Below are 249,447 nucleotides of genomic sequence, written 5' to 3'. Positions count from 1 at the left end.
GCGCAAGGCTTGCGGGCGGCAGTCGGCAGCACGGAGCACGGGGCGCCCTTCGGAGGCCGCCCCGTGCTCCTCGCTGGTGTTGGCCAGCCTTGCACACCCGGGGGATCTCCCCCCAGGAGCGCAAAGCTTGCGGGCGGCAGCTGGCAGCGCGGAGCACGGGGCGCCCTTCGGAGGACACCCCGTGCTCCGCGCTGGTGTTGGCCAGCCTTGCGCACCTGGGGGGCGCGTGGGGCGCCCTGAAACAGAGGGTTCCCCATGCTGCGGACTGTAGCCTGCCGCCCGACGCGCGGGGCGCCCTGAAGCAGAGCGCCCCTCGCGCCAGGCAGACATGGGCCAGCCCCACAAGCTCGGGGGACAGCGGGGAGGCGCAGCACCGCCATCCCACTGTTCCCCGACCTGGTTTTTTGGGGGGGGGAAATAAAGGAAAAATACGGTACTTACTATTTCATAATAAAGTAATTATAAAATACTTTCTTTGTGTTTATTTGATGCCTATTAACGAGAGTTACTTTATATATAGTCAATATAGGCACAGAGTTAATTTTTTAAACATTTTCTAATGGTGGTGTGCCTCGAGATTTTTTTCATGAAACAAGTGTGCCTTTGCCCAAAAAAGGTTGGGAAACACTGATCTAAGCCCTTCTCCAGGTCCCTCCTTTGAGGGAGGCTCAGAAGATGATGACAAAGGAGAATGCCTTTCCACTGGCAACTTCTCATCTGTGGAGCCACATCTTCTGGCTGCAAATTTCGTACTTTTAACATTAAAGGTCTTTCACCTCCGCCCCCCCAGTTGTTTTGTGTCACTTGCAAATTATATAGAACACCACAGAAAGCCAAAACTATAGAAAGTTTGGAATCTAGTGTGCACACTAGCCAGTGTAATTATTTCATTCTAATTGTGAGCATCCATCTGCCTCGGGAGACAATGGAGGAGTGTGCTTTTGGGGCTGAAGTCAAATTGTTGGAAGGTTGCAGCGCCTGCTGTGGTTGTAGAGACTGGCATGGGAGAGACATGTTTTGTTGCAGCTGGGGCAGATGAAGGGATCCAATTGTGTTACTGCAGATGCATCATGGTGTTTCTCCACTCTGCACTTCTCCCAGAGGTCATTCATTTTTTGGTCACTGCTATGGTTACATAGCCTGTCTCTAAGCACTGTGGTCATCTGCAAGTGATTCCCACATAGCAGAGTTGATGTTGCCAGCCTTCATGTCTTGTTTGCAGACATCTTTGTAACACAGAATTGGTCTACCAATGGGCCTGGTGCCTGAAGCCAGGTCACCGCAGAGCACCCCTTTGGGGATCCTGCAATCTTACAATTTTTGGATGGTGTGTGGGATCATGACCTTCTAATACAAATGATATTCTCATACAAATACAGGAAAAGCCCATTATGCATCCCTTATGAAGATAGCCCAACCTTGTTTACTGGGTACTGTCTACACATCTCTCCAGGGTATCTGGCTGGGGACATTCCCAACCCTACCTGGAGATTTTGGGCATTGACTCTGGGGCCTTCTGCATGTGAAACAAGCACTTCACCACTGAGCTAATAACATAAGATACAGAATCAGCCCGCAGGCCCAACTGGCTCAACATTGTCTATATACTGACTAGTGCAAACTTTCCAGTGTTACAGTCAGGAGACATAAGCTGTCTTCCCTGAAGATGTGGAGGACTGAACCTCGGACCTTCTGCACAAAGCACATGCTCTACCAAGCTACAGCTACTGAATGCTTCTTGCACTGTGATATGTTGTTTTTATTGGAAAATATTTGGATAACGATGTATCACAAATAAATTTTTGTTGTTGTTTAGTCGTTTAGTTGTGTCTGACCCCATGGACCAGAGCACGCCAGGCACTCCTGTCTTCCACTGCCTCCCACAGTTTGGTCAGATTCATGCAGGTAGCTTCGAGAACACTGTCCCACCATCTCGTCCTCTGTCGTCCCCTTCTCCTTGTGCCCTCCATCTTTCCCAACATCAGGGTCTTTTCCAGGGAGTCTTCTCTTCTCATGAGGTGACCAAAGTCTTGGAGCCTCAGCTTCAGGATCTGTCCTTCCAGTGAGCACTCAGGGCTGATTTCCTTCAGTATGGAGAGGTTTGATCTTCTTGCAGTCCACAGGACTCTCAAGAGTCTCCTCCAGGACCAGAATTCAAAAGCATCAATTCTTCGGCGATCAGCCTTCTTTATGGTCCAGCTCTCACTTCCATGCATCACTACTGGGAAAACCATAGCTTTAACTATACGGACCTTTGTTGGCAAGGTGATGTCTCTGCTTTTTAAGATGCTGCCTAGGTTTGTCATCGCTTTTCTCCCAAGAAGCAGGTGTCTTTTAATTTTGTGACTTCTGTCACCATCTGCAATAAATACTGTAAATCAAATGAAGAGCGGTGATAAAAACATAAGAAAGACCTGCTGCCACTGAAACCTGTTTTGTTTTATTTATATATGTGCTGCTGATACATTTGCAGTCGCGCAGCGTTTTGTAACGTTTGTTTGTGTTATGGATTTCGGATTGCGAGGCACTTTGAGTTCATCCTTAGCGGGTTTGGGGGCGCTAATGCAAGTTAAAATGCATAATAATAATAACAGTGATCGAACCGGGGGCTAACAACAAAACGCTCCCCACCGGTTCCACCAGCAGCGACAGCACCGCATGCGCAGGGATGCAGCGCCCAGGAGCCTCCCCGCGCCATGGATGATTCTGTCAGTTATGCAAGGCACTTCACGGCGCAGACCTCGGAGTAGGGACACCTAGCGGCGGCCCCGCACCATAAACTGACCACTTCTGCGCCATACAGGTTCCAGGGCTCGGTGGCGCGCAGCCACGCGCCGAAGATAACTCATAAACTCCGCCGCTTAACCAATGTGCCCGTTATTGCTTATACGCGTTGCGGGGCTGGCGCGGCTTGTCAGAGGGAGGAGGCGGGCCCCGGAACATGAATCCCCACCGGAGTTATGCAGGGCGGGTACGGCGCGGCGCCTCCCCACGCAGGTTCCGGGGCGGCGCCATGGTATTGCGGCGCCGCGGCTGTGAGGAGAAGCTGGCGGCAGCGGCGGCAGGGCGCGTTCCGCTGAGGCGGCTCTGACCACCAGAATCTCCCCTCCTTCTCTCTCCGCTATGTCCGAGGCGGCCGTGGCCGACACGCGGCGCCTCAACTCGAAGCCGCAGGACCTGACGGACGCCTACGGGCCGCCCAGCAACTTCCTGGAGATCGACATCTTCAACCCGCAGACCGTGGGCGTCGGGCGGGCCAGATACACCAGCTACGAGCTCCGCATGAGGGTGCGTAAGGGGGGGGGCGAGGGGCGGGAGGAGGGGGCGGGGCCGCGGGGGGGTCTTCTGGTGGGCGGGGTGTCAATGGGAGGGAACGGAATAGGGCGCCCTCGTGCCACGCCCAATACCTGCCTTATTTGAGGGGGGATTCCAACCCTCATTTTAATTCATTTTAAAAAACCATTTATATTTATTTCTAATTACCCTGTTCCTGTAAGCAGGATAGGCAGGAATGTTATAGTTACATGGAGGCCATGGGGTAGGTGCAGTATAAAGGGGTAGTGTGGCATAGTGGTTAGATCGTTCTGTGGATGAGGTGGTGGCCCTGGGTTGGGAGGCTGCCCACTCTGCTACAAAGCACGCACGGGCTTGAGGATAGATCTGCTTGCTCAAGCTGATCCCGCCTCATAGAATGTTGCAAGTAGTGAATGGGCTTGTAAGTCGGCGTGAATCTGCTAAGCCAGGGGTCGGCAACCTAAGGCCCATGGGCCGGTAGCAGCCCACAAGGCTTGTCTAACTGGCACATGGCGACCCCTGGCACCCCCCACTCTTACCGGCGCACCATGGGGATCGACTTTGTTGATGGCACCTGTGCGCCTGTGCACAGGTGCTCCTCCAACCCAGATGTGTGCCAAAAATAGTGTGTGCACATGCGTGCAGGATGAAGAAGTGCCTGTGCACGTGCACGCACACTATTTCCGGCGCACTTCTGGAACAGAGGAGCGTTGGAAAAATAGCGTGTGCGCACGGGCGCTCCTCTGACCCGGAAGAGCGCACATGCACACATGCTCTGGCCCATCCTTCGATAAGGTTGCTGATCTCTCAGCTAAGCCTTTAGCACAGGCTTGGTTTCTTTTTTGATTTGGGGTAGTATCTGGTGCATCCTTGGTGCACACCTGCCTGATGTCACCATGGATCCCGATTGTGGCTGTGTGGGGCAGCCTTGGAGAAGAATCAACTTAAGCAGAGACTGAGCGGTGTGGGGGGTTAATGTTTTCCCCAACTTTCCCCTCCCTATGCCTTTATTTTATGTGCATTCCTAGATATGTGCTGAGAAGCCACACTGAGTTCAGGGAAATTTGCTCCCTGGTAATCATGTAAAGCTGGGGCTCAAAAGCCAAGCCATTGACCTCCTACCTTTGTAAATTTTGATACCTCTATGGTAGTTTTTAATATGTGAATGGTGCTACGTAACCCCTGGGTGGATCACACAGACCACCAGTTGGGAACCACTGATGTAATGGATTGCAACTATAACATTACATATGCAGAGAAAAGAAACACAAGGGTGCATCTGTAAGAGTGAAACCACATGCCCTCATCTGTCCCAGCTGCAACAAAACATGTCTCTCCCTTATCAGTCTCTGCAGCCACAGCAGGCGCTGTAACTCTCCCCGTGATTTACCCCCGATGATGCACTCTTCTATTGTCTCTCGAGACAGAGGCCAACAACAATACAGTAGCCTACATCATGGTGTGGAACCTATGGACCCCCATATGTTGCTACACTCCAACATCTATCAATCCCAGCCAGCATGGCCACGGTCAGGGATAATGGGGTCCAATAAACACCTGCGAGGGTCACAGGTTCTTCATCCCTTTACAGTGGGATTATCAAAGCATTTGTTGCTGCCCTTAGGATCTTACAATCTAAAATACTAGTTGGATTGGAATGAGGGGGCCAGTCAACTCAGCATAACAAAAGTAATTTTAGTTACTGGTATGGAACAGATGACAATTCTGCAGAATGGGTATTTGTGACCTACATGTCCTTCTCAAGCAATTAGTTGCATTTTAAGTTCCTTCCCTAGAAAGGAGCTCTTGAAACACCCTCTTGACTAGTGGAAAGGATTTTTGAGTCTGCAAGGGGCAGGATTTTGCTGTATTGTAGAATAGCTAGAAGGGGTGAGTCTCTAGAAGTGGTTGTCCTGGGCCTTGCCATTAAAGCAATTGTGCCACTGCACTATAATTGTGTCTGCTACCTAGCTGAAGCAGTTGCTTCTGAAGAGTAAAGGTAAAGGGACCCCTGACCATTAGGTCCAGTCACGGACGACTCTGGGGTTGCAGCGCTCATCTCGCTTTATTGGCCGAGGGAGCCGGTGTACAGCTTCCGGGTTATGTGGCCAGCATGACTTAAGCCGCTTCTGGCAAACCAGAGCAGTGCACAGAAATGCCGTGTACCTTCCCGCCGGAACGGTACCTATTTTTCTACTTGCACTTTGTGCTTTTGAACTGCTACTGAAGAGTAGATTACTGCAATGTGCTCTACGTGGCGCTGCCCTTTAGGCTGAACTGAAAGCTGTAGCTTGTGCAGAATGCAGTGGCTTGACGCTCAGTGGGCCGAAATATTGCCATTTTATAGTGCTGTTGCTGAAATAATTGCAGTTAAACTGCCAGTTGGGCTAGGTTCGTATTGCTAGTTATGGTATAGAAAGTTCTACAGTTTGGGATCAAGATTACTAAAAGATTGTATCATCCCAACATACATACCCAACCAATCACTGTCCCATGTGAGAGAGCATCCTGCAGATATAGTTCTATCAGGAGGTCTATTCCACACAATGTTGGAATTGGGTCTAAGCTGTGGTAGTACCTACCCTTTTAAAACTCCCTCTAGTTGCATGTTGGACTGGTGTTTTCTCTTTTGCTTTTCACCTGCTAGAAGTATTCCTCTTGCAGCAAGCCTTCTAAGTAGCTTGGGGTTAGAGCTCAACGTCGAGCCTACCAAGTGGCGATGGCGACGGCGAAGAGGACCTTCTTCACCGCCTCTATTGCATCTGCAGAAAACAGCAACAGGAGACTATTTCAGGTGCTTAGCAATCTATCGGAATCACCTTCGTCACCGGGGCCTGGTAGGGACGCCAAGATCTCCTGCAATGCATTTGCAAAGTTTTTGCAGATAAAGTCACTCAGATTCGGAAGGAGGTAGACTTCACCGTGGGAGCAGGGCCAGGGTGGAAGAGTGCTGGAGTCCTGTCTAGTCATGTTATATGGGATCAGTTCCAATCTGTTACCTCCGAGGATGTGGACAGGCTGCTTGGACGAGTGAAACCAACCACTTGTCTCCTTGATCTTTGCCCATCCTGGCTAATAAAAGTGAGCCGGGAAGGGCTGAGCGATGGGCTCTGCAGGGTGGTGAATGCTTCCCTCTGCAAGGGAGCCTTCCCTGGCCCCCTGAAAGAGGCGGTCATTAAACTGCTTCTTTAAAAAACACCTTTAGAACCAGCCAACATGGTCAAACTATCGCCCAGTCTCAAATCTTCCATTCTTGGGCAAGGTGGTTGAGCGGGTGGTTGCTGAACAACTCCAAGCATGCCTGGAGGATTAAGACCATTTGGATCTCTTCCAATCGGGATTCAAGCCTCACCATGGGACTGAAACTGTCTTGGTCGTGCTGATCAATGATCTCTGGCGGGCTAGGAACAAAAGTGAGAGCTATTTCCTAGTTCTGCTGGATCTCTCAGCGGCCTTTGATACCATCGACTATGACATCCTTCTGGACTGTCAGGAGGGGCTGGGAGCTGGGGGCACTGTTATACAGTGGTTCCGCTCCTTTCTCCTGGGCCGTATCCAGAAAGTGGTGTTGAGGGATGAGTGTTCAGACCCCTGGGCTCTCACTTGTGCCTCAGGGTTCCGTTCTCTCCTCCATGATTTTTAATATCTATATGAAGCCGCTGGGAAGGATTATCGGGGGTTTGGGCTGGGTGTTCATCAGTATGTAGATGATACCCAGCTCTACCTCTCTTTTAAATCAGAACCAGTGAAGGCGGTGAAGGTCCTGTGTGAGTGCCTGGAGGCAGTTGGAGGATGGATGGCAGCTAACAGATTGAGGTTGAATCCTGTCAAGACAGAAGTACTGTTTTGGGGGGATAGGGGGCAGGCAGGTATGGGGGACTCCCTGTTCCTGAATGGGGTAACTGTGCCCCTGAAGGACCAGGTGCGCAGCCTGGGAGTCATTCTGGACTCACAGCTGTCCATGGAGGCGCAGGTCAAATCTGTGTCCAGGTCTACCAGCTCCATCTGGTACACAGACTGAGACCCTACCTGCCCACAGACTGTCTCACCAGAGTAGTGCATGCTCTAGTTATCTCCCGCTTGGACTGCTGCAATGCGCTCTATGTGGGGCTACCTTTGAAGGTGACTCGGAAACTGCAATTAATCCAGAATGTGGGAGCTAGACTGATGACTGGGAGTGGCCGCTGGGACCATATAACACCAGTACTGAGAGACCTGCATTAGTTCCCGGTACGTTTCCGAGCATAATTCAAAGTGCCTCGGTCCTGTATACCTGAAGGAGTGTCTCCACCCTGATCATTCAGCCTGGACACTGAGATCCAGCACTGAGGGCCTTCTGGTGGTTCCCTCACTGGAGAAGTAAGGTTACAGGGAACCAGGCAGAGGGCCTTCTCGGTAGTGACGCCTGCCCTGTGGAACGCCCTCCCATCAAGGAAATAAGCAACTATCCTACTTTTAAAAGATACCTGTTAATGCTCTATTGTGTTTTTAATATTTGATTGGGAGCCGCCTATAGTGGCTGGGGAAACCCAGCCAGATAGGCTGGGTATAAATAAATTATTATAAATTATTATTATAATGTCTATCTCAGTTGATACCTGTACAGTGGTACCTCTGGTTACATACGCTTCAGGTTACACACTCCGCTAACCCAGAAATAGTGCTTCAGGTTAAGAACAGAAATTGTGTTCCGGCGGCGCGGCAGCAGCAGGAGGCCCCATTAGCTAAAGTGGTGCTTCAGGTTAAGAACAGTTTCAGGTTAAGTACAGACCTCCAGAACGAATTAAGTACTTAACCCGAGGTACCACTGTATTTGATTTGAATTGATTTTATGTATCTGCAGTTGTTACATTAAACTGTTAGTTAAAACAATTGCACATTGTTTTGTGCATAAGTTTTTGTTATATTGCAATTTGCTTTGGTATGCCTAATGGGGAATGATTCATAAATCAGTAATAATAAAGCAGTTGTCAATTAGAACTTTCTCTTGCCTCCTTTCAGACAAATTTGCCGATCTTCAAACTGAAAGAGTCCTGTGTGAGGCGACGGTATAGTGACTTTGAATGGCTGAAAAATGAGCTAGAGCGTGACAGTAAGGTGGGTACAGGAAATGAACATCCACTCTGTTTGCATAATAAATAGATCAATAGATAACTTTCTTCTTCATTCCTGTGGCAGAGAGCTCTCCTACTCTTCCCTGTTGGATCTAGTGGTGACCCTAACAGATCAAGCAGCAGAAGGAGAGTGGTTCTGCTCCCCTCTTAAGTCATGCTCTCAATGTTTCTAGATTGTAGTGCCTCCACTGCCTGGCAAAGCCTTGAAGCGCCAGCTTCCTTTCCGAGGAGATGAGGGCATCTTTGAGGAGTCCTTCATAGAAGAAAGAAGACAGGGCTTAGAACAGTTCATAAACAAGTAAGAGTGACACCTGGGTCTTCAATACTTGGGGAAGTGAAAGACTCTGGGAGAGGAGGACATGTCATTGCACAGTGTAGTGACTAGATTGCATATTGTGGTTGCCAGTAACTCTAGGCATCATCTTAAGCTTACCATTGGTCTTCTCTTCATGTGGAATCCTAAGAACTGTAGTTCTCCAAAGAGTGCTTTTATGATACTCTGCAGCAACCTAATGCTCTTCAGATGTTTTATACTACAATTACCATCTGTCCCAGCCAGCAGGGTTGTAGGATGCTGGGCCTGCTGGGAGTGTGGCTGTGATGGCCAGGGCTGATGCAAGTTTTTGTCCAGAACATCTGGAGGGCACCGGGGTTGGCAAAAGCTGCCTTAAGTGGTGAAGAGCCTGCAGTTATGCTGCCTCAAGTCTGCTAGAAATGCTAAAATGAGAAAGCTGGTTTATTGTTAAATTATTATTTTTAAAATTTATAGTCATGACAGAAACAGTTACTAGCCAGAGACTATCAACTTATATCTTCCCATTATCTGACTTTATCCCAACCCCTTGTAATAAGGCTCCACCACTCTCCAGCTGCTTCTTTCAGGGAGGAAGTAGGGAGCCATGCCCACTTCCTAAACCACATACAGCCGTGATTCAGCAGCTGGGCCATTTCTGCCTGGTAAACTACTAGGATGAGCCCTATCACACAAACTTATCAGACTACAGTTCTGAAAATCTGCTTGTGGGGAAAGAGAGACATGATGGCTATTCTGATACAAAACCGAAATGTTTGTAGTGCAGACAAAACTGAAGGGTCTACAATCCAGTTGTCAAGGAAACTACACTGCATACACAGAATCTGGCAGTTGTCCCTGGATGCTGAAACTTTAGAAGCACAACCTTCTACATCCCTGCACAAATTCATAGATGAAAAGCCCTCCTGGGCCTGTTTCCTGGGGAGGATGCATGCTGGGGGTGCTGAGTGCCTCCAAAGACTGGAGAGATGGGATTGGTGGCAAATGAAAATAACAGAGGCCAGCCAAAATAGATGGACAATGCTGCAAGTGTCCTGGGTGCTTGTGTGTGCTGCTGTTGCACAACATGATCTTGCCTTGCCTTGTACAAAATTGGGTAGCTGATTGCTAATCTAACACTTCTTGTTCTTGGCAGAATTGCTGGACACCCGCTGGCACAGAACGAGCGCTGCTTACACATGTTCCTGCAGGAGGAGACTATCGATAGAAATTACATCCCAGGGAAAGTCCGTCAGTAGAGGAGTCTGGCATTCTCCATTTTCTCTCCCCGTGCAAAAATGACATTTATTTTTACACTGCCCCTCTTCCGAACCAGCTTTTTTCTCTTTAAACCTCCTCACTTGTCTAGTGTGCCCACCACGCCATCCCACCCCCTCCCACCCCTTGTTAGGCAGCAGCGTTGGGTTCTGTTGGTCTTTGGTCTCTGCATAAAAAGGTGAGGACCTGGGAAGAGCTTGGGCCTATTGGTGGATAGGTAAAGCTTGCTGAAAATGAACTGGAGACTAGTGTAAGGTATTGCAGCATACATCAGAGCTGCTTTTCTTCCTTTGTGTAAGAATATGGAGGATTATCCAGCATGTGTAAGTGTGCTCCTTGCCACAGGTTTCCTAGGGAAGTCATGGTACTGAGGCTCCTTTTCTTGGCTACTGCAAAGATGTTTCAGGATTTTTTGTTAGCATCTGTGCCCATCACCGCAGAATGATTAAAAGTGGGAAGCAAAAAATGTTTTTCCCTTAACTTGCTAGGAGGGTACTGCTAGGAGGGTAGACCAAAAGCAGTTTAGAAGCTCCCTTTATTGAGCAGTAAGGCCTTCTGAGGGACTTCAAGTGACCCCTTCAGTATGCCTTGAGGTTTTAGCTGCTAATCCTACCCCAATAACCTTTGGGCTTTGTAGAGTTAGAGGCAGACTTGCAACCCAAAGAACAAGGCACCCTTTGGGAGCCACAACTTCTGGTAGCAGAATGGCATCTTGTAAATGCATGGGCAAAGCATACAGTGGCGTCTCAGAAGCAGGGTTCATGTTGAGGACTGGGCAGGAAAGGTTTGGTGGCTGGCTTTTGATGGTGAAACCTGTAGAGCAGTGTTTTCTCTGAGGATTGCACCTTGGGAAGTTAAAAGATGGAGCAAGTGGAACCTAAACTAAGGGATGTTTCGCATGCCGCTTCTGTGTTCAGTGGATAGCTTCATCTGGCCTCTTGTCTGTGTCCATTTGGGGTTATGGTGCAAAGTTCCCTACTGTTTGTTTAATATTTAATCTGTTGGGAGGTCTTGCAGATGACCATGGTATCTGTACAGCCTCTTTGTTTGACCTGAACAAGAAACTTTGTGATCCCTCCAAAACTCTGGCCTGCAAGAGGTGCGGGCAGGAAGAGAGTCGTATCAACCTAAGTAATAAAGTGACCGTAATCACAAAGTTCCCTGTTCTGAAGTTTGCACTATTTGGAGTGAGCAGTACAAGTGTGTCTTGGAGGGGAGAAGGAACTGGTATATACAATTCTGCATGTTTCAGGCAAGAGGTTGTGGATATACACCACCCACCTATGGGGTAACTGGATAGCAGAAAACTCTCTTCTCTGGGCTCCCAAAGCAATGGCTATGCAGAAACTGTCTCTGCACGGACCACTCTCATCTGCTGCTGGAGAGGTGCTAACATTCCTGTTTGGAAGCGGCCTGCTGCTGCCTCGTGGATCTGCATTAGCTATGAGTTCTTCAAATTCCTTCCTTCATTTGGTGCACAAGTCTGGAGATCAGAGGCTCTTGCTGCTGTATGTGTGTGTTTTTGTGTGTGTGTCTATATTTATAGACACACACACATACATATCCATACTGATGTGGGGCTTGTAATTCAGCAAACTATGTCTTCAGTTTACTGTTTTATGTAATGTCCAAGACTTGTTCATATTAAACCACTGTGAAGCCAATATGTCTGTGTCCTCTATCAGTCACCGGCTTTTCTAAGTACTTTTGGGTAAAGCTTTGGAAAGGAGTCATTACTCTCTTACATGTCAAACGTGTCATTTGTGTGATGATTGAGTCTGAGGATTTATTGTTTATTTGCACTTGGGTCTTCTCAGGCAGTAGTCTCTGGTGCCTCTTGGGACTCACAGCCAGCACAAGGCAGAGAGACCAGCAGGAGCAACAGGCAAAGGCAACTGGTACTAGTTTGTCCCCCGTCCTCCATGCTGAGTTCTACAAGGGCAACATTAAGCCGTGGTCTTGCAGTGCAGAAATCTCAACATAGTATTCTGGGCACTGCATTTGGCTAGGTGTTGCTAGGAATTTTAACACTAAACTACAGTGCCTATAATTCTTTGGGGGAAAGAATTTGCTTTAAAGATATAGTGTGTATGTAACCTGAGAGTAAGATGAAGGGAGCTGACAGCAGCACCCCATGGGCTAGCGACAAGTAAAAAGGCAGGGTGGGTGGTGGACGGGGCACTGTCTGAAGTTGGTGGGGCAGTTACCCATTTGCCCAGCTGGGCTAGTCTCTGCTGCAGCCAAGCCTAGATCCATGGACACTGCAGCCATTTCCCCCACATTTCTTCCAAGCTTTGCATAGCTTCCTAGCACTTTTCTCTCAGCTCCTTCAGCAGGCATTGCAACTCACTTTGGCTTGCATGCACACTGTACCTTTAAAATACATTCAGAGTACACTTCCACCCTCAAAGAATTCTGGGCACTGCAGCTTGTTAAGGGTTGCTGGGAATTAATAATTCCAGCAGTGGTGAATTACAGTATCCAGAATTATTTGAGGGAGGGAATGTGTTTAAAATGTGCCTTAAAGGTATACTGTGTGCATGGCCTCTACTTTTTTGCATTCTGCCATTTGTCCAAGGAGCTTAAGGAGATGAACATGGTTCCCCCTGCTTGTATCCTCACAACTACCCTGTGAAGCAGGCTAAGCTATTGGTAAGGTACTGGAGAGCAGCATCCCAGGAGCTGGCAGAGGCTGTGGAAGAGCAGTCAGCTAAGTTTGCAAAAAGGCAGCTGAGACTTGTGGCAGCCTTGCCCTTGCCTTCTAATCACCCCACCTGGAGAGCTGAGGTTTTGGAGGGCATACAGCCACTGTTTCTCTTCAGCAGGGCTCAAGGAAGTTGTAGAATGTCTACCCAACCATGGCTTCCTTGTGAACATGGAAGACTTGCACATGATGCCTTCTTAGAGGCTGCTGTATCTGGGGGATATGCTAGACATGAGATTAGGCCTAGTCTCCCTGTCACAGGAGCGATTGCAAAAAATAAACAGAGGATCAAGCAGTCCTGAGGTCACCTTGTCCAGGTATTCAACATCTGACCCAACTGAAGGGGAGCATAGTCTCATGCATGGACATTGTACCATGGTCTCGTCATCACTCCTGCAGTGGCAGGTTCTTCTGTCCCAGGAAGAGATTACATATTGGTTGCATTGAAGAACAAGGCATTCTCCCATTACCAGGTAATCCCTCCAGTGGTGGCTCTCTTCAGCACTCCTACAGGGATGGCAGATGTGGGATCCATCCAGGGTCCTGATAACTGGGTGCCAGCCTACAGGGCATGGGAACCCACAAGGGGAGCTTCATGCCTTGGGGCTCTGGGCATAGGATGAAAGGATACAGAGTGTGAATCTGCTGGAACTGAGGGCAATCTGACTAGTTCTCTTGGCCTTCCACCATCACATGGAAGGGATGGGTGTCCTGATACATGCAGGCAATGTTTGTGCAAAAGCTCATATTTTTCATCAGGGCAGATCCCTGACACCACTGCAGGAGGCAACATGTCTGCTCAACTGGTTGGAGAACCACCTCACATCTATCACTACAGAACACGTATTGGGTGTGTCCAATATCAAGGTGGATTGGCTGAGTTGCCAGGACGTGTTCCAAGCAGAATCGAGTATTCTGCCCTTGGTGTTTGAACAGATAGTGGCACGCTTTGGTCAGCCCTATGGGGACCTGTGTGCAACTGAGCAAAACAAGGTGAGCAGCTTCTTTTAAAGTTCCAGTGTCCAACAGCAAAAGGCATAGGCTCCCTCATGAGCACTTGTGACAAGGGTCTCTTGTATGCTTTCCCCTTAATGGTAGTGATTCAGCACACATTCCAGAAAGTAAGGCACTGGAGGGCAGAGATCATTCTCATAGCTTCCTTTTGTCCCAGGAAAGAGTGGTTATTGGGTTGCCTTGGACTCTTCTAGGTTGGTCAGATATTCTCTTCCACTACAGCAAGTGGCTTACCCATGGGGTAGGGTCAGAAGCTATTCCCACACATCTGAATACTGTAGCTGACAAATCCCATCTGATCTCTTCCCTACAGGAAAATGTGACATTGGACCTCCCGTGAAGGTCCCTTTTCTGCTGGGGATTGAGGGGATCCATCCTCCCTAGGCTAGTTTTGGCTATGGGGTGGACAAATTGGTTCATATGATTTTTAAAACTTTATTTTTGGGTATTTTCTTTAATTGCATATATTCTTGTTCGGTGTTGAAATACTCCTAATTTCAGTTCAAATTTTTACTTCTTTTATTTTTTACTGAACATTCCTCTTCCTCAATGGTTGAAGTGCCCTGATCTACTGGCCCAAAGGAGTGGTTGGGTGCAGGGATGCCAAAAAATTATGCCCCAAATGCCAGAGTGAACAGTTCTAGTGCTTTATTAAAAGAAGGTGTAGATTTACAGCAAATCAGCCTGCCAGGATTCCCATCCTTTCCAGATGCAGGACATACAATGCAGCAAGGAGATGGCTTGTCTGTACCCACACAATTATACATATTTTAATCACAAAGCAGCATACATCAATATACCCTAAACCTCCCATCAACCTGGCTGGTGAGGCCATAGGTGGCAACTGCCCAAAGCTTTTCCCCTCTCTGGGCCTAGAGCCCAGCATCCCAAGGTCCACAGATAAGCGCAGCATCAAAGCAAGCTTATTAGCATACATCAAACCAAAGAAACATATATGAGCTTAGTCACACCACAACTACCAATTAGTTTTGGGGTTATCTTGACCGCCAAGATAGCACCTGCAGACCTTCCAGAGAATATCTTCACCTTTGGCTCAACGCATTAGGTTCTTGCATTTTTCTGATTTTTCTGATGCTTTGTACCCATGGGATGCAATGCTTTCCCCTGAGATGATGATGATGATGATGATGATGATGATGATGATTATATTTTATACTGAGCTGGATTGCATTGTTAACTGGGAGTGCATTGCCCTCCCTTGTGAGGTTGTTGGCTGTTGGCAACTGCCTGTCTCAAGAGTCAAGGGAGTGTGCCTCCAGGATTGAAGTCAGACCGCAGCATTTGCAGCACTGAAGTGACCTCCCTGGGGCTGAACTCTAAAGCAGTGTGCATGGAGGTCCTGGGCTGCCAGGCGACAAGACCTCCCTCTTGGCCTCACGGATGTGGTTCAAAGGAAAGCAGAGCAATACATTTGGCACCGGCTTGGCTGCAGAAGTTGCTGGAAGGAGGTGTATAAGTTGCCACCCAACCATCTTAGGGTCTCCACTCCAGATTTGTGTAGGGTCCTGAAGCTTTTCTAACAAATGAGTATAGCCACAAGACAGTGAGGGCTTAGGATCTGAGTTTTCTTTCTCCTAGATGGGCTCTCTTCCCAGGTTGATGAGCCTCATCTGCCCTTCATTTCCCTCTGCAGCACACACAGTTACCACCTTCTTAACCGTCAAACCCACAATTGGTCTTGTCTGCTCAATCCACTGGAGCCTGTCTTTGCATGCAAGGGAAGTCCCTGAGGTACTGGACGGTAAGATCTGCCTAATTTGCATATTCCTGCCTACGGAGCAAGTGGGAACAAACCATCAAAGGGATCCCTCCATCCTTCACAGGAGATCCAATGTCACTCTATCACCTCTCATTGGTGGGCCTCTGGTAGATGATCTTCACCCTTTCATCATGGCTCAGCTGACTGGGGAAAGCAGCCTACTACCTGAGACAGGAAGATGCCTACTGGTGGGAGCATGGACCAATCTGGAAGGGCATGTAGGGTCCAAAACCGAGGCTGCTGCAGAGGAACTGGCCCTAGAAATTGCCTCCATAGGAAGGAGTGGAAGAGTTCTCCCAAGATCTATGCAGAGACCATGACAGAGGCAAACCATCACCCAGTCTTGTAGGATGGAGAGGGTTAGTTTGCCATAGACCACAGCCTGATTCCTGCCCTGCAGTGCCACCTTAGCACCTGGCACTGTGATGCCCTGGACACACCACCACCCTCCTCCACATCCACGTCCTGTACCACAGCAGCTTCACCGGGGAGTGTGCAGCCATTGCATCCCTGCAGCGACCTCTCCATGTCAAGGGTAGGAGGCTGAAACCTTCTGGGCACTCCTCAGAAAGTCGCAGTGAGGGAGCCTTAGGAACGCAAGCCTTCAGAAAGTATCTGCCATCTCCTGTTTGATTGTCACCAGACTGTTGGGAAGAGTTTGGGGGCTCTGTGGAAGTGTTGCCAATATAGATTCAATAAACAGGTCTATTTGGTGCACTTTAGCTTCATATTCACTATTTTCCAGTTCTGTCCTTTTGTCTGCATCTGTTCCTGAAGTTCTTGGGTTCATTATTCTTTCCTAATTTGGCTGCTTTGTGCAGGCTGAAGGAAGTACTGCATGTTTCTTAGAAGCTTCTGTTAAACTGCTTAGCTGCTCAGAAATACATTGTAGTTCTTCACAAATAGGCTCTTTCTTGATTTTCTCAGCATCTTGTACTCTCTCCAAGGCCTCTCTCAACTTTTCAGTTTGCCTCTCCTGACCTCCTATAATGGTTTTGTTTTCCTCTTTTGCAGCCAAAGCAAATTATACTTACATTATATGTCCTGCAGCTCACTTGTGAGCCCTTCTATGCACTCGGTCTTTTGGCTAGTTGACATCCTCATCCCCTGGATGTGGTTCATCAGGCCTGACACAACTTCCTTACCAGCAGCATTTTTTCAACTTAGTGAGCACATCTCCATTTCAAATTTTGCTCTCTCTTCATCTGTTTCCTCCAGTTTTGCTCTTGTGTCTTCTTGCTCATGGAATGCCTTCAAAGCTCTTGTTCATTCTACCTCTTGAAGCATTTTCTGAAAGGCAGTTTCTTTGCTTCTATGGTCACTCAGGACTTTATTTGCTTTTCTCCCAACAAGTTTTCATTCAGAAATTTCCTTCTCTTTCTCCTTTAATATCTGGATACTTTGTGGCACTGATATTTCTTCCTGTCTTTACTTCTTCAAGTTGGTTTTGTTGTTTTCCATTAATACCTGGATCTGGTTCATCATGTCTGATACAATTTCCTTATCAGCACAATTGTTTTCTGTAGAGAAGCAACAACTTCTTCAGAAGTGCTTAAATTTTGCTCCAGCTTCTTCTCACATCTTGATGCCATTTAAGAATACTGTTTCTCTAGGTCCACGATTTCAGATGTTCCTTGGAATTATTCTCTTTATCTTCTTGCAATTTCTGATTATGTTCTTTTTCACTTTCCAATATTCCCAATACATCCCAAAGCTCAGTTTTTGGTGCTTCACATTCTTGCTTCTTATTGGTGAGCTGCTGTGTTAGCTGATAAGTCTAAAATTTTAATATTTCCTTGAGAATGCCATAGTCATATTGCAGGTTTGTCTTTCAGGTATTTCATATTCAAACCTGACACCATCAAGTTGCAGTTGCACATTCATATGTCGTGACAGAAAGTTCAGAAATTGCTTTTTCTTGGATTCTTCTGAAATTTTCTCCATTTTTACAGCAGACAGCTCTGTGTATTCAGGCTGAATAGCATGGTGCCTTTATTAATGACCTCAGGAGAGCCACTTCTCTCTGTGGTGCAGAAGATTCAGGTTTACAACTCCAGGCTGCCTCCACTCCTGGTGAATTTTCTTCCTTCCTTACTCACCTGACTTTTGAGGAAGAGCTTCCTGGGGATGTGCTGACACCCTTAGTCAACTTTACCCCACAGTCTGAGGCTGAAAGTGAGAAAAGTCTTTCCCGCACCAAAGGTGCTCCCTGAAATCATTTCAGGGGATTTCTTCCCTGTAGAGGGAGCTTTCTGTTGCTGCTCCTACTGGGCTTCCCAAGCAGGGTCTCCCTGTCAGAAGGAACCAGTCTGTAGGCAGAGCTCAGGCTTAAGGCCAGGTACTGGCCAAGGTAAATGCAGAAAGAGAAGTGGGGAAAGGGCTTTGAGGCTGTAATGCCCACCTTGAGTTTCACCAGCTGGTTGGACAACTGCTCCCACCCCAACCCCTGGCCGTGTTGCCTGGGTCTGATGAGAAGGGAGCCCAGGAACACCTGGAAAGTACTAGGTTGGGGAAGGATGTCATGAGGTGGAAGGCAGCGAATCCCGAGGTCCATCCTTCTCCTGCATGCCACATTTCCAGAAGGCAGCTTCTAGTTTAAGGCTCACCTGAGCCTCCATGCTTTAAACTGAGGAAGCAGCAGTGGCTCAACAGAACTCACAAGTTAAGAAGTTATAGTTATAGTCCCCATCCTATTCAGTTTGTGGGGAGAATAGTGCAGTTTCCCTGTGGGTAGGCAGCCTGCAGCAGGGTGACATGTGGGCCCAGGAAAATGGCTTTTTGGGGGAGCCTCAGAACTCGTCATCTGCATGTTTGTTCCCTGTTACACCAAAGTGGGAACTGTTTTACAATTCAGGCTTGTGGCACACAGGTAGAGGTGAGTCCTTTGTGTCTTAAAATGCCTGGGAGAAGAGAGCAGTGGGTGGGGTCAGCTTCTCTTCCTTTTCAGTCTCCTCTGATATTTGGGCCATGTGACTTCCTGTCAAAGCAAAGGATTTGGCCAGGAGCAAAGAGGCTCCTAACCAACCCCTCATTAAATTTGGCAAAGTATTTTCAGGAACATGACTCGCAGCTTTGGGCAGTGAATTGGCTTGGCTTATAGGTCCAAGGGTGACTACTGCATGGGATTGGTCTGCTTATGCTAATTTCTAATGGGTGCTTGTGCTAATTAGGTTGGGGTGTGCATCCTCTGAACCGCAAAATATCTGACTGGTCTTATATTCTTTTCCTGCAAGGCTGCAGTTAGGTTAGTGAGTGGCAGGCTATTGCCTCTCTGGTGTATCAGCAGTACTGTAGAGTTAGGCGCCTAAACTTGGTCAGATCGCAAATCCTGATAGTTGGGTCAGGATGCATATGGAATGTTTTGGGGAAAGAGGGAACTCAATTATAAACTCAAGAGCTAGTTATCTGTTGGGATAGGGGAGGAAGAGGGCTGGGTAGACTCTTATGGTTTGTGTAGCAGGCTGTGAGAGCTTTTGGCATTTTCCTCAACAGCTGTTACACTGCATGCTAGTATGAAGGAGGAAACCAGCAACTTTCCATTGTGTGTGGGGTGTTGACCACGACACTTTGTGGTCCAGGCTGTGGACTGAATGGAGATACATTGCAGCCTTAGGACTCAACTTGATGCCTTTCCTAAATTGGTGTTTGTGGTTTTTGCAGCTGGAAATAAGAAGAAAGCATTAGGTGAAGGATCCCACCAGAGGTCATCTCAGTCAGACAAAAGTAAGTGTGCAAGGAAAGCAGTCTCAGCAGTGGTAGTGGATCTTAACACTTCTCCTAGAAAGATAGGAAATAGGTGCTAGACTGAAGCTGTGTGCATTTGGAAGAGGAACTATGTTGACCAGCCAGGGGAAACTGTAACTGCCTGGTGAGGCAGCTCTTTGGCTGCATGGCCTTGTGTGGGATAGTTGAATTTGAGAGACAGGGCTTCCCAAGCAGAATGCTGGCCATCCAGAGCCACAGCATAGATGCTCTTTTCCTGAGTTATAGCAGCTCTTTTGGCTGAGGTGTGGCATGCATGCTTGCCTAGAGAATTCGGGGATGGCCACTTCCAATCTACCAGGAAGCCTTTTTTCTGCTGGAGAAACAGCTTGCACCAGCAGAGGGAGGCAGCACTCCACAGAAAAAAATTGTCATACAAGCCATCCTCTACGGCAGAAAAACATGAGGTATCCTCGAAACTGCTTTGGCTGGGAGGGGACTGAAAGTGACCATATCATAGCTGTCAACTTTTCCCTTTTCTTGCGAGGAATCCTATTCAGAATAAGGAAATTTCCCTTTAAAAAAGGGAAACGTTGACAGCTATGGACCATATTCCAGATGAGGGAGAGAATAAAGCTCTAGGCTTTAGTTTTATGTTAGAATGGAGATGTAAAATAACTTGTTTTGTATTCATGTCAGGCCAAGACATCCACACTTGGAAGCTTGATGGTGGCTGAAGAGATCCCCAGTGATTTGGGATCTGTTGCCAGCTGGGTGTGTGGAGGATTGATTTAATCAAGTCCACTTTAACTATTTAAATTACCAAAAAAGAACCAATTTAAAACAGTGGCTTTTCTATTTCGCATAATCCAAAACTTTAGGTAGTGCAATTTATATAAGCAATTGCGAAACCCAGATTTCCATTTTGTGCTTCTATATTTGCTTGAGTGTTAGGTAAGACTGTTTACTTGAAAGCGACGTGTCCAGCAGTTCTCAGAATCAAGGCTGGTTACATTAACCGAGCAAAGCGGGGATTTGTCTCCATAACATGAAACTGAATGCCGTGTTGACAGTCTAAGTCAGGATGACTAACCCGGCGATACATACATATTTCATTAAATGGATTAATGAATAGTCATTGGTGGATGGGGTCAGGGCAACCTCTCCTTTGCCTTGAAGCTTGCTCTGAGAGGCAGGGGGAATGGCTTCTCGCCAATGTCAGAAGCTTGTATGTTTCCTTTCTCTCCAGTCCTAGCAATTAGTTTAGACATTGCATTATGTTAAATTACATTTTCGAGAGTGGTTTTGTGGGAGGGAGAGATTTCAGTAAATGGAATTTGCAGAGCTATCTAAGTGAAAACTGAAGGACTCTGCTTTAGGCAACACATTTTACAGCCCTTGCCTGGACTGAGTCCAGCCCTGTGGCTCGTACAGGCAGGCACAATCCACTCTTTCGCAAGAGGCTATCGGTCAAGCTGACTTTTCCTGCTGTAATGGACATGTCACAATGTTTGTTACAGATATATTTCTATGTATTTTATTAGGTCATTTAAAAAGATAGGCAACATTCTGCGTATTTGTATTGAATAGAGATTACATTCTGTGAATGAGCACATTCCATGAATAGGTTTCCTTAATCATTTGAATGAGACATAGCAGAAGGAACATCAGCAGGGCTTGACTTTAACTTGCTTCTAAGAATCCACTGTTTGCTTTCCCCCATCATACTTCACCTTTTTATTGTAATTCTTGGCATAGCCACCCAGAGCAATATTCTTAGTATTTTGTATAAGTTTCTCTCCATCACCCCCACTACCCCCGCACATGGAAGCACTTATCTTCCCAAGGTAAAATAGTATTTTACTACTGTGAAATTCAGTATAATTCTACAGAATTGTCCATAGGGATTCTTATGCCATCACATCAAGTGTTCCCATAGACACGGACCTGCCTCTGTATGCTGGGTCTTCTACCTGTGATTTCTCTGCAGCTCTGAGAGAAAGATTTGAGTAAATTAAGCACAAGATGAGCACCAGGGCTGGCCGATATATCATGAGCTAAACATCATGATGTAATGACATATCATGAAGTCTGAAATAAGGATGGAGTTATGTAGAGGCATTGGCTAGCTTCACGGTTTCCCCCACATCATGGTTTTTGCAAACACACATATGGCCCAAAAAAGTACTGTAGCAATTTTAAGATTCCACTGAGTAAAGGGAGGAAATTTTGTGCTAGCTGCTATCAAGCTATTTGCTGCAAAACCTATGGCACAACTATTATATGGTGCACAACTAGTCCCCCTCTCTAATTTGGACCCTTATGGAAAAATACAATCAGGATTCCTAAGGTCAGTTCTCCAAATCCCTATAATGCAGCCCTGTGACTGGAGATGGGCCTATATAGGACTGAAGCCAAGTGTGCCTATTTACTCTGTACACATGGCTAAGACTTAATAAGACCCCAACTGGGCTGCTCCCCTTGATGCTGGTTGATAACTATCAAACAAAATGGTGGAAGAGCAGTTCAAGAAAACTGTTCTTTTACAGCCTTTCTCTTGAATATCTGGAAATGGGAAGGGCTAGAAATATAATCAAATAACAAATATGGGACATAGAATTCCAAACTGATTTTACCCAATCTTCTAAAATCTATAAATCTCGTCCAGTTGTTCCTTTTTCAAGATGTGGAAAACTTTTCTTCTTTTTTCCGGGGAATTTCCGCCATTTATGTTCCAACTAAGAAGCTGCAAAGACATCCTGAATCAATTGACGGGTTCTACAATGGGGTATCTAAGCTTCCCCCCGATCCCGGAGGAGGTAGTGCTGGTCCTGGTCCAGGTGGTATAACTCTTGGAGGTGGTCCCGGTGGTGGTGGAGGCCAAGAAGCTGCAGCTCCTTTTTGCAGGTCCTCCTCGTGGTCGTGTAGGAACTTCTGCTGGTCTTCAGGTGATTTAATTTTTATTTTCCTTCCTTTGTAAGCACACTATTTTCCTTCAGCACTACTAGAGGACAGATAGCAAAACATCCCATTGAACAAAGATTATGTCCAAGCAACTCTAAAGAGATTTAATCCATTGGGCACATTCTTCTATATTGCCTGCTGTATCGTGATACCTAAAGAGTTCAGAGGAAACATGTTAAATACCTTCTTGCCGGTAAAGATCTGGATATCATCAAGCCTGTTGTGAAATTCTGTTTTATAGCAATGAGGACAAGACAGGCTGTTGTGACAGGGATTGCTGGTGAATGAGTACTGATTTTAATCTCCGGAATAGAGATTTTAGCTGAAGAAGTATTCTTTTTAATGTAAATAAATTTATAGGGAATTTTTAATTATATCCACTTCTTTATGTAGTTGTGGCATTTGTTGTTTTTGTTAACTTTGCTGTCTGGTCTTTGACCTCAATAAAGATTGTTGATTGCAAACACATACACATCATGATTTGCAATATATTGCCAGGTCAAAAATTATGAAACCAATATCATGATATGGACTTCAAACTGGTGTTGGATTATATATTGATATATAGCCCAGCCATAGTCAGGACTAGAGCTATTAACAGGTTTATGTAATGCAATCCTTATATATCCTCTTCTATAGGCACATGCTGTGTTTGTGTATACACAAAAGAAAAGTGTAATTGTTGAGCTTTCGCTGGAATTCCAAGGATTATTTTTGCAGCCCAAAGAGGAGTAACCTGCTTCATACCAGAAAGCATCTGGCTTGTGCTTTAAATCATAGAATAATATGATTGTGAAGTTGGGCCACATGGGTCATCTAGTCTAGCCCCCTGAAATCAGGACTTTTTTTGCCCAAGGTGGGGCTTGAACCCACAACTCTGTGATTAAGAGTCTCATGCTCAAGCAGGAGAAACCAGGCTGTCCCAGAAGATAAGGGAGCTGCTTCCATAGTTGTCAGTGCTGGTGTGCCTGTCTAATAATATAATCTATATTTTGTTTTCAGTAACAAATCATCCATAGTTTGGTCTTCAGATAATTCTGCAGAAGGGCCAAAATGAAGTTGGAGAGCATCTGCCTCCCATAAGAAGGTCCCAACTTCAGGCCATGGTGTTCCAAGTTAGAACTTTCATATCAGCTGCCAGTCATTATAGAAATATGTCCCTAATATTTTTATTTGTGAGAGCTAGATAGAGGAATGGAGCACAAACACGAGAGTACTGCCAATAGGGACTAAAATGAAACCTGAGCTTATTGCACCTTATTTATAACCTGGGGGTAGGGGAAGAGGGTGAGCATGTGCCTTCCATTAAAAAAAAAGAAATGCACCCCCAGCTTGGAGCCAGAGGCTCTTGATTAGCTTACTTTGCAGAGTGGGTTGACGGCAGATAAAGATCTGGCATCCATCTCACCAATGCCCTGGCCTTTTGCCAGCTGCTGGCATGAGCCTCTTGGCAGAAGCCAACTTCTAAGGGCCGTGGGGGCTTCAGACCCCACAATAAAACATTGAAGGGGCCAGGTCCCCCTAAAGTTGATGGGCATTCCCATTCAAATGGTGTGTGTGCACTGTGTCATGTGGGATGGGGCTTACGTAGGCCCCCGCAATATTTTATTCAAGGTGGCACTCCTGGGCTCCGGGCAACCACATCATATATGCTCAAGGGACCCTCTAAGCTGGGAGCTCTCTCTGGAGTTAGCCTCTTGCTTTCTTCCCAGCAGGATAAGGCTCCCTACTCTGGAAAGCAATACAGCGAAAGCTGAAGTTCACCAGGCGTCCTGAGTAGGGACCCCCTGTTGACAAGCCTTCTTCTTCCTCTTCTTCTTCCCTGCCCTCTCCATCCTAATATCAGTCAAGAACATGGTTGTGAGCTCCCAATTTATTTCTGGGGTTTTTCGCTAGCCAAATCCAGGTCTTGTCTTAATATCTGCCTTTGATGCCTTTGGTGATATGTGAGAACCTTCAGCATCCCCAAACAACTAGAGAGCTCCAGCAAGTGATGGCACACACTCTCAAGGCTTCTTAGGTTCTCAGTAGGGGACTGGGTGCCCCTTTGCAGGGAAGAAGCGGTGGAGAAAGAAGCAGCAGATTTGCTGAAGATCTTCCTCCTCTCCAAAGGCATCAACAAATAAGGAAGGGAAGGGAAACTGCAGCGCTTTGCAAGTCTGTGTCACATTATGCTCCTTTTCCTTGTCAAGGATGGCCTTGAAGATGATCAATATATCTGTACGTACAACCATTCTTGGGGACTTGAGCTCTGTTTGCTTTCACCCTGTCGAGAATTTCTATTAGCTTTCCATTTTGGTGGTGGCAGCAGAGGCAGAATTACTCCACAAGGCGTCACACTCTGCTCATCCAATAATCACATTTAAACTAATTATCCCTGAAATAGGCCAGAGTCCATCTCCATGGGCTCCTGTGATAGACAGCAGAGTCTGGCAGTGCCGTGCCTCAGAATTCCACCAGATGGCAGGAGCCTCTCTCTGATTGGCTACAACAAGCGGGGGGGGGGGGGAGAAGCATTTTGGAGGGAAAATAAAAGGAGCCGTTTCTGAGGAGAATTTTTTGGACTGGGCTAGGGAAGGGAAAGAGCTGGAGTGAGATAGGGTTTTGTTTGAGAGATAAGGCTTGATTTGAGGTGGGGATAGGGATTAGGATAGGGTTTGTCTGAGAGAGTTGGTTGAAATTTGAGTTTAACACCTGCTCTGACTTGCAGGGTTTCCACCTGTCCTGTATGGCACAGAATTTGTTCGTATTTCAATGTAAAATGCTGTATCTCGTATTGATACAGTTTTGTCCCATAATTTTAGATCTTCTCTCTCTCTCTCTCTCTCTCTCTCTCTCTCTCTCTCTCTCTCTCTCTCTGTGTGTGTGTGTGTGTGTGTGTGTGAAGTCCTCTCCAAATGCATGTGTTTGAAAGGGTGTGCGAAAGGTCATGCATTTAAGCCAAGCACAGATAGATTTGCAAACTCATGTGCACATGGAGTGTGTGTGTGTGTGTGTGTCACAACTTCCATAGGGGGCATCCTGTGAGGCTGCAATAGGTTGTAATGATTTGCTTTGAAGTCACTTCAACAACAGATGAAAAAAATAATCTTCCACCATCCGCACTGCACTATCCAGTATTGCCACAACAAAGGTGGCAACCCTACCTCTGAGGAGAATATCTATCACTAGCGTCTTGGGAGAGTATTCAGACAGGAATTACCTGGAGGGCTGAGTCTGAGGCAGGGGAGGCAGGAGCTGGGGGAACAGGGACTCCCTGGGGCTCATTGCAGTCAAGAAGGGAGGGTTCTTCTAGGAAAAGAGTTAAGTTAAAAATATACTGTAGTTGATTCCCTTATAGGCTAGTTTACATACTTTATTCCTTCTTATACTTCTATCCCACCTTTCTTCCACAGAGCATACACACTTCAGCCTCCACCTTCTCCATTTTATCCTGACAGCTATATTGTGAGCTAGGGCCATAGCTCAGTGGTAGAACAACTGCTTAGCATGCAGAAGGCATCAGGTTCAGTCCCCAGCATCTCCTGGTGGGACTGGGAGTGCTCCCTCTGCGCTTCGGAGGCTTCGCGTTGCTATCGCTGAAGCCAAGGAGCCTGCATTCGCTCCATAGGACACACACAAAATATGGTATATCCCAAACCCATGTAAGGGTGTTAAAGAATACAAGACTAGGACAGATAACATAGCATCCTGCCTAGAGTCAGGAGGCAATTTGATTTACACTTCTAAGACAGAGTGTTTTACAATTAAAGAGCCAGATACACATTCCCCAGGATTCCACAGTTTTTACTCTCCCACAGTGCCTCACTCCTGCATGAACCAAAGTTTCAGTATACAAAGATTTCCCAACTTCACTACACATGGTTTATATACTTATGTATTTGCTTGGTACATTTATGAACATTTATTTTATATCTTAGACTTTATAATTCTCATAACACCTACTGTACCTGAAGTGTACCAAGTGATTTTTTAGTAACTGAAGTGTAAAAAAAGCTGTGCATATACAACTGTGTTTAAACCTGTGATATCATTTATAGAGTGGCACCTTGGGTTACATACGCTTCAGGTTACATACGCTTCAGGTTACAGACTCCACTAACCCAAAAATATTACCTCGGGTTAAGAACTTTGCTTCAGGATGAGAACAGAAATTGCGACGCTGCAGTGCAGTGGGAGGCCCCATTAGCTACAGTGGTGCTTCAGGTTAAGAACAGTTTCAGGTTAAGAACGGACCTCCGGAACGAATTAAATACTTAACCCGAGGTACCACTGTATTTAGTTTAGGTAATGTTAACTTCTTCCAAAAAGAACACATCTCCTGACCCAACTTTGTTTCACCAACCTCTTTTTTTGTAAATAAAACTTTTCTTGCTTGATCAACTCCTGTGTGAGACTTCTTGACTAAGTTTCCTTCACCCCACCCCCAAGATAGCCTATGGTAAATTGCAGAAATTCATTTAATTGGTGTACTGTGCGGTGGGTCAACTATATTTACCGTATTTTTCGCTCTATAACACGCACCCGACCATAACACGCACATAGTTTTTAGTGAAGGAAAACAAGAAGAAAAATATTCTAAATGAAACAGCGGATGTATGATTTTTGTGGTTCATGCTGTGGCCACAGACATGTGATCTGACGGTGAGTTTGGGGTAGCCCAATGCAAAAATCCTGAGGATCCATGTGGATCTGTGCTTTGTAACCACGTTTTAAGTGGGGAGGGAAGGAAAAGCACTCAAGGGACAAGGAACACGCGTGGGGTGGGTGGAGAAGGATGCTGTTAATAATGCAGAAGTGGGGTATAAGAGGAGAAGGCTCCTCTCCTCTCCCGCTTTGCTCCTTTAAAGCAAGCAAGCAGGCTCTCTGTCCCTCTCTCCTCCCCACTCAACGGCTCTTCTCCCGCTTTGCTGTTTCAAAGCAAGCCACGGAGGAGGGAAGGAAGGGGAACCATGGATCCTTTGCTCACGACTGCAGCAGATCCCCCCGCCATCCGTAGGCATTCGCTCCATAACACGCACAGACATTTCCCCTTACTTTCTAGGAGGAAAAAAGTGAGTGTTATGGTGCAAAAAATACGGTAATTGGGGGCAGTTAGCAGGGGTAAGTCCACAACAACTCCCTTTTAGCCTTGCAAGCTCACACCCCATCAACAACCCCACAAGGGGAATAGAGGCTCCTGTAAGAGAAGCAAGATCTCTGGCTCCCAATCTCCCTTTGACCCTACTTATGTTCCAGGTGCAGATACAGGCATCTGCTTGCAGATTAACACGAGCCAGCCTGGGTCAGCCTATTAAGATGTTCCAGATGCCGTGGTGCCTTAGAGAACTCCGGTTTACAGCTATACAGGCACGAAAATGGTGAATGAGAGCACTGCTAGGCCTTACTGAAGCTGAAGGAAGTTCCGTGTGAGGTGTTCCCAAAGTAAAGGAAGGATTGGACTCTGATAATAAAATACACCGTGTTATGTACTGAAGTTCTCACCCTGGGCCAGCAGGGGGATACTGTAGTTATGCAAATGAAGCATCGAAAAGTGACGTTCAGTGATTGGATAGTTTTAGAAAATGGCAACAGTTACATTGTTCTGGAGCTCTATATAAGCAGGCTGACTGAGCTCCTCAGCTTAGTTCTGTTCCAGCTTACAAAATAAAGAGCTGCTTTGGATAAATCGCTGTGTCATCTGCTATGTCAACCCACAACTTAACACTGGCGACGAAGGTGGGATCAATGGACATCAGAGCACAGCCAGATGCGGCCATCCTCTGAACTGAGCAGAATCACTGAGCTGAATCACAGAGCGAAATCACTGAGCGAAATCACTGAACAGAACCAATTCAGAGCTGACTGTTCTGGCGAGAGCACTGTGTTCCATCCATCGCCCTTCTCTCCGGCATCGGAATCATGTCTTCACTTGTGCCTCTACCGCCATTTGCGCCAGCCTCTGAATCATGGGACTCCTACCTCGCTCGGTTCGACTGCTACCTCCAAGCCAACGAGCTGACAGCAGTATCAAAGGAACGGAAGAGGGGCCTATTCCTCAGCCTCTGTGGGCCTGAGGTGTTTGAGACGGCCCGAGCATTGGTTGCACCTGAAGCAGTCCAGGCAACACCATGGGACACGATCCAAGAGAAGTTCCGCAACCACTACGCGCCAAAGCCGTCCAAGATTGCCATGCGTTTTACCACCGGAACCAGGCAGAGGGGGAGTCAATCAACAACTACACCACTGCCCTCAGACAGGCTGCAATACACTGCGAGTTCCAAGACTTAGACAATGCCCTGATGGATCAAATCGTCTGGGGGTCCGGGACATCCATCTGCAACGGCGTCTCCTCGCCAAGCCAGACCTCACGCTGCAGAAAGCCATTGAGGAGGCCATGGCCTCGGAAGCTGCTGAACGCTCCGCCCAGGAGATCCGCAAGTCCAGCAGCCCGCGTCTTGCTAGGAAGCCAGTTCCAGTGCATCACGAAGAGGCCAGCAGTGATGAGGCATCCTCCAGTGAAGATGATAACGTGCAGCAGACAAAGCGGGAGCGCAGGAAGTCCAAGGCCCAACCGTAATGTGCCGGCTGCGGAGGCAACCATTCCCGTGCCAAGTGTCGATTCAGAGACGCCATCTGTCGGAAGTGTTCCAGAAGGGGCCACATCGCTAAGGTCTGCCGATCGGCTCCGTCTGACACCCCCCCTTCACCAAATTGCCAGAAGCCCCAGAATAATTGTGTGTTTTATGGAGCCATGTATTTTAGCTTTCAGGTGTGTTGAAAGAGAGCTTAATAAGAAAGTAAATTGACATGAAGTATGACCAACATAACAAAAAAACCCACATTTTTATTTTTTTAAAAAATGGTCCTTTGGAGTTTTAATTGTACAAAACATCAATGTTTTGACGTTATACAAACAATGAACAGGACAGCAACAAATACTTATAGCTTCAGGGTCTAGAGACATGTTTTTGGACTGCAGACAAGCTGACACTTTCACAAACATCTACATGTGAGAAAGGCAACCTCTTGCCAACACAGCCCAAAGAGAATAAACACAGACATGAAGGGAGGGGCCGCTTCTTTGCTCAAGGGTTGTCTTTCCCTCAAGAGCAGAAGAATCAGCTCTCCTTTGAGTCTGCCCCACTTCCTGCTGGTGCTTCCTCTCCCCGCCTGCTCTACAGGATGACACGGTTGACTTGGATATACTACAGCATGCTGGAGAGACCATTTGCCCAAGAGCTTGTCGTCTGCTTGTCCTAAGGTGGCATAGGAGGAAGGTAGAGCTCAAGAGGACCTGTGATGGGTAGGAGGTGGGGACAAGGAAAGAACCACACCCTCTTCTCAGACATCTCTATCTTGGCTCAGGTCGGAGGGTGCCCGCTGGAGAGGTTTGCTTGCCACTATCTGAGACTGTGGAGTGACTTGTCCTTGTACACTGTGGCGGATCCCATATCCAAAATAGATGGCAAAGCCTAGAAGAGAAATGGAGCCCAATGGTCACAAAGCATCCACAGCCAGCCTTCCCTAGCAACCAAGCAATGAACCACCAAGTGAGATTGGGACTGTTTCCTGTTATGGTAGCTTTCACAGACAGGGTGGCTCCTCACCTATTGCCATCCAGACAGCAAAACGGGCCCAGGTACCTGCATCCAGCTTCATCATGAGATAGATATTCACCAAGATACTGAAGAGGGGAAGCAGTGGCAGGCCAGGGACCTGTAAAAGACAAACAGGCCCAATGCAAGAGGATGCAAAACACCTTGCCTTTTGGGAAAAGCTAGCTACCACCCACAATTTCCATTAGGATTAAAGCTTAGCCTGGTCTTCAATCGGGCCTTTCCAGGCAGTGGGGGGGGGGCTAAAAGCAGGGGCTGGTGAAGCACAGTCTTAGACCAACCCCTATATTGTGCCTCCAGTACAAATTTCCAGTCTCCGAGTAATGGTATTTAAGGGGAGGGGAGAAGCAGCATGAGGAAAGAATGGCTTTCTCAATATTTTCCAAAGATCCTCTCCTGAAAATCCTTTCCTCCCATCAGTTCCATCATGTTCCTGAAATAGTGAGGCTGTGCAGAAGGAGACTGTTGTCTTGCTCTTCTACAGAATGAAGCAGGAGGCTGGTGCTGCTTTTAAATTAACAGTGGCTGAGCACTCAGCTGGAAGACTGCATCCAAGTGGATTGCATTGATGAGAGCTGTGGGGAAGTAGAAGAATGTTGCTTGCAAAATTTCATTGGCATAGAGGGGGCAGGTTGTGATGCTAAGTCATGAGTGATATCATGGATACAGGTCAACAGGTACCTACAACAAGCAGCAGTTATCCCTAAGGATAGTTGCAGTTGCTGGGGTAGGTTGGGGAAATAATTACTTTTTACACAATTGGAAGAAGAGGATTCTCATAACAGATGCTATTGCAGAAGGGATGTCACTCAGTTCCATTAGAGCAGATTGCAAATTCTTCATTTCCCCCTATACTACGGTACAATTGTGCCTTGTATGGGGTTTACGTTCTGGGGATGGCACATATCTGCAGAAACGCATACAGCTGAACTGCTCCCCTTGGAACTGTCCCTGCATGACCATCCTTATCTTCTAAACAAGACAGAGAATTTTAAATGCTCTGGGCTTGCTCTCACAAGATCTCACTGGACCATCCAAGTTCCCACGAGTTCTTTAAAGCCTCCCAGAGCCTGGTGAGCAAGTCTGGAAGCTTAAAAGCTCTTTTTGCATCAGAAAGCCCAGTGCAAAGGAGCTTTTAAGCTGTCCAACTTGTGTGAAATTAATTTGTGGACTTCAACCACACAAGGATGAAATCACACAAGTTAAATGCATGTAAGATGCGAATGTACTGTACTTGGGTATCCCCTCCACTTCCCCCATCAGAGTTCAAGGTTTGAAGGGAGCAAACAAAGGATCATCCAATGGATCTCTGGGACTGCCCTTCCATCTCCAGTAATTTGACAATGAACAGAAAGTCCTAGTCTATTCCTGCAGGCAGGAACATAACACTTCCTGAAGGAAGGGACATCTTGAGCCCTATCACCTTCCCCCTAACCCTAGCCAAAGGCCAGCAAGAACCAGAGGGGTCCTGTAAAGCAAGCTGAACTAAAGTCTTAAGTGCAGTGTAGAGGGCACAATAGTCCCAAACTTTAGAGGGAGAGAGAGATGACCCATCAAGCAATCATGTCCAGGAGAGAAAGACGAAGTAAACACACACACACACTACTTCTGAAATGGGAGAAAGATGTGATGGCTTATCTCTCCCCCAAAAGATCCAGCAATGGCAGAAAATTGTTTGGCAAGTGCTGATGTGCCACCTTGAGGTAATCCAGCTCTGCCACATGCAAGTGCCCCAAAATCCCACAAGCAAAGGCAGCCCTTTGGCCAGAACTCTTACTTTGAAAGTGAGGCGTGTCTTGCTCTCTGGCTGCCTCCAGATGATGATGGTGCCAACGAGTGAAACAACCAGGAGAACCACGCAGGCAACGACCCAGCCAATGCTGCATTGCATGAGAGCTGCCGACTGTTGTGCCAAGATGCCACAGAGAGTGGTGATCATCAGAGCTGCAACACAAGACCACCAAAAGCCAGATTTATAGAGCTGAAAACTGCCCCATCGTTCCACCTGAGAATCTTTTACCTCAAGGCAGAGACCTCTAGAAGCTGGACACCAACTCACATCAGCCCCAACTCGCATAGTTGGGGACCAGAGAAGATGGAAGGTTCATCCATTCCTTCCTTCCTTCCTTCCTTCCTTCCTTCCTTCCTTCCTTCCTTCCTTCCTTCCTTCCTTCAATTTGCAGCCCACCTTTCCTCCAAGGAGCTCAAGGTGGCACACATAGTTGTGCCCCCTCCATTTTACTCTCACCACAACCCAGGGCTGAGAGGCAGAGACTGGTCCCGGGTTACTGGGGATCTGGCCCCTGCTCTCCCTTGTCCTTGCCTAAACTCTAACCTACTGGTTCGCAAATCTTTTCCTCTGGGCCACAATTTCAGAATAAAAATTTGCTTGCACCACACTGAATTTTTTATTGATAAATTGGAAAACAAAATGAAACAACTCCCAGCAGTACTTGATTTAGAACACAACTGCTTTATAATATGGGACATCCAGAAAGTAGAAAACAATTCAGCTACAGAATAACTTATATCATTCCCAAAATATAATGTTGGTTGTCCTTGAATCTTCCCACCACACTTGCTATCCTCTCCTGTCACATCAGTGTGGCATATCACACCCTTTGAGAATCATGGCTCTAGCCACCAACAATAGGTGGGCCACAGGTTCCTCATTCCTGTTTTAACTGGAAATATCGGAGTCAGAACATGCAGCACTTACGTTTTGAGCTAACCCCGCCCACCCACATCCATCTCCACAGCCAAACCAGAGCTCTGCCTTGGGAAGCAGCAGGGGCTCAGCATCACCCCTGCGGTCCACTCCGGCTTCGCCCATACAGGTGAGCAAACATGCTCAGTTTAGACCCCGCACATGCCAGCACTTACAGACAACTGTGCTGCTGATGTAGACAATGCGCCCTGAGGTGGAAGTTGGAACATCTCCGGAAGGGCAGAAAAGGCGCCTCCAGGTGAACTTGTCTTTCAGGGCCACATGGCCATCACGGAGAGAGAGATTAATCACCACCTTCTCTTCTTCACTTCCATTCATCTCAAGCATTTCCAAGTCTTTGGAGGGAGCAAACAGGTCAGGCTGGTATCTATCAGCAAAGACAGAAGAGTTAAGTAAAAGGAAACTGCAATTCCCTGTCAGTCCTTCTGCAAAGGGGCACCCACCAGGCCTAGACATGGCTTGGAGAACTCTGTGTGGAGTGCTGCTGACTCCAAGAAGAACCCACCTGAGGATGAGGACACAAACAGCAACCAAGGAGTACGCCAGCAGAGTGCCAATGGACATGAGGTTAACCAGGTCCTTCAGCTCAAAGAGAAATGCCATTAGACCTGCAAGATAATAGCCCCACATGACTCATGGGCCGGCTTACTTATTTATTTACTACATTTATATACCACCTTTATATTCCAAGGATCTCAAGGTGGTGTACATGGTTCATGCTTCCTCCCCATTTCATCCTCACAACAAACCTTTGAGGTAGATTAGGCTAAGAGATGTTGACTGGCTCAAGGTCACCCAGGGAGCTTCATGGCTGGATGGTGATTCTAACCCTGCTCTTCCAGGTCATAGTCCAACATTCTAAACATTACGCCACACTGGATAGAATCATAGAGTTGTAAGGAACCCCAAGTGTCATGTAGTCCAATCCCCTGCACTGCAAGTATATCAACACTTAGTCCCCCATCCAACTTGAAACTATACTAGACTCTGCTTAGCTTTTCAAATTTGCTAGCAATTTTATTGCTGCACCGCTAGGAGCGGTAATGGTGATGGAAGTGTAGAGGGCGAAAGGACAAAGATCCACTAAGATATCCATACCAGCAATGATGCCTGACACAACAGTAGCCACCAAGGGAGTCTTGGTTCGGCTGTGGACCCGGTACAGAAACCTGAAGAGTAGTCCATCTTCAGCCATGGCATAGATCACCCGTGGCATTGGGAATATGGAACCAAGCAAGCTGCAATGGGCAGGAAGAGACATAAAATCAAGACCTGGGCATATCTGAGAACTTCCATACGAAGAGAACGCAGATGGCCAACAGCTCATGAACGGAGCCTGTGGCCACCTTAGCACAAGTCACCCTCTGGGTTCAAATCAAGTTGATGGCCTGACTTAAGGAGCCTGAAGCCCAAGGTGTCCAAAACACTGTCTACTCCCACATCCACCATACCATCTTCTAGGATGGAGGCAGCTATGTCCCAAGCTTAGATAATGCATGGATTGGCTGGATGCAGAGTGTGGGACACCCAACGGCGAGCCCAGAAACTGGTGGTGGGATGATGGTGCTGGCCAGAGGGAAAAGAGGGAGCAGACTGGGAGAAGGAGGTGTCAGAAGTTGAAGGGATAACAGAGTTTAGTGAGCAGGAACAGGCAGGGGGCAATTCAGACTCTGAGGTGGAAGTGGAAGCTAGAGGGAGCAGTCCTGCTGCGACCAGCTCCTCTACCCTCTGGTCTCCTAGAACACGCAATGAAATGAAGAGGGCAAAGCAGAGGAGGGGTGTGCCCAGGTGAATTTTCCAATTGCTTTGGAAAGAACCTGAAGAGGAGGAGCCTTAGGAAGTGTTGGGAGATGGCAGGGACCTTCAGTCCTTGCAACTGCCTTGTTGGAGCAAGACCTACCAAGACCTACCAGGATCACTAGGTCTGCACCATTTTGGTTTCTTGAATAAAGAGTTAACTTCACTGACACTGTGTTTTGCTTTGATTGCTGACCTACGCGTGACAGGTAAGCAGCTACTGGGGCAAGGGCTTTCTCTGTAGTTGCGCCCATGCTCAAGGAACTCTATCCTGAGACACGTTTGCCTCACACTTTGGTACGATCCTTGAGGCTACTAGGCAAAGTGCGCCCACTTCACTTGAGTCTTTAATGGCACTTAATAGCCTTTTGACTCCTTGTGTTGCCTGCTTTAAAACCAGAGCTGGTCTTTTAAAGTATCACCGATGATTTGATTTATCTTATCTGCTTTTTTATTTGTTTTATAGATTACAGCTCTTTGGCATTTTCTCCACTGGGCAAGCTTCTGTTTGTTAGCTACTCTTCCAACAGTAGGATAGTAGGATTTAAATGCTGAAACCAACTAAACTAAGAGGAAAACTGTGGCAGATGAAGGGAATGGGGATGCCACAGAGTACACAATTTGCATGAAGAAGGTCCTGGGTTCAGTCCCTGGGCTCTTCAGGTAGGGCTGGCAAAGGCTATTATTTGCAGGTGAGGCAGTGGAAGTGCTGGACCATTGTCTTGCCTTGGTAACGGACTGGATGAGAGCCAATAAATTGAAGCTCAATCCAGATATGACTGAGATACTGTTAGTGGATAGTTCCCTAGACCAGATGGCTGGGATGCTGCCTGCTCTTGATGGGGTTACACTTCTTTTTAAGGAGTAGTTACACAGCTTGTGGGGTGCTTTTGGACCCATTGCTGTCCTTTGAGGCTAAGGTGGCCTTGGTGGTGTGGCGTGCCTTCCATCAGCTTCAGCTAGTGGCCCAGCTACACCCCTATCTGGACAAGGAGAGCCTAACTTCTGTTGTCTGTGCTCTGCTTACCTCTAAATTAGATTACTGAAATGCATTGTATGCAGAGCTGAATCTGAAGATGGTTTGGAAATTCAGCTGGTGCAGAATTTGGTAGCCAGGATTGCTCACCAGGGAAAGATGATTTGAGTATATTATGCTGATCCTGGCCCAACTGCACTGGCTGCCAATTGGCTTCTGGGCCCAATTCAAGTTTTGACCTGGAAAGTCTTAAACGACTCAGACTCGCAATACCTCAAGGACCACCTCTCTTGTTACAAACCAACCCAGACCCAGAGAAGATCAGTTGATGCCTTTCCTCGTGTGCCTCTTCCACAAGAGGTCCAGGGGGTGGCAACTCAAGAACGGGCCTTTTCTGCAGTGGCCCATTTGTGGAATGCTCTCCCCAGGGAGGTTCAGCTGGCGCCTTCATTATACACCTTTAAGCGCCAGGCAAAAACGTTCCTCTTTAACCAGGGCTTTGGCTGATTGACATCTGATGCCCTTTTAAAATGTGTTGTGGGAGCAGGGATTCTTTGTTTGTTCGTTCTTATTTCTATTATGTATTTTTATGTCATGAACTGCCCTGGGATCTATGAATGAAGGGCAGTATACAAATTTAATTAATTCATTAATAAAATAAATAAATAAATAAATAAATAAATAAATAAATAATAAATAATACTGGGTCCACATATGCAATACTATGAGGATCAGACACAGCTCTTCACGTTTCCTCTGTAACAGCAGTAGAAAATTCAGTGCATGCTGCTTTTCCTTACCTGGTGGAGAGGGCACAGAGAGAGCCAATAGCTACGACGTAGCGGGCTGGCTCCCACCCCACAGCCTTGAAGGCATCAGGCAGGGGGCTCTCCTTGTTCACCAAGTAGTAAGGCACCATCAAGGTCAAGGAAGCAGAAACCCCAAAGTAAGCCACAAAGCAGATCAGGAGTGAGGCAATGATGCCAATGGGCATGGCACGCTGAGGGTTCCGAGCTTCCTCACCTGGAGAAAGGGGTCGAGACAGAAGAAAATATCAACTTCAGTTTCTCTCACCTCTTAATCTTAAATTCAGTTTGTCCCATTTCCACATTATTTTGTGCTTATTTCTCATGCACGTTTGTCCCCATATATATGTTTTTTGTGTGCACAGTTTTGCCCTGATGACTGCATCTCTGCAATTCCTCTTAATATGCACCCCCCCCTTTTTTTGCTGGAGAATTTTGCCACCAAAATTCAGAAAAGGCAGCTGTGTTTTGATTTATGTAACTTGTTTGAATGAGTTAGGCTCACATTAAAATGCAGACTGAACAGAACAACTCAGATGAGATTCCAGCAAATTCCTCTCTCATTTACTATACCCAAGACAGGCACAGCCTTAGACCCCCCACCCTGCACACACAATTCACATCACACCACACCACATTACTTCAAATATGTGAATCTGCACAGTGCAGGGGTTGTTTACTTGCCCTGCAAATCTACTTCTCAGGCAAAGAACATCTCTAGGCAGGAGAACTATTTCATATGAAGTGGGTCTTGGGAACTTCCAGGTAAGGCAATGCACTGCTGCACGGAGTTACATTGCTAATGACTTATTTCCCCAGATCACAAGCAAAAACTTCCTGCTGAAAGCACAGTACGGAACAACAGCTCAGCCTTGCCCTGGGAGAAGAGCAGAGATGCCAGAGGGCCCTGTTGATGCACACAGCTCACCCCCAGTTGCTGAGCATGGCATTTCCCTCTCTCTTGATTGCACACCTGCCTGTGCTCCAGGGTATGTGGAAATACAGAAGGGAATTTCTCACCTATTCGCCACACCCCGCAAATGCAGATACTCTACCTGTGGTTGCAATGCAGTCAAATCCAACAAAGGCATAGAAGCACGTGGCAGCCCCAGAGAGGACCCCCTCAAAGCCAAAGGGAAAGAAGCCACCACTGCCAAAGCGCCCAGTGCTGAAAGAGAAAGAAAGATGTACTTCAGCAACATTCAAGGAAGCCAAAATGTAGGAGAACAACCTCCTGACAGGCCACTCAGGAATATGTGTACTTGATGAATTAAATCTCCCCCTAGAACAAACTGGCTCCTCTCTGCTGCTGCTCCTTTCCTTTTCACCCCTTCTTTAGCCAGGGATGGACTTTGGTACTATGGCGCCCTGAGCTAGGCCAAAATATGGTGCCCCCACTGTTGCATTGTCGGGTTTTAGGAAGAATGTGCAAGGACTCTGACAGGGTCCTAAAGCCTTCCTACCTCCTTCCCAAAGCTGGAAAAAGCACTAACTAGGCTAAGGGAAGGAGACAGGAGGACTCTAGGACCCTGTCGGAGTCCTCAGGCCTCCTTCCTATAGTGGGACAAGTGCTTACTGGATGCCCTCTCTGCTTGGTGCCTGCTCAATGCCCAGAGAGGGGAAACCAGTCACATTGCCCTAAAACCATGTGCTGCACAGGACCATAATAAAAACTGGGAGCAGTGAGTGGATGGCCACCTGCACCCAGATACTATTCTCCACAGAGCAGGACAGGCTGCTGCCTCCCATCCTAAACTTAACAGAAGCTTGGGGAGAAGGTCAGGCAGATGTTATGCAAGAGGAGAAGGGCCCTTACCTGCTTCCACCCTCGTGTTTCCATGTGTGGTTCTGATAATCTTCCTTGGATAAGGTCCAATTCTTGACATCTCCCTTCACAAAGCCAGCAATGATGACAAAGCTCAGGACCAGTAAGTTGATAGCCGTGAAGATTTTGTTCACCAGGGCAGATTCACTCACACCAAACGACAGCAAACCTGAAAGAGAGTGAGAGATGGGTGCACAGATTTATGGCAAGTCTCTTGGGAGCAGGCCTCCAGGCTTGCTGGGTTGACGATTATGATCACCTTCACAACATGTTCTAGGGCAGAAGAACCTATTCATGGGGCTCTGAACTACAGCGCTCCATAAACAGTCTGTCACTGGCATATTTCAGGAGAACCCTGATTCCACCTCTGCATTGATTTAAGATCTGTTGAGGCTCTCTCCCTCTTTCATTCTCCTTTGGAGGTTAGACAAGTAAGCTACTTGAGGAGGGGGGCTGTCACCTGGAAGATGGAGCAAGTTTGTTTTCCCCTGCTCTGGTAGATAGCACTTGAACCAATGGCTTCAAGTTACAAGAAAAGAGATTCCGACTAAACATCAGGAAGAACTTCCTGACAGCGAGAGCTGTTCAACAGTGTAACAGACTCCCTTGGGAGGTGGTGGACTCTCCTTCCTTAGAAGTTTATAATCAGTCGAGGTTGGATGGCCATCTGTCTTGTGTGATCTAGTTTAGATTCCCACATTGCAAAGGGTTGAGCTAGATGGTCCTCATGCCCCCCCAACTCTACAAGTCTATGATTATTGCCAAGGAAGAAGGTCCTTACCGCTGCAGAGATTGCCTCACCTGTAAGCAGCAAAACCAGAAAGAGAGCAAAGAAGTCAGGATATTTAGCCAGCACATTCTCCACATGCAGGGCAGTATGATTGTGGAAGAAATTAGAGATGTGGCCGCCAATGATGTTGTCAAAGGTTGAGCTCCAGGCACGAGCGACACTTGCTGTCCCTGGAAACCAAAAGGAGAGCCCTTCATTAACAAATACAACCTCAGCCGCTTCCAGCCACATACAGAGTGAATGGGCCTCAGCACACCACAGAGAGATGCCCGAGATGAATATGGGAGAACAACTCACAACATCAAGATGAGCCACTTGTTCCAGAAGAAAGCAAAATGCTACTTGTCCTCTCTGGATAGAGATAGCCTGGCCACTGTTATTCTTGTTTGGTAAACTTCAGATTAGACTACTACAATACACTATATTGCAGGGCTGCCTTTGAAGACTACTTGGAAAATTAAGTTGGTTCAGCAGGCTGCTGATAGTAACTGTTGGCCAGGAAGCAATGCCTACTGAGAAGGTTCTCTACCAGGTGTCTCTATTAGGTAAGGTTAGATGGGTAGTGACCGGACAGAGGCTTTTTTCCCATTGAAGCTTCATTTGAGAATCACCCCTCTCTGAGTAGTAAAGGAGCCACAACATCATTAAGGAGGCAAATTAAACCTCCTGGCTGTTTAGTAGTTTTAGTTCTGTGCTGCCGTTTTGATATTAATTCCTTCTGAACTGTATCCCTCCTCTCTATATTTTAGTAATTTTTAGTAAAATTCTTTTGGATATAGTTCAGTCGGGGGGGAAACGGCCCCCAAAATATTTTAAATAAACTATGCATAAAATTATTTCTCAACCATGACTGAACTGTTATGCTATTTGAATTTGTAAGTAATGAGTAATGTAAGTCTAGGTAGCCCCCTACTCCTGAGGGGTTTGGGCGCTGAGAAGGGTGCTTCTTTGATGCATTGCTGCAGGCAAACCTGTTTCTTTGCACCTGATCTCAGGGTGAAATCATTCTTGTCTGCTCATTCAAAGTCACCTCCTTGACTCTGAGCCGAACGGCACATACCTATCATATAGGAGAGAATGAGGTTCCATCCTGTGGTGAAGGCCCAGATCTCCCCAACTGTGACATAGCTGTAGAGGTAGGCAGAGCCAGCCTTGGGCACTCGGGCTCCAAACTCTGCGTAGCACAGACCAGCTAACACTGAAGAGACAGCCGCTATGAAGAAGCAGAGCACGATGGAAGGGCCTGCGTCGTCCACGGCCACCTCCCCAGACAAAACGTAGACACCAGCCCCAAGGGTGCTGCCCACACCAAGAGCTATCAGGTCCAGGGTGGAGAGGCAACGAGCTAACTGGGTCTCATCAGAGCTGAGGTCCACTGTGCGCTGCCGGATCAGCTTCTTGCCGAAGCTTGCCATGGTTTTCTCCAGCATTCTGGACAATTGTGTAAAATGTCCAATGCTTCCCAAGGATCTAAGAGAAGAGAATGTTGCAGTGTTAGAGCCATCAATATGGGGTGTGCGCCAGCAAGAATGTGGGTAAGGATTTTAAGATGTAACAGAACCATGCCAGTGGTAATGCAAAAATGTGGCTGAGGAAGCTGGAGCCCTAAACCACTTGGAATCAGGCTATTCCTTGTTCCCCAGCAGAACCCCATAATGGTGTTCCACTCCTCCTTCCCTTTGTGGTCAAGTTCAGCCATTCAGGGCCAGCACCTTGAGCATTTTTTAAAGCCAACCTATGTTTGTTTTAAGGCAGTGTTTATTTATTCATAAGCTGCAAGTAAGGCAGGAATTGTTACTGAAATAAAATAAAAATTGTTATGAGGGGCAGAAGCAAGCAATCAGGGAGTGCCAGTTCCAAAGCACAATGTTCATCCTGGATCCCCAGAATCTAAGTAACCTGTAACCCAAGGACAGTTGAGGAATTTTCACTGGCCCTTTTTCAAATCAAGTAGGTTAGACTGTGTGGGACACAGGTGGCGCTGTGGGTTAAAACACAGAGCCTAGGGCTTGCCGATCAGAAGGTCAGCGGTTTGAATCCCCCCCGACAGGGTGAGCTCCCGTTGCTCGGTCCCTGCTCCTGCCACCCTAGCAGTTCTAAAGCATGTCAAAGTGCAAGTAGATAAATAGGTACCGCTCCGGCGGGAAGGTAAACGGCATTTCCATGCGTTGCTCTGGTTCACCAGGAGCGGCTTAGTCATGCTGGCCACATGACCCGGAAGCTGTATGCCGGCTCCCTCGGCCAATAAAGCGAGATGAGCACCGCAACCCCAGAGTCATCCGCGACTGGACCTAAGGGTCAGGGGTCCCTTTGCCTTTACCTTAGGTTAGACTGTAGCTTTCAAGTCTAGGGCAGCAGTGGCTAACTCTCAGTTCAGGGCCATGATCTAGCCCTCCAAGACCCTAGTGATTTTGGCATTAGCATTAAAAGTGGGGAGGGATTAAATCAGGCATAGCACTGGATTGGGCAGAAGCCAGTGCCCTGATGGGGATACAGTACAAATTGCCTCCTATCCAGGCATCTGTTTTGTTGAGTGACATTATGGCAATCGGGGGGGGGGGACCCTAAGCTCACACACGACAATTTCATAGAACCTATACTCAAGAGGGTATACAGACAGGCAATGGTTGTGGTCAACCAAGTTCTATTCATGAGTAGACTCATTGGAATGAAAGGGCCAACGTTATTTGTGCCTTTAATTTATATGGGTCTACTCCAAGTAGGACTAGCATTGGATGCAACCCCATTGGATCTCAACCCAGAGTATTTAAGGTAAATGTTGCTGTTGGAAATGCCAGAGGCTAGCTTAGAAGCCAAAGGGATGGTGGTTACACATTAAATCCACATACCCTGCAGGTGTCCATGAAGGTTAGCAAAAGGCAGTTCTTGGGATTAATAGTGTTTACACAAGATAAAAAGGCAGGAAGATATCTTCAGCTATTAACCAAAGTTTAAACCAACTTTGGTTAACAGACAACATAACAAACTTTAGACCAGAAGATCCAGCTATGGGCCAGGCGGAATTAGACCTTGGGGTCAGCATTAAGTCTGGCACATGATGCACAGGACAAAACTTGCACCCCACATTCCTGAATCTGCTGTTAAAAGTCCTGTGTAGATGCAAAAAACAGCATCTTTTTTTAAAAAAGTGCTCTCAAGATTTCACAAATTAATGAAGGCAACTTGACAAGTACTGAAATCACAAGGTGGTTTCAATCCCACCTAACCAAGCACAGAGGGGGAAATAGCTCCATGTCAATGGAGCTTGAGCTAAGACAGTGATTCCATGGGGGCAAGGAATGAAGTTGTAGATAATGCTTATGGATTGATTGATTGATTGATTGATTGATTGATTGCAAATTTAGTAAGAGTGAAAAAGAAGAAAAGGTGTTGGCTGTCACTGACAAAAATAAATTCATTGATCCTGATGTAGTTGAATTAATTAATGTAAGCAATATCAATGAAATAATAGTGACTTATATATAAGTACTTCTAACTTCGTATTAATTAATGTAACATTTTTATATTTACCTGCGCATTTTTGTAATATTTTGTTTAAGTTGTCTGCTGTTGCTTCAGTTTTCTGTACACCGCTTAGAAATGTTGTTAACATATTAAGTGGAATAAGAAATTAAATAACCAATCAATCAGCCCATATGTCCTATGTGGCACTTCCTGGTCTTCCCAGAATTGATGTAACCAAATCAGAAACAGTGTACGGAACTAAAAACACCAGCAGCATTCTGAACAGGGAGTTTCTGTATCAGATGCCTCTCTAGGACAGACAGACAGAGAACTTGAATTAAAGCTCTGGGGCACCCTCCATACTACAATTCCCACCAGCCACCCCCAGGAATCCAAAACAAAGAGACCCAGAAGAAACTGAAGGATACCAGCCAATCTTCTGCTTGCTCAACACAAACTAGGTTTTCCTTGTCTGTTTTTCAAAAGATAAAAAGGATTTCATCTGTGCTCTTTGTGAAAAGTTTGCACTAGGCTCAGACAAATCATAACAGTCTCATCGCAGGCAAACAGAAGAGTGGTTATTTTTACAAGGCTGGGCTAATGACATCCACACTGCCCGGTCTTAGTACCAGCACAAGTGAAACCCCCAATTCGCAACTCACTCCATTCCCACAAAGCATTTCCATTCTATTTCCCTGTGTTTCTGCCATGGAAATGCAGCACACCAAAGTTGATTTGCTGTAAAGATCCAAACTGTGCTCCTCTTCAAAGGCCTGCTTGCCCAACAGCAATTCTTACCTATCACAGGCTACCAAGCAAGCGGTGCACAGTCTTAACATTTGTAGGAACATCAAAGTATGTATATACACCAACTGCTTCAGTCCCAAATAACTACAGTACCTTTATAGCAGGGGAAACATCTCCCTGTAATCCTTCTAACAGCAAACTTGTGGGAGATTTGCAGTATAAACAAAACAAAAAACTAACAATGCATATTCTTGTTCATGGGAGCCAGCTCCTAGGGTCCTTTAAGTACCCTCCCCAATAAAATATTGGAGGAGGCTGCCCCCCCTAAGTTGATGCACCACATCTTGTGATGGATTACGTGGGGCGGGGCTTACCTCCCCCCCCAATATTTTATTCAAGTTGACACCCCTGTTCTTATTAATTAGTAAGTCTAGGGGCTAATGACCACAGAGCTATAAATTTATAGATAGGCAGACTCAAACCATAGGAATGCATTTAGTGGAGAGAGAGCTCTGTGTGGTGTCATTTCCCCTGCTTCCAGTGGCAGGAAGAAATGAGAAATAAAAAACCTTCTCCTTCCTGTCAGTAACTCTCTCTTTGATGGAAAGATGGATATCTCCTTCACCATGTCTTCAGTGGAGATGGATGTCTCCCTGAGTGTAGACTGTGTTTTAGAATTCAACTATGCATTTTCTAACCTAGAATTATTTTTGCCTGCTGTTTGCTGAAAACAAGGGCAAGACCTTTAAGGAAGTAAAAAATATCTTCAACTTACTGTTTTGATTCTTTGTTAAGCGGGATAAGAAGGGGAAGCCAGCTTACTTCGTTAGTTGGACTTGCTCAAAGCAAGGTTTTATAGCCTAATTCCTATGCTTTTAATTTTGCTGCCAATGGTGGGATTTCAAAACTCCATTCAACCCACACACGTGGGTGCCTGGAGGGATAAATTGTAATTATGGTAATACATCCTCTCCTACCTATTAGAACCCATCCTGCAAAACTCAATAGGCTGAGTATCAACAGGAGAAGAAAGAGGTAGGTCAGCAAGCCTCAAGGTATATAGAGGTACAACACTGGGAAACAACAGGGCCAACTCTCTACAACACCTGAAAGAGCCCAATGAGAATGAAGCATGTACAGTGTGGCTTCCAGGAGCTGTTAGAACACTGCGTATCAGTTGCAAATTAAGAATAGGAAGTGTGCAGGGGAGAAATGGAACTGGCTTGCTTGAACATAGTGCCAGCTCTGGATTTTGAAGACCCTTTAGGCAAGACATCCTTGATACCCCTCCCTCAATTGAGTTTACCTACACACTGCAGCAGTCCAGGGTGCTCTTGCCAGTGGACCCCGTGCTGGGATGTGAGCCTCCAGTCTAGCAGATGCCTAACCATGCTGACATTTAACCAGCTCTGACCTTACAGCTTAGTGGGATGCAACTCAGCAACATTTTGTTGCAGGTCCTGCTTGTTGTATATAACCAGCCAACTGCAGAATTTCCATCATCTGTGCTGCCTCAAGGAATCAATAAAGATGCCATCTACCCAGCCTGTCTATCAAGCTGACTGATTGCACTGTCGGGAGACAGAGGAAAGCAGAGGCCCTCTCGTTTCCTCTTTCTGCAGCATTGATCTATGAAGACTAATGACCATCTCCATCTGCTATCAGACCATCTGCTTTGTTTGCTAACAGGGAAAAGCGCTATTTATGAGCATCCTGGAGAACCCACAAGTGAAAGCATAGAAAAACCAGGATTTGGCAACATGTAACTAAAAGGAAAGTCCTGTGCCATTAACAGTTCTGTGGTTGGCAGAAGGAATCACAGGCGCAACAACAGCCAAAAAACAGCTATGAAAAAGATATTGGCAGCAGGGAAGCCAGTACTAATATTTTTGGATCTATCTCTGGTTTATTTCCTTCCCTTTCCTGCTCCTTTAGAGACACAGAAAATGTGCAAAATGTTTCCCAATCCAGAGATAGTTTTTTACATCAATGGAAGGAAACTGGCACGCAGAAGGTACAAAGAGAAGATCAACAAAGACGCCCTCTGTAGTTGGCCAGCTAACATCCCAGAACCCAGGAGCATCTTTTCAGAAGAGGAGGATTGGGGCCCCTTCTACTATAGCTGTGGGTGTAAAGGAACCCACAACATGGATGCTTCACTTCGGCCTCCTAGGAATCTCTCTGACCACATCCCAAGCCCTGCCTTGATGTGATTTGCCCCCCAGGCCTCAGGAGTAAAGGCTACAGTGGACTTGGTTGAAGGGCCTGGCTGCTGGATCTGCCCAGTGGGCCATCTATTCCAGCATCCCATTTTCAGAAAGGTCAACCAGATGCCTATGGGAAGCCCACAACTCCTTTCTCCTCTGGAATGCTGGAGCCTCCATAGAAGCTGCCAGATGGCTCTGTCGCCAGAGGTCCCCTCATGAGGAATGGTCTACTCAGAAGAACAGAGGGGATCTAGCCGCAAACCAGACCCAACCCAAATCAAGACCTTGTTATAGTAACAGCTGAATCTTCTCAGTGGAGAGGTTATGTTACGTACTACATTTGACTATTATTGAATATGGAAGCTTATGTCTAAAGTCAATAGATGGAACAAACACCATTAGATGTACTGGTGGATAAGTGTTTAATGGTTCTAGTATTTATTTTAAAAACCAGTGAAAATCGTTTTAAACAAACAAACAAACACTGACCCAGCAAATGAGCAGCAGGAGAGGAGCTGGCCATGAGGATATATGTGTAACTGTCTGCTATGAACCCTTGGTGGGTTAACAATTCCCTGTTGAGTTCCTTAACGTCCGGATCATGGCCACAGACAGCACCATTGGGGAATGCAGGGTTCTTTTGATGGAACCCAGAGTTTACCCTTTGAAGCCGAAATGTTAAGGAAGCATCTTGTTAGCGTGGGAGTTGCAATAACATTGCTTTGGTCCTTTGCGTCACCCTCCTGGCTCCTGACAAACAGGAGGGGAAGTGTCACCTTGATGGATGTTCGCCATCAGCCAAAGGAACGCAAACTTCCATTTCCAGCAGAGCGGAATAAAAATGGAAAAAGTTATGTGAGGAAACACATTTTTCAAGCCTGGGTCTGTTGTGGGAACAGTGCCCAGAAATGATCTCAGCAGGTGGAAGTATTAAGATTTTGCCCCCTGGCTACCAGCGACCGCTTCTTCCCACAAACCAAAGTGCCTGTTCAGCCTGTGCATGGGGAGGGGGAGAACCCCTGGACAAACACACCAGGACAGCTTCGTCCTCCCATCCCCCTGCAACCAAGCCTAGCATAAACCTCCAGAATCACACACTCCAGTGCAACAGGAGAAAGTCAAGTGCACACAGCTTACAAAAGCCAGCAGCTTTGGTTTGTTTTTCTTTATGTAACCGTTTGACTTCACACACACTCAGCAGTTCCAGGCTGCCGTGATCATGGCACCATTTCTAGAAAGACAAAAGCAAACTTGCCTGCTGTGCTCTGGTCCACGAATCCTACTACCCTAAGAAACAGTCCAGTGCTGGTCAGCCAGGACCGGAGGCCACTACTTGCTGCCGTCATGAAGGATGGGAAGCTCTGCTTGACGGGGGGGGGGGGGGAGAATCCAAGCAGGAGCTGACATGAGATGGCTGGACAACTACCAGACAAAACTGCCTAGCAGCATATTCCTCAGTAGAGATGTGGGAACAGGTTGGCTAAGCTGCTTAGGAAGCCTTTTAGTGTTCCTACATATTTTTTAGGATTTGTGTTAATATTAAATAAAGTGGGGGCAGATTTTATTTTATTTAAGGAAGCCTTTTAGTTTGATTGAGAAAAACTCACTGGCTGGGTATGGAGTTTGGTGGGCATGGAAGGAGAGCAGAAGGCCACAGAAGACTGCTGAGGAGCAGCAAGCTACTGCCTCTGACAGCAAGATCTGTCCTTGGGAAGTTGTGGACTCTCCTTCCTTGGAGGTTTTTAAGCAGCTGGATGGCCCTCTGTCATGGGTGCTTTAGTGGAGATTCTTGCATTGCAGGGGGTTGGACTGGATGACCCTTGGAGGTACCTAGCAACTATTCAATCCTATTATTCTATTATTTTTATTTATTCAATTTATATACCAACCTTTATCAAAAGCTCCCAGGGTGCTGTACATCATTAAGAACATATTTTACAGAGCATAATAATTACATAATGCAAAGCATAATAATAAAATAGTCATACTAACAATCTCCTTCCCCGCCCCCCAACATTTAAGAGGCCATAAGTTATTTAATAGCCTAGGCTTGGGTAAAGAGGAACATTTTCACCTGCCATCTAAAGACATGTAATGATGGTGCCAGGCGAGCCTCTCTGGGAAGAGCATTCCCCAGTCGGGGAGCCACTGCAGAAAAGGCCTGTTCTTGTGTTCTCTCTGAACCTCTCAGGGACATACAGAAGTGCCTCAGATGACAAGTGCAAGGTTTGGGTCAGTTCATATGGAGAGATGTCTCTAATTCATGGCGTTTCTAATTCAGTGGTTGTGCCTTGTGGATACTTGGGACAGGGGGAAGTGTGCCAGAGAGTCCACTATGGATCATTAGGGGGCCCTTCCCTATAAACCAAAGGATTATAAACAACAAGCGTATTAAGAGTTAGCAGCAAACCTTGGAGAGATGCAGCAGCCTGCTCACTTTAACCTGAATGGGCTTGCTACAGAAGACAGGGCGGGCTGCCATTTATCTCCCCACCTGCCCACAGCAAGCTGGGCTGGAAAGGACTCAGTTGGAGGAGCATCTCAAGGGGCAGGTTCTCCAGGTTCAATCTGGTCCTTGTTGCAAAGCAGTACCACAGAGCTGGGCCAAGTCACCATCCAGAGAACGAGACCAAATGAAAATGAGGATGAAAGAAAGGGCTGTGAAGAAGAGAGTCGGAAAGGGGAAAAGATGGAAGAAAAGAGTCCTTAAGAAGTAGTGCCACTCGTGAAAAGCGGCAACAGGAAATCATTCCATCTGCAGAATGCTCCACCTGCTTAGAAATTTCCTCCCGCAACACTTAGTTTCAAAGTGCAGCATCTTTAAGTCATATTTTGTGACCATATTTCAGCACCATCATCTTCATTTCATACACTGGTGAATTATTATTTTTTAATCACCACCTTTGCAAATTGCATTTCAATGCAAACTGCAATGCTGTGGGGAAAACCAAATAATGTTTAGTGGAGCAAAGTTAATAAGCTATCTTTAACAACATTTAACGTTTATACAAATAGCATACAGGCAGCCTATTGGCAAAACCTATTTGGTGTTTCGCAACTTTCCAACTAGTTGTGGGACCTTAGCAGAATACATGCAGAATCCATGGAAGCAATTGGCGACTTGACTGCAGACAGGATAGACGAAGCAGGAACCAGCAACTTGTAGTTAGGTATTTATTATATAAAAAGGTAAAGGTACCCCTGCCCGTACGGGCCAGTCTTGACAGACTCTGGGGTTGTGCGCCCATCTCACTTAAGAGGCCAGGGGCCAGCGCTGTCCGGAGACACTTCCGGGTCACGTGGCCAGCGTGACATCGCTGCTCTGGCGAGCCAGAGCTGCACACGGAAACGCCGTTTACCTTCCCGCTGGTAAGCAGTCCCTATTTATCTACTTGCACCCGGAGGTGCTTTCGAACTGCTAGGTTGGCAGGCGCTGGGACCGAGCAGCGGGAGCGCACCCCGCCGCAGGGATTCGAACCGCCGACCTTTCGATCGACAAGTCCTAGGCGCTGAGGCTTTAACCCACAGCGCCACCTGCGTCCCATTTATTATATACAGTAGACTATTTACAGGAACAGAACACGGATCTTTTGCTAGCTCTCTCTGACATGAGTCACAACTCCTACACTCACTGACACACTGAACCACTGAACTACCAGTTAGTAGGTCATTAATTATCACTCCCTTGAGAGAGCTTGACCAGTCAGGGAGCTGTCTCCATGCCTCTGTTATCACCAGGCAGACTTACTCCTTCAGATTGCCTTCTGGCTGTCTGCCAAACCTTAATTGACTCTGTGTGAGTAGCTGCACGTACACAGTTTCCCAACACAGCCCCCAGTTTACGCGCATGCAATATATGTGCAACTGTGTATATGTGCATCACACTGAACCCCAAAGTGACCTGGAGACATCATAAAAACATCACTGAAAAATTTCTAAAAAGGCAGAACGGGGGTGGAACAGGGTGTTTTCAGGCTTTTTCAAAGGGTTTTGATTATATAAGATTTCATCGATGCATGCTGGATGTTGGATCCAAGATGACTCACAGTGCTCTCCCATCCAAAGGAGAAGTAAACCCAGGAGCTTTGCCTCATAACTTCCCACCACTTTGAAAACATTAAACTAACAGCCTCCTACCCAGAGAAGCCTTGCTCACATCAAGGCACCACTGCAGCTTCTGTGATCATACAAGTTCTGGTTGAAGGGGTGGAGTTGACAGAGCAGAACAAGAAAAGGTGCCAAAGCAAAATGCTGTCCCTCTGCAATGAGTGCCCAGAAGTGCCCTAGCTTATCTACGAGGATGGCAGTTGGGTTGGCAAAATACATAATTAAACGCTTCCTCCTCGGAAGAGCATCTGAACTCACATTTCACTGCCAGAGCAAGGAAGTTAATTGTGCCTTTCAATGCTCATCTGATCCTATTAATAGATAATAATTTTACTTGAGCAGAAGGAAGCACCAGAGAAGGTCATGGTTGCCTGGCCCCAGCTCCAGCTGAAAACTAGCGTAACCTAGGTTACTGCCGAAGAAAAGGAAGCCTGGGGTAAGAAAGCAAGAAAAGGCTGTGACTGGCAGGAGCCAGAAGCTGTGCTTCCCGTTCCCTGTTGGCATCAGGTGCCCACTCTCTGGCTAATGTTAGGCTGCTCTGTTGATCTAAATCTATTTCTGCGCTGTTATCACTTTAGATTGCTGGCAGATCCTTCCATATTTGAAGAAATCCCCTTATATCCTACTTTTCTATGTTCAGGGATTTTGATTTCTTAATTTGGGTGGTGGTGACAGGACAGCACTCCACCCTGCAAGCCCATGCCCATGGCAGCCTAGAAACAGGGTTGCCAAAATCTCCATACCAACTTAGATCTTTTCACTGGGCTACAAATAGGGAGCCATGCTCCAGAGAACAAGCTTGATTCAGTTCTGCAGCCAAAAAGCAAAGCTGCCAGCTACACAAAAACAATATGCCATTCAAATTCTGGGTTCTTCACAAGCTATATGAAACATACAGATTGGATACCAGACCCATTCCTTAAGCAAAGCCTTTGCTCGCGGCTCTCTGGAATTACAGAAAGCTATTTGGAGGAAGTGGTCCTTGCATCATTACACACACACTAGATGACCACAACACATTCTATTCAAGTCTGCCTTGGACAGATGCTCTTTAAATCTATCTTGTGCAAAATACAGCTGCTCAGATGCTTGTTGGGCCACAACAGAACTACAACAGTAAGAGCTGTTTGACAGTGGAATTTGCTGCCCAGAAGTGTGGTGGAGTCTCCTTCTTTGGAGGTCTTTAAGCAGAGGCTTGACAACCATATGTCAGGAGTGCTCTGATGGTGTTTCCTGCTTGGCAGGGGGTTGGACTCGATGGCCCCTGTGGTCTCTTCCAACTCTATGATTCGATGATTCTATTCTATGCTTCTAGGACTATAACTCTCCTTGGCCCAGACTCTCCAGGTGTCCCTATTTTTCAGGGACAGTCCTGGATTTACAGAAGCTGTCCTGGTTTCTCATTTGAATGTCTTGCTTTTCCTTAGGACGTCCCTATTTCAATTGGATAAATGTTGGAGGGTATGGCTCGATTATGCACCTCCCAAGCCAAGGAGATAGATAAGTAACTATACAACTTTTAGAAGACATCTGAAGGCAGACCTGTGTAGGGAAGGTTTTTTTAAATGTTTAATGTTTTATGTTGTTATATGTGTTCAAAGCCTCCCAGAGTGGTTGGGGAAACCCAGTCAGATGGGCGAGGTATAACAACAACAACCACCACCACCACCGTTGTTGAATAGGATGTCCTATTTTCATCAGAGAAATGTTGGAGAGTATGTTAGCCCCAGCCACACCTGAAGTCCAAAACATCTGGAGGGCACCAGGCTGACAAAGACTGGACTAGCTACTCAAAGCACATAACACCTATTACACTGGCTTGCTGTTCATGTCCTGATTCTTGGCCCACTTTAAAGTGCTGGTGTTCACCTTTAAAGGCTTGAGTGCTTTGGGACCAGGTTATTTGGATACTCACACCAGTTCAGGCCTTAAGATTAAGCTCAAAGGCCCTGCATGGGCGCCTGCCATCAAACTTGTGGCCACCAGAAACAGGTGCATATGGCTCTCCTTCACACTAGCAAAGTATGCATGGCTTCTATGTTACAGTCGAACCTCGGTTGTTGAACGTAATCCATTCCGGAAGAGTGTTCGACTTCCAAAATGTTCGACAACCGAGGCGTGGCTTCCAATTGGCTGCAAGAGCTTCTCGCACTCAAGCGGAACCGTGTCGGACATTCAGGTTCCAAAAAACGTTTGAAAATCGGAACATTTACTTCCAGGTTTTTGGCGTTTCGGAGCCAAAATGCACGATAACGAAGGCGTTCAGAAACCAAGGTTTGACTCTAGTGACTTTTAAACAAGAGCCTGAACACTTCCTCCCTGCTAACACTGCTTTTTAATATGCGGTGTTCCTGTGTTGTTTTTAAGTGCTACTGTTTTACTGCCCCAATGCTTATACAATGTTTAATAATTATTTTTAATATTTCATAATTTTCTTGTTTCTACTTGTAAGTCGCTTTCAGACACCTTCATGGAAAACCTGACAAATTATTAATAATGTAATAGCAATTATTTTTAGTTTTGGATTGTGGTTTTATTACAGTCTATATGTCTTTGCTCTTCTATAAGCTGCATTGGGAAGATTTTGCCCAAATATTTTGAAATAAATGAAATATATAAAAATGTCCTTCCATTTCTTATTTTCCCTTTATATTGGTTGTTTCCCAGTATTTACATGTTGGATTTAAGGTTCGGGGGGCAAAAGCAGGCCAGAGGTAGGTAAGCCACCTGAGTGGCATGATGCTGTCAGAAACACAAACCATCATTCCTTTAAAGAGAGACAGAGACAGAGGGAGAAATAGTTGGCAATTTTCACCTGAATGTGGGAGCTGCACTTTAATGAGCTATGGAGACAAAGACAATAATCTAGACTTTGGCAAACAAACACGACTCATGTGTTATCGGTTAAGGGGTGTCTTGCGGGTACCAAGAATTAATGGTTCGTTTCAGAGTTTTCTTCCCAAATGCATTATCTTACAATCTCCTGAAGACAGGATGGGTTAAAATTAAAAGCTTAACTGAAAAGTTGGTTTATTGTGGAATTAGCATTTTGAGCTCTTAGATCTCCTTGTTTGTTCTCCTGATCAGGAGGACTTTTGAGACTGTAGCTCAGTCCTGCGCAATAAAAAGATGTGTTGATTAAAAAAAATAACACAGGTGCATTAATGAAAGTTGCAAAATGCAAGAAACAGGTCTTGGTTGTTTGCTTGTTTTTCAGTCTCTTCCCCTCCCCACCCCCATTTGCTCCTTTTCATTAAATCTGTTTGCTCCAGAGGGAAACGTAATTGCCAAGCCCAAGCAATGCCAGACCCCCTAAAGAGCTCCACCGCCTGCTGCTCCCATCATGAGTCCCAACAGGGAGGCGCAGACACGGAGAGGGGGGCTCCTTATGATGGCAGCCGTTCATGAGGCGTAACTTATTAAGGAAACAGCACACACCTTCAGAAGGACAAGCAGAGCTGCCTGTGGGAAGAGCAACACTGGAAATGGCCATGTTCAAGTGGAGCTGAGGCCTTGAAAGAGCCCTTGCTGCAGAGCTGGTGCCAGATCTCAGGGGCTCCTTGGCACAGTGCTGCCATTACAACTGCCACCCCAACATGGCCACCTCTATGCAATAACTCCCCACCCCACTGACTCTCCTGCCAGCCGCTCTTCACTGGGCAGCATTTCAGTGGCAATGCACTTTTGAATAAGAACCAAGCTTGGCTCTTCTCCATGGTGGCCACCATGCAATGCTGAAATCACCTAGCTATATAGGCAAAGGCATTGCATTTCGGGTCAGTAAAAGTGGTGGGCAGCCACTGCAGGGGAGAGCAGAGATTTGCTGCCATTGTCTATGGGCAACTGCGGGAAGGCCGAGAAAAGTGTGTGGGGCTCTCCTGAACCCGTGGGGTGCTTGGCTTGTACCCACTGCAGCTGGCCACTCAATATGCCAATTGTCGCTTATTCCAGTCACCCTCCCAGGTTCCCACTCCTGGTGCCTTAGGCTTCCACCCTGCAAAGACTCTGAGAGAAGAGTATAGAACCTCAGGCCGATCTCTTCCCTGGAGAGCAGCAGTCCCTACCCTGCAGACAAGACCCTTCATGCTGCTCTGGAAGCCCTGTCGGAAACATCAGATAAAGAACAGCCCAGTAATAGCCTGTAGAATAGGCACAGCCACACTCCCCATGACAGACTGGGGCATCACCCTGCCAATTTGCCGGTTCCCATTTTGGGCACGAATGATTCACTGAGCAGTTACACTTTTACCGCGGCCTCTTTCTCAGTGAAGGATGGTCACAGAGGAAGAGTCATCTGAGCGTGAACTGATGAGGGCAAAAGTCCTGGACAGTTACAAGGAGCTGCAGGAAGAGGCAGCCAACTGCATCAGCCAGTCACTGAAGATGAAAAGCAAGCCCTCTTCCTTCTGTTGCAGCTGCTCAACTCATTTAACTTTGCCTCGACAAGTCTGCGAAGGATTCTCTCTCTCTCTCTCTCTCTCTCTCTCTCTCACACACACACACACACACACACACGTCCCTCTGCATGGCTTATTAAGCTACAGGCTACACAACATTTGGAGGCAACCCAGGGCACGGAATGAAATGTGCTTTGGGTGGGTCCCAAGTCATGCAATGCCACTGGCTGGTCCTAGCTGGTGTCATGTCTCTTGCAGAGAGATTAAGAGAGGTTACTGGGTTTTCTTCTCCCATTCGCAGAACTTCCCTCCTTGGGGAAGGTCTGCAACTCAGAGGCAGAGCCATGTGTTTGGCATGGAAAAGGTCCTGGGATCAGCCGCCAGCATCACCAAGTGTGGCAAGGAGAAAATCCTCTGCCTGAAGCCTTGGAAAGACACTGCCAGTCAGTACAGACAACACTAAGCTAGGTGGACCAGTAACATAGGGCAGTTTCCCATGTTCGTAAAAGTGCATTCTCCTTGCCACTTGGCTTAGCAACCTAACTGATCCACACTCCAGCTCAGGAAGGCCATAAATGACACACAATATGTTATAGACCCTAAGGAATGGATGAGAGAAAATCCTTGGCTCTCAGACTTGACTAAAACCAAGTTTAAGCATGCACCACTGTGTTTCAAAATATTGCATGTGCCTCAGTTTGACCAAACTGTGGGAGGCAGTGGAAAACAGGAGTGCCTGGCGTGCTCTGGTCCAGAGGGTCACGAAGAGTTGGACACGACTAAACAACTAAACAAGAAGTGCCTCAAGGCAATTAACTGCATTCACCCATTACCCCGCCCCTCAATTTGCTCTGTAGATCAGAGATGTTGACTATAACTTCCATAATTCCCGGCTCTTTGCTAGGCTAGCAGGGGGCTGATGGGAGCTGCAATTCAAGCCACCCATCATCCCCATGTTGAGGAAGGCAGAAACCATAGAGATGTTAAAAAACCCAAACCAGGAAGAGATTAGTCTACTAGCCTTCAAACTGGAGCAATTTCCAGAAGGGATTCCTTCCCACTAGGGCTCTATTTACTCAACCACAGCTCTGAGGCATTTCAGAGCACTTTGCCCAACTCTCTGAAACCTCCAGGAGCTAATCTATAATGTGGTGCTAATGAGGTCTGCTTTAAAGTCAGCTGCTTCACAAGAAAGATCTGAAGCAGAGGACCAAAGAAAAGATCTAAACCACCCATGTCCCCTTGCTAGAAGGAAGAGCATCATCTGTACAACTGGCTCTTTCATCTCACAAGTTATTAAGAAATCTGGGAGATAGTGCACTTAACACTCCAAGTACCCAAGACACAAACACACACCTGGCTGGGACTGCATACAATTTCCTGAAGTGTTCTTAGTGTCATTCAGAGCCTTACAAAAATTCCTGCTTGACTGAGTAGGGTGTGTGTGTGTGTGTGTGTGTGTGTGTGTGTGTGTGTGAACACGGGCTCAGACTCCCCTCCTGCAACCAAGGAAGTGCTCAGCTCATCCCGATATTATCGGTGGAAGTCATGCAATAGGGATAAGAACAAACAGGAGAAACATTCGCAGAGCTGAATTGGGAGCAAAGGGAAGTACCCACCTGGCTGTTTTCAAAAGCTGCTTGCTGCTCAGTTAATATCAAGCACTTCTTCCCCACAGATATATTCTAGGAAGAGGGGAAACAGCAAGGCAAGTCAGAAAGCAGCTGGGAGCAGGTCTGCTGTACTGTACTCTGATTCCTGGGCACAAATAGACTGAGGAATGCTGGGTACAGTTACAGTTCCTCTTCCCCTGCTTGCCAACTGACCCTCTTCTGCTCCCCACTACCACACTGCCGAGGAACATCGGAAGCTGCCTTATGTAGAGTCCATCTGGCTTGGAGCTATCTGCAGTGACAGCTCTCTGGGGTTTCAGAGCAGGTGCTCTCTCCGCTTTGCCTGGAGACTGGACCTTCTGCAGGCGAGACAGATCCTTCGTCACCAAGCTATGGCAGGCACAGGCAGGAAGTAGCCCCCAGGGTGCAAACCTGAGCAGAAGTCATGCTCAAACACAGGGATGAAAGGGTTTTCCCCACCCTTCCTTGATTTCAAAAGACCTAGGAGTTTTAAGTGCCACAGGTAACAATAGCAGGATAAACAGACGAGATGGGATCCTGAGGCTAGCACCACAAGTGCCCTTTAAACCTACTCCAATGCCCCACTGAGCCACTCCTCATCCTGGAAGCCCCCTGACCTGTTCATGCATCCTGTTCTCAATATAGCCTCAGGATTGGGATCCGGCCTGCTACTTCCCAGCAAGGCCAAGTGTATCTAAGGAACACAGATATTAGCATTGCCTCCAGTAAGGGGGCAATTGTTTTTTGCAAAGGGATTTTGGAAGCTGCTACCCCCCAATGCAGAGACGGGAAAATGTGCTGCCCTTTGGTTGGTGCTGGACCATGACTTCTATCATCCTTGAGCACTGGCCACACTGGCTGCGGCTGGCAGGAGCTGGAGTCCAGAAGTTGCTGGAGAGCATGCCTTTAGCACATTCCATAAGCAGGATTTCACTAGAATCTAAGAGGAGCTTGCTGGATCCGGCCAACAGCTCTCTAAATCCAGCACTTTCCTCCTCTTGAATGACTGACCAGATTACCCCAGGAAGCCCACAAGCAGGACCTACATAAAAGCAATGGTGCTCGGAGGCATATTCCTTCAAGTGAGTATTGTTAATGTTTTCCCCCACAGTATAAAACTGCACCAGTTTTAAGAGGGCATGTTTCATACTGGGAGTTACCTGTGGATTAGAAAAACAGGACTGTAGAATTGTACAGCTGGAAGCAGGGCTGGATTTAGGTTTGATGAGGCCCTAAGCTACTGGAGGTAATGGGGCCCTTTATATGTCCAGCTGTCCTTTGTAAACAACAAATTGTCACTGTTTTTTGTGTTGAATACAGTCATACCTCTTGTTATGTTTGCTTCAGGTTAAATATTTTCAGGATGCGGAATGGGTTACTTCCGGGTTTCGCCGTTCGCGCATGCGGAGACGTGGCAAATCGCGACCCGCAGACATGGGTTGCGTTCTGCTCAGGTTGCGAACAGGGCTCCTGTTCACAACCATAGGTACCACTGTATATCCTATATGGTAATTTATGGACCTAATAGGTATCTAAAGCCATTTGCACATAACAAAATACCGTATTTTCCGCTCTATAAGACACACCAGACCACAAGACGCACCTAGTTTTTGGAGGAGGAAAACAAGAAAAAAATATTCTGAATCTCAGAAGCCAGAACAGCAAGAGGAATCGCTGCGCAGTGAAAGCAGCGATCCCTTTCACTGTTCTGGCTTCTGTGATAGCTGTGCAGCCTGCATTCGCTCCATAAGACGCGAACACATTTCCCCTTACTTTTTAGGAGCCTTATAGAGCAAAAAATACGGTATGTATTTTATCAAAGTAATTGTTGAACTGTAATACAATTAAGAAGTATATTAATACAGTGGTACCTTGGTTTGCATACGTTTTGGATTACAAACACGTCAAACCTGGAAGTTTGCAACCTTTTTTAGGATTACAACCCTTTTTTTTTTTTGGATTATGAACGAATTTTTTTAGAGGCCCCATTGGCAAAAGCGCGCCTTGGGCTACAACCTGTTTTGGTTTACAAACGGACTTCCAGAATGGATTATGGTGGTAAGCCAAAGTACCACTGTAGTGAAATACAATTAAGAAGGATGTTAATAGTGAAATAACTATGAAGCTCTAACTTAAAATTTTGTAAATGTACATCCAGGTTTTTTTCCCTTTAATTTTTTGGGGGCCTCCCAGAGAGTGGGGCCCTAAGCTATTGCTTGTTTAGCTTATACATAAATCCGGCACTGGCTGGAAGCGACCCTGAGGACCATCTAGTCCACGGGGAGGCAAACTAAGACCCAATCGCCTTCTCAATCTGGGCTGCGGACAGTCGGGGAATCAGAGTGTTTTTACATGAGTAGAATGTCCCCTTTTATTTCAGATGATCTCTGGGTTATTTGTGGGGCATAGGAATTCGTTCATTATTTTTTTCCAAAATACAGTCTAGCCCCCCACAAGGTCTGAGGGACAGTGGACCAGCCCCCTGCTGAAAAAGTTTGCTGATCTAGTCCAACCTCCTGCAATGCATTTGGGAACTGAACTTGAAACCTTGGCATTATCAGCGCTGCGCTCTACCCACTGAGCTACAACAATGCAGAGGCAGCAAAGGGAGGCACTGCCTTCTCTGCTTAGGCACTACGGAGACAGGACTCAGCCAAGCAACTGCTGCAGCCAGAAGCACCGAATAGTGCCAGGGGCTGTTCCGGGCAGAGCTCAGTTCCCGCACCCACACTCTTTTTTAATTTAGCAGCTGAAAGCCAGAAATTGGACAAGGAATTTCCCACGGCCTGGACAGTCTGAATCAACACCCCGCCCAAATCTGTAGTTTTTTGCTTTCTTGTTTTTCCTCAACCGCCGCCCCCTCCTACTCTTTGCAATGAAGAGTTCTAGAGGATGTGCCAGCCTGCCATTCTTTTATGACAACATGGTTGGTTCCTCACAAAGGTATTGTCCGGCTGTGAAGCCAGCACCAACGACTAAAGGGTCCAGAGAGGCAAGCCAACGTCCACTGGGCTTGCTTGCATTCTCTCCCCACCCCAGAGATCCACTAGGAGCTGTTCAACAGTGGAACGGTCTCCCTCGGGTAGGTTGTGGGCTCTCCTTCTTTGGAGGTTTTAAGCTGAGGTTGGGTGGCCCTCTGTCATGGATGCTTTAGCTGAGATTCTTGCATTGCAGGGGGGTGGACTGGATGACCCTCAGGTTACCTTCCAACTCCATGATTCTATCATATGGGCAGAGTCTTCCCAATATTCTCTTTGTAGAGGCACTTTAGACATTGGTTTTAAGTGTAAAAGCAAGATATAGATAAGATAGCCAACAAGAAAATGCGCATGTATGAAATTAATGCAATGAAAAATGCATACATAACATTGTACCGGCAGCATCAGACTGATGGACAGGAAAGTTGGGTGACTGGTATATCAGCGTTCCATGATTATTTTGGGGCGGGGTGGGGCAGGGGGCGGGCATTTTGGCAGGTTAGGAGAATCAGTTAAATCAGACCCTCACAAAAAAGCAAAGTAAGGCAGAGTAAGCTCGAGTGAACACAATAGAAGGGGTTGGCAGTTGTTATGAAAATGCTACAGGAATGATACGATCTCTGTCTTGGCTACTGTTCTCCCCTTCTCCAAATTCCTGGCAAGTCTCCTTACAGCGGCTGCCTCTGCCATGTTCAGGAATCTGATTTGATTTTTCATCCCGAAGCGCCCCAATCTGAACTTCACTATTGCAGGGCGAGACACAAACATACATAGAACATACTGGGACAGATGTCTGTCTACAACTGCCTTGCCCACCTTTCCAAAGGGCAGGGGTTGCTTTGGGCAGGGGAGGGGTGGTGAATTTGGAAAACAGCCCTGGTCGCCAGTAAGGATGTCTGCTGCTGGGGGTAGGAACCAACATCAACAGCAGCTCAGGGAATACTCCAGCCAGGATGTCGGCAGGAAAAGGTGTGGAATGAGAGAGAGAAGCGTGCTCAGATCTTTCTCACAACCGGATCTTACTCTCTAAACTATAGGGAAAAGATGGATGATGCAACCTCCCGGAGCGAGCTCGATGCCGTCCCACTCCCCTCTGCCCTGCAGACAGATATTTACGGGGGCAGCCTCAAGCTAACCCAAACCGCCCTCCGACCTGCGGGGCACCAGGGTGCAATTTGCTCCAGATGCGGAACCTTCTTTCAGGGAAGGGGGGAGGTCACGCGGCGCCTCTACGAAGCGGGGTTTGTGTGTGTGTGTGTGTCTGAGCATGGACAGAGCGCGCCTCCCCGCGCAGAGGAGGCGGCGGGAGGAAGCCCTAAAAAGTTATTGCGCCCGAATCTTCGCGGGAAACCGAAGCTACACCTGTTGAACTCCTGCCTGGCTGGTCGGCGCGCTCCCGGTAGGGAGGCGCTGACGCAACCCGGCACTCCGCTTGCAAAAGAGGCAGCAACTCGGCAGTGAGTGAGTGAGGAGAGGGGAAGAGAACGAGCCGCGGCCTCCCCGGCTTTCAGCAGCCCAGCGCCCCCACACTGCCCTGTCCCCGCCTCTCACCAGCCAAAGCAGCGCAGATCCGGCGCCTCCCGCAGCTCAGCAGCCAGCAAATCCCAGAAAGGAGAATCGAGGGCGGGCGGCCAGCAATATCAAGTGGCGAGAACCGGAGGGGGCGGGCCGATGGGGGGGGGGGACAAAGCTGCGCCCGCCTCCTTGAGGCAAAAGGTTCTAGATGAGAGAGGAGCGCGCTTGTGGCACCTCTGCCCAGCGAACAGCATCGTGTGAACGAAGCGGGCAGCGCTAGCACCACCGTGCAAAATGACACGTGTCCGAGACAGCCTGCCCCTTCCTTGGAACGGTTTGAATCATAGAATTGGAAGGGGATCCAGGGTCATTTAGTCCAACCCCTGCAAATACAGGAATCTTTTGCCCAACGTGGGGCACGAACCCACGACCTTGAGAGTCTCATGCTCTTCTGCTGACCGAGTGAAGTTCTGTCCACAGCTTCACTGGCTGCCTCTCCTTCCAGAAACATAAAGCAGCGCTCCATCTGACAAATAGCTCAGTTGGTAATGAGACTCTTAATCTCAAGGTCGTTGGTTCGAATCGAACCACACATAACATTTCAATGGGTTGGACTACTTCAATGGGTTGGTCCCTTCGACTCTATGATTCTATGACCTCTGTCTCTCTCCACTAAATCCCTCCATAAAAAAAACCTTCCCCGATGTTTCTTATTCCTATACTCGCAGAACGAATCCTACAGAGGCCTACTCAGAATAATGCCCTGTTCAACGGGCCAAACTCTCAGCTAAGCTGGCATGGTGTTCCTTTATACCAGTGTTTCCCAACCTTGTGCCTCCAGCTGTTTTTGGACTACAATTCCCATCACCCCTTGCCACTGGTCTTGCTAGTCAGGGATGATGGGAGTTGGAGGCACAAGGTTGGGAAACACTGCTTTATACAGTGTGTAAAATAATATTGTGATGTTAGACTGTGCCCATTAAATTAATAATTGGGGGGGGGGGGTAAATTGTAAAAGGAAAGTTTGCTAAAGACCAGGAAAAAGGTTTGGAGCTTTAACCCTTTTATCATAATAAGCTTAAGTACACAGAAAAAGTTTTTCAGCAAATCCAAGAAAACTTGTTTTAGTTTAGATTTTTAAAAAAAATAAGATGAAAAAGACGTTTTATTTGTAATTTTGCAAAATATACTTGTAAACTGCATGAAAGGCACCCCCTGATGTTAATTTTTTACTTAATTTCCTAGTTTTCAAATGAATGAAGATTTTGACAGATTTTTTTCTGAGCACTTGGGGTCAAAAGAAAGTAGTAAAACAACTGTTGTTTGAGACATTTCATTCTGATCTGCTAGGCGGAGCCTAACAGAGGATGATGACATCCTGCCCCCTCTTCTCCCCAGGAACATAAATCCTGGCTACGCCCATGCGTTTAGTCTATTTAACCCAGGAATGAGATGCCCACCAACTTGTCTTTAAATTCATGCAGGAAAAGGCTCTCAGTGGCTACTAAAACTGATGGCCGTGTTCTACTCCACAGTTGGAGGCAGCGATGCTTCTGAATACCTGGAAACTTCAGGAGAGACATTCCTGCCTACGGTCTTCTTGGGTAATTATTGGGAGTTACAGGAATTATAGTAGGAAAATCGAAATGCGTGAGAGAAGGGCTGAGCAGGTGAAGGTTGGAACATGAAGGCTGTGCGCACAAGAGAGCCATGAGATGAGGACGGAGTGACATGTGCAAAGCATCTATTGCTACAACTGTTGAGGACAAAGGAAGGAATGAAATATAAGAAAGTTGCTATGCTTTGTGATTAAACCACAATAAGCTAGTAGAGTGGCTCGGGAAACCCAGCCAGATGGGCAGGGTATAAATAAATTATTACTATTATTATTATTATTATTATTATTATTATTATTATTAATGTACTGCCATATAGGGGCACGCCTGCCCCTTTGCTTGTAAGTGTATAAATGCCTGTACTGTACTGTTTTCACAGTTGGTGTGCCATGCCTCACTACTTGTTGGCTGAGGTTGTGTCACACTGGCCTTCCAATGCCTAAATAAACGTCTGTCTATTTGGTTTCTGGATTCTGTGGTCTGTTCCGGGCTACCCAGGGTATTTCCCCAGCACTGAAGACACATCTATACAAGAACACCTTGCTTGCATGGTTTTTCTAGCAATCCTATTTTTTGGGGAGCAAATAATTCCCTACAGGTCTGAAAGTGGAGACTGGAGAGGTTTCAACTATGACACCACTGAGCATGTATCTTTCCTGGGGGGAAACTAGGCTGCAGTAGAAAAGGCCCTGTTGCTTATTACCTGAAGTTATTGCCATGGGAGGTTAAGACCCAGGATGGCTTTGCTCAGCCTCTATGGTCAGAGGCAGCAACACCTCTGAATGCAGGAGGGAGGAGGGCTCTTGTGCTCAGGTGCTGCTTGTAGGTTTCCCGCAGGCATCTGATTGGCTACTGTGAGAACAGGATGGCACATGAGATGGGTTGCTGGCCTGATCCAGCAGACTTATGAGTCTGACCATTTTCCTACACTGAAAGCTGTCAGCTGTCCAGGATTTCAGGCAGGGTATCTCTCTTAACCCTACCTGGAACTGAACCCTTGTGAATAGGAAACAGATGTTCTGCCAGGAGCTACCATTCTCCAGAGATTAATGAGCCTGTTGAGCTGCCTGGTCCCAATCCACACCAATTGACCCAGCTGGCCTTGCTTTATTTACTCCACCAGGCAATGGAGGTAGGCAGAGAGGGCTCCCTCTCCATCTCAGCCTCGCCTTACAAGATCCTTTAATAACTGGAGATACCAGGGGTTGAACCTGCGGCCTTCTGCATGCAATTATAGAAATCCTGTGTTTCCCCCAACACCTCTGCCATTTCATTCCAGACTGATTTATAGATCACCCTTTAGCATTAGTTTGCAGGGCAGTTCCCAATACCTTTAAAATGAACAGTGAGTCTTACCTCTGAGTGAAGATGCGCAGGATTAGCCTTCAGCAGTAAAATGTCAAGAAGCAATGTGTTGTTCCCTGCACATAAGCCTCTTTAGATGGATGCTCCTGACCTCTGAGGCTGCTTCTTCCTCCTTGCCTTGCGTCAGCTGCTCCCCAGTATGAGGCAGGCCTGTTTCCTTCCCGCAATTCACTCCGCGTTTCTTGCTTTAGAGGGGATGCATTCATTCATTTATTTATTCACTTCCAAGCTCTGGGGGAAACCAGAGCTGGGATCTTGCTGCTTCCAGATGGGGAAATGTGTAGAAGAGAGAGCTAGGTGCTTCTTTCCCTCTCTTGTCCTCATAGGCTTAGCTCAATCACATTAAAACACCTCACCACCACTCCAAGACCTGTTGTTTCAGGAGGATGTGGTGAGGGCAATTGTGTCTTCCAGTTAGTACGGAGGTGCTGAATTTCTTGTGGATTGTGCAGGCTCTGCTTCCTCTTCTGCTGAGAGAAATGTTGCTGTTTTTCTCCTCTTGAGAGGAGTGGGAGACTCTTCCTTCTTGCTCCCAAGATCCGTTCTTGAACCAGCTATTGACCTCAGAGCCGCTGTCCATCTGCTACTTAGCAGTTAAGCACCAGGGACATCCAGGGAACCAAACCAGCTGGGCTGATGGGTGGCACAGACCAACAAGCTCTGGAATGCCAAAGGATTCCTATCCCTGATCCAGATGTCGTTGGGACTGCAACTCTCCATCAACCTCACAAATGTAGCCAATGGCAAGGGCTGATGGGTGTAACATCTGGAGGACCACAAAGTTACCCATCTCTGCTCTAGGCAGGGATGGGGGACTTCTGGCACTTCAATTTCAGACTCTCAACACCTCTGCCAGAAGAGCTTCAGGTCAGATGCAGTGCATAGCAGGGTGTCTAGTTAGCCTCACAAGATGCAGCATGATATAGGCATCTGTGCCCTAAGGCATGTACTCTGGAAGATGCCTCTGTTGGGAACTATTTTCTTAATCAGTGGGTGTGTCAGCCCTCCTTAAGCTTTCCCCAAGTCCCATCCATTTTACAAAGGGCTGGCAAGTGTGCATGCACACGAAAGCTTATACCAAGAACAAACTTAGTGGGTCTCTAAGGTGCTACTGGACAATTTTATTTTTTTATATATTTGGAGCTCAGAGGGGATTCAGCACTGTGAGTCACTGAAAGGTGCTTGGACCAAGCCAGGAGGAGATGGGAGAAGAAAATATTTCTTCAACAGGATCGCCGAAGAATTGATGCTTTTGAATTATGGTGCTGGAGGACACTCTTGAGAGTCCCATGGACTGCAAGAAGAACAAACCGATCCATTCTTACGGAAATCAGCCCTGAGTGCTCACTGGAAGGACAGATCGTGAAGCTGAGGCTCCAATACTTTGGCCACCTCATGAGAAGAGAAGACTCCCTGGAAAAGACCCTGATGTTGGGAAAGATGGAGGGCACAAGGAGAAGGGGGCAACAGAGGATGAGATGGTTGGATAGTGTCTTCGAAGCTACAAACATGAGTCTGACCAAACTGCGGGAGGCAGTGGAAGACAGAAGTGCCTGGCATGCTCTGGTCCATGGGGTCACGAAGAGTCGGGCACGACTAAACGACTAAACAACAACAACATGGTTAGGTTACAGTTAGTTGCCAGGTTAAGACGTTCTACTTCCCCAGGCCTTTGGCTGATTAACATTCTTTTAAATATGTTTGTAGGAGGGGGTGGGGGTCAATGGTTTTTGTTCTTGTTCTTATTAATGCATTTTGTGTTTTTATGCTGCGAAGCGCCCTGAGATCTGCAGCTGAAGGGGGGGGCGGGGTATACAAATGAAACAAACAAACAAACAAACAATCAAATGGACTTGCTACCACAAGAGGCAGTGATAGCCACCAACATGGGATGCTTTAAAACAGAGCTTCATTAATGTGTAACCCAAAAAATTTGGATCTGCTCCAAGCTGAGGCTAAAGTTCTGCATTTGTTTCGCTGATTTTTGGATGTTAACCTGTAACCCCGGTTTGCTGTGCCAATTACTCAGTTTTGGGGTGTGCGGTGAAATCACAAAGCGTGATTCGCAGCACAAAACTTTGGCATCAGTTTGGAAGAATCCCAAAATTTAGGGGTTAATGAAGCTTTAAAATAACTTCAGGCAAACTCATGGGAGAGAAGTCTCCAAATACAGGTTGCTGAGAACCACAAGTGGAGAGAGCGCTGTTGTGTTCAGGCTTTGCGGAAGGCTTCCCACTGGGGATCTGGTCGGCCAGTGTGAGAGCAGGATGCTGCCCTAGATAGGCTGATCCAGCAGCCTGGCTCTTACGGGACCTCCGGAACAGTGTTCTCAACATTTTCAACTGCTCCCTGCCCCTTTAACAGCAGTGCTGTCATGCAGAAATTAATTTCTGATCACTTGGTCTCATTTAGGGGCATTGCTAGATTGCAAAAGTACACCTCAGAGCACAGACTCCTGAGTGGACTGAGATGGCAGTTGCCTGTGCTCCCACAAACACCCTGCTTTGCAGGATCTCTAGCTGCTATGTAAAATAAAGTTGTTGTTTTTGGGAAGTGGCAGAAAAGCCTTGGAACTCAAACCCCTTGAGCTGCTCCCCTAGTAATGGCCCTAGGCCTGTCAGTAAAAGTTTCACCAGGGCCATTTCAGCGCACCTAGTTACTGTAAAAAAATAAAATAAAAGGTGCTGGTGTAATGAGATCACTAAAACAAACAAAATGTTGACCACACTGAGAGCATTAACAGGAGTAGCTGCTGCCTGACCCTCCGCCTCCAGCACAGAGGAAAGCACCACGCAGAGAGCAGCCCCATCTTCTGTGCCAGGATGCTACAGCTCTGGGCTCTAACCTTTGTGTGCTTATCCAGAGCTGAAATTTGGGAGAACACAAGGGAACTCCCAGCTGCTCTGAAAAGTGTGAACACCAGACTATGTTAACCGGGATGCTTTGCAGCACTGCCAATGATGCAAGCTCGTGGCTGCTGTCATCAGCTGCCAGGCTCATCAGTGCCAGCAGACCCACCCTTTCCCCTTCCTGAGTCCAGGAGCGGTTGGGGAGGTTGGCATAAGAGGGATTCAGCATCCTGGCATGCTCTTAGAGATCTCAAGACTTCTAAGACAGCAAACAATAACACTTTCCTAGTCTGGGGCAGAAGAAGATAGCCTGTAGAACCAGTCCTTTTCTCCTTGAAATGATCAAGGCGAGGGTACTGCAGCTAAAGGGAGCCACTCTTGAAAGACCAGCTGGAAAAAGCATTGGTGAGATGGGAACAAGGGCTAGGTTAGTGACAGCCCTACCGTAGACTAGGCACAAGACATTTTGGCAGCAGAGTCCGAAAGTTAAGTGAAGTTTGCCACAACAGCCAGTTTGCAGTGCCTCATAGTGGGGCCGCGCCTGGTCTTCTGCCCCCACCCAAATGCACCACAGCATGAAGAAAACACTTTTTTAGTATTTCATATTTATTTCATATTATCATTTTATTTGTTTACCAAATTTCTATACTGCCCATTATCCTAGCATCACAGGGCAGCTTACTATATAAAAACACAAACATATATATCAATCATTATATACCGTATTTTTCGCACTATAAGACACACTTTTCCTATCCTAAAAAGTTAGGGGGAAAGTGTGTGCATCTTATTGAGCAAATGCAGGCGGGAGGCTCTGCTCAGTGCTCCCTTTAAAGAGCCACGTGGAGTGTGTGTGCGGCTCTTGGGGGCTTTTCCCCGAGAAGGGAGAGCCCCCAAGAGCCGCACACATGTTCCGCGTGCTCTTTTAAGGGAGCGTGGCTCTTGGGGGAGCCTTAGCCACATGTAGCCTCTCCCGAGCAACAGGAGCCTTCATCCCGCTGCCGGGGAGAGGCTGCGCGCAGCTATCACAGAAGCCAGGACAGCAAGCGGGATCGCTGAGCTGCGATCCCTCTTGCTGTTCTGGCTTCTGGGATTCAGAATTTTTTTTTCTTGTTTTCCTCCTCCAAAAACTAGGTGCGTTTTATGGTCTGGTGCGACTTATAGAGCGAAAAATACGGTATATAAAAACACCCACACCCACCATTCCCTACCTCCCATTTAAAAGGCCATAGATTGCTTAATTAGCCAAAGGCTTGGGATGAGAGGAATGTTATTAAAATATAATAATAATAATAATAATAATAATAATAATAATAATAAAATTTATTTATATTCCACCCTCCCCAGCTAAAGCCGGGATCACAGTGGCTAGCAACAGTAAAAAAAAACAGAGTTTACATAAAATCATAATCAATTAATTGAAATACATTCTAAAATCAATTCAGAGTCAAATTAACGGCAACCATTGGGCTAGAGTTCTATGAGGATTACAGAAGGGGGGAGCGGTCAGACTGTGCCTTGGCCAAAGGCTTTGTGGAACAGCTCTGTCTTGCAGGCCCTGTGGAAAGATGTCAAGTCCCGTAGGGCCCTAGTCTCTTGTGACAGAGCATTCCACCAGATCGGGGCCACGGCCGAAAAAGCCCTAGCTCTGGTTGAGGCCAGCCTAACCTCCCTGTGGCCCGGGATCTCCAAGATGTTTTTATTTGAAGACTGTAAGGTCCTCCGTGGGACATACCAGGAGAGGCGGTCCCGTAGGTACGAGGGTCCTAGGCCGTATGGGGTTTTAAAGGTTAAAACCAGCACCTTAAACCTGATCCTGTACTCCACCGGGAGCCAGTGCAGCTGGTATAGCACCGGGTGAATGTGATCCTGTGGTGAGGACCCTGTAAGGAGTCTCAGCGAGGCATTCTGCACCCGCTGGAGTTTCTGGGTCAGTCTTAAGGGCAGCCCCACATAGAGTGAGTTACAATAATCAAGTCTGGAGGTTACCGTTGTGTGGATCACAGTGGCTAGGTCGGGGCAAGAGAGGTAAGGAGCCAACTGCTTAGCTTGGCAGAGATGAAAAAATGCCGCCTTTGTTATAGCTGCAATCTGCGCCTCCATGGAAAGGGAGGTGTCAAAGATTACACCCAAACTCTTAGTGGACGGTGCTGGCACTAATTGAGCTCCCGCAAGAGATGGGGGTTGCCCGCCCCAATCCCATATCGTCCCAACCCAGCCACAGGACCTCTGTCTTCAAAGGATTTAACTTCAACCGGCTCCCACATAACTACCCAGCCACACTTCCAGACATCTGATCAGTGTGTTTGGGGCCGAGTCATTTCTAATGTATTTTGAACTGTTTTAATTTGCTTTCATTGTTTTCAATTGTGTGGGATTTTTGTTGTCTGGGTCCCTCCCCCAAATAGGAAAAGCAAATTGAATGGAATTTGGGGTGAGGGTAAAAAATAATAATACAGGGTTAAAAATTGAGTTACATCAATGAAACAAAATGGCAGCTAAGTAGAATGCTGCCTTCTTGGTGAAGATGTACCAGGGATGAAAATAAGGTAGATGCATTGAAATTCATGGCACAAGAGAAGAAGCTGGGCCATAATGTGCCACACTTTGGTCTCCCTCCCTTTTTTCACAAATGGGAGGGAATTATTTTGTTCCCAGTAATTCAATGCATCTTATGAGGATAGCTGCCCAGTAGAACTCAGGAGCCTCAACAAACCTTGTACATCAACATCACCAGCAACTGAGGGCAAGTCCAGAGCATGGAACTGGGTATGTGGAAGGGGCCTTTTATAGACCTGAGAATCATGGACCCATGGACCTATGAATCATGGATCCATGATTCTCCAAGGTTACTCCAAAGACAAACCCAGACTTTCCCCAGTCCCTCTTAGCTGCCATGTACGTGCAGAAATGGCAATCCAGCGCATTATAAGGAGATGTGTCTTAAAAGCTAATTAAGACAGGACCTCTGAAATGGCTCTTCCCTTTCCTACTCCAGTCATATCATTCCAGGCTACTGTAGATATCATGAGATCAGGTTTATTTAATTTATTATTTAATTCATTATTATTATTATCTACCCAATCCAAGAAGCCATTAGTAGATCACTGTCTGCTGCTTCATCTTCTGCTGCTGAACAATTTTGCCAAAGCCACCTCTGCCCACATTGTAGTCTGTCCGGTACTCATCTCGTACCTGAAAGAGGAGAAAAATGAGGCAAACGTCTTACAGAGGCAGATACAAGGACCAATATTCTGGGCATGTTGATGTCAAGAAGGTATGGGGGTTGTGCGTGTTTTAAGTGGCCTCATACGACTAAGGTATTATCAAGAATGTATAACTTGCTGTTAAAATGGAATACACAAGACGAAATGGTTAAATCGGCTATGATAAAGTGGGCTCAGGACATTGGGCATAATATTATGTTTGAGGACTGGGAAAGGTTGTGGACCACTGGGCTGAACTTCACTGCATGTAATGCTCTGAAGGAAAATGTAATGAAAATGATATATAGATGGTACATGACCCCAGTTAAACTTGCCAAAATATACCTGTGATGGGATAATGAGCTGCTTGTGCGTAAAAGCTTGATCCCTCTGGGGTTTGGCTGGTCACCCAAACCTAGGCACTAACGGAGCCCCCAAAGCATGACTCCGTCAGTCGCTGGTAGAATCCGACAGTGGGCGTCTACGGAACTTACTCCAACATAAAAGTTGTTTGACGGACATGCGCCTCCTGGACTCTCTGCGTGACAGCTTCCGGCGAGGGGTGGGGGTTGCTAAAGGGGGTCTTGTTACCTCCTCACTGTTCTCACTAGAAGTATCCCAGAGCCTCTCCCCCGATTCCCTTTCCGCTGGAACTCCTGCTCTCCCCCTACTGGTTCCTTCTTCTGCTGTAGAGTCTCTCCTATTCTCCTGGAGCCTCTCCACCACCTGTCCCTCCGATGGCAGTTCCCTGACATCCACCTCCCCCCCCCCAGGGCCCCCTTCACCCCCCCGCCTCCTCTCCCACTGGCGGTGAGGGCGGAAAGCCCCGGAAGGAACTCTCCTCGTCGTCCGAGGATTCAAACACTTCTAACCACGGCGTACCGTCTCTCTCCTCGTCTTCCTCTTCTTCGTCGGAGTCGGCTTCCTCACCCACCCCTGACTCTGGGAACCCTTCAAACTCCCCTTCCTCATCGGTGGTCCCAAAGTGTTCCCTTCTAAATCGTGCCACGGGTTGCGGTTTTTTTGGGAAACGCTGATGAAATGTTTCTATTAAAACCTCGTCCTTGACTAACTCTGCTGGTACCCAAGTGTTTTCCGACTCAACTTCCCCCTCCCATTCTACCAGATATTCCACCTGATTCCCCTTCCACCTGGAATCAATGATTCCTGCCACGTTCATGTCGCGTTCTCTCTCTTCTATCACGGGCGTTTGGGTGACCTCTCTCTCACGCTCCCCCCACTCACGTCCCTCTCGGTACGGCGACAGTAATGACCTGTGAAATACTGGGTGCAATTTCATGTGACTGGGCAGTCTGAGTTTGAATGTTACTGGGTTGACCTGCTGTATGACCTCAAAGGGTCCCAATCTTTTGGGTCTCAATTTCTTACTCCCTCCCTTGAACGGTAGTCCTTGGGTGGATAGCCACACCCGGTTTCCCACCCTTATAGTTTCACCTTCCCTCCTATTTCTGTCTGCTTGTTTCTTATATTCTTCCTTGGCTTTCTCTAAGTTAAGTTGAAGCTGACGGTGGATCGCTTCCATCTCTTCAAAAAAGTGTTCCGCCGCTGGCACGCTCCACCTCTCCCCTCCTTCTCCTGGAAATGCCCGGGGATGACACCCATAATTTGCCAGAAAAGGACTCATCCCTGTGGACACGTTCTCCGCGTTGTTGTAGGCAAATTCTGCCAGAGGTAACTTATCTACCCAATCATTTTCTCTGTCTTTTACATAACACCTCAGGTATTGTTGTAAAATCCTGTTTGCCCTTTCCGCTTGCCCATTTGTTTCTGGGTGCCGGGCAGTTGAGAAATTGAGTTCCACGTGCAGTAAGCTCAAACGTTTCCTCCAGAACCTGGACGTAAACTGTTTCCCACTGTCGCTGACCACCCTCAAGGGGGCGCCATGCAACCTGAAAATATGCTCTACAAATAACTTGGCGGTTTCCTCCGCGGTGACCGCATGGGAACAGGCTATAAAATGACACATCTTAGTTAATAGATCTACCACCACCATGACAGCTGTTTTGCCCTTGGATTTTGGCAGGTCCATCATAAAATCTATGGATACTGCCTCCCATGGCCTTTCTGGTGTGGGTAAGGGTTGTAATAGCCCCGCTGGCGCCACCCTCTCCCCTTTCGCTCGCTGGCACCTGTCACAACCCCTGACATATTCCCGTAGGTCCTCCCTCACCTTGGGCCACCAAAACTCTCTGGTAACCAACCACATGGTTTTGTGCTGTCCAAAATGCCCCGCTGTGGGGCTGTCATGCAACTGCTTGAGTACTCTGCCCCTCAGTTCCCCATCTGGTATGTACAGTGCCCCTTTGTAATACAACGCCCCGCTCTTTTCTTCAAACCCCCCTGTGTTCTCCTCTGTCCTCCTGAGTTCTCTGAATTTCTCTTGGGCGTATTCATCATTCTCAGTACCCTCTATCAGTTCCCTCTGCCCCACCAATGCCGCCCCACACACCCAGCGGTCTTCAGGGATTACATGCCTTGCCTCAGGCGCTCCCTCCCCCTCTAAGTACTCAGGTTTCCTGGAGAGAGCGTCCGCCCTCACGTTCTCGGAGCCTGGCACGTAACGAATCTCAAAGTGGAATTTGGAGAACTCCTGGGCCCATCTCACTTGTCTCTGGTTCAGCACTCGTGCTGTTCTCCAGTATTCCAGATTTTTGTGGTCAGTTCGGACTTGAACCTTGTGCTGCGCCCCAATCAGCAAGTGGTGCCATCTCCGGAATGCTTCATGAATGGCGAGCAGTTCTCGGTCGTATACTGTGTAGTTCCTCTCGGATTTGTTCAACTTCCGCGAGAAGAACGCACACGGTCTCCATTCGGACGTATCTTTTCCCGGCTGAAGAAGCAGGGCCCCCACCGCTTGGTCTGACGCGTCAGTCTCCACCCTCATTGGTTGTTGTAGATCTACGTGCAAAAGTTGCTCTTCCGACGCAAACGCCTGCTTTAAGTGTTCGAACGCCCGCTGCGCTTCTTCCGTCCAAACAAATTTTTTCTTGCTGCTAAGACAATCCGTGATGGGCGCTGTTAAATGGGCAAAGTTTTTGATGAACTTCCTATAGAAGTTTCCGAAGCCCAGGAATCTTTGCACGTCCTTCTTGGTCTTTGGTGTTTTCCATTCCAGTACCGCTTGAACCTTGCTGGGATCCATGGCCAATCCCTTGTCAGACAACCGGTACCCCAGGAATTCCACCTCCCTGGTATGAAACTGACACTTCTCCAGTTTCACCCACAGCCGATTTTCTCGCAGTTTGCTCAGTACTTCTCTTACATCTCGCACATGCTGCTCCTCATTCTCTGAGTATACCAGGACGTCATCTAAGAACGCTACGCAGTTCTTGTAGAGCAATGGCCCCAGGACGTGATTCATGAATGATTGAAAACAGGCCGAGCCCGCCTGTAGACCGAAGGGCTTAACGAGGTACTCAAAGGCCCCCAAGGGGGTGAACATAGTGGTTTTCCACTCATCCCCCTTTCTCACACGTATCAGGTTATATGCCCCTCTAAGGTCCAGCTTGGTAAAAATTTTCCCTTTTCTCACACGTGTCAGAATGTCATCAATTCTAGGCATAGGGAACGTAACTGGTTCTGACACTGCATTTAGGCCCCTGAAATCACACACAAGCCTGGGTTTACCCGTGTGTTTTTTGTCCACAAAGAACACTGGGCTGCCCCCCACCGCTCGTGACTCTCTGATGAAACCTCGCTTGAGGTTCTTGTCAATGAACTCCCTTCACTCCTGCATCTCACTGTCTGACATTGCATACAGCTTGCCCACTGGCAATTGTGCTCCTGGGAGTAAGTTAATTTGACAGTCAAAGGGTCTGTGCGGGGGCAGTTTATCTGCTTCCTTTTCGCTAAAGACGTCAATCAAGTCAGAGTATTGTGGTGGCACCTTCCCCTTGTCCATCACTTCCATCCCTGCTAGAGTGGCCCTGGCCCCTGCTTGAGCCTCTCCCTCCTTGCAGTGTTCTAGGCAATGTGCTGATCCAAAGGAAACCACTCTCTGATGCCAGCCTACTAGCGGATCGTGTAGTGCCAGCCAGCTCATTCCCAAAATAATAGGAGCTCCTCCCAAGGTGGCTACGTTAAACGCTATCAGTTCTGTGTGTCGTGCCACCCTCATTATCATTGGTACAGTCTGTTGGCTCACTTCTCCTCCCAACAGTTCCCTCCCATCAATCGTGGTAACCTGCAAAGGCTTACTTAATGGGATAGTCTGTATCTGGTGTTCAGCTGCAAACTCCTTACTCATGAAATTACAGGAACTACCTGAATCCAATAGCGCTTTTATCTTTAGTGGGTGTCCGTTTGCCAGTTCCAGCAACACCTCTATCACAAGCGCTGGTCTTGGAGGTTCCGGCGTGGGCACATTCACTACTCCCTGGCCTGGCTGCTGTGCCCTGATGTTGGCAACCAGGCGTTGGCTTTTACTTGCTCCTGGATTTCTTCTTCCTCCTTTCCCCCAACAGTTCCCGCCATCCCTTGCCATTCCTTCCTTTGCGGACAGACTCTGGCAAAGTGACCTGGCTGTTGGCAGACATAACATCTCTTGGCGCTCTTTCCCTCCTTCTTCCGCCCCTCACTGGTGTTTGAAACTGCGCGCGCGCGCGCTGTTCCAAGTTCCATCGGCTCTGCTGGCGGGAAAGGCTGCTCCAGAATCTCCGGAATGCGGAAGTCCTTCCAACGTTCCCCCTTTCCTTCCCGCTTTTCCAAAGCTCTGGCTTCCTGGCGCACTCCTATGGACAGCGCAGATTTAGTCAGATGGTCCATAGACTCCGCCCTAGGCGCCCGGGAAAGTTCATCTTTCACTGACGGAGAGAGCCCTTCTTCAAACAGCATTTGAATAGGTTCACTCGCAAGGTCCCACCCCAGTCTATGAATCAGCATGGTGAACTCAGTCCAGTACTCACGTACAGATCGGCTCCCGTTTACACGCCATTAACTGCCTGCGCACCACCCCTTGCTCAATCTCGCTGGAAAACATCAAGTCCATGGCGCGAAAAAATTTCATTGTGTCCTTTAAGATTTCATTATTGGCTGCCATCAGGGGCCTAATCCAGTCCCTCGCCCCTCCCTCTAGATGGCCAATCACGTACGCCACTCTAGAGTTCTCATCGGGGAAGTCATCAAACAGTAAATTGAGAGCATATTGCATCTCTGTCCTAAAGGCTTGATAGTTCCTGGGATCCCCCCCAAATTTCTGCACCAATCCAGGCACCTTTCTGGCAAGTGGGGTGGTTTTTCCCTTATCCGCATCTTGAGCCCTCCTCTCCTCGAGCCTCGCCGTTTGCAGCGCGAGCTGGACCTCCAACGCCCTGTACCTTTCTTCCAGGCTTGGACCTGCTCCAGCTCCAGCTCCTCCGGTTCCGGCTGGTTCGCTCATGATGCCCTCTGCTTGCACAAGCTGCTTTCAAAGACTGTCGGATTGCTGTGATGGGATAATGAGCTGCTTGTGCGTAAAAGCTTGATCCCTCTGGGGTTTGGCTGGTCACCCAAACCTAGGCACTAACGGAGCCCCCCAAAGCATGACTCCGTCAGTCGCTGGTAGAATCCGACAGTGGGCATCTACGGAACTTACTCCAACATAAAAGTTGTTTGACGGACATGCGCCTCCTGGACTCTCTGTGTGACAGCTTCCGGCGAGGGGTGGGGGTTGCTAAAGAGGTTCTTGTTACCTCCTCACTGTTCTCACTAGAAGTATCCCAGAGCCTCTCCCCCGATTCCCTTTCCGCTGGAACTCCTGCTCTCCCCCTACTGGTTCCTTCTTCTGCTGTAGAGTCTCTCCTATTCTCCTGGAGCCTCTCCACCACCTGTCCCTCCGATGGCAGTTCCCTGACAATACCATTCGTCTGATAATAAATGTTGGAAATGTAAAGAAAATGAAGGAACATTCTTTCACCTCTGGTGGACCTGCCCTAAAGTGAAGGCCTTCTGGGAAATGATATATAATGAGTTGAAAAAGGTGTTTAAGTATACCTTCACTAAGAAACCAGAGGCCTTCCTTCTGGGCATTGTCGGCCAGAAGGTGTTAAAGAAGGATCGAACATTCTTTATGTATGCAACAACGGCAGCAAGGATACTCATCGCTAAGAGTTGGAAAACTCAAGATCTACCCACGCTGGAAGATTGGCAGATGCAGCTGATGGACTATATGCAACTGGCCGAGATGACTGGCAGAATCCGAGACCTGGGAGAAGAGAGGGTTGAAGAAGACTGGAAGAAATTTAAGATTTATCTACAAAAATATTGTAATTTGGTTGAATGTTAAGAAGGATGCTAGATCATAAATAACTGCCTACCACTGAATTAGATCCGAATTTGACGATAAGTGAGACTAAGGAAAATATAAATTTTTTGGAGAACTGCTAGATTCTATTTAAATGAGCGGATATAAGATTGTAAACAAGATGGTAATTTGCTTAGAAAAACCTTTTTTAACGATGTAAGTGAGAGCGGGTGACGCGAGGGAGTCCAAAGAAGTGATGAAATTATGCTATGATATAAATAATGTTATTATTTATGCATTTGTATTTGAAAATCTTAATAAATATTTTATATATATATAAAAAAATAAGTGGCCTCATATGACCAGAGCAGAGGCAAGGCCCACCAGATTGATGGTGGCCAGTATTCTAGGTGGAAAAGAACATTGGGATACTAGTGGGTTTTGCTTCATAGCCCAACACGGCTGGGTCGCCTAGAGATTCTCCCGAAGAGCACAGGGTTAACTATTTATCCTAGAAGACTCAGTTTGCTTTTCTCACCTTGTCTGCAGCCTCCAAGTCTTGTCTTAAGTCCATTCTGACAGGACTCTTTCTAACAATAATGGCCTGATAGCCTTTACTGAAACCTAGTGGGATGAGACTCATGACTGGAATGTAGGAACTGAGGGGCATAATCTGTTCAAAAGGAATAGACCAAACAGGAAAGGAGGAGTAGCAGCATTGTATATAAAGGATGGGTACACTTGTGAAGAAATCCATGACCTGGAGCATGGAAAGCAGATTGGGAGTATATGGGTAAAAATTATAGGAGGGAGAAACAACAGTGACCTTACTGTGGGTGTCTAGCCAGACTGAAGACTTGGACGATGCCTTACTAGAGCAGATTACCAAACATTCAAAAAGGAATGAAAAAATAATCATGGAGGACTTCAACTTCCTTGATACCTGTTGGGACTCAAGCTCTGCCAAGAGTGTAAGATCTGACAAATTCCTCCATTGCTCACTGACAATTTTATAAATGACTTGGACAAAGGAATTGAGGGGATGCTTATCAAATTTGCAGATGACACCAAACTGGGAGGGGTAGCTAATGCCGCAGAAGACAGAATCAGAAATGAAAAGGACCTTAACAGATTGGAGAACTGGGTGCAAGCTAACAAAATGAATTTCTACAGAGACAAATGTAAGGTTCTGCATTTAGGCAGGAAGAACCAGATGCACAAATATAGGATGGGGGACACCTGGCTTACTAGCAGTACATGTGAAAAGGATCAAGGGGTCCTGGTGGACCACAACCTTAACATGAGTCAACAGAGTGATGTAGCAGCAAAAAAAAAGATAGGCTGCATCAACAGAAGTATAGTCCCCAGATCAAGGGAAGTAATAGTAGCACTCTATTCTGCCTTAGTCAGACCACACTTGGAATACCATGTCCAATTCTGGGCACCACAATTTAAGAAGAATGATGACAAGCTGGAACGTGTGCTGAGGAGGGACAACAAGATGATCAAGGGTCTGGAAACTAAACCTTATGAGGACAGCTTGAAGGAGCTGGGTCTGTTTAGACTGGAAAAGAGGAGACTGAGAGGAGATCTGATAGCATCTTCAAATATATTAAGGGCTGTCACATGGAGGAGGGAATATGCTTGTTTTATCCTGCTCTGGATGGTAGGACTTGAACCAATGGCTTCAAGTTGCAAGAAAAGGGATTCTGACTAAACATTCAGAAAACCCTTCTGACAGAAAGAGCTGTTTAGCAGTGGAACGGACTCCCACAAGAGGTGGTGGACTCTCCTTCTTTGGAGGTTTTTATGCAGAGGTTGGATAACCATCTGTCATGGATGTTTTAGCTGAGATTCCTGCATTGCGGGGGGTTGGACTAGATGACCCTTGGGTCCCTTTCCAACTCTTAAGATTTTATAATGAAATTTGACTTTGCTCTTGCAGGGCATTTAGCCAGCAAACCCCAGCCTGAGAATGTAGGGTGGGAACCCTGGGCAGAGCACATATCCAGATGAAATCAGGTCAAACACTAAATTCTCAGAGCAGCCTTTAAAGCTTGAGTAAGACCAGTCGTAGGCCAGCTCAAATAAAACTCTGATAGGCCACTTTTTGATAGAGAACAGCAAGATTCCAGCAGCACCATCAATGCTAATTGAACATATGTAAAGCTAGAGCTGTACAGAACTCTGATGAAGCCTGCTTTTGCTCCCAACAAATGATTTGGTCTTTATGATGCTAAAGGAATGCTGGTGGATACAATAAGAAATGAACTTGGAATGCTTCTGGAGAAAGCTATGGCAGTTTTGGTGAGTTGCAAGGAAATGGAAGTCCTGCACTAAGGTGGGGGAAAGTGTGTTTTTCACCTTTGTGCTCCAGGAATACAGAAGATAAAATCTTTGCCTTCCCATAAAATGAGACCCATAACTGTGTATTCCTGCAGCCCTGTGTGGGGGGTGGGCTTTGGTGTGCAGCTGCCACTTCATTCCAGATTGGTAGAGCACTCTAATGGATGAGCAACCATTACCTGGCCACCTGTTTTCCCACGGCCATACTGCCGCCCTTCCTTAAACCCAGCATCCCAGTCTGTTCGAATGATGCGGTCGTCCAGACGGGTTCCATTGATGAACCGCATGGAATGCTCTGCTTCTGCTCTCGTGTAGTATCTGGAATGCTACTTTAAAGAAAATTCATATTGCTAGAGGGTTTATGCCAGCTGGTTATAGGCCGATGAAGGGGAGAACAGGCAAGCTGAAAATCAAACAGCTCATAACCTCCACAAGTTCAGTTAGCAGGTAAACATAATAACCATGCCATGCACTCTATGTGAAGTTGCCTGAGGGTGCGGTCCAGGAAATCCAGATGGAGTAGAATGCAGCAGCTAGACTGCTGACGGGGATGGACAGCCAACAGCCTGGCTATGAGTCCTGGAAGACCTTCTCTTGCCTTCCTTGTCATTCCTCACTTAGCTTGGAAGCACAGGGCCCTGAATGACTCCAGCTACAAAAGCTGAGGCTGCCAAACAGTCTCTGAGATGGGGTATTGTTTAGAGTTTTGTTATTGCTATTAATATTTGTATCTTTAATATAAGAATTCAAAATAACCTTAACAGATTGGAGAACTGGGTACAAGCTAACAAAATAAATTTCAATAGGGACAAAGGATTTAGGAGTCTTGGTGGACCACAAGCTTAACATGAGTCAGCAGGGTGATGCAGCAGCAAAAAAAGCTAATACTATTCTAGACTGCATCAACAGAATTATAGTGCCCAGATCAAGGGCACTCTATTCTGCCTTAGTCAGACCACAGTTGGAATACTGTGTCCCATTCTGGGCACTACAATTTAAGGATGTTGACAAGCAGGAACATGTGCAGAGGAGGGCAACCAAGATTATCAAGGGTCTGGAAACAAAGCCTTATGAGGAGCATGGTATGTTTAGCCTGGAAAAGAGGAGACTGCAGAGATATGATAGCCATCTTCTAACATCTCAAAGGCTGTCACATGGAAGAGAGAACATTCTTGTTTTCTCCTGCTCTGGAAGGTAGGACTCAAACCAATGCCTTCAAGTTACAAGAAAGGAGATTCCAACTACAGTGGAACGGACTCCCATAAGAGGCGGTCGACTCTGTTGAATAGTCACTTTAAAATGTGAAGGTTCATTATTGTTTCACAAGTTGTGTATGCCTTTAAGGGCCAGGGCTAGGGCAAATAACGAGACCCAGTCTTACAGCTGTGAAACATAGCAGGTGCTGCTGAGTTGTGTTAATCAAGCTGTGTCAGCAATTGGGTTAGTATATAAGGAACAGCTCTCCCATTACCCTGGGGATGGGTTGGGTCATGTTTGTTGTTATCTTTAATGTAAAAGGAGTTTTTGTTTTTGTTATTAAAACCTTTTAAAAGTTATTTTGAGTTCCTTGTTATGCAGGGTCGCCCCAGCAAGCTCTCTGCTGCACTACTAAATTGCAAATAGCCAACAGACTCTCCTTTTTTGGAGGTTTTTAAGCAAGAGGTTGGATGGCCATTTGTCATGGATGCTTTAGCTGAGATTCCTGCATTGCAGGGGGTTGGACTAGATGACCCTTGGGTCCCTTCCAACTCTATGATACTATGATTCTAATATTATCATTTATGTGGAAATTGCTCAAATTTGTTATTTTTCCCATTTCCCACCTTAGTGTTTATAACGATTTATGCTCTTGATAATTAGGTAAATCAATTTGTGTTGCAAGTACAGAACATGGTTTTAAGTATGGAAAGAGAGCACACAAATAAATGATGGTGATGGTGATGATAAACATGCAGCACCTCCCATCTGCACTGGCTCCTAAATATGGCACCGAGTCATTAATATAAAAATTAAAAAGTGGGGGCCAGAACGCAACCTTGCTTCATGCCCCATTATGCTTAAGAACATTAGTGAGACCACCCACAGTCTACTTCAATTAATAGAAGGTAAGGATACTCCACGAAGCAGAAGCCACAGGGGGTTTTCTTCACTTTGTCTAGCCCCATGACTATGCGCTTCACATCCCCACACTTAGGGAAGAGCTCATGAATTTGTTCCTCTGTGGTGTAGAAAGAGAGATTGCCCACATAAAGTGTGCAGGAGTTTTTCAGAGTTTTTTCTTGCAGGTAACAACTTCCCTGGGAAAGGAAAAGAAAAAGGGAGAAGCATAGATAATGTCACCTAAAAACCCACATATTCCTTTTTACATTGCTTAGCACCATCAGGTTTTAAGAGTTGTGCAAAACCAAGATGCAGCACAGTGCATACGCAATGGCTTAAACATTAAATGGGCAAGATAAAGCTGGAAGAAGGGATTTTGTTTACAGAGTATCTATTGTTATTTTTAAAAGTACACATTCACTACTGTCTCTAAGGTGTCTGTTGGACAGCTTCCTTTTCCAACGAGCCTTTCAGGTGGAGATGCATATCAGCCTTTGTACCAGATCCGAAATGTGCTTTTTTTGTTGATTGCTTCAGGGTGCTTTGTGGGAACCATAAGTGGAATAAATACATACATACCCAGTGCTGGATTTACGTATAAGCTAAACAAGCTATAGCTCAGGGCCCCACTCTCTTGGAGCCCCCCCAAAAAATTAAAGGGGGAAAAACCCCTGGATGTACATTTCCAAAATGTAAGATAAAAAACAAATAAAATAAAACCTACATACAGCAACAGTGTTTTGTGTTGTGTAGGCTCCTATGCTGTAAGTAATGGGCTCCACCTGCTAGCCGGCTCCCTAAAATGGACAGACCGAAGGTTAACTTTGTTTATGGAAGTGTTGAACAGGGCTGTCCCTGAGCGAGATGGTTTTTGAAGAGTACAAAACCCACACAGAGATGCCAGTTTTCAGTCTGCTTGTGAGAATCAATAGAGATCGCAAAGAAAGGAATATATGATAACAACAAGATGAGAAAGAAAGTAATAAAGGACTATCTGGATCGAACTGGATAGAACTGTCTAATTAAAGCAGTAAAATATGTGATGCCTGGAGTTATCCGGAATTTTGGACTCGTGCGGAGCTTGCTGTATGGGTACCCTCAACAAAATTTAAAATATGGCTGCATCATTTGGAACTAATGTGATTTGAATAATGTGATGTGATTGGCCTGTTAATAATTTTTTTTTTTTAAAAAAAGCCTGCTCCCTAAAATATCACCGGTTTGCTCATCTCTATATATAGGGGGCCTACATTCTGCATATTTTGTTATGTGCAAATGGCTTTAGATACCAGTTAGGTCCATCAATTACCATATAGCATATATTCAACACAAAAAAGCGATAAGGACAGCTGGACATATAAAGGGCCTCATTACCTTCAGTAACTTAGGGCCTCATCAAATCTAAATCTGGCCCTGTACGTACCGTCGTCCCTCAGTGGATTTCAGAGGACAAAGAAAAAGGCACACGGGGTCGTGTTTTTTGTTGTTGCTTTTTAAGGAGGGAAAAAAGGGAAGAAACAACAGCAAGCCATGAGAGAAATCCCAAGAGGATATTGGTGCTGTTGTCTATGGTACTGAAAGGAGCGGGAGAAAAAGCTCCAGGCAAGACTGGAATAGCCCCGTCGGTTGGAGCCCGGCGCTCTGCGCCCATTGCAGCCACGCGTCGTGCAGGGGGTGGGGGGCTTGGACGGGGTGCCCCCCCGGAAGGGACCCCCCGCGGGGCACGGGCGCCTCTGAGCGCGTGCAGAGCGAGCCCCGGGCGCTACCTTGAACTGCTGGTCCCGATAAGTGCTGAACTCGCAGTACGAGTCGCTGTTGAGGCCGCTCAGCGTCGCGCTCAGCAGCCCCGACATCTCTCCTCGCCCTTCCTCCGTCGCGCCCAGAGACCCTTCCTTGTTTTTCGAGGAGCCCTCTTGCTCGCCTCGCCGCCCAGCAGAGAAGCCGGCCAATGGCAGAGGGGGGCGGGCCCGCCGTGCCGCAAGGGCTGCCGGGCGGTGTAGTTCTCTCTCCCTCTCCCCGACCCCCTCCTCCTTCTTCCTCTTCTCTTCCGGTCCCCCGCCCCCGCCCCCGCCGGAAGCACGTGGCGCAGAAAGTATAAAATGAAGGCGGGAAGGGAGCGAGCGGGGAGGCGTGTCTTGCCGCGTGCTGGGCGCGTCGCTTTTCGGCGGAGTCAGACATGGAGTTCGACATGGAGGTACAGTAGCCCTCCCGCGGGGCCGCGCCCTTTCGTTCGCGTGCCCTTCTCTGCCGCCTCTGCTCTCGAAAAGCCCCTCAGGCGTCGCAGCCGTAATAAGAATAATTAAGAAGAATGTTAATAATAAGAATTAATTCGAGGGTGGGAGAAGAACTGCAAAGCCAACGCTTGCAAACTAGCTCCTCAGGCATAATAAAAATAAAATAAAGTACATGGGCAGGAGAAGAATTACCAAGCAAGGTCTTGCAAACTGGCCCCTCAAACAGTAATAAAAATTAAAAAATATGGGTGGGAGGAAAACCGCAAAGAAAGGGCTTGAAAATGGCCCCTAGAAATAGTAATAATATATATATATAATGCATGGGTGGGAGGAAAACTGCAAAGCAAGCGCTTGCAAACTAGCTCCTCAGGCATAATAAAAATAAAATAAAGTACATGGGCAAGAGAAGAATTGCAAAGCAAGGTCTTGCAAACTGGCCCTTCAAACAATTATAAAAATTAAAAACTGGGTGGGAGGAAAACTGCAAAGCAAGGGCTTGAAAATGGCCCCTAGAAATAGTAATAAAAAAATATAAAATGCCAGGGTGGGGGGAGAACTGAAAAGCAAGGTCTTGCAAACTGGTCCCTCAAACAATAAAAATTAAAATCTATGGGTGGGAGGAAAAATGCAAAGCAAGGGCTTGAAAATGGCCCCTAGAAATAGTAATTAAAAAATATAAAATGCCAGGGTGGGGGGAGAACTGAAAAGCAAGGTCTTGCAAACTGGTCCCTCAAACAATAAAAATTAAAATCTATGGGTGGGAGGAAAAATGCAAAGCAAGGGCTTGAAAATGGCCCCTCAGAAATAGTAATGATAAAATATAAAATGCATGGGTGGGAGAAGAAATGCAAAGCAAAGCAAGCCATTGAAAACTGGCCCCTGTATCAGGAACCCCCCCCCCCACAAACTCAGTGCTACAGTAGTTTCAGTCAACAAACTAAAGTTTCAGTAATTTCATCCTGTGAAATTTAATGCATTAAAAAATAAATAAATAAATAAATAAATAATTTCGCTGCTGTTTTTCCCAGCTGTTCCTAAGGAGGGGGAGACTTAGTGAAGCCCTTTCAAAGAAGCACAGCTACTTCCTATCTTCCTGTTATAAAACCCACACTTTCTTAATGCTTTAGCATTTTTATTCCTTCTACATGTGGAGAATTCCAGGCAACTCATAATGAAGATGAAAAAAACACTTTAAAAACACTTTCCAGAAAGGAAATGTACACTGCACATGCTCTGAGGCATTTGTTAGACCCCCTCTCCAGAGAGTCAGCTTGGTGTGCTGTTTGCTGGGCTGGGGTGAAAGTAAGGAGATACCAGTTAAAAACATCCTCATTCAGCTGTGATGCTCACTGGGTAGAGCACTGATGGCAAACACACATTAATAGTGAGTTATCCTGGGCGAGTCAACACTTTGCAGCCAAATCTGCCTCGCAGAGGTGTGGGAATACAGTGGTGAGGGGGAGAACAACACGCAGTATGTCATGTGATTCTTGGGAGCTCCTTGTGGAAAGCATGTGTATTACAAGGAGGAAATAAGGACTCCCTAGTTACAGAGTATCATCTAGGAATGCCTTCCGTGCTACTGGGCACTGAGCACAAGCCTGATACAGTGGTACCTCGGGTTACAGACGCTTCAGGTTACAGACTCTTCTAACCCAGAAATAGTACCTCAGGTTAAGAACTTTGCTTCAGGATGAGAACAGAAATTGTGCTCTGGCAGCGCAGCGGCAGCAGGAGGCCCCATTAGCTAAAGTGATGCTTCAGTTTAAGAACAGTTTCAGGTTAAGAATGGACCTCCGGAACAAATTAAGTACTTAACCTGAGGTACCACTGTACTGCAGGGGCCAAAATCCTACACACTTAAAGTGATTGGACCCCACTCCTTATGTATAGCATCAGTGCCCTAATATTTGTGCAGTGAATCTACTTTGAAATGGGGAGCAGGAGAACCACACCCCCCCCTTGAGTTCTTTGGAAGAAAAAGGTGGTATGTAAATTAATAATAATGCTAAAAGAATGCAAAATAGGCTAGGGACTGAGAATCAGGAACCTGAGAGGTGTAGGCAGAGAATAAGGTTTTAGGGGAAAGGAAGATGGATACAGTCTGACTTGGAACTAACCAGCCATTTTTATTTATTTTTGGGACTGCAGGTTTCTAGTCATATCTAGTAATAGTTGTGAATGTGAATCACTGGAGGAAAGAATGCAATAGAATCTGTAGATGGGGATAACTGAGGAATATAAACTGAAGGGATAACTGAGGAATATAAACTGAAATGCTTCTCTCTTTTCTCTTCCCCCCTTTTAAAAAAGCCGTTTTTCTCCGTGGAAGAATTGGACATAATTGACCCAGTTATGGAAATAAAAGGTATATAAAATATTTGCATAAAACTAATATCTTCAGTCCAGGTAAAATGTTAAATACTCTGGGCAATAGCCATTGCTTCCCTTTCCTCCATGCTGTTTTATTTCGTTCCTGCTGTTCATTTCAGTGAAGCAGTCTGCCCCTCTGCAGATGATTTCCTTAGCAGATTGCATCTGCCACCCTGTTGCACTCTGTATTTTAGTCTAATCCACACCACTGCTTGGAAGGAGAGGGTAAGTTAAGTGAAGGCAGCTGTGCCTTCTCGTTGTTCTTGTCATAGTTTGGCATCATGGTTACTGTAACTTAATAACGAAAAGGGCAAAAGGGTGTAGTGCATGTTTTTAAAAGCATACGTGAATATGTCATAAGCACAAATGTCCTTAACAAGCATTAACTCACTAGGTTACCAAATACACAGGCTGGTCCTAGTGCTTATGTTTGTTAGGGTTGTCAGCTTACTAAAATAATATTTAAAGATGCAAGGCACATTTTTATCATGACAAGGGACATATGGAGGCTGCCTATGCCTTCTTGCTTGCATGCTCAGAGGATGCAGGTAAACAGGCAGGAACAGCAAGGATGGGGAGAACCAGGGGGCTCCCACTCTGGGGTGTGGGCTTTGGCAGGTGCCAGACAATGTCAGCCTATGATGCCAACCCTGAATAGAGGTTCCATAAAGCATATCTGTCTGTTCAGCTTCCCTTCGAAAGCCCTATTTGTTGCTGGAGTGATGTGGAGAAAAAATAAGCTAGCTGCCTTCAGTCTACTCTGTAATCTTATTTTACTTGTTATTTTTCTTTCAGAGCAAATTGAAGAACTGATGAAAAAAGAGATTGTAGTGGATGTAGACACTCTGCTCGGAAAGACAGAGACAGTGACTAAAGGATCCATTACCAATATTCAGAAGGTCAAGGTAGACACAGAGACAGTTTTGTTAAAAACAAGTTGGACTGGAAGTTGGGGGAAATTGTCTTCCTAGAAATCTGACTGGTATTTGGGTGTAGACTGATGTTCACTGTTAGATAAATTTTTAATAACCGGCTTTTACTCAGTAGTGAACAGTACAATCTTTTAAAGGCCTGCTCAAAAATAAGTCCCACTGAATTGAATGGGACTTATTCTCAGGTACAGGTGGCGCTGTGGGTTAAACCACAGAGCGTAGGACTTGCTGATCAGAAGGTCGGCGGTTCGAATCCCTGCGACGGGGTGAGCTCCCGTTGCTGGGTCCCAGCTCCTGCCAACCTAGCAGTTCAAAAGTATGTCAAAGTGCAAGTAGATAAATAGGTACCGCTCCGGCGGGAAGGTAAACTGCATTTCTGTGCACTGCTCTGGTTCGCCAGAAGCAGCTTAGTCATGTTGGCCACATGACCCGGAAGCTGTCTGCGGACAAACGCCGGCTCCATCGGCCCATAGAGCGAGATGAGCGCCGCAACCCCGGAGTCTGTCACGACTGGACCTAATGGTCAGGGGTACCTTTACCTTTTAATTGGGTTGCTTATGATTGCAGCCTGAAACAATGAGCAATACAACCTCATGTTGTGTTACCTCTAGGTTTCAGAATCTTCAGGTTACGGCTGCGACAAACCCGGAAGCGGTCCTCCAGTTATGAAATTTTCGGGATACAGCCAGGCCTCTGGAACAGATCCCATTCGTAACCGGAGGTACCACTGTATTAGGAAATGCAGCTGTGGCCAGAAACAGTCAGATAGCAGAAGAAACACCAACAACATTAAAACAGACCTAAAATACTGTTACATGCCACCCCAGTCTCCAGAGAGAAAGATTCCAGGGGTTCTGGCATTTCCCCAGCATTCATTATCCTTGGAATGAAGGTCTGCAGAGACTGGTGTCTTTAGCATATATGGTTTTATTCACATATGCAACCTCTACATAGGATGGGGGGAGGGGTCACAGTACTAACACTGCAAAAGAACTTTCTTCTCCATTAGTTGCAGCTTTGGGTCAAGCACAGATCAAGCATGTCTTTGTGTCTACAGCTTCCAGCTCAGCTCAGACTCACATCTCTGGCTATTGTTCTTTGGATATCTGGAAAGGCTTGGTTTTGTTTTCCTAGTAGCTAGGAAGCCTTGCCCATTTGTTCTGTGGGCACAGAGTGACTTCTTTGGTTACGCTAATCGTAGCTCTTAACTAGTCAGTCAAAACCAATTCCTTTGCAAAGGAATGGGTTTGGCAAGCTGGCTCTTAGGCAATTTAGCGCTGCTCCCCAACGGGCACATGCACAAAAAGCACTACAGGTTTGGAGGGGGCACCGGGAAGCATCTTTTTTGCATTTGAATTTTTATTAAAGCTTGAGAGAACAACAAAAAAGTACCGTATACAGAAATAAACATATTTTAAACATGTGAACTTCCCTGAGATCTGTAGGCACAGGACAGGCATGTCTAAAGTCCATTTCGGGGGCCTGACAGTCAGTTTAATCTGGCTCCTGTGGCACTTTATTTGCTAGAGTACAATCCTTAAAAAAAACACTTTAGGGTAAAATCATAAAAAAAAGCTCAACAACTTTGGTTGGCCCTTCACTTCATCACATCTGGCCCTCTTTGAAAAAAGTTTGGACACCACTGGTATAGGGTGATATACAAATTTAAATGATGATGGTGATAATAAGAAAGAGGAGAAAATTAAAGCTAAAAGAAAGCAGTTAAAGATGATGAGAGAAGGCACAGGGGGTATCATCCAGACTGACTCCCTTTCCAAACTCGTAACAATGTGTCGTTAAAATGCCTGGATAAATTTTAAAAATGTATTTGCCTGTGGTTGGAAGCTGTAGCAGAGGCTCATTCCCTAGGGCAAACGAGGTACCACCCCACCAACCACAGTCCACTCTCTGCCAACCTTGGCTTCCTACTTCCAACCAGTCCAAGGGCTGCCAGCTGTCGGCTTCCTCCTCCTCCGCCATCCCATTGATAACCTAGCAGAACTAAGCAGGGAGGAGGATGGGGACTAAATTGAAATAAGTTGTCTGTTCTGTCATTAGCTCTGGCTCCATCTGCTGTTTGTCTTCTGCCTGCAGCTTGTGTCCTAGTGGGCACCATCCACCACTGTAAGATAAAAGAGTTGTTTCCTAAAGGGTCTCTCTGAAGAAAGCATTCTATAAATAGGGCACCAAAACAAAAAAGTTCCCATTCAGGTTACCTCAGAAGGGGCAGTTACCTAGTTGTGGGCTCTTGGGGATCTAAATATCCTTGAAAAGTTCGTTCCAACCTTATGTGTTTTTTTTTAAAAAAAGATATTTATTGAAGTTTCAAAAATTATATAAAAGAAAAACAATGATACAAACAGAACACAAACAAAAGCAAGTATAATTTCAATCCCTTATTTTCTTATAACTTACTTCCCCGACCTCCTCATACCTCCCCTTTCTGTATTCCAATTTCTAATTATTAATTCAGCAAATCCTCTCCGTTCGTTCCAACCTTATGCATGAGTCCATGTTATGCAATATTCTTTAGGGTAGAATGTGTTTGTGGCTGATAAAATATCTTGATGTGACACAGCTTGTATGTTCATGTGTGTGACAGAAGTGATAATCAAGAGCGATTATCGGAAGGGAGAACATATGGTGTCTTCTTTTTTTTATTCACTTACATTGTCATCTCAAATCTTTGTATGGAAAAGGATACCATAATGTGCTTAACAGTGTGACAAGCTCCCATTCCTCCTTTTTCCAGTTTCCAGGAGGATTGTACAGCTCTGATAATTGGGATGCTTTTCCTAGAAAACATTTCAAACGGCTTGTATGGATTTTGACAGGCTTCAATTTCCACCTCCATAGGTTGAAGAAACTGCACTCAGTTTATGGAATTGGACCACGGCAAGAAATAAAAACTGTGTTATGGCTGATGTGCAGAAAGTTCAGTGTATGTATGACATCTCTGCCATAAACACTCAGCATTTACTGAAAAGAGTAAAATATTTCCTGTTACTTTGAAATTTGTATAAGTCTCAAAAGGGGGAAGGGGTACTGCAAATGACAAGGACTCCAGACTTGCTATGGGTACCACTGCCTGGTTTTGTATTTTTAAATGAAAGCACACTTTATGATTATTATTCTTTAATTGCCACCTAGAGACTGACCTAAATTAGGACAGGGTGACTGGTGTACTGAAAGAAGCATGTCTCACTGGCTAGTAAGGATGTGCAAATCTGACAGCCTCAGGTCTCTGTGTATTATTTTTCCAGTTTTAAGTTCAGCTCTGCTTATTTCCACATCAGTTCATGAATACCTTTTTTTAAAAGCCTTCAAATCATCAGATTCTTAGGCTTAGAGCTGGCATGTCCAACAGGTAGATTGTGATCTACTGGTGTTCCTGGTAGATCCTGGTTGATCTCTGGCCCTCAGCGATCTCCTTACAAAAACGCCCCCAAAAGCCCCCAACTTTGCCTTTCCTAAAAAAGCTCCACAAATTTGGCTTCTTAAAGAAAGCTCAACAACTTTGGGTAGATCACTGCCAGTCTTTTTATGACAATGGGTATATCACTGCCAGTTTTTTATTCTGTGAGTAGATCACAGTCTCTTGGGAGTTGGACGTCCCTAGCTTAGAGTTTCTCCTAATATAAACATTCTTGTATGCAATTTTGCCAGATGTTCACATTTTTGTGACACAATTTACCCCATATATGCATTTTTGTATCTTTTTTTTTTTGCCCCAGTATATGCATGCTTATGTGCATTTTACCCCAGTATATGCATTTTTGTTACACTTTACTTGGTTGCATAATTGCATTAGAAAGTTCAGAGAAGTGCAGATTTTGAAGTGTGGCTATGTTTAAGTGCAAACAGAATCAAATTTCTTCCCCATCCCCTACTTGCAAGGAAATATGCTGACCTCTTCCATGTTTAGTGTACTTAGTGGTGTTGACAGCAATAGATAACATATGTCTGGTGTTTAAGCATGTGCATATTGTTTTACAGTGCTCCACGTGGCCTGCAAACTGATGAAGTCCTCTGAAGGAGATGATCCTTCTGAGCAGAAAGTGCAGAGGCAGATTTTGGTAATTGCAACTAAATAACAGTTTGATTCAGCTTCCCAAAATGTTGAAAAACTAAATAGCCTATAAAGTTGCAACTGTTGCCTTTTTTTCTTATACTGATAGATTTCAGTTGGTGCTACATGGATCTTAAGAGGGTGCTAGACACAAAGAAATGGGTTTCAAAGTTTCTTTGAATTTGCCTGGGAAAATATCGTATCCATTATTTAGAAAACGTTTGCAATGATTAAACAGTAATAATAATTAATGACTCAAATGACGTACCAAAATGTTGGTTAGATGTTTTGTATTTCACTTCTGTTTATAATGTATGCAATTGTTTTACTGTCTGTATTGTTCCATAACTATGGAACTATGGAACAATTGGTATCTGAATCTCCAGTCCAGTTGAATAGCTCTCTGGAGTCCAGTGGAGTTTTATTTCTTTAACATCTTATACCAAGGTATCCGTCCATAAGGAGCCATTAATTCCTGTCATTGAGATCCTTCCTCTTTGCTTACTAATATATGTAATTTAATCCAAAGCCCTGTGCTGCAAAAGTCATCTTCAAAATCATTTCTGTTTATTCTTAATTGTTCAGTAAGTTTTTTCTGCCAGTGCCAGGATCCACACTTGTTTATACCTGGTTGTTTCGTTTCAAATATTTAAATGCAGGTACAGTGGTATCTCAGGGACGTGGGTGGCGCTGTAGGTTAAACCACAGAGCCTAGGGCTTGCCATTCAGAAGGTTGGCAGTTCCAATCCCCGCAACGGGGTGAGCTCCCGTTGCTCGGTCCCTGCTCCTGCCAACCCAGCAGTTCAAAAGCACGTCAAAGTGCAAGTAGATAAATAGGTACTGCCCCGGAAGTAAACGGCGTTTCCGTGCGCTGCTCTGGTTCGCCAGAAGCGGCTTCGTCATGCTGGCCACATGACCTGGAAGCTGTATGCAGCTCCCTTGGCCAATAAAGCGAGATGAGCGCCGCAACCCCAGAGTCGGCCACGACTGGACCTAACGGTCAGGGGTCCCTTTACCTTTACCTTTACAGTGGTATCTCAGTTTACGAACAGCCTAGTATACGACCATTTTGGATTACAACTAATTACAACCTGGAAATGAGTGCTCCAGGTTGTGTGGTTTTTTTGGATTCTGAACGAACTCCGTTTGTGGCTGCACTTCTGTTTTGGGTGGCGCACACTTAACTACTTAACTCAAGGTATCACTGTATTGAGTTGCTGTTTTAGGGGTTGCTTTTCATTAAACCATTTTCTGTTACTTTCTATGGAAAAGCACACCTTGGTTTAAGTCCACTTTGGTTTAAGACTGGACTTCCGGAACGGGTTAAGGTTGTAAACCAAGGTGCCACTATATTTTATAATAATTCTAAAGTATTTGCTGTTTGCAGTTTTTTATGAAGCAGAATGTCAGGTAGGGTCTGCCTCACATTTAACAATCAGTTTTATTAACATGGTTAATGAACTACAGTGGTGCCCCGCAAGACGAATGCCTCGCAAGACGGAAAACCCGCAAGACGAAAGGGTTTTCCATTTTGGAGGCGCTTCGCAAAACGAATTTCCCTATGGGCTTGCTTCGCAAGAAGAAAGCCCATAGGGAAATCTCCGGGGACCTCTTTTAAATGCTAGTGGTGGGGAGCAAAGCCCCCCCCCCTCCGGCCTTCAGAAGAGGTCCAGGAAGGCCGGCGGAGGCCGAAAGGCTTTGCTCCCCACCGCCAGCATTTTAAAAGCAGTCCGGGATAGCAGGGAAGCGCTTCCCGCTATCCCGGATGGCTTTTTTTTTTTTATAAATATTTTATTAAGATTTTTGAATAAAAATGCAAAAATAAAGAAACAGATTAACATATATCATAACATACTTTCTTAACATCTTTGGACTCCCTCACACCTCCCGCTCCCATTTGCATCGTTGTCAATTCTTGCCCGCAATTTATCATCTTGTTTACAGTCTTGTGTCAGGTTCATTTAAATGTAATCTGTTAGTTCTCCAATAGATTTATAAATTTTCCTCAAACTTACTTATCCTCTTAATTCCATCTAATTTAGTGGTGCACAATTATTTATGATCTAGCATCCTTTCTTAACATTCAACCAAATTACAATGTTTTTTTAAATAAGTCTTGAATTTCTTCCAATCTTCTTCGGCCCTCTCCTCTCCCAGGTCTCAGATTCTGCCAGTCATCTCAGCTAGTTCCATATAGTCCATCAGTTGCATCTGCCATTCTTCCAGCGTGGGTAGATCTTGAGTTTTCCAATTCTTAGCGATAAGTATCCTTGCTGCCGTTGTTGCGTACATGAAAAATGTTCGGTCCCTCTTTAGCACCTTCTGGCCGACAATGCCCAAAAGGAAGGCCTCTGGTTTCTTAGTGAAGGTATACTTAAATACCTTTTTCAGCTCATTATATATCATTTCCCAGAAGGCTTTCACCCTAGGGCAGGTCCACCAGAGGTGAAAGAATGTTCCTTCATTTTCTTTACATTTCCAACATTTATTATCAGACAAATGGTATATCTTAGCAAGTTTAACTGGGGTCATGTACCATCTATATATCATTTTCATTACATTTTCCTTCAAAGCATTACATGCAGTGAAGTTCAACCCAGTGGTCCACAACCTTTCCCAGTCCTCGAACATAATATTATACCCAATGTCCTGTGCCCACTTTATCATAGCTGATTTAACCATTTCATCTTGTGTGTTCCATTTTAACAGCAAGTTATACATTCTTGAAAGTACCTTAGTCTTTGGTTCTAACAGTTCTGTTTCCAACTTCGATTTCTCCACCTGGAACCCTAGCTTTTTGTCGTTTTTAAAGACTTCTTTAATCTGAGCATAATGTAACCAGTCTCACACTTTATCCTTCATTTTCTCCAAACTCTGCAATTTCCAATTGTCTCCATCTTTTTCTAATATTTCCCAATATTTTGGCCATTTGGCCTCCATATTGGGTCTTTTTCGGGCCTTAGCTTCCAGAGGTGAAAGCCATCTTGGAGTTTTGTTTTCCAATAAGTCTTTGTATTTTGTCCAGACATTAAACACTGCTTTCCTGACAATATGGTTCTTAAAGGCCTTATTGCTCTTAACCTTATCATACCATAAGTATGCATGCCAACCAAAAGCATTATTAAAACCTTCCAGGTCCAGTACATCAGTGTCTTCGAGAAGTAGCCAGTCTTTTAGCCAGCAGAAAGCTGCGGCTTCATAGTACAACTTTAAGTCTGGCAGGGCAAAGCCCCCTCTTTCTTTCGCATCAGTTAATATCTTATACTTAATTCTGGGCTTTTTGCCCTGCCAGACAAATTTAGAGATATCTCTCTGCCACTTCCGGAAGCACTCCGTTTTGTCCACAATCTGTAGTGTTTGAAACAAAAACAACATTTTTGGCAATACATTCATCTTAATAGCAGCAATTCGGCCTAGCAAAGAAAGCTTCAATTTTGTCCAACTGTCCAAATCTCTCTTAATTTCAGACCAACATTTTTCATAGTTATCCTTAAATAGACTCAGATTTTTTGCTGTAATGTTTACCCCTAGGTACTTTACTTTTTTGACCACAGTTAGTTCTGTTTCTCTCTGAAACCGTTCTGACTCTGTATCTGTCAATTTTTTCCCCAACACCTTGGTTTTCTGTTTATTTAATTTAAATCCCGCTACCCGACCAAAGTCTTGTATCAGTTGCAATACTCTTTTTGTACTAGATTCTGGCTCCTGCAAAGTCAAAACTAGGTCATCTGCAAAAGCTTTAAGTTTATATTGTTTCGCTCCGACCTGAATCCCTTCCACCAACCGGTCCCCTCTAATCATGTTCAAGAGCACCTCCAGAACCGATATAAATAGCAGAGGGGAAATCGGGCAGCCTTGTCGTGTTCCTTTTTCAATTTTAAACTCTTCTGTAACCACATTGTTAACTATCAATTTAGCCTTTTGTTCTGAATATATTGCATCAATCCCATTCTCAAAACCCCGTCCCACTCCCATTTCTTTTAAGTTTCCCTTCATAAATTTCCAAGAGATATTATCAAAGGCCTTCTCCGCATCTATAAAAATTAACACTGCTTTTGTATTTATGTTTGTTTGCAAAAGTTCCAAGATGTCAATGATGTTCCTTGTGTTAGCAAACATGTGTCTGCCTGGGAGAAAGCCTGCCTGGTCTTTATGAATTACTTCATTTAAAACTCTTTTAAGTCTGCTTGCCAATACATCTGCAAATATTTTGTAATCCACATTTAAAAGGGAGATATCCCGGATGGCTTTTGAAGGCAGGCGGGGGGGAGCAAAGACTTTTGCCCCCCGCCCGCCTTCAGAAGAGGTCCTGGACCTCTTCTGAAGGCGGGCGGGGGGGGGGCAAAAGTCTTTGTCCCCCCTGCCTGCCTTCCCGGGGGCTTTTAAATCCCGGGGCGATTTTAAAATGCTGGCGGGCGGCAGCGAAGGCTTCACTGCCGCCTGCCAGCATTTTAAAATCGCTCCGGGACAGCGGAGACTTTAAGATCGCCCCGGGACAGCGGAGAAGTCTCCGCTGTCCCAGGGGCTTTTAAAATGCTGGGAGACGGCAGCGAAGGCTTCGCTGCCACCTGCCAGCATTTTAAGATCGCCCCGGGACAGCGGAGAAGTCTCCGCTGTCCCGGGAAGGCGGGGGGGGGGGGAAGCAAAGACTTTCGCCCCCCCGCCGGCCTTCAGAAGAGGTCAGGGGACAGACTGTCCCCGGACCTGGTCTGAAGGCGGTTTCCATAGGAACGCATTAATTGATTTTTAATGCATTCCTATGGGAAACCGTGCTTCGCAAGACGAAAAACTCGCAAGACGAAAAGACTTGCGGAACGAATTAATTTCGTCTTGCGAGGCACCACTGTACACCCAAAATGGGGAATTGGTTTATTCCTGGCTTACTTTCTAGGATATGAAACGGGTGTGCCTTCATGTCCTGATTAGTAGACCAGTACTGCACCACTTCCCTAGTTTGGTATAAATAAATTGCAGTAGTCCTCCATCCAAATTGAAGTCCCAGGTCCTGAGCACTGGGTAGGGTAGTTGCGTGCAACAAGATTAGCCACAGGCTGGGATCCAAAACAACAGCACTTGTCAAGAGCCAGAGGAGCCTCCAAAACAGGAAGCCCAGGAGAAGCAAACGTCAAAAGGTCATAAACCAATGTCCATAACTGAGTGCAGTACAGAAGACTTGAGTCATCACACATAGGTTTAGAGGTCCGTCAAGAGGTAGAGCAAAGAAGTCAGGTTAGAAAAGTCTGGGAGCTGAAAGATGTGTGTTGCTTCAGCAGCTGCTGGTCATCAACTGAGAACTTGCATAGTCTGGTCTCTCAAACTCCATCCAGGATCAAGTGCATTTAATTCTGCTCTTGAGCAGCCCTTTATTGCCAAGGACCCCATGGCTCATGAGCTGCTATGTTCCTCTGAGTTTCCACGTAGGGGGTCCTTTACTGAGTGGCCACCTGACCTTCCTGGCATGCTGTCTGGAGCTGGGAGGTGATTCAGACTGAGAAGCATATGAGTCAGGGAACCTTCCTGTCGGTCCTTCCAGGACAGCCTTTGGAGAAAGGCCTGGTGAGGTGTCTCCATGGATATTGAGGCCTTTTGGACCAGTTCTGGAGTTGGGCTGCTCTTTCCTCCTGGGAAGTCTGGGTCTTTTTAAGAGGTTGAATCGTCCTGAGTCAGGTTAGAGCCTGGCAAGATACCAGAAACGTTGCCCTGCACTGCCAGACCAGTGGTCCATCTAGCTCAACATTGTCTAGCGCTGGATGGCAGCGATGCTCCATGATTTCAGAATGCAGTCCTTCTCACTCCCAGCATTGCTGTCCGGGAAGGATGTGGCAGTTGCACTTAAGCAGGTGCACAGAGGCATGAGGCTATGCATGATGGGTGAGCGTGCAGGTTTGATTCTTGGTCTCAGCTCAAAAAGCCATAAGTCAGGATCACGATCTCTAATTTAAACCAGCCAAACTGTTGTAAAGGTCTCTCGATTCTGTTATTCTATTGAAAATATGTACTGGTTTTGTAGGATTCCATAGAGGCCAATGTCCATGTTTTGTTTTAAACTTATGAATTTATTTTATGATCCAGATGGCTACAAAGACTGGGAAAGGCTATTCGAATGTTGGAAAATCTGATCTTGCCAATGAATTTTTTGAGATTGCTTTGGATGTAAGTTTTTGCCTTCCTGTGCAATAATGTTTTTTTGGTGTGTTTTTAGCAAATACCATGGTTTGTTGGTTGTTTTTAAGCATATTACCTGCTTCATTTTGCAGAGTCTGAAACAACTGTATGCTCTGCTGAAAAAGAGGAGTCCTAGAGAGACTGATATTTGTGAACACAAATCTGATATAGAGAAGGGCATGTTCAAAATTATCTCTTTCCAGGCTGAATCGGTACGTTGGTGCAAAAAATAAATGCCAAGCTGCTGTGGTAGTGCTATGGCAATGTAATGAGTGTTGTCTTCATTCGTATTGTTCATATGATGTGCTTTCTGCAGTTCAGTGGCTTCCAACATTTTTAATTCATAGAACTTGACACACTCTTTCTGTGAACGTGTTTCCAATACAAACATAGCTTTCTAGAATTTTGAAACATCAATTTAAAATTGACCTGTGGCACAACGTAGCAGTTTACTGGCCTGTTCTTTTGCTTTCTCAGGCTGTTGCTGAAGGAAATCATCAGAAAGCAGTCACATGTGTTCTTCAGTGCAAAAAGATCCTGATGAGCCTGCCACAAAAGGTGAGTAGCCATGAGACTGTCTTTATAATAGTTTTTAATGCATTTGTACTCTATTCTGTTGCATTGGTGCTTCACTGAAAATTAGGGGAAATGTTTCAACTATTCCACACACATCTTGGCCTTTTAACACAGCAGTACTTGATAAACATTTGTTTCATATATTTGCAGACCTGTTACCTCTCCCGCCTGTGCTATAACTTTGGTGTGGAAGGATACACACAGAAGAGATATGAAGAGAGCTCCTTTTGGCTCTGGTAATTTCATGAGTAGTCTTTTGTTTATTCAGTATATATTTATAAAAAATATTTATGTACCACTATTGATTAAATAATTGGAGCGATTTACAGTGGTACCTCAGGTTAAGAACTTAATTTGCTCTGGAGGTCCGTTCTTAAGCTGAATGGGGCCTCCCATTGCTGCTGCCGCGCGATTCCTGTTCTTATCCTGAAGCAAAGTTCTTAACCCGAGGTACTGTTTCTGGGTTAGCGGAGTCTGTAACCCTGAAGCGCCTGTAACCTGAAGCGCCTGTAACCTGAGGTACCACTTAAAACCCATTTAAATCTTAACATCATAAATTTTTATTGAAAGATGCCTTCTGAACCACCTGCATAAGCCTGACTGAAGAGAAATGGTTTCCGCAAGCATTAAAATGTTACAATAGAAGGTACCTGCTGATAGCATATGCTGCCCTTTCCTCCCAAAAAAGAACAAACAGGCATTTTTTTTGTTTTGTTTTTTCTAGGCTATAGAGATAAAATGTCCTGTCTCGGATATACCAAAGGCAAACAAGTGTTGGTTTGAATTGTGTCGTTTGGCACCATCTAGTGGCTTAAAAAGTTGTTTGCAATTGCAGAAAATGTAGTCTTGTGAGAGCATTTTTCCAAGGGAAGTTAGCATGCATTTGGAAGGTGGAGACAGCAGCTTGGGTGGTTTGATGAAGAGAAGCAGTGACCCGAGAGGGTACAGCAACTCTTTCCCTCTGCTGCTACATTCCAGATTGAACCCTCCCAAAGCTGCTTTTTTCTTAAAGGAAGCAGACATTAGACCAAAGTTGAGGAACCCATGACCTGTCATGGCCAGTGAACAGGGGATTGCACCAGTACAGTCACACTTCATGTTGCATCTGCTTCAGGTTACGTGTTTTCATGTTGCATCCCGTGGCAACCCTGAAGTACCAGAGTGGGTTACTTCCAGGTTTTGTCGCTCACACATGTGCAGAAGCGCTAAATTGTGCCGCATGCATGCGCAGACGCGGCATTTCGGCTTGCGGCAGTTCTGTGTGGAACCTGGAATGGATCCTGTCCGTAACATGAGGTTCCACTGTACATCTTTTAAAGTAAACAGTGTTCACAGAAAAGCTCCATCATAAATTTATTTCTGGTAGAGGAAGAGGTGAACAATCTTGAATCCCATCTTGTCCCAAAATATAATTCATGTTGTATTTTAAGCAGCTGACTAGGTTGCTTATTTGCTGGTACGTTTGCTGACATAGGCTCTAACTTGTCCCTTGAGATGGCAGGGACAGGCTAGGACACTTATTCCTGACAATATTCATTTATGAGTAGACAGCCAGCTTCAAATTTGCTATTTGAAATAAGACTTGAACAGTTTCATGTGAGCTGATTATTCATGCATGGGCCCTGGATTTTTCTTTCAACTAAAATTTCATGGAGGACTTTTAAGATGGAGCAGATAGCAAAATTGGGGAGATGGGTCTATGACTGAAGAGCCCTCCATGGAGAGGAGGACCACCTACCATTCAGAGCATTGGGGAATCTTCAGGTGATTAGTAAATGACACTCCACTGCCTTCACCATCTTTGCAGTGGATAATCTACAGTATAATTTCTTCACTGTGGAACATTGCATGTAAAACAATAAGAGAAAAATTGGTACCTTGGACTGGATATAGTTATTCTTACACAGTATGCTATTTCCTGTGAATATAGCCAAGTGGGTCTTTTCTATGCTATGAATAATCAGCTAGTCTGTTGTCGGTTTCCCCCTTTTCAACAGCCAGAGTTATGAAATTGGAAAGATGGATAGGAAATACTCCAATGGAAAAGCAATGCAGGTGAGAAATCTTTGTAAAACACATGTAGCCCAATGGAGGAATCCTTTTTCCTTTGGGGTTGGAACTGATTCATTTATGCCAGCCTTTTGAGCTTATATATTCATTTATTTTTAATTGTAGGCTAAAGTACTGCGGTTACTAAGTAATGTCTATCTGGATTCGGGCATAAGAGGTCATGAACACAAAGCTCTTGTAGCTGTCACCATGGCTAATGAGGTGAGGGAGCAAACAGCTGTTTGAAAGACATGGGATTGAGTGATTTGCTTGTGCTCTAAGCATATGGATTGGATTCGTTTCTGCTGAGAGTTAAGTGCTGCAGTCAGTGGAGCTTTCTCCCAAGCCTCTTTGCTTTTATCACTAAACTCTACATTTCAGTCTGAAACAAATTTTTGTTCTATCTTCATCTTATGACTCAAACAACCTGCAAACAAGGGTTCACCATTAAACTTATATTTGGAAGCATTCGTTTTTCCATTAACTCCCCTCCTGGGTAATCTTGAACTTTTGGTCTGCAGAAGAGTCCTCTGTAACTTGAAAGCTTGTATACTGCATTGTGAACATTGTTTGATCTTAATGAAAATTTTGTCACTGACCCTAAGAGTTATGTTATATTGAACCATTATGGCTGTATGATTTTAGCAGGAACATAGGGTTATGCAGTGATTTTGACACAATGCATCTGATTTTCCATGAAGGTTGTGCACAGTTGCCAGACATTTAAGACTTCTTACATGGAATGGAGAATTCAGGGTTGCCTTACAAAGTGTGAGGCCATTTGCTGTTTCACATAGAGACATGAGAATTCAGGGCTGCTCTGTGCAGCAGCTTTATTAGCAGTGTAGTACCAATTCCTACTCTCAAAGCAAGAGCTGCATAATGTGATTGGAAGAGTAATTTACCTGCTATTATTGCCCCGTCCAGGGGCAAAGGAGTCTTTCCCTTTTATACCCTCTTCCCCTTGTAGCGGCAGAGTGAGGGAGTGGCTTCCATCCTTCTTTGCTCCTTCTTAGTTCATCTATCTCAGGGGTCAGCAAACTTTTTTAGCAGGGGGCCAGTCCACTGTCCCTCAGACCTTGTGGGGGGGCCGGACTATATTTTTTTTTGGGGGGGGGGAATGAACGAATTTCTATGCCCCACAAATAAGCCAGAGGTGCATTTTAAATAAAAGGACATTCTACTCATGTAAAAACGCAATGATTTCCGGACCATCCATGGGCTGGATTGAGAAGGTGAATGGGCCAGATGTAGCCCCAGGGCCTTAGTTTGCCTACCCATGGTCTATCTGATTGTGGCCAATGCCAGCGTGGGAGTGGTGTGGGGAAGTATGGAGTTTATTTGTTTTGTTTACAAAAGAGCAGATGTGTTTGCACACCATACATTTAAAGCACATAACTTCCCCCAAAGGGTGCTGGGAACTATAACTTTGTAGGGGTAAACTTCAGTTCCCAGGATTTTTGGGGGAAGTCAGGTGTTTTTAATGTATGGTGTGAATGCAGAGAGCGAACAGCATCCTCCTTCACCCCTTTAAACGATCTTTGGTGTCACGGGCAGCTGATACTCCTGGGGTCTCTGCTATCTCAGAAGAAGACGGGATATTGGAGACAGTAAAGAGGCAATTTCTCCTCTCCCACTCTCCATATAAGAATTCTGAAAAAAATAAAGAATATAGTTTTGAGGCTCTGGGATGAGAAATTATAATCGCAATGCTGGCTGACTTGTTGCTAAGGATGTTTAAAATTATTCTAGGAGATTATTTAGAATATATATTTTGGGGAGTGCTGATGAGAGGGCCTTGACATTCTTTCAGAGTTATGAATAAGCTAAGCTCTGACAGCAGCCAGTTAAAAATATCCTGAATATGGTGAAGAATAGTTTGGCTGTCAAAATAATGTCTTGATTTCTTGATTTACAGGAGGATTTGCATCCAGCTGGTTTGTTCTTGAAAATTAGGATTCTCCTGAAAGGTGATGTGCCAGAGGCAGAACTTGGCGCAGGTACCATCCCTGGTTCAAAATAAGTCACATGTGGCATCATGCCTGTAAAGGAAGGTTGAGTTGTGAGGGAAAGTGCCAGGACTGTTTAATCAATGGCAACAGAGGCAACTTCATTTTATACTGCACGGTGTTTTAGTTGATGAGCCTCTTCTGTTTTTAACAAAGAGTATGAACTGCAAAGTAGAAAAATGGCTGTTTACAGTACAGGTGCTTGCACTCTCAGTCCATATTCACCTAAGTGAATATTTTCCTTCGTCAGTGCCATTAGCATAGATTTGGAGGGATATTTGTTTTTATACTATGCACATTCAGTATTTTCTGAGACCCCACCCAAGTTAATCAAATCAGCTACAATCCTGTCTATCTGGATTCTGTGATTAGCACTTGGAAATCAAAACCTGAACAGTATTGATGTTTCTGTTTGTCTGATTTTATCTTCCTCTCCACCCTTTGCTTTCAGTGACACACTAACCTTGCCACTTCCTTCCCTCTCCAGCTATTGATGAACTTCTGCGTCATGGGTTCACCCTAGATTTTTTTGTGGATGTAGCAAAACTGCTTCTGGAGCATGAGAGGTACAGCTGTCTAAGGGATCCTGACCAGTAGTAGTTTTTCATCAAGCAGAATAGACGCTAAGGAAGACAAAGGAACTCAAATTATGACATGGCTTGTCATGGTAGAATTCCTTAAGAGAAAAATTACAGGAGTATTGGGAATGATGAGAAAATAAAGGGGCAATGGCTCTTTCATCTGGGCACATTTAGGTGCTCAAACCGTTTTGGAGGTCTGTTTGGGTGAGCAGATTGAGGCCTGCAATTAGTATTATTGCAGGTGTACATACATTTGGTGTATGCAGTTCTAAATGGTCGGTTGTCAGGATGGCAGTGTTTCATGAAGCTTTTGGTATGAGAGCATCAGAGAGTGACTGAATTTTTTTCCCTTTAGAGGGCAATGTGGGTGGATAGGAATCTAGGTTCTTTTGCTATTGGAAACTCAATTCATGAATGCTACCTGCCTTTCTTGTTGCCAGTGACTGGCAGTCCATATGCCCAACCTGTTTGCATGTTCTTTGCATATCTAGGCAGACCATCACACTAGACTTTTTGGACTCACTTGCTGAGAGGTTTAAAGGATTCCCGGATTTTGGCAAAATCAGTCTTCTTCAGATTGAACTCCTGATACAGACAATGAATGAGTCGCTTGCCCAAAATATAATTGAAGGTGTTATTGCAGGTCTGTGCCAGTTTTCTTTTGATGCTCCTTGGTGGTAACTCAGTAAAAAGAAAAAATCATATTGGTCAGGCCTGTCTAAAAGGGGCACTTTTTAAGAGGTATCTGAGAGAAGGCAAGGGGTGGTTTCTGCCAAACATCTACTGGCAGGGAGTTTTACAGGGCAGGGCCTGCACACTAAACGCTCAGTCCCTGATGAAGGCCAACCCCCAGAAGTGTCCCATCAGAGGATTTCAGTGACTGAAGAGGAGTATAAGGGATCAGGTGGTCCTTAAGGGGCTTCAGGCTCAGTAATGGTCCCCTTCCCCTTGTTGCAGCCCCCAGGCAGCAACTTCCTTTTTGCCATCCCACATGCCATTCCAGTTCAAGATATAGGAACTTCGGGAACTGGGAGCCCACAAATCAATTTCAGCAGCTCCATATGATAACAGTTAAGGCCAGTTAGTTTCTGTCTCTGCCCAGTTATTAACAATGACCTAGGCTTCTAGACAAATGTAAGCTGGTGGGTTTGTGGGGAAAGTGGGGCAGAGGAAGGTGGTTTTGAATCCCTGACCCACTTTTCCACTGTAAATGCTGTCGTCCTCCTCTTCCCTGGCTGTCCTGTCAGGAATGGGCCACACTGGTTCAGGATATATCGCCCTTAAGATTATCTTAATCATATTTGCTTGGGTGAAAGTAACAGGTAGGACTTAACTTTGATTGAGCATTCTTAGAACCAGGCTTTAGTTAAGGTCACATTTTAGTTTGGCTTTGAGGATTTTTAATAGAGTGCACTTTGCTCCTGTCCTTGCAAATATGTTTGATGCTCTAAAATTGGTGAAGTGCTGAACTTTGTCTCCTCAGACCACAACCAAGGAAAGTTTCTTCGTCCTGAAACACTGGATCACCTGCACCATGTTCTATGGGACAGAGCTACCAAATACTATAAGGTTTGGAGCCATGCAAAGTTTTTCTTCTTGTTTTCTTCTTGCACTGGCTCCCAGTTGAATACAGGGTCATGTTTAAGCTGCTGGTTCTAACCTTTAAAGCCCTATTCGATCTGGGACTCTTGTACCTACGGGACTGCCTCTCCTGGTATGCACCGCGGAGGACCTTATGGTCCACAAACAATAACATCTTGCAGGTCCCGGGCCTCAAGGAGGTTAGACTGGCCTCGACCAGAGCCAGGGCCTTTTCGGCCCTGGCCCCAGTCTGGTGGAACGCTCTGTTGCAAGAGACCAGGGTCCTGCGGGACTTGACATCTTCCGCAGGATCTGCAAGATGGAGCTGTTCCACCAGGTCTTTGGTCGGGGCTCAGTCTGACCCCTCTCCTTTTACAAGACCCTGCATACAGGTGGCCTCTCTAACTCTTCTCACTGGCTCATACAAATAGCTGAGCCTGGTGAGTACTTAAGGTTCCCAACACCTATAGTAATAGTTATAATTTGCTTAATCCAATTTTAAGCTGTATTTCAGTCGATTGCTGAATTTTATGTCTTAATGTTATATATTTTTGATGTTAGCTGCCCTGAGCCCAGTTCTGGCCAGGGAGGGCAGGATATAAATTAATTTTATTATTATTATTATTTGACTACCACATGTGGTTAACTCCTTATGTATGGTGAATGCAAGCAGTCTGTGGGCTGAACCCTGAATGTAGCATTCCTTTGGAACACCTTCCCACTCACCTTGCACTTTGACAATATTTTGGGTATCTGAGCTTTCAAAATAAACAGGTAGAGGAATAAGTTTAGCAGACATGGACTGGTAATAATAATAATAATAATAATAATTAATAATAATAATTTATTATTTGTACCCCGCCCATCTGGTTGGGTTTCCCCAGCCACTCTGGGCGGCTTCCAACAAAGATAAAAGATACACTAAAATGTCACATATTAAAAACTTCCCTGAACAGGGCTGCCTTCAGATGTCTTCTGAATGTCAGGTAATGTTTATCGCTTTGACATCTGATGGGAGGGCATTCCACAGGGCGGGCGCCACTACCGAGAAGGCCCTCTGCCTGGTTCCCTGTAACTTGGCCTCTCGCATTGAGGGAACCGCCAGAAGGCCCTCGGAGCTGGACCTCAGTGTCCGGGCAGAACGATGGAGGAGACGCTCCTTCAGATATACTGGACCGAGGCCGTTTAGGGCTTTAAAGGTCAGCACCAACACTTGTGCTCGGAAACGTACTGGGAGCCAATGTAGGTCTTTCAAGACCGGTGTTATATGGTCTCGGTGGCCGCCCCCAGTCACCAGTCTAGCTGCCGCATTCTGGATTAGCTGTAGTTTCCAAGTCACCTTCAAAGGTAGCCCCACGTAGAGCGCATTGCAGTAGTCCAAGCGGGAGATAACCAGAGCATGTACCACTCTGGCGAGAAGGTGCAGGCAGATAGGGTCTCAGCCTACGTACCAGATGGAGCTGGTACACAGCTGCCCTGGATACAGATTTGACCTGTGCCTCCATGGACAGCTGTGAGTCCAAAATGACCCCCAGGCTGCGCACCTGGTCCTTCAGGGGCACAGTTACCCCATTCAGGACCAGGGAATCCTCCACACCTGCCCGCCTCCTGTCCCCCGTTATGAAATGAAATAAACTGCAGCCTCTTTCATTTTTTATACTCGAGGTTCCTAAGCCAGTATTTTTCAAGGGCTGTGTTAGTGGTTTTCAGCAAGGATTGTTGTGCTGGTACATACCTTTCAAAATGTACATACCTTTCAGTACATACCTTTCAAAATGCAGGTGGTTCCCCAACTCTGAGATCTAAATAATCAGTGTTATCCTAGCCTGCTTGGCTTTGAGAAGTCGCCATGCTCTCCAACCTCCTATTGATGAAGAACAGAACAACTGCATACTTGTTCACAACCCATGAGCTTGGAACTCACAGAATACAATCAGTTTAAGACACAATGCTTATTTTCTAGGAAGAAAAGTATTATGAAGCCCTTGAGTGGTACACTTACTCATTCAAACTCTGCTCAGGCAGACAAATAGAGAACAACTTTGCAAGTTTGGAAAGGAATATGGCTGCTTGCTTTCTTCGCTTGAAAGAGCCTCTCAAGGTATTTCTCCAGCCTCAGGTGCTGATGTTTTTTCCAATTTAACCTTCTCCATGAGCTTATGGAAAGTCTTAAAATTTGCTTCTGTTTAATATTATCAGGCCTGGGGTGTTTTGTGGGGTGGGGGCACGGGCACATCTTCCTTTCGAAATGTGGGAGATGTAGCAGCCAAACCTAACATTGCTTATTCTTGCTACATAGTAAGATTAGGGGCTGGCTGCCACAGAGCTGTGTGGCTGATTGGCAATTAGTAGAGTGTGTGACGTCATTTCCCTTCCTCTCTTGAGTGGGAACAGTCAAAGATGTATTCCCCCCGCACCCCGCTCTTTGACCAGCTGTGCAGGAGGACGGATGTCCACTTGCTCCAGATCAGGCAGTATGCCTAAGACTGCTTTTACTGTAAATATATGTATTTTACTGCTGCTGTAGCTGAGAACCAGTGCAAGACTATGAGTAAGTATATCATATTTTAAGGCAGCTTCCAGTTGTCTGATTTCTTTTTTAAGGGGGGTAAACGAAAAGAGGAAGTCGGCTCACTTCGCAGCTGGACTTAATTAAAAGAAGGCCTGACAGCCAATTCCTTTAATTTTGCTGCTAAGGGTGGGACTTTTAAACTCTCTTCATCCCACACACGTGGGTGCCCGGAGAGATAAATTGCAGTTAATATATCCTCTCCTATCTATTAAAACCCATCCCGCAAGAAGGTTGTTTTTTCTTTATTTAATGTTGGAGATGTATGTTATGCCAGCCCAACAAAAGGTTGTTAGGAGCAAGGGCTGCAATCAGGTTTTGCATGTCTTGTCACCACCACCCAGTGATGGAAATCATTCGCCTTCAGAGAGGGAAGGGTACTTGTCCAAATTCCTCCTTGTGTTTAGGTTATTAAAGTTTAACATTAATTCATCTGAAAAATGAGGTTTCTCCTTGCATATATTCGTGTGGTAGTTGATAGCTGAAACTATGGTTCTATCACCCGTGTGGTCTGTTGCAAAGGCACAGAAGACTATACTGCAAACACCTAAAGGAACATCATTTGCAGCCCAGGCAACTGCTGCAGCCAGTTCTGCCTTGCTCATAGAAGCTCTTGGCATCCTCTGACCCTCACCTGTGGTCACAAACTTGTGCTTGCACTTGACTACTCAGGAAACAAGGCTGTGTGCATGGCCCTTCCTCATGTGGTTCCAATTCATCTCCCCACCTCAAAAGCCTCTAATAGGAAGCTCTCATGTCCTGCTTCTTCTTTTCACCTGCATAGTTGCAGCAGCCGAGGCAGCCCCTTTTGCTAGAAACCTACAGTGCACGGCAGAGCATTGGATTGCGCTCTTGTTCTATTTATTTGCAAAAGTATTTACACGCCACCCTCTTGCCAAACATCAGTATATAGCAACATAGTAACAACACAAAGCAATCACTCAGGCAGCTGGCTTGGCTGCTCTAGATATTTTAGCATAGAACTTGCGAGACAAAATGCCCAACTTCTGAATGAGGCCAGCTGGGCCTCTGTAACATGGGAGACAACTTAACAGTGCTGCCCGATGACTTCAATGATCAGGCTGGAATATAAGGGCTCAGGTTAAGATATCCTGGACCCCACATTATTCAGAGCCTTGCCTATCAACACGAGACTTCAACCTGGACCAGTAGCTGCAAGACACATTTTAATAAATTCAATGAGATTTAGTACTGAGCAGGTTGCCCAATCTAAATATTATTAATTATTTCATACTACTTAACAGACTGTCGCCATATGTATGCATTCAAACTGTGCACAGTTAAAAGTAATTTATTTGTTATATTATTATTATTAACAACAACAAAAACTGGCTAAAGGTAACCCTAAATGAAGCAACAGAACAGTAAGTTTTTTGTCTTGCGCGGTTAATCTAACTTCATGATGATAATAGTTTTTCCCTTTGGTTTTTGAACCCCCAAGTCAAGGGTTGCCAACAGCTTCAAATATATAGGTTACCACACGCTACCACAAAGGAGGCGTGGCATAACACAAAATGACTGCTTTTGTCATATGATACAAAATTAGAGACAACCTTATGTTTACTATTGGACGTCAACCATGTCATGCTAGTCCTTATTATGTAGATGACACCCACCCTCCCCGATACTGGTGCTGCCTAATATAGGATCATACTTGTAGTGTTGGAAGAGACTCTGAGGGTAATCTGGTCCAATCCCCTGCAACAGGAAACATTTCCTCAGGGCCAGGAAAGATATACGAGGTAGCCACACACCATTTTCATTTCACAGAAATCACTTGGAACAGACATGCACTTTTTGCTGCCTAACTTTCTTTCTAGGAGGGCTAGAGACTTAAAAAATAAAAATAAAATAAAAGAAACCTAGAAACCTGGGGCACCTGCCCAGGACCACCACTAGAAGACTTCCTGGATGCCAGGCTGGTGGCTCTTGCCCTAGGTTCTCTGTGAAATGATGTAAATAATATCAATGTGTTCCGTGCATCCTGCTTGTTTAATTGTTGTTAGTTGTCCTTGCTTTAATACTTAATCTGCAATCCTGCTAATCCCTCTGTCTGCAGGCTAAGGAGGCCTTGAAGGAAGCCGAGAGGCACCATCCTAACTGCATATTCACTTATTTTTATTTCTATAAAATTGCCATCTTGGAGAACGACGTGGCAGCAGGTAAAAACAGAAGGTGGTGGAATATTTAGTCATATTTTCTGCTTTGGGATTTCCTATGTTGCCCAGGAGGACTTCGAGGTAAAAGTGGGTAGGGAACTTTGGGTTCTGTAGTTTTCTGTCCTTAAACTCATTAAACATTACAGCTTCTAACTTCAGCAAGCTGTCTCGTTGTCTTCTCTATACTTGTCCACAGCTATATTTGTAACAATACCGCCTTCTACAGGAATAGATTTCTGTTCTTGAAAAGGGTATGCAAGTTACGCAGAGGAAACTCTGCTTTCTGCCTCCCTTCTATGTAGGACTGCCAAACAGGTGTAGTGAAGCCACAACCACCCACTTTCTACAGTGTGGATTTGAGCCTATGGAAATTGAAACCTAGAGCATCTTAAAGGGGAGAGAGACAGGCCCATGTCACATCCTAGCAATGAGGCAGTGACTGGTCAGTGTGAGTGGGATTGCCCAACATTATCTCATGGAATAATAGCATGTTTGAGCAACTTGGCTTAGCATTCTTGATGTTACGGAGGGACAGAATTCACTGGCAATTATAGTGACGAGATCTGAGGCTTTGGAATCTGTTACGTCAGAACATGTCATCTAGCAGAATGATAAGGGGGCTACAGAGGTTTCAAGATTGTGTGTTTTTATTACTTACTTACTGCATTTATATCCCCTTTATATCCTCTAAGGAGCTCAAGGTAGCCTACATGATTCTTCCTCTTCCAATTTTATAGGTCTCCCAGGTCCTATTACATCACTGTATGACTGCAGCACCATACTGGCTCTCTGTTTTGAGTGCCACGGTCAGTGACACTCATCTGGGAATGCCAGTAACTCTCTTATCTTAGAAAAGAGATACATAGTCATGATTAGATAAGGGTTTCCTATATTGATAGCATGCTTCTTTCCTGGTTGCAGTTATTGGGAGTATTTATATGAATGTTAACTGTAACTATTATCCCTATGTGTGTATACCATCGGTGGTCTTGACCACAGTTATTTGGTCATGTATTTGGAATCAGGATGGTATATTTTGGGATTTCAAATATACCACGTTAAATCCAAGTTTGTTTCTTTGTGTAAGGATGAGAGTTGCTTTTTTGAGAACTTTTACACTTGCTACAGTCTCCAAACTGATTCGACTAGCAAGCCACTCAGAGAAATCTTTCGGAGTGAGGAATATCCGAACTCTTAACATGCTGGTTCATACAGTAGAATCACGTTACAAAAGCTAAGGCCATAATATCATCTTGAGAACCAGTGCTATTTTTCTAGAAAAGGAGATGTCAGAACTCACCATGAGTGCTTCCCTTGTTTTCCTATAATGGGCAACAGTGCCCACTTGAGAGGTGATGGGACTGAGTTCCAGTGAGTTCCAGCTGAAAAAAGCCCTGCTGAGAACTGTGGTTTGTTAAAGGCGCCGAGAATTATACCCCATGAGGAGAAAGCTGCAGTTCCCAGAATTTTTGGGTTGAAGTCATGTGCTTCAAATGTGTGTTGAAGGTACTTGAAACATGTGGTGTGGATCTGCCTGTTTACCCCTGGACTTGCTGAGCTCACCTCACTGTCCTCTGTGCTGTAGTGAGATGCATGATATCTCCAGTTACATTAGAGTTGTTATTTCTCTGGGTTGCATCTATGCATATAGCTCAGCGTATGCAGATCTGTCCTGGTTTGTCCTTGCTTTTGGTTATACATACAGAGCTAAACACACTCCATCTGTGGATTATTTGGCAAAAAAATGGAATGCCTGGCCTTTGAAGGGATCAGATTAGGGGTTTAGTAACCATAGTAATGAGCACAGTGGATAGACAAGCCATGTACTTTCACAACTATAGGAGCACTTTGTTGCCTCAGGATAGGACACCTGTATGCCTTGAACAACCAGCTGCTGATCTGAGAAACCACAACCACTCTTGTATGAACTAGTACAGCCTTTCCTTAATGTCTTCCCTGCTCCCTCACCTCCACCTTCTTCTTCATTTTTTTAAGCTTCCCATGCAATTGATAAAATGGAAAGGGCCGTAACGGACCCAGACTCAACGACCTGGATGTCAGAACAAAGTTTGGCTAACCTGCTGAAATTAGCTGCCCAGTTTGCTTTAGAGGTAAAAAAAAGTTGGGGGGCTTCTATCCTGATTTTCTGTCCTGATTTTCGTATAAGTGAAGCACCTGGAGCTTGTCTTTCTTTATTAAACTTCCGCAGGTCTACTTTGCAGAGAAATGCATTGGGTCTAGAAAATTTGGTTTTCTTTCTCTGCTTTGTTCTTAGTAGCCCTTGCTGGTGTGCATGCACACATAAATCAGTGTGTGGCATTTGACCCCTTTCGCTTCTGTGGGAGAGCTCCCACTTACAAGATTAAATGGGTTTAATGAATACTTCCATGGTTGCTTGAGATCGGGTTCACAAAACAGACTAACATATCCTGGGGACGGCCATAGCTCAGAGTGTCTGCTGTGTATTCAGAAGGTCCCTGGCTCAATCTGCAATGGCACCTGAAATCCTGGAGAGCCATTGCCAATCTGCATGGGCAAGATTGAGGTCCATGGGCCAATAGTCTGACTCAGCATAAGGCAGCGTCCTACATTCCCATGTCTCTCCCAGTGCTACCTAGGTATCTAGATTGCAGAATTGTAGCATTGGAAGGGACCGCAAGGGTCATCTAGCCCAACCCCCTGTAACGCGGGGGTTTGTTTTATACACCTCCCACCATATGAAAATTTGCAGTAGTGTACAAAGAGAGATAAGAAGATAAAACTAAAATACAGAGTTAAGGCAGCGTTAACTTGTGTCTGTGAGATCAGCATAGACAATTTCCAGCAATGCTATCCGGACAAAGCCTGTTGATTTTTTCTTTTCTTTTTTTTTAAGAAGTCTTAAGGAGGCTCCTGAAAGAGGAGGTTGTTGCCACCATCCTAGTTTCATGGGGGTAATGTATTTACAAAGTGTGGGTGCCACTACCTGTAAAGCTCTGCCCCAGGCAGTCATTTAAATGAACTTCCAGGAACTGTGGCCCTTAAAAGAGGACCTCACTTGATGAACTTTTAATTGCTTTTGCTTACCAGAGACTGTGCCAAGGCATTTCATTTCTGCTATGTTTGAATTCATGGTACTCCAGTCTTGCACTGTGACAGCAAATTCCTTTGATTGTATGTGAATGCCCAGCAAGTACCATATTTTTCTGTGTATAAGATGCTCCAGTGTATAAGATGCCCCCTATTTTGGGGGACTTGCATTTAAGAAAATGTGGGGGGGGGGATGCTGAAAATCACTAACTCAACTGACAAATGCTGGCGATCGCTCACATCGCTGAAGCCAACAGCAGCCAGCAATTGCACGCCCAATTGACACAGCAGCAGCCAATCCAAAGCAGCCATGCAGCAGCAACCAATCACCTGCTCAATTACCGCAGCCGCCACCAATCCAAAGCAGCCCTTGAAGCACCAACCAATCACCCGCCTAATTACCGCAGCCGCCACCAATCCAAAGCAGCCCTTGCAGCAGCAACCAATCACCCACCAAATTGCCACTGACAAGTTCTTGCTCTGCTCATGGCTGCAACCAATCACCAGTCCCCCCATGCACTATCCATGTATAAGATGACCCCCTTTTTTAACATTATTTTAGAGTAAAAAAACCCCATCTTATATACGGGAAAGTACGGTACTTGCATTCACTTAGGAAGTTGCATTTACACAAGACTCAGACTATTGGCCAATCTAATTCAGTATTGTCTATCCTCACTGACCAGCAATGGCTTTCCAGAGTTTTCAGGTAGCCTTTACCTGCAGATGCTGAGAACTGAAGCTGAGCTCAGAGCAGATGCTCCACCACTGAGCTGTGGCACTTCCTTCCACATCCTCAGTTAAAAATGGTGGCAAGCCATCTGTTGCTTTTTATGCCCTGAAAGGAGCTCTGGTAACACCCAGCAGTCCACAGGTGCACTCCCTAACCTGGAAACTGGAAACTTTCAACCTGTTAGTTCAGAAGCCAGCTGCTTCATTTCCAGTCTGCAATTGTGTGGTGCAGTTCAGCAGAAGTGGGCTTTGTTCGTTGCTACCAAATATATCTTTATGGGGAGGGGGGAAATGAAAGTTGGCTGTCCTTGGATTGGTGTTTGCTAGTGTGGTTTTTTTCCCTTCAACCAAAGCTGCTTTTGTATCCCGTTGCTTAGAAAAACTGTTTGCAGGAAAAAAGTGAAAATAAAACATGAGAAGAATTCACTTCTAAACCAGCATGTCTAATGCAGTCTTAAGAGTGGCATTCTCAGGTGCTTGTTGAGAAACAAGTCCCACCTGCCTTCAGTGGGACTTCAATCTCCAGCAAGTGTATTTAAGGTGGCAGCCTTTGTCTAGCTATCCTGCCTCCTCCACCCGGGGCTCTTGCAGTTTCCAAAAGATGAGAGTTGTTGCATTGCGGCTACTTAAAGGCTTTTGTCATAGCCTACAGCTGCCCGGAACATAAATGTGTTTTTTATGAATATGGAGATACTTTTAACCTTTTAAAATGAATTCAGCCACCTACTGTTATTTTCTATCTCATTACTCCTCTTCCAGTTAAGAGGTGGTTCAATTAAAATATGTTCGATGAAGATGTTGTTTAAAAACATTTTTATCCTGATGTTCAGCCGAAAAGGCACCTAGAGTGGCTTATATAAGATGAATAATAATAATAAGAAAAAACAGTTCCTGCTCACAGTCTGAAAGATATGACACACAAAAAAGAAGAGGAGGTTGGTTGGTTGGTTGGTTGGTTTGTTGTTCTTGTTTTTATTATATATTTTGTGCTTGTTGTGAACTGCCCTGAGATCCGCAGATGAAGGGCAGTGTACAGATTTAATAAACAGAATAAAAATCCAGTTTTTAAAGTTATAATAAGCAGCTGGAACAGAAGCATCCCAGGAAGGGGGGGGGGCAAATACAGCTGGATCATGTTTGCACCATATGTTTAAAAAGCACATGGCCTCCCTCAAGGAATCCTGGGAACAGTCGTTTGTCAGGGTCCTGGGAGTTGTAGCGGTGTGAAGGGTAAAATGCAGTTCCCGGAATTTATTGCAGTAAGTGATAGGTAGTATGCAACTAAGTTTTGCTCAGAGACGATCCACTGAAATTTACGGGCTTAACGTAGCTCTGCTCATTCATTTGAGTGGGTTACTCTGTGTGATAATCAGCTATATTTTATGCCGTGTGCTTTAAACTATGTGGCTGTGGCCCTCAGCAGATTTGGCAGAGAACCCCCTGCTTCCCATCTCCCTTTCTGCTGCTTTCTGGCGAAAAGGCTGCCTGCCTGCCTTTGGATGGAGGGAGGCCTCAAATGGAGCTGACCTCCAAAAGAACAAATGGAGTAGTCCAGTAGTTCATTCTCCTGCCGTCTGATGTGATATATTGCAGTTTCTCACATTTCAGCTTGTATTAAATGAATTCTGGCTTCCATTCTGTGCTTTATACCGTATTTTTCGCCCCATAGGACGCACTTTCCCCCTCCAAAAATGAAGGGGAAATCTGTATGTGTCCTATGGGGCAAATGCAGGCTTTCGCTGAAGCTATCCACAAGCCGTGGGAGCCTGGCACGACTTCGCACAGCTCTCCCACGGCTTGCCAAGAGCTGCCTGCAGGCTTCGGGCTTCGGGCTTCGGGCAGCTCTCCGCAAACCGTGGGAGAGCTGTGTGAAGTCGCGCAGCTCTCCCAAGGCTTGAGGAGAGCTGCCTGCATCCTGAACTCAGCACGCCCCAGGCTCCGAGCTTTGCGCAGCTATCCGCAAGCCGTGGGAGCCCGGCGCGACTTCCCGCCGGGCTCCCTAGGCTTGCGGATAGCAGCCTGTTCTGGGGTCGGGGGAAGCTTGGGCTTCCCCCGACCCAGCCCCGCGCCTGAGGGGGAAATATTTTTTCTCCCTTTATTCCCCCCCCCCAAAAAAAAACTAGGTGCGCCCTATGGGCCAGTGTGCCCTATGGGGCGAAAACTATGGTACTTTTGATTGAAACGTCCCCCATGATTTGGGGACTCTTGTAACCTGACAGCTGTTTGACATGGCAAAACAGAAATAAAAAAAATATTTTTGTATTTAAGCTATGCGTAACACCAAACTAATGATACATGTTCTTTATCTTTATATGTTATATCACTGATTAACTAACGTCATTCTCCACCTGCAGAATAGGCAACATTGTGCAGCTATAAAGGCCTTGGAGTGTTTATCTCTGCACTTGGATGACTGTGGACTAATAGCTGCAGATTTTAAGTGAGTAACAAAATACAGAACTATACTAACTTCCTTTGTCATTAAAATGTTCTTAGTATTGAAATGCAATAGATCCAGTGTTGTTGCCTGAGTGGAAAAACCCTCAGTCCTGATTTATAGCTAAAATTCCTTACTTGTGTCCCAGACAGGAATTCAATTCTTAAAAGATATCCCTGATTCTTGTTCTTCTGAATGTGTGCCTGTTGGTTCCTGGAGGCTTACTGCTGATGTTTGCCATTAGATGAACACTTCCACCAGTGGAGCTAGTCTGCTAGGGCCAGTGGGCCACAGCTCCATCCACTTCAGCCTGACCCCGGCCCTCACCGGCCTTCTTACAACTAAGGAAGGGGTGGCTTGGGCTGTCATTGCCTTGGGCTCCCTGCCTTGCACCCTAGGAGTCCCAATGGGCCCCACTGGAGTTGAACAGGGAAGGGATGCTCAGCCTCTTCTTACCAAGCAACCTCATACTTATATTACTCTGGGACCAGAGATAACCGCGATGCTACGTTGTCCAAAAGGCCACCAAATCCAATGCACGCTCAGCCTGGGCGAAAAGGGGAAAACACTATCAGAAAATGCAAATAACCACGTAAAAGCAACAGTTTAGAGGTACCACTGCCTGCTAATGGGGGGGGGGGGGAGTGTCTGAACCATAGGCAAGTAGGGTAGAAACATATGGAATATGTGGGGGGGGGGAGAGAGATGAGGGGACAGTTGCAGAAGTTATGCCCTAGAGGATGTATTCTGCCTTCCCTTATGTGCTTGTGTAGGTGCTCTGCCCTGGCATTCCTAGTTGCTGAAACAGAGCCTGGTGTTGTGTTTCTGTGTTCTGGAGCCCTGAGGTGAAGTACCTCTTAGGAGCCTAGGCACATAATGGTTAGCAAAGTGCTCAAATTCCCCTGTGCGATGGGAGGCCAGGTTGTTTTCTCACAAAATGCTCCCTTTGTGTGTGAAGTACCCTTTCTCCATGCCTACCTATTACAGAATTGTTCCATGTGAGCACCTAAGTGTTTACAGCATGAGGCTAGAAAGATACAGCCCTGTGATATAAGCCCTCTCAGCTGAGTCACCTCAGTGGACCTCTTGAATTCTGGTCTCCCTGTCTGGGGTTTATATACTGGCAGTAGCATGCTGTGTGATTGAGTGGGCTTTTGTTGTAGTAGTAGTAGTAGTAGCAGTAGTAATAATAATAATAATAATAATTATAATAATTATAATAAGAATAATTATTTGTTGGTTGGTTGGTACCCCACCCATCTGACAGGGTTGACCCAGCCACTATGAGCGGCTTGCAACATATATAAAAACATAATAAAACATTACACATTAAAAGGCTTCCCCATGCAGGGCTGCCTTCAGATGTCTTCTAAAAGTTATATAGTTACTTATCTCCTTGACATCCGATGGGAGGACATTCAACAGGGAGGATGCCACCACCAAGAAGGCCCTCTGCCTGGTTCCCCGTAGCTTCAGTTCTTGCAGTGAGGGAACTGCCAGAAGGCCCTCAGTGCTGGACCTCAGCATCTGGGCTTAACAGTGGTGTTGGAGACGCTCCTTCAAGTTTACGGGCCAGAGGTGATTTAGGGCTTTAAAGGTTGTCCACCAACACTTTGAATTGTGCTCGGAAAAGTACAGGGAGCCAATATAGGCCAGCAGATCAGTTATGGTGGTAGCATATGTCAGATTCTGCCGATGTTAGCAGGGCTTCTTCCATCAAATCCTTTTTTAATATTTATACATTCTTTATTAGGTTTTCACATTTTTATATGCCTTATCTCTCACCAATTCAAACATCAAATTTCAAGGTTCTCTGAACCTTCAGACTTCATCCCCTCCCTCCCATGGGTTCATATATTAAAAGTTTAAATTTTCTGCATCTTAAGCTTTATCCAACTAGTGTATATCTCTAGTTATCACAATCAATTTCACATTACAAATGTCATTTCAATGCTACCAATGATTTTACCTGTTTACAATGGTTTTTTAATAAACTACAAATTTACTCCAGTCTTTGACAAATACTTGATCCTCTTGGTTTCTGATCTTCCCTGTCAATTTCTCCATTTCTGCGTATTCCATCAATTTCATCTGCCATTCTTGCTTTGTTGGTAATTTTCTTCTTTCCATTTTTTTTAAAAATAATTTTTATTAAGGATTTTACATTACAAGAAATAAAAAATAATAAAAAAAGAAAAAATATCCAACAAAAATTGTTAAAAACAATCTTTTCATCTCCTTATTCTTCATTTACTTGTTTCTCGGACCTCCTCATACCACCCTTTTTTGTATTCCAAATCAAATTATTAATTCAACAATTTCTTTCCCTCTTTTTGCTACCCAGATCTTATTCTTAAATCATTACAATCTTAGATTTTTACTTATATAAACCCATTTTTTCATATTCTTTTAACCCACTTAGTTCCAATCCAACATTATTCTAAAATTCCTTAATTTTAAAATATCTCTGTAGATAGTCTTTAAATTTCTTCCAATCTTCCTCCACTGATTCTTCTCCCTGGTCTCGAATCCTGCAGGTCATTTCCGCCAATTCCATATAGTCCATCACCTTCATCTGCCATTCTTCCAAAGTGGGTAGATCTTGTGTCTTCCAATATTTTGCGATAAGTATTCTTGCTGCTGTTGTGGCGTACATAAAGAAAGTTCTATCCTTCTTTAACACCAATTGGCCGACAATGCCCAGGAGAAAGGCCTCTGGTTTCTTCAAGAAGGTATATTTAAATACCTTTTTCAGTTCATTATATATCATCTCCCAGAAAGCCTTAATCCTTGGGCACGTCCACCAAAGGTGAAAGAATGTACCTTCATTTTCCTTACATTTCCAACATTTATTATCAGACAAATGATAGATTGTTGCAAGCTTGACTGGGGTCATTTACCACCTGTAAATCATTTTCATAATATTCTCTCTCAGGGCATTACATGCCGTTCTTCTTTCCATTTTTAGGCTAGTTACATTATCGCTGCCGCCGTTGCATACATAAAAAAGTATTTTGTCTTCTCTTGGTAATTCTTCACCTATTAAACCTAAAAGGATGGCTTCTGGTTTCTTAACAAATGTATTTTTAAACATTTAATTCATTATAAATCATTTCCGATAAGTCTTTTACCTTATGACATGACCACCACATATGGCAAAATGTACCTTCTCTCTCTGTACATTTCCAACACATATTTGATTTGGTTTTATACGTTTTTGCAATCTTTCTTGGTTATGTACCAATAGTACATCATTTTCATATAATTTTATTTCAACAAACAGCATGAAGTAATTTTTATTTCCTCTTTCCACAACTATTCCCAAGATAAAAGCTGAATATTTATACCCAAAATCTCTAGCACAGTGTATCATCACTGCCTTAACTTATCTTTCATATGCCATTTCAACAATAGTTTGTACATTATTAATAATATTTTCAGCTTATTTTCCAGCAGATCACTTTCAGATCTTGATCTTTCTGTAATAAATCCTCTTTTTTAAAATCTACTTTAAAAACATCGTTTAATTGGTAATACTGTAGCCAATCTGTTAATATTCCTCTTATTCAATTTTAATTGGCCATCTGCCTCTATCAGCAACTCTTTATGGATGGCCCAATACCCTTTCATGTTTACTTTTTTAACTGAAATTGCTTCCAATGGGGAGAGCCACCATGGTGTTCTTCGCTCTAATAAGTTTTTGTAACTATCCCATACCTTGTGGATTGATTTCCTTATCACGTGGTTGAGGAATCCTCTGTGTACTTTCATTTTTAATATTTAATGCTGTATTGTTTTTAACACTCTATTGGAAGCCGCCCAGAGGCTGGGGAAACTCAGTCAGATGGGCGGGGTATAAATAATAAATTATTATTATTATTATTATTATTATTATTATTATACCATAAATATGCATGCCACCCAAACATATTATCATGTCCTTCCAGATCTAATAAATCTGTATTTTTCAACAAAATCAAATCCCACAACCAGCAAAGACAGGACACCTCATAATATAGTTTCAAACATTCCATCAAATCCTAGAGCTCAGGCAGTGGATCTTCTGTATAAGATTGCACCCCAGAATTGAAGATTAAATGATAACGATGAGATGCATGGAGGTGGCATGGCCTTTCCAGAGGACAGGCTGATGCTTCGAGTCAATAGGATTACTAAGAATAATTTGCTGTAATTTATTTTGCCTACAGGTGTTTGGTTCCACTTATAATGTACAAAATCAATGGGAAGACTGGAGAAGAAATGTGAGTTGCACTTCATTCTTACAGCTGTTGTTATTCACTTTGTACAATGCATAGGTGAAGAAGATTAGGTGACCAACTTGAACTGATTTGCAAAGTAAAGATAGAATCCAGTAAAAGAGAATTAACTCGAAGTTCTGCTGTTGCATTGCCTTTTGGACCTGGACTCAAAATTTCATCTCAGCCATGGACTCCGGATGAGGAGTGATAGTAGCAAAGGCACTGTTTGTCAGCCTTTGCGCTCCACCTGTGCAGTTACAGTAACAGCAACGCTCCTCAAGGCTGTTGGGAAGATGCAGTAATATGAACTGTTAATGCATTTGCAGTTCTTCACAATTTTCCTAACAGTGAGAGGTGAACTTTGCGAGAAAGTACATTTTCCTGAAGGGAGGAGGGGATCCTCAAATGGGTTGTCCCTCCTGCCACTTGATCCACTAGGCCAGGACTTGGCTGCTTAGAGCAGTGTTTCCCAACCTTGTGCCTCCAGATGTTTTTGGCCTACAACTCCCATCATCCCTAGCTAGCAAGACCAGTGGTCAGGGATGATGGGAGTTGTAGGCCAAAAACATCTGGAGGCACAAGGTTGGGAAACACTGGCTTAGAGGATTAGATGAAGAACCTGCAAACCACAGGAGGATTTTGAACGAAGAGGCGACTTGGAGGAACCAGGAAAGAAAAGAGCTTTTGGTTGAACAGGAGAAAGAGAAAGAGGCCAGGGCCTTATGTTTGTTAGATCTCTTTTCCTTGATTTGTAGGGCAACCTCATTCCAGTTCTTTCCTGCCTAACTCCCTATGCAGGTCGGGTGACAGGAGGTTTCTGTCATTCTTGTTGATTAAGGAGAAATAAAGTTTTCTGGATTCTTTCATCACAGTATCTTCAAGCTAGGAAGAACTTTCACTTGTTGGAAGCATCCGGCCAGGAACTGAGCAAATTTCCAGGAAAATCCTGACGTATGGCAGCCCATGTTGTTTTTGCCATTTCTCCATAAAAATAGCTCAAAAACAATTTTGCCCAAAAATCTCAACAACTTTGCCCCCCCCCAAAGGGTTGGTGGGAGTCCAACAGTATCCAGAGAGAGACATCTTCAAAGATATAAAAGGATGTCACATAGAGGAGGGAGAAAGGTTGTTTTCTGCTGCTCCAGAGAAGCGGACACAGAGCAATGGATCCAAACTACAAGAAAGAAGATTCCACCTAAACGTTAGGAAGAACTTCCTGACAGTAAGAGCTGTTTGACAGTGGAATTTGCTGCCAAGGAGTGTGGTGGAGTCTCCTTCTTTGGAGGTCTTTAAGCAGAGGCTTGACAACCATATGTCAGGAGTGCTCTGATGGTGTTTACTGCTTGGCAGGGGGTTGGACTCAATGGCCCTTGTGGTCTCTTCCAACTCTATGATTCTATGATTCTATGGTTTCTTTGTGAGAGCGTATCTACTGAGAAAGATGGCCCAGCCTGCTATGAGGCCTGGTAGCCTTCTATTTTCCAGCAGATTTCTCTGATGGGGAGGCTGGGGGAGCTGTCTCCCTGACTGCAGCCCCTGAGGGAGGTTATGGGAGTGTTGCTCCCAAGGTTCGGCAGTCAAGCCCCGTTAAAAACTGGGTGCATGCATCTGCTGAGGCTTCCTTCAGCAGGCAAGTCCTACACTGTCTCAGTAGATGGGTGCCTGTCTGGTAAGCTTTTCAGTACCACATTCGAGAATCCTCTCCTCCCTGCAGGAAGATGTGACATTGGACTTACTGTGAAAGTTTGTTTACTTCAGGGAATGGACGGGACCTTACCTGCCCTAGGAGTTTGTTGTTGTTCTAGTCTGCAGATTTGGCATCTCAAGGACTCTAGTCTGCACTGTTAAGATGGCACAGGGCTAAATTGTTTTCTGGCTTTTCTATTCTGAGGGAGCATTGTTCAAATTTTTATGTTTAGAGGTTTTTCCATCTCCTCTATTTTGCCTTTTATTGGCTTTTGTTCCCCTCGTTAGGCCGCTCTTTGCTGGTATGTGCTTTTGCATTTTCAGTTTGCCTCTCTGAAACTAGAGTGAGCTTGTTCTCCCAGTTGAGGTCAAGATAGTTAATTGTGTAAGGATCTGCTTAATGGAGCAAATGGGAGAGAGAAGCCACCTGACATTCCTTGTCGAAAATGAACCTTCACATTAGGTCCAGTATCACATTTTATCTCTTACATTGCACTGTTTAGAGCAAGTTTGGATAACTTCCTCCCCTTCTTCATTTTTAGAACGTCTGATTTGGAGAACCTTCTAAAATACTTGACTGCAGGTATGTAGCTTGCTATGTTATAGCACTTCTCACTCACTTAGCAAGTGCAAAATAATTTGGGGTGCTGGTGAAAAAAGACACCCTGTTTAGTTCAATTCCATGACAGAAGCTTGCTTAGATTATTTTTTTAAAGTCCCAGTTCCTTTATCATTTTGCATATTCCTGCTCCAGCCTACTATAGATATGATGAAGAATTCGGAAAGGACATGACAACATTTGAAACAAGAGTCAGTGAAGTTCAATGGTTTAGGAAGACTGGTAAGTGGTAGTCTTAGGGTTTCATGTAAGCAGCTCCCTCTGGGATGAATTGAAATTCCCCTCACTTCTCTTAACAGTTTAGAGGCCAAATCCTAGACTTAGAGCAACAAAGTTATAAGCTAAGGAGAATAGGGTGGGAAGATTTTGCTGATGTGGTCTTAGCAGTGTATCATTAACCAAAAAACATCACAGTTCCCTCTGGGGACAGATACTTAAAATGAAAATGAAATACATTTAAAGGGGTCACAACTCTCCCTTTCAGTCACCAAAAAATAAGGAACAGCAACGACAGATTGCAGTAAATCTGCTGTTTACATACAATGAACGGTGTGGGTTCATTTAAGGTGTGCACCCTGGTGATTTTGCTCAGCACTTACTCATGGCAACTGATTTACATGACCTTTTTGCCACATGAACATTTATTCCACAGTAGAAGTGAGGGATTCAAAAAGACCAAAAAGGGGGAAAGGCAACATAGGTTGTATAGTAACAATATAGTTGAAGGGATCTCTGTGGAGTTCTCTGCTTATAGTCAGAATCTTGTTTTGTGGCACAAACGTTTCAATTAACAAAATGATCACCTATTGAAATAAGATATTGATGCCAAACTACTAGTTGTTTCCCGTTGATCCTAAATGCATGTCACATCATATTTGAAGATAATACTGAGCCTGCTTAACCTGTCAGAAGAGACAAAGCAGAGTTGTTGATTTTTGTGGTGTGTTTTAAATCCTGTTCTTTCTTACTTGCTCTCTAAGCTTGGACCTTTGCTGCCATGTCGGGGGGCTGCCTGAGACTAACAAAGGATTTATTTCTAATTTCATTCAAGGTATGTGCTTCTGCCAACATTCTGTGTGCTGCAATGAATGGTTTTTTTTTCAGCTCAGCGAGAGTCCGCAAACAAAATGCTCTTCAGAGCATGTCACTTGGTACTTCTCAGATTTGAGTGTGTCAGTCATGTATTGTGTGCCATGTTACTGAACCGGGTCACAGAAAGCTAACAGTTGAATACTGTGATTTAGCAAGTTTGCCATTGCTGCAAATCTGTTACTGATTTTACTGAACCATAATTAACTCTATCACATAGGGAGAAGAGGTCCTACCAGCTTTAAGTCCTACTGTACAACTTTCACTAATACTCAGTAGGTCAACCTGGAATTGTTAATAAGAAAATATTTTGTTGAGCCAACCATGTTTAAACTTAGTGGCCTGGGGTGGAAATCAAAATCACTTCTGTTCCATTCTGAGGAGTGCTTTAAACTCTTCGCCCTGGGTTTTGACACTTAGACGTTTACTTTTAGGACCTAGCTTATTTTTTGCAATTTTGTTTTAAACTGTTTTTAATATTGCTTAATATTGTGCTTTAATGCTCATGTTGTTGTTCCAATTGGTGCAACCTGCCATGGGACCTTAGGGTGAAGGGTGGGTAATAAATTGTAATAATAAATAACAATAATGATGATGATGATAACACTAATAAATATTGGTGAGCTGGGGATTCAGTAGATGTAGAAGCAACCTTGTGATTTACTGCCAGCAGAGATCTATTTAAGGTAGAGAAGCTTTTGGAGAAGTCAGGTTGCTGTGTCCTGTTGAAGTGTAAAGGAACGTGTTGAGCTATAACAGAGTGTGGGCAGCAGGCAGACAAGAGTATCCCAGCCATCTGGCAAATCCACTTGGAATCCAAATCCAAAAATCCTTTTTTCAGTTGTGGTCAGATGCAGTTCTGAACAGTTTGCTCACATTTTACATGGGGGTTCGGTTCTAAAGGGTCCACACATACACAGTAACCCAGGTGGACCCAGCACTGAAAGAGCTCTTAAATTCTCCACCTTGCTTGCCAGGCAAGGTCATCTCAGTATGCCATCTTTGAAAGCCTTGGGATGTCACATGAGACCTCGCAGGAACTTAGATTGCCCTGCAAGATCTCGCAAGAGCATCCCAGAGCTGGTACACTGAGTGAGCCTTGTCCCCACCCCCACCCCCAGCAAAGCAGAGAGCTTGAAAGTTATTTTTGTGTTGGGTATCCCCAAGTATACGCAGGGTGAACTTTGAAGCTCATATACTGGCTTGGTATATGATTGAAATAGCACAGGTTAAATGCACATAAAAGGTAAAGGTAAAGGTACCCCTGCCCGTACGGGCCAGTCTTGCCAGACTCTGGGGTTGTGCGCCCATCTCACTCAAGAGGCCAGGGGCCAGCGCTGTCCGGAGACACTTCCGGGTCACGTGGCCAGCGTGACATCGCTGCTCTGGCGAGCCAGAGCCGCACACGGAAACGCCGTTTACCTTCCCGCTGGTAAGCGGTCCCTATTTATCTACTTGCACCTGGAGGTGCTTTCGAACTGCTAGGTTGGCAGGCACTGGGACCGAGCAGCGGGAGCGCACCCCGCCGCAGGGATTCGAACCGCCGACCTGTCGATCGGCAAGTCCTAGGCGCTGAGGCTTTAACCCACAGCGCCACCTGCGTCCCTAAATGCACATAAGTGCTGCCAAATAAGTTTAATGGTTTGTTCCAACAGCTTCCAAGTAGAGGACTGTGTGTATCATCATAGATTTTGGTAGAATCAGTGAAGGCTAGAACTAACAAAGGTTTAAGTAAACTCTGCCAAACGTGGATATTTCTGGACTTAGCCCATGCTGGCAAGGCTGGGTAGCAATTAAGAAATAGTGGCTCATCAGTGAAACCACCACCAGGGCAAGATATTTTCTGCATTGGACAGAGGGGAGAGTTCCCAGGGTCACTGTGGGCAGAGAAAGATTTAGGATTTCAGCTTCTATGGCATAGGAAAAGAAGGGAGCAGGCAGGCTGTGCCCACAGGAAAAAGGTGTTGTTTTACACGAGGCTTCGGTTTTCTCTCTCGAAAGTATCTTTGGGAAGGAGAAGGGTAGAGCCAGAACTCTGGACAAGGGCATGCAGGGCAGAACCATCTTGTTTAGGGAAGTTTTTAATGTTTGATGTTTTATTCTGTTTTAATCTCTTGGGAGCCACCCAGAGTGGCTGGGGAAACCCAGCTGGATGGGCGGGGTATAATTATTATTATTATTATTATTATTATTTATTGATCCCCTCTTGAGATTAATGCCCTGAATTCTCCAGTGTAGACCGAGGTGTAAATACATGCCCAATAAACCATATTTCCTAAAGAGACATAGTTTTCTCAATGAAAACACTGCCCTGCCTGAGCAGCTAGAACCCCCTGGAGCCTTGCTACCACATGGCAGATTGGGGGTGGCATGCTGCAACCTTTGTAACAGTATGTATTTCAGAAAGGTGGGTTGCTAGGCATGGTCTTCACTGCAACATTCAGAGTCTTTCAGGCTATAGTTGAGATGCTAGGATGGGCTGGTAAGTTTAGGGGAAACCACAAACATCCCAATTAATCATTGTCATGATGGTGGTAAATACTGCAAATTTGAGAGAATTTGTTCAGATCAGTAGACCGACCCTGTATTGAAAGTGAGTTCAGAAGAAGAGGGTTTCCCAGGGAATAAGTGGATCATCCTGGCTTAACCTTTGAGAAACTGTTCCAGGTTAGTTCAGCCTCCCTAGGGCAGCATTCACTGACCATGTGACATTACCACCGGTGGGGAATGTGGGAATATCACCAAGTTTCCTTTTACCAAGCTGCTTCAGCATCCTACCTGTGCTTCAGTGGAGCTCTGCATACAGCCTGTGGCTAAGAGGTGGAAGATCTTTTAATGGCAGGAGCAGGACATGTTTCATAGAATTGTAGTGTCCAACCCCCTGCAATGCATGCATCTCAGCTAAAGCATCCATGACAGAAGGCCATCCAGCCTCTGTTCAAAAGCCTCCAAGGAAGGAGAGCCCACCACCTCTCATGGGAGTCTGTTCCACTGCCAAACAGCTCTTGCTGTCAGAAAGTTTTTCCTGAATTTTTAGTCAGAATCTCCTTTCTTGAAACTTGAAGCCATAGATTCGAGTCCTACCCTCCAGAGCAGGAGAAAACAAGCTTGCCCCTGTGGCAGCCCTTAAGATATTCGAAGATGGCTACCATATCTCCTCTCAGTCTCCTCTCTTGCAGGCTAAACGTACCCAGCTCCTTCAAGCGCTCCTCATAAGGCTTTGTTTCCTGCCTTGATTTCCATGTTTAACATGAAAGATACTGTTAGAAGGCTTTCTTTGTCACCATGTAAACAAGGGCTAGCTGAACTATTTTCAGTTTTGCTCAGAACATCAACGATTGGTTGTGAGCTTTGAAGATGAATGCTGCAGTAAATACCTGAAAGGGCTTGGGCGTGCCCCTCAAGCACTTTGCGCTCCAGAGCTCCTATTGCTTCTGTCCAGACCCTTCATAGGAACCTAGGAGGGTCAGATTTGGCGGGAGCAGAGAGGTAGAAGACTTGGGCTCTGCAATGTGGAGGGAGAGTGGGAGGGAGAGTTGGAGTGTGTTTGTGGAGAGAAAACCCTCTGGCATCCAAAGCAAAGGGACAACAATCACATTTCTATTAAATGTTTCCTGTTGCAGTTTGCTCGGCTTTGTCCTGCTGAGAAAACCGTTCTGCTTGACCAGAGATTATGCCTGCTTATGGCTATTGCCATTGGTCTTGAAATGGGACGGAACAGTTCCACTGGCCAGGTAGAGTTTGGATGGAGTAAGAATTCCACACCCCTCCCTTTTGTGACAAATGCTTTATGCAAGCTCGAAGGTACAGCCGAGTTTCTGTTTGATGTGGATTCGATGCTGAGAGGACAGTCACCCACTTCCTCTTTGGAAATCTGGGAATTTATATACCACTTTTCGTATAGCAGCATAAGCAGGGCTCCAACCCCCCCCCCAATAAGTTATGCAATTTCAAACATCAATTAGAAACATTAGAATCACATTTGGAGGACTCTGGGTAAACTGGACTTCCTCATGGGATATCCAGGCCATCTTCCTAGCCCTTCCCACTTCACAAACTTGCACACTTCCTCCCCTCTGGAATTTATCTGGAGAGTTTTGCAGCTGCATTTGAGCAAGTCAAGGAGCTAAAATCCTATGTACGGAATGCAACACCCCACCCCACCCCACCTGCCTTACCCAGAGAATAGTGCTGTTATGGTTATGGTTCAAAAGTGGAGTTCCTCCCCCACAATTATATATTTGTTTTCAAATCAGAATGAACTACTGGTGGAGGCCCTCGGACACATAGAGACTTGTTGGGATATTGGGACATATCTGAAAGAAACTGGTGAGTTGGAGATTATGCAATACAAAGTGCTGCTGTTGACACAATATATATCTGCCCAAAGAAGTGGGTGGGACTCTCATCTTGCTTTGGTAGACGCTGGTACAGTGACTTCTCTTGGGATGCAGGAAATATATGCAGCCCAGGAGAATGAAGAACAAAAGCATGATGCTGGAGAGCTGGGTGGGAAGGTATGAATTATTGCTGCACAAGTTTCTTGGAACCTAGGCATATTTGCTCAGAAGTCAGTTCCACTGAACTGAATACAATTTATGCCCAAGTCAGTGTCGATTGCAAGCATAGTGTTGTAAGTATACTACTTATAGTTGCTGCTTACAAATGTTAAGCCATATGTGGTGGTTGGTGGAAGAGCTGGAAGGAATAAAAAAAAAGCTTGACCCTGAGACATATGGTGAGAGGAGACCAAAAATGCTCCTGCAGCTGAGATCTTTTCAGAGGTTCAAGCCTGCTTCAGATGGGAGTCACCATTTTTGAGGACTACCTGTACCCCTGGACATCCAGTGCTCTCTTTAAAATTCCTGGGGCACACTGCGGATGAAATTCCTGGTTTAAGATGGCAGATGAAACTATTCCTGATGGAAACTTGCAAGCAAACACCTTGATGCTAAGGAACCTTGTTAGCCTTAGAACTGAAACAAGCTCCTAGCCTTTGTCTTCACTACCCTTCACAGAAGACATGTCAAACTCAAAATAATATTTTGGTGTGTAGTCTTGGCTTCCAAATTTCAGATATTTGTGTAAATATCAGACTGCTTGTTGGGTTTAATGACAAATCATCTGCCTGAAGCAGTCACCTTTTGCCACTACGTAGCAGGGCCAAGTTTGTATCCCGGGTTTGTATCTTACCCACAAAAACTAGTACAGTGGTACCTCTGGTTGTGAACGGGATCCGTTCCGGAGCCCCGTTCGCAACCTGAGCAGAACGCAACCTGCGCATGCTCATGATGTCATTTTGAGCATCTGCACAAGTGGTGAAACCCGGATGTAACCCTTTCCGGTACTTCCGGGTTGCCATGGGATGCTACCTGAAAACATTTTAACCCGAAGCATCTTTAACCCGGGGTATGACTGTATAGCAAAGGCAAAGGATCTATATTCTCCTTCAGCTAAGTGTCTATCGATTTAGGGGTCTGCCAACCTCAGTACACAAGCTGATTTAGCGACCAGCTAACATGTGACTCTCCTTCTACTCAAAAGGCAACTTTTCTGAAGACCCATCAGATACGTTACTTCTCCTGTATGAGTTTGAGGCAAGAGTAAAGCTTGGTGACCCGAAAGTAACCATTCTTCTGGATACAATTTTGGAAAGGCCCAATATCGATACTAAGATGCTGGAATCAATTGCCTGTAAGAGCCATGTTTGCATTTTATTTGCTTGGTGGGACCATGTGTGCTCCACAGCCCAGTGAATTACTAATCTTTTGGATCTCTGTGGGGCAAACTATTGCATTCACGGGCCTCATATTGCCACAACCATTTCTTTTGCTTTCCTGTTAGTAGTTCAGCTGCAGCCTGCCTTGTAGAAGTTTTGGACCAGAGTTAGTGGTAGTGGAAGAAAGACAGGCTTCTGCCACTCAGACAGTTCGCTTTCCAGTATCTGGCATTCCGCTCCCCGCAACCCGATTGGCAGTCTTTTGTCCATGGCAGTATTATTGCTACAGTGGCCACCAGCTGATCAAAAGAGGTGGTTGAATTTGTTTGATACCAGCTCAGGTAAACGGCAACATTTGAAGCAGGAAAGATTTTCAGCTTCCCCTGTGCTTTTGACTGGTGCAGTCAGCATTTTCCTCACCAGGCACACTGATGTAACATAGCATAGCAACAGAGCTTTGCACTTCTGAAAGTGACTCTCTTGTCTTGCCTTCCTTTCTCCAGCGCTGGCCATGGCTCCACCGGCTTACTACCCTTCACTCGCCAAGAAGGCCCTCAGAAAGCTTTTGACTATTAGCAAATGTGAACCCTTCGATGGACTCACTTTCAGGTAAGGATGAGCTACACTAAGGGCTATGCATCCTGGCCAGCGGAATCTCAGTGCGATCTGCTTTGCAACCTTGTTTACAAGTCCAGGGAGGGGAACTGACTGTCAGCATTCTATTACTTAACCCGTGTTGCTCAAATAGAACTCGGCAGGGAAGATGATGCAGACAAAACTAGAGTTAGTTGCCTCTGCCTGTCACTGGTTTTGGCCGCACCAACCGTTAAGTCTCCCTGCCTTCCTGCCCTTTAAGTCCCAATGGGTACCTGCCACCACTTATCGCAGCTGTTTTCTTAATGAGATGGGGTACGTGTTGTAAGTGAAGTCCTTGATGAGGCCTCTTTCCTTACATTCTTCCCAGCAAAGGAACCCACCTGCATTCCTTCCTCCATCTGAGTGACCCAATTGATACCACTGGGTAATGAAGGGCTCTGCCCGGGTGTTTATACTTCACTTTGTATACTTTGAAGAGGTTGAAGTTTGGAAAGGAATCTACTGTCCCCTTGGAGAAACTTTGCTGTGTGCTTTTTTGGGGGAGGAGTGTCAAACTGACAACTGCTTTGCAGATGAGTCAGAAGGGCATTCTACACATGCTTGCATTGAATTCTCTTTCCCTTTTCTTTGCTGATATTCAGCAAATGTATACATAGCTTGATTCAGCTTACTCTGCCATCTGATGCGCCTGGAGCAGATCCATATGCACTGGTGGAGTCACAGGGCTACTTTGAAGAAGCTCTGAAGATTTTGGATAGCATGGTGAGGAGGAAGTGCCATCAAAATTATTTCCTGGTAATGGCAGTTGGGCTGGGAATTCATAGCTGTCAGGGTTTCCCTTCTTCCGGAGTCACTAGAAGTGGCCACCTGTGCACTATAGACCTTGCCAGGTCTAAGTAATGAGATATGGCCTCAATATCTAAAAGGTTTCGGGTGACTGACATGCACTGCTTCATGTGGTTGGGTAGGGGCTTGTGAGCTGAGCTGTAGCCCAGGTCCTTCTGAACCGAAATTTGTCTGTAGCCAACATAAGTGCTCAAGAAATCCTGTCAGATTTCCTCAAAAGCTATTGTGCTGCATCAAACTCATATTCTTTCAGTTTCTACTAGAACTACTGCCTCAACGTGAAAACCCTGATCAGTGCTGTTTTCTCCTGGTTACTGGCAGGTGCTGCGGTCCAGTTATCCAGATGAAGAAATATTCTGGCTCATGGTTAGAGCTTGGAACATAGGAGTATACTACAACACTTTGGCCAGATATGTTACAGCTGAGCAATGGTGTCGCGTAGCAATGTTCTTCTTGAATCACCTGAGAGATATATGTACCAGCTACAGAAGAAAGGTATGGAAGGATGAACGAAACAGCTTAACTGTGGTTCTAGAATATGCAGGGAGATGGCCTGTATTGAGCAGGTGCAAACACCATAGCATGCAGTGGATGCAATAGGCTAAATGGTAGGTAGTCTCTTTTACATCCTGGAATCACTAGCTGAGATTAGCCATGTTACAGATAGGTAGCCGTGTTGGTCTGCCATAGTCAAAACAATTTTTTTTTTCTTCCAGTAGCACCTTAAAGACCAACTAAGTTAGTTCTTGGTATGAGCTTTCGTGTGCATGCACACTTCTTCAGATACATCTTCTTCAGGTATCTGAAGAAGTGTGCATGCACACGAAAGCTCATACCAAGAACTAACTTAGTTGGTCTTTAAGGTGCTACTGGAAGAAAAAAAAAATTGTTTTGAGATTAGCCATGTTAATCATGAAGGGACCTTGGGTTAAGGAATTTGCCACTGGTGGATGGGGGAATACGCAGATAGGTTTTCCTAGAAAGCTGTTTGACCTAAATACAAGGGGCTCAAACTGCATTAGACCCCCAGCATTCAATGCATGACACTAATCTGGCTTTTTTGTGATTTCTGCCCACAGATGACCGCCTTTTACCAAGTATTGATGGACAGACTTCCAGGAGCAAAGGGACCCTCTCCAAATAAGTGACAGAAATCAAGTCCACAGCAAAGGCAGCTGGTGCTGTACTCAACTTACCGTTCATTTTGTTGCCCAAACCAGATAAATATTTTGGCTCATGGTTAGAGCTTGGAACATAGTATACTACAACTCTTTGGGCAGATAGAATACAGCTGAGCAATGGTGTCATGTTAGGTGAGATAAACTACCACCTTCTAGTTTGTTAGAGATGTTTGTCTGGAGTGGGGTTGTACAATGAATAAAATAGTTTAGCAGTTGCAATGACATTTGTGTTTTCCTATTTATTGGTTTAACTTTCCATCCACCTGGTAGAAGCAAGAAGTTTCTATACCAGGGTACTCAGCAATTTCCTTCAGTCCCCACCACCCCGGAGCGCTGCCATGCTAGCTGGGGTTGAGGGTAGTGAGAGGTATGTCATGTTGGCCATCCCATTCCTACACTCAAAAGGCACAAACTAGAAAGCAGTAGCAGCTGTGCAAAACGTAGGGGAAAGTAACACTCAATTGTGTTTTTGCCTCATCTCTTCAGTAAGCTGGCAACTATTCATTTTGTCACTGGCCTGTGCTAGCTAGGACAAGAACCATGCAGGATCTGTATAGGACATAGTAGGAACTACTGCTGTTATTGCTTGAGGTGTGTCCCTCTGCTACCAGCCTACAGAAATTTATACAAGTATTGAACAACCGTTTTCCTACAAGTGGGTGGGTGGTTCCATTCACACCACTAGGCAGGACTGCAAATCAAGCCACCTTTGGAAAGGGGTCTCCTCCAGTGCCTCTCTAGCTGCCAGTGTAGGCCATCTGATAGACTGCCTCCTTGTGTGTCAACATGCAGACTAACACACAGCAACTTTTATTTACCTTGAACCTGCAACACAATGGGAGCAATGCATGAGAAAGTATGTGTTCCTGGATTTGTGGTGAGAAGTATACTACCCTAGACTAGGCCCCCGGAGCCAGTGGCAGCCAATACATTGATGACAAGCCATAGCCCCAGAATAAATCCTCAGCAGACAAGTTCATTGCAACGTTCTGTTTATTAAAAATATATGTCTCCTTGGAAGAAACACTGGTAAACCAACTAGTGTCATGATTGATACTTTCAGCTATGCCATGGGTACATAGGCCTTTTCTCCATGGGCCTAGAAGACAAGGCGACAGGCTATTAGAAAAGAAAAGGAGTTAGAACCTAGAGACTGGCCACCTCAGAAGCTGCTGCTTTTGTGTACAGGCCAGTTCTCAAGAATGTGCCTTGCAGTGCCAGCTGAGTAGAAGTCGCATGTGGCCTTGTCCAAACTCCCTCCACCAGGAACTTGTAAATGACAGTTCCCTCATCTTTATTCTTCATAGTCCTGCCAGCAAACAGCAGCTCCAGTGCTACCAAAGTTCCACTTGGTTTCTTGCAACACAGCCGATGTGGAAACAGCTTCTTGCTTACCAGAATGAATCTCCACAGGATGAGTTTTCACCCATATTTAACAATGAGGCCCGTGCACAAATATCACAATGAATGACAGAGCTACCTACCAGCTATGGAGTGGGCAGCATCACCCTGCTGCAATCTGAGGCCGAATCCTACTCACTCCCTTAGGACCAGTAACACTGGGGGCTCCTCCCATAACATCCATTGCTGTCATTCCATGGAAAACGGATGCCTATGAGTGCCTGATTCGAGAGCTGGATGGGGCAAGACTGGGAAAACGAGCAAATCTCCTTTTGAATAACAGGCAAGGGCTTGTACCAAACTAGGGAGTGCTTGAAAACTTCTCTCAATAATGATCCAGCTTATTTTCTTGCTCAGCGGGCAAACAAACTTTTTTACCCACACAGCTTACACATTGACGGACATGATTAGGATGAGCATATATCAAGGCTTCCTGGAAGCAACTGCCTCAGTACATGTAAAACTAACAGTCTGTGCCTCACAACAGCGTGCATTCTGAATTCCACCTACCCTTTCCTGTCTTGAAGAACTGCAAGCTGAGGTTGGCCATGTGGGGTAATGGGGGCTCATCTCGGAACAGAAATTATACAGAAATGCAAAATAAGAGGGATGGTGTTCTTCACTGAGCCCCTGGTGATGCACTTGTCAGGAAGGGCTTCCAAGTGTTACAACCAGAATTTGACAAAATTCTGCTAGAATAAGGATTTCCAGAGAAGTCTGTTCTGAATGCGGTTGGGATATTGTATCCATCTATGATGCAGATTCTCTTCCCATTTCCATCTGCTGCTTTCAGCTTCGCTGTATGCATCTCAAAATGTTATTCCACCAGAAAAAAGTCAGTGGGATGGAGTTCAGTCTCCCTACAGGGAAGTGACCCCATCACAACAAAGAACAGCTGGTGTGCTCATTCCACATGGTCTGTAGGTTGGGTCTGAGTCTGGAATCTATTTACAACGGAACAATCTTAAAAAATAACTTAAAAAACTGGATTGTATACCCGTTAAGTTCATTATTAAAATCAAAAGCTGGGAATAATGAAAAGCCAACACACCAACACAAACATGATTTTGGTTTAACGCCAGCTTTAAAAAAAACCAAAAAACCCAGAAGAAACCCCTCATGCAAACACATCAGGTGACATAAAACAATGTGCAATAGGTAGCATTTTCAATTTGCTTTATGGTGCTCAAATCAACTGCTGAGGCTTCACATGTGGTCCTGGGCTCTCTGCACACATCACAACCACAGCGCCAGTTGCAGTTCTTTCCAAACACAGCCTTCCCTACAAAATTGGATTTCCAAAAAAAACACTCAGCAGCACCCAAAGAAACCAAACACTTGGTACCTTTAAATCCACCCTCAGCCACAAAAGGTTTTCTAGGCCACATGGCTGAGATATGACAGTAATATAATTCTTGCACTAACAAAGTACCACTTAAGCAGCCCCCCTCATGTTTTTAATTTTATATGCACTCTGTTGCCTTCCCCTCCATCACAGTGCTGGGTGAACACTGCACTCTTGGAAAAGCTGCCCCAGGTTGCCAGTCCTCAGCATGTTTACAGGGGCAGACCGTGTCCTTATCTGTTGCCTTGGTGGCTCTTTTAAACTAGTCCTCATCTGCTACCTCCCATCTTGCTTCTTTATTTTAACTCTTGATAGTAATTTTTTTTAATTAAAAAAACACACAAAACTCTCAAATGGGGTTTGCCTCCATTTCTAAAGGAGCAACAGGAAGGTCCATGCAGGAACGGGTGGGGACAGTCACTTGATGAAGGAGATTGGTCCATCCCAAGAAAAAGAAAACAGGACTAGAAAACTCAATTGTCAACCATCTAAAAAAGGGACAGGGATGGTCTTCATGCTCCCCGCCCCCAAGGGCAGGGGGCTGGGGGAGGGGGTCTCTGATCTTCTCACAAGTTGATTGGAAAGTGGAGACTTCACAGTTTCTCAGGGGATGGGACCCAAATATAATGCCCAGATTGGTCTTCTATTATCTGTTTGATTTTACTGTAAATCTCTTCCAGAGAGTCTCCTTGTACAATGGCTGGAAAACACAAACCAAAAACAGTTATTTACTAGTGTAGAAGAGACATCAAACTTGGCAAGCTCCTTTCTATCTACCTGAGGAGGGAATTGTACTGCCTCCTCAAGTTCAAATTCTAACATCCAACTTAAGTTGTGGCATCAAGCAAAAGATTGATGGAAGCCAATAATATCTCTATCCCTGTGCTTCTGTATTGTGCATGAGAACAGGTTTCAGGAGCAACTAACTGCAGCAGAACCAACTTGCACTACTTGTTCAGCACTGGAAACAGCTTTCTGAGCCAGCCTACTTTAAAAGACACCAACACGTGAATTTCATCTTGCATTACCTTTTCTAAAGCACACCGTGTAACATCTGCTATAACCTCCTAGGGATACCCTGTACCCTGCTAGAACCCTGATGGAGACGGCAGGAGATTGCTGCAACCTTTTCAAAGGATTGCCAGCCCTGACACTTTTCCAGCCAAGCCTAGCCTGTCCTTAAAGTCTCCTCCTTTTAAAATCCTTGGTGAGCACAGGTACAGGTGTTGACCATTTCACATGGGGTTCTGCTCCCAGGCCTCACATGCCCTGCCTTGCCCCCATTCTGCCCTCTTCCAGGTCCAGAAGGACCTGCACACCAATTGGACAAACCTAAAATGGTTGCTGCCTGTACCCTTTTCTTCACAAAAGATGTGAGTGTGAATGTCATCACCAGTCATTCAGGAACAGTCTAGATTCTCACCTGTAAAATATTCTCCAAATTCCTGCTCCAGTTTCATGGCTTTGTCAAATACCTTGTTGGCTTGTTCGTATGTCTGCCTCCGGTTCATCTCCCTGCCAGCCCAAATGGAAGAGACTCAGTACAAATACACGAGACCTGGCACAAGCCCAGGCACATTTCTGGCCACTGTGTAAGAGTGCAAAATCCAAAAATAGGCTTGTGTACAGCTCCACTGGCAATGCTGCAATTGAAACAAGTCGCTTGAAGCTGTAAGTCTTCAGTTCAGGGATGGGTAGCCTGAACAGAAGGTGATGTTGCTCCACAATTCCCATTAGCCCTTGCCAGAACACCCAGTGATCAGGAATTATAGTTGTCTGTGGAAAGCTTTCCTTTCTAAGGTGGGCCTATCGGTGGCTGGTACAGGAGATTCTGGAATCCCAACAGGCAAGGGCTGTGTTGATAGAGCATGCAGTGCTCCCTAAGCTGAACCAAGTGCAGAAGAGGCAGCCACTTTCTCTTCATGGCATCCCCTTTTCCCCACTGCATGTACACGCACACACACACCCTCCAACAGCAGGCAGGATAACAAATATTCACAGCTGCCATACTACTCACATGAGTGCTTCGATGGATTTTGGCTTGATGAAAATGGCGATTGGGTACAGTTGTGCTTGCTGCAACCTCTTGATGGCATTGCCAGACACATCAAGGATACAGTGCTTCCCCTGCAGTACCGAGGGTGCCAGTTATTACCAAGCCTTTGCTAAGCAGTTTCAACAAGCCCCCACAAACAAAAATCCCACTCTAAGATCACAACACACGCCCTGGTCACTAGGTGAGTATAGCTACATCAAAAATCAGATCATGTCTGGGTCACTCTAGGGCTGGCACTCTCTTGCATGCAATAAGCTCCTGAACCTGCAACATCAGTCCCAAAAGGGCCTCAGTGTTTTATTCCCAATTAAAAGTGATGCTTTCAAGTGTCCCAAGCCCACAATAATTTAACTTGAATGCATTGGACTTTGTGCTAGCGGCTCAGTCACAGGGCAGAGAGAACTCATGAACAGTACCTGAGAAGCTATGACAGAAATCCTAAGGAGGTTGCAGCCACAGCTATCACATGTTGTCCTGGACACAGTTACTTACCCGTTCTGCTACAGCCCGCACAGACTGAATACTGGTCCCATAGAGATTGTCATTGAACTGCCCAGCCTCAATAAACTTGCTGTCTTGAATGTCCTTCTCCATCTGCTCCCGGGATGCCACAAAGTGGTAATCCTGCCCATCTACCTCATTCTCACGCCTAGGCCTGGTAGTGTCTGGAATAGAACATAGCAAATCTGGAATGCATCAGCCCTTTCTGTTGCTCAGGGAGCAATGTCCACAACTATGGGCTCAGAGTCCCCATCTTCTCAGGCAAATTAACAGGTATGGCTAACTTCGGCTGTACAACCCAGCATCTGCAGTATGTTGAAAAAAAGAAGGACCAACTAACAGCAGAATCCTGGCTGCCATGTTGAGCCCTCTCCATCCCTTCTCATTCAAGTATTCAAACAGGGTGCAGGGCTTACAGCCATTGCTCAGGTGCAAGTTTCTCCATTTCACTTTGAATTAACCCATGCTAGGCTATCCCAGAACACTCTTCTCCCTGCAGGGGACCAGCACTTACGTGGCACACAGGAACCAAATTTGTGTGGGAACTCTGAGATGAGATCATCATTGACTCGGTCTTTCGTGGGTCCCAGAACGATCACTGGTCTCGCATAGTGAACTGTAAATATAGCCACAAAGATATGAGGGAGCCTTAAAGTGTAGCCTCAAGTCAACTCTGAAAAAACTACCCTGGAAAAGCAGAGCAGAGGAACATGAGAGCTTCCACTCATTGTAGTGCAGCAAGCTCTTCTTTTGCCAACTTACTTTCTTGCCGGGTCACAGGTTCATATGACAGAATTGTGTCCTCTTGCCCTTCTGAAAGAAATGGAGAGGAAACAGTCAGCCTGTGCTGCAGATGTCGTTGCAGCAACAACCTCCCAGCCACCCAAAAGTGGCAGGAGCAGAGTGACAAAAAACACACAATTCTCAGGTACAAAGCTGCATTTCTCTACAACGATTAGTGAGAAGAACTGCCTTCCCTACAGTATGTGCTTCTCACCCTGCTCCAACTTTAGAGGGAAGAACCTCTGAGAGAAGCCATCTTCCAAAGGATGCTATCCCCAGCACTGAAGGGCAAGTGCCCTAGAGGCACACATTCCAAAGCCTGCAAAATAAATGCAGGCAGCAGCCTCTGTACCAAGGGAAATGGGCATCATCTTTGCATCCAGTTCAGGATTACCCAGTTATCAGACTAAACTTTTAGCAACATTAGATTCCACCAATATTTGCAAGATGGTATCATAACTCCACAGGGACAGTTTCTGAATGGGAACTACTTAGCATTCAGGCCCTAGAACTAAGAAGAAAATGCAGAGTTTGTGGCTTTGTGGAACCTATCCATCTTACATCCACACACACAAATACATGGTTGAAGATTTATTCTAAGTTCTGTCCCAACACATGTTTGGAGACCTAGCTCTAAAACAGCCCTGAAAGGGGTGGGAAAACAAGTCTTGTCCTCCAACACAGAGTGAAGCAAGCAGAGGATCTTGAGGGTTTGCATGCAGAAAGTATGGGACAAAGGGGAGGGACACTTACTGGAACTACTCTCGCTGTCACTGGTGTTTGATGTCACGCTCTCTGCAACCAAGAAAGAGACCCTGATTCAGTACAAACAGATGCAACAAGAGAAGACAAACACCAACTGATGATGACAAGAACAGGGGTGGGGTGGGGTGGGAGAGAGAAGAACAGTGCAAGGGCAAGCTGAACAGATAGTTAGTACATGCTCTAAGTCCCCACCTTATGGTAACTTGGTGCATTCTTTGAGGAAATATTGTCTCCCCTACTCTCTAGAAGCAAAAAGACTCATGGATCTCTTGCCAAGACAAAAGTGCAACACCACATATATCCTGCCACCCCCAGTAGCTCATCCCCAGCAGGTGTACACAGGGGACCCCAAGCACAGGCAGGAAAAGCTCAGACATACAATCCTGTTTCTAGTTTGCTTCCTTTTCCTAGTCATTAAGGCACAATCTTATCACTGAGAGTTACAAGAGGGGGTTGGGAAAAGGAAAGGTAGATGCTGGCAGAGCAGGCAGGTGAAGACAAGACAAAAAACTACAGGGCTGCCCTAAGATACTGCAGGCTGAGGGATTCCCATTTCTATGGCATAGATGAAAAGGGGCTCTCAGACAATGCCAACAGGGCAGAAAGCAAGGCTTCATCCACTTAGGATTTCCTAACACCAGGACCTCCTTTCTGCCTTGCCAACATCCTTCCCTAGAACTTGCTTGCAAGTAATCAGGAAGTCCTGGTCCGTTTACTGTACTCCTCACTGGTGAGCTGTCTTTTAGGGACAGGTTCACAAAGCCTATTCATTGGCCACAGGCTAGAAGTGGGCTCAGTTCTCTTGCTCCATAGCAGGCTACGGCCCACATGATGTTCAGAAGCGTCTGACTGGGCTCAGGGATGGTGTGGCTGCTCCAAGCGCAGAAGCCTGTTTCCAGTCACACACATGCTAGCAATGAAAAGTGATCATGTGCAGTGAAATTTCACTTACTCAGGTTCTTTGCGCCATAATAATCGTCACTTAACCCAGGGAAGTCCTGATTCACAGCCAGCCAGAAGTGGGAGAGGGGAGAGAAGAGAAGAGAAGAGAAGAGAAGAGAAGAAGAGAGAGGAGGAGAGGAGAGGAGAGAAGAGAAGAGGAGAGGAGAGACAGAGCCAGGACAGCATTAGTGACAGGAGTGCAGAATGGCAGAGAGCTGCAATAGCAAGTGAAGTTAAAGCTCCTGACCAACACTTTCAAAGATCCTCTCTGCCCCCAACCCTCTGGGCATTCAGAAATTCCTGCCCAAAGCTCTAGCTCAGCCACCTCCCGAAGGCCAAGGCTATTCAGTTTCCCAACACATTTTAGCACCAATGTCTCTGGGTATTTCTCAGCCCTACTTAATACTGCTTAATACTAGATGATCTAGCCCAGAGATGGGCAACTTGTGACTTTTCAGGCGCTGCTGAACTCTCAACTGTCATCATCTCTGACCACTAGCTATGCCAGTTATAGCTGACGGGAGTTCAGAGTTCAACAACACTTGGAGAGCCACAAGGTTTCCTTCCCTTGATTTAGTGAATGCCTCAGACAAAGGGGTGCTTCAGCAGAATCACTGACAGAGAACTGCAAAGAGCAGCCACCTCTCTGTGGAAGAAGCAGAGTATAAGACCCTGTGTTTTTGAGCCACCAGACTAACCAGGTCAGTGTCACCAAACTGAGTCCCTTGTTCTTCCAAAATTCTCCTGGGCAACTGGTACCAAGAGGCATGGACTCCAGCAACAAGCCCAAGAAAAACACTGACAAACAGATGGCTTTGTCCATTTCATTCATTTCCCCCATTAATCCACACTTGCCACTCTTAATTCTACAGCTGACTGCAGGTATCAGCATGAAACTGTTTGTAGATGAACAATACAAGAGGAAGGAGCTAGCCCCAGATATCAGCCCTGTTCCACAAAGCACAGACTGTGAAGACCTCTTGCAGAACTGGAAGCTTTTCCAGGCATTTCAATACACTCTCTGGCTCCCACAAGCCCAGCATTTGCAACCAAGCTTTTTGATTGCTGCTTTTCTTGCAGTGTCAATAACAGGAGAAGGCACGCTGGCCCGTGCCAGTATGTATGCTTTACATGCAGAAGGTCCCAGTTCAAGTCCTTGTATTTCCTCATTTAAAGAAAAAGGATGCGGGTGAAAGGAAAGTCACTGGAAAAGCACTGCCAGTCAGAGTAGACAATACTGGGCTAGATGACAAATCATTTGTCCTGAAATAATTCTGCCTCGTATGAAGGCATTAAGGTAGGTTAATATTAGAGCCCATGACACAGGGGCAGCCAAGCTATACTGTGCCACACACGAGCCTGACAGCAAACACAGGGCAGTTCTTTCATCAGTGACCTGTTCCCATATATATGGCATTAAGAGAGTGTTCTCCATTAAGTCACATGTACTTTACAAGACTATTGCTGTTTTAGAGAGTGCCTCAGTAGCCCAAATTATGCAACCTTTATGTATTACACTGGTGCACATCTTTTTGCCTGTTGGCTCAATCTATTTTGCATTACAGGGCGGAGAAGGGAGCTATGCTGGCCCTGCATTTTCACCAGCAACTTCTGTGATACCCACAGGACTGGGCTCTCCAAAAACACCGGTTGGAGCAAGCTGCATTACTGTATCCCTATACAGGATTTTTGGCCTATGACAGTAGAGAAGGGAGAATGTTGGTCAGTCACCAGAAAGTTAGGGAAAGGTGGCATACTCAAGAGGCTGACAGATCCCCTATCAAAGGACACAAGTTTCAAGGGTGGTCTGGAAGCATAACTAGTGCAGATAAGGTAAGGGAGAGCAAGCAACAGTGACTGGGGATACCAGGAGCAACTGGCAACCTCTCCTACACCAGTGCTTGTTTCAACTTGACGACAGCAGGGAACAGAACACCTCTTGGACTTGCATCATCTCTCAACAGAGGCAGGTGAACAGCAATGCTCACTCCAAGGGGCTGTGCATGGCCTTGGGGAAGCTGAGGCCTTTCTGGATAGTGCAGTCCCCATTGCAGTACCGAATCCAGCAAGGCCTCACTACCACAGGTGCTGGAACAGTATTTCTTGTGAGCAGCATGCTGCTCCTTGGCCACAGGAACCTCCCAAGCCAGAATTTGAGCAGGGCAGCTGCTACTTACGGTCCTGTACGCTGCTCTCCTGAGCCATGTTCTCTTTGCTCTTGTAAAATGGGAACTTTCGAGAGAGGCGGAAACTCTTTTTACGTTTCGTTTTGATCGACTGTGAAGAAGATGGAGATGGAAGGAGGGGGAAGAAAGAAAAAAACAACAAAAAGAACAAAAAGAACAAACAATGGAGTTTAAAGCATGCAAGAAAAAATAAAATGAAAAGGCAATGATGATCAGTGTCAGGGGAGCTACCCCCTCAAATGAAATAATGGAAATTACATGTAAACGGGAATAAGAGAAAAATTACGTGCAGAGAAAAATGGGGTTTAGGGATGGTGGAAGATGACTAACCAATCAGCATTTCCACAGCAACAAAGATGTGTCCCTTATGGCCCAACCCTTTCATCACCAGAAGGGTCACTAACACTTCCCTGTCTGCGGCTTCCCCACCACTCAATATATTCATAGTCCCTGCATTCCGTCAACAACTTTGAGCCAGTTCTAGCGCACCTGCGGTTGGCAGTCAGTAATGTAACCTGTGCCTTGGGGAACAAAAGCAGGATGCTGCAAGGCTAATGGGACAGGGCTTTAGGCTTTATCTTCATGTCCGAGGACAAATCAAGTTCCAGTCCACAAGTTTTTCTTAAGGATGCTCCAGCTACCAAACTGAGGCTCAAATAATTCCACCAACCCCTGATCTAGATTAACTGTTGTACCACCTTGGACAGGGCATGATTACATTTATTAAGTTACCTCGTTAACCATTCCTGTGTGCCAACCCTCCCCCCCCCCTTCAACAGCACTTACCCGATTGGACTCTATCATTCCAGTTCGGGCATGGAACTTCACAGTTTTCAACCGTGCTCTTTCCTTCTTTTCCACTCTGATTACATCAAGAGAAAAAGATATTATTACATTCAAGTGTGGCTCCCCGCACACCACTGATCCTTGTTCCCTCCCCAGGACCCATTTCTTTCTCAGACATACCACAATGAGTGGTTAGCCATTCTTCCTACCAGGTCTGCGGTTCTACATTAGATGGGGCAAAGTAGATGGGTAGCACCTTCCCTGCCCAGCAGGACATGAAGAAATGTTCACTTTGCTTGCCATAAATCAGTGAACAGCCCCCAAAAAAGCCACCCCTCCCTGACTAGCTACTTTTAGCAGGTTATTTCAGGCACACCTGAAAGATAGCAGGCTGGCCAAGGGTGGGCAATATCAGCTGGAAACTAGCTCTTACTACAGAATGAACACTCACCTTTTCTTGCTGGGAATGACGCCAATTTGCTCGCTCTCTCCATGAGGGGTCACGAGCCTCGCCTGCCACCACTCATCATCTGAGGCATTGATCACATGCAAGATGTCCCCGTAAGAAAAACTCAGTCCTTGACTGGGCAAGCAGCTGTCCCGAGTTCGGTCATAGTCAAAAAGGGCTCTGTACAGGAATGAAGAACATTAGGAGTACAGGATGATGCCTTTGGCAAGACAAATCACTGATTCACCTAGTTCAATACTGTCTACACAAGGAACCTCAGACCTGGGGGCCAAATGTAGCCCCTCTCCATATTGTTCTCAGGATTCTTACTTGGTCATGCTTTATGTCCTGCTTGAGTGCCGTTGCCTGGCTGGAATGCATCTTGTGTGGCTGGAATGTAGCCTACTGTATTAAACTAGGAGACTCTGAGCTACTTTTCTCTGGCCCTGCCCGCTACTGGCTTTTGGCTCCCATCCTTATGAGGGAACATGGCTCTGGGGCTTTAAAAGGTTCCCAAGCCCTGGGAACCAAGCTGGAGCACTACAGGGTTTCAGGCAGGAGTCTTTCTGAATCCAACCTGGAGATGCTGGGAAGAAAACTTGGGGCCATCTCCATACAAAATGTGGGCTTTACCACTGAGCTAAGGCCTTCCCTTCAGTAAGATCTCCATTGCGCTCAGGGCTTTGTTTCTGATAAGCTCTCATTCACACAAGATACCTGTAACTGGACACCTTGAGACATACCCATATACCAAGTAAAACTATTTATGCCCCACAATTATTCAGGTTTTCTTGTGCAGCAGCTGAGTAGCTGGCTGGAGAAAACAAGCACGCAGCAGTGGGTTAACTCCTCCAATTCAGAAGGGCAGTACAGCTGAATAGGCCAACTTTTTGGAATGGAATTGTGGCCCAGTGTCTGTTCCTAGAACAGTACTTCATGCTGGCTCTTAGTGTTAAAATTAAGATTTTTACTTTAATTATCTTGAAAAACCATAATATTCAGCAGTCAGAGTGTTAGCTAGCCCACTTGGAAGAAGGAAGTGCCATAGCCAAGCAACAATTTGCAAAGTGCCTCCATTGAGCACTACACATAGCATTCAAGCAAAGCGCTGTCAGAGGGCTTTCCACAGAAGCACATGGCTGAAACTGTTTAGCAAGTCCATCAAATAGGCTCCAGCTATTGACACTGAATTATGTATATATTTAATTATTCTGTATCTTAAGAATGTTGTACAATTGCTTTTTATGTTTTGTAAACTGCTGAGAAACAATCTGTGCATTAACAGTTTGTTGACTCTGCCACGGGCAATACAGCTCTGATTCGGATAACCAAGAAGCTGCTCTGAAACACTGGATTTCAAGTACAGTGGTACCTTGGGTTACATACGCTTCAGGTTACAGACTCCACTAACCCAGAAATATTACCTCGGGTTAAGAACTTTGCTTCAGGATGAGAACAGAAATCGTGCAGCAGCGGTGCAGCGGCAGCAGGACGCCCCATTAGCTAAAGTGGTGCTTCAGGTTAAGAACAGATTCAGGTTAAGTACGGACCTCCGGAACGAATTAAGTACTTAACCCGAGGTACCACTGTATCAGTGAGTTTCTCTAACAGCTACAAATATGTGGCTTTCAAAGTCTGCAACTTCTATTTGTGTTCTCCAAAAGTGGTGGAACTGACTATTTCTTCTGCCAAGCAGGATGCTCCAAAGTTCTTTGCCACCCTGTCCTAGGACTTCAGTGGTTATACCTTGCCCAACAGTTTAACAATCTTTAGGGTGCTGTCATTTCCAGAATTCCACTTTCTCCCCACTAAAGGGGCCACTTTCTGCTATACTGTATTCTTTGAAAGCCAGACTCCTACCTGCTGTGGTCTCCTTCAAGTAACTTTAGCATTCTCCCGGAAGGAGAGAAGGAGAGAGCCCACGTTTGACTTAGGGATTTATTTGCTGTACTGGGTAAGGCACCTAGGCAGTACCTCAGCCAGGGTCCGTATGTGAACTATCAGACTGTCTTGCAACCCAACAAGCCTAGTAATTACCACTACCTGCAGCATGACAGACCATTCCAACAGTTTCAGTTAAAACCTGCTCAAAACTACCCCACCCGGAAGAGTTGGGCAGGTTAGCCCAAGTGCAAAAGGACTTGCAGAATGCTGTCTCAATCACAGGAGCATTCAAGAATGTTACACAAGCTAGCTTAACAGTTAACAAGAAGCCCTTACAGCACAGGCAATCTATCTTTAAAAAGGCAAACTATGTGAGCTGAAAGTGTCTATGAAGGTGGGGAGCTCCAGACGACATATCCACCAGCAGCAATGAGCAACAAACCAGTTGAAACCATCAATGTACTTCAATGAGCCAACAACTCTCAGCTACAAAACTGGCTTCTGCTTTATGTAACTAGATCAGATTGCTTAAATTTGGTATCTCCCCCAAAGTTAGGGAAGACCCAAGTCTCTGAAATCCTTGTGCCCAACAAGTCTTCATGAGGCGACAGATTTGTTAGCCTCTTACAGGCATAGTGTCAGCAAGCAAAGAGAAAAGAAGCAAAGGAATGGCTCTGCTGCTACAGGCTCATCTTGTCCCTCCCTACCTAGCTGTTCTGTCCAATTAGCTGCTCAAAGCAGTTATCCTGTGACAAACAGAGAAGTGGCAGTGGTTAAGTCACAGAAGACTGCACACATAGGGTAAATCATAGGTAGCCTGCTGACCTCAGCAACTTTGTATTTTATTTAACAAGATTTACACATCACTTAATCAACAAAAAGCCTGTTCACATAAAATATTCATTATAAATATAAAAAGTTAAAAACAAGCTGACCTATTACAAAAAAACACCAAAATATAAATAAAACAAGCAGCTTTAAAACAAACAAACAAAATAAATTATGTGTTAAAATTACCTGCCTGTTTTTTTAAGCAGGTGCCAAAATACAGCAAAGCTGCATGGCTAATAGTAATACTTTTCTCATCTAAAAATGGCTTCCCTTCCAGAAGGCATTAGCAATCCAACTCCTTTTCTTTCTACAGATAGCAAGATACAGAGGCAGATTTAGGGGAGTGGTTCGTTCGCACTAGGCACTGAGCGAATGACAACAACAGAGGGCGAGAAGCGGCACCAAATTTTGGTGTCACACAGGGCCCCATTGAAATTTAAAGGCCACCACTGCAACACACACAGAACACACACAAGGGAAAATACATATGCAGGGTGCCGCTGAAATTTTAAAGGCCAACATCCACCACTGCAACACAGACAGGACACACACATGGGAAATACAGACTAATATAGCATGGTGTCACAGAGAGGTGACAAAGGTTATATTCAATTTAGCTACACAGTGTCTTGGCCTAAAGGATGACACTCAAGGCATGTAGCAAACTCTCCCAGCACAGCCAAGCCACTGCTGAATGTGCTTGAGCCATGAAAGGTACTGCTACCAATGAAAAGGCAACATGTGCCAGTAAATCTTTGATGTCTAAAAGAACAAAGCTAAGCATCACAAGATACCTCCTTTTCCTGGAAAAAAGAGACTTCCAAAAAAATCACACAGACCTTCTACTAGTACAGCACACTCAAAGAAATGTCCAGGAGGACCAATATGTATTCATCTATGAGAAAGGGTGGCAACTTTACTCACCGGACATAGAGAGACCGCTTTTCACTTGTCCGAAGAGAGCCAGATCCTGAACTCATGCTGCTGTTCATCATCTGTTCTCTGAGGTCATGGATCTTAGACTCAAAACGGCTGTACTCTGCAAGAAAAATGATGCTGGTGAGTTCAGGGAGGAAACAGGCACACAACACCTTTGCTCACCTCGTGTCCCCATTCAATTAAGCACAATATATATTTTATCTGCAAGGGAACCAGAAAGAAGCTCCAAAATGCACATTGTGAAGACAGTTCACATTAGCTATCAAGGGCCAACTGAGATCTGGGCCTAGAAAGCTGCAGATTGTATAAGTCGGATCATGACATTCCTGCTCAATAGTGCAAAATACATATAGATGTGCTAGAGAGACAGCTCACAGTGACCAACCTTCATGATGAATGTTGAGCAACTGAGTATCAGATTCATGGTACAATTGTATCTGTGCACTCAAAAACCACACAAAAGGGCAACTAAAGTGATTGAGGGGATGGAACACCAAATGAAGAAAGGATAATGGATTTGGAGCTTTACAATTAAGGCGGCGCATGACAGTTTAAAACATTGTGGGTGGTATGAAGAGAACATTGAGTTTTTTCTTCCTCTCACAATACTAAAACTCAGTCACCCAATAAAAAATAACTGACAGCAAGTTCAGTACAGGCTGTAGAAAGTACTGTTTTCATACAATACATAATTAACTTATGGAATTCACAGCTACAGAAAGTGCTGATGGCCAAAGATTAGCTGGTTCATAACACCTCCATTTTCAGAGGCAGCAAGTGTCTGAACACCAGTAGAAGAAGGGCAGCTGCACTCATGCTCTGGTAAAGAGCTTTCTCAGAAACACCTGGCGACTGCTGGAAACAGTCTGGATGAAACCTTGTTCCAGAAGGCTCCTCATATGTTCTTAATCATCAATATGCACCTAGGTACTCAATATGCACGTAGTACATAGGTGAGGCTATCAATATTAAATAGATTTAATGTACCCTGCTCACCCTTTTTATTTAGTCTACCCTAAAAAATAGGTTATAGCAATATATTACAGTTAAGCAAGGTATTCAAGAGAGGTGGGCCTTCGGCTTTGCGCTCTGAATTCAACGCTGCATCCTCTTTTTCTAGGAAAAATAATTATGCTCTATATAAGTACCTAGGATATATAGTTGCTAAATAAAAGTTAAGTAGTAGTAGCAGCAGGTGCACACTCAGTGTACAGGGAACTTTGGTAAGGGGCTGAATAGAGATTGTGAGGGGTTTTCTTCAGAGTGGGATAATTTAGCAGAATAAATACCCCTTTAGAAGATGTGCAGAACCTGAAAGCTGTATATATTCCAATTTTATACAGTTTCCCCTGCCTGCAGTAGGAGACAGCTTCCCACTGCTCCTGGGAGGCATAGTCATTCTCCAACAGCATATAGGCTAGACCATTCAGCTTCCAAGATTCTTGTGCATGGAATTTCACAGAATTGGCTATCTGGCACAGACAAAAGCCTAAGAATTTTGACTATTTTTTTTTAAAAAAATAAAAGCTTTCTAACTCTGGCAGTGGTTCTAGGGATTATCTAAACCAGTGGTTCCCCAACTCCCCCCTCCCAGACCAACTGATAATTGTTGGTGGCCTTAGCAGAAAATATAGATTTTTCTGCCTGTTGTAACAATTCTATGTGCTGTGTGCTGGATGCTGTATGATTTTTTTACAGCATTTTTACTGCTGCTTTTGTTTCTTAAATTGTATTTTATTATATTACAGTATACATTCCACAGAATTCAAACTGTAATACTGTTGACACACATCTTGTGCTTAGGTCACGTTCCAGGGACAGCGCATAAAGTCAAAATTGCATATAGTTAATAAACAAACATACATACATACATCTTGGAACCACCCCTGAGTAAGCAATCTTACTTTCTTGAACTGGCATGTCAAATGGGTTTTATCCCCCAAGCAACAGAGAGAATTCTGAGTTGTTCACCCTGTTTACCGGGCTCTGGAAGGCTCTCACAAGATCTTGCGGAGCTGTCTGAGATCTCAGGAGAACTTGAAAGCCTCCCAAAGCCCAGTAAGTCAAGACTCTTTCTGCACCAGGAAAACCTTGTGGAAAAAGAGCTTTTAAGCTCTATGCCTTCAGTGCATTTAATTTGTGCAATTTCAATCGGCCAGCCTCCAACTGCATAGTTGAAAGTGTATATGTTAAACACACATAAGTTGCAAGTTAACTATACAATACAAAAATAAAAGCATCAATAAAATACAGATAAAAATCAACATGAATCACTTAAAAGTTCTCTTCTAAATATTGCTTCAAATGTACCATTAGCATTTTCTTCAAAACCTTAAATATGAAGGTCAAAAGATGCAAACAGCAACTGTATACAAAATCAAAAGCAGATTATCATCTTATTTGTGCTTCACACCAACCCCCCCCCCCAATTATTCTGATTACAGGAGAAGTGCATCTTTCCAAGCAGTTTATGAGCAACCTAGAACTAGCTGCATCCACATACAGTGGTACCTCTGGTTATGCACTTAATTCGTTCTGGAGGTCCGTTCTTAACCTGAAACTGTTCTTAACCTGAAGCACCACTTTACCTAATGGGGCCTCCCACTGCTGCTGCGCCGCAGCAGTGCAATTTCTATTCTCATCCTGAAACAAAGTTCTTAATCCGAGGTATTATTTCTGGGTTAGCAGAGTCTGTAACCTGAAGCGTATGTAACCCGAGGTACCACTGTACAAAGAAACCTCCACTTCCTGCTTTCAAAACATCAAAGTAGCTTTGAGAAAACATATGGTGCATAGAGGCCAAACAAGAAAAAGTCACTCCTAAGCGTGTGATGCCACTTGCATCCTCCAGGAATAGCATGGATTGTAGGAGAACTCCCAAACTGCAAACCTGGTTGCATATCTCTGACCAATCTAGATCAGCTGTTTCCTAATCCATCTCTCTGTCTTATGTTGTTATCTGGCTAAAATATTGTATCTACAGTTATGCAAGCACCAGAATAGGAACTTCTGGCTGTTTGCTGGGACATTCCATGGAACTCACAGAAATCACCACCAACTGTGAATATTTGTCAACCACAAGCATTTCTGTGGAGACAATACAACTTGCAACTAAAACTTCCACATATGCTTAAAGTATGTGCTATACAGTATTAGAAACTCAGATATAAGCTAGGTGCCAAATGTGGTTACAGTTGCCATAACAGAATACCTAGTTGCCATTTTTGAGCCAGGTGGCTCAAAAGTCCTATTTTTTTGGTTCCTGAAATTCATTCTAATTGTACATAAAATTCTATTCCACAGGTTGTGTTGCTCGAGTGCAAAACAGTCAAAATCCAAGGATTCCCCAGGCATGCACCTCCAGATGGTGGAGACGTCATAGAATCATAGAGTTGGAAGAGACCACAAGGGCCATCGTGTCCAACCCCCTGCCAAGCAGGAAACACCATCAGAGCACTCCTGACATATGGTTGTCAAGCCTCTGCTTAAAGACCTCCAAAGAAGGAGACTCCACCACACTCCTTGGCAGCAAATTCCACTGTCAAACAACTCTTACTGTCAGGAAGTTCTTCCTAATGTTTAGGTGGAATCTTCTTTCTTGTAGTTTGGATCCATTGCTCCATGTCCGCTTCTCTGGAGCAGCAGAAAACAACCTTTCTCCCTCCTCTATGTGGCATCCTTTGTGGCACCATCCTGGTGCTTGGGCAGCTTCACTTGGTTGCAAGTGACTGACAGCCAAGTGCAAAATGTGCCTGGAAAAATTTTGAACACTGGTGCTATGTGTAGAAAAAAAAAGAGTCTATAACCACTAGGCTGGCCATCTGAGCGGTCAAATAATGGAGTTGCTCAAATGACTAGTCAATATATTGCCAAATATTTTAAAATCATAAACAAGTTTGATAGGTATGCATGTTGTTTCAAAACAATGAATTATTTTATAATATTTCTATTTCATCTTTCCCCCAAGCAGCTCAAGGCAGCATAAATTATCCATTTAGAATGCCAACCACACCGTGAGGTGCAATACTGACCCAAAACTGCCTAATCAGCTGCATGACTGATTTGAACCTGGTCCCTCTGATCTTAGTCCAACACTATTAGATAGCAGCCTTCGCCACTGATGACTACTTGCAGTAGTGTTTGGAGATACCTGTTGCTATAGAAGGTGGCCAAAGACAGAAACTTTGATATGGTGACAGATTTACCACTTACTGATGCAAGGCTAGGGGGCAAGCAGTCCTTGCTACAAAATGAAACTGGAATGTTTGACTGCAGTCAAGTAACAGGCAGTCAGGTGACAGGAAGAAAAACCCTAATATCCAGTTCAAACCATTACAGCTTTAGCAAGTACACAGTGTGGGTCTGCAGGATATACCCACTAAAATTTAGCCTGTAAAGCAGCCCTAAGGAAGGGGAAGAAGGGATAGCAAATGCAAAGCAAGTGAGCCACAGTCTGCATAAGGTATCAAATAGCACCTGTTGACATACACTTTTTCTAGTCTGAGTGGTGCTACTGGTCCATAGATTTACAGAACAAGTGGTACTGCTTGGTGCATAGTGGATCAGGTCCCAAAATCTTTTAAGTGTCACAGGTAAGATATTATGTCAAGATGACTAACTAAAAGGGAAGGGACTCAATCCTGATGACAAGAAGGATCTATTGGGAAATGAATTAGGGGTAAAGGACCTGAACAGGAACTAAGTTGTGATGATCTGAGATAGGGTGCAAAATAAATTAATCCATTTATCTGGAAGATCTGGATAGGAAATTTGTTGGCTTGAATTCTGCAAAACTGAGATTCTAAAATCTGAATTGGAATATATATACATACAATACATGCACATATACTGTAGGAAAACTTTATGCGAATTTGTATCTATGGACCATGCCACAAATCTTTTAAGTACCTTGCAACACTCATGCTACAGAGACCCCGGCAAGTTTTCCTGGAAAGAAAATATTGACAAAGCACACCATAACAGTCATTGTAATGCTTGCAGTCTCATGGACAACAGCCCCTAAACCTCTACAAACAAGAGGAATGGGAACAAAACCAAATGGACAGTACTGTTTGGGAACAAACTCTGATCAGAGCTGTGCAAATGTGATTAATGAGATTAATGTGTTTGAAAATAGCAAGGTTCACTGACCCCACCACCACCAACACACCCAGAATCTTACCCTACCCATTGGTTTCATTGTTAAAATGGAGGGATTTTCTTCAACAGGGAAGAGGTAGCATGGATATCCTTGGCACACCAAAACTATGGCTAATAATGGCTTAGCATGAATGCATGATCACGCTGGTTCCCAAGAAGGCAACTGCGGCCACTTTGCTCTTCTCTGGGCTTTTAAGTCAGTGCAGGATGGCAGCAGTCAAGGTTTGGTCTGGCATGACATCTGAACCCAGGATTGTGGGTAAGGTCTCTCCTCCTTAACCACAATCTGCAATCATAGGACAGACCTTGGCTACAGTAAGTGTGAGGTCCTAATGAAAAGCCACCACATTTGCATGGTCATGTTAAGTCACATTTTGGCTTACTGAGATGTAAAGCAGGCAAGGCCTGGTTTTCACTAGGACAGCCCCTTTCCCTCACTATAACTTTGGGCTCTACCTTTCTCTCCAGAATTCTACCATATTCCTCCTTTCATTGTACTTGCTTCTTCGTCAGTAGTTATTCATCCAGGCATAAAGTTGCTGCCACGAACAACTGATGCTAACTCTTATTTAAAGCTCGGTCATATTTAATATTTACATTAAACCAGGGGTCGGCAAACTAAGGTCCATGGGCCGGATCAGGCCCAAATGCCTTTAGGATCCGGCACGCGGACTGTCCGTGGATTGGCGTGGGGATTCTGTTTGTTTGGGCTGCGCCATTTTCCCCCTGTGCCATTCCATCCCCCTGCCTTCCTCACACACACCACGGCGGTGCTTCCTCCCTCCCTCCTCCTGGCTTCTCCCTGCCCTGCCTAGAGGAGGAAAGGGGTCTGGGCTAAGCTGGCTGAACGCCATTTTAAGGAGCCCCTCTCCGGAGCCAGCCCTTTCGCACCTCTCATCTTCCCTCCGCTGCCGCCACCCTGGTGCTCCTGTGGGCCAGAGAGCAGAACGGATGAGCTCGCTCTGCCTACCCAACAAGAAGCAGCAGCAGCCCCAGGGAAGGTAATCGCAGCGGCTGGGGCTGGGGAGGAGGACTACTTGCCCCCCATGCCTCTTCTTCCAGCTTTCCCCCACTGGTGCCGCTTCTCCAGCCTGCCACAAGGTCTGAGGGACAGTAGACCAGCCTGCGGCTAATTTTTTTTGGCAACCCCTGCTTTAAACCATCAATTCCTGTGCTTCTGGCATCCATAGATATACAGCAATTTAAGCAGACCTTAATCTAAATGAATATCTTGTTTTATTTAAAGAAATTGTAACCTGCTCTTCAGCAAAAACAAAATAAAACAAAACTCCTCCCAGAGCAGGCTATAGATCACTACAGTCCTTGCCCTCAGACTAACAATCTAGTACAGTGGTACCTCGGGTTACATACACTTCAGGTTACATAATATGCTTCAGGTTACAGACTCTGCGAAGCCAGAAATAGTACCTTGGGTTAAGAACTTTGCTTCAGGATGAGAACAGAAATCATGCTCCAGCGGCACGGCGGCAGCAGGAGGCCCCATTAGCTAAAGTGGTGCTTCAGGTTAAGAACACATTCAGGTTAAGAACAGACCTCCGGAACGAATTAAGTACTTAACCCGAGGTACCACTGTTTGCAAAAGCAAGAACCTTAAGTATCATATTGGCATTTCTTTTTGCAGCTCATTGAAAAACAGAAATCCTGTCTATGTAGCGTACAGGCAACATAGAAACTGAAAACTACTCTTTTCATTGAGTAAAGAAGAAGCTACTAAAAAGCAGTTTTTCTCATATCTCCTCCTGCACCATGTGCATGCATGAAAACATGCCATAAGCAGTCACATCCACGCACGCGCATGCACACATGTGCACAGCCACAAATTTGGTGAACAGCCTTATTCTCATCTGGGTACCCAGTCAAGCACCCGTTTTAACCATGTTAAGAATAAGTAGGAGTATCTCTTCTCAAAATTATAACCTAAACTCTGCAAAATCAATTCCAGCTTCTAATGACCTCTATAGATTCTGCGCTAAAATTATTTGGCAAAAACTTGTAAACTAAAACAATTCCAACTCAGCACTAACTTGGTCAGTAGGCTTGTGCTGCATATAATAAAAGTTCTTATGAAAAATATATAAAAAATATATTTAAAAAGTTCTTATGCAAAATATCTAAAAAAGCAGACTGAAAATGTTTTTGCTATGGCTCACAACTGCAAAGAAATAGATGCAAAGTTTAGCATATATGCTACTTATTTCTAATGCAGAATGTGACTAGGTAGGTTCCCTTGACCTTATGTAACTATCAACTTCCATTGTGCAATTTAAAAAAAATTCCTTGGCTTTTATTCACATACTCCCAGCTGATCTTTCCTAAGACTTTTATTTATTATATTTATATCCAGTACTTAATACAAAGATCTCAAGGCAGTATACATTGTTCCTCACATCTAACATTTAATCCTTACAACAACCAGTAAAGTGTGATTTACTGGACAAAAGTCACCAACAGAGCTTCATGGCTGAGTGCAATTTTAAGCCAGTGTCTCCTGAATCCTAGTCCCACACTTTAACCCCAACAATACACTAGGAAATAATAAAGTTTGGCTAAATCATCATCTAGTTATATTTACTTGGATAGAAAAAGAGTAACAAATGTTTGAAAAAACTAACCTGTCAGCTCAAGTTTGCCAAGAATTATTGAAAAGGCATTGATCAAAGTTTGGAAATATACTAAACCTCTTCAGGTAATATAGTCTCTGTACCATTAGCTGTATTAATCCCCATTAGACTGCTGTAGTAGACCATGCAGGATTTTCCCCCCATGGTTGGAACACACCATTTATTTTTTATTTGCATTTTCAAAAACAGGAACATAGAGCATATTTAACCCCCTCCCCTCCCCCACTTACAACTTCGTAGCAAATACAGCATGTATACATATACCATATGACTTCCCTTCCACCCTTTTCCTGGTTCCTTTGCTTTTCTACTACTCTGCATAATTCAACTCTTTTTAATCATTGTTTGTTATCTATCAAATATTTCAACTCTGCTGGTTTTACTCAAGACCTGCTAAGCTATGTGTTTGTCTATACTGGTTCTTGAAATAGTCAATAAATACTGCCCATTCCTCATCTTCATTTTCTTTTATCCCGTTCGTCAGACCAGCCAGATCAGCATATTTGAACACTTTACATTGCCATTCTTCCTTAGTGGGTACTAGACTTGTTCTCCACCTTTGTGCCAATAATATTCTAGCTGCGGCAGTGTCATATAGTAGTACACTCTTTTCTTTTTGGGGGACCTCCATTGTTACCATCTCCAAGAGTTTTTTTAAGTATCTTTTTAAATCCATTATATATAGTTTCCTAATATGCCTTAATGATTTTACAGGACCACTATATGTGAATAAAAGATCCCTCAATTTCATTACACTTTCAACATATACCTTTTTCTTTTTTTAGACATTTTTGCCAATCTGGTGGGTGTTAAATACCATCTGTGGGTCATTTTCATCATAATTTCTTTTAGCGCATAACAAGGTGTAAAATTAATATTTATTTTCCACAACTTTCCCCATAATTTATAATCAATATTGTGACCCACATCTTGTGCCCACTTAATCATGCTCGATTTCACAAATTCCTCTTTAGTTTCCCACTCCAACAGCAGTTTGTACATTTTTTATAATACTTTTATATTTGTATCTTTTATACCTTTTATAATGGTTTCTACCAACCCCATCCTTTCTAACAGTTTTATCATAAACCGGCAGGAGACGTTATCAAAGGCCTTTTCAGCAGACCATGTAGGATTCTAAAGCTGCCCTATGGAATGTAATAGAACTGGTTAGTCGACCTTTCAATAAGTGAAGAGAAAATGTTAATGGCTGTACACTAGAGAAGTGGCACGTGTATTATCCCAACTTGATTACCCGCTTCAGGCTAATGTTACCATAGCTAAGATGCAGAGCCTCCAGATACGGATGGACTCCCAGCATCCCTGTGAGCATGCTCAATGGTCAGGAATGACAGGAGTTTTAATCCAATATCTAGACAGCCATAGGTTCCACTCCTGGTGTAGCAACTGTGGAATACAGCTGGGTCTGAAGCAAGCATAACAGTAAATGAAGTTTTGAAAATCCTCTTAACCTGGGCTAAGATGGGACAGAATTTCCACTTGGAACTACCCTGATATCTAGCAGATATCTAGAACAGGCAAATGAGTTCAGCAGAGATGAAAATATGCTACCTTGTTCATGTTCAGAAAAACAGTCCCTGAATGACAATTCCTTTGCTACCTAGTTTATCTATTCATAAACCCAAGCTAATACTGACCACTCTCCTTCTGAACTGGCACATGAATAATTCCTGCTACAGAAAATACCACCTGTACTCTGCAGAAATAGCCAAGAGAAGGGTGGGGGAGGAAGTAGGTTTAACATTAACCACAGGCAAGTTTAGCATAAGCCTCTTACTGGTAACACAGCAACTCCCAGAGATTCTTTCTACCAAACACGTCACTACTAGTAGTAGGTCCAACTCAGGTGTCAAGCAATATCCTTAAAAGTGCCACATAAAATTGGGCAGACATGGCTATTAACCTTCAGGTACAGTAGTAAGAGTACATGAGCCAGGAGGGACTCTTGGGCCCATTAATACATGCTAGCAACTGACAACTAAGCTTTTTAGAGTCACAGCAACTTAGAAGCAGCTTCCACAAAGACTCAGCAAGGGCTCCAAGGTCCTTATTCCATTCAGAATGGTTAAACAGAAATCTGGAGTTAAATAACCAGTCTTCAGGCTCTGCAGTTTGGCAGGTGCTTTACTTCCAGGCCCTGAGGCACAGAATAGTGCCTATTCTCAAAGCTTCGCAGAATCTAGTGGCAGGAAACAGGGCAAGCAGGAAAAAGGGGCAAAACCAACTCAATCCTACTGGATCCAAGAGCAAGGATTAGACAACACAGTGAAATGAAAGACATAAATAAAGAAGACAGGTCAGCCTCAAAAGCCAGAAAGGAATCAATCTCTAGGTAGAAGGAGCTGTCAGCTACACAGGTAAGTAATAATAATAATAGTAATAATAATAATAATAATTTTTTTATTTATACCCCGCCCTCCCCAGCCATGGCGGGGATCAGGGCGGCTAACAAACAATAATAAAAACGAGTTGAATGAATACAACTTAAAAACAAGATTAAAATACAACATTAAAACAATTAAAATCCAGCCTCATCACAGGAGGAGAAAGGAGAAAGGAGAAAGAAAAAAAGAAGGGGAGGGAATAAAATTGACTCCAAGCCAAAGGCCAGGCGGAACAACCCTGTCTTTCAGTACTGTAGTGAGAGCCTTGTTTCCATTGGGATGATGGTGGCGGATGAAGCTTGATATATGGTGAGTAGCCTGCACTTATCTATACCTTTGGCTGTAGTATGTTAGGCAACAGGTAATACCATCAAGGATTATTTTGATTTGGTAATTGTTAAGGGTTTAAAGATTAGGAATTTTGCAGTGTGAGTGTAGACTCACATCCCCATACCCCTACATTATACCTTGTGATAGTTACAATTCCCTTTTTGTAATAATAATAATTTATTATTTATACCCTGCCCACCTGGCAGGGTTTCCCCAGCCACTCTGGGTGGCTCCCAACAGAATATTTAAAACATGATAAAACATCAAACATTAAAAACTTCCCTAAACAGGGTTGCCTTCAGATGTCTTCTAAAAGTTTGATAGTTGTGACTTATACCACTGCAAAGCTATAAGGTAGAGGGCAGCAACCTAAGGCCCATGGGCTGGAAACAGCCCATGAGGGTCGCTTAACCGGCCCATGAGCCACCCCCGAACCGAGCCTCCAGCTCAGCGAGTCCCTGCACACTGCGCTATACCGGCGCAGCATGGCGTGGGGACTCTCTTCTATGGCTCCGGAAATCGCTTCTGCGCATGCCCAGATGCCGGAAATTGCGTCTGTGCATGTCCGTGGCCCCGGAAATCGCTTCTGTGCATGCCCAGACACCAAAAATCGTTGTCTTTTTTTGGTGCAGGTGCGATTTTTGGCGTCTGGGCAAGTCGCGCTGTGCTGGTCCGGCCCACAGAGGATCTCCGCAGGAGTGATCCAACCCATGCCCAGTGAGCCTTGCCAACCCCTGCTTTAAGGTATATATATGTTTCCTACAAACATTCCCAATCTTAATACTCCAATATAATAATAATTTATTATTTATACCCCGCCCATCTGGCTGGGCTTCCCCAGCCACTCTGGGCGGCTTCCAACAAAATATTAAAATACAATAGTCCGTCAAACATTAAAAACTTCCCTAAACCGGGCTGCCTTCAGAGCAAAGAAGTCAACACTGTGGGGAAAAAGTTGTTTATTGCTTTTGTGATGTACAGTCAGGGAAAAAGAAAGTGCACCCTCTTTGAATTCTGTGGTTTTACACATCAAGACATAATAGCAATCATTTGTTCTTTAGCAGGTCTTAAAATTAGGTAAATACAACCTCAGATGAACAACAGCACATGACATACACTGTGTCATGATTTATTCAATGGAAATAAAGCCAAGATGAAGAAAACATGTGTGAAAAACTAAGTACACCCTTACTGTTTCCAAAGGAATTAAGAGGCTAAGCAGCAGACAGGGGCTGCTAATCAAATGCCCTTCCTTAATTGATCATCAGCAAATATGCCCACCTCTATAAAAGCCGAAGTTTTATCAGTTTGCTGGTCTGGAGCATTCAGGTGTGTTTTAACACAATGCCAAGGAGGGAAAACGACCCAATGCTCTTAGAGAAACAATTGCTGTTGCCCATGAAACTCAGAATGCTTCTAAGGCCATCTCCAACCTATTTTAAATCCATGATTCTACAGTGAGAAAGATTATTCAGAAGTGGAAAACATTCAAGACAGTTGCCGATCTTCTCAGAAGTGGATGTCCCAGAAAATTCACCACAAGGTCAGGCCATGCAATGCTCAGAGAAATTGCAAAAAAGAGTTATATCTCAGGCTCTACAGGCCTCTGTTGTCATGTTAGATGTTAAAGTTCATGACAGTATAATTGGATAAAGACTGAACAAGTATGGTTTGCTTGGAAGGGTTTCCAGGAGAAAGCCTCATCTCTCTAAAAAGAACATGGCTGCATGGATTTGGTTTGCAAAGTTGCATCTGAACAAGCCACAAGACTTCTGGAACAATGTCCTTTGGACAGATGAGACCAAAGTGGAGATGTTTGGCCATAATGAACAGTGCCACGTTTAGCAAAAACCAAACACAGCATGTCAGCACAAGAGCCTCATACCAACTGTCAAGCACAGTGGTGGTGGAGTGATGATTTGGGCTTGTTTTGCAGCCACAGGACCTGGGAACTTTGCAGCCATTGACTTGACCATGAACTTATCTGTATACCAAGGTATTCTACAGTCAGTTGTGTGGCCATCTGCCCAGCAGCTGAAGCTTAGCTGAAATTGGGTCATGCAACAGGACAAGGATCCCAAACACACCAGCAAATCTTCAACAGAATGACTGAAAAAGAACAAAATCAAGGTGTTGCAATGGCCCAGTCAAAATCCAGACTTCAACCCAACAGAAATGCTGTGCGGGACCTTAAGAGAGCTGTGCATAAATAAATGCCAGCAAACCTCAATGAACTGAAGCAACATTGTAAAGAAGAATGGGCCAAAATTCCTCCATAACTATGTGAGAGACGAAACAAAAAAAAATTCCTTCCAGTAGCACCTTAAAGACCAACTAAGTCAGTTCTTGGTATGAGCTTTCGTGTGCATGCACACTTCTTCAGATACGTGAGAGACGGATAAAGGCCTACAGACAACAATTACTTCATGTTTTTGCTGCTAAAGCTATTGAATCATAAGCAAATGAATCATAAGGTGTACTTTGTTTTTCACATGTGGCTTTTCCATTTTGGCCTTATGTGTTAAAAAAAAATCATGACACAGTGTATGTTGTTCATCTGAGGTTGTATTTGCCTAATTTTAAGACCAGCTAAGGAACAGATGATTGTTATTATGTCTTCATATGTAAAACCACAGAATTCAAAGAAGGCGCACCTTCATTTTCCCCACGTATAGTGTTGGAAACCTATTGCCTCAACAGCTATAAAATCAAGTTCACATTCTGAACTACTGCACAAGCTGCTAAAATCCTGTGGCACCTTGAGGACTGGAATGAAGCTTGTAAACACTCTTACTCCCCTGCTGCCTCTTGAATCTGCCATAAACTATGAGAGATAGCAGCAGCATGACGTGAAAGACTTGGTCTGTGAGGAGCTAACAACTGACTGAGTATGCAGTAATTTCTGCACTGGGATTATTTCTTCAGAGAGATACTGAAATCCAGAGATTCAACAGGCAAGGAGAAACTTGTATACACCTTTAATTATCCCTAGCAACTCTTGTCTGTTTTACTGTATTGTATTTAAAACATTTTGTAAGTTGCCTCAATAACTTTGGGCTGTGAACAAGGTAGAACAAGGTAGAAGCCTCTCAAATGAGCAAAATGCAGGTGCTAGAACTTCAGTAAAAGAGAGCATAAACCTTCCAAACAGCAGTGAGCCTTGAGGAATAGAGGGCAGAAAACTTGCATTGCACCCTTTTTCAACAAAAGGAAAATTTAACTCTTAACAAATGCTTTCAGGGAAATAAAAAGTGGCCCAGTGCTGGTATCTTCTATCCATGGCCAAAAGCATGCTAAATGCTTCTGTAAGTTCAAAATGAGTTCAAGAACCTGAGTGTCATTACCCCAACCCAGTCAGGAGAAATCTTTTTGTTCCAAGGTCTTCAAAGCCTCAGGTTCCCCAGTGCTATTGGACTTGGAATCAATGGGGCTACTGTCCACATATCAACCCCCACACTTGCACAATGAGCCTTAGTTTTTGACACGATGGTTTTGTGTTTGCTGTAAACCCAACCCCCACTCTCCTACAGGATTTGTTTCTATGGTAAACCCAGCTAGTAAGGGAAGCAGTTGCTATATTAACCTCTAGCTGGCTGCAAAGCTTCAGTATTAGGCTGAGCATCAAGCTGCATGAAGGTTTTTGTGAGAGCCAGGAATACATCATCCCACACTAACCACAGTAGTTTACTCACTCAGCTCAAGTTGACAGTGAGGTGCATTTTGACTGAGAGGGTTAATCTCTTCCTTTCTGCAGCTTACAGCATTTTAGCTGCAGGTTGCACACAGCAGAATTGCCACAAATGCAAGCCTGAGAAGCGAGCAGATTGAAAACCTCCTACCTCCCAGTATACCATTTCATCATCAATGCTTGAAATGAATTGCCCACTACGATAAAATTATAAAGGCAAACCTGTTAGCCTATCAGGCTCACACTGTATTGTAAGATAGCAGCAAAGAATAAATGAATCTTTTCCCTGAAATAACTGCAAGATTCAATACAATTAAAAGATTAAGAAAATACTATCCTTATGTGAGTTTTAGCCATACAGTACAAGATCCAGAAAGACAGAGATCATGTTGACTATCTACAGTGTCTATTCCTGATCAGTAAGCCTCAAAGCCTCATTTGGTGCCATATCTTATGTGCAGTGCCATTAGAATCACTACACCCTGAGGGAGGGATTGCAATTCCAAGGTAATGCCTGCGTCTTATGTTAGAAGACATATTTGTATCCTGCCCATCTTCTTTGAGAGGTTTAGACTAAAAACTATCCACTTAAAATTATTTTCACTTGGGATTTGCTAGCCATATCTGGCAGAACAGATAGTCCCACAGAGGTATCAGAATGTTCCTTCTACACTAATTTCTCTGGTTATATGCTTAGGGTACTGGGAGCAAGTGAGAACTTTTGTTTTGCTTTTCACAGTAATTACAGGTGAAACTCGAAAAATTAGAATATTGTGGAAAAGTTCACTTATTTCAGTAATTCAACTTAAAAGGGGAAACTAATACATGAGATAGACTCATGACATGCAAAGCGAGATATGTCAAGGCTTTATTTGTTATAATTGTGATGATCATGGCGTACAGCTGATGAAAACTGCAAATTAACAATCTCAGAAAATTAGAATATTAAATGAAATCAGCAAAACAAGGATTGCAAATAGAGCAATATTGGACCTCTGAGAAGTAGAAGCATGCATATGTACTCAGTACTTGGTTTGGGTCCCTTTTGCATCAATTACTGCCTCAATGTGGCGTGGCATGGATGCTATCATCCTGTGGCACTGCTGAGGTGTTATGGAAGACCAGGATGCTTCAGTAGCAGCCTTCAGCTCTTCTGCATTGCTCGGTCTCATGTCTCTCATCTTTCTCTTGGCAATGCCCCATAGATTCTCTATGCGGTTCGGGTCAGGCAAGTTTGCTGGCCAATCAAGCACAGTAATCCCATGGGCACTGAACCAGGTTTTGGTATTTTGGCAGTGTGGGCAGGTGCCAAGACCTGCTGGAAAATGAAGTCAGTGTCCCCATAAAGCTCGTTTGTGGAAGGAAGCATGAAGTGCTCCAAAATCTCCTGGTAGACAGCTGCGTTGACCCTGGACTTAATGAAGCACAGTGGACCAACACCAGCTGATGACATGGCTCCCCAAATCAACACAGACTGTGGAAACTTCACACTGCACTTCAAGCATCTGGCATTGTGTGCCTCCCCATTCTTCCTCCAGACTCTGGGTCCTTGGTTTCCAAATGAGATGCAAAAGTTGTTCTCATCAGAAAAGAGGACTTGGGACCACTGAGCAACAGACCAGTTCTTTTTTTTTTAGCCCAGGTAAGACGCTTCTGATGTTGTTTCTTGTTCAGAAGCGGCTTGACAAGAGGAATACGACATTTGAAGCCCATCTCCAGGATCCGTCTGTGTGTGGTGGCTCTTGATGCACTAACTCCAGCCTCAGTCCACTCCTTGTGAAAGTCCCCAACACGTTTGAATGGTCTTTTCTTGACAATCCTCTCCAGGTTGCGGTCATCCCTGCTGCTTGTGCACCTTTTTCTTCCACACTTTCCCCTTTCGCATAACTTTCCATTAATGTGCTTCAATACAGCACTTTGGGAACATCCAACTTCTTCTGCAATTACCTCTCCTAATTGAGAGTCTCAATGATGGCTTTCTGCACAACTGTCAGGTCAGCAGCCTTCCTCATGATTGTGCTTCCTACTGAACCAGACTGAGAGACCATTTAAAGGCTCAGGAACCCATTGCAGGTGCTATGGATTGAATAGCTACTGCACCTTTACACAATATTCTAATTTTCTGAGATTGTTAATTTGCAGTTTTCATCAGCTATACGCCATGATCATCACAATTATAACAAATAAAGGATTGACATATCTCGCTTTGCATGTTATGGGTCTATCTCATGTATTAGTTTCACCTTTTAAGTTGAATTACTGAAATAAATGAACTTTTCCACGATATTCTAATTTTTCGAGTTTCACCTGTATACCATCATTGCCAAGCTCAGAACACTCTTTGATCACTTTCCTGAGACTGAAAGGCATGGCTTCACTCCGTCTTATAGCAGGGAAAAGAAACCAGAACAAGAAAAACTACAGGTTCTGACAGTAGGGGTTTGTTTTCTTTTACTGCATGATCACATACTTCAAAGGCTAACAAATATGGGCCATGGGTATTTTAAAGGCTGAACACAGCTTATGGGTCAGTTCATATCTCCACTACTTCAATGTGTTCAACTGCATTCCAAATATTCCATTAACCAGTCTTCACACTCTGCCAATGTACATGAAGTTCCACTGCCATCTTATAATCCCATTATTTTCTGTTCTATCCACAGTAATGCCAATCCCTGCTTGAGGGTTCCTCTTATTTATATGTTGAGTGTTAACACAAGTGCATGTTAAACTGCCTTAGAAATGCAGTATCATGTAACTGCAGGAAGGAGACATTCAGATCTGTGCTAAAATTGGGTTTTTTTAAGTTGCCACCTTAGAACTTTTGATTTAACCACCCAGTTGGCCCTCAGCTACAAAGCCCATCTGCCCTAAAGTAATGAAGAATTCCACAAGTTCAGAAGTCTGTCTCTGACATTCATGGCCACCGCAGAGTCTTTTTGGTTTTAGACAGGTTCCCACTAGCCCAAAAGCTCAATGCTGGGAGCAACATAGCTTAAGAAGGCCCTGAACAGCAAAATGCTTGCATACCTAAAAGCCCTTCAGATGCTGCTGGCTTTTCTCAGAGGTCTCTGGTGCTACACTCTTCAGCATGACATTAAAAATAACAAAGCTCCTTTTTACACTGACTCTGGATACTAATGGAGCTGTCATTTAAACATATTATACAGTTCAGTAAGGCCAAACACTTCAAAGCCAAATGGCATTTCTAACATTTAGCTAGCAGCTGCTGTAAATCTCCAGCTCCATTTTTGCTGAACACAAGCACCCAACCCACATTGTGGCTCAGGTTACTTTACTAAATCTCACTTTGCAAATGAAACCTGAAATACAAGTGTACAAACCAACTTCCCTTTCTGCACTAAGAGGCAACACGCATCATGGACTAGTCACTACACAGAAGCAAGTGATGGCTGTAATTGGCAGCTCTTCCCTGTTCTGTTTTTCTATCTCCCTTACCTGGTATGCCTGCTGCACTTGTAGAATTTCTTCCACACCCTCTTTAAGGAGGAATGTAGCAGAATAGAACAGGATCAGAAAATATCCATGACCAAGTTACAATGTACAGACAACCTTCCTAGAGAAAATAATGCATAAAACCGGAAGACACCTGTGACAAAATAAGTGAGGCCATGTCAGGCAACACCTTTTGCTGTGTACTATTTAAGTTCCTGAACTAAGTGCAGCTAGGGGTCAGCAACATGCAAAGCTAGGAAACAGCAAATCCCAGTTGTTCAGGTTTTTCTCTGGAGAATCTCTGGATTACTCACCTTAGCAGCTGCTACTCAGCCTAATACAGCTAGCTCTGATTGCTCTCACCCCACCCGCTACTACTTTGTGAGGGGATTAAATACACAACCTCCTACTTTTAAAATGTTGCATTCAGTGTGACGTTTATCCTTCTCAAGCACAAGTTCAGTGTTCATATGGCCATCTCTCTCTCTTTGTGATCAGCAACTCCTTCTCCCTAGCCACTTACTCCAATCTGAAAGTGGCTGGCTTCGGTCAGTGAAATACTATATAACTAATGATACTGCCACCAGCCTTTGCATCATTGAATCTTTCAGCAAGGATCTAATTAAAGACAGATAACCAACAACCTCATGGGACGCGGGTGGCGCTGTGGGTAAAAGCCTCAGCGCCTAGGACTTGCCGATCGAAAGGTCGGCGGTTCGAATCCCCGCGGCGGGGTGCGCTCCCGTTGCTCGGTCCCAGCTCCTGCGAACCTAGCAGTTTGAAAGCACCCTCGGGTGCAAGTAGATAAATAGGGACCGCTTTCTAGCGGGAAGGTAAACGGCGTTTCCGTGTGCAGCTCTGGCTCGCCAGAGCAGCGATGTCACGCTGGCCACGTGACCCAGAAGTGTCTTCGGACAGCGCTGGCCCCTGGCCTCTTGAGTGAGATGGGCGCACAACCCCAGAGTCTGGCGAGACTGGCCCGTACGGGCAGGGGTACCTTTACCTTTAACCAACAACCACAGCTCTGCCCAAAATACTGTAAATGGGTCCCTACTCCTAGACAGTTCTTGAGCTTCGAAACCAAATATTTATCACAGGCATTGAATAGCCACTGGTTTTGGAAGGGAAAGACTGTGTATTGTGTAACAAATTCTCTTTGGGAATAGCATAACCACCATTCAAACACTACCAAGTCCCACAACTCACATCAAATTTGCACCAAGCACGACTACTGGCTACACCACCCACACACTTGGACGCAGGCCACACACTAATCCCAATTGCAAGGACACAGCTTTCCAAGAAAAGGAGACACCTGTTGCCTTTATGTGCACTACACAGCTTGAGCCTGGCACAAGACAAAGGAGGCACTGCTCCTTACAATGCAAAGGCTATTCATGGGCACAATGATCCCCTAAGAAGCTCCTTCAGCTCATTGGCATTGGGTGCTACTTCCAAACACAGGAAAACCTGTAGAACCATCCGTCATACCTACTGGCTGCCACTGGCCTCTCTTACAGAGAAGCTCTTTTAACTCCAGCCTCAGTTAGCCACCTACAATCCTTTGCAGCCTGCCCTCCCTCCAGCTTGCCATGCTTACAGGCAACTTATTCTGCCATGGGGTTTTTAGAACAGATTGAAAGGGGACTTGCAGAAGGGCGAGACTGCCTCTCAGGCCCAAGCAAGCCAATTTGTTTCCTCCCTCTCAATTTGTCCCTTCCCTGGGAGGAAAAGAACATAGCTCAGTGACCAGCAGCTGCCACTCAGTGCCAAGCAGGCATTTGGCTGATTAACGTCCTGTGGCCTTTTAAATGCGTTTGTGGGAGGGGGACATTGGTTTGTTTTTATCTTATTACCGGTATGTTTTCTGGTGCTCTCATTTTGTATTTCTGTGTTGTGAATTCCCCTAGGATTTTCGGATGAAGGGCAGCATACAAATTGAATTAATAACAATAAGCAAAACTGAGCCAGATAGACCAATGGTCTGACTCGCCACAAGGTAGATTTCTATTCTCTTTTAGGGGCACCAGCTGGCAAAGGGCGAGTAACCATATTCACAACAGCCATGCTTTTTATTTTAGATATATATATTTTAACTACATACACCCATCAGTGCAGTGCAGCAGCTAACCAGGACTTCAGGGTCCAATTCGCTCACCTTATTTGCTGGGGCTACTCGCGCCACGGGTGAGAGAGCCCTTTATTTCAGCCCAGCCTACCTGGCAGGGCTGCTCTAAGGGCAGCTTTTCGAGAGCCGCGCGAGTCAGGGGAGAGAGAGAGGCGGAGATAAAAGGAGAGATACGCCGCCTCAACCTTCCCGAGGAGTAAGAAAGGCAGGGTCCGCCGCAAAATGACTGTTAAGTGATTAAATCCACCTTGGCGGAGCAGGGGGAGGGGCGCTCGAATCCCTCGCCAGCATGTGCCGCCCGCCCCCTTCCCGTAAACGCCTAGCTTAACAGGAACAGCATTAGCAATATTATTAATTATTATTATTATTATTATTATTATTATTATTATTATTATTATTATTATTTTACACCCCCCACACACCCTTGAGCCTGAGGGAGCTCGCCGGCGCATCGCCTCAAGGAGACTTAAGGGAATAAATGAGCCACCGCCGGGGCCATCTGGCCACAGCCCGGGAGGAGCGGTCAGTTTCGACGCTAACACTAGCGCCCCCGCCGCCGACAGGGATGGGGGCCAGCCGGTCACTCGCCTCCCAGGCTACCCTGTGGGGCGCGCACTCCCCCCGCCTCCCCGCCGTCTATTTCTTCACTTACAACAGGAGAGGGGCTTCTTTTTTCAAAAAGGGATCCTCCTTTACCTGCCGCGGCGCCTTCCCGCATCAGCGGCAGCTCCTCCCACCCGCCGCCCAGTCCTCCCTACCCTGGCCGGGCCCCTTATCGCACAAAGCGAAGCCACCCGCACGGGCGGGAACGCCGAAGCCCCGCCTCCGCAGCCGGCTTCGTCCAACTGGAGGACCGGCCCTCCCCGCTCTGTCCAGTCGCGGGAGGCCCTCCCTCAATGCAAGCACCGCCCTCCCGTGTGCCGAGCCTCCGCCCAATCGCCGCGCGAGCTCCCTTTGAGGCCTGCCCCCCGGCCCAATCGCAAGCCCGCGCTCCCCTTACACATGTCCCGCCCACCGGTCCCGAGTTCGTCCAGGAACCAATCCCAACCCCGCCGCAAAGCCGCCCCGCCCTCCTCCTCCAAGTCCCACTTCCGATACTCCGCTTAGCGCTAAGGTCACTGTCCCTGCTTCTCACCTCAACCTCTGTCTACTGACCCACCGATTGGCACCGCCCCTGCCACGTCAATCAATATTTTTCCTCCAATGACCGCCTGCGCCTCTGCAATTGCTAGCGCTTATCGTCCAATAACCCTGTTGCGTGCTGTGTCCGCAGACCGTTTCCCCCCACATTGGATGCGTATTAATGCAAAAAAAAGGGGGAGAAAGGGGGGGAAAGGTAAAGGGACCCCTGACCATTAGGTCCAGTCGTGAACGACTCTGGGGTTGTGATGCTCATCTCGCTTTACTGGCTGAGGGAGCCGGCGTACAGCTTCCGGGTCATGTGGCTACCATGACTAAGCTGCCTCTGGTGAAACCAGAGCAGCGCACGGAAAAGCCGTTTACCTTCCCGCCAGAGCGGTACCTATTTATCTACTTGCACTCTGATGTGCTTTTAAACTGCTAGGTTGGCAGGAGCACCCCATCGCGGGGATTCGAACCGCCGACCTTCTGATCGACAAGCCCTAGGCATACACACAAGCTAATGGGAGATGGTTGCCACCTTTTATCGTTTTTGCACAGCTCCTGTGCAACTGTTAGACAGCAAGCAAATAAATCGAGAGATGCAGTTTCCCCCAGGATTCATTTGCAAGCCTCTGGAAAGCTTGACCTGTGGAACTTCTTCCTGCTATACAGCTGTTTGAGGCACTGAAATCGCCATGAAGGTGGGGCAGGGGAAAGATGGCAACTCCAACCCCCCCCCCCCCATCCACTGAATCATTAAAACAGGCCTTGCTGCCTCCTGTGCAATATGACTCCAAAGTCCAATTATTGGTGCTGTTAATAAAGTTTCAACATGAAGCACTTCTTATTCATAGTGCCACCCCTTCCACCCGACATGTTTATCAAAAGCATTTTTATCCCATTTCTTCATACCAAAACACAAATACCATAACATAGTTGTTAACTTACAGATTTGAAAATAAGGGACCAGCAGCCAAAATAAGGGATTTTGGCTTAGCTTATAGAGAAATCCCGCACTCATGGAGCCATGCTGCTTTGGCTGCGACTGACTGTGTTTTGCAGGGGGTTGGACTAGATGATCCCAAGGGTCTACAACTCCCACCAGAGAAGAGTGGCAGACAAAATTGATGTACAGGTGGCAAAGCTTACAGGCAGAATTAGAAAGCAGGAAGAGGACCTCTTTAATAAGGAATGGGGAAAGTTTATAATTTATTTGAAGAGCTATTGGAAAGAGTTACATACATTGGTAGGATTGACAGAAAACTTGTAGTAAAAATTTGAACTATGGATGGACAAATGACTTATAAAAATAGAGTTATGAAAGGGATGCAGAGGGGGAAATCACTACATTAAGATGCTGCAGTGGTTGGAGGGTATGCTAAGCAGCACATCGGGGCTGTCACCGTCCTGGCGTAAGGAGTTCCATCGGCCCTTTCCTGCCCGAGAGAGAGGGAGAGAGACTCTCGCCCACGCTGCCCCAACCCGGCATGAGGCGGTTGCGGTGCCGCCACGGCCGCTGAAGCGCCACCCTTCTGTGTCCCTCCCCAACCCCTCATCTTCCTCCTCCCTCAGGCTACCTCCTCAGTCGCCGCCACCGCAGCCCCCACTGCCACCTACGGCTTCCCCTGGCAGCGCGGTGGACGTCTCTCAAGAGCGGAGCTGCCTGCCCGCCCACCGCCACCCATCTCCTCACGACGCACCCCTGAGGGGGAAAAGGAAGAGACGGAGATGCGACAGCTTCTGAGCGCTCTCACTCGAGGCGGAGGACCCCGAGCCGCTGCTTCCCTCCCGAGCCGGGCAAGCATGAAACCCAGGAAATTTAAGGGACATCATCAATCTGGGACAGCAGCAGGGATAAGGGAGTTTCCCGCCAAATAAGGGACGGTTGACAGCTATGTTCCAAAACTCATAAGTAAATCGGGGTGGGGGTGTGTGGATACTCAACTCTAAGCAAGAGCAAAGGATCAGGCAAAACATCTGCAAAACACATGGCTCAGGGCTGGTACAAGACATTTTGGCACCTGAGGTGTACCACAAAATAGCACACACCTCCCTCCAAGGAATAAGGGATGAGTGAAGGTCTACACTGGGAACAAGGGGAGAATAAAGACCAAGATCTGCTGCCCCTGTGGATCCTGCCACCTGAGGCGGTTGCCTCGCCTTGCTTAATGGGTGGCCCGGCCTCTATATGGCTGAATTGTAAAGACCCTGAGGGACCAAGTACATTCTCCAGACAGGGGTCACAGAGACAGGAATGAACAATTCCATGAAAGATAAAGCTATCTGGGGCTATTAACTGAGATCTTAGTGTTTCACTCCATCGTTGGAGGCAGTATGCCCCTCAGTACCGGAATCACAAGTCATCAGAGCCCTCTGGTCCTGTCTGCAGTCTTCCAACAGGGATCTGTTTGTCCACTTGAAACTAGGGTGCATAACTAGAAAGGTCTTTGGCCTCAACCAGCAGCCAGGCTTTCCTTAAGTTATTTAACCTGCAGCCCCACATCTTGCAGGGCTCATGCAGTGGTGGGCCATACAACACTTTTTAATTTTCGTTTCTGTTTTTGGATCGGGTCTTCTGCTTTTCAGATCTCTCTCCTAAACACACAGACACTTCCTGCTGAAGAGGAAGGGCAGATGTGCTTCCCAAAGAAACCACTGCAGAACGCCTGATAGGGAACTAGAGTCGCAGAAGGAAGCCTCTCAAGTTCCTGACTCAAAGAAGGTGGCAGGAAAAGATTAAAAAGCAAGCCAGAGCAGGTTCACACAGTCCACGTTTAAAGCATGGAGGGGAAAAATAGGCAAACTATCCCCATCCCCACTAACCCCCCTGGCCTATCACCCACTATTCCAACACACAGCACAAAACCTCCAGATTAAAATATGACAAGCCAAAGGCCTACACTGTCTAAAAGACTTCTACAAAAACACAAGAAATACAAGACAAGCTACGGGACACGCAAGTACCTTGGCTAGCACACCATCAATTACATGCAGTAAAATCAGCAGCCATTGGACCCTTGATCAGCTTTGAAAACATTCTCCTGACAGCAGGGGGGCATGGCAAAGGAATTGTTTCCACAATATACAAAATGCTGCTCCAAAATCCCACAAACCCCCTTGACACAATCAAACAACAATGGGAGCACGACATAGGATATGAAATTAGCCCCAGAATGTGGGGACCAGAATGTGGTCTAAACCTCCCTTTGTCCATATCAGCCAAAAGAAGGAAACTCAGTCTGAAACTCACAGGTGGTACTTAATACCACGGAAACTGGCATTGATATGCTCAAGAACCTCACTAAGATGTTGGAGAGGCTGCACCTCTACATGTGGTGGCAATGTCCTAAAATCCAACCCTTCTGGATAGCAGTCCTTCAAGAGATATGCAAAATAACTAAACAGGTATTAGAAGTCACCCCAGAACTGGTCTTATGCAACATTGTCCAAGTTAGTAATGCCCACTCACATTATGCAGAGCTCATAACCCACCTATTCTCAGCAGCCAGAAGCCTTATAGCTAGACACTGGAGAGATCTGTGAGGAGTAAACATGAGCCAATGGTATCAAATTGTATGGGAAACAGTCTTACAGTGCAACCTTGGTTTTCGAACATAATCTGTTCCGGAAGACCGTTCGAGTTCCAAAACATTTGAAAACCGAAAACTCAATACGGAAACCTCAAAACGGAAAACTCAAACAGGAAGTCACCTCAGAAGTTCGACTTCCAAGGTGCGTTCAAAAACGGAAGCATTTACTTCTGGGTTTATGGTGTTCCGAGTTCAGAAACATTAGTCAACAGAGACGTTCAAAAACTGAGGTACCACTGTACTAGAAAAACTAACCAATAAACTGAAACTGACATGGGGACAAATAGAAGAGGACGCCTTCAATCCAGTATGGCTCCCCTTTATCACATACACAGCACAACAAGACGAGAAGAATCATACGAATCAATCTGGCTTACCTGACTCAACAAGCCCCGCCCCCGTCACAAATGCAGACAAACCCCACTGCAGACAACCACAGGCAACCAACCACCAGTGGCCGAGCTTCATGCGCCAGCACGGGGGGGGGGGGGGTGGAGAACAGATGGGGGCGTGGCTGGTGTGCGTCCTGGGGGTGGGGGTGCGCTACCGGGATCACGCTGCTGGGGGCAATGCGCTCCCCCCGCACTCCCCTTCCTCTGCCAGTGCCAATCACACCCTGGGCCCCTAACCTCTCACACTACCAAGGAAATGTAATAAATGAATAGAAAGAAAACCTACCCAGCTGACGCTGACACAAAACACCACATGTACACTATACAAAAGAATATGAGCCTCACCACCCCACCCCTCGTCTCCCCACTCTTCTTCCCCAACATTATATGGTACTCAGCACTAAGGTCTCACAGCCAATGTAACTGATTTAAAAGAAAGAATGTACAACCTGAAAAAGACATGTACTTTTGTCAACCAAGAAAATATTTAATAAAAATAAATTTAATAATAATAGTAATAATAATAATAATGCAAGCCAGAAGTGATGTTCAGTAACACCAACCTTGTGGTGCGGTTACAGCTAGTGATCTCTGCAGAAACCGTGTGGAAGAAGTCCCCACCCATGAACTGATGGGCAAGGGAGTTCAAGGCTGCTGGTTGAGCTCTGCGCCATCGACTTCCCTGTGGAGAAATCCTTGCAGGAAGCAGTCGAGGCAAAGTTGTAGAGAAGTGATTTCAACCCAGCTTTCTTCGGAGACTGGCAACCTGGCTGAGCTTGCGGGGGGGGGGGCGGGCTCGGATAAGCAGTCAAGGCAGCAATGCCTCTACCTGCTCTTTTTCAGTATCACAAATGGAGAAAATGGTTATGAAGGATTAATTGGGACCTGTGCCAATAGTTCCCCATCCTAAGCTACAGAGATCCAACCTTATTTCCCCAGCCTAGGAACAAGCAGTGTGATTACCAAGGCCAACGTCCACATCCCGCTGCCAATCTTGCCAGTTCCTCCTTTCAACAAATCTCAGGCACTGCAGAGACTCCACGTTAAAGAGCCCAGGGTTAAAATCCCCACTCAGTCTTGAAACTCACTGGGTGACCTTGGGCTATTCCCTGCCTCTCAGCTTAACCTGCCTCACAGAGTTCTTGTTGGGAAGGATAGGGTTCTGTGCACCACCTTGAGCTCCTGGGAAGGAAGGTGGGGTAGGAATGAAATAAACCAGCGAATCCTGACTTTGAGGCATTCTCATCCAGTGTTTGCCAGCCCTGGCTGTCCTCTCAGAACTTTGGCCGAATAGGACTTGGCACCAGGGCACACAACTCAAAGGGAGATCCTGGTTCTCGTGAAAGGTTCAAGGGGAGCAGGTTGGAGCGGGTCCCCCCCGGGAGTTTCCTACCTTCAGGCCTGTACTGGGCTACAATGGTGACCGTCTGCCCGGCCCTCTTCAAGGCAGCCGCTGCTTGTTCATGGGTCGCGTTCCGGAGATTGACGCCATTCACCTGGACAAACAGACCCCGCCTCTGTCAACTCACCTTGAAAAGGGGAAGCTGGTGCCACCTGCTCCTCCTATGATGGCACTGCACACTTATTTCCCACCATGCAACATTCCACCCCTTCCCCCGCCCTGCGACAGCCACAGCCCCACACCAACCCTCTCAATCCCCCATAGCTGCACATCCCAGGCCCCTCCAGCATCCAAAATGCTGGGAGCAACTTGTCTCAGGTGCTCAGCTGCATGACAAACGCCACAGCTTCTCAGGAAATGAAAACCAGACCTGGCCAAGCTTGGTTGTTTCTTCCTGGAGGTGGCCTCCCTGGCCTCTGCACACTTTCGGTGTATTTAAGGGGCAAGCGTTACGCTGCAGGGCCCCACACGCAGGCTCCATTGAAGCTCAAGCTGGGAGGTTCAGCTGCGTGTTGGTTTTTTCCCTCCCTCTTCTCAGAGTGAAGAGGAAGCAAGCTTCCACAATGCTGGGCTGGGCTAAGCCAGACCGGTCTGGTGAGCTGCTCTGTGTGGGCAAAGCCGCTCTGTGTGGGTTAACACCTTAGTGCCTGGGGCAGAATCTCTCCAGTCCTGGAGAAGGGCTGGAGGATAGGTTGGGGGGTGGGGGAGGCAGGTGCTCCCACCTGCTTGCTTCCCAGTTCAGAGGTCAGCAGCAACTGTGTACCAGAGCCCAGAGAACTCTCCAAATCCACCTCCTCGCATTAAATAAGACCTCAGAGCAACACCAGTAAAGGGTCCTCATGTTCTACTCACCGAGAGGATTCGATCTCCACGCCGCAGCTCCCCACTCAGGTCCGCTGGGCCCCCTGCCAGGATGAAGGAGACGAAGATGCCTTCGCCATCTTCACCCCCCACAATGTTGAAGCCCAGGCCTGTGGAGCCTTTATGTAAGGTGATCTTCCGGGGCTCCCTGTAAAGGACAGAAGGCAAACATGAAGAGGATACATAGCCGGGGGCAGAGTCAGGGCCCACCTGAACATTATTCAACATCCCATGTGCAACACACAGTTGGCCCCCAACAACCGCTACCCACTCTGAACAATCGGTAGAGCTGCAACCATAACCTAAAATCTCAAAAACGTAGGGCAACACCTTCAATAGGGCAATAAGAGTAGTGTGGGTGGGTGGGTGGGTGGGCCAATGGAGTTACATTTTACTTTTCAGAGCAGAAACAAATTGCCAGTATGGAGAATGAACTGGAAAGAGCGCAATACCAGGAATCTTCCTACCTTGCCATCTCATGGGAAGCTGATACCATTTCTCTGCATTGACTGGCTGGTCTTATGCATGATCCTATATCCCTGGGCAGTTATGATATGTGCACTCTATAAGTCAGAAAGATTAGTCCCCACTTCTGCACCAAGAAAAGGTGAATTCTGTGTCTGGTGTAAATGATGCAAAGACGTATATTTTGCAGAATATATTCTGCTGCTGCTGGTGGTGGTGGTAGTCGCAGAAGAAAACAAAGTAAAGACACTACCTGTGTCTTAAGGAGAAGGTCCGGGAAGGTTGGTGGGGGAATAGCTGGCAAGTGGCTATTGTGAGGCAGGATTCCTTTAGGTGCCAAAGATAGAGGGAAGGTGTGGCTTCTCTTCGCAGTCCCTCCAGTGACAGCCTAAAAGGGAGCTGGAAAAACACCCCACCCCTTTCTGAGACCTTCCAGTGCCCTTGTAGGAAATATATAGAAAGCAGAATGCAAGCAACAAGATTCCGTCCACCCCTTTGGCATGTAAATCAACAAAGACCAACTCTGAAGTGCCCCCTTTGCTGGCACACGGCCCATTCCTCCCTCCCCCTGATGCATGCAGACTTCCAGCATTACCCCTTTCACTTTGCAGCCCTCAAAGCTGGAAGCCCCCCATACAACCCCATTGCTCACTAGCTCTGCCTCTTCCTTTCTCTGGACAAATGAAGGTGCAATATTAGGGCTCTGTTACCTTGACCCTCTGGGGACATGCCAAGTCCTGGGCTGGAAGAGGCAGGTGTACCCCGGGAGGATTTCTGGAAGCAGCACTGTGCCCAAAGAGCAGCCAACTGACCCCAGGGCTTGTGAACAAGGCTTGGACCATGCCCCTACTTGCCCACCCAGCAAGGGGCCTCACAGACCCCTCCCCAAGAAGAAGTACAGAACAGAGAGCCCTGGTACCTGGTCCTTCTTTTGTGTCTGGCAATGGGTTGCTGCTGGAAAGGGCGTTTCCCATAAGACATGGAGGAAGAGACATTGACGGTGATCATAGTGGCAGCTTCTCTGAGAGTGCAGACTGGGGAGCGCAGCAGCAGCAGCCTGCATTTTATCTGAGCTTCTCCCAGCCCTCCCTCCTCTGCCCTGCTTTCGGGGGGGGGGGGCTACAAGAGCCATCATGAAAAGGTTGAGATGAACCAGACTCCAGCAAGCCCATGGTGTTGGGAGAAGGCATGCCAGGCGCCATTAACCCCTGCTTCCCTAGCGGTCTTTGTGCCATGCAAATGGAAAAGGTGGAAAATTGAGTTTTTAGGCGATTGTTCTGCAAGCTCCTGCCCTTTCTGAGTGTTATGTACTAAGCTTGGATCCTAGAACAATAGGCAGGTAGGATCCTAGAATTCAACAACTGATTGGCCTGCAGGAAAAGACCAACCAGGCTCCAGGAGGGAAGCAAATGTACCATAAAGAAGGCCCTTACTGCTCATGCATAACCGGTGCCAGTGGTCAGCCATGTCCTCGCCACCCTGGCGGGGTCTAAGATTCTTGGCAAGCTGGCCCTGGCCCAGGGCTATCAGCAGTTGCCAGTGGACGAGGCCACTGCGGAGGCACAGACAATTGTAACACACAGGGGCGCGTTCCGTCAAGAGGCTGCAATTTGGCGTCAGCGTCGCACCAGGCATGTTCCAAAATCTAATGGACTCTCTCCTCAAAGGAATTCCTGGCGTCACACTCTTCTTCGATGATGTGTTGATCACTGGGGCCACGTGGGGGAGTTCGGGGACCGACTCCGCACCGTCCTGCACCGTTTCCAGACGGCCGACCTCAAGGTGAAGTGGGAAAACTGTCTGCTAGGAGTGCAACAGGTGAATTTTCTATCATTTACAGTGGACACAGACATAGTCCACCCGACTGGGGACAAAGTGCGGGCTATTTTGATGCCCCGGCACCTAAGGGTAAGGTGGAACTCCAGGCCTTCTTGGGACTATTGAACTTTTACCTTCTTATCCCACAAGGCAGTGGTAGTGGAGCCCCTACACAGACTGTTGGACAAGTGGGCCCCATGGGTGTGGGGGCAGCGCCAGGAGGCCGTGTTCCAAGCAGTCAAAGACCTGCTAATCTCGAACTCAGTCCTAGCGCACTTTGATGAGAGGTTGCTGGTGGTGCTGGCATGCGACGCCTCGCCCTATGGCGTTGGCGCCATCCTAGGCCACCAACTTCTGGATGGAAGAGAGGTGCCAATGGCTTACTTTTTCCAGACCGAGAGGAACTATTTGCAAATAGACAAAGAGGGCCTGGCAATCGTGAAGGGAGTAAAGAAATTTCACAATTTCTTGGGTTGGTGCCTCTTTACCGTAGTGACCAACCACAAGTCACTACTTGGCCTACTTGCCCCCAAGGAGCACATCCCTCAAGTAATGTCACCCCGCATCCTCAGGTGGTTGATTTTCCTCACCAGCTACCAGTATAAAAGGGTCCACCGGCCCGGGAAGGTGATGGGCCATGCGGACGCCCTCAACAGACTGCCACTACCTGAGACCAGCCCCGACCCAGCACCCGCACATGACGTCATGAGCTTGGAACAGCTTCCTGACTGCCCCATTCAGGTGCCGGAAGTAGAATGCCACTCCATGAAGGACAGGGTCATCTCCCGGGTCCTGGACTATAGGTGTGGTGGGGATGGCCCAGGAGCAACCCCAAACCGGAATTTGCGGGCTATACAGTCCACAAACATGAACTGTCAGCCCACAAGCGGTGCCTGTTATGGGGAAGCAGAGTGGTCATTCCCCAGCCTCTTCGCCAAAAGGTCCTCACGAAAGCCCTACACAAAACACACCCAGGGGTAGTGAAAATGAAGGCCCTTGCAAGGAGATATGTGTGTTGGCCGGGAATCGACGGGGAGATAGAGGCCTGGGTTAAATACTGCCAGACCTGCCAGAAGTCCTGCCCAGATCCCCCGTCCAACTCTGGGTGTCTGCCCGAGCGCCGTGGTCCTGCCTGCATGTGGACTTCACTGGCCCCTTCCAGGGATGGACATCCTTCCAGGGTCGCCCTGGTACCATCCATTTCCACGGCCGCAGCCATCTGAGTACTACGTACGCTGTTCGTGACCCACGGGTTTCCCGACACCCTCGTCTCGGACAGCAGAACAGCATTCATGCCAGAGGAGTTCTAGACCTTCACAACGCAAAGTGCCATCCGCCACGCACAATCGGCACAGTTCCACCCCGCCACCAACAGCCAAGCATAGTGCATGGTGCAGACCACCAAGGAAGCCCTCCGCCACATGACGCAAGGGGACTGGAAGTACCACCTCACTGCTTTTCTCCTAGCCCAGCATAGCACCCCCAGCACAACGACCGGCCAAACTACTCATGAGCCGGCGCCTCACAACAAGACTGAACCGTCTTCAACCTGATAGAGCCCAGGACGAGGCAGCAGTGGGGGAAGGTAGGAACCCCCGGACCTTCCAGCCCCACAACCCAGTGTACGCAAAGAATTTCGGGGCAGGCCCGGCATGAGTACCTGCCACTGTCACCAGGGCAACCGGCCCTATGTTATATGAGGTGCTAACGGAGGTTGGGTAAGCCTGACGCTGCCACTGCTATCAACTACAGTGACAATTCCCGGGGCGGGGGGGACTGTGAGGAGGGCTGGACAGAGGAATCCCAAGGGGACAGCAGAGGGGTGAGGCCCATAGAGCAGGAGGAGCGGGTAAGGGAGGCAGAACTAGGAAGTCCAGAAGCAACCCCTGAGGCCGAGCAGCCACAGGAACCAGAGCCATGAGCAAGTGGACCAGCGGACCTGGCCCAATGGCCCCGTCACAGCCGGCAGCCCCAGAACAAGAGCCAGAACCAGGAACCCTTACCAAGACACCTGAGACCACAATGCATACATAGGTGACCGGCATACCTCAATGACTACGAATGCTAACCTTCCGGGCGCAACGGGGAGGGGTGTTATGTACTAAGCTTGGATCCTAGAACAATAGGCAGGTAGAATCCTAGAATGCAGCAACTGATTGGCCTGCAGGAGAAGACCAATCAGGCTTCAGAAGGGAAGCAGAATCAGCCAATCAGATGGGGCTCATTGTGTAAATAATGTATATAAAAGCCTGAGGTTTGGGGGACAATTCAATCACTGTTTTACAAGCTGCAATAAAGAGTATGAAATCACTACAGGACTCAGAGTATATTTCACTGAGTCTACTCTTAAGGTCATGAAGGGTTGTAGCTGAGTGACATACTTTGCTTGCAAAAGGTCCCATGTTCATTCCCCTCGCATCTCCAGGTGTGGTTGGGTGAGACTGCACCTGAAATCCAGGAGGCTGACTTCTGCTTCATCTACACCAGACATGGAGGTGGGGGGCGCAAACCTTTGGTCCTGCAGATGTTGCTGAATTGCAGTTCCCATCAGCCCCAGCAAGCATGGCCAATGGGCAGGGATGGCAGTAGCTGTAGTTCAGCAACATCTGGAAGGTCAAAAGTTCCCCATACCTGCTGTAGATAATATTGAGCTGGATGGCCCAATATGGCTCCAACCAGTGTCATTAATCCACAATAATACTGAAGGGATAGAATTCTCTAGTGCTAGACAGATAACCACTCTGCCTTCTAATCTGGGTGGTTGAATGCAAGGTGATCTTGTCAGAAATGAAGCCTGCTCAGGGTCTAGGGTGTGTGTGCATGTGTGCGTGTGCGTGTACACACAGAATTGTTGGTCCACCAAGCAAAAGGGAGCATTTTGGGGACCAGCCCCCTCCATTCTCACATTCTTGGGTTTGGGAATCTTTTGTTTCTCCAACCTCTAAACTGTAAACAACTCACTTGCTTCCTGGTCAGGATCCCTGACCCAAACCAAGGCTTCTGAGAGTCATTACAAGGCACAGACCCCTTTTCTTCCTAGCCAGGAAGTTCCACGGTGCCCTCGTGTGGCCAATAGCAATCTGTACAGTCATGTGGCTTTGGAATAAAATAATGGATCTGGAGTCAAGGAGGTCATGCCCTCCAACACTTTTCAGGGCTTTTCCCTGTCATGGTATAAGCAGCGATGGCTGATGCCCATCGCCAGGCAGAAAACAGGGAGGCCAAAAGCAGACAGAGGCAGAACCAGTGACAAGCAGAGCCCAGAGCCAACAAATTTTAGTTTTGTTTCCATCTTCTGCCCTGCTGAGTTGTACAAAGAGAGCGCTAAGACTGAGGAGAAAGTTCTCACTTACTGAACCACTCTCCATAGTGAGTCCCCACCTGCTTATCTTCACAGACATTCGTGGCCTTGCCCATCCCTCTAGAGGACTGTTAGCCCTCAGAAGAAGAGCCTCTGTCCCTTCTGGGTACACAGCAGTGTCTGGAGCACAGTGGGGTGCAATAAAATGTTGGCTGGTGTACCTTTGTTACTGTAAAACTGCTTGGAACCTTTTGGGAAAAGAAGTATGTAAATACTTTAGCAAACAAACAGTTTTGCCCTTATCATAAGCAGATAAGAAGAGATGAATGGCTCAGCATCCAGTTCTCACAGTGGCCACCAGATGACTGTGGAAAACCCCCGAGCAAAGCAGCACTCTTCCCTGCTGTGGGAACTGATATTCAGAAGCAATACTGGCCCTGACCACGGAGGAAGGGCTTAGCTACCATGGCTAGTATTGCCACTATCATTCTGTTTAGCAGTTAAAAAGTGCCTTCTGTCCCACACTGGTTGTCCTCGTTAAGAGATAATGAGTGTCAAGAAGACTAACATGAGAGAAAAATGGGGTACATATGGTGAATTGGTAACCAATGAAGGAGGGAAATGGAAATTGAAGCCATATGAACAAGTTAAAGAGTATATGTATGATTGGCTGCATTATTTTCAAGTAAGCGAAATATTTAAGAAAGATTTGAAGGAAAAAGGTTATGTGGAGAAAGAATCAATTTTTCAAAAAGACATAATAAACAATGAGTATAAAACTCTGTCAAAAATGTATAAGATATTGCTGGAATGGTATACGAAAGATGAAGAGGTTAAATCGGTAATGGTACAGTGGGCAAAGGATTTTGGGTATAATATTCTATTTGAAGAATGGGAAAAACTATGGAAAGAGAATATAAAATTTACGGCATGTACGTCACTGAGAGAGAATGTGATGAAAATGTTTTATAGATGGTATATGACACCTGTAAAATTAGCAAAGATGTATAAGGTTGATAACAAATGTTGGAAATGTAAAGATAAAGAGGGGACATTCTTTCATCAGTGGTGGGAATGTAAGAAAGTGAAAAGCTTTTGGGAAATGATATATAATGAGATGAAAAAAATGTTAAGATATACTTTTGTGAAAAAACCAGAAGCTTTTCTTTTAGGTATTCTAGGAAAGGACATTAGAGGAAAGGACTACAAGCTTTTCCAATATGCTGTAACGGCAGCCAGAATCCTGTTGGCCCAGAAGTGGAAACAAGAGGAGATACCAACGATAGAAGAATGGAGATCAAAATTGATAGACTATGCGGAATTGGACAAATTAACTGGGAAAATTAGATACACTAAAGACCAAAAGTTCATCGAGGACTGGGGGGAAATGGTGGATTATCTGAAAAACATATGTGGTGTAATTATAATGCTAGTGGGATTTCAAGAGGCACTGTAAAAAACAAATAAGTATTGTTTATTAAAAATAAGGGAGCAAGGGGGAACAATGGCAATGCGAAAGAAGGAATGTGTATTAAAGGTACAAATATGGATGATTGTCAGAGACGCTGAAGGAAGTCAAAAAACAGTTATGATTTGTTGTATTCGAGATGAAATGTATAATTGAACGGAAACCAATAAAATTTATTAAAAAAGAAAAAAAGAAAAAAGTGCCTTCTCAACTGTGTAAAGTGTTTTCAAATGCATCACCTCAGTAATCTGTATAACCCAACTGTGGGAAACCTAATACGACCCCTGCACGGGGCTTTGGAAACCCCAGCAACCAGCCATATACCAGCACTTTCAAAGTACAGGCCTTTGCCACAACAATCTGATTTCCAACAATGCTGGGGGGGGGGGGGTTACAGGGCTGCCCTGACTTGCAAGGTTTTTGGGAGGGATGCTGCAGCAATGTGTATTAAGTACTGGGAGCATGAAAAATAGTTGTTTTCCTCATCCATATCCCCATTTTTCAAACATGATGATGCAGCGGTTGAAGAAGACTTCCAGCGCTTTGGGGCTGGACCTTTGATGCCTTGTCTGTCCTCCATGACAATTACGCAGCAGAAGATCATGCAGCTTTGCTCAATTTGGATAACACAGGATTCTGATCTTTATTTTCTCAATGGTAAATGATACTGAACCTCACCCCACACTCTCCATTTTGGAGACCCACATTTCTGGAAGCCGTACAGCCACCCCACATCCCCAGTCATGCCCCACAGCTGCCTGCACTCATGGGAGAAGCAACAAGAAAAAGGAGGTTAGCAAATGGGGCAGGACTCTGCATGCCTCGTTTGCTGCCAAATCAGCTGGAATGGAACTGGCCCTACAAATGTCTATCGGAGAGGAAGTTATACCCATGTTCTTTAGAGATGAACTACCAGGTTCTTCCAAGGGAGAGGCAGAGGAGGTGGGGCAAGGGGGTTCTTGCTCACCTGGTGAAGTCCTCATCCCCAATCATATGGCGTGGCACAGGGGAGTAGCGGGCAGGCGCGACCTGGGGCGGAGCAGGGTAAGCTGGCTTGCTCTCCATTCCTCCAAGGTAGCCCAGGCCAGGGTTATGGCTTATGTGATTGTCAGCCAAGGCAGAGAAAGCTAAGGAGACACAAAGAAGAGGCATCAGTGAGGTAGAACCAAGGGCTGTGGTAGGGCTGAGGTGGGGTGGGGGTGGGGACCCTTGTTTAGAGCAAAGGCCCTGGGCCCCAGGTGGGGAGCCTTCTGAGGCCCACATGGCAGCCGTGGACCAGAAGGGAAAAGTGGGCAGAATGACCTTTGTGCAGTAGGTTACATGGCAGTCACCAGAAAAGTGAAAGGCTTCCATGCACTCATATCTCTAATGCCATCCAGGCAAGGAAGAGACATTCCTCCAACTCTACAATCCTATGATTCTGTATTTCTACAGTTCATGGGTAAGTTCCAGGCAGGCAAAGACATTCAAGCTGGCTGCTGAGCAGATCTGGTGAGAGGTACGTCCTGAAGAGCAGTTGTGTGGCTTAGCCAGAATCCCACAGTCCAGATGGAGAGGTCTAGATGTTCTCCACCTCTAGGCTAAGAGATACTCCAGAGAGCACTCCATCTTTCTCCCCCTCGCTCAGTGCCCCAGGATTCTAAATTCCCTTTGGTGCCTGTGAGGTCAAGAGTGGGATGAAATCTGCCCACCCACCCACCTTATTCCTTGCCTTCTCCTCTTGGGTCGGGGGGGGGGACCAGTAACTCAGCGCCTGACATGTTGTCTGGTGCAATAACTGACCCAATACATTTTGGTAGCTGAGGCTGGATCTGTTGTCCCCGTGGCTCCTGCTGCTCAAGGTGACTGTTTCAACTTGCCTCATGGGTGGGCTGGTCCTGTCCAGCACCTCCTCTAAGGACAGAGGTTTGCTGATAGGAGGAGGGGCCAGAGACAGGAGGGGCCTTACTGGAAGTGTCTGACAGCACAGAAGCAAAACCTCCCTTTGTATCACAGACCAGTTGCACACAGAGGAATGGTGGGAGGCACCAGTTGAGGAACCTCCAAAGGAAGAAGGCTCAGGTAGGACACGGATGAGTGGTCAGAGAGAGAAGAGGGAGAAGACTGGGAAGAGGGGATGCCAGTAGCTGAAGAGGTAACAGGGCTTAGTGAGCTGTGGCAGAAGCAGGCAGAAGCAGAGGCTGGAGAGGAGGAGGGCCAAGAGGCAGAGATGAGTCAGGCTGGTGAAGAAGCCAGGGTGTCTCCCCCTCCTGCTGTGACTAGCTCCCCTCCCACCTGGTCTCCCAGAACCCGCAGAGGTATGAAGAGGGTGGAGCAAAGAGAGACAAGGCATTACGAGTCTCCGATTGCTTGGGAAGGGGGAGACGTAGGCAGCTGTGGGAAAGTGGGGCAAGACCTACCAAGAAGAGTTGCTGTGCTCATTAGGCCTGAGCAGATCTTGCTTCTAATAAAGAGTTCACTTACTCTGTGTGATTTATTGCTGACTTGCTCCTGACACTTTGACATCCCGCTGGGACTCTCCATGAGAACTGATCCCACACTTTCTGGTTCCACAACCACCACCTCCTTCTCCTCCAGCTCCGGGGCTTCCTGATGCCCTGACAGAACCTGTCCCAACCCACTGGGACCACCAGTTCCCAGCTCCCCCCCCCCACTCTTCTTTCTGATCCAAACACCCACTCCAGAACACCTTCACAGGGCTCATGACATCCTACATGCAAAATAGCTTCTCTTCCACTGAGCTCTGACTCCCACCCCAGGAGCAGGAGGCAGGGGAGGGCAGGTACGTACTGCTGGCGTAGTCAGGTGGTGCATACATGTCGTTGAGGTGGGAGCTGCCTGGCTTGGCCACCTTCAGGTATACCATGTCCGAAGTGTTCTTCAGTGCAGCCACGGCCTCCTCATGTCGGACGTCTTGCAGGTTGGTGTTGTTCACCTGGAGAGAGTGGGTATGACAGGGGCAGGAGAGAGAAAACAGCCAGAGGCTTGTCTGTGTTGCAGATCTGACAGACTGAGCCAACTGAGATGGGCCAATGAGAAGAACCTTGCTAAATCAGATGCATCCACTCCTGTACCCTGGGCTGCCCACAGTGCCCAACTGCAGTAGTGTCTGATACTGAGGTAGACTGCCTCTGAGCATGGGTGCTCCATCCCTATCATGGCCAATGACAAACATAACAAAACGACTCCAGTATCCTACTTCCCATGGGCATAGCCAGGGTTTATGTTGTGGGGGATAGGCTTTATGTTGGGCGAGGGCAGAACTGAGTTATCTGTGATGAAATTGGTCAGTTGGTTAAGTGTTTTTATTTATTTACTTGACTAGGAGGGGCACCTGCCCCCCCAGGCTATGCCCATGCTGCTTCCTGCAGCCAGCAATTGGATGGGCCTGAAGGGCCGCAGGCCTCCCCAGTTTTACATTCCCCGTTAGGCAGAGGTAGACTGGCTCTGAGCATGAGTGTTCCATTGTCAATGAAAAGCCTAATCAGAGGCCTGCCGGGATCAGATCATCTAGCTGCCTTCCCACAGTAAATGAACGGATGCTTCTAAGAAGCCATGCCAAGCCGCAAAATGTTTTGGGGTGGCCACACAATTGGCAGGCACTGCCCAGCACCCAGCTCCCTTGCACCGAGAGTTGACGCCATCCATGCTGTCACCCATCCCAACGCTTCGAAGAAAACAAGTCGGGTGCTCACTGCTAGCAGTCGGTCGCCAATCTGCAGCCGCCCATCTTTCTGAGCCGCACCACCTTCTATGATCTTGGTGATGTAAATGCTGTTGTCTCCAGGGATGTGCTGGTTCCCGAGACCCCCGGCGATGCTGAAGCCCAACCCTGGGGAGAAGGAGGTGGGGTTAGGGAGCTCTGCGATGGCTGCGCTGGGGTGTGGAGAGATCTGCCTGCCATGGGCCACGTAAGAACATTAGGAGAGCCTGGATGCTGGGTTAGGCAAGGGGCCCATCTAGTCCAGGATCCTGTTCTCACAGTGGGAACCCAGATGCCTGTGGGGAGCATGAAAGCAGGATCTGGGTGCAGCAGCAATCTCTCCTCTTGCAGGTTCCAGCAACTGGTATTCAGAAGCATTAACACCTCCAACTGTGGAGGAAGAGCACAGTCACCCTGGCTAGTAGCCATTGATAGCTTGATGCTCCATTAATTTGTTTAATCCATTTTTATAGTCTGGTATGTAATCTGGTATAAAATCTCTGGGGTGTTGTTTTTTTCCTCCCAGCTACTGCCCCTAGGCCCATCATCCCTCCCCAGTTTTTCACAATTCTATCCTTTCCTTAAAAAAAATAAAAAAGACTAGTAAGCAATAGGTGGGCGAGAGAGCAAAAAAGTGAGTTTCTGGGTCACTGAATTCTAGACTCTTAGAGGAGCAGGTTGCAGGCATTGGGTTGGAGGGTTTGCTGAGGAGGAGCAAGGGACAGGGGTGTTGAGACCTGTGTCCCTGGCCCCTCCTCTCCGGTGGGCTCTGTCACCTACTAAAAGCCACAGAACCCTGCTACACCAAAAGGAAGTTTGCCAATATCCAACCCTAAGGAGCTGAGTCAGGGCCATGACCTTCTGGAGGCCCAAGAGATGGTCTGTGCCTCTGTTGACAGCCTGCTGGAGACCTCCTTCTCAGCAGCAGAATCTGGTTCTTGATTGCACAGGTAAGATGGAACCTGCCCCTGGACTGCTGCTCCTTCACACAGAAGGAGCACCAACTTCCGCACGATCCCTGCCAGTGTCTTTGAGCAATCTCTAGTTTTTCCCTGGACCAGCCTCACTCTCTGAGTATAAGGAGGTTGCCTTATACTGAGTCAGGCCCTCTTGTACAGCACTGTCTCTACATCAACCAGCAGCAGGCAGGCAGGCAGGGAGTCTCTCCCCAGTCCTGCCTGGCGATATTGGGGATTGAACCTGGGACCTTCTGAACAGACCATGGACTCCAGCAGTGAGCCATGGGCCTTTCCACAGGAAGCTGCCTTACACCGGGTTGGACCATGGGTCCCTCTTGCCCGGTATTGTCACTATGCTACCTGGCAGGATCTTACCAGGGTTTGAGCCAGGAAATGTCTCCCAACCCTACTTGGGCTTGAGACCAAGACCTTGTGTATGCAAAGCTGATGCTTCACTTCTGAGCCAAGGCCAATTCCCTTCAACCTCAGCAGCTCTTGCTCCAACCACCCCACTTTGCCCTGGTCAACTGGGACAAACCCACCTGGGTGTTTGGATCCACCCAGCACTGACCCCTGCTTGGCTCCTGGCCGCAGCCCAACTTCGCGACAGGGGCCTAGAGACCACTGGCCTCCAGGTTTATCCACCAGCCGGGAAGCAACAGCCCCAGATCCATGCTAGCACATGACTGCCAGCAGGGCCCACACCCAGGGCAGTCACCTTTGGGTCCTTTCATCAGGTTGACCTCCATGATGGTCTCTGGTGGGGGCTGCCTTCTCCGTACCAGGAGCCTCACCACAGGCCCCGCTTCCTTCAGGGCCTCCACGGCCTTGCTGTGCACGACCTCGGAAACATCGACCTCGTTCACTCTCAGGACACAGTCGTTCACCCTGCGCCACAGGGGCAGAACAGCCAAAGAGGAGATGGTGAGGGAGGGGAGAACTCCGGAGGGCTAGCATAAGTATGTATATAAATATTTTAAAGAAAACGGCCCTCAATCGCTCCTTAGTGGTTCCCCAGCAGAATGCCCTAAGATGGGCAGGTGCAGGGCCCAAGGTGAGCAACCACCCCAAACCCTCCACCCTTACCTCCTGCTGTGTCCTCATTTTACTTTGTAAAATTCAATCACTTTTCTGGGGGGAATTCTGTTTTAAAATTGGTGTGGTTGGGGTGGAAAACATGGCAATATGGAAAAGCTGGATGGGAGCATGGGCATTGACTTTGGGCCAACTGATAGATGAAGAAATCAAACATTATATTTATGGTGCATTAAGAGAAAATATCATCTGCCAGTTGTGGCCCAATGGCAATACCTGCAGTTGTAACTCCTTTTAATAACTCTTGTTTGGTTTGGCAGCCTTCTCAGCTTAAGAGAACCCTGAAATATTGGAGCAATGGGATAATTCATTTGAAGCTAAAAAGCCAGGATTACTTTTTATGGATATTTATTATAAATATAAATAAATTCTGATATGCAGAGTTTTAAAAAAGACTAGAATAAAGAATTCAGATGTTTACTATGAACCTGAAAATGGGAAATTGTTTTAGCTTTGGGAGCAGATGTATCGATTATATTAAGACTTATGTAGCAGAAAATATTATTTGGAATTTATTGGACTCCCTTATGCCTGTAGAAGAAAGGGCTATCTAATGTGGGCCTTTGCTGGAGATGTAATATGGATAATGATTCTTGAAAACAAAGGTTTTACAATGCCACATACTTACTAAGTTTTAGGAAAGAGTGCTGGACTGTATAAATAAGATGCTATGGAAAAATTTAAGACTTTCAGAAGTGAATATTATTTTGAACTATATACCTACTGTATGGAAAGTGACAATGGGACAGCAAAAATGGGCTCTACGTGCCCTAATGGTTGCTAAGAGACTAATACTGATGATCTGGAAGAATAGAAATATGATTCCCCTTAATCAATGACTTGACAACATGACAATATTAGAAACATATGAATGGACCGCTTATAGACACAGACTTTCTTTGCATAAATATAATATCTGGAATGACTTTACACTGAATATATGTGGTTATTAATAAAATTTGTATTTGAATAATAATAATAATAATGCTATAAACATTTGTATATTAATGTATGGAAATGTAATTGAGTATTTTTCTTTTATTTTCATTCATGTTTTCCTTTCTTTTCTTTCTTTTCATCACTTTTTTATAAGGAAATTCTAATAAAATATCAGAAGAAAGAAAGAAAAAGAATCTCAAAGTGGTTAAATCAACATGTTAAAATGGGGCCCATGGGCACTTTTGGACTTTTGAGCAGCTGCAGTGGGTGCCACCCCACTTCTGATCACTTCTCTTCGGCTTCCCTAGATGAGGACCATCTCTGAGAAAGAGAAAGGGCATGCATGGAAACGCTTCCTTTTCCCAAGGGATCTGGGCAAAAATCAGATCCAGTAGAATTAACTTGAACCTTGAAAAGTACATAGAGCTGAAAGAGGAAGTTGGGAAGAGCGTCACCCTTCCAAATTCCTCCTTCAGCTGTATGTGCTTCTCAAGAGAGAAAAAGGCAGCCATCCTCACTACCTCATGACCAAGGATGAGGTGAGTGAGGAGGCTCAGAGGTTTCATGGGCACCAGAGGAAGACCTCATGGGCGCCCTTGAGCCCACAGGTGCCATGTTGGCAACTTTGTGTTAAGCGTACACTGAAACAAAACATGCATATACAAAAAACACAATCTAAAAATAGTCTGAGTGGTACGGCCGTGCATTAACAGTCAGGAAATGGCTGAATGAATAGCTGTGAGTATCTACAGAGAGTCTAAAACACACTTTTTAATTTGTTTTGTTTTTACGGCACACACGCACACACAGTTCATCAACAAACATCTCATTTTAGGTTCCTTATCTGTACCTGCTTCCCTCCCCCCCCCAAGGCTCAGGATCCACCCTATGGCAGGACACTCACCCCAGACGCCCATCCATGGCAGCTGCTCCACCTGGGATGATCTTGGTTATGAAAATGCCAGGGTCATCAGGGATGTGTGGATTATCGATCCCTCCAGCAATGCTAAATCCAAGGCCAGAATTTCCCTGAGAAGTGTTAAAAAAAGGACTAAATAAATGGGATGAATCATAGAGTTGGAAGGGACCCTGAGAATCATCTAGTCCAACTGCTTGCAATGCAGGGATCCAACCTGAAACTTTGGTGTTATCAGCACCATGCTCTAACCAACTGAGCTACCCAGGCTGAGCTTATATGCTAACGATAATTAGAACAATACAGCAATTCAAGGGCACTGAAGGTTTATTCAATAGAAAGTAACCATGGACATGAATGTAAAACTTGAAGTCTGCCAGGTATCCTGATGTGGAAAATGAAAAAATCTCCTAGCCTCTGTTGAAAAGCACAGTCCTACCACATATAGCTGGGTCAGTTCTCAATACCATAAGCTCTGGTTTCCAAAACCACAACAATGGGAAGAGGAAAGAGGGAACACGCATGTTAGATCCCCTTGCCCAGCCCTCCCCAACGTGGTGTTGTCCAAATGTTTTGAACTACAACTTCAATCAACCACAGTCAGCCATCCAATCTGATGGGAATTGCAGTCCAAAACATCTGGAGAGCACCAGGTTGGGGAAAGGCTGCCTTTTTCTCTCTGTGCTCCCCATGCTTGTACCTACAGAGCCAGGATGCATGTGCCTGCGTGGGAGGACTAACAAAGCCCAATACAGTCCAGAGACAAGTAGCGCTAGCCCTGGCACCACATCCATGGCAAGGGTCCACTGGCTCTAACTCACCCTTTCCAGGACAATCTCTTCATACTTGAACATCCCGTCACTGCCATTCACCTGGGGAAACAAATAGGAAAAGTTTAACAAACAGATGCTGAAATATGAGATGCCCCAAATCAGTATTGGCGTTCTACTCACCCTTGCAGAAGCATTTCCCTAGACTTGAACTTCCTGACCTAATTTTTTGAATTGCCTTTTTAATTGTTGTGCTTTTTAAAAGCCTTTTTTACTGCAAGTTTTAATTATGGATGTTTTTGATATATTTTTATGGAATTGTTTTTTTGTGATCTTTAATTATGTGTGGATAGCTTATAATTGATTTTATACTTGTAAACCATATAGAAGCTGTCTTGGCATGTAAGTAGTACCTGGGATTATTATTGTGATTAGACACAATTTCTGGGACACAGGATTTTCTGGCACAAGCCTCCCTGCCTTCACAAATATACAGTGGGACCTTGGTTTATGAACTTAATCCATTCCAGAAGTCCGTTCTTAAACCAAAGCGTTCTTAAACCAAGGCATGCTTTCCCATACATAGCAGTGGGAGACTCAATTTACACTCAACAGGAAGCAAAACATGTTCTGCTTCGAAGGCAAAGTTCACAAACCAAAACACCTACTTTCAAGTTTGCAGCGTTCTTAATCCAAGTTATTCATAAACTAAGCTGTCATTAAACCAAGGTACCACTGTATGTCCTAATTGTAAGGGCTCATCCACACATATCTTTTGCCTAACACTTTCTAGACACGGGTCTATGCTTTGAAGTGCTGCATTTGAGCACTCCCCCCCCCACATTACTTTCCCCAGGAAAAAAACCCATTTAACACTGAATCAGAATAAACAACAATTCAGATTTTCCACAGATTTGTTTGTTTGCTCTGATTCAGTGGTAAAGAGCAGGTGCACCGGAGCAAAGCTCCGGGGTGAAAAAACACAAAAAACAAAATCCCGGTGCTCAGACACACTTGTATTTTAAAGTGGAACTCTGGGTGAGCCCTTAATATATCACATCAGAGGCAGGCCAAGCACAGCAAGGAGGGGGAGAGATCTGAAGAATATCCTAACAGCCTCAGCAAGAAGCTAAGAAGTGGATGGGACATATTCAAATGCACTGGAAGCTAAGGGAGAAAAACAAAAGAGATATTTATTAATCCAACACATTAGAAGAGACAGCACATCTAAATGTTTTGTTTTGATTTATCTGAATTTCCCTAAAGAAGGGCCATTAGGGTTGAAACAAGTTGGATTATTAAATCCCTCCTTTGACAACCCCATTCCAATTCACTCCCACTTCAAGTTCCTTTTTGGGGTTCCTATTTTGTTGCATCATTACATCCTCAAACGACTACTGATTGTGGTGACTAAATGGCCATGAAAAGTGAGTGAGATTCTCAATTTTGCAGGCTCTGCACAAATATACCTCCCCTGCCAGGGAGAGGAGCATGATGCAGCTTCTGCATTAACTAAACAAAAATTCTGCACATAACCACAACTTGCACCGCTTATTCTGCTTTCTAGATCAGCAGAGAAGGGCTGGGACAGATGGGATGGGGAGGATAGAGACCAGGGACCAGCAGAAGCAGGTGGGGGAAAGCAGCAATTTTGAAGGGCACTGAAATGCAGAGTGTACCTGGGAGAAATTAGATTCAGTTCACGTTTAAAGGCAAACTTTACAAATTTGTACTTTTTGGGGAAAAAAATGCATCCTGAAACACAGGCATCCACTTTCCCAAATTTTGCAGCACAGTTCTCTAGCCAAGTAAGGTGCACCCAAAAATGCATACACTGAGGCAAAGTGTGCATAAAAATGCATATATTAGTGAAGATAATGTACAAAAATGCATTATGTCAGAGGAAACCGCTATACAAAAAAATGTGTACATTAGGCAAAACTATATACAATTTTTTTGGAAAAATGCTTACTAAAATGTGTTAATAATTTCCTTTAAAAATGTTTCTAAAATGATGTGGAATGCGGAGAACTGAACTCAAGATTGGAAAAATGAGAATGAGAGAAACTAAAATGCCCATCCCTAATCTCACTCACCAAAACCAGAGAAAAAGCTGGGAGTTCTATGTCCCAAAGGCAACAGATTTCTGTGGCCAGCAAACAGAATATTCTAGAATTTCCAGGTGGAATTTGTCAGGAATGCCCAGTCCCGTTTTTATTTTCTTTTAACACATGCATAACACAGATTCTTGACACACTCCATATCTAGAAGTGATATGGGAGGACACACCCAGGAATGCTAAGCTCTCCATGCCTTGGAGTTGTGAGACAGGATTTGTGCAATGAGCTGTGCCCTAGCTACGGGGAAGGGGGGACCAGCCTGGTTTTTGCCCCGAGTGCAGCCTGTGTGGGTGTGGGTGTAGGCAAATGTGTCTTGGGTGTGTGTGTTTGACCTGGGTGAAATAAAGCCTAATTTCACCTTCGGCAATGAGCCCCACACCACTATTGGCAAGAAAGAGAAACTTCCTCCCCTTCACAGGACATTGTAGGACCCTGTGGACAAGGCACAAACCGCACAAGAAAAGAAGCAGACTTACAGAGAGGGCAGGCTCCAGGGTTTCTGTGTTCACAATAATGGGCGAGGGGCTGGCCTGAAAGAGAGACAAAAAGAAAAAGCCACTGTTGTTCATTTAAATTCCCATGATAAGAAGACAGGAAGCGCTGCCTTATATTGAGCCCGGCTGCAGATCCATCTAGCCCACGGTTGTCTGCACTGGCAGGCGGCAGCTCTCCAGAGTTTCAGGAAGGGTTCTCTCCCAGCCATACCAGGAATTGCCAGGGATTGAATATGAGAACTTTTGAAGGCAGGTGATCCAGCACTAAGCTACATCCCTTCAAGCAAATCGACCCAGGCCCTCCCTTCCCAGAATGGCTCCCTGCAACCACTCAATCTGCCCCCACCAGAAAAGCCACATTCCCATCTACAGTTCTCCCCAGGAAACAAATTCCCCCAGCTTCTCTATTGTGCAACAGCAGGAAATCAATCCACCTTTCTTTCCCAGTCCAGCAATTACCCTGCCTCTTAGGAACCAACCGAAAGCTTTCCGGATATGGGTTTTATGGAACCGCCTTACCCCAGGTTCTTCAACCGAGGGCCTTCAGATATTTGTCTGACTACAACTCCCATCATCCCCAACCAGCTTGGCCATTTTGGACTACCACACCCATCAGTCATGTGGGCTGGGGATGATGTAGTCCAAAAAGCTGGAGGGCACCAGGTTGAGGAAGGCAAGTTTACTCTGACTGCTAGTTCTCCAGCCCCAGGCAGTGATTCTTGATGGACTTGTTACCAAAAGTCCTTGTAACCCAGAGCAGGGCTGCAAACATGCCCCTGTTCTATGGAACAGCGTTCCTGAGTCAAGGTGCCCATCACCAGCATTTCCCAGAAACAACTAAATATATTTTTGTTCCAACAAGCCGCCTTGGCTGGATGAAAAGATCTCTGCTCTGTGTTGTTTTTTAACTGCTTTTTATGCTGCTTTTTACTGCATTTTGTACATTGTCTTGAGACATGGGGTGTGAAAGGCAATCAATTATTGCATCAATCGTAATAATGATAACTGCAACAAGCACTGCTGGTGCAGGTAGCTGGATATAACACCTTTCACATACAATGCATATGCTGAGCCAATTTACCCTCCTCCCCTTCTAAGGCAAATGTAAGGTATCTCCTGGAAAAGAGACAGAGACAGAGAGTTGAATCCTGTACTGTAGGGTAATGTTTTTGCAACAACAACAACAAAATTAAAAAATGATTGGGCATTTATTTCTGAATTTCTAGCCCTGCTTTCCAAGCAACTGTATTATTATTTTTTAAAAAAAAGTTCAAAGAGCAATTTAAAATCACATTTAAACATGCATTATTGAAGTACTAAACGTATATAATAAATAGGACACGAGCCAGTTTTTAATAGTAACTCTAAAAAATGAAAAGAAACTTTCCAGCTCTCCACACCTGGTGGATCAAAAAGCTGGCAAAAAATAAAACACGTTCATGTCCTTCTTAAAACCACAGGCAGTTGAGTACAATGCAAGTCTGACCTCCACCCGCCCGCCCACCAAAACCCCCCTGTTCACAAAATCTCTGCCCCTACCCAGGGCTACATCTCTCTTCTGATTAAGCAATTGGGAGCTGTTCAGCACAAGAACCTGCTGAAGGTAAGTGAGGAGGAGGGAGGCTTGCTCAGTGGTTAAGAGTATACACTTTGAAGGCAGAAGATCAAGCCTCCAGGATCAGCTGGGAAGTGATGAAGAAGACCTTTCTCTAACTGTGAGAGCGACTGCCTGTCAAAGCCATTATTATTATTATTATTATTACTACTACTATTATTATTATTAACAACCTGCCTTTCAACATAAAGTGGATGGGTTACAATAATTACATGTTATACATTATTAAAAACACTTCACAATTTTAAAATATTGTAGAAACACCTTACAACCACAGAGAAAGGTAGGTCCTAAAGATATACATCTCAAAAGCCAGGGCAAATAGGTGAGCCTTCAGAACCCACCCAAGATGCCTTGCGGAGGTGCCAAGCCCATTGGAGATCCTCATCTTAGGGGTTGCCTCAGGACATTCCCTCTCCTAGGCAGCCCCCCCCCCAAGATTATGACAGAAGTAGAACAACTAAGAGGGGGCTGCCCAAATGGTATATGCATAAAAATGGAAAGAAAAAGCAGTTCCAACGAAAGACGATCAACAATTAAAACTGATGGAATACACAGAGATGGCAAAACTTACCAGAAGAATAAGAGATCAAGATGAGAGACTTTTTTTTTTTAGCAGAATGGGGGGAAATTGTTGAATATATGAAGACAAATGGTAAACAATTTTAGAACGTTATCAGGATTGACATAAACACGAGCAGTAAGAAATAACGTAAATTTGTAAGTAGGTTTGAATTGGTTATGCAGTAAGATTATGATATAAAGTAAGGGATTGCAGGGGGAGAGTCGAAGAAAATGCAGGTTGCATTTGTTTCGATTTAATTGTTGTTGTTGAAATGTTGTAAAATGCAAAAATGGAAAAATATTTTTGAAAAGGAACAATTAAGAGAGACGCCTCTACTTGCATTATTACCTAATAGGGTATTAAGGAAGGAGATGTGGTTTCTATTGTCTGCACCTTGAATTGGGCTCCATATAAAGCAGCTTCGTGGGGCAAGAGCATTCCTGAGAACAAAATAAACTGCCCCTGATTTTGGCATGATCGACATTGCCAAAAGCCAGGGCAATGGAGTTTTAACATGCACAGTAGGGGCGCGGGTAGAAGAGGCCCAAGGCACCTCCAGAGAACACAGCCAAGATGTATGCATGCCTGCTGGGTGTGTGTGAGAGTAATATGGCCACTGCCATTCAGATGGCAAGAGGCTGGCTGATGAATGCTGCCCTGGATTCTTCCAGCTATCGGAAAAGATTTTCCCTGCCCAAGGGGGAACAGGTTGGTACCCGAGGACTGAGCCGCGTGCTGCTGAAAGGCCTTGTCACATCCCTTCCATCCAGGCCACTGCCTCCCATTCTTGTTGCTCATTCAATCTCCCTGAGATGCTCAAGGCAGCACTCAGGACCCTGAAGAGCTCCCCATCCCAGCCTGGTTTCCAGCCGAATGGGCAGGTTGTCCCTGGTGCGGCTGTGAAGAAGTTGCAGACCGGGGAAAGCTTCTAGGGGATTCTGAGCTCACATAAAAAATGTGGAGGGATGCTTCAGAGGGCAACGGGCCATGAGAGAAGGGGCAAGAAAAACACAATAGGGGAAGGATAAGGGGAGGAATCAGGAAGGGGAAGCAGTAAGCAATGTGGCCAAGCCATCCGTCCCCAGCATCTCTGAACACTTGGCCTGTGTTGCGCTGGTGAATTGGAAGCTGGCCACTGAGAGACCATTAAGCATATAGGGGGATACTGATCTGATGGCACAGAGGGAGGACCTTAGTTTATTTCTTTAATTCACACATTGCATAACCACCTTTCTTTCTCAAAGAAACTTCAAGGGCCATTGCTTTGTGGTGGAACCATTGCTTGGAATGCAGAAGGTCCCAGGTTCAATCCCCACCATTTCCAAATTTAAGATGACAATGGCAATAATCAGTTGCAGATGGACAAATAAACTGACCTGCCATAAGGTAGCTTCTTATGTTTCCCAGGTGGCAAATGTAAAAAAGGAAAGGAAAAAAAAACAGGAACAGAAAGAAACCTGGAACCAGGTATAACAAGAAGAGAAGTGGGTTTCCAGCATTAAAACTAGAGTTAGGATAAGACCAGATTTTTAAAAGGTCCAGATGCCTTAAAAAGCATCAGAGTACATGCTAGGCAGGTCTTCCTGGGAGAGCTTTCCAAAGATATGGTGCCATAACCAAAAAGGCTCTGTCAAGTCACCACCCACCTAAATTATTTATTTACTATATATGTATCCTGACTTTCCTTCGAGGAGCTCAAGGGTGGTGTGTACAGCTGCACCCCTACCCTCAACTCCAATTTATCCCTAAGATGTTGGTTAGGTAATTGCTATTGCCATGGTTTATTTCATGTATGAATTGCAGCAACTCAAAACACTTTTAAAACACAATAAAGTCGTATGTAAAGCAATTGCATACAATCTTGGAGGACACAAGATTATTTAGATCAATTCCAATCTGGGTTCAGAACTAAGTCCACCTTGGTTGCCTTGATGGATGACCTTTGCAGAGAGTGGGACATGGGAGTGTGACCTTGTTCCTGCTTATTGATCTCTCATTGGCATTTGATACCATCAACCATGTTATTCTCCTGGACCACTTCCAGGGAATGAGAACTTGGGGGCACCGTACTACAGCGATTCCAATCATACAGCGTTGGGACAGTGCCTTTCTGCCCCCTGGTGGCTATGCTATGGGGTGCCACAGGAGGCTATCTTAACTCCAGTGCTATTTAATATCTGTTGTGAGCAATCATTAGGGGCTTGGGGGAAATGCAGATGGCACTCAGCTCTATTTCTCCATAACAACTGAATCAGGATGGGCCATGCAGCCTGGATACAATGGGGAAATGGATGAAGAAAAACAAGCTGAGTTTGGATCCTGGCAAGGTGGAGGCACTGTGGGATGAGTAGCTCCTCTGTCTGAGAAACTGGCCAGTTATCCACCCTGGATGAGGTTGCTCTGCCCCTGAAAGAACAGGCTTGTATTTTGGGGCACTTCTGGATCCAGCTCAGTCACTGGGGGCTCAGATAGCATCAATGGCTAGTACAGTCATACCTCGGGTTAAAGACGCTTCAGGTTGAGCATTTTCAGGTTGCGTTCCATGGCAACCTGGAAGTAACAGAATGGGTTACTTCCGGGTTTCGCCGCTCGCACATGCGCAGACGCTCAAAATGAAGTCACATGCATGCGCAGAAGCGGCAAATCGCAACCCGCACACGCGCAGATGTGGGTCGCATTCTGCTCAGGATGCGAATGGGGCTCTGGAACGGATCCCGTTCGCATCCAGAGGTAACACTGTACTGCCTTTTACCAACTACAGCTGGTTTGGCAGCCACGAACATACCTACAACGGAATAGCCTTGCCACATGCACTAGTTCATGCATTAGTTACCTCAAGACTAGATTACTGCAATGCATTCTACATGGGGCTTCCCTCATGCTTGATCCAGAAGCTGGAGTTAGAGCAGAATGCTGCAGCATGATTGCTGACAGAAGTCAGGCCTTGTCACCTGTGCTCAGAGATCTGCACTGGTTGCCGTTTTGCTACTGGGCCAAGTTCAAGGTGTTACTGTTAGTATTTTAAGTCCTTAACAACTTGGGACCAGTTTACCTACAAGATCGCCTTGACTCACACATACCCACTCAATGGTTTCAGTCAGCGGAGTTGCCACTACTTCAAGTGCTACATAAAGCCCATTTTGCATCTGCAGGAACTCAATTGTTTGGTGTGGCAGCACCTACACACTGGAACTCCCCCCCTCTTGAGACCAAGCAGGTGTCTTCACTGTATTCTTTCCTTCTTCCTGGGGAAAACCAAGTTTAGTCAAGCCTACCCAGAAAAGCTGGTGTGAATTTTAATCTCTTTTAGTATTTTAAACTTGTATGTTTCAAGGTTGTTGTTGTTTCGTTTGCATATAATTTTTATGAAGCAAATGCATACGTACGTACATAAAATCAGTTCAATAGCGCATCTAAAAACCATTATACTCCCACCCACACCCACCCACCCACAGAGTTAAAAGAGTGACCCATATAAAAAAAAATTCTAATCCAAGACAGATACTAATTGAGGTAACTGCCACAATAGCAAGCACCACTTGGAAGACTTGTTGAAAGGGGGACATCTTAAACAGACTTTGAAAAGGCAATGGAGGCAGTTCCAAAATGTGGATGAAGTTACATGAAAAGCCCAATCATATACTGCAAGGAATGGACCTCCTGATAAGCTGGTATCTGCAGGACACTGTCTCCTGCAGAGCACAATGATAAAGGTATGAGACCATTTTTTGGGGTTGTCAAACAATGAATGGTGCAAAGTCACCTGTGAGCTTCATGGTTCGTGGAGGGGATTGGAACCCAGGCCACCCTGGTCCAAGTCCAACACTCTAACCACTGCCTCACACTGGCTCCCTTCAGAAGGTGGGAAGAGGGGAGATATATATGAGAAAGGTGACAGAACAAAGGCTGAGGGTCTGTTTATTTATCAGTAAGATGCACCAGACTGGTTCTCTGCTGTCACCTGACGTCCAAAGCCAGGAGGCAGAAACAGAAACACGGTTCCAGCCCCAGTTGCACAAAGAAGAGTTGTGCCACAGCAACAGCAGACTGGGGGAGTTGAGCAAAGGTATGGGGGGGGGGGAGCCAAGGAATGATCAAAGGTGAATCTGGCAGGACAACAGCAGAGGGCAGAAGCTCTCAGAGAAAATGCATCTCTCCACAGCTTTTTGCCACAATAGTGGAACAAGCAGAAGCTTCATGCTGAGAAGCAATTGTAGCCCTGACTGCCAAATGCTGGCAGCCAGGAAGAGAAGAAGGCCACCACCTCCTTACCCTGCTGGGGAGTTTCCAGAGGCATCTGGCTGTAAGACACTGGACAGATGGACGCTGGCCTGATCCAGCAAGTCTGCTCTTTAAGATCCTGTCACGGTTCCACACTGTTTTCTTTTCCCTCTCTCTCTCTCTCTCTCTCTCTCTCTGTGTGTGTGTGTGTGTGTGTGGAGAAAAGTAAAGGCAGCAGCTCTACTATCCTAAGCTTGCTCACTTGGAAGCACATCTCTCTGGGATTCAGTAGGGTTTACTGTTGACAGGATTAGGCTAGAAAGTGGCCATGAATATCCTTAGTGTAATAGGAAAAGATGGCTGGGTCTGTATCAAGGCCAGTTTTAACAAAAGGGGATGGAGCCATGAAAACATGGATCTGCAAATGACACTAAACCTGGGAAATGGGGGCAGGGTGGGGAACACTATCTAAATGAAAGAATTGGATTAAGGTTTTGGAATGACCCTTCGCAGCCTGGGGCACTTGAGGGAAAGCAGCATAGGGGGCAGGTGCCTAAGACCCAGGGGCAAAATGCAGCCCCTCATATCTCTTTATCTGATGCTTGGAACTCTCCTCAGACAACACCCTTCACAGGTCCTGGTTTGCACCCAGAGCATTTTCTATTGGCAAGAATGTGGCCTCCATCTCTGATATTGCTTTGAGATACAAGACTAATGCGCAAAGGTGAAATAAGTATTAATTGCTCCTCCCACTTTTGATTCCTCCCTCCCTACTACAGACAAATGGCCCTCAGAAGATTGCCAAGGAGGAAATGCAGCCCTCGGGATGAAAAATGTCCCCCCACCCCTGATGTAGCACATATAATAGAATCATAGAATTGTAGAGTTGGAAGGGACCATAAGGATCATCTAGTTCAACCCCCTGCAATACAGACCCTCCAAGGGTCCCTATTTTCCAGGGACAGTCCTGGATCTACAGAAGCCGTCCCAGTTTCTGATTTGATCCCAGAATGTCCCGCTTTTCCTTAGGACGTCCCTAAGGAGAGATGTTGGACGGTATGGAGTTATCGGACCCCCAAGCCATCTGAAAGCAGCCCTGTATAAGAAGTTTTTTAATGTTTAATGTTTAATATTTTCTTATGTTTTTAAATATGTTGGAAGCTGCCCAGAGTGGCTGGGACAACTCAGTGAGATGGGCGGGGTATAAATATTATTGTTGTTGTTATGGAATAGGACGTCCTTATTTTCATCAGAAAAATATTGGAGGGTATCGCAGTGCAGGAATCTTTTGCCCAATGTGGGGCTCAAACCCACAACCCTGAGATCAAGAGCCTCATGCTCAACCAACTAAACCATCCCAGCTAGGAACCATACAGCTCCCTGAGAATGCTGCCAAGTGTACAAAATGGTACAGCAAAGATAAAGCGCCTGGTGAGCTCCAAATGTTGCTGTACTCCAAACTCCCATCAGCCCCCAGCCCTCACAGCCAATGGTCAGGGGTGATGGGAGTTGTAGTCCAACGACTGGAGGACCACAGGTTCCCCACTCCTGTAATACAGTGAAGTTCATTATGGGTGGAGATTTACATGTTGGGGGGCGGGAATACCCACAGAGGATACAATTAACCGAGGAAGATTCTTACCATGCCTGAGAAGCATGTGGTGATTTCATAAGTAGAAATACAGCCCTACTGATAGCATTTAAAAGCAAACCTCATGAAGTGAGTCATGAATGGGAAGCCATTGTGGTGTGTCATTTTGCTCAGGGTTGTATGCCACCTTGGGTATTTTACAGAGGGGTGGAGTACAAATGCAAAACCAAACAACTAAAATTTGTCATCAGAGAGACTCAGGTTCGAACTCCCACTCAGCCACAAAGCTACTGCATGATCTTGGGCCAGTCACACACTCTCAGATTAGCCTGCCTAACAGGGTTGTTGTAAGAATAAAATGGGGGCAGAGGAGAAACCATATATACCACAGGTGGAGAGCCAATTGCCCTCCATATATTGCTGGACTCCACATGTGTACACATGATACATTTAACACACATTTTCACAAACAATACTGGGAACTGTAGTTTACCCTTCACAGAGTACAATTCCCATAACCCTTAACAAATTACAGTTTTCCAGGGTGGGTGGGTGGGTGCATGCTTTAAATGCATGGTGTGTTTGCTGCCTAAAACTCCCATAATTCTTGACCAGTGGCCATGCTGGCTGGGCAATGATGGGAGAGTTGGCTCCACACCCCAGTACATACAGTCCTGAGTTTGTTGGAAGAAGAGTGGGATAAACATGAAAATGAAAAAAAAGGGGGGCATTAGCGCAAGCAAGATTCAAGAAGACGCATGGCAGACTAATTGCTGGTTAGGGTGCTGAGGGTGGAGGGCACTGTGTTTCTACCAGGATATAGAGATACCGAAGAAGATTCTGAGAAAGGAAATTGTGCTGGGAACACATGACCTCCAAAAGCACTAAAAGGAATAAAAATGTATTATGCTGTGCTCTATGGCAGCTTTCAAAAACCATGCATGGAGGAAAAAGAACTACAGAGCCTCAGCAGAAAAATAAAAGAGAAAGCCAGGGTCAACTCCAAAGGGATATGTCAAATAACCAGCTGGTCTCTCGGGCTTTCCTAGAATGCTCCATTTACTGCTCTCACCCACGCCAAAGTGCCTAATTGTGCCACCTGGAGACCAAGGCATGTTTCTGGGAAAGCAAACGCAGGAAGGAAGGTCAAGGAACACTCTGCCTGTGACCAATGCCTATTTAGGGTTCAGAAACATTTACCTAGTTCAAAATTCCAACATCAAAACAACCATCGATTATAAAGAAGTAGCTATAATGGCAGACACTCTCAGCAAAAAGCATTTTACCCAGAAAAACAGGACTATTGACCAGTAATTGTAGCAAAGATTGCAGAACAGCCTACACAAATACATTATTTATCAGACTTCATCAAGACAGCACTTGTTGGGGGCTATGGGAGCTGCAGCCAAAAAGATCAGAGGGCAACAGATTGGCAAAGGCTGAGTTAACTAATGAGTTTGCACTGAGAAACACATGGTAAAGGTACCTGCCTAATATCAACAGGCAGGGAGTTTCAGAGAGAAGGATCAATCTTTGCTAGTGCAGAACAAACGTTGTGTGGCACTTGTATAGTGAGGTCTGTGGATGGACATAGTTTTGGAAATTGAAGATCTGGATTCAGTCCTGCCCCTGACACGATCAACTTCCCTTAGGTTACCAACTGTCACAAGAGAGTGCTGGTCAGTAATCACACAGTACAAAGATGGAGATAGCTCTTTATTAGCAAAAGCATGATCTCCACAGACTTAGTTAATAAGCATAGCAGCTCATTCCTGGTGATCTTCCTCTAGGAAAATCAGTTGCTGAGACTGAAAGTCCCTGCTTCCTAAATCCTTCCCAGCTGTCTAAATCCTCTCCTCTTCAGGGCTTTCCCTAAGCAATCAGAAATGGCACCTGTGTGCGTGAAGCCAACCTCTCCCGCCACTCTTTTCCTGTCTCTTCTGGTTCTGAAAAACAAGATGGAGCTCATCTCCAGGGGAGGGGGAGACACCTGTGTCTCTTCACCAGCTTAACTCATCTCTGCTTCTTGGTCCCCCTCCTCTTCAGCCTCCACTTCTGCCTCTGATTCTGGACTTCTCTCTGGCACAGACTCTCCATGCTCACTAAACCCTGTTACCTCTTCAGCTTCCAAACCTCATCTTCCCTGTCTTCTTCCTCTTACCACTTATTGTCTTCCCAACGCCACTCCCTGGGCTCTGAGCCTTCTTGCCTTTGTTGTTCCCCAGCTGGTTCCTCCCACTATTCCTCTGCATCCAACCAGCCCATGACACCAACTCAAATAACAGCCTCAAGTCCCCCCTCAGCTGTTAAAAATCAACAATTTGCTATTGCTCTGCCTCTTGTGGATCTGGTGAATATTACAATTGCAACATAAACTTTTCTAGAACGAACCAAAAGTGTGATTTTTTTAAAAAAAACCAAAAAAAACCCCATATCTTTTCAAAGCCCCAACCCTGTCCAGGTATTCTGAAGCCTGATTCTTGAGGTTTTGAAGAGCTGTGAATAAGAAGAGATCTGCCAGACCAAATGAACACTGTCCAGCAGGTGCCAATGGGAAGCTCACAAGCAAGACTGGAGTGCAGCAAAGTTCTTCCCAGCTGTGATTCCTAGCAACTGGTGTTCACCGGCATACTGCCTGACAGTGGTGGCAGAAATAGCCATTGTGTTTACAGTAGTACCTGTGATAGCCTCCTCCTCCTCCTGCATGAATTTGTCTAATTCTCTTTTAAAGCTACCCAAACTGCTGGCCATCACTACCTCCTGCGAGATGCTCTCCTATGGCCAATGGAGAGGAAGAGGAACCTGGGTGATATGAGCCATAGCAACACTGCCAGCGGGTTTTTGACAGTCCATGGAAGGGACTTGACTCATTCCAAGGTTTCTAGAGCATTGGATCCAGAGATGGCCCAAGACGTTTTGCTGTCTGAAGCAAAAGGCAAGATGCAGTCCTGCCCAAGGGTTCTGAAACAATTAATGTTGGAATGCTCTGGTCTGAAGTAATAAAATCCGATCTTCAACTGACAGAGACTTTATTGATATCTGATATATATATATATCGACTAGTTCTAGAAAAGCGAAAATCCTTCGAGTGTGCGATAAAGCAGACATAAAACAACAAAACTATGTACAATAGCCTTACTGAAATAATAGACCCTGTCAGTGCTATTTTCTAGAAAAATAGATGCCGGAGCTCACCATGATCTTTTCCCTTGTTCTCTTAGAATGGCAATGCCGCCTACCTGAGAGGTGCTGGAGCTGAGCTCCAGTGAGTTCCAGCTGGAAAAGAAGAAGTCCTGGACCCTCTTTATCCAATTCTGGCATAATAAGTGTCTCCTTATAGTTAATTAAGCTCAGTTTAATTCCCTACAAAATGTATTGTTCTGACCTGTTCTATCCCCTTCTGCTCCTCACCATTTATTTATTTTTTAATTACGTTTGGTTAATTAGTTTTTGGTTTTCTTTTATTATTCTATCAATGCTAACCTTAAAATCAATTTTTGTGTGTGTGTGTGTGTGTGTGTGTGAGAGAGAGAGAGAGAGAGAGAGAGAGAGAGAGAGAGATAACTACAGCACCCTGTCTCATTCCACATACAGGATGCTTGCAGTTGAGCCTTTGTTCAGCAATGGTGATGATGGGGCAGCATCCTGCACTGTACCTGAAAGCAGCGTGTAAGCTTTGGGGAGGGGGTCTAGCGAAGGCCATATGGCACAAACAGCTCTGTCCCCAAACACCTTGTGCCACCTCCCCAACACCTGCTGCTTGAGGCAGTTGCCTAATGGCTCTTTCAGGAGAGGGCAGCCGGAAGATAGCATCCCATTAGGAAATCAATTTTGGAGGCTTCCGGTCTGCTTTGCGGAGGAAATGGCAACGCCTGGGGCTTTGTCCGAGTAAGATATGGCCAACATGTAGAGATTTTTTAGAAGAAGAAGAGAAAGGTTTGAAATTAAAAAGTTATGAAAACTTGAAAGATACTTTACAAAGTTGGTTGCATCACAGACAAATTAATGAGCAGTTTTAAGAAGATAACAAAGGAGGGTTTAGTTATACTATTTCAAACTTCCAAAAGGAAATTGTGGAGGGAAACAAAAAGTTATTGAAGAAAGCATATAATATTTTGCTATATGGAGAGACTTTAGATGAGATGGTAAAATTGGCACAAATAAAATGAGCTCAGGATGTTGGGCATAATACACAGTTGGAGGAATGGGAAAGATTATGGAAAACAAATTTAAAGTTTACAGATTGTATATTATTAAGAGAAAATTATTTGAAAATGATATATAGATGGTATATCACACCGAAAAAAACTGCAAAAATGTACAAAACAGGATCTAAGATATGTTGGAGATGCAAAAAGAAAGATGGTACTTTTTCATGTATGGTGGGAATGCAAGAAGGTTAAAGAATATTGAGAAATGATATATAATGAATTGGGGAAAAAAGTTTTTAAAAACCTTTGTTTAAAAACCAGAATCTTTCCTGCTCGGAATTTTAGATCATGATATAAGACAACAGCAGCAAGAATTTTACTAGCACAAGTATGGAAAACAGAGAAAATGCCAACAAAGGAAGAATGGCAAGCCAAGCTTATGGACTACGCAGAATTGGCTAAGCTGACAGAGCGGATACATGAGAGAGACAACATCGATTTCTAAAAGGAGTCGGAACCATTTATAAACTATATAAAAAGACAGTATAAAGATTTGGACTTATTGGGAGGTTTTGACTAAACTTTCACAACTATATAAGAGGTAAAACCAGCAGGGTATAGAATTTGTTTAATAAATCAATACGAAAATACGGGGGAAGCCAAAGAGGGGGGAGGGGAGAAATATGGATATATAAATTGTTCAATTAAGATTTGTGGAAAATTTGTTGTTACAATTTGAAAATGTAATAAAAAATATTTTTTTTTAAAGGAAATCAATTTTGCACAGTGTCAGAATCAGGTCTTTAGGGTGGTGACACATACCTTTTGGAACTCCCTGCTGCTGCATGTTAGACAGGCGCCACCATCTCTTTTGTCTTTTTGGCTAAAGATGCCTCTCTTTCAACAAGCCTTCAAAAATCTTTATCCTAGTTGCCAGCATCTGCTTTGAGTTCAAATTGATTTTACGTCTGTATGTCCTGTTGTTGTTTTAAATTCTTTTAAAAATTGCTATTATGCAAGTAATTGCTTTAACTGTTTTTATCGATGACTGTTTTATCTATGTTATTATACCACAAATCGCTATGAGATTTCTCATGGGAAGTGATTCATGAATGAAATAACAATATGAACAGCATCTGCTTTTTTAGTGTTTTAAACTCTCTCTTTTTGCTACATTTACAGTACATCTTAAGACGGTTGTGTAGAAAGCGATTAATGATTTTATGAGTTCAAAACCGACAGATACCTTTAAAAGCAAAACAAGACGGAAACAAAACAGACACGCATGGCAGAGACCCATTCATTCAGATGGGAAATCCCACTGAAACAAATACATCTTTGGTTGTTTCCTGTTTAAAAGATAAGAGCCTGCTGGATTAGTTTAGTAGTTGTTTTTAGTCTAGCACAGGGGTAGCCAAACTAAGGCCCAGGGGCCGGATGTGGCCCAATAGCCTTCTCAATCTGGCCCACAGACGGTCCGGGAATCAGCATGTTTTTACATGAATGGAATGTGAGTTTTTATTTAAAATGCATCTCTGGGTTATTTGTGGGGCATAGGAATTCGTTCATCCCCCCCCCCCATCCACCACATGGTCTGAGGGACAGTGGACCGGCCCACGACTGGAAAAGGTTGCTGACCCCTGGTCTAGCATCATCTTACAGTGGCCAACCAGATGTCTGTGGGGAGCCCACAAGCTGGACCTGAGCACAAGAGCACTCTACTATTCCACAAAATAAGGGCAGACATTATTATTGAAGTTCATGAAGAAGATGATGGTGATGACTGGGCTGGCCTTGGTCAATTTCCACAGCTAAGGCTGGAATGGGCTAAAGTGAGGATTCAGGGGAGGGGTGTAGTGGCATCCCTCCATGTAAGAATCTGGGCAAGTTATATTTTATGTGATCACAGAAATGGAACAGCAGGTGTGTCATGGAGTGAAGAGGTGGAGCTACAGAGCCACACCTGCTGCTGTTAGGCAGGTGGAGACTGTCTTAGCCTGGCTAGGAAACCTGTATCTCTCCAGAAACTGCTGTATTTCCACTTTCCTTCCTGACCCTTGGCCATTCTTGCTTATGGGACTTATGGTAGTTCATTTCCAGGAACACGTGGAGAGCTACAGACGTTTGCCATCTCTGTCTCAGGTAGAGAAGAGAATGGTTGAAGCAGGGGGTGCAAAGGCTGCAAGAAGCACTTGCACCCCCCCAAAAAAAATACTCCTCCTATGCCCTGCCGACTTAGCACAAGTAACTGTGCAGTGGCACCCTACAGGTAGGAAGTGCCCCATCGCTTGCCAATACACCTCTGATGCCAGGGAGAAGAAGCCTGCAAACAGGGCCTGACAGCAAGAGCGCTCTCCTCTTTTGGGGTTTCCAGCAACTGGTATTCAGAAGCATTTTCTGCCTCCAACCCTGAAAGGAGAACACAGAAGCCCAGGTTGGTGGCCATCCTCTCCCCTTCTCCAATCCAAGCTGGTGACCACCGCTGCCTCTTATGGGGAGCAAAGCAGACGACCTAGACAGCAAGGGGCCGGAGGCCGGGGCACGATCAGGAGTGCGAAGATGACACAACGCGCGCGCTTAAAAGCCTGCGAGGAGGGGCGGCCCAGGGCCGACATTCTTTTGTCACTGCTCAACGAACCACCATCGCTAAAAATAGCTTGCCGGGAGAGGCTGTGGGGGCTTTTCCACCCTCCGTCACGGTGACTGCCAGAACCAACTCATCGTGGCAGACGCCCTGCCTGGCACAAGGCAAGCTGGACAGCACCAGAGAAAGAGGTCTCGCTCCCACTCCGCCCAGGCTGCTGCGGGGCTTCTTGCTCCGCCCCCTTCCCCCTGCCCCCGCGCCGTGCCGCCGCCAAAGCAGCCTGGCGTCCCGCACCGCTCCCTGCCCAACGCGTGGCTTTCGCTCACGCCAGCCGGGAAACTCGGGCTTCCTCCCACCACCTCTCGCCACCTCCAGGCTCTGCTGCTTTCTCCATTCGCCTTCCCGCCCCGCGCTCCCTCCTTCCCACATCCTCCTCTGAGAACTCCCTTCCCTCCTCCGCCTCCCAGAGCCAGGATGAAACTCAATTCTTCTCCCGAATAGAACAGGAGTAGCCATAGCAACCTCCCCCTGCCAACCTCCCCACCTCCAGCGCTTCTCCGTCCCCATAATTTCACATTCTCCCACCCCGCCCACCTCCCCACAGTTACCTTCCTATGGAAATGAGCCCTGCCGCCCTTGGCTGCCCATGGCTGCGCCCCCCCCCCCACTGGCGCATCCGTCTCTAATACCCCAGGAACCCCCTTGCCACCTCTCCTGTCCCCCAATGCCGCCTCCACCCGCCCCAAATTTCTTTTCTTTTTTGAAGTCACATTCCTAACCTCGCCACCCACTCTTTTTGCCTCAGGCAACCTCAGAGGCCGGTCGCTTTCAGATGCCCTGAGACACCCCCAACCCAAGGCTCCTCTTCGCTTTCTTGCCCCTGAAGAACTTCGCAGCTGGAGCATCAGCTAAACAACTGGAACCAGAAGAATGGGGGGGGGGGAGCTCTTCTCCACGCCACCCACCCACTCCTGGGAAATCAAACTTTATAACCTAGATATTGCCTACACACACACACATACATACACACACACACGGAGGGCTGCAGCTCAGTGGCAGAGCAGTTGCTTTGCATGCAGAAAATCCCAAGTTAATCCCCTGGCATCCCCAGGTTGAGCTGGGATGTCCGTGCCCCCCCCCCCCAAAAAAACAAAAAAACCCCGGAGAGCCACTGCCAATCAAGCATAGACAATAGCTGGTCTATGAGGACCAAATGTCTGACAGCACAAGGCGGCTTCCCTATGTTCCTCTCAGATGCACTGGGCCATAGCTCAGCAGCAGAGCACCTGCTTGGTATGCAGAAGGCCCCAGGTTCAATCCCCAGCCTCTCCAGTCAGAGCTGGGAATATCCCTTGCTTGAAACTTTGGAGGGCTGCTGCCAGTCTAGCATAGACAATGCTGAGCTGGCTGGGCTGACAGTCTGGGTCTGTACAGGACAGCTTCCTATGTTCCTCCTCTATACATAGATGCAAATTCATTAAAAAAAACAAAATAAATAAATATGCCTTGTCACAATGGGGAGAACAGCAACCAGGTCTCCTGTTTAGATGCTAGTTGTTGATGGGCATCTTCAAGGCTCCTTGTGTCCCTTCTGGAAATCTTGCCTGTCTGTAACCCTGGAGAGTTGCTGCCAGTCAGTGTAGAAAACACTGGGCTAGGTATGGCTTGATTCAGTTTAAGGCAGTGTCCTGTTCTCCATGTCCACAAGTCGAGGTCAAGGTCTGCCCCCTCCAGAGTCTTAAGGATCAGCTACTAGCCAATTCAGCTTTTTCACATTTTGGCTGCCTGGTTTTGATACAAGGACATGAGACTATTTTATCCACGGTAGAAAAAAATCAGTGTCTGTTACAATTAGCGCAGGCATAGTCTAACTTCCACCATAAGAAGAGCCCCACTAGATTAGACCAATCCAGACCAACATAGTGTCTGAGCACCTGCTTTTCATGCAGAAGGCCCCAGTTTCAATCCCTGGCATTTCCAGGTAGGGCTGAAAGGAAACCCTTGCTTGAAACCCTGGAGAGCCACTGCCAGTCCGTGTAGACAATATGGAGCTAGATGGATCAAGGGTCTGGCTCAGTAGCAGCTTCCTATGCCCCTGTTTAAATCAACCCTTTTTTCAGAACCATGCAGAGTGGAATCTTGCTTTGTTTTTCAGGGGAAGAGTCCTAGCTCAGTGACAGAACACCTGCTTTGCATGCAGAAGGTCCCAGGTTCAACCTCCAGGTAGAACTGGTGTCGATCATTGTAGACAAAGCTGCCATCGTCATCACCACCATCACCATTATTTACCCACCCTTCACCCCAAATTCCCAGGGCGGGTCACAACAATTTAAATGCAACATTGAAAACCATTCAAAACAAATTGCAATCACGAGAATAAATTGTGTGAATCATAGAGTTGGAAGGGGCCCCATGGATCATCTAGTCCAATCCACTGCAATGCAGGAATATGCACCCATACGGGGCTCAAACCTGTGACCTTGGAGTTATCAGCACCACGATCTATCCAACTGAGCTAACCGAGATGGGTGACAACGATTTAAAATGCAACATTAAAAATCATTCAGAACAATCACAAGAATAAGATGGGATTCTAAAAATATGCACCTTAGGTGTTAAAGGGCTGAGCAAGAGAGACTTGTCCCTATTGAGGTGCTTAAGGGTAGGAAGCTCACAAGTAGGGCAATAGCTTTCTACTGCTGTTGCTCCCCAGGAAAATGGTATTCATAAGGTATACTGCTTCTGAGGATAGAGGTACAATATACTATAGCATCATGAACATATTTGAGTTGTCTCCTTAGCTGGGTAAAAATGTCAGAACTTCTGGGCCAACATCTTCTGGCTGAAAGCAGCATTTCAGAAAGAGACCCACATTGGAGGAGGTGGGAGGCAAAAGCAGTACCATCTCCACCTGGTGCTCTGCCCCCCACCCCACCTCCTGGGATCCAAGCAGCAGGCAGGGATCCTAACAGTTGTCATTCACTGCCAACCTTCTCTGGTTGCCCCATATTTAGGACCCCATGCACAAACCTGTGCACACACATTAATGGGTGGGTGGGGGCGAGCTAATTGATATCAAGCACAGATACCTAATTAAGCCATTACAAATGCCTTGGACTCGCATACATTCCAGGACAAACATAGATGCGCACACACAAGTAGCTTTCTTTTGGGTCTGCTTCCCCTTTCTGTCACATCACCTGTGCCCCCCTCCAGGTTGGCTTGCCAACAGTGGCAAAGTGCCTGTCCACTCCCTAGCAGCAGCAACCTGCCCCCCTCCTCCCACAGAGCTGGATGGGGCTGAAAGTGCAGTGGGGACAGCTCTGTGATAAGGCCATGCTTCTCTTCCCATTGGAATCACTTCTGTAAATAGCTCAGTGGTAGAGCATCTGCTCTGCATGCAGAATGCCCCCCCTTCAATCCTCAGTCTCCAGGTAGTGCTTCTTATGTACCCAGCCTGAAACCTTGGAGAGTCACTGCCAGTCAGAGTAGACATTCCTGAATTGGATGAACTAATGGTCTAACTCCGCACAAGGCAGCTTTTTAGGTAACTTAATTCTGCTTGCAGAACCTGGCATGCCCGACTGCAGAATTTCCCTAAGGATAAGGGAGGGAGAGAATATTCCTATGGATAGAGAAGGGAGGGCATGTTTAAAAGTAACACTGCAGAAGATGAAAGGCCTCTTCTTCCCTGCCGGACCCCACATTACAGGGTTGATAGATGAATAAGGCTTGCTGACATTAACTCCAGTGGGGCACAGGAGGAGCCCGAGAGGTAGGCCTCAGGACCGCCACGCTGCGCTTTTAGAGCTCTCATATGCGAGAGATTTCGCTCACATGCCTCTGCTGCTCCGCTGCAAACTACAGGCCAGAAAAGGGGAGCCCTGGGTGATAACCGGGTCCATGAGGGGAGTCGGTGCTCAGAGGGGTGTTGTCCACCCCCACCCCCCTTCTGAGAGCGGGTGGGAAGGCTGCATAGCTGCAGAGGAGGCGGCGGCGGTGTTTGGGAGCATCGCATACGCTTGACTTTTGAGCGGGGCAGAAAGGAACTTGTGGAGGTTCTGGCTCTGTGTCAGAGGCTCCCAGCAGGCGGAGGGCAAGCACATATCATCACCACCACCACCACCACCATCATCATAGCCTGGAAATAGCCTTCTGCCCGCGTATGCACGCCTGCGCGCGCGCGCGCACACACACACACACACACGCTTCTGAGCACGTGTGGCAGAAAGGGGGCAGTGAGGGGCAAAGCTCCACCTTCCCTTTTTGCCGAAGAGGGAGCGACACCCCTTCCCCAAACACGCGCGCACATTCTCTCTCTCTCTCTCTCTCTCTGATGCTTGGCAAGCAATTACAGGTAATACCAACCAGCAGCCGCCCCCGGGCTCTGCTCCCCACTGACTGTCAGCCTGGCGCGGCAGAGGAGGAGAAAGAGGGAGAGAGATGCTTGGCGCTCGCTCCTTCCTTGTCTGAGGCAGCTTAGCAGAGCGCACTGCCTACACGCACTACACCCCAGTGAGCAATTCTGCCTGCTCCGGTCCAGCACATGCTCAGGCGCAGCGCACATCCTCGCGTCGCGTACTGTGCATGCAGCGTGCACGACCAGGGCCAGCCCTCGCTCTGCCTGATGGATGGCTGGGGGGGGGGGCACGTTTCTTTAGGCAATCAGATCTTTCTTTCTTCCTTCCTTCCTTCCTTCCTTCCTTCCTTCCTTCCTTCCTTCCTTGTAGCGTTCTTTGACCAGCACTGCTCGGTTGGACAGCAATATCAGCAGAAGAGCTGTTCTCATTCTCTCTCTATCCCCCCCACCCCACCCGCGCGCATCTTATCACTGCCATCTTGGGAGGGATGCTTGCACTTCCTGAAATCCATCTGACAGCCAAACGGGAGAGGGGGAAGCAGAAGCCGCCACCCCCGACACACACACACACACACACACACACACACCACATTCCCCCAGTGTGGTCCTCCAGGCACTTAGACCTATGGCAATGGGGCACATTGAGGGTACAAACGCCAGGAGAAAACATGGAGAAATGGGATTAGGCAAAGCAGGGTCTCCGTTGCCAAGGTGGATGCGTGGGTTTGGGATGAAGAATACAGCGGGGGCGGATGGGTCATCGGAGTGCATCTGCCTGGCCCACCTGCTCACCCGCCCTGGCACATTCTGACCCCCGCTCAGAGACTGGCAGAAGCCAGACGACCTCGAGTGGGAGGTGGTGATGACAGCCGGGAGAACGTGGCAGGCTCAGGAAAGGTGGTGGACAAACCCAGCCTCCATTTTATTGCCTCGCAAAGCATGCGGGCTCCATCCATTTTCTCAGCTGGCTGGGGTGTGCGCTGGGTGGGGGTGGCTGCCGGTGCAGGAGGCAAATAAGGGAGGGGGTGTCTTCCAGGTCCTTGGAGAAGGAGCTGGGAGATGGGAAAGAGGGCAAGAGCCTCAGCTGGGTTATATAAGAAGGAGATAGACATGGAGCACTGGGGCAAAGAGGTGCCCGCAGCTGATTGGGTGTGCGGGTGCCCTCCCGGCACGCTAGTAAGGGTAGCACAAACCCTGGCGCCGTGGGTAAGCCATGTGCCCAAAAGAAAAGCCCCCTTCCGCCTGGCAGGGATGCCATTCTCCGGACTAGCGCCTTGCCCTGCCTTTTTCTCTTCTTCCGAAGAGTCACCCACCTGTTCATACCAGTCGCGGTTCGAGCAGGTACACTCAGGCCACCAGCCGGGGCTGCCTCCGTTCATCTTGGGGGTCCCACCTCCACCTCCTCCGCAGCTCTTGGCCGGGCCCTGCTTTGGGGGCGCAGGGGGCGCGTTGTCGCAGCGGGAGGTGGGGATGAGCTTGCCCTTGCCGCGGGCTGTGGGGGTGGCGCCCCCTGCCTGCGAGGGCAGGGTCTGCGAGCCGTAGCCCCCATACCCGCCCGCGTACTGCTGCTCCTGCTGCTGCCACTCGCCGTAGCTGGGGGGCTCCATGCGCCGGAGAGCCGCCATCCTCGTCACCTCGTAGCATTCCGGGCACCGGCAGCAGTGGTGGTGCTTGTGCATCTTGGCGTCGCCGTCCAGCCGAGCCTGCCTACGCGCAGCAACCCAGAAACAATGGGGAGGATGGGGGGAGAGCCCCCCACCACCGCCGCCACCACCGTCTCCCCTCCGCCTCCTCTTCCTCCTCGCGGCGCGGGGGGAGGGCAAGCAGCGAGCGCGCACACCCCGGTTAGTTCCGAAGGCGCAGCGTCGTCAGCGCATCATCGCGGCGGCATCGCCGCATCGCCCAGCCCTTCAGCCCCTGCCAAGCCGGAGGAATAAAAAGGAGAGGTTTTACTGAAGCGGCAACGGCAGCCTCCCCTTGCGTGTCGTCTGCCGCCGCTGCGTGGATCGGTCGCCCAGGCAAAGCAAGCCCCGTTCCTCCCCAGACGAGGTCAGGTGCCAAGGCAGGCGCTGCTGCGAGGCAGCGGCGGCTTCACCCGGGCCGTAGGATGGCGAGGATGCTGAGGACGGTGCTGATGCTGCGTTCGGTCCCTAGACGGGAAAGGAAGGAGGCGAGCGCATCCCTGGCTCGCCAGCCTCCCCGTTCTGCGCGCCGCAGCCAATGAGAGCACGGAACCGCGGCAGCGCCGAGAATGTTAATGGGGGGGTCCTTAAAGGCACAGAGGCAGCCCGCCGAGGTTTCCCTTAGCTTGACATTTCTCGCTTCTCCAACCAAGCCTCGCACGCGTTTTATCTTCACTACAGCCTTGTGAGGTAAGTCAGTCTGAGATAAGGCTACTGCCTCAAGGCCACCCAGCCAGCTCTGCCGTCACTGCTCCGGGGGAGGGAATCTGACTTCTCAGGTCTTCATAGGGAATTCTAACCCCCTGCACCAAGCTGGGTTCTTAAGCATATTAGGACCTCGGGTTCCAAGTGGGTTTACGGGACTGCAATGCAAGGTAGGGATCAGTCAAACCAGAAGCCCAGGGACAGCTCGCTGGGTGAACCTGGACCAGTCTGACCTGTCTTCCAGGGTTGTTGTGGGACAAAATGGAGGAAGGGAACTATTACTTTGCCTTGGGCACCTTGCAGGAAAGGTGGGATACATAGAATCACAGCGTTGGATGGGAACCTGAGGATCATTTCTAGTCCAGCCGCCTGCAATGCAGGAATATGCAGCTGTCCCGTACAAGGATCAAACCTGTGCCCTTGATGTTATCAGCACCATGCTCTAACATCTATCCAGTGGTCTGATCTATCCAGTGGTCACATATAGAATATTTAATGGAACAAACAAATCTGTGCAGAGAATTAGTCCTGGGACTAAGAGAGGGCACTCCACCCTCCCCCACCCCCTTCAACAATCTAAAGCTCCCACATCCCTAGGCCTGCCCTGTTTGCCTTCTGATCTCCTATGCCAGGACACAGTGTTCAGTCCTCCATTCCGACTTGCAAGCCTTAACTACCCTTTTGCCCAGGGTTAGCAACACGGTTCCCTCCAGAGGTTGCATCTATGGGCTTAGCTGCCCCCCCCAAAAAACCTAGGCCTGCTAGTAGTCAAAAAGGTGGCATTTCTTCACTCAGCACAGACCTCCCTGCATATTCTCCCCCCACCTACCAGAAAAACACTACCCATTTTCAGCCCACCTGCTTGCATTTCTTCTCCAATCCTCTTCTCGCTTAGTAGGTGTGAGTGGGAAAGAAGCAAATCACCATTCCATAATGTCGGAAGCTGGCCCCACAAAAGCTGAGATCTGCATGATTAACTTTTAAGACTGTAAGAAGAGCCAGCTGGATCCATGGGCGTAGCCAGGGGGGCAGCTGTCTCTCCTAAATTAAGTAAATAAATACTTAACTAACAGAACAATTGCATAGCAGATAACTTGGTTTTGCCCACCCAGCATATAAAGCTTGCCCCCCTAAAATAAATCCTGGCTACACCCATGGCTGGATCAGACCAATGGCCCATCGAGTCCAACATCCTGTGCTCACAGAGGCCTATGGGAAGCACACAAGCAGGACCTGAGTGCAACAACATTCTCTGCAACAACTGGAATTCAGAAGCATTGCTGCCTCTGAGAGCGCAGGTAGAACCAATTTATCTCATCCTCTTATAAAAACCACCCAAATTGGTGGCCATCACTGCCTCCTGTGGGAGAGAGCTCCATAGTTTAACTATGCACTGAGTGAAGAAGGACTTCCTTTTGTCTATCTTCAAACTTCCAACATTCTACTTCACTGGATAGCCCCAAGTTCTAATAATAATAATAAAAACAACAACAGATTCCTTATACCCTGTTCACCTGATTGGGTTGCCCCAGACACTCTGGGGAGCTTCCAACAGAATAAACACACACACACACACACACACACACACACACACACACACACACACAATGTCAAACATTAAAAACTTCCCAATACAGGGCTGCCTTCAGATGTCTTCTAAAGGTTACACAGTTATTTATCACCTTGACATTTGACAGGGCCTGGTGAGGGAACCGCCAGAAAACCCTCAAAGGTAGACCTCAGTGTCCGGGCTAAACGATGGGGATAGAGATGCTTTTTTCTATTCCACCTTCTCGACGCCATGCAGAATTTTACACATTTCTATCATGTTGCCTCTCACTTGCCTTTTGTTTAAACTAAAAAGCCCCAAAACATCTAAGCTAAAGTTCTGCAAGCCCCTGATTTAAGGTGTGATTTATTGATGTTTCTACTTTGCAAACTGGGCGACACTGCATCTCACTAGGTTAGCTGTGCTTGGCCATAAACCTGTTTGGGTTTTGGATAGAATAGCTGTGCTCTTAAGCCATGAAGACTCTGAAAAGGCACCATTTTCGGACATTAGCTAGGACCAACTCCAAGGCTTTTATTCCAACTGCCTCTTCCATCCAGCTCAGGCATAGGCAAACTCGGACCTCCAGATGTTTTGGGACTACAACTCTCATCATCCCTAACAGGACCAGTGGTCAGGAATGATGGGAGTTGTAGTCCCAAAACATCTGGAGGGGCGAGTCTGCCTATGCCTGATCCAGTTCAACCTAGACCCACATTTAGAATATGGAAAGGGTGGAGGTGGGGTGGGGTGGGGTGGGGTAAACTGGTGGTGTCAGATCAGGAATCTGGGGCACAAGCCCAGGGCCCCAGTCAGCAGAATCAGTTCCCTGCCTGGAGATGCTGGGAACTGAACCTGGGACCTTTTGCATGCAAAACAGATGCTCTACCACAGAGCTAACTTCTTCCCTCTTCTGTAGCAGTTTCCTTTTGTGCATAAGCTACTGCTTCCATATCATGCTTCCAGGGAAAGAGCCACCAGCTTCCATACTGTTGAAGGAGGCGGGGTTTGCGTGACCTTCCCTGCTGGATTGTTGGGCAATACATCACATTCCTAAGGTGCTTGGAAACAGGGGCCAAATCACAAAGGGTGGAAAGAATGAAACCTGGAAAAAGAGGACAGAAAGGAGGTGAGTTGTCTCAGCTCACAATCTTACCCCCAAAGAAGGGTCTGTTACCAGAGATGTACCTAAGGGTAGCCTAGGTTGGCCCCCACCAAGGGTGCAGGCCTGCGGCAGATGTGCAAAATTCATACCTCTCCACTGTGGCTCATAGTGGCTAGGAGCCCCCCCCCCATCCACCTGCATGCTCCTCAGGCCATTCTTCCACTGCTCTGGGTGGCCAGGCAAGATGCCCAAGCTCCTTTGGGTGCCTTGGCAGAGCTCCTTCCTTGTCAAGGGCACAAGGGAGGAGGAGGCTGATATAGCACCTCACCAAGGGTGCAAGGGAGCCTAAGTATGCCTCTGCCTGTTACCTTCCTGTGCTATATCCCAAAACTGACACACATGGCTGCAAGAGACATGCTTTGAGTAGAAAGCGATACTGTAAAACTTTCTGGGTTTCAACTTAGAGGGAAAGCGAAATACTACTGCAAATCCTCAATGTTCATATAATGCAACAGACACCTCACAGGCTTAGCCAGCTAGACACTTCCGATGTGATGGGCTGAGGCTTTAAGGTGCCACCTGTCTTAAGAAGAGAAAGTAAGAAAAGAAAAGCCCTTCTAGATCAGACTAAGGGGGTGGGCACCTAGTCTAACACCCTGTGCTCACAGTGGTCAACCATCTAGATGCCTGTGAGAAGCTAAGAAGCAGGAATCTGAGTGCAACAGCAACTCTCCCTCCTTGTGGTTCCCAGCTGCTGGTGCGGAGAGGCAGTCTGCCTCTAACAGTGGGTGTCTCTGGAGGATGTGCTAATCCACCACTCAGAATTTTAGGGGAAATTGGCCCTTCCCCCGGGCAGTCCCAGAGCAGCCCTACAGCCCCAGAACATTCCCCAGCAATCTGTTGTCTGTACTCTGGGATGATAAAACTGGTGTGGCAATGTCACACAGACCTTTGGGAAAGCAGCCAGGCCAACAGTGAAAGGGAGGGGAGCAGAGTAGCAATGGAGAGCTAGGCTGTTCCTTCAGCCACCCCCTGCTCTTTCTCCTTTAAATAAGGGACGTAATGCAGCAGATTTCTGAATGGCTGCTCCCTCCTCTTCCCTGCCCACTCACCCACTAGCCAATCAGCAGGAGAACTGGAATTGCAGCAGCCAACAGTTCTTAAAGGCACCCAGGCCCTAGAAACCATTTTTAGGTTTTCTGTTGCTTGCAGAAGAAATATTCTGCCACTGTTACCTTGGAAAAGGAGGTTTGGCTAAATCTTTCCCCAGCTCTGCCATGTGTGCAGCCTAGCCTCTAATAAGTCTGTTATGAAGGGTACATTTCTCATCAGAAGCAATAGCTGTGCATTTGACAGCCGCCTCACAGTCCAGCCCAGGGACCAACACACATTCCTGAATGTGCCATGTGGATACATGGAGGAAGAAGCTGCATAAAACAGCAGTGGGGATTTTTATGATGTCGCTAATTATACAATTTTATGAGGATTACTTTAACGTTTCTGTTTATTATGTATCAGTGCCAGCCTCATACCCAGCGTTGCTTCGGAATTATAAAAAATGCCCCCCCCAAAAAAAACCCAGTACAGTTTTGCAATCAGTGCTTAAGATCAGTGCAACTTTTGGAGGTTTAGCTAGCCATTTTGATTCAAGCTGGCATCCAATTGCATCCAAACTAAGCCAAAAACCTCCGCCTTGATCTCAGGAGCCATCATGCAAAATTTGACTATTGCAAGTGTCCCAATGCACAGCAAGGAGGCAAACAAACAGTATTCCAAAATATACTGTAGATTATTATGTTTCCGTAGCACTTAAAAAAAAACCCACCACCCTGTGATCATTTTTGCTGAAGGATAGCACATATTTTTTTAAATAAATAATAAAAGGAATTGCAACAGCATTATCACCTGATATCACAGGTGTGAATAAAACAACAAAGAGTACTGTGACACACCTTAAAGATGACACAGATTTATTATTTCGTGATTACAGTCCTGCAAAACTGTGTATGCTGGAAGCTGCCACAAGACCATTTGCTCTTTTTGGTGTGACAGGCTGAGTTACCCCTCCAGCAGACAACTCTAAGCTCTGCTGCTGCAAGGAGACCCCAGAAAGCCAACCTATTGGTTTCCCATGGGATGGAAAGGAATTCAGAAATCTCCAGGAAGGGGGCCTAGGCTCACAAATAATGCCACTCTTTTGCCGGACACCAAGCACCATATAGATTAGGTATGGGGAAAATTCCAGCCCTCCAGATGTGGATAAGCTGCAACTCCCATCATCCCTGGCACCTGCTGGAGAGCTGAAAAGTTCCCCCACACCTGAGATAGATACTCAGGTGCTGGGTAGGGGAAGTGCTCCTCGCTCACTGAGTCAACCTCCTCACTGTAGAAAACCCAGGAGGCTCCTGTGAATGAATGGGGGAGCACCCTCAGCTAATGCCTACTATGCCACTTCTGAGTGTGCCACCCCTGGGGAGGTTACCACTGTTTCTCTCTCTTCTTTGGAGTTAATTACGCTGGCCTTCCATTTCCTTTGTGGTGATCCACAAAAGGAAAACCCCTTTTAGCCTAGCCTGCGGTTGCTTTTGCGTTATTTCGAGAGTCCTGGTATAGGTATCAGTTGTGGGTTGTTGTTCTTTTGGGGAGTGGAGAGGAAATCCTTGAGCCCGCAGAGGATGCGAAGGCTGTGATGATGAGGAGGAGGGTGAGGCTAGATGAGGATGCCAGAGAGATGCAGGGAGGGGTACGCAGAGGGAGGTGAGGGCGTTGGGCCAAGCTGCTAATCTACACAAGTTTAATTTTAACTCAGCAGCTGCAAGCTCCCTGCTCATCCTGAGGAACGTGGTGGGGAATGTGGGTGGGGAGGAAGATGGGAGAAATGTGATTGAGGAAGAATTAAAGGACTCGGGTCACAAAACTGTCAATTTGGGCTTCTAACTTCTCCAGTCCTATTCGTTTCCCAACATTCCCACATCGGATTATGCAGAGGGTTCCACACCCCACTGAAACTCCATGGCTAGGTGGAGGTTTGCACCTAAGTCTCCTAGGTGCAGCACTTTAACCACTGACCCGCATTGCAACTATCACATGCAGAAATGAAATAACCATATTTTGAGTTTGACCTGTTTTCGTACTGCTCACTATTTTAAAGATTCCTTTGTAGCTACTCCTCTCAAACTGCATACAAAGTTGACACCAGCAAGGCTTGCCTGCTCCATCTTGGTGGTGTGGAAGAGCATCTCTGGTTGGTTTGCAGATGTTCACATGTGTTCAGCTTCCACCTGCAGTTTGCAGCTGGTAGTAAGAAGTGGACAACATCTGCACGGAAGCCCTGCACTACACGGGGGTTTCCTCCTAGCAATTAAGCCCCAAAGTGTATTTTTAGTTGTGGCGTCACTTTTCATACTTCTTAGCACCACAGCAAATTTAGTCCAGGGCAAAACCAATGTTGCAAGGCTACTTCAGATTCTCACAAAACAACCTGCTTTTGTAGGCTACACACATGTCTCTGGAGCTCTGCTCCCTATGGCTGGTAGCATTATGATAAAACAGCAAGAGCTGCAGTTAATTTGTCACCCAATAACTGCCTGCCAAAATACAATGCAAATCTGTGTTAGCTGTGAATATAAGCAGCTGCCTTATAGCCATTCAAGTCATTGATCCATCTAGCTCAGTACTGCCTGCCCTGACTGGCAGCAGCACTTCAGGTTTATAGACAAGGGTTTTCTCCCAGCCACACCTGGAGCTGCCAGGGATTGAATCTGAGCCTTTCTGCATGCAATCTACCATTGAAGCACCCAACCATTATGTGCTGTTATTTCCAGAAAAGCAGTGTAAAGAGGACCTGCTCTTACTGTCTCATCTCCCCATTTCTTGGCATAAATGCACGTAAGGAGTGGTCGTTATCATCACCTACCACTGAGATGAGGCTCCTCAGGTGTAAGAGAGGCAGCAAGGGAGGCCTGGACCGGTTCATTGCTGACACTGACCAGGGCCCTCTGATAACATGGATGCAGCTGGGCCATTTTTTTACTCTGGATTCACTAGGTGATGCATTGCATGGGTTGATAATGTGGGGCATATGAGCCTTCCATGGCACCCATAGAGTGCTGTCCTCACTGCTCTTCGATCTTGTTGAAGTTAGGCTTGTAAGAAATATTAATATTATTGATATCATTAGTATTAGACTTGTTGGTCACTTGATCCCATAGATTTCCAGGCGACTTGCAACAGAATAGAATAGCAGCAGTGACTGCAATCAACACCACTGCATCCCATGCCAAATCTGATCAATGCCCTAAATGATCACTGGATCCTAGCGAGGTTCAATTTTTACTCATCCGAGAGTCGGGGGAATGGAGAGTAAGAAAAACCACAGATCTTTGTTTAGCCTACAGGGCTGTTTTCTGCAACTCGGATTGGAACGTCAAGGTCTCCTGGAACCTTATCGGAAGCAGGAAATATGTGCACAACTGTAAGATGTTGGATCAGCCCAATGACCCACCGCATCCAGCATTCCTCCTCTCAGAGGCCACCCGGGTGCTTCAAAGGAAAGCTGGCAAGCAGGAACCGAGCACAAGAGCACTCTGCCCTTCTGCAGATCCAGGAGCTGGTATTAGAAAACATTCCTGCCTCCAACTATGGAGGCAGGGCATAACCATCATGGCCAGTAGCCACTGATAGCCCTCCCATCCTCCATGAATTTGCCTATTTCTCTTTTGAAGCCGTCCAGGTTAGCGGCCATCACTGTCTCTTGGGGAAACGAGTTCATAGCTTAACTTTGTACCGCATGAAGGAGGACTTTCTTTGATCCGTCCTGAATCTGCCAATATTCAGCTTCACTGGATGTCTGTGAGTTCTAGTGTTATGAAAGAGGGAGGGAAACTCTTCTCTGTCTGTCGGCTTTCTCCATGCCAAGCTTTGTTTTTATGAACTTCTATCATGTTGCCTCTTACTTGCCTTTTATCTACACTCAAAGGTCCCAAGTGCTACAGCCACAAAGGACCAAACAAGCTTGTACAAGAGAGACATAGACATGCTGCAGTGTCACCCATCTTGATCCATCATGGCTGCTCTGCTGAGCGCACAGAACATACCGTAACTGCTGGATGTGATATAGTTGAACCCAGCATGATGGCCCAGAATAACAGAGGCCTGCTGTAGCCAACAGAAGGCTTTCCCCAAACCTATCTACAGTGGTAAAGAGCTGGCTTTTGGTGTGTGTGTGTGTGGGGTGGGATTTAGGAGGAGAGAGATAACTGCCCCTTCTATAGCTGCCACCCTCCCCCAAATCCCCCCCACCAAAAAACAGCAACTTTGGCTTGAAAACCCCCAAAACACTCCCCCTCCCCATGTAATTACTGGCATGGGGGGCAGCAGGGATGGTGCCCATGTCTTTCTCCAGCTTGCAATTTAGCCCAGCGGTCCCCAAAGCTTGATGATATATTGTGCGTTACTTGACATGCTTGAAAATGTAATAAGCGAGAAATGCTGTGGGGTTTTGGAGGTGGGGCTCATTCTCCTAAGCCACTATCTGAGACTTCTGCCCCATGCCACTGGGGTGGAACTGACTAGAAAGCTCAAAGAGGGGCAGTAGACAGCAAAAAAAACCCCAGCAGGAGTTAGACAACCATGGGTTCAAGCCTCATTTTCATGGCGGGGTCAACAGATTTGGGGATAAAGGTATTTTCTTTCCTCCTCTATGCACACAAGTCAGAGATGCGGAAGCCCTTTCCCAGCCTCACAAACATGCTCACCGCCATGTCTGTTGGACAGAACACCTCCTATCTTGTGCCCTTTGTGACCACCATTTGGATACTAGACCAACTCAGCTGAAGGCAGAGAGATAGCCAAACAGCCACTGGCACAGTGTGGGTTGGGTAGACAGTCCCCTGCAGATTCCCTCTTGTCACTTTTTTCCCAGGATGATGAGGAACTCTTCGGGTTCAGTCAACCAACCAGTTACAAATAAGAGTTACCTTATCCAGCCCACATTTGACCAGCTTCTCCACAAGAATATCATGGGGGACTTTGTCAAATGAAATCAAGATAACCTACATCCAAAGCATTCCCCTGATCCACCAAGCTTGTAACTCTATTAAAAAAAAAGGAATGAGATTTGTCTTGTTTTTGAGAAACCCAGGGTTTTTATTATTATTATTATTTGTAGGACTGCAGGCACAGTCCTCTAGGTCTTACAATATTCTCACTTGAAGTAGAGAAGTTACTAAGAGTTCCAAACGGGAGCCTATTTCCCTGGAGGCATTTAAACATTGCTGTATCTTGATCCTACGTACACCTTAAGACAGCACTCTGGGTCCCCACCTCAAACGCCCTCACTAAATGCCCTTGCAAACACCCCTGTTTACAAGTTCATATGATAATATCATAAATCACATAAATAATGCAGTCATATCATACGATCATAATATCACACAGTCATTTGCAGTATCATAATATCATACGATCACACAATCACAACACCACAATTTCACACAATCACAATATCACATACACAATCGTATCATAATAGCATCACTGAATATCATAACCTTCATCAACGCACCCTGCACACCCAGGCTGGTCAATGCAAAATGAATTTTAGGCAGAAGCAAAGGAAGTATCTCCCATTTTATGCTGGTCCCCAGCAACATTTGTTGGAGTAGCTGGATATAGGAAGGGGTTAATTTCCTTCACTAATGGTCATATTACATGATATGACTGTGTGATGATTTTATGTATGATATCATTGTGTGATATCGTATTATGAGTGTGATTGTGTATTATGATTGTGTGATATTATGATTTTATATTAAGATTATGTGATAATATTATATGTGTGTGTATAATATTATATATATATATATATATATATATATATTCAGCAGGAGCATGTGGACTTTGCTCCACTCTTAAATTATTCTGCGCACGGCGGAATGCTTTCGTAAATGCCTCCAGGGGGAGCTCTCATGTCTGGTCACTTCCAGACTGCGGTGATCTTGGGATTCAGTCACATCCAGGCAAATTTAGATGAAGCAATCAATGCTCATTCAATGGCCCTGTGCAACAAAATCTGTTTCCCCTTGGAAAGCTGGACCTTTTGCAGGAAGGAAAGTGATGAGGAAAATGCAGTAGAGGAAAATGCATTTGAATAGTTGCTTGATGCATTGTCATCAAACCTCTTCCCCACAAACAAATCAGAATGAATGCTCAGTAAATAGTTGGTAACATCTAACCTCCATGCAAGCTTTGTGCAAGCAAATCCGGACAAACGCTCTATATACATGTCGCCTGGAGGAACCCAATATTAGCATATAGAAGTGGAAGCCGCAACAAAATGTTGCAGTAGAGAGTCTCCCACTCTGGTAATGCCATTCCATGACAACTCCCCTCCTGTCTCCCCTAACAGTCAGCATTCAGAGCCCTCTGCACATGCACCGCCTCCACTGAGATGTTTTGGGGGTTCTCTTGGTGGTTCCCCACCACTGAAGCTTTTTGGTATATATAAAATAAAGAAATAAAGATTTATATATAAAATTCATTTTATATATAAATGACGACAGCAATATTCAAATGCCTCTGCTTCAAGTGAGAATATTGCAAGACCTTGAGGACTGTGCCTGCAGTGTTACCCATAATAATAAGAAAAACCCTGTGGCTAATAGGAGTAATAATTCTAATTAATAGCACCGTGTGATCACGGGGACTTGATGAGCTTACCACAGCATGGTAATTCTCTGTGAGCTGAGGGCTTTCGTCTCCTTCCAAAGCCTTAAGAGAGAGCAGTCCCAGTTTCCAAATCTACCCTTTCTCATCTCCCCACCCCCTCCCCAAAAGAAAGAAATCCGGGCCAGGCACACAGATTGGGCCCAGCCGCAGTCTGTCTCCTGGCTTGATGCAGACAGCAGCTGGGTTGCTAGGCAGCAGCAGGAACATGTCAGGAGGGGAGAGAAGCCCACGTGAATCAGCAACGCTTTGGGGATCCACTTGTGGCCTGGTATAGCCCCTCTGCCCCTGCCCCCAAGGACGCCTGGGCCAATTTACATGCCCCATCTCCCCCTGATCTGATCAGCCCTTTTCCTCTTCACAGGTGAACACAGGAAGCTGGGTTTTATCCACCCATCTAGGCTGGCACTGCCTAAACCGGCGGGCGGGAAGGAAGGGTCTTCCTCGTCATTTGCTACCTGAAACTTTGCTTAACTGGAGATGGCAGAGATTGAACCAGAAGAGCCATCGCGCTCCTTCTGCCCCTGCCCTAAAGCCAAACCGACCTGGCAGAGAAACAGGGATTTCCAACCCAGTTGGAAACACAGACCGTCAGCCTTATGCTGACTGGGCCCATCTAGCTCAGTAGGGTCTACACTGATTGGAAGTGGCTCCCCCAGGGTTTCAGACAGGGGTCTCTGCCTGCCCACCTTGGAGATGCCAGAGACTGAACCAGGGGCTTTCTGCTTTCTAAGCAGGTAGTCTAACACTTGAGCCATGACCCTTCCCTTGGAACTATGGCATTTCAAAATGATTCTTGCCTTGTGCACCCCAAAATTCTGGTCCCTGGATGAAAAACCTCACTTAGGGTGGGCTTCTCCCTCAGGATCCATCCTGCTCGACCCTACCTTCATGACAAGTGCAACCATAGAACTGCTAGCAGAGAAAGCATTACTTTGTGAAATGCATGGTTAATGAATGGAATTCCAGGAAAGGCAGTAAAAGCGTTGGAGTTTTCTTCTTCAAGGATTAAGTAAATATGTGCGGGGAGGAGTGATCTACCGCTGATCATTAGCCACAGCAGATAAATCCACAAAATGGCCTTTAAGACTTCAACAATGGCTTTGCACGGTCACTAACTAGTGAATTTGACCTTCTGGAGAAAACCTTTTTCATGCTTGAAGTGCACTGGGATGATTTGATGCATTGGCACATGAAACAAAAAAAGACAGCCAATTCTGCTGTGTTGTGAGTTACAGAATGCTTGGGATTCCTAGCTGTGGGGCAATAGCATGGGAAAAGCTGTTCAGCCCACTATCCGAAGTGGGTTTAGGGAGAACATGGGTGCACAAGGCACATAAGCTCTGAAAACTCATTCCTTGGAGGGAGGTCAGTGGGGATCCTCAGGCCAACAAGATGCCAGTGGGAAAGTTAGAAGCAGGACTTAAACAAAAGAGTACTCTCCCGGCAAGTGGTATTCTGCCACTTACTGAGGAGGCAGAGCATAGCCATCATGGCTAATAGCCATTGATAAGTCAAATCTCCACCAAACATATTTAACGTACATGGCTCCCCCCCCCAAAAAAAAAAACCCCTAGGAACTGTAGTTTGCCTCTCACAGAGCTACAATTCCCAGTGCCCTTGACAAACTACAGTGCTTTAAATGACTTGGTGTAGATGGGACTTGAGTTTGATGGTTCTTGGACCAACATTCAAGTCTGCTTTGGTTGCCACTTGGAGCTATCCATGGTGCTACCCACCTCCTTTGTTTGCCTTGGGGCTTTGCCTGACTTTGCTTACCTGGACTCACACTCTTGCTTTTGATCTTGCCTAGCTGCACTCCGACCTATGCTTGTGCTGACTCTGCTCCTTAAAACTGGAGCTTGTGCTAGTGATATGTGACCTGGTGTTCTTGGTGTTCCTGGTGTTCTGTGACTAGGCCCCACTTGACTAGACCAGTGTTCTCCAGCTGGGACAAAACATGGGCTGATCTAGATGGCTCCTCAGTTATTATGCACTGGTTAGACACAGAGGAATGATGGGAGAAACCAGCTGGGGAAGCCCCAAGGAAAGAAGGCTCAGAGCCCAGGGATTAGTGGTGGGATGAAGATAAGTGGTCAGAGAGAGAAGACTGGGAAGAGGATGTGTCAGAAGCAGAAGAGGTAGCAGGTCTTAGTGCCCTGGGAAAGTCTGTGGCAGAGAGAAGTCCAGAATCAGAGGCAGAAGCTGAAGCAGGAGAGTGGGCTGAGGGAAGCCAAGAGGCAGGGATGAGGCAGGCTGGTGAAGAGGCATGGGTGTCTCCCTCTCCTGCTGCGACAAGCTCCCCCTCCCCACTTGTCTCCCAGAACCAGGAGATGCATGAAAAGGAAAGAGGAGAGGTTGGCTGCATGCAGGCGCTGTTTCCAATTTCTTGGGGAAAACCCTGGAAAGGAGGAGACATAGCCGGCTGTAGGGGGGCGGGGACCTTTAGTCCCGGCAACTGCTTCATGGGGACAAGACCTTAATTGCTGTACTCATTAGGGCTGACACTCCTGTGCAGATCCTGCTTTGCTAATGAATAGTTAAATCTGGTTTGCTCAGTGTGAGTTACTGCTGGCTTGCTCTTGTCATCCATCTAAACTGGCATGTTGTTGTTCCTCTAAGCAAGGAGCAGGGAACTTCTTCTTCTTTTTAGCTCAGGGGCCACATTCCCTTCTGACAGGCCTACCTCCCAGTGGTGGGCAGAGCCAGATGCAAAGGTGGGTGCAGTAACACATATAAAATTTACCTTTGCACAGTAGGCTAATTTCTTCACACAGCCCGGACTATCCTCCATTGAGGCAAGCAAGAGGCATTATCAGAATTCAACGATGTATTCCTGTCAGGCAAATATTCTCAAAGCAAGGCCATTGAGAGGCATGGCTGAGGAGGAGGGTGTGGCTGAGGGGGTGTTTGTGGCAGGAAAGGGCATGTGGCCTGGGGAGAGTCCCAAGGGCCACCTAGAGAGGCCTGGAGAGTCACATTCCCCCCCAAGGTTCACTACCCCTGTTGTAAGCAAACACGAGAAACTTTGCAGAGGTCTGTGATATGGTACCACCTGCTCAGTTACAACAGCTCTGTTACCACAGTCACTTTTTCGTGACATGGAGACACTGCACATGATGCCACTGGTCCAACACACATAGGTGCACTTTATTCCATGGTGTTCCAGTGGGAGGTCAAAGTATGTCCTTCTTAAGGTGGGTCCTTTGCACTGTCACAGCAAAGGCCTGTTTCCAGACGCTAACAATCCAACAGTGAGAGTAACCCCTAGCTCCAGCCATTGACCCAAGAAACAAAGGAACCTCAAATCTCTCTCCACTAGGCACCCCCAGCTCCAGAATGCACACTGTATGTTACAGAGGCACTATTATATCAGCACACTTCCACCTTCTAACAGCCCGCAAAGCTCTGCCATGAGAGAAGCAGGGAATGGTTATCCCAAAATCTGGTTTGGGAGGAGGAAGCTTGGGTGCAATTTTCTCTGTGGGAAAATGTAGATTTCACACACGAACACACACACACACACACACACACACACACACACACACACACCACTATGCCCCAGAAATAATGGCTGCCTGGAAAACTCAGAGAAGCCACAGTAGTAGCCGTCAAGGCCATCTCTTGCGCAACCCATGGATATGACAGCCCACATCCCCTGCCCCCCTGGTTCTTTCCCATTTGTGTTGCAAAAAAAGGATGTTCCATGGATTTTTCTGCTAGGAAACTGAACCACCACAAAGATACCAGTGCAAAACACTGGTTCTCCTCTCAGGGGTTCATTGGTTCAACACAGAGAGATCTAAAAGTGAGGACACAAGCCTTAGGATGCTTGCTGGTGCTTCCATGATATATCTGGCACAAGGAGTCTGTATTGTCCTACATGATACCCCCACAAGATGAAGCGCTTCCATCTTACACTTCCCTCCAAGGCACAGAAAACTGCCTTACATCAGGTCAGGCTATTTGTCTATCTAGACTAGGGATGTCAGAGAATTCTGTCAGATCTGGAAATATGAAAGGGAAATGCACCAATCTGCACATTTGTCCAAGGTCAGGAACAGGAATCATGCAAGTGAACACAAGTTGTAAGAGATAAATATCATCTATCAGATGAAGCCCAATGGCAATATCTGCCACTATAACATCCTCTAACAGCCGTGGTTGGACTAGCAGCTTTCTCAGCTTCTGAAACACTGGAGATATTGGAACAATTGGATAAATCTTTTGAAACTAAAAAAAAACCACTGATCACTTTCTACAGATATTTATTATCAATAAATTTTATATACAGATTTTATAAAATGATTGGAATAAAGAATTGGATTGTCCAATACTACCTAATCAGTGGGAAAACGTTTTAGCTTCTGTAGCAATGGTATCAATGGATCTTAAATTCTGACTTACACAACAGAAAATGATATTTAGAATTTATTGGCTCCATTATGTTTGTATAAAAAAGGCTTGTCTAAGACTTGTAGCTGTTTGGTGCAGTTGCAATAAGGATAATGCCTCTTTGAAACACATGTTTTTACAGTGCTCCATACTCACTAAGTTTGGGGAGAAAATTGAGCACTATGTAAATATGACTGTGGGGGCAATTTTGAAATTTTCGGAGGAAAATATTCTTTTCAATTATATACCTATTGTATAGAAGCTGACAATTGGACAACAGAAATGGATTCTACACACCCTAACAGTGGCCAAGACTGGAATTGATGAACTGGAAGAATAAAGATATGATCTCAATGGATTGATAACATGAGAACATATGAACGGGTTGCTTACAGACGAAGTCTTTGTTTGGACAAATATACTGAAATCAGGAACAAGTTTATACAGGATATAGTAGGTTATTAATTATCATATATGTATTAGGACAATCATATTATCTATTTATCTACATAATAATGTATGGAAATGTAACTGAGTATATTTAGTGTATTATACTCTTTCTTTCTTAATGTATTTTTTGCACTTCCCCCCTTTCTTTTTTCTTCTTCTTCTTTCATTACTTTATTTTCTATAACTGATTTTTTAAAAAATAATAATAACAACATTTTTTTTTAAACCCTCAGTGAGTTAGGGACTTCATCTGCGTGCAAAAAACAGGGTCTGGTGGATGAGACTGATAATGGGTACAATGGTCAAGAAGGCGGTTTCTGCAGGACCTGCAGAGGGATACTTTATGCACTGCATAAAGGAGGACTTTTGTTTATCTGCCTGTATCTTCCAACATTCAGCTTCACTGGATAGTCACAAGTTCTAGTGTTATGAGAGCGGGAGACAAACTTTTCTCTATTCCTTCTCTCCCTGCCATGCAGAACTCTATCATGCCCGTCCTGGGAATGGTAGCTCTGTGTAAGGGGACGTGGTCTCCTAACAACTTACAGCACCCTTAGCAGACTACAGCAACCAGAATTCATTGGGGGAGCCATGACTGATATGATACAGCATTAAATATATGGACGAAATGGGGCCCAAGACCTTCGGCCCTGCCCTGCCCCAGCATGATAAGGAACCTCACCTTGGGCAAGGTGCTGCAGACACCCACCACCAGGCTGCAGACTTGAGCCAGCAACTCGGTCCTGCTCTCTTTCACTTTCACCAGCCGCAGTACCTGCCCTGAGTCCTGGCCCCAGGCTTCTCGTCCTTGCAGCTTCCCCTGAAATGTAAAACAGGAAAAGAGAGAGACACAATGATGGCACAGGCAGCAGCCCAGAAACCATGGTGAGGGAAGCAGCTTCCGCTGCATTAAAAAGAAACATGTTATCGTGACGCACCAGTGACTTCGCGCTGGCTGCCCTCATGTTACACCAGCAGCTGTCACAGATTTGGGGGGAAGCCAGGCTCTTCAAGGACACAAGCCAGGGGAATGGCTGCGGGGCTGAGCTGTGGGCTCCTCACGGGCAAGCAGTCTTCACTCATGCTGTTAAATGCAACAGGAGACCCCTACGCCAACTGCATTGATGAAGCTGTAATAGGCATAACCAGTTTCATATTCCTTCCATACCTGTATAAGGCCACTGGGAGAGCCCTTCTGGATCAGGCCAGTGGCCCAGCTAGTGCATCATCCTGTTCTCACAGTGGCCACCCAGATGCCCAATGGGAAACCCACAAGCAGGATCCAAGCACAAGAGGCCTCTCCCCTCCTGTGGTTTCAGTGACCGGCATTCAGAAATATTACTGCCTCTGACCATGAAGGCAGAGCATAGGAATCGTGGCTAGCAGCTATTGATAGCATTCTCCTCCATCAATCTGTCCAGTCCTCTTTAAAAGCCATCCAAGCTGGTGGCTATTACTGCCTCCTTTGGGAGGGAGTTCCATAGTTTACCTACACACTGCATGAAGAAGTCCTTTCTGATCCATCCTGAAGATCCATCCTGAATCTTCCAAGATTCAGCTTCATGGGGTGTCTATGAGGTCTAGTGTCATGATAGGGAGAAAAAGTTTTCTCTATCCACTTTCTTCATGCCATGTGTAATCTTATACATTTCTATAAAGTCACCTCTTACTTGCTTTTTTTCTTAACTGAAGATTGGTTGTCCTGAAGGAAATGGAAGGGGAATTCAACCTTTTTGGAAGAAAAGCTAGATTCTGCAACCTAAGGTTACAACCTTATGCACACTTCACCTGGCAGACATAATTTCAGCAGGGAAAGGCAGAAGGTAGTTTGGGATCTGCTGGAAAGTCTATGGGTAATTTATAGTAGATATGCAAGCTAAGGTAAAGGACCCCGGGATGCTTAAGTCCAGTTGAATTCGACTATGGGGTGCGGCGCTCATCTCCACTTTCAGGCCGAGCTGAGCTGGCATTTGTCTGCACACAGCTTTTCTGAGTCATGTGCCCAGCATGACTAAATTGCTTCTGGTGCACAGAATACCATGACGAGTGGAAGAGTGCATGGAAACACCATATACCTTCCCACCTCAGCGAGAAGTAGATACTAATTTATCTACTTGCATTGGTATGCTTTTGAACTGCTAGGTTGGCAGGAGCTGGGACACAGCAACGGGAACTCACCCCGTTGGCAAGTTCAGGAGGTTCAGTGGTTTAGAGCACAGCGCCACCTGCATCCCACTAGATATGCAAGGATTCTGTAGCCATAGCAAGAAAAAAACTGTTTATCCTACCTTAGTTCAGGTCTGGTACTGAAAACAAATTCTGAGGCACAGAATTTGCTCAGAGGCAACCTGTTCTATAATTCTAATGGCATGCCTTTGAACCTGGCTTTGGGTGGGAGATCATACCTTGTTGGCATCTGTTTGTCTTGAGAGATAATAAAGTGCACCTTGATGGAGAGGAGAAGTCAAATTGCTGTGTTAGCAGCACCAAAGTGACCTCCCTGAGGTGCAAGCCTGGGCAGTGTGTATGGAAGTCCTGGGCTGCCCAAACAAGAAGACCTCGCTCTCTGCCTTGCTGATGTGGTCCAAAGGAAAGCAGAGCAAGAGGTTTGGCACCAGCTTGGCTGCAGGAGTCACTGGTTGGAGGCACACAAGACACCCTCATATGGTTCTAAGAAAAAATGTGGCAAATTGTGCAAGCCCTAAGTCTGCCAACCACTGATTTACAGCACAGTCCTGTGTGGTATCTACTCAGAATAGTAATGGTAATGGTAATGGTAATGGTTATAATAAATTATTTATATGCTGCCTATCTGACTGAGTTGCCCCACCTAGCACAGGAGAGCAGCTAAGATTGTTTGGGCATATATATGTTCACTGTCAAGGGTGGCAGCAGGCTCCCAATTCCAATAGTGAGACAAAGGAGGATGGAAAGGGTACATCATGAGAACAGAGACAAGCAACTCCTAGGTTGTTGGCTTGCGCTATCATTAATGGCCAAGGTCCCAAAATGAAGTCAGGGGCTAATCTGGTCCACAGTCTGGACCTTTGGGGCAGCATTCTTGCCCCTGGAGAGAAAGGAGACATGAGCCTGAGCATCATCAAAGCAGAGAGAGACAAAACACATGGTTTCCTTTAGCGCCCTCCTGTGACTGTTTTGCCAATTGCTCTCAGGCTGGAAAGACGGAGAGCAAAGTTCCCAAGTGGAATGGTGCACACAGCCTGGTCAACCTGACTGCATGCACTCATTGCTTTTATTCAGTACTGGCGTCTCATCAAAGGTGTTCTGCAGGCTTTTGAGATACAACAAATCTGCAAAACCTGTGAGGATGATGATACCATGCCCGTCTATAGGCAAAAGTCTCCCCAGGAGTTGGGGGTCGGGTAGCAGTGAAAGGGCTACTTCTTTACTCTTGGGAAGACAGAGAAACCATAAAGCAAGGGTGGGGAGTCTCAAGCCTGGGCCAAATGTGACCCTCCAGACCTTTCCATCTGGCCCTTGGGAGTCTTCCCCAAGCTGCACTGCATCCCCAGGGACACACACCCCTTGGCTGTTTTTGCCCGGCTGGAATGTGTGCTTGAACTCTGATGATGCCTCTTGCACATCTGGATGAAGGACAGAGAGGTAAACACACTGAAATAGAGGATGTGGTGGAGGACAGAGCGGAGGATGGGGGGATGCCTGCCTTGCCAGTAGTATATGTGAAAGGGATCTAGGGGTCTTAGTAGATCACAAGCTTCACATGAGTCAACAGTGTGAAGCAGCACCAAAAAAGAAAAAGAAAAAGAAAAAAAAAGCTAATGCTAATGCTAATCTAAGCTGCATCAACAGAAATACAGTGTCCAGGTCTAGGCAAGACATAGTCCCACTCTATTCTGCCTTTGACAGACCACACTGGAATGCAGTGTCCAGTTTTGGGCAGCACAATTTCAGAAGGATGTTGACAAGCTGGAATATGTGCAGAGGAGGGTGACCCATGGAAGATGGAGCAAGGTTGTTTTTTCCTGTTGTGGAGGGTAGGACCTGAACCAACGGATTTAAACTACGGTATATGAAAGGAGATTCCAACTAAACATCAGGAAGAACTTCCTGACAGCAAGAGCTGTTTGACAGTGGATCAGACTCTCTCGGGAGGCTGTGGGCTCTCTCCATTTGAGGTTTTTAAGCAGAGGTTGGGTGGCCATCTTTCATGAATGAATGAGCTGAGATTCCTGCATTGCAAGGGGTTGGACTAGATGACTCTTGGGTCTCTTCCAACTCTACGATTCTATAATTCTGTGAAATCAGCTACTGTACAAAGGTAAGGTTTACATTCCTTCCTCCTCCCCCCACTTTTGCCTCTGGCCCCACACACTTCCGGCATGTGGCCCCTGGAAGGTTACTCAGAAGAGAATGCGGCCATTTGATTAAAAATGGTTCCCATCCCTGCAATAAAGGCTCTGGGGATTCTCCAACCTTTACACCATAGGCCACCTGACATCCTGAAAACAAAATATTTAAACTTTGTTAGAGGAAGAGGGCTCAGCTGGCAGCAAGCACCTTCTGTTCCCAGCTTACAGGAAAGGAAAACAGCCAGAAGGAAGGGAAAGAGAGTTCACTTCTGAGACAGAATTGCAACTTTGCCTGGCTCAGATCCTCATACTTGTAAGAAGGTGAAATGAGCCCTGCTCGATCAGGTCAGTAGCCCAAATAAAGCAGCATTCTGTTCTCACAGTGACCCACCAGATGCCTGTGGGAAACCTGCAAGCAGGATCCAAACACAAGAGCTCTCTCCCCTAATGTGGTTTCCTGCAGCTGGAATTCAGAAGCATTGCTGCCTCCAGCCGTGGAGGCAGGGCACAGCCATGGTGGCAAAAGCCACTGATAAGTCCTATTCTCCATGAATTTGTCTCATCTTCTTTTAAAGCCACCCACATTGGTGGCTGTCACTGACTCATGTGGGACCAAAGTTCAACTATGCACTTCACAAAGTTGTACTTCCTTTTGCCTGTCCTGAACCTTCCAATCTTCAGTTTCTTTGGATATCCACAATTCCTAATGCTATGAGAAAGGGATGTGAGAGTGCACAAAGGTGAAACCCAGTGGAACAGCAAGCTACCGATGGTGGCTACTGTCTCCCTCTACAGTTGGAGGCCGTATGCCTCTGAATACCAGTTGCTAAGAACTGCAGCTGGAGAGAGTGCTATCACCATCTGCTTGCGGGCTTCCCATTAAGGCATCTGGTTGACCACCATGCTGGTCTAGGGGGGGCCTTTGGCCTGATCCAGGAGGGCACTTAAGTTAACCCAGCACACCTCTAGAACACCTCTCCTGCATCATTTAACTGTGACTGGACAGAAACAAATGAAGCCGTCTAATGCAGTGTTAGATGGCTGGTCCATCTAGTAGTCAGGAGTAAGCAGGCAGTAAACAATATCATGCAAATTGGAGTGAACACTTCGTTTGCAAAAAAATGCAATCTGCAAAGACTTATTCGAGTGTCAGGCCTAATGAGCATGAGCACAGCAGCTTATCTCAGTAGGTCTGCCCCCATGAAGCAGTCGTGGAGACTGAAGGTTGGCATAGGAAGTTGCTTTATCCCAGGCTGGGCAGTCCAAGGCTGGTTTTCGGGTGGAATTGAAGAAGGCACCTGAGGGTTCAGATTGCACCATTAAAGTTGGTTTGGTGCTTTGTGAACCTGCTTCTCTTCCCCCCACTGAACTTTTTTATTTTTTTGCAGTAAGGAAAGTGACAGGAAAATGTGGGATAACAATCCCTTGATGCAATATAATCTAACCTCTGTGCAAACACCACCAGAATTATTAAATAGCTGACATTGTCTTATCAACTCACAGACATTTATTCATCAGGATGAATGCTCTTTAAACAGCACACCTAGGAGAAGGCTATGTCAGACCATCAAGCTCAGTATTGTCAACATTGATTGGCAGAGGCTCTCTGGCGTCTCTCCCAGTGCTACCTGGAGATAGCAGGAGTTGAACCTGAGGACTTCTGCATGCAAGGCAGATTCTCTATGATGAAGCCACAGTCCTTCCACAAAGGGTTCCCCAACTCTTAGACTTGGAGGACGGAGGTGGGGGGAACTTGAAGGTGGCCTTAGCAGAAGCCCACACTCTCACCTGCAGGCCATATCTGTTATGGTCATGATTCTCGAAGTAGCCCTCTTTGCTGGCATCACCCACATTCTCCAGATCCACGGCCCCATCTTGCTTGCAAGCAGAGAGCAAGTTCAGCTCATAACACTCTTGGATATCTGAAAAACAGGCCAAGAGAGATGTAGATGCAAAAGGAAACAGAATTGCTCCAGCTGCCTTGGGAGATTCTTAACACTCAAGGCAGGGTGACTGAGTCAGGAGTGTCAGCATAGACAGCAAGGTGAGCAACAGCAAGCTCAGTGAGATTTGCCCCCAAGGCAGGAAGTTCAGCAGCAACACAACCAACTTCATGCTTGCAGCTATGCATTGCTAACTTCTCTTTTCCACTCCCAGCTCTTGCACATCTGGAAGACCTGGGGCTCTGCTCAGAGCCAGAGGAAGGCAGAATCATTCCTGCCCTACAGGAAAGATTTGCCAGCAAAAGAGGTCACTTTAAGTTGCCCTTTAAGTTGTTGCTGGCATCCATCTGTCTCAAGAGACAATGGAGTGCACCTCCGGCGGTGAAGTCAAGCTGCTGCATTAGCAGCACCAAAGTGACCTCTCCAGGGCACAAGCCTGGGTGGTGTGTCTGGAGGTCCTGGGCTGCCCAGAGGACAAGACTCCCCTCTTGGCCTCACTGATGTGGTTCAAAGGAAAGCAGCGCAAGACGTTTGGCACCCACTTGGCTGCGGTTGACAGAAGTAGGCGAACATGGCCCATCCAACCATCTTAGGGACACCACTCTGGATTTATGTAGAGTTTGCTTCTTAGCTTTTTCTTCTCCTGAAGATATTCCACAAGGCAGTGGAGGTTTAGGACCAGACTATTCCTCCTTCTGGATTTTCTACCTTCCCAAGTGGATGACCCCACCTGCCCCAAGTTTCCCTCCACAGCACATGCAGAAACCGCCTTCTTGACTGTTGGACCCACTATTGGTCACATCTGCTCAATCTACCAGAGCTTGTCTTTGCATGCAGGGCAAGCCCCTAACTCAACAAGGGTTTGAGACCCATCGGCTCCCCTCACCTGGTTTAGCCAGCCAGTTGTAGCAGTTTCATGAGGCGTGGCCGCTGTCTCATGCTGACAGCTTCTGGGGGCCCCAGCTGAGAGCTGAGAGCTAAGTGCAGGGTGGGGACCAAAAGTGGGCAAACCACACCAGAAGGAGCATGATGTGTCCCCCACCAGCAGTACTACCCCTTCCCTAATACTCCATAACCCCATTCTCAAGGTGGTGCCTGCTGTTCCCCAGCCCCCTCCTCCACACTCCCACACCTAGTCAGAAGCACCGGCACAAGCCCAAGTAGTTACATGGTCCTTCCATTTCCACAATTGCCTTCGATAATCTTCTTGGAGCAGCAGAGTCCACGTGGGAAAGCCACCTAGGCAGCAAGGAGGGGCTTCCCAGAGAACCTGACATGTGCCCTCACTTATCACGGTTGGCTGGTGTGTCGCTGTCACCACCACCACTGTGCCTATTGAAGGGGAATGGGAGCAGCTTGGCAGCTACCCAAGCTCAGCCAGGAAAAGCTGAGAGGAGGAGGAGGCAGTGGGGAGGTGGAGGCCCAGGCATTTCCTCTGTGCACAGGGCCGGGGTCTCACATTCCTGAGTGGAAGCAGCAACAGCAGCAGTTGGCGGCTTTGCTACGGCCAGACATGCCCTGCTCTCTTGTGCTGGTTGCTCCCACTGAGCTGGGCAGGGCTGAATCCCTCCTTCAGGTGGCTCCCACCTGGAAAAGCCATCAGAGCAAGCCTTGGCCTGATAGGAACCCACACACAGTATCCCATTTAGTATCCCCCAAACTTCTCCCTCATGTATCCTGCCCAGGAGCATAGGCTCTGGACAGCTCTTATTGCTATGCCAACTGGTGCTCCTAGTGCAGCATTGCAAACCAGGGGGGTAGGGTGTGCCTCTTTTTGGGAATGCTCAGCCCCTTTTCTCCCCAGAATGTTAGGCCAACTATTGGGGAGTGGTGCAGGTCCATCCCCCTGCTCTAGGGCCACATTCACAAAACAGATTTGAAGCATGGCAATACCACTTTAAACAACCATGGCTTCCCCTAAAATACTCTGGGAGCTGTAGTTTGTTAAGGGTGCAGATTGGTTTTAGGCGGTCCCCTATTCCCCTTGCAAAGCTACAGTTCCCAAGTCCCTTGTGAAGAGGGATTGATGGTCCAACCACACATAGTGGAACTGTAGCTTTGAGGGGAATAGGGGGTCTCTGGAAAACTCCCAGCACCCTTAACAAACCACAGCTCCCATAATCCTTTGGGGGAAGCCGTGAGTTCTTAAAGTGCTTTAAATGTATGGTGTAAATGTGGCTCAGGTCCACCAAAACCTTCTTCAAAATCTCCTCCCACCACCTCCCCAATTTTTAAAGTCAACAACTGAAACAGAGCCTATTGCTATCCTTGTTTTTAGGAAACTCTATAAGGCATGGGTTCCAGGCATATACCCAGGGTTCAGTTTCCTAGGAATGAGGTTCAGCGGAGACTGTGGTGTCTTTATGACATATGGCTTATTCACACATATACACAACCTGAGCCTACGCTGGAGGGGCTCATAGCATTAACAACCAAGAAAGTCTTTGTTGTCCCAATCACAGCCTTGGATTCCAGGAGAAATCAAGCATGGCTCTCCCTCTCTGGCTTGCGGCTGCTTCTAACTTCCAGCTCTCTCACACACACAACTCTCCACTCTGGCTTTTGTCTTTCTAACTTAACACCACCCATCTGCTCTCTGGCACAGAGCCATTTTCTTTGTTATACTAATGACCAACTGTACTTAAGGTACTTAGATGACAACTATGACCCTTGCCTGACTAGCCCAACAATTGAATCCTCCATTAGATTGTAACCCTTGATAGATCCAGGACCCCAGGAGTTAAGAGGAGATTTGGGCATCCATCGTGCAGACCAGTCCCCCTGAATTCACAACCATACAGACATGCTACAGGGCTGCTGATAGTACTACCAGTAGCTAAAATTGTGTAAAGCACTTGAAAATGAACGATAACAAACACTATTATTAGCATGAATGGCACCTTACCTACTTCCCTACCTTTTAGGACACTCCCCTTGGTTACTGTTTTTTAAGAAGACTGGAGTGGGGAGAAGGATATGGCTAAAACTGGGGAGTCAAGGAGGAAGTGGGGCTTGAGGGTTGCATCAATAATTTCCCAGGTAATTCAAGCATTTGTTACCAGAGGGCAGGAGAGGGACATAGACCAACAATGTTCTGTGTCCTACATAGAGCAGCTGCCATTTGATGCTACAGAGTAGTGGCTCCCAAAGCAGATGGTACTGCCCCCTGGAGGCGGAATACAAAGTGGGGTTCTAAAAGGAAAGTGGGGAGCAGGGTCTAATTGACTGTCAGAATTTGCAAAGCTGGCACCACTGAATCAATTAAACTCAACTGCTTTAATTGGATTTTGAATAAACATGCAACTAATTCTCATTTTTTAAAAATACTATTGTGCTATTATTTTCCTTAAGGAGTAAACCCTACACAAATCCGGAGTGGTGTTCCTAAGGTGGTTGGATGGCGCCTTGTATGCCTCCTTCCGGCAACTCCTGCAGCCAAGCAGGTGCCAAACACCTTGCTCTACTTTCCTTTGAACCAGATTGATGAGGTTGAGAGGGATCTTGTCGTCTGAGCAGCCCAGGACCTCCAGACACACTGCCCAGGCTTGCACCCCAGAGAGATCCCTTTGGTGTGGCTAATGCAGCAGTTTGACTTCACCCCCAGAGGCACACCCCACTGTCTCTCAGGACAGAGGGGTGCCAACAGCAGTGGGTCAGGCAACCTGCTATTATGAATAATGATTCTTATAGGGATGGGTGAGGGCACTGGGGATACGTTTATGGAACCGAGGGCGTGGGGGGCCTGAAAACCATGGGAAGCGCCAACCAGGGTCCCTCCAGATGTGTTGGACTACAACTCCCATCGTTGGGGCTGATGGAGCGAGTGGTGGTGAAGTGGTCAGAGCATTGGACCAGGCCCTTGGAAACCACGGTGCAAATTCCCTCACTTGGCCATGAAGCTTTCACTGGATGACCTTAGCCCAGTCACTGCCTCTCATGCTAACCCAGCCTCACAGGATTGTTGTGGGGATTATATGAAGGGCAGGAGAACCCCTTGGAGGGAGAGAGACGGAAGGTGTATATGGAGCAATAAATAAAGAAATAAGTTGCAGTTCAGCACAGCTGGAGGACATCAGGTCAGCAAAAGCTGCTCTATAGTCCAGCTGGGGAGGAGGGGAGGAACCAATGTTTCCCCCGCCAGTCAAATTTGATTTGGGGCATGGCTATGGCCAGTTAAATCATCAACAGCTGTATAGGAAGCTCTGCTCAGACAGCACAGCCAGCTCTAGTTCCTACCGGCTTGACAGAAGGTCGCAGAACCCTGTGATCATGTGTACAAATCGCTGAAGCTGCTCATCCGAGCACCTGTGTAACAAACAGCTCTGGCACGGGGAGACCTGCAAGAGGCGCAGAAACAGCTACTGCTCTCCGCCCTCCACCCCCTGCCCATCTGCCCACAAAGCATGCCCAGGTGCTTTGGCTCTGTACAGCTGCAAGGCACCCTTACCTAGCAGCGCCTGGAAGAGCTCGCTCTGGAAGACGTGAACCACTTTCTCGATGGAGACTTGCAGAGGCCGCTCCGCTGGGGACTGCAGACTTCCCTGGTACCTTGCCAGGATCTCCACAGCCCGCTGGGTGTCTGCCAAGACAGGATCAGAGCTATAAAGCACAATGCCTGCACACAGGCAGGTGCTGCCAGCCCTAACCAGGCAGCAGGCCACGCCCCCTCATGCCCCACTGCTGACATCGTTTGCCCCTGTTATGTGGGCAGAGGTAGACTGCCTTTGGAAAGGAAGGTTCCATCTCACTGTCACAGCCAACAGCTGCCCTTCTCCACAACTTCACCTAACCCTGTTTTATATCCACCTTACAATGAACCACGTTTGCAACTTGGTTCCAGTGTGTTCTTGTTTGTTTAAAAACAAACAAACAAACAAACAAACAAACAAACAAACAAACAAACAAACAAACAAACAAACAGGATTTCCTTAGACCAAGTCTTATACTGCTGGTCTATTTGGTTTATCTGCCTTATACAGAGTCAGACCATAGATCCACATTGCATCCACACTGTACATTCAATGCACATTTAAAGAACACAACTCCCCACCCCCCAAGAATCATGGGAAATGTAGTTTAACTGCTCACCAAACTACAGCCCCCATCACTCTTAACAAGCTACACCTACCAGGATTCCTTGAGGGAAAGCCACACGCTTTAAGGGCCCTTTAAACGTGCTTTAAATACATGGTGTGGTTGTGACAGCACTTACTGGATATCAGGCAGGGTTCTCTCCCTGTAGATGCCATCAGGAATCAAACCTGGACCTTCTGCATGCCAAGCAGAGGCTCTATCACTTAGTTATGGCCTTTCCCCCCTTTGGAAGTCATTCAGAACACAATGCTTTGGCCCACAGATCTATAGCCCTAACCATATTGTGGAAGGGAGTCCCCCTGTGGATGGGGGCTCAGACTGACTCCCATCCAAAAGCAACACTGCCTCTCAAAAGCATGGGGAGGGTGGTGAACAGCAGTGCAGCTGGGTCAGTGTACTGGATGAAGCAAAGATCACCAGTGTTGAAGCAATGATTCTTCAACATCAGCTTCGTTGGATTTGTCATGCTGTGCGGATGCCTGATTGTCGTCTTCCAAAGCAACTACTCTATTCCGAACTTTAAAATGGAAAGCGTAACGCTGGTGGTCAGCAAAAGAGGTTTAAAGACTCTCTCAAGGCAAATCTTTAAAAATGTAGTATAAACACTGACAACTGGGAAACACTGGCCTGCGAGTGCTCCAGTTGGAGAACAGCCTTTACCAAAGGTGTCATGGGCTTTGGAGACAGTCGAACTCCACTGTGCCCCCACTGTGGAAGGACATGTGGGTCCAGAACTGGCCTCCACAGTCACTTACCGACTCATTCTTAAAACCGTGTTTAGGGAAGACAATCTTACTCGGCTATGAGGGATTGCCGAAGAAGAAGCAGCAGTAGCTGGGTCAGGCTGGTGAAGGGCCCTTCTGAGCCCCTCGGACCACCAGCCAGTGCCTTAGCTGTCTGGCTACAGGAAGGCTGGAGTTCTCTCCCTATTTGCTCTCATTCTGATATACTTGGCATTTTTAATTTGAAACACACACTCACTTTTATTTTGTCCCCCTAAAAAAGTCCAAAGAGCTTCTTACAACTCTAGAAAAGGGCTCTCAGAGATCCTGATCAACCAAGCGGCTAAGTTCAGATGCCTCCCTAGCCTCCTGTGGGTTCTGCTGCCCTCAAGAAGCATCTGTCCCCCAGACCAGCGCATGGAGGGGGGCTTCCCTTTGTGAGGGACAGCCCTAAAACAAAGGGCGTCTGTACCAGCTCCTGGGAGGAGTCAAACAAGAGGGCAGCTGAGCCCATCCTCTGACCTTGTAGCTCTTTTGCTCCCAGCAGGGGGTACAGATCCCAGAACAAGAGGGCTGTGTCTGCAAGTGCTCAGGACCCTGAGACAATCACTTCTCACAACATGCCACCACACCTCAGGAAGAAAGCTGGAGATGTTAGGAGATTTCCTTCTTCCAATCCAGGAGTTTGCAAACCTTTCTGTTTCAAAGCCAACCACATAAGCATTGATTTGTCTGCTATGGAATCTCAAGTGGGCTATGGATTGTGCTTTACTTGCGGGGAGGACAACAAACACAGCTAAGCTCTGCCTTCACGGTTGGAGGCAGCATGCTTCACTGTGTTAGAAACTCAGATATATGTTAGGTGCCGAATGGCTCCTTAAACCAATGTTGTAGTCATCAAAATGGAATATCTAGTTGCCATTTTGGGGGCAGCTGGCTCTAAAGTCTTATTTTTCAAATGATGGACTGACTGTGATTGATTCTGGCTAGTGAGCTTTGAGCTTTGAGAACTTACAGAAGAAGAATCACTTGATCCAGGCACAGTCCACATATATACTGGCTTATTCCGATCTCTTTTTCTTAATGGTGACTGCTCTTGTTCAGGCTGCACAGAAATAGGCATTTTGGTTCCAGGAACTCGTCCCAATTGTGCAAATAAAATATAACTGACAGAACTCTTTGGGATGGGCGTATTAGTGTGTGAAAGCAGTCCAGATCCGATGATCTCCAGATGGTGGAGATATCAGGTGCCATCCTGGCACCTAGGCATCTTCGCTTGGTCACAAGTGGTTGAAAGGCAGGTGCACAATGTGACTGGCTAATTTTGAACAGTGTAAATACCAGTTGCCAGGAATCACAAGCAGGGAGAGCGCTGCTGTTGCACTCAGGTCCTGCTTGCAGATTTCCTATTGGGGCATCCTTCTGGCTACTGGAAGAACAGGATACTTGACTAAATGTGCCTTTGGCCAGGTCTAGTTGCAGGGCTCTTCTGATATTCTTAGGCTGGGACCCACATTGTGTCCCCTGCCATAAATGGGCTGTGCATCCTAGGAAAGCACTTATTACTCACCCGCAGCTGTCTGCTGTTTGCTGTAGGGGTGGACAACCTCTCTGCCCAGAACCCTTGCAGAAGGGTTCACCCTCTTCCTGTACCACCCTCAGAATTAAAAAGACACTAGTTCACACTGTTGGAAGGCTTCATGAGATCAGAGCAATATAAGGGGTTTTCCAAGTGCAGAAACACATATCCTTACCTTAAGTCACCCGGACCCTGCTTCTCTGTTCCATGCAGGCACTGGGTGGGCATTCTATTTTAAGAGAAATCGCCTTACTCTACAAATGCCCACTCAACTGAACCAATCTGGGGAACTAGGACTGTTGCAGGTGCCACATAATACTCATTCTGTGCAACAGCACCTGCAGGTTGGAACTCCCTGCCTATTGACATCAAACAGGTGCCTTCACTGTACTTTTTTTGGCACCTGCTAAAAAACATTTTTCTTTAGGCAAGCTTAGCCAGACATGTTAACATGTGTTTTAAGCTGCTCTTTAGCTTGCTGTTGATCTCAATTATTTTTTGAATGTTTTAAACACTTATTTTCAACTGTTTTTCTTTCTTTCTTTCCTGATAATCCTATGGTTTTCTTCTTTTTGTAAATCACTCTAAGGTTTTATCACAGCTGAGCGGTATGTAAGTTTTGTGAAATAAATAAAGGGCATCTAAGCTGCCGGTTACATATTTTTTTTGACAAGAGACCAAGGCTGCTAGGAAAATGGAATGAGTCAGATCATTACTCCTCCTTGCCCAGGGATAGAGAAGCTTTGCAGAAAGTTGTTAATTATATTATTTACCCCACTCTTTAAGCAGCCTCCCTTTTATATCCTCACAACAGCCTTGCAAGGCAGGTCAGCTGAGAGGCAGCGGCAGGTCAAAGGTTTATACCTTTGGGACTGAGCAGGGATTTGAATCTCACCACCTACAATCCAGGACTCTATCCCAGGAGTAACCAATGTGTTGCCCTCTAAACATTTTGGACTACAACGCCTATTTGCCCCAGACAGCATGGCCAATGGTCAAGGATTATGGGAGTTGTAGTGCACAAATCTGATGGGCACTGCATTGGCAATGACAATCCAAGACCTGGATGTGTGTGCACAGTTCCTGATTTATGTATGAGCTGAGCAGGCTAGAGCCCACAGCCTCATAAACTAGAGGGCATCAGCCTCTTGCAAAAAGGGGGGGGGGGAATAATAAACTGAAAAAGAAACATCTGTAGAAAATTATTCAAAACATTATTCAAAATTATACCCAACAATTGCACCTTGTGTAAACCAATTATTTTATTCAATCCTCAAACAGAGATATCGTAAGTTTACTGGTAAGTTTAGTTACTGATTTTAATAGTATAATTGAGAAGTTTGCATCCAAAAGAGCTTGATAGAAACTATTCTGACTTTGCATATACCGTAGTACAATGATTCCTCTATGAATGTTGTGAATGTGTCTATTAATTCCATACTTTTGTAAACTTGATAAAGGTTATAAATTTATAAGCAGTCTTTTTACCAAGGCCAAGATTTCAGCAATGTTCTACTTTCACTGAATAGATATAGGGAAGAATTGGGTTTTGCTTCTCATGATCAGATGCTATTAAGTCTGAGCCTCCCCAGGTCTCTTAGCCAAGGCCTTCAATGGCTGGAATCGTGGCCTGGCTGTGCAAATCACATTACTGTACAGTAGCAGGTAGCAAAGTTAGAGAGTGGCTTCTGGGCCTTTGACTCCAGCACTTTGTCCCTGCTGGAAAATGCTTCTCCCTGAGGTGCAGCTGTTAAGAGGCACAGAAACCCTGTCAATGAAATTCTGGAGGCAACCCCATACAGGATGCCAGGCGGTTGCCCCCAGAAGGGCTTTCCACAACTTTGTCTCCAGGAAAAGCTTCACACCAGCCCTGCCAGGAAGATCAAAAGGTGGCATCTCAGGTGACAGCAGGAAATTACTGCCTTGCAATAAGTTTGGGAAAGACACGGCCCCATTCATGGGCATTCACTCTCTAGCCGGGGAAGGGATCCAGAGGCCTTGAGGAGGGGAGAGCACAGAGAACAGTGCGCACCACAGCCGCCCCCTTCCGCCTCAGGGGCCCGGGCACGACAACTCTTCGCCCCCCGGCACCCTCTTACCTCTCCGGCTGGTCATGGCCCGGGCGGGGGCGCCCCCGCCGTTATCTCCACTACGCTCTCCGAGATAAGAGGGGAGGAGGCTGGGCGGGTGGCGTTGCCTTGAGGGGCCGCCCTGTCCGGACGGAGGGAGGGGAAGAGGCGGAGGAGGGCGAAGGGGCCGGGCTCCGACTTTCTGGGCGGGACAGTCGGCCGGCCGGCGGGGTTCACGCGCCCGAAGAGCGATGGAGGTGTTCCCTGCTCACCCTTTCTCCCAGAAAATCATGACGGCTGAAATGTCACTTTTCCAAACGCCCCGCAAAGGGCAGCCACGTTCGCTTTTGCGATTCGTTTCCCAAAGAGACCGCCATTCACGGGCGCTGGATACCACGCACACCAAACCTACGGGACGAGACGGGGAAACACCCCTCGAACCTCGATCCCAGGGCTTTGCAGAGGATGCGAGAGCTGCAAATGCTTTGCCCGGGGAGACGGAGGCTCTGAAGCCAGGAAACGTGGCTCTAGCCCCGGACACACGCACCCCATGCCGTGTCCAGTTTCGTCCCGCTTCCAGGATACTGCCAGCACCCTTTGATAACTAAAAGTGACCACCCAAAACTTTCCCCCTTCAGTGCCCTAAGTTTAGCGAGTACCTGCCATGTGTTTCCCTCACTATTCGATCAACTGATGCTTGCCTAAGCGCCGCCCAAGCCTTGCCACGCGTGCATGAACACGGTCCAATGGCAATGCGCGCGTCCCAAGGTGAAGGCAGGGGGCGGGGCGAAGAGGAAGAAGACGCGCGTTTTTCATTATTACCCTGTACCTTTTATGGGAGCGAGAAGGTTGAGCGACTGAGTCCTGGAGCGAAAAAACAAGCATCATATTTATTTTTCAGGTCTTATGTAAGGCTTGATTGTCACAAAACCTTACAAAAAGAATACAACAATAAAAATTATCAGTAAAAACATTTAAGAACAACTATTTAAAATATACGGGTGTTTTGTTCTTTTAAATCAGTGAGCTAAAAACCAGATTGAAACGTGTCAACATTCAGCGTATCTGGATAGGATTGCCTAACGGAAAATGTTTTTAGCACAAGCCGGAAAGAGCAGAACGAAGGTGGCTCGCCGCCTGATGTCACTACTGCCACGGGGATGTTTCACTCGGCTTGGAGTTCCAAAGTGTGGGTGCGGCCACACTTATTGCTGGCATCTGCCTGCCTTCAGATACAATGAAAGAGTGTACCATCGGGGGTAAAGTCAAACATTTTAGAGAGTTGCTTGTGCCAACTTCAATAAAATATTCCCAGGTACGCCCCGCCCCACGTAATAGATCACATGACGCTGCACATTCACACCCTTTGAATGGCAGTGCCATCAACTCTGGGGTACCAAGCAGCCCCCTAAAATATTTTATTGGGGGGCACAAAGGGACCTTAGCCCCTAGGAGTTGGCTCCTAGGGTGTTTAAACAGGATTTAATGTAGGGCTACCACATTAAAAGATTGATTTCTTACAAATGCCAAATGAGTATCATGGGGCACCTGTAATTTTACCATGGAAACGGTTGCCAAAATAACTTTTAAAAGCATTTGAGTGTTCTAAAGGTGGTTTTGTTTGTTAGTTTGGGGATAGGAATCAATTTATCCATATATCTTGAATGGAGATTAGTCAGGAAACTTAAAATAAAGGCTAGTGAGGCATTGGGGTGTATCCCGTTTACTCAGAATTATTGTGGTGTAAAGGTAAAAGGGCCAGATTAGGACAGAAGCGGGGGGGGGGAGCTGGGTTCAAATCTGCACCCTGTCCCCATCTCTCTCATTCACACCAGTGGGTCTGTTGTGGTACAACAACAAGCATCATTGGACAACATTGCCATACCCTCCAACGTTTCTCTGATGAATACAGGGACATCCTATTCTATTATTATTATTATTATTATTATTATTATTATTATTATTATTATTATTATTTAATTATGGTGCTGGAGGAGACTCTTGAGAGGCCCATGGACTGCAAGAAGATCAAACGCATCCATTCTTAAGGAAATTAGCCCTGAGTGCTCACTGGAAGGACTGATCCTGAAGCTAAGGCTCCAATACTTTGGCCACCTCATGAGAAGAGAAGACTCCCTGGAAAAGACCCTGATGTTGGGAAAGATGGAGGGCACAAGGAGAAGGGGACAACAGAGATGGTTGGACACTGTTCTCGGAGCTACCAGCATGAGTCTGACCAAACTGCAGGAGGCAGTGGAAGACAGGAGTGCCTGGCGTGCTCTGGTCCATGGGGTGACGAAGAGTCAGACACGACTAAACGACTAAACAACAACAACATTATTTTACTATTGATACTCCACCCATCTGACTGGGTTTCCCCAGCCACTCTGGGTGGCTTCCAACAGGTATAAAAATAAAATAAAACATTTTAAAAATTGCCTATTCACAGCTGCCTTCAGATAGCTCGGGGGGTCGGATGACACCATACCCTCCAACATTTCTCTGATGAAAATAGGGATGTCGTAAGGGATTCTGGGATCAAATCAGATCCCCATGATAAGAGCAGGAAACAGCAGTATGTTGGTATACTGTTACTTTGTTGCTTTATTCCCAAAATTTTCTGGGTTAAGGGGGCTGCAAGCAGATTTACCCCCCAGAATCTAGCAATATGGAAATGAGTGCTAAACATACACTGATGTTATGAGTTTTGGGGGGAGGATTAGGATGAATGCCTGAGTCCTCTTCAGATTCCTGGAACAGCCAAGCTGGCTTCTGGTGAGGTGATAGACTACTAAGAGGAACAAAGGAAAAGGTTCTGTGCAAGAAGGTAGAGCGGAGTCCCCTCCATCAACTCATGGGAAGATTACCACAAAGTTGAGAGCTGAGAGTGTGAAGTGATGTGAGCTAGAAGCAAAGTTGCAAGCTGGGGGCCAAGAGAAACAGAGCAATGTGTGATTTCTGTTTGAATACAAGGCAGTAGCAAGAACACCCTTTTGGGTATCAATGCTGTGAAGCTCTCCATTGCAGGCTCAGGTTGCAAAGATGTGCTGCAGCATAGTGTTGGTTGCTGGTGGTGCTGCGCATATGGGCACACACTGTGTGTGTGTGTGTGTGTGTGTGTGTAAGAGCCTGCCGCACCAGCCCATACCCTCGCCACCAATGCTGCCAGAGCAAATCCACCCCCATAAAAGCAAAGCAGGGCTATGCTGAGCTGATTGCCTGCCTGCCTGCCTGTTTAGGAGGAAGCCCAGCCAGCTGGCACAACCCTTTGTGGACAACCCCCCCCCCATATCCAATGCAGTGGTGCCCATGGAGAGGAGCACTGGGCCATGCTGCACTGGAGGTGCCTGTGTAGGGGCTCCTGGTTTGTGCTCCCCCCACCCCCACCCCACTATGCCCCTGTATTTGTGTAAACAAACCGTATATTAGAAAGACAACATAGTTCCCACTGCATCTGATTTCAAAAGAAAACAGGAATGCTGGGTAAGCTTCTGGAACCCCTGAAATCTTGCACCACTTGGAGATTGGGGGTGGCATGCAGCACTAGATTCCAAGATTTTTTCCAGAAGTGGCTTTTACATCATATCATATCTCAAATATAATGTGGGAATTTAGCAATGAAACTACCATGGAAGTGGAATTAACTGCCTTGTGAACACAGCCAAAGTTCAAAATGGGACCTTGGCAGACTAAAACTGAGTAGACACAGGTTTCATTCCCACTCGCTAACAAAGCTGTCTGGGTGACCTTGGGCAGGTCAATCTCTCTTAGCCCAACTCAGGGGTTCCCAAAGTGGGTGGTGGGATTAGCTGGGGGAGGGATGTGTGCTATGAGGCAAGGGGGTAGCAGGAAAAGCTAATATCACTAGATTAAGTTCATCAGTTTTGTTGACTTAATTAAATTAAACAGTTTTAATTAGATTTTTAATAAACAAACAATTGTTACGGTTCTGAATTTTATTGTGTTATTAACTTCCTTACTGGGTTGTGCAATATGCTATTCTGAATAATGCTTCTTATGAGGCATTGGGGGTGAGTTTATGGAACCAAAGGGGGGTGAGACTGAAAAGGTTTGGGAACTAGTCTAATTTATCTTACAGGGTTACTGTGAAGGTTTTGTGGGATAAATCAGCCTCATACATATAACCAACATGCTGAAGTCTAATTAATGCATGAAGGGGTTAAGATCATAGAGTAAGCTGTCCTACCAGGTTTAAGGAGGTCATTCTCCCCACCTTGGGAGGAAGGGAAACCAAACTCTTCAATCCCCCACATTCCATCATGTGACCCCTGCCAGCAGGGCTTATTTTCAGCACGAACCCACCAGAACTCAGTTCTGGCACCTTTCAGGTGGGTGCCATTGGCATTCTAAGAGAACAAGGGAGGTGTTCATGGTAAGTTCTGGCACTTCTTTTTTATATTTAAAAGAATAGCACAATCTACTAGGTGCTTGGATTCTCCAAGCTTAGACTGCATGGTGTAAAAAATCCATCTTTGTGTTATTATACAAATGATTTAAAAACATTTATCATTTTTGGAACCTAAGTTATGCTGCCTGTCTTGCTGCTGTATGGAAAAGCACATGAATCTGACCATTGAAAAGTTTGTAAGTAAACCATTTTTAACTTACCAAACATGTGGTCTCTTTCTATGCTAAAGGAGGTGGGGAAATTTGGAAGTAACCTAGAAGGGGATATTTTAAAGGTCTAACAGGCTATATTTCCACATTTTACTTTGCTGCATGTTTTGTGATATTATATCTCTACTATGGCTCTCTTGCTGAAGAGGACTTGGATCAAAAAAGTACTTAGGGATCCAGAGAATTTCTTTTTATTTTATCTTATGTTTTTCCTTTACCCTACCCAATCAACCAACAATTTTTGGGTTTTTTAGGGACATCCTGCCCCCCGTTCATGAAATACTTCTTGTCTTTCCATGGACATCTTGGTGGCAATTATAATAAGAGACTGCAGGCCAAGTTTGATCATTGGTCTGATGCAGAAGTGTTGTTCTTTCTTTAAAAAAAAAAACATTTCTGACAGCAGAAGCAGAATCAATATTTGGCATTCAGTGGAAATCACGGAGATGCTGGATGCTGAATCAACATTTTTGAAGCAAAATATACACCACCCACACACCTCTTCCTTCCTGCTTTAAGGAAATCGTTTTGCTTTCAGGCCCTCTTTTTGTTAAAGATTTACCGAAACCTTCCCATTGAGTGGCTTTATCTCCAGCCTAGCTATGTAACAAACTCACATTAATACTCAACAGTGTTATTTTCTGCCCCTTAGAAAATAGGGAACTGCTGCATGAAACATGCAGGCCTTCTCCATTAGGAGCTTTTAGTCATCATCACAGACAAATGCAAAGTAGTTGAAGGAAGCAATCATGACCCTGTGGGAAAGGGCAGATTATCACTCCCAGGAATTTAGGAGATGCAGCTTGGGTTGTTCTCAGCCTCAGGGCAGGTGGTTGGCTTGAGTAACTTCCAAGAATAGCACTTTTATTTTGTCACCAACCTTGCTTTGGTTGTTAGTGGGGAGATCTGTCAACATAATTATAGGGGGCAGGGATGAAGAGAACATTGGTAGCCCAAACTTTGCCTACCTACAAAGCCTTTTCCCAACAGGAGGGAGAGACGTCAGCTGGTTCAGCTAAGCAGACTGATGCTTATCCTTCAGCATGGTAGTGAATACTTTGGAACCCCCTGCCCATTGAAACTTCACTGTTCTGTTTTTGGCAGCTGCTAAACATGGTTTTGGATGTGGGTGGCGCTGTGGTCTAAACCACTGAGCCTAGGGCTTGCAGATCAGAAGGTCAGCGGTTCGAAACCCCGTGACGGGGTGAGCTCCCGTTGCTCAGTCCCTGCTCCTGCAGTTCGAAAGCACATCAAGTGCAAGTAGATAAATAGGTACCACTCCAGCAGGAAGGTAAACGGTGTTTCCATGCGCTGCTCTGCTTTGCCAGAAGCGGCTTAGTCATGCTGGCTGCATGACCCGGAAAAACTGTCTGTGGACAAATATCGGCTCCCTCAGCCAGTAAAGTAAGATGAGCATCGCAACCCCAGAGTCGTTCGCAACTGGAATTAACTGTCAGGGGTCCTTTACCTTTTTTAAAAAATGGTTTTGGTTAAGTAAGCACACCCAAATTTGGCACATATATGTCTACTTTAGAACTGATTTATGCCTGGAAAAAGAGCTTCTTCCCATGCCAGTTTACCCATCTTCCAAGGCCTTCTGGAAAGACCCTATCCCAAGAACATCCTTTTGGTAGTGGTAGGCTATCCCAGCATTGGAATGACCTCCATAAAGAGCCATACACTGGGATTAGAAGCAGTGGCCCAGGTGAAGATCCTTCTGTTTTCCTAGGCATTTTAGATAGTGGATGATTTTTGAATTGAGTTCCATTCTGTTTTGCCTTGATGTATTTCATTTCTATGCTCACTTATGATACACAGGTTAATTTCATTCATATATATATATATATATATATATATATATATATATATATATTACCCTAGAATCCTTTTGATGAAGAGAGGGCCTAGAAAAAATTGTATGAATAAAAATGTTACAGGAAAATGTATTCCTCCTTTTTTTTTTGTAATAAGCTAGCAAATGGTCTACCATGTGGAACAGACACAGAGATGGAATGCCATAGGAGGCAGGTCTTCTCTATCCCCAACATGGATTATAATCTCCAGATTCCCTGTCTTCATTTAGAGAGAGAGGGAGAGAGAGAGGAAAAAAGAGGAAGAGGAGAGAATGGGCACATTCATACCATAAATTGAAAACTTGATGGTACTACTTTAAACAGCCATGGCCTCTGCCAGAGAATCCTGGGAGCTCTAGTTTGTTAAGGGTGCCAATAGCTGTTTGGAAACCCCCTAGTCCTCACACAGAGGTACAGTTCCCAGAGTTCCCTGGGAAGAGGCATTGATTTATTAAACTGCTCTGGGAATTGTAGCTCCCTGAGGGGCCTTGGTGGTCTCCTACCAACACTCAGCATCTTAATGAACTACAATTCCCAGAATACTTGGGGGAGGATCCATGGCTGTTTAAAGTGGAAATGTGGTGCTTCCACTGTACGTTGCCCAGCTGTGAGTGCTGAAGACCACTCCCTGCAAGGCCCTTTTCCACCTGGCCTAGGGGGTGGGGACCAGATTCACTCTGCTCTGCTTCAAAGACTCCTGGGAGACCAGAGGGACATTGCCGTGCTGCGAGTGCTGAAGAGCTCAGACTCACTGGAACAAACTCCGGGATTTGGGGCAAATGTCAAAAATACTTCATGTTTTTAAATGTTTTAAAATAGTTTCAAATTTTGGGTTTCTTGTTTTGCTTTGGTCCTGAATGGAGCAAAAACTGTGCCCCTGAAGGACCAGGTGTGCAGCCTGGGAGTCATTCTGGACTCACAGCTATCTATGAAGGCACAGGTCAATTCTGTGTCCAGGGCAGCTGTCTACCAACTCCACCTGGTACACAGGCTGAGACCCAACCTGCCCAGAGAGTGTCTCACCAGAGTGGTGCATGCTCTGGTTATCTTCCGCTTGGACTACTGCAATGCGCTCTACGTGGGGCTACCTTTGAAGGTGACCCGGAAACTACACCTAATTCAGAATGCGGGAGCTAGACTGGTGACTGGGAGTAGCCACTGAGAAAATATAACACCGGTCCTGAAAGACCTACATTGGCTCCCAGTTCGTTTCCGAGCACAATTCAAAGTGTTGGTAAAGGTAAAGGTAAAGGTAAAGGTACCCCTGCCCGTACGGGCCAGTCTTGCCAGACTCTGGGGTTGTGCGCCCATCTCACTCAAGAGGCCAGGGGCCAGCGCTGTCCGGAGACACTTCCGGGTCACGTGGCCAGCATGACAAAGCTGCATCTGGCGAGCCAGAGCCGCACACGGAAACGCCGTTTACCTTCCCGCTGGTAAGCGGT

At 46.1% G+C, this 249,447-nt stretch overlaps 5 protein-coding genes across 30 annotated transcripts; 2 read left to right on the top strand and 3 right to left on the bottom strand.

Annotated features, from left to right (window-relative positions):
- Positions 1 to 2,965: 2,965 nt before the first annotated feature.
- Positions 2,966 to 11,642, top strand: SNX12 (sorting nexin 12). The gene is made up of 4 exons (XM_083723147.1): positions 2,966 to 3,288; positions 8,296 to 8,391; positions 8,582 to 8,706; positions 9,857 to 11,642. The coding sequence occupies exons 1-4, from the start codon at positions 3,124 to 3,126 to the stop codon at positions 9,957 to 9,959; spliced, it is 489 nt and encodes a 162-aa protein (XP_083579273.1). The 5' UTR covers positions 2,966 to 3,123; the 3' UTR covers positions 9,960 to 11,642.
- Positions 11,643 to 28,948: 17,306 nt separating this feature from the next.
- Positions 28,949 to 59,853, bottom strand: SLC7A3 (solute carrier family 7 member 3). 2 transcript variants are annotated; one of them, XM_083722900.1, is made up of 13 exons: positions 59,749 to 59,817; positions 55,205 to 55,270; positions 39,723 to 40,132; positions 38,674 to 38,832; positions 37,864 to 38,041; positions 37,103 to 37,215; positions 36,042 to 36,264; positions 33,567 to 33,706; positions 32,974 to 33,076; positions 32,624 to 32,835; positions 31,518 to 31,684; positions 29,732 to 29,840; positions 28,949 to 29,596 (listed from the first exon to the last, which is right to left on the bottom strand). In XM_083722900.1, the coding sequence occupies exons 3-13, from the start codon at positions 40,090 to 40,092 to the stop codon at positions 29,466 to 29,468; spliced, it is 1,905 nt and encodes a 634-aa protein (XP_083579026.1). In that variant the 5' UTR covers positions 40,093 to 40,132; positions 55,205 to 55,270; positions 59,749 to 59,817; the 3' UTR covers positions 28,949 to 29,465. The 2 variants fall into 2 exon arrangements, with proteins under 2 accessions (XP_083579026.1, XP_083579025.1); XM_083722899.1 differs by lacking the exon at positions 55,205 to 55,270 and having other exon boundaries at positions 59,749 to 59,853.
- An 8,706-nt stretch (positions 59,854 to 68,559) lies between these two features.
- LOC310837016 (nuclear cap-binding protein subunit 2-like) lies at positions 68,560 to 81,413 on the bottom strand. 2 transcript variants are annotated; one of them, XM_083723144.1, is made up of 4 exons: positions 81,202 to 81,413; positions 79,451 to 79,632; positions 77,515 to 77,641; positions 68,560 to 68,737 (listed from the first exon to the last, which is right to left on the bottom strand). In XM_083723144.1, exons 1-4 carry the CDS (start codon positions 81,286 to 81,288, stop codon positions 68,639 to 68,641), a joined length of 495 nt encoding a protein of 164 aa, XP_083579270.1. In that variant the 5' UTR covers positions 81,289 to 81,413; the 3' UTR covers positions 68,560 to 68,638. The 2 variants fall into 2 exon arrangements, with proteins under 2 accessions (XP_083579270.1, XP_083579269.1); XM_083723143.1 differs by having other exon boundaries at positions 77,515 to 77,653; positions 81,202 to 81,396.
- A 92-nt stretch (positions 81,414 to 81,505) lies between these two features.
- TEX11 (testis expressed 11) lies at positions 81,506 to 129,209 on the top strand. Of its 5 annotated transcripts, none has more exons than XM_083722786.1 (30): positions 81,506 to 81,630; positions 83,981 to 84,037; positions 84,838 to 84,947; positions 87,831 to 87,915; positions 88,971 to 89,050; positions 95,116 to 95,196; positions 95,301 to 95,420; positions 95,686 to 95,766; positions 95,935 to 96,020; positions 97,782 to 97,839; positions 97,960 to 98,055; positions 99,752 to 99,833; positions 100,330 to 100,408; positions 100,915 to 101,066; positions 101,907 to 101,992; positions 103,968 to 104,105; positions 106,654 to 106,756; positions 108,749 to 108,864; positions 112,909 to 112,994; positions 117,200 to 117,253; positions 119,479 to 119,519; positions 119,691 to 119,777; positions 120,536 to 120,606; positions 124,268 to 124,378; positions 124,901 to 124,973; positions 126,189 to 126,338; positions 126,867 to 126,972; positions 127,602 to 127,722; positions 128,128 to 128,244; positions 129,087 to 129,209. In XM_083722786.1, the coding sequence occupies exons 1-30, from the start codon at positions 81,612 to 81,614 to the stop codon at positions 129,099 to 129,101; spliced, it is 2,661 nt and encodes an 886-aa protein (XP_083578912.1). In that variant the 5' UTR covers positions 81,506 to 81,611; the 3' UTR covers positions 129,102 to 129,209. The 5 variants fall into 5 exon arrangements, with proteins under 5 accessions (XP_083578912.1, XP_083578910.1, XP_083578911.1 ...); XM_083722784.1 differs by having other exon boundaries at positions 81,520 to 81,629; positions 83,983 to 84,037; positions 128,128 to 128,301; positions 128,886 to 129,209; XM_083722785.1 differs by lacking the exon at positions 95,116 to 95,196 and having other exon boundaries at positions 81,520 to 81,629; positions 83,983 to 84,037; positions 128,128 to 128,301; positions 128,886 to 129,209.
- Positions 129,210 to 129,962: 753 nt separating this feature from the next.
- Positions 129,963 to 241,694, bottom strand: DLG3 (discs large MAGUK scaffold protein 3). 20 transcript variants are annotated; one of them, XM_083722795.1, is made up of 24 exons: positions 241,545 to 241,667; positions 236,498 to 236,629; positions 231,896 to 232,029; positions 226,459 to 226,596; positions 189,061 to 189,114; positions 186,516 to 186,566; positions 185,683 to 185,807; positions 183,463 to 183,632; positions 181,778 to 181,914; positions 180,873 to 181,017; positions 179,050 to 179,209; positions 171,022 to 171,178; positions 170,161 to 170,263; positions 143,840 to 143,954; positions 140,204 to 140,380; positions 139,753 to 139,828; positions 138,958 to 139,057; positions 135,827 to 135,868; positions 135,053 to 135,103; positions 134,805 to 134,906; positions 134,282 to 134,454; positions 133,751 to 133,860; positions 133,157 to 133,248; positions 129,963 to 132,433 (listed from the first exon to the last, which is right to left on the bottom strand). In XM_083722795.1, the coding sequence occupies exons 1-24, from the start codon at positions 241,558 to 241,560 to the stop codon at positions 132,327 to 132,329; spliced, it is 2,667 nt and encodes an 888-aa protein (XP_083578921.1). In that variant the 5' UTR covers positions 241,561 to 241,667; the 3' UTR covers positions 129,963 to 132,326. The 20 variants fall into 20 exon arrangements, with proteins under 20 accessions (XP_083578921.1, XP_083578934.1, XP_083578936.1 ...); XM_083722808.1 differs by lacking the exon at positions 138,958 to 139,057 and adding an exon at positions 136,791 to 136,836 and having other exon boundaries at positions 241,545 to 241,666; XM_083722810.1 differs by lacking the exon at positions 133,751 to 133,860.
- Between the last annotated feature and the right edge of the window lie 7,753 nt (positions 241,695 to 249,447).

Source organism: Podarcis gaigeae, assembly GCF_964106915.1.
Source record: "Podarcis gaigeae genome assembly, chromosome: Z".
Taxonomy (NCBI): Eukaryota; Metazoa; Chordata; class Lepidosauria; order Squamata; family Lacertidae; genus Podarcis; species Podarcis gaigeae.
This window is presented reverse-complemented; position numbering and strand designations above follow the sequence as displayed.

Bases quoted from the DNA above. Each gene is read 5' to 3' on its own strand.
- LOC310837016 (XM_083723143.1), bottom strand. From the start codon at position 81,288: ATGTCGGGGCTGCTGAGCGCGACGCTGAGCGGCCTCAACAGCGACTCG. The intron at 77,654-79,450 runs GTATCCTTACCT...GTAGCATTCCAG, and splicing joins TGTGGCTTCTGCTTCGTGGA to ATACTACACGAGAGCAGAAG. The intron at 68,738-77,514 runs GTAATGGTTGCT...CTCCTCTTTCAG, and splicing joins GTGGGAAAACAGGTGGCCAG to GTACGAGATGAGTACCGGAC.
- TEX11 (XM_083722784.1), top strand. The intron at 101,067-101,906 runs GTCTGTGCCAGT...TTGTCTCCTCAG, and splicing joins AATTGAAGGTGTTATTGCAG to ACCACAACCAAGGAAAGTTT. The intron at 126,973-127,601 runs GTAAGGATGAGC...GCTGATATTCAG, and splicing joins TTCGATGGACTCACTTTCAG to CAAATGTATACATAGCTTGA.
- SNX12 (XM_083723147.1), top strand. From the start codon at position 3,124: ATGTCCGAGGCGGCCGTGGCCGACACGCGGCGCCTCAACTCGAAGCCG. The intron at 3,289-8,295 runs GTGCGTAAGGGG...GCCTCCTTTCAG, and splicing joins GCTACGAGCTCCGCATGAGG to ACAAATTTGCCGATCTTCAA. The intron at 8,707-9,856 runs GTAAGAGTGACA...TGTTCTTGGCAG, and splicing joins TTAGAACAGTTCATAAACAA to AATTGCTGGACACCCGCTGG.
- SLC7A3 (XM_083722899.1), bottom strand. From the start codon at position 40,092: ATGCTGGAGAAAACCATGGCAAGCTTCGGCAAGAAGCTGATCCGGCAG. The intron at 33,707-36,041 runs GTAAGGAAAAGC...TGCCCATTGCAG, and splicing joins CTCTGTGCCCTCTCCACCAG to CTTGCTTGGTTCCATATTCC. The intron at 29,841-31,517 runs GTAAGAGTTCTG...TGTCTTTTACAG, and splicing joins AGACACGCCTCACTTTCAAA to GTCCCTGGCCTGCCACTGCT.
- DLG3 (XM_083722795.1), bottom strand. The intron at 232,030-236,497 runs GTAAGGGTGCCT...CCTGTTTTTCAG, and splicing joins GCTCTTCCAGGCGCTGCTAG to ATATCCAAGAGTGTTATGAG. The intron at 133,861-134,281 runs GTAAGTAACTGT...TCGGTACTGCAG, and splicing joins TGCGGGCTGTAGCAGAACGG to GGGAAGCACTGTATCCTTGA.